General features: G+C 42.2%; 3 protein-coding genes across 3 annotated transcripts in view; 2 read left to right on the top strand and 1 right to left on the bottom strand.

Moving 5' to 3' along the window:
* Positions 1-7,153: 7,153 nt before the first annotated feature.
* EGFR (epidermal growth factor receptor) lies at positions 7,154-165,264 on the top strand. The gene is made up of 28 exons (XM_058811897.1): positions 7,154-7,361; positions 115,784-115,935; positions 117,454-117,640; positions 118,295-118,429; positions 120,183-120,251; positions 122,470-122,588; positions 123,982-124,123; positions 124,791-124,907; positions 125,464-125,590; positions 125,689-125,762; positions 126,954-127,044; positions 127,814-128,013; positions 129,032-129,164; positions 130,477-130,576; positions 132,467-132,624; positions 138,024-138,059; positions 139,988-140,129; positions 141,775-141,897; positions 143,108-143,206; positions 147,563-147,748; positions 151,009-151,164; positions 151,967-152,042; positions 153,231-153,377; positions 155,757-155,854; positions 156,391-156,558; positions 156,652-156,699; positions 156,800-156,905; positions 157,931-165,264. The coding sequence occupies exons 1-28, from the start codon at positions 7,253-7,255 to the stop codon at positions 158,305-158,307; spliced, it is 3,675 nt and encodes a 1,224-aa protein (XP_058667880.1). The 5' UTR covers positions 7,154-7,252; the 3' UTR covers positions 158,308-165,264.
* A 28,913-nt stretch (positions 165,265-194,177) lies between these two features.
* LANCL2 (LanC like glutathione S-transferase 2) lies at positions 194,178-227,765 on the top strand. The gene is made up of 9 exons (XM_058803561.1): positions 194,178-194,840; positions 205,248-205,365; positions 210,184-210,391; positions 212,593-212,740; positions 213,344-213,490; positions 217,006-217,188; positions 219,424-219,600; positions 222,843-222,915; positions 224,649-227,765. The coding sequence occupies exons 1-9, from the start codon at positions 194,640-194,642 to the stop codon at positions 224,762-224,764; spliced, it is 1,371 nt and encodes a 456-aa protein (XP_058659544.1). The 5' UTR covers positions 194,178-194,639; the 3' UTR covers positions 224,765-227,765.
* A 4,433-nt stretch (positions 227,766-232,198) lies between these two features.
* The window catches only part of VOPP1 (VOPP1 WW domain binding protein), a 62,518-nt gene continuing 6,358 nt past the window's right edge, over positions 232,199-288,358 (bottom strand). Inside the window, exons 2-5 of the mRNA XM_058809479.1 lie at positions 250,269-250,327; positions 237,009-237,086; positions 234,864-235,000; positions 232,199-232,654 (exon numbers count right to left, since the gene is read on the bottom strand). Coding sequence (XP_058665462.1) covers positions 232,473-232,654; positions 234,864-235,000; positions 237,009-237,086; positions 250,269-250,327 — 456 coding nt within the window. The 3' untranslated portion in view covers positions 232,199-232,472. The remainder of the gene's footprint in view (positions 232,655-234,863; positions 235,001-237,008; positions 237,087-250,268; positions 250,328-288,358) is intronic.

Below are 288,358 nucleotides of genomic sequence, written 5' to 3' on the forward strand. Positions count from 1 at the left end.
GTCAGACGCCTAGCATTACTAGTCACCCATCCTGAATAACTCTACAGTGTGCTCTGATAGTGTCCCCCTGCACCAGCACAGGCTGGGGGCTGACCTGCTGGAAAGGAGCTCTGTGGAGAAGGCCCTGGGGGTCCTGGTGAACAGCAAGCTGCCCATGAACCATGTTGCCCATGAGAGGAGACCTTATGAATGCATGTACATGTCTGAAGGGAGGGTGCCAAGAGGATGCATCCAGTCTCTTCTCAGTGGTGCCCAGCAATAGGACAAGAGGCAATGGGCAGAAACTGATGCACAGGAAACTCCATCTGCGTATGAGTAAGAAGAAGTCTTGGGTCGGCTGTTGATATTTGCTGCCCCGTGATGCGTAGGATGTCTCTGCTTCAGCCTGCGCAACTGAAGAACGAGGCTGGACTCTTCACTTTTCAGTCTTGACGTTGTTTATTAATTCTTATCTATAAAATTTTCTTTCTGCCCAGCCGAGATCTGCTCAGCAAGGCAGCCATGAGCACTCTGACCGCCCCCAAGGCGGTATCGTCCTTTTATACTACAAACTACGTATATCATATTTACTCTTAATTCTCAATACCTATCACCTATGTTAGACAGTGCACTTCCACTTTAAACCAATCTCAAAGTGCCAACATCACAGCATAAAATGGAGAACAAGAAGAAAGAAGAAGGACTAGACACACACTGATTCCTCCATCTTGTCCCCATAACCCCCATACCAAAAATCCTAAAATCTACATTTTCACTCTGTGAATATTTTATTATTACACTATTCAAACCTGTGTGACCTTCATGTCCTCATACAAAGCTGGTAACTTGCTCCAGGGGTTAAAATCAAATCCCCAGGCATTCTGGGCAGCATGCCAGGGTCTCCAAGCCCCCCGACAAGGTTCTCAGCAACTCTGGACATCCAAGGGGATGTGCTGAGTTCCGACAAAGAAGTTCTTTACTGTGTAGATGACCAAGCAGGTTGCCCACAACACATTGCTCAGAGAGGTTGTGGAGTCTCCCTCACTGAAAATATTAAAGAACAATCTGAATGCAATACTGTGCCTTTTGCTCTAGGATGACCCTGCTTGAGCAGAGAGGCTGGACCGAGTGACCCACTGTGATCGCTTCCAATCTGACCCATTCTGTGATCCTGGGTGAGCTCTGCTTCCACTGACATCTCATTAATTGACATCATGCTCAAACTGTATTTGCTGCAATCATACAGAGCTGTATGATTTCTGGTTGAATGAAATAATATATGTATCATACTAATATCCAGGTATAAGTCACCTCAACAAAGTAAAGAATTAAGGCAGGAGCTTGTTTTTATGTAAACTTGTGCTGTTTAGTTACAAAGATTTTGTACATCATATACCTCATTCCATCATGATATCAGTCCTTATGTCCTTACCCTCACAGACTGCAAAACCTATTGAGGTAAGAAATGCCTATTTTTGGTACTTGTTAAAGTTTGTGAAAAACCACAGTAGGCTCTATGTGAAGTTACTAACCACAAAATGACAGATGCTTTTAAGCAGGAAATGCAGTCTACCCTTTGAAATTATCTCCTAGATGGCAATGGAGGTGCCACATTCCTCAGGAGTTCAGCAGAGATTTTGCTAGAGGGCGAAGAACAACTATACAGTGAGTAAATCAGAATACTTTTGTCAATACAGTGTGGTTATTCCTATGAAACCCTGATAACCTTGTTCAGTTTATCTTATCAATTGCTGTGTTTATCTTTAATACTGAAAGAATTTGCCATACCTTTTTTTCTCTTGTAATTACTTCAGATGTTAATCAAAATGCACAAAACTATTTTTCCCCTGCTTTATACTGGACAAAACCTGGGGATCTTTTCAAAGAGAAGCCATAATTCAGAAAATTGATGTCTCACACTCTCTCCCATGCAATGGATAAAATTAATCTTAGGGTCCTGAAAAAAACACTACAGCCACACAGGTTTTATTTTTAAACTGATTTTTTTTGGTTGCCTACTTTCATTAATGTACAAGCTAGTGCTGTGAATCCCTAACAGACTTTAAATAATTTTAAAAGTCCTGATTTAAGAGAGTTTTGCTGAAAAATGTCACAGTGAACTTCGTGACCAAGATGATAGATAAATATAATGCAGATATAAAAAAAAAAAATTAAGGAACAGGAACCCTCCTGAGATAACACCTTGGTCATGTGTTGAAATATTGACTGTGCAATTTATTATAATTAAGGCTTAATTTCAACACTCTTGTGTTTGTTGGTGTTGTTCTTTTGAAGTGCTTCTATACAAACAAAAAAAAACCCAAACAAACTGCTGGATTCTGCATCTGGGATGGGGCAGCCCAGGATGTATGGCCAGGTTGGTGAATGAGATGCTGGAAGCAGTGCCATTGAAAGGAACCTGGGGATCCTGGTCAATGGCAAGTGGAATGTGAGCCAGCAGTGCCCTGGCAGCCAGGAGGGCCAAGCCTGTCCTGGGTACATCAGGCACAGCATCACCAGCCAGGCAAGGGAGGGGATTGTCCCCTCTGCTCTGCACTGGGGAGGCCTCACCTTGGGTGCTGGGAGCAGTTCTGGGTGTCACAGTGTAAGATACAAAGCTATTAGAGAGCATCCAAAGGAGGGCAACAAAGATGGTAAAAGGCCGTGAGGGGAAGCTGTATGAGGAGCAGCTGAGGTCACTTGGTCTGTCTAACCTTGAGGAGATTGAGGGGAGACCTCATTGCTGCTAAAATCTCCTCATGAATACAAGAGAAGGGGCAGAGACTGATCTCTTTTCTGTGGTGATCAGTGGTGACCAGCGACCTGAGGGACTGGCTTGGAGTTGTGTCAGGGAAGGTTTGGGTCAGATATTGGGAAAAGATTCTTCCCCCAGAGGGTGGTTGGGCACTAGGACAGGCTCTCCAGGGAAATGGTCACAGCCCAGGCCTGACACAGTTCAAGAAGTGCTTGGACAATGCTCTCAGGCCCATGGTGTGACTCTTGGGGTGTCCTGTGCAAGGCCAGGAGTTGGACTCGATGATCCTGACGCATTCCATCCAACTCAGCATATTCTGTGATTCTGTGAACAGTGTTAAGCAAAGAGAGAAAGATAATCTGTGTAAAAATCCATCCACTTTCATCAGGGACACCCTCTAGAAACAGCATGATCCAAGGTTTAAATAGAGCTCTTGAGTGATAACCCTCGCTCTACCACTAACGCTCCGCCCAAGGCAAATTATTTTACATCTATAAAATGGAAATGATAGCTACTAACCTGCTTTACAGGAGATTTGCAAAGATAAATTACTTAATGTGTGTGCAATATTTTCAACATGCAAAGTGCCATAAAGCTCTATGAATTTTTATCTCAGCCCTTGCTTTAAAACCTGAGTGAGCAGTCATAGAACACAAACTACAATGCAAAATACAATGCTGACAATCTCAAACACCATGCAAAATCTGAGCAAGCCGGATTGTAAAACTCCGCTAATTCATCTCCATTTCTTCTCTTCCAGTAAAAGGCCTGCCCTTTAAAACCACTTTCACAACCCACAGAGAAGAACAGCATCACCACTGAGGAATGGTTGCTGATAAATTTTTTTGAGCAGCAAATGCTGACCCTTTGTGGATAATAAAAACCAAAACTTCTTTTTTCATGTAAGGAAAGGATCCAGCATCAAGGATTTTTTTACGCTTGAGAAGATTTTGAAACTCTATTTTGTTTGCATGAAATGTGGAAGAGATAGGAGAATTAATCCTGCTTTTTCCACTGATAGGGAAACCAATTATTCATCCTCTTACAGCTACTTCTCTCCATGTGTGGCAAAGTAACCAGCTCAGTGGTGCAGGCAAGTGGTGGTGAGTCAAATTTTGCAATGCAGAAGTATGTTCATGTGGAAGAACTACCAGATTACATTATCTCCACTTCATAGATCAGCATGTTTATGTTTAATATACAGAAGACAAGATACATACATACATACATATATATATATATACATATATATATATATACATATATATATATATACACACATACGATAAAGCAAGCAAATCAAAAGAAAGCTGAAGACAGATGTTGTGTTTAGTATTTTCATTATGAAATATCAATTTAAAAATTGATGATCAAAAGGTTGACCTTTGTTCCATGACCTTTGATCCATGCACACATGCAGCCAGTAATAAGTAATAAAATTTTGCAACATGAATATTGCACGCCCTTGGTAAAATTGATGTTGGCTTTGAAGGACTTATACCAAAACAGCACTGGGTATGTAACCAGCTGTTTAGGGAAAATGTCATGTTTGAATTCAAACCATTTCAGAAATTGCTCAGTTGAGTACAAAAGGCCTGAAATTCCTGCCTGTGGTAAGCTTCTCAAACTTCAGTCTTAGAGTTCCTTTACGTGTCTCATGACCTTGGCAAGCAGAGCACAATGGCACAAAAGTAACACATTTGTGCTCATGGAGGTGGGAGGACAGAAGTTACAGCAGCTTGCTGTGCAGCCCCTTCAGCAGTGCTGCACTGCCAGCAGCAGATGAGATCTCCTGTAGTGGGTAGCTGCAGCATGGGAAAGAATTTAAAGGGGAATTTGCCTAGTCTCACCTTGCTCACCGTGTCAGCAACGAAGGAGGTGTTCAGTTTACTTGAATTTATGTCTGTTTAAGTCAGGGCAGTACATGACTGGTAGGGGGGGAGTGAAGCAAGTATAAAATGTTCCTGCTCAGTATATCAGGTAGAATCACAAAAATTCTGCAAAGCAAGTATTTGTTCTTCAGCATGTTAGGACAAGATTTGGACCAGTTTCTCCACTGAATTCACATGCAAAAATGTTTTTGTTTTTTTCCTATGTTTAGTTTGGTTTTCATTTTCCCTTTGAATCCTTTCTTTTTCTAGATTTTAAAAATCCTATTACCTTCTGTTTTGGTAGCTTGATACCCAGTGTGTGTGTCTAGAGGCACATTTTTATTTATTATTTACCTACAGAACTGATTTGAAGTTCATTTCTTGGTTGTCTTAATTGCATTTCCTTTATCATAATGCAAGCTGTAATCATTGGTGTGTGCTGAGGATGCTTTGCAAATCTTATCTCCCTAGAAACTGATCTCTTTTTCCTAGGTGCCTCTCACTTTTAAAGATCCTCCTATTTGTCTAAATGAATTAAAATTAACCATATACACATAGTCTTTATGAAGTTGCACTGTGTGAGAATCTTTGAAGCAAATTTGTGCTAATAATGTATTGTAAGCTCAGGTTCTGCCCTCAGTTACATCCATGAAACCAATCACATTAATAGAGTTCCTCGGATGTTGTTAATGTCTGAGTTTACTTCAAAGTACACCTTTCACATTATTTTCAAAATATAATTGAACCAGAATGGCAGCTACAGCATGTGAAAGCTGTCTTGTAATGCAGCTTATGGGGCTTTGTGCTAGGATGTGTAAACGGGATGGAAGTTTTCTTTGCCTAGTTAGGACAGCGGCTGGGTAAACTATCAGGAAAAAAAAAGATTTTACAGAGGAATTTGACTGGTACGAGAAGGGCGATGGATGTCTCAGAGAAACAGGCATAACAGAGAAAAGTCAAGGTGCACTCAGTGACTATTTTGCAATCTATTGTGCTCCAGCGACAGTCACAGTCATTTAGCACGGAATTTCCCAAATCTCATGTCATTATTGGTTTCGTTCTGGAGTTCCCACTTAATCACAGCAGTTTTAAGTCTTCACATCCTATTGACTGTGTAACCTAAGCCCTCAGAAGAGCTATATGAAGAAATTGCCACCAGCGTTCAGCAGGTTTGAGTGTTGAATCATGACTTACTCGGAGATACCCCAGCCCAAGAGACAAGTGGCACGTCTGTGTCCTATTTACATACCTGAGTGACAAGACAGTGCTTCCTGCCACTTTCCAGAGAAACAGCCTGTTAAAAAAAAAACCTAGGAATATTTTAATGAATCCTGAATAGCTTGGGTTTTCCTCTTGACGGAAAGCAGCACCATACAGGCACTCTTTCGCTTAAAGTCTGTGGATGTACTTGGAGCACCTCAGGAACACTTGTGTTACTTTATGTTTATTAAATAACTCGCTGCGGGGAGCGGGGGAGCCCTTTCTCAGCGCTGGCGCCAGGGGAACAGAAGCGCTATGGGCACACACGGACCCTGCTATCCGTGACCTAAACGCGCTAAATTAAATCTGCGATGTTTCATTCCACGCACACACTTGGCCTTACAAATACTGGGAGCAAAATGACCAGAAGGAGAGCAGGACTGTTCGCAGAGGCCGAGAGGGCTCCGACTATTTCAGGGGGCAGAAAGGAGGCCGGAGCCCGGCGATGCGCCCCTGGGGCTGGATCGAACCTCGGAGCGTCTTCCCCAGTGAAACACCTCGGTTCTCCCTGGCCCGCACTGCTCTCCCTGGCGCTGCGACGGGACAGCTCTCCCAGAGGGACGGGACGGGCCCTAACGCGGCTCTCCCTGAGGGACGGGCCGGGACAGCGCTTCTGCTGCACCCCCCGGGACACCCGCGCTGCTGTGAGCCTCTGCTCCCCACCATCCCCGACAGGAGGGCAGGAGCTGCGTGAGGGCCACGCCGCTTCTCTGCGAGCGGTGCCGCAAAGGCACGGTCATGCCTTGGGCAGCTGCCGGGCAGAAACTGCCGGGAAGTAGAAAATACACACACACACACACACACACACACACCCTCCCGAGCAAGGAGGAACGACTGAACTACCCCTGCTCCCACCTTCTCTCATCCGATATTCCGGGACAGGTGGGGAGCCCGCCCCTTCTCCACCTCGGCGGGGCCGGCGCTGCCGGTTTCTCCTCCCCTCTCCTCCTTGCTCCCTCCCAATCCTCCTCCTCCTTGGCGTCCCCAGAGGGAGCCCCTGCGCTCCGCGACCGAGTGGAGAGCGCAGCCGGGCGCACCCCGTCCCACAGCCGGCTCCAGCCGCTCCGCAAGCCCTTGTGCGCCCGCCGCCGCCTGCAGCAGGAGGAGCAGAGGCGGGAGGAGGAGGAGGAGGAGGAGGAGGAGGAAGGCAGCAGCCCGCCCGCAGCGGGGCACGCACGTGTGCTCGCAGCCCTCGACGGCCGCCCTCCATCCAGATCCAGCATGCTGCTCGGAGCCGCGCAGGGCAGAGCGCCGGAGAGGAGCTGATCGCTGGATCGCTGCCGCGGGACAGGAGCAGAGGGGAGCAGGAGCGGCTCCGCGGATCCCCCCGTGCGCCCGTCCCGTCCGAGCCCCAGGCGCCCCGCCGAGGGAGCGGCGGTCCCGCAGCATGGGCGGCCGCAGCCCCCTCGCTGCCGCCGGGCCCCGCGGCGCCGCTGTCCTGGTGCTGCTGCTGCTGGGGCGCCTCGCTCTCTGCCTCGCCGTGGAGGGAAAGAAAGGTAGGGGACCGGGGGGCCGGGAGGGTGCGGGGTCCCGCCGCTCTTTGCCGGCTGCGCACCGGCGGACCAGGGAGCCGGGGCTGCGGGCGGCTGCGTGCCGCGGCCTCCCGTGGGGAGAGGCGGAGGGAAAGTCCCAACTACTCATTTCCCTAAGAAAAAAACAACAAATCAAAACAAAAAACCCACCCCAAAAACAGAGAGAGGGGAGAAATGCGGAGAAAACCAAACCTATAGCAGCGATCACGCAGCCCTGACTTCCTGATTCTTGGCTTATTTTCTTTTGTGGGGGTGGAGGAAATAAAAGGGAATAAGCCTTGGCACATCTCATCGGTTGTGCTTCTCTTCTTTAGTGTTTCTTTTTTTTTTCTTCCCCCCTTCCCACGTTTCCCAGTCGCTCCCCGGAGAGCACTGCCCGGCTCAGCCCAGCACGGCACGGCCGCTCTCGGCTCCCCGGCACCGGGGAGAAGCCGCTGGGCTCCCGAGTCAGCGCCGCTCCGGTCACTAACCCGCTGTCGCTCTGACCCGGACACCTCCGCTTGTCCTGCTCAGAAACAGTCGTAGTAATAGTAGAAGGAGGTATACACCTGGGGAGGGGGTGACTGAATAAAAGCGGAACTTCGTGTGGGTTCTGATTCCCCAGCTATCAGAAAGAGCAGCGATTTATCCCTGCCCGACCCGGCGCGAAGGAGCCGCCGTCCCGTCCCGTCCCGTCCCGTCCCGTCCCGTCCCGGCGGTGCGTGGGAACGGCGCGGCGGGGCTGGCTGTGGGGCCGGGCCGTGGGGCTGCCGCGGGGGCTCGGGCTTTCCTTCTTCATGGGAGAAGCTCTCTCAGAGGGTGAGAAGACGTTTCTGGCCCGTCAGACCCGTCACATTTTCTCTGTGTGTGGTGTTCTCTTTTGTGAGTTTGGAGAGCAGGCCCCGGCTGCTGTTCCAGCCGGAGAGCAGTCCTCTTAATCTTGGAAATCTGCCAGCCAGAGGAAAAAATGCACATTTGGGTGGTTTGGTTTTTCTTCTTTTTCCTTTCATTCTTTTTAAAGAAAAAGCGGGAGAAGGGAACTATTACTTTCTAGAAGGGCTGATTGCATGGCTTAGAGCAACTGAGTTAGAGTCTTTCGTGACTGTGGACTGTAAAGCCGCCCTGAAAGTGAGGAACACCCCATCCAAAAGAACTAGTTGCACAACCTTTAAAAAGCGGAAAGATTCTCTTGTTCCAGAAATCAAGTTCATACCTGTTGTTGATGTAACATGGGCAGTTTTTCTTTCCTGGTTTTCATTTATTTTTTTTTCCCTCACCCTTTGAAGGTGATGAGAAGTAAAGTGCCTCCCATCTGCTCTGCCTGTCTTTTGAGGTGCAGTCTCAGGTGCACATGCCCTGTATAGTATGCTAAGGGTGAGGAGAAATACCTTGTTTATAAGGTTTAATTCTTTGTCTCATAAGCTTAGGAGGTTGCCAGTTTTTTGGTGATAACTAAATAATCAATGGCTACGTGATAAATCCAATGGAGGTTATTCTCAGGATGTTGTGTCAGCAAGTAACTGTTCCTCTGGTAGGAGCTGGAGGCTCAGTGGCAGAGGTGAAGGCAGAAGGATTTCTTCAGAAAGCACTAATCAATTGATTGGACTTCATTAACTTCTCCCCACACTTGAAGATAAGCAAGGATATTACTCAGAGGCACAAAATGAAGCAGCATCTGAGAATTGTGCATTACTGATTTGAAGCAACAGGTCCAGCAGGTAGCAGAGGATCAGTGTATGTTCGGGACCGCCTCCTTGGTCAAATGATAAGATCTAACATCAGAATTCAGAGAAATGCTGAGAGGAAGCTTGCTGTCATCAATATATGCAACACTTCTGCAAGTTCAAATTGCATGTGAAATGACACTTAAAACTTCAACCTGATTTGTTCTGTTACCAAATGGAGTGGTCTCAAAAAAAGAAAAGGTGCCTGGGCAGCTGTTAGAAGAACATCAGAATCAGCCTAAAATGTCCTATCAACATAATGTCTGAATGGAAATTTAAATACAATTGTATCTTCTCCCAAAATTGTAGAATTAATTTTCTTGAAGATGGATGAGAAAAAACTGGTTTTATTGTAACATTGTAATCATTAAGATACAAACAAGCCTAATTTAATATATTCTAGAACCAAACAGCATTGCTCAAAAGTGAAGTACTCTCATCACAGGGATCAATACCCATCTCTGTGTACCTGCTCTGATGTTGGCCCACATTGAGCACGGTGGAACTAATCCAGATTTCCACTAATGTGCCCAGGAGGCCTGCTTGGTGGTACCTGCGATAAATACTGTGATAGCTGGCATGCCACTTACTGGATGCATTTGACCCGTGTTCTTTTTGTGTGCCAGTGCTCAGTGACAGTGCTACGGTTCAGCAAATTGCTTTTAGTTGCTATATATTGGTTTTATATCTGTAGTTTTGATCTGTAGCTGCAGCCCTTGTGGGATGGGAGTGTGCTGCTCCATGTTGGGAGTGTGCAGGCAGCCGTGCCAGGCGGCTCGGAGCTGCCCGAGTGGGCTGTGGTACCTTTCTGTACCGTGAGACTTATACAAAGAGTTCTGATTTCTTTAAGGGTATCCAAGTGTTCATGTCTATGTGAAGTAAAACATTTTTGTCTGGTATCCTGTGCAGTGTTTACGTGTGGGCTCTGTGTGTATTTATGTTGAGTATTGTCTTGTAGTTTCTGCACTGTGTATTATTCCATGCTCACTCGTGACAGATGCCTACAAATAGAGGAGTCTTTGTGGATTGTGCAGAGCTTGATCCAGTTCTGTGCAAGCATCCAGTGCTTTTTTAGGTGCACTCCAGTGTAACCTGGCTGCTGCTCTGTGGAGCAGAGGTCTGTCAGGAGCCTGTGAGTTGTGCCTGCGATGGGGGCCTCCCAGGAGCAGGGGGCTGCCCACACATCCGCAGGGTGGCTGAGGAGTCAGCAGTGTTCTCTGTCTACCTGGTACCAGGTGAAGGATGCCTCATACTCCTGTTAAAGTCCTGGGAGAGCTGGTACACTATTCTCTCATTCCTGTGTTTGTATTACCACTGACACAAGCAGAATTTTCTGTGTGGACAGGAGCTGGTAGTATGTTTGTGTAGGTATTTGTTATGTGAGGTCTTGTCTATACAACCATTTATTATTTTCTATTTCCTTGGTAAATGACCAAACATTTTTGGATTTGCAAACTAAAATGAATCAGTGCAGTCATGATGGTAAATACAGTTAGAGAAATGGAAACTTAGATACTGATACGGCCCAATTTGCTGAGATAATAGAAATAAATAAATAGTGTTGAGTGTAGAGCTGCTTTTATTCCAGTGCCTCAGTGGAGAACAAAAACCAAAGTTCATCATTAAGAGCAGTGAAGGGAAGGTAAAATGCTAGCAAATCATCTCCTTTATTCAGGTAATCTGCAAAATATTTTGACTATGTGCAAAATTTTACAAGGGAGATTGGCCTCTCAGCAAAGTGTGTGTGTGTAGTGAGCAGACTAAATGCTGAAGTGCTACTAAATACAAATGTGTTATTTCTTGCATCAAGAGTATATTAAGAGAATTGCAGATAATTAGGAAATCAAGATCAATGCCCTGGAGACTTTACAATCAGAGTAGTCAGTTGTAATTTATTTGTTAATTTATAAAGAGAGATTTTTGGGGAGTGTCGCACAATGCCATTATGGTCCTCAGGGCTGACTTTTGCATTTAGGTATCCATGTATCACTGAAATCGCTGGGATATGCTGGCTTTAGCAGCAAGATAGCTGACTAGCCAAACCAGTTCCTTCAGAAAGTGTCCTTATCTTCCTTGAGCACAAACTGCCTTTGCTTAATAGCTCCTCGGAAACAAGCCTGGTGGAAGGTTTACTTCATTTTTGGGAGGATGACAGTACCTTCATGGAATGGTTTTGCATAGAAACTGTTGATGTTGCTACAAACTCTTGCTCTAGCCCAGGTTTCAGTAGTATGTGTGTGCATCAGAGAGTACAGTCACACCGTGTATGAGTGGATTATCCCAGAAAGAACTGACACTCAAAATTGGTGTCAGTATGTTATGTTATAAGCACCAGCATTAACAGGTATGAGAACTTGTGTTATATCTCATGTTAGACTTGGATCTGTATTGCAAAAGTGTTTGTGTAACAAAAATTTGACTTGTAGAACTTTTATTTGAGGGAGTCAGAACAGGCTGTACTCACAAAAACATCTTCTGGCTGTTCTATATTAGGAACACTTCCTGGGGTGACCTGGCTGACAAAACTTTATAAATCTAGACTAGTCAAATTCTGTAAAAAGATTACTTGCTAGATAGAATAATTGCCATTTTGGAATTGTGTGAATTGCATTAGGCATCTTCTAATTGTGTTTATAATTTCTCAGACCCCTGTTCTGCTGTACTGCTCTCCTTGGACATTTACTTACTAGTGGAAAATGAACTTCTGTCAGTCTGGGCTGATCTGGCACAAGAATCACATCCAACTTGGCTGGGAAATGGCTGGCTTTGTCAGAAAGAGAAAGTTATTAGGAAATGCAGCAGAGCTGTTATTTGGGAGGATCGTTCTCACTTTCTGACTCCTGCATTTGCTTTGTGGCAGCTGTGGGAGGTGTGAGCCTGCGATGAGCACTGGAGCAGCAGTGGCTGTGGTGACAGGGATAGTTGTCTGTCTCGCACTCGCCTCGAGGTTAGCTTGAGCAACACATCTTGCTCTAAGTGCAGAACTTGCCTCTCTGGGTCCTGGGCAGTGCTTCACCCAGCACCTGTGCTAGGGACTGTGGCCAGGAGCTGTGTGATGCTGAGCTCTGTGGCAGAGGAACAGGGATAACAATGAGGGGCCCTCACCGCTGGAATGCACCCTTCAAACAAAGCTTCTGCAATGCCACACACCTCTGGTGATGAGGGTGGTACAAGAGCTGTGTTGGATGTGACACATCAGAAGTCCTCCATTCCTGAGAACTGCTGCTGTTCATATCTTGGTTTTACAGAGCTTGTGAAATCCATGAGTACGTGGAGGGCTTGTACTATGGGTTTGTCAGCATTGTGTAGGTGTTGGTGGAAAGTGTTTAAGTGTTCAGGTGAATTATGTTTTTCCAGGCATTAATGGTCCACAGTGTGGAAATCCTCTCCTTAGTGTTTGGTGTGGACTTTGACAGTCCTTGTTCAGCTTAATACAGTACACACTGATCCTGTTAAGTACATACGGATTTGACCTTCTCCTTCTTCCAGGAACTTCCAGGAACACTATTAGTAGGTACAGTATGAGACCCAGTGGTGTTTCAGTGCATTCTGATTATGTTACTTCTTGACTTCCAACTATGGCAAACAGAATTGTAATGCTTCCTTTTTTATGGCTGAATTTTGCTGACCTAACAGTATTGAGTAATAGTGTATTTTTTTTTTTAATTTCAGAAATAGTTACAGAACATTTGGCATTAGTATGTGCAGAAGAAGTCATTCTTAAAGGAAATGTGCAAAAAATATGTACTCCTCTGTACAGAGAAGCTGGACCAAAATAAATATCTATTTCTGCTGAAGCAAGGTGTTTATTTATAAGGAACTGTGACACAACTTTGTTGTTTGTCTTATGGGGGGAATGTGTAGGTGTGGGTATTGTACTCTCCATGCTTAATGTTATTAAGGGTTGTTCAAAGGAAGAAACATGAGAAACCTACCTGTGAGATTGTGTGTTTGAACAGGAAACCTTTCTGATGACCAAAGTGAAAAGATGGGGCCATGTGTGTTGGCCGTTGAGCTAACAAGTGCAAGTGCTACCACAGCACACCTATTTAAAATTATTTTTTAATGAGCAGAAGGCATACTTAGGAGAGAGACACGCTGGATTTATGTATCTCGTAGGGTTGTGTGAGCTTTCGTTTGGAAGCTTCAATGCAAAGTGGGTTTTGCCTGTTGACAGATCCATGCAGGGCAGGTGCAGGGATTCTCCTCCTGCCAGCGTTCCTTCGTCTGCCCAGCACATCTGCGTACATGAAAGAAAACATCTACGTGTTCACATGCATGTTCTACTAGCAGAGTGCATTGAATCATGGGTGGCTTTTGTTTGTTTCAGTGGTTGAGGAGAAAAAAAAAACCCTAGAAAAAAAGAATAATTTCCAGTCATACTGAAACAAGTATGTCAGGGGTGGTTTTAGTGAAGAGAAAAAAAACCAACAACAAAACACCAAGAAAAAAAGCCCTGTTTTAATATAATCTGGAAGATCAATTGGACTTGAGACTATTTCTTTTCAAGTTGGGTAAGAAGCAAAATGAAATGTTGTTTGAAATGAAAATTTGCAGGTTTATTTTGAAAATACCAGAATACCACTTGATTTTCTTATACCTCCCTCCCACTTAGTTTTTTAGCCAAGGCATGTTTGCTGAGCTTGGCTCAAAAAATTAAGGCTTTGGGAGTGGGGTAAACTGTCATTTGTGTACACATTAATAGTTCTGCTCTGATGTCTGTGAGTACTGAGATAAATCAAGTCCAAAACACTTGTGATCACTTTTTTCTAGTTTCATAAATTGAAATGGTGAAATTGTAAAAACAGTGAAATGGGGATAAATAAATAGGTTTAAATTGGAAGAAGCTTGGTGTCCATCACCTCCCTGGCCTCCACATGTTTGGCACCTTCACCATGCATAGCTGAGCCCCGGTGGAGGAGCCCGAGCCTTGCAGGCTCCTTGCTGGAGGCGGGCTGGGGCTCTGGGCACGGGGGGGGTGACGCTGCTGAGCAGTAGCAATGCCCCAAGGGCCAGCAACGCTTCTGTGTGGCTTAAAAACCTTCTTGTCTAGCAGTTACCTCTCTCTGGTTGCTTTACCTTGCAAAGGTGCTGTGTGAAAGGTGGCTAGCCTTCCCAGGAGTGTCCTCCAGTTCCTGGAAAAGTCGGGGATTTGCCAGCTCCCTCCCTCCCGAAGCGAAAAACTGGAAGTAAGCATTCAGGGCCAGCAAAGGCAGTGGTGCCAGAGCCACTCTGCTGGGGTGGATGGCTCCTTCCTGGGCGCAGAGACCAGCAGGGTTGGATGGGTCAACAGGGACCATGCCAGACAGGATGTTTTCTGGGGAAGAGGTGGAAGGAAGGAGAAGAGGATATAAACCAGCTGTCTTGATGACAGGATAGTAGTATTTTAGCTCTGGCTTTTATAAGAAGAAAATTATCACTTTGTGGAAATGGCATTTGTATGTTTGGTAATCAGGACATAGTGGCATAATCCCTGCCTTCCCGTCACCAGATTCTGCAGTAAATACAAAGATAAGCAGGAAAGCCTTGGAAATCAGCCAGCCTTGGCACTGGGGCACTGCGAGCTCGCACAGCGCTTTTCCTAGATAGGGAAAAGTATTGTTTTACCTATCATGATTCAAGGGCTCGAAGCCACAGAGACTTTGAATGCTTGCCTGAGGCAATACATCTGGCCACTGATGAAGTTGCATGCTAGTATTTTGGCCTCTCACCCCATGCCCAAGCCGATGATAAACACTGCCTGGAGTTGAAGGTAACCAACATCCTACTTGGGGCTTGTTCAAAAGCTTTAAAAAAATGTCTGGTGCACAGCATCATTTCTTCCCTTTCCTGAAGGCCCTCCTGTGTGCCCTTCCCTGGGGACATGTCCCTTGGTGGAGGCTGTCTGGAGCCTGGGATGAGGTGACCTGTGGTGGCATGCGTCTGGCTTGGCTCCTGGCGGCTGAGGCGTGCTCACTGCCTGCCTGTGGTAGGGCCCAGCATGCCTGGCCCCTTGCTCCACTGCCCCGGGGAAGCCCCAGCACCTCCTGAAATAACTGCACTGTGAGACAGTAGCTGCAGATCAAGGCTGGGTGTAAGCAGATGCATTGTTTCCTAAATTATGCTTTTATGTAGCTGCAGCACAGTTATGATGGCAGTTCTCACATTTGCAAGGCCTAACTTAAAAAAAGCCCCTAAAACCAACCAACTAAAAAAAATGTAGCTTCTTCTGTCTGGGAATATGTATTCGTGGATATGTATTCCCTCCCTCTCCCCCATTAAGGTCTGAGACATATGTGCAATTCTGAAAGTTAAGTTTGAATCATGTCTGAGACAGTGGATGTTTCTTCTTGAGAGCTGTGTACTTCAGTTCTGCAGAGTGAAGTTCCAGCTGCATGTGCAGTTCCCTATTACTAAGCAATTTTTTCGTCCTAAAAATACCAGGTTTTCCGTTGCATTGGAATTATTATTTTTTAAATTCAATTTACAGTGTTTTTGTAGATCCGTGATGTTTCCCGAAGTTCACTCGGGAAGTAAAACTAAAGAAGGAGGCAGGGTTCAAGGAAGAAGCTTGTTTTAGCAGTTGGGTCAGTTATTTCAACAATGCCTTTAGCAAAGAAGTAAGAGGCTGTTTGCACAAATCAGTAACTAGTTCCCATGATTCAGATTGAATCACGTAGCTCAAGTCATTTGAATAAATAAATGACTTCTAGTAAGTGAGACAACCTCTGCAATTAGGATGGCATGCTGCATATTTCATGTTATTTATTATGTGGTTTTCAATAGATATGATTAAGCTGGTTTACACTTGGAATGCTAGGTAGCATTTCAACACAAGCCACTTAACCAAAGCTCACATTAAAATGAGGTGCACATATGTTTTGCACAAGTGGCATTGTGCTGTATCTTCTGCACTTTTATTTTCTTGTGAATTTTCTACAAACAGATTCTTAACAGGAAAAAGAAATCACCTGGTCAAGGGCACCTCCATTTTCTGTAATTGTAGTGGGCAATTCTCAAGCAGGTGCTTTGCAAATATTTACAGTTGTTGCAGTCTTAGCTTTCCTTCGTGTCTTACTTGGCCATCAACTCCTATGGATGCAAATAACCAGAGGTGCAGAAAAGTGCTTTTCTCAGACCTGTTCCATGGATTATGTGCTGTCCCTGGTGTTTCCAAGGGGATGTGCTTCGTGGATCACCTGCAACTTCTGCTCTTGGATTTGGACTTTGGATGAGAGCATTGCAATTCAATGTAGAAGACAAGGAAGAAAAGGTCTGCTTGTCCTTTGTTTCCCGATGTTGTTATTTCGTAGTTTTGTTTTAATTGTAAGTAACTATGTTATGGAACTGAAAAATCCCAGGCGGTTTTGGTGTTGTGAAAATAGTATTTAAAAAAATGCATGAGCACTTTACTCCTATGTCATACTTGTTGTGCCATGTACAAAACAATATTAATTTAAGAAAATACACCCATATCAAAGGCAATATGATATGGAGCCGTGGGATATGGTAAGATTTGTAGTCTTGAATTATCACTGCTCTATTATCCTGAATAGAGCAGTGATCATCTGCTCTATTCAGGATAAATTTTTGCTATCATCTTTCTTTCCAACTTTTTCAGTTAATATAGCATGAAAAGTACAATAAACACAATTTTACAGATTTATACAAAACTGATAAAAGAGATTTCAAAATAATGAAAATAATAGATCTTCAGTGCCAGATAAAAATACCATTTTACATATGTGATCACTTTTTCTTCTGAGAGTGGAAATTACATGAAGGCATTGGTGGTGAATTTTATACAAACTTTAGAAGCTGGGAGAAAAATAAAACCTTCCTCATTTCCTTTAATCCTTGGGAAGGGACATCTGTGATGTGAGCAGATATGACTAAAGTTTGACAAATTTGTTTCTCATGTGTTAAATCTGAAGGTTCACAGACCATCTACTGGGCACATGAATACAAGGAAATCTTCCCCCACAAAAATGTAGGGGAGATATCCTCAAGTCTGAGTGACTGGTGGGCATGATGTTTTGGAAACTGCTGAATAGCAAGGGCCTTTAAAAATTAAAATCTAAGTTACAGGAGTGCAGTGGTTTTTCTCCTCCATTTTTATTGCTACCTATTTCTCATGAATGGAATTTTGACATTCTCACTTCTTGAATAGGATTCAATTTATTTTGCTGCTCTTGAGACTAGTTCAGCACCAAGTACATGCCTTTTCTTTTTCCTTTCCCATTAAAAACAAACAGAAAACCCCAAGTGAAAAACCGATTAAACCAGAACAAAACAAACCGATTTTTTTGGAAGCAGAAGTGTTAGTTGGCAAAATCCTGACTCTGGAAGCTGATTTGTCACAGCTAGACCATAATTGGAGCTGTTAGGTTTCCGCATGAACATGGGTTTTGCACCACAGAGCAGCGGGTAGGACGTGGGGCCCTTGGCATTTGAGGAGAGTTGGGAAATGGTGGAAGTGTGACCTCCACTTCTCTCCCTTAATCTGGTTATAAAAACCAAGCTGTCGGAAAACCAGTCACATCTGCCCTCTCTCAGGTACTGATCCAGGTCTTTCCTAATGGAAATGGTAATGTGGTAATGTGAACATGAAGAAGATGAAGTATGCCCAGCAGGAGAGTTTTTTCCACCTCAAGTTCCATATTTGGATTGTGACTGGCATCAGAATGCTGAGACTGTCCTTAGTGAGACACAATGGCCAGCAGGGCACTGATTGCCTGTACAGATGGACCATTTGGTGTTTGGCTTTCTAATGAAAAAAGCCCCTTCTAGCTGGTCCTTGTGTACCCAAACGTGTTGGGGACACAGCACTGGCTTCTATTCAAAGTTTCACTCGTGTAAGAGAGGAAGTCAACATGAGAACTGAGCTGGTGTCTGTGCAGCAGACTGAGCAAGGTGCTGGCAAGGTGGTATCAGCCCCACACTTTGCCTTATTGCCATGTTTGTAACGTCTGGGTGGGTACTGATGCTATTATCACTACCCCAAAATTAATGGCAGAAGTGCAGTCTTTGAGAGTAGGAGCAGGGACAAGTATTTCACAGCAGATCTGGAAGGGAAAGCATGTAGGACAGATTTATGTTGTGTGTTCAGCTTCCACCTGCCTGTGAGGATAAGTAACTGAGTTGCAGCATTTTTGATTTGGTGTAAAAGTAATTTGTAGTTCCTAATTTGACCTCTTGCAGTGAGGAAGTCTGCAGTAAGAGGTGAAGTTGAAACTTGAGCATCTTCAGTTGTCTGCTAGGATCTCATTATTTCTTAAAACATCTGTTCTAGGATACATGCCCAGTTAGTGGATCAGTTTAATATTTGTCTTTTTGTTTTGAATTTGAAAGGATGACCACTGAAATACTCTCTTGTTTCCATCTGGTCTTCAAAAAGTAATTAAGTGTTGAACAATGGTATTGTCAGTCTGTTTCCTACCTAATAAGCTCTTCAAGGTGCTCTTGTTAATGATTTTATTATTTCAAATCTGCTCTTGTTCTCTCTTTCTCTCCTTAATGAGGCAGCTCCCCTAGGCAGCATTGGTTTATCACAGTTGTCTATGGTAGATGAACTAATCCAGCACCAAGGAAGTTTGTGTTCAGCAGTGTGTAAGATGCTCCCATCAGTATGTGTGGGTAATTCTTGCTGACACATGAAAGACTTCGCATGTGCAAAAAAGGAGGAACAGACCCTTTTTCTAAATGAGGGTCATCTTGATTTGAACAGCAGCAGTCTGGTTTGCATCAATGAGCACATGCTATCCAGTGAATTAAGAGTAAAAATAGCTAATTAACACCTTCTCTATTTCTTTTCTGTCTGGTCATTAGTTACTACCAGCCAAATTAATTCCTGTCACCATAGAGCATGGAAGGGCGTCAATGACAAATTCGGGTCAAGAATTGAATCCTTTGATTTTCTGGGGAGAAATATTACCTTTTTTATTGTATTGCCTGTATCATGTAATGTAATACAAGTATTCTAAGGTCTGTGTTTCGTATTTCACCTTATGAAGAGAAAATCTGAATTGATTTTTGGAATTTTAAAGAAAGGCTATTTTATCCTGTTTAATATGGGACATATTGGGTCCTATCTGTGGACTAAAATACAGCTTCAAAGACTCAGATAATTTCAGAAATAGCAAACATATGACTTCTAAGTAAACAGACTGATTATAATAGAGAAGATTAGGAAATGGATTGTTATGGGCCAGCTCTGTACTACTGAGAGAGATGATATCGTACTGGTGATCACACTGTTGGGCTTAATGGCCCATAAACTCTGGAAAAAGCTTTTGTAAAATGTCAACAATAGTTCCATCCATTGTTAGATTGTCAGTGAACATCTTAGGGTCCTGCAATAAATTGCTACCATCAATTGTGTTTATGTAATTTCATAAAATAAGGCTTTCGCTCTGAAGATGTAATAACTCTAATAATAAATAATAGAAAATACTGGCAGCTAAAAATTAATGACTCGGATCCACTGTTGCTGTAGCTACCCAGAAGTCCCTTACCTGGCTTGGGCTGAGGTGGGTTTACATTTGAGGTTCCCATGTGTAGAGGACAGGCACTTTTTCATTATCTCTGCCAGTTGCTCACTAGGTCAGCAGATATAGGCAATGTTACTGCAGGGTTTGTATGAAAATTTAAAAAGAGTTTAAGTTTACTATATTTCTACTCTGCTGTTAGCTTTCACTGTGGATTTTTTGGCATTACAATTATTAGAATGTGAACATTAAAAAGACTTAATTACTTTCATAATCATTAATACTCTATTTAAAAAAAGAAAGTGCTTAAATTTTGGCTATAACTTACAGGCTGTGTCAATGTATGGTCTCTTTCAAACTGTTTTCACAGCTATTGCCTTCCTATCTCCTTTTTATTCCCCTCATCCCTTCCACATGATTGGTTAGATAAATTATTGGCCGTAGTGTGATACAAAATGGGCTTTAACCAAGGTGGGAAGAGAAGGAAGTTCTTTTGCAAGAAAATAAATAGCACACGGTATTTAACAGTGCATTAAGCAACATCACTGTTAATACTGCACTGATAATGCAGTGAGGACAGCAGGAAAATATGTCATTAGTTTAGTCAAGCAGTGAATTGCTCCAGCTCTGATATTTTGTTGCTGATATTCAACATATCCAATGCATAAGCACTCCTAATATAAAGCTTAATGAAGAGTTGAGCATGGACTTTCCACCTCTGCAGCATGGGATAGAAAGAAAGAGCTGGTTTACCTGCCTGTAGGTGGAGTTTCATTTTTATACTCTGGGAAGGAGGGGAACAGAAATGTGCTAAATAGACACAAGGTCTGTCCTCCTAGAGTTACTGCTTGCCCATATTTATTTGCTTTATTTTCTTTAGGGGGTGATGGTAGAGGTAGGAAAGGATCTTGGGGTAATATATTCTCCAGTTTCCATCTATACAGCTTCAGGAGTGCTTTTCCCCAGAAAAATATAATTCTTAAGCTAATGATCTTGAATGGCCGTTTGATAAACTTGCTTGCTTTATCTCCAAATTCCTGATGTACTTGACAGGGAGTAGTAAAGTGGATTTCAAGGAGGGGCTCAAAATGATTTGGCTCCCCAGCTTCAGAACGTGCAACTTTGAAAAAAAGCATTGTAGCTGCATACATGGAAGCTTAAGGAAAAGGTAAAATTATGGAGAGCTGGAGGAGAGAGAAGAAAACCTGGAACTCTTTCTTCTCAGTTACAGTAACACTGCAGCAGGGACATGCATTTTCTCTTCAGGCTCAATCCAGCAAACCGTAGGCATTATATCCCTTTGAAGTCTGTGGATATTTTGCCTGCCACTGCAGGTTCAGGGTTTTTTTATTACTTTATTTGCCTAAGAAAATTCTTCTCATCTAGTTTAAAGGGAAAAACTGATATGGAATACCACACTGTGTTATATGAACACTATGCCAAAAAGTAATTCTCCCAAAACAGAAGGTAAGATGATAATCACATCCCAAGATTTTATGGTATCAGTGTTATAACTTGCAATGGGTCTTTTGCCTGGGTAAGGCAAGTAAGTCTAGTAAGTAGATATTCTGGTAATTGTCCTTCCATTTTCTTTTCTGAAAAGATTATTTCTAGATATATTTTTGGAAGTGATTAATATGATGGGTGAATTCTTTAGGCTGTGTGAAGCACTATGGCTTCAGGCATTGATTTCTGCCAGCCAAAGCGGTGGTGCCATGGATTAGCAAAAATGAGATATCTCTAAACTTGCTGGAATGAGCTTTATCAAGTTGAGTGGCATTTCACTCACACACTGGGTGTGTTGAAGCCAAAATTTTTACATGGGAGCTCTTGCAAAGAAGCGTGTGTATGTAGCATGCACCTCTCTCTCTCTGTTCCTGAGAACTATTTACTATAGGCCTGAGATGATATGTTAATATGTAATTCTTAGTATATAGAGGCCTCTGGCACTCCTGCTTTATCATTTAAGAAAAAATGGTGTTACCACAGCAACTGCTATGCCACCCGGTACTGAAGCAGCTCCCATCTATGTAGCACTTATAGAAGTACATTAGACAGATTTTTAAAGTGCATGTAGCTAAAGTGAGAGTAGGAACTTAACACTTGGTGAGTGCTACAGTGGAAGGAGATCATGAATTTGTTCAGAAGTTGAGAAAAGTTCTTAACAGAAATAAATTGCAATAGATCTAATTCAGCAAGCGCTTTGACAGATGCATCATTTCAAGTCTACAATCCCTTTGAAATCAGCTGAGCTCTGTGTAGGGCTAGAGTTTGTACAGGTTCAAGAGTTGCTTTACAGGTGACAAAAATTGCATTGTGAAAGGGAATGATGGTTTTGAGAGGTTCCAGTGGTGGCACTTTCATGGGGTGTGACTGGTGAGGGCAGATACCTGGCATTTCTCTACAATGAGCCACTGAAAATGATTGAAAGGGAAGTCATGAGTAACTGGAAGTATCAGAAGTTTTGATTTATGGGACATTTTGAATTTTGGACAAGGTTTCATATTACATTTGTGTATCACCTGTATTTGATATAACAAGGAATATGTGTTGAGGGGTGTGTATATAAGTATGTTTTGTTGTCTATTAAACATTAGAGTGGTACATTGTAAAAGTTTATGTACTATAAAATGTAACTGTTTTAGGGCAGGCAATAGACCTAGGAAAGACTAGGAAATGTTTTAATCTAGTCTGAATCTAGTAGTGTAAACCTATGTGAGTTTTCCTGGTAAGACACTGAGGTGTAAGAAGACCCTGCTATAGCTGGATGTGCAGGGCTGAACCCAAGCCCTGGTGAAGCTGTAGGTTGTCATTAAATTGCCTCTGAAAATTCACAAGTTTTGCATGAAAGCCATGCTGTGTTATAAGGCAGCTTTCCCTTCCTAGCCTGGCTCAGGCAGGCACAAACATTGACAGATCAATTTTGGATGATTTCTGAACCTCTACCTTTTACACCTTCACTGTAGTATAACCCACAGCACTCGGGCTGATATTCCATCTCTGTAATCCCCATTCAGACCTTGCTCATGAATTCTCCCTCTTGGTAACTATATTTACTGTCACTCTTACTTTAGGATGGTAGAGGTTTATTCTTGATAACCATCCTACAGCCTCAGTATATTTTGTTTGAACAAATGCCAAAAGCACTAGGAAGTTCAATGAATTAAAGGCAGCAATAGGGACTGTATCCTGGGACTAGAAACAGCACCTTTGTGGTGCTGCCCAAACAATAAGAAAAACTGATTGAGAGGATCAGTAAGAAGTTTCTTCAGAAACTCAGTTTAGTTCTGGTACAAATATGACAGGAGAGTCCAATGCATAAAAGATATTTCATGCATGTACTGTACTAAATGAATAGGTGTGTAGTAAAAGTGTTCAGACACATAACGTGTATGATAATTTGCCTGAGACAACAAAAAGTCAGTTTGTGGTCAACAACAGAATTTTTAATTATATATTTTGTTATTTGTACGTAGTACTTTAAATGTACTACATCAAAAATTGAATGCAGGCAGTGATTTATCTCAGGAATATACGTTCACCTTCAAAAATCCAGCCTGTCTGCCTGATATCTAATTAATCACTCACTTCTGATGATAAACTTGATGTTACATTGGGAATGCTTTCCAGCACTAGCAGGTTTTTAACAAGCTGCTTGGGATGCATATTAAAAATGCTTTTGGAGACAGAGAGGCAGAAAAGCTTAGAAGTCTGATGAGTGTTTATCTGAAAGGAGCTCCCAGGGGCAGAGGAACTGGGTTCACCATTTGTAGTAGTTTACCCAGGTAGGAAATTTATTTGTTCATCTGCTCACAGAGATATTGAGGGTAAAGTCTGTTTTGAATTTTAAAAATAAAGGTAGTGGCATTATTTCAGTGCATGAAGTTGAGGGCCTTGCCTAGAGGATGTGGTGGTAGCTAGGGTTGATACCTGAAAATGATGTTTTGTCCATAGCTCACAGCCTGTGCACAAAGTGAAAGGCTGATGTCACAGAGTGGAAGCTTCCCAAGGTTTAGAAAGTTATTTCATGGACTCCAGATTTCATTGCACCAGATGTATTGTAATGCTCAGCACTCCCAGTTTAAAATGCATGTGTGTTCCCTTGCTGTGTTTCCTGATTGTATACAACATGCTAAAGAGAGAGAGAGAGAGCTTGCTTTAGCTATGGACTAAGTTAAATACCAAAGGCTTCTGAAAGCCAGGCAAGTTTGTTAGCATATTTCCATTTAGAAGAAGGAATAGCAAACATTTACCTGTGCTGCAGGCAGCTGCATGTTACCTAAAGCTGACAATACTTTTACATGCACAGGTATAAAAAGGGGAGAATGTAAGTGTCTGCAGCACTGTGATAGGAAAACATAAGGTCACATTCCACCCTTAGGTAAATATTCTGCAGCCCTGCTGAAATGCTGAGGTACTGTGCTCAGGTCTGAAAGCAGACCTGGGTAATACAGCCAGGAAAAGCAATGCTCAAAAGCAGGGATGCAAGTCTTTCAGGTTTGCTCCCAGTCTGGGCTGTCAAGTGTAAAGGACTTGTTGGAAAAAAAAAAAAAAAAAGTTTGTCCTTTATGATTCATTGTAGATAAGTCCTATGCCATAGTCTGCCAATTACTTTTTGTTGTTTTGGGTATTTATTTCAGCTTACTGTAACTGCAATAAGGAATTTTGCATGGCAATCATAATCTGTTGCAGATAAAGCAGGGGATTTTGGCTTAGTGTTTCAGAAGAAGTGCCCAAGAAAGAAGTATGCTCAGAAGAAGTATGCCCCAGAAAAAGATACACCAAGGAGGAGCTAAAATTACCTAATTCAAGTATCAAATCCTTAGCCAGCTTTGGATTTTGGGGAGAGCTTTGGTTTTGATTTTGTTTGGGTGGATTTGACATGACTGTATAGGGATCAGAATAATGGATTTCCCATGAGATAGTCAAAAGAGGATTATAAAATCAGGATCTGTGTATAATAATTGTTTGCACTGTTGTATAGATTTGATATGGTCTAAGCCCCACCCCACCCCCAACCCCAAGTAACTGTGTGTTATCAAGAATTAAGTGCTGCAATACAAGGTGTGTGTACTAGAGAGACTTCATCTTCTGACATGTAAAACAAAGGGTGAGTGCAGCCACAGTAGTTTGTAAGTGCTGGGGTCTTAAAAAGTGTTTGTGTGTGCATGTTTGGAGACTGCCACACGATCCACTGGTTTGGGGAAATGTGCCTGTTACTAATTGCCTCTGGCTTTCCAAGGAGTGTGTGGGCACCCTCGAGTGCTGGGACTGCTGCTGGGCGGGTGATGCCCCTGTGGGAGCTGCTGTCCAGGGGTGCCCAGGGGAAACCTCTGCCTGCCCCACGGCTCCTGGCACCGCTCACAGCCTTGGCAGGCTGGCCCAGCTCCGTGCCTGTGCTCTTTGGCCCCAGCTTGGCATCAGCAGGGCTTGGAGCCTCCTCGATAAGCTGGGAGGTTGTGTTTGGGTTAGGCATGATTCACTCTGCTAAAACTTCTCTAACTGAGGGCTGCCTAACAGCTTCCTAAAGTCTCTTTAATTTTCCTGTCCATGGCATTTGCTTGCTAAGTTAATCAGCGTTTCTGAGTTTTGGACCAATAGAAAATAAAGCAGGGAATTAAAAAAAAAAAAGAAAAGAAACTTTTAAAGCTTTGAACTATATCATGTCATTGGCCATGACTGCATATTTATTAGTTCACAGCTTTAGGATATTCTGCTTTCATTAATATTGAGAATTAATCTGCACTGTGTTTTTCTGCAGCATTAGCAGCAATCCTTTGGCTGAATACAAATGAGGTTTTTTGCTGCAATCCAAACTCAGCTGCGGGTAAATACTTTAGGAGGATATTTATGAGGCACCTACATGGCATAGTGAATTCTGGTTTGGCTGTTTGCTTTTTGTTATTGTTTTTTGGCTGGGTTTTGGGTGTTTTTTTAGTGACATTACTTTCTGCAACATTCCAGGGTAACAGGTGGGATATTTACATCTCCATTCTTACTTTCTTTTTTAATAGCATTTGATACTGTAGAGACCTAAGGAAAGCATAACTTATTGCCATTGAAAGAGAGTTTGGTCCAAAATCTCAGGACAATAGCTGCTTTGTATATCTAACATGATTTCTGGAGACAAAAGGCCTTTATAAGGTGAAACTAGCCCTGTAATATCTGGAAAGCCTGCAAAAGGTGCTGCACAACTTCTGCACTTAACTGCTGTATCGCAAGGATACCTGCAGCAAACTGGCCAGACTGAGCTGTGAAAAAGAGGATTGGACGCTTCTCCTTGGCCAAAAAACCTGATGCCATCCTGAGTCATGTTGTGTTTGCTTTATTTTCTCCTGAGGTGGGATAGTTTTATTTCTTTGCCCAACCACTCACCTGTTGCCCTCACCATAAGTTTTCAGTTGGCTGAGCATTCTCAGGGCTGATTTGCGCCTTTGCACAAAGCTTCGTACAAAGGAAAAGCATCTTACAGCTGGGAAGTGGGGAGAAGAGCACCATATGATGGCTGCCCATTCTATGATCTGATTCAAAAGGTGTTCCTTCCCCACAATTTTTATTTATTTTTAAGTGAATATTTTATTTTAAATTATGTGCATTGGACAGGCAACGCAAAATGCCCTTGATAACTTGCATATTTGTTCTTCAAGCTTGTTTTGTACCTTTGTCCTGGGCTTCATTTTATTGTCAATTTAAATCCATTAGAAAGAGAAACAAGTCTCCACAGATCCTGTTATGTACAACAGCTTTACATTTGAATTTGAAGTGTAATCATGCACAAACATTGACTTGACCATTGCTACTGGCATTCCTGTTAAGTGGCTACTTTAAGGCTTAATGACCCCTTTGAAACCGAGTGCTTGCTTTCTGTCATGTATTGATGGTACTGTGTGAGGCCAGCAATTGAATTTTTTTTATTTTCTTCTCAGTGAGTTTTAGAAAACGTTTCAGCTACTGGCCTGGTTTGTTCACTCCATTACCCTCACTGGTGGAGATGGAGCTGTTTGGACAGGGCACGTGCCATCCAAACCCAGCTTGTTCATGTAGCGTCCTCAGGATTTCTTCTCAAATTTGGTGAATGCTTTTGCGATCATCATGGCAAGAAGTTGCCAGTTGGATGAGAAATTTATATGATGCAAGAGAAGATCCCTCAGGCCTGGGGCGCTACATAGCAATGAAAATTTTCATTGGTGAGCCCAGTCACTGGGGGGATCGACTTGTGGTGAGGTCTGAAAAGTAAAGCTGGGGAGGCCTTGACACTTAGTGTTGCCCCATGTTTCTCCATAGTGTGCTTAAGGGTGGAGAGAGCAAAATCACAAAGTACCTGGTCTCTGGGTACCTGCAATGAATGAAAAAGTAGTGCACAGAGGTCTAAAATGCAACTGATTGAAAAAATAAATGGTTTGACGTTTGGTAATGGAACAAATGGCTGGAAGCTTTGGGATGAAGTACATAGAGATGCTCACATTTTATGTCACATAGCATTAGTTTAACATAGGACAGGCTAGACGTGCCATGCTTTTTACATGGGATTGGCACTTTAATGCTTTTAGCCTCCTTCTCCTACCCGAGAAAAGTCTGCATCAGCCAGTGGCACTGACTGAAGCCTTGGGCTGTGGAGTGAACCTCCCCAGCTAAACATCGAGGAACCCGAACAAAATCAAGCGAAGCTTTTGCACCTTGTTATTAATTTCGTATTCAGTTCCTCGTCCCATTATGAATTGGAATAATTTAATTTAAAAAGACAGCTGGTAAAACCAAGAACACGCTGAACTTGGCATCAGTCCTCTTGTGCAAGTCTGGGACTCATAAAAGACTTGGACCCAGGATGAAGCACCTTCGGCGAGAGCCCCTGGCTGCGACCCAGGACAGCTGCGGGGACGCTGCAGCCTCCTCTGCCAAACCCGGCTGTTGCAATGGCAGCCACTCCTGAGCACAGAGGGTCTTTCCCACTAGCAGCTTTCTTCCATGGAAAAATGAATTCCCAAAAGAGAAGACTGAGCCTGGGACCAGCCTGGGGGGGTCAGATAAGATCTTTCAAAATGCCACTCTGCAGCCCAGAGATTGAATAAGCCTTTGGGTATGTCTGCTCTTTGGGACGCTTCACAGTTAAAGTACATGGTGCTCTCCAAAGTCCTGTGTGTGACCAGAAGCAAATGGGCACTTGGGGAGACAGCAAACCTCTCTTAGTTCATCCCTCACGTTGTTAAAGAAAATCCTGCTTCCAGTGCTTTCCACAGTGTTTCCACGAGATCTTTCTGCCTCTTGCCAAAGTGTTTGCATGCCTCTTCTTGTGGAGGGGCACAGGGAAAGTTGGAGAAATCCTTGCAAAAGACAGGGATTTTGGACTCTTGGCAGGCCCGTAAGCAAGGAGGTTTCGGACATTCCAGTTCTACCTTTGGAAAGTTTGTTGTCACATTTTGTAGAAGGAGTTCTGCTTATGAGGGAATAACTTGCTGCCCTTAATTTATGGAAATACACAGTGGATTTCAGTGGTGAATTCTATGGACCTATAGTTTCTTTAAACTATGAAATTAAAGTGTAACTTTTATTTTTCTGCTTAAGCTGTGCAATTTGGATGTTTGCAGTATTTTAGAGAGGCAACAGAATTACTGTTGGCTTTCCTACAATAAATCTTTGACCTTCCCCACCATTTAAGCATTAGCAGATTCCCTGTGCTGTGCATGGGGGTGGAGAGAGGAGCTGTGGAGTTACACGCACATGCTGACACACACGCACACATTTGTTAGTAGCTCTAGCAAGCACTTGGCCTGTGATCTCAAGGCAGTGTTAGGGGGATTCTTTCCTCCTCTGCACAATAGTGGATGCAAAGCAGTTATGATGTACAAATTAGGGCAAAACTGCGACTCCATGCAATTTGCATCATGTTCAGCCCAAGTTCCCTGGGGGAGACCCGTAACATTTGTTGGTGTGTGTTTGTGCAACCTCCCTCGCCCAGCCCAAGGGGCTCTTGTGATCCTTGGCTCCTTCCTTCCTTCGGGCCCCCGGTGCTCACGCGCTGATCTGTCATCTGGTGACGGATGCAGAAGTTGGAACTTCATCTGTGCATGATGCTGATCGCGGAGATGTAGCGTGAAATGGAGCTTTCCCCGCGTTACGTTTCCATGAGTTTCAGACTTCAGCAGCTTGTGAGCTTTATGCAAGCTGATGGATGCAAAAGGAGTGCTGAGCGCTGTAGGCACAGGGCAGGGAGAGGAGCAGAGAGGATGGTTTCAGGGCTGCACACATCTGTTACCTTCGTGCCGTGCTCACAACAGAGCAGTGGGGGCTTTTTGACACTTTGGATTTTTCTCAGTTCAGTTGCTCAATCCCAGATTTTGTTTTGTGCATTACTGAAGTTTCACATTTCACTGGAAATTATTCACTCCCTGCGCCAAAAATAGGAAATTTGGAGAAAATATGGAGTAGGTTCAGTAAAGATGAGCAAATACTTGTGTTGGAGCTGATTAGCTCTGTGAATTACACTCAGGTTCTCTCAGATGGAGCAGCTGAACCTTTTTGTGGCGCATCAGAGCCAAGTGTGAAAATAACGGGTGAGAGTCGTATCCGTGGCAGATCCCAAGCCTCTCCCTTTGAGAATAAACCAGACAAAAGAGCATCTGTATGCTTCTGATGGCTAAAAGATCTTACCAATTATAGAACATGTACAAAACAGAGTAAGACTATACATTGTATTACAAGTGCAGAGAAGTGCTGCTAGTGACTGAGTTTTCCTAGGCTAACATTTCATCCGGGATGGAAACTATGAGGCTCTCCTTAGCCTGCACGTTCTGCAATAACATTTTATCAGCAGGCAAAGTCTCATTAAATACACCCCATCAGCCGTGCTTGCACTGCCAATTTTTTGAGTGGAAACATTGTATTAACTTGGCTGTTCCCTGCAGGATATTACTCTTGGAAAATTATAACAAAGTGAACAACCTCCAAATCAGCATTTTTCATTTATAGTAGGCCATAATTTACAGTACAGTATGGATCTATGCCTGCCTGGAGAAATCCCTGTCGGCCGTGGCAGGGAAGAACGTGCATTTCTGTATTTGCCCAAGGAAGCATTAGTCTTACCTGCACACAGTGGTTTGGATCCTCATGGCCTCTGTGTTTCTCTGTGTGTTACATGTAGTGACTCATTATCAACTCTCGAAATCCAGGCTGCGCATCCGTTTCAGGACCACAGTTTATCTCCTGCATGGCAATGACATGCACTTCCCAGGGCCAAAAATTAAAGGACAGGGTTTTGCCCCTCGCCTCATCAGACCCCAGCCTGCTGTGACCACCTTGTCATGAAGACTTTACAAGAGAAACTAAAATAATTACTTCAAATACTAGACAAAAATCCAGCACCAGTGTTTCTAAAGCGGAGTTTCAGGCACTCAACAGAGATGACTAAGCAGCCCACCTCCTTGCACTCTAGAAGTTTATTGCTTGTAGCATCTATGATTGCTTACTTAACTGGATAAAGCCAATGCAGTGGTTTCATTTAAATTCTGGAAGCTTTAGGTAAGCAATGCCCTGAATATATTTAAAAATAGCAGAAAATTTTCTGTTACAGGAAAAGGAGAGGAGACCATTTTTCTTCGCCCTATAAAGTTTTCTTTGTCAAGAGTAAAGCAGTTCATGCCCATAGGTTCTGAGTAGTTGTTCTCTTTTGTTTGTGTAACAATTTGTATCAGCAAATGAAAACAGTTCAAGCTATTAACTTTGGCGGTTTCTTTTTGACAAATGCAAATACTAAATTGTAACATGCTGGAAAAGTCCTAAGTCCTGGGGGCAAACCAACCCCTAGTGTCCACAGAGGTGTGGTTGGTGCTACATTTCTGTGTGTGTTTACTTACATGTATCCATGGGAATATAGTTCTATTCTTATTTTTACACATCTGCTGTGTAGTAACCCTGATTCTTTAGAAACATAACCAGTGGGGTTTTTATCAAGCAACTTAGTATCAGATATTTCCTGACAAGCGAAACTATTCCAGCACCAGTACTTCTGAGACTGACAGCTTTAGATACATAGTCCGTGGATATTGTTGTATGTTAAAAAATAGAATGAAAAAAGATTTACTCAGAGAAGTATAGTGCTTTTTCCATCCAAAACATTCTCCTTTTTTTCCCTTTCTTTCTGGAGCATTTTGCAGAGAGTCTGGATGGGGAAGTATGCTTCCCTTATTACCATTAGAGCTGAGAGGAAGGAGTAGATATGGTTTGTGCTTCTGGCTTTCATTCCCACCAACTCCAGTATGGCTTCTCCCTTTCTTACTCAGTCTAACCTGATTTAATATTCCGCTTCAAAAGAGGGCAATTAAACAAAAGGTCTGCGCTTTGTGCCAGCATCTTTGAAGCCAACCATGAGACTCCATTCCCAGAGGATGAAAGATAATTTCCAAGGAGGCCTAAAATTTTTTGAGCGTAAACAAAGTAAGTGGATGGTTTCACTAAATGGCTGTATTTATTAATAATTGCATTAACTGCCTCTTATGGGTCTACACCTGTTGATTTTTGCATTATTATGCTGGTAGCCAGCTCAGTCTTTTCAACACCAGGGAGGTGTAGCAAGTGATAGTTGGTGTTGTTTCTGCCTGGAGAACAGGATTAAAGTGAAGGTGCCAAATCTCTTTTTTCCACAATTTTTTTTAGCAAAAAATTAGCAAAGAGGGCAGCAGCAATAGTTAAATCTGTCCTGTACCCTTATAGGTGATGAAATAAAATGGAATGATGTTTTGGGGAAACTGGGAAGCCACCTTATTTTCATTCCTGTCCTGTGGTGGTTCTGTCAGAGTGAAAGGACCTCTTCCATGATTTTCGTTTTAATATATATATATTTTTTAAACATTAAAATATGTTCACCAAGACTAGGTTCTCCTTTCCAAATTTGTTATTAAGAGTCAGCATATTTGAAGCCTTTGTGGGTGGGCTCATAAAAAACTTGATCTCTCTTCATGTTCTTTGCATAATGAAGAAGAAAAAGTAAAAACACCTCTGGGGGATGCTGGTAATTGAAACCTAATTCCCAGGTATTTAAGCATATTAATGTCTTTAAAGACAAGGCCAGAAAATTATGGGAACATCCAAGGACTTTGTACATATTTGTGTGAGAGAAAGAAAAAGTTCACAGCTTTTACTTTTTTTTTTTAATCCAGTTGTATTATTTTTTTCATGAAAACATAAAGTGAACTGCTAAATTAAATAAGTAGGAGCAGCATATAAAATGTTGATTTGTAGCCTTTCCACTCACTGAGGGGAAAGCAGATGCTTCCTGGGTGGTTGCATCTCTGTTGAAATTCACGTAGAACTCCATGGAGCTGAGAAAAAGAGATTTTTTTCTGTACCTCCCAGGTGGAAGTGCAATGAATTGAAAGGCCCATGCCAGAGCTCACTCGCTTAAGCTCATGGGCTGTTCACAATTACACTCTCCAAAGTTGTTCCTGCCTCTTAAAGATATGTGGGATTACTAACTGAAGATAAGGTTGGTAGCGACCCTAGTGCAACCTGTTAGCCTGATTTGATCCTGCTGTGCAAACAGAGAGTGGAGAACTCAGGGAGGAGGCACTCATGTGAAGGCAGATCTTACTGCTTTTCAGCTGAAAGGTATCTTTACTTTTCACCTTCCAAAGGCGCAGTCAATTTGGTTAGGGACTGGGTTCAAAATCTAGGTCTTGGCTGTAATGAAGTGTAAAAAAGAAAAAAAAAATCAGTAAACAAATGAGAGAGAACAATTGTTTCCCTAAGGCCAATTTGAAAAGGTTGATTAATCAGCTTTCAAACTTGCAGTGATACCAACCAGCCCCCTCTCCCCCCATAGCAGTTCAATACCAGAAAATATTCTATAGGTAGTAGAACATTTAGAGCTGAATGGAGATTGGGCAGGGGATGTTGAGGAGAACCCACTTTTATATAAATTTCTGGGGGGCGGCAGCATGGAGGAACTTCTGGGTCCTGCCATCTTATGACTCATGTTTACATCTTTCATTTGGTAGAAAAGTCAGTTGCTAATCTCACTGATGCATGGAACCGTGTTTGGAAAGCATGTAGGATTCCATGCATCCCATGAGTGTAGGATTTAAGGTGCTTCATCTATTCCAGGAGAGAGGCAGAAGATTACAACTGGAGAGCTGCAGAATGGTTGCAAATGTGTTTTGGCTGCTTGACCTTTATAGGTCTTCCCTCCCACTCTTGTAAAAGGGAAAATTCCTCTGATTTTGAAGTTGTTAATCATTCCTCACTGTCCCAATGAGTTCTTGGACTCTCCTGATCTTCTGTGTGGAAGCTGGATGCTTGCCAACTGCACAGGCTGCTGTGAGTCATTCCCACAGGGCTCTTGCTGAAGCATCAGATATGTCAAGGCTGTCCTAACCTGTTATTGGGAAGTCTCCAAGTTTTTATAGATAACGTGCTTGAATTCCATGCGTTTGTCTTTGGGGAGAGATTTCTGGGTCCCTTCCCACATTTCAGATTGGTGCTTGCCTGCATACAGGTAAATGCCCATGGCCAGCACTGCAGTCCATGGAATCCATTCCGTGGAGGACACTCAGAGGTGCATTGCTTGGACCCTGGCTGGGGGAGGAAAGATACATGTTCTGCATGTATTGTCTCATTATTTTGGAAAGCAAGGTGTTTTGGGGAGGAGGGTCTTTTTGGTGTTTGGATTTGAAAATGCTGTTCCGTGGGCAGTTGGTGTGGAATAGGGGCTCTGTTAGACGTATAGCCGCACTGCTTCTCTATCTGGGAGTTATCTTCAGTTTGTTCAGAATGTCTGCCCTGGGGTCACAGACTCCCTCTAAGGCTGCTTGTGAAGAAAATTGCTGTAACCTATTTTTTTCAAACGGGAAAAATGAAGTCAGGACAGAGGTTTTAAATTGCCTGGGGTACTTACTGGCTTTTCCTACTTCTCTCAGGAAAACCTGCGTGTTGTGGTAGAAGCATCTGTCCTCTTGTGCTGAGGTGGCAGGTCTGATGGGTAACTTGCTACTTGGCAAGATCATTATATGTAATTAGGACCTAGAGTGTTACTGAGAGGAATGCTGATTCCTCTTTTGTACAGGTAATTTATCATGATTTGTATTTCAGCTGGGGTTTTTTGTCAGGTGTGTTGTTCATGCATGTCACCCTGTTTCTGTGATTTAGTTCCTTTTAGGTGATAGTGTGCTCTGTTTGCATTACCAAGCATGAACTTTCTGTAGATCAAACCTTTGGCTTAGACATAGGGTGCTTTCTTGAATCTGTAGGCTTTGTAGTCTTAACTAAAAGCCAGAAAACAAAAAGGGTTTCATACTTTGTGGTGGAGGAACATTTCACTGGAGACATTTCAGCCCAGCTGGTCATTACTCATCCAAATCCAGTGGTTGCACTTAGCCCATGTGGGAGGGACGTTGCAATCTGTAGACAGGAAGTACAAATAAGGGATATTGCTCAGGAAAGAAATTTAGATTATTTTCACTGTGAGACTGTGTGTGTGTGTGTGCTGTGGCTCTGATACTAATGGAAAATGCAACTTTGATTGTTTACTTCAAGAGAATTTTTTAACAGTTTCTGTGCTCTGTGTTTAAAAATGAAATATTTATGCAACAGATTCTGCTCCTGAAATCTCTGCTCCTTTTGCGCATCTACACCTAACATCCATTCTACTTTACTTGCACATTTCTAAAGCTTTGGGTTGTTAAACTCATCTCAGATTTGTTTAACATACATATTTTCTTGAAGCATTTAAAACAAATTAGTGTATTTTCAAGTCTCTTAAGAGATGGAAGAAGGGATGGAAGTTTACGTATGAAATTTTGAGGACAATTTTGAACCAATCCTCTTTATTTTGAATCCATGATGTACCTAGAAAATTACTGCAGGTAGAAATAATGGATTAATTGAAACTAAAATAGAAAAACTTGTATATTATTAAAAAAAAAAAAAAAAGAGAGAGTAAAAGCTATGATGAAAATGTGGAGCAGATGCTTCTTCTAGTCTTAAGGAAGAGTTTAGTCCAATTAATGTAGATGGCTGGAGAGACTTTTCATCAGAGCTGTGCATGCCAGGCCATGTCTGAGCAGGAATATTTTCTCTCAGTTAATAAACATTTGCTCTTTGCCTGGGGTGCTAAACAACCCTGTCGTTCTGTTCCGCCATGTGGAACACCTCTGTGAGCTTTACAAAGGAGACAAAAAAACTTCAGCTTGGCTGAGTAGAGTTCCTTGTGTTTATACTGAAAGCTGGAACATGTTCCCCCTCCTCTGCCTTGAACTTCTTGATTGGTATAACTACACCCTGCCCTCTCTTCAGAGCTTCAGGTTGAGATGGTTTCCTGCAGCAGCAGCCCTCACCAGCAAGGTTTCAGCCCTGGGATTGTCTGTAGGAACGGCAGAGGTGGGACCCAGCAGCAGCAGCTGTTTCCTGCAGCAGGAGCCCTCACCAGTGAGTTTTCAGCCCTGGGATCCTCTGTAGTAACAGTTGAGGTGGGACCCAGCTTTCCCTTGGGGTGATCTGGTGGCAGAAGGACAGAGTGGTCAGAGTAAAGGGCAACATCCACAGCCTCCATGGAGAAGAGTGTCCCTGCAGAAGGAGCCCCTGGGGTGGCCTGTCCCTGTATTTATATTACACATGGTTGCATCCTGCCTGCGCTGTCCTCGATGGCAGAGGTGTAAGCGAAGGGCTGAATGTAAACTGCTGGGTCAGGGTGACTCCATGTGTGGCCAGATCCACTCTGAAAAGTCAAAGCAGATTAGGAAAGCGGAAAGCTGTCTGTTTAATGGTGAGCACATACTTCTGAAGAGCACAATATGTGGGTGGTGGTGTAGTAGAAGAGCAGATTGTCTGTGTGTGAAGCTCTGCGTTAAAGTAGCCCCAGCCCCACTGATTAAAACTTACATACACTTGGATTTATTCTGTGGCACTTGGGAAAGATTCTCCTGCTTCTTTGAACATGGCCCTAAAACGGCTGAGATCGTATAATTAGATTTTTTTTTAGCAGCACAGTGTTTTCACAAGGTATTTTTGACTGGAAAGAAAAGAGAAGAATGCTGCAGACCCATTACTAATGCACCAACTTCCCCCCCCCCCCCCCCCCCCCCCGTATACTTATGGCTCTCATGCCTTTTGCATGCAGCAGGCACTTAAACATCTGTTTTGGACTTGAGTGCATTTGTTTTCAGAGGATACAAATTGGTTTGATCCTCACTTTTCATTCAGGGCAAAGGCTAGAAAAATCACTTACACAAAAGAAAGGTGGCAAAGTTAATGAACTTTTCATATGTCACAGACATAAAATGGAGAGCTATTAATATGCTTCTAAAATTTAGTGAATTATGTTCACTTAAAGTGAATTGAATTGTGTCTTCTGCCCTGTACTCTGAATAGCAGAGGTTTAGGGTTATTTTGTTGCAGTGATTCATATTCAAAAGATCAGATAACACCAGATATCAGAGAATAGATAAAAACAGTTCTCTTGAGAGTTCAACTCCAATACTGTATTGTGACTCCTAAGAGCTCCCTAGCTTTTGTTAGAATGAATAGCATACTTTATCTAGGAGTTTTTCATGAAATGATAATATTAATAACAACATAGTCTAGTTAAGAAAGAGAATCCGATTTCACTTCTGATTGTAGGACAGCAGTTATTCAAGCTTTATTCAAGAAAATGTATGAATGAGGCAGTGCAGCTTGGATTCTCATCACACTCAAAAGGCCTGATTTGGGTCCCTGGCAAAGCTATCAGGCCCCAAATCAGAATTTCAATCAAACCATGTCCACTGCCGGATGTTAAATGCCTGGTTGGCTCTCTGCCTTTCTTTTGCAGAGTTTAACAAGGGCCATAAGGCTTTTAGATCGGTGTTGCCCTTCCCCACCTCATCAGCAACAGTTATACTGTGATTCACAGCCTGGATAAGAAGCCCCAGTACTTCCCAGAAGGTTTGGAGAGCTGCATTCCCAGCCCACAGCCAGTTCTTGACCTCTCCAGGAGACTCAGTTGCTCACACGAATCGGGCAGAGGGCTTGGTGGGTTTTTCACTTAGTTATTCGCAGTGCACCTGGAAGCTTTTGGGAGGTTGTTCCTGGTTGTGCCCCAAGCTCTCTGGAGCAGCGTGGCTGCAGAAAGCTCTTTCAGCCATCGGATGTAAAACAATTTTGCAGTGGGAGGAAGATTCCTTCTCCCTCCCACCTTCAGCCATCCCTTAGGAAGTTCACTTTGGGAATTGTGTTTCTGTGTTTGGCTAAGAGGAACTCACTTATTTAAAAAAAAAAAAATCCTGAAAATGAGCTTTACTGAAATTTTGTTAGTATCTGATACTTCTTTCATGTTTCTATTTTATTTAACCATTGTCAGACTTTCTTCTGAAACAAGATAGTGAGTTAAACTTTTGCCTTTGCTGGGTCCCAGAGTTGAACATGACTCCAGTCCATGCCATGGGTTGAACGTTCAGCCATTAAGCAGATCTTAAGTTAATTGCTGTACTGATTAAACAGCAGTTGTCACCACTCCCCCAGGTGAGTTGCCTGGGAGATACTCTTGTGCTGAGGCAATAAAACTATTTCAGAGAAAGCGAAGGTAAATTGGTATGCACAGGTATAATTAAATATAGTTATTACGGAATCTGAAACAGCACAACACTTGAATTTGTAATTTTACCAGAGTGAGTATTTTTCATAGTGTAATTTTTTTTCAGTATCTTCCCAAACACACATGAATTTCATTTATACAAATCAGTTTTGCAAATAGGATGTTTTCTTGTTTGTTTGTTTAAAAGGAGATGAAATGGAACACGTAGCTGGATGCTCTTGCGTGCAAATGTTTGAATTGAGCAAGCCCAGAAAGTGTTTGTTTGCAGTTACACACATTCCTGAGCTAAAAATTCTGGCCTATGTTTCATAAATACCCCTTGGATCTCTCAGGATAAAAGATTCTAGGTAAATAGAAGTATTTCTATAATTGCTCTGCAGCAAAGCAAAAGTCGTTATCTTCTAATCCTAAACAAGGGAATGTACTTAGAAAAGCCCCAAACAATCCCTTTTAAATTTCTTTTCTTCTTTGCTCTGTTATTATGACTAGAGGAAGAAAAACTGCAGAATATTTTTTTAAGGCAGTATTTGGAAACTGTATACATTTCCAGGCTTCTGAGTTTCTGAAACAGAACTATGTATTGTCAGAGGCTTTTGAGGCTGAAAGAGGCTCGGGTGACGGGCTCTGAAGTGGAGGAGCAAAATATGTGAATTCTAACATTTCATTAACAGGTCTGTTCCCTTGATCTTCTTCCTTTGAAACTGTCTACTGTTCTGTGGGATCCAAATTCTGCTGAATACCTCTGTGGATAGGAATGTGAATAGCATCTCTTTGAGAGTTCCCAGGTCGTCCAAGGCAATAACAAATACCCGGTGCTCATAGTTAGCAAAGGGGCATTCTTCAAACATTTACACACTGCCTTTGCTCTAAGCATGCAAGGAATCTCACTGCAACTGAGCTGGAGCCCAAATGTTTGCAGGACATTTAACCACTCCAAGCACAGCTCTGTGTCACTAATGAGCTTCTTCCTGCCCAAGGGGCTGAGACATGGGCCCATGCATTCCCTTTTCAAAGCATCCACCAATGCCTTTAGCTTTCCTGTGTTTGCTTTTTCGTAAATACCACACAGATACCACGTACTGCAAGAGTACTTTGTATCCTATGTCCCATTTGACAGCTCTGTCAAGTTTTACTTAGAATTTTTTAAAACCCTTGAACTCCCTACCACAGTATTTACATGGGTTCAGAGAGCAAGCAGGGGAAATCCGAAGATGAAATATCTATCAAGTACCCTTTAATAGAACTGCACCCCCTTGTTTCAGAATTCATTTTAGTGGCAGGTTGATGGATTGATAAAAAAATATCATGAAAGGTATTTTCAGTACTTCCCTGGTGTCCTGGCTGCCTTCCTCTGTTGCTGATACTACTGGAGCAGGGACAAGGTGCAGGGAGTTACTGTTCAAATGGCCAGAAGGCTTTTACAGTCCTGAGACACGCTGAGCTTGATTTACTTGTATTCTGCACAGGTTAAAGTAGGGATTGAAATGGTATGGGCTTGGAAGGAGAAAATAAACAGATATATCCTTGGACATGAAGCCAGTACTGAAGAAAATTGGCCTCGTCTCTTCCTCTCATTGAGTGGTTGCCAACCCAGTTTTAGCATAGCAGTTTATTCAAACACAGGCAGTTTCCTTTTCTTAAGTGGTATAGTGGACATCAGATGAGTACACAATAGGGTGACTTGAGGGCAGGAAATGGATGATCAAAGCAAAGACTTTGAGGAATGGTAGAACTTGATGTCAAATTTCAGAGAATTTCCTTTCACTCTCTAGCAATTTCCAAGAAAAGACCTTGGGCTAATTATGCATCCCAGACCACTGTCCAGGACAACAATCCTTAACATTTTAAACAAAATTTTGGATTTTATAAAGGAAGCTGAGTCCAAACATTTGAATTGTCCTTTGAAGTTGTTCCACCACCAGTCTGCTATCTGTATGGTTTATAGGACCGTGCTTTTCTTATTCTGCTGATCTGTGGAGACTTTGAAACAATTTGTCCAGTTTAAGATGTTTTACAGTTAACCAGGACACTGCTGAATGGACTAGAGGCTATTAATCTGCAGTTCTTCAGCTGGTTGAGTATGATTCCTGCTGATTTGCTGGTGCTGGCTAGTGCAGTCTTGTGACCCCTGGATGCTTCTCATAGCTGCCATAAATGGTTTTGTAAAGCAGCTCTTTCAAGTTATTGATATTCCCAGGAACCAGTTTCAGTTTTCCTCTTGGCAATCATATTCAGATAGGCAGAAGACACTGCTGTTGTTTTTCTGCTCTTTACCTTTTAGCATTCACTGGTTGGAGCTCCAGAAAACCACTTTTAAGATGATCATGATGCTTCTTTAAACTAAAGCCTGTTGGATGAAAATCTCCACCTTCCACCCACTTGAAAAAATATCTCTAGGAGGGCTCTTTTGCTGCTTGTTCACTTCACATGTTTCTGCCCATTTTTGAATGAGCATTAGTCGCTCAGAGGAGCTGAGCAAATTGCCACTGTCTAATTTGCAGAATTCAGTAAATGTCTTAAAGAACCAGAAGTGCTGATACAGAGAGAATGTCCTGTTTGATATCTAGGAACTTATCTGGAAGGAGACCCTGCGTTTTGCCTGTACAGATTTGGTAAACCACAGATCCATTCAGTTAATCGTGATAATAGCTAAGGATGCAATTGCTGTGGATTTTAGCAGCCCCAAAGCATCTGTGCTAAAGCTGTATTCACTGAAAACTGAGCTTTAGTCATAAAATTACCTTCCCTTTCAGTAAAATAGAAATGGAGCATGTAATGGAAATATTATCTGGTTATTTGCTAACACTGTCCTGCCTGTAAATTCTTAAAGAGCAGTTAAAAGTGCAAAATACAGCTGTTTCTTAAGGCTTTTCTGGAGAGGCTTTGAATAACTTCATCTCACACTGATTTGAAGGAAGCAAGTGAATGCATGGGTGTGACTTTTGGGAACAGGCCTTTGTAAACGGGCCATCTCCAGTATACTAATGACTATTTACTTCCAGGAAAAAAGACATCTGTGATGTACTCTATCTCTGTAGCAACTTTTTTTCTTAGAGCATTTGATAAAGATGTAACTAGTATGTCTCCAGAAGCCAGTGAAAAGCCCAAAGTGAAACTTGAAGTTCTGTTTTGTTTTTCAGATTAATGTTACACAGTTTTTGTATGCCTCTGCTTCATGCCTGTTCCAAAAGCTTCCTTTTTTTCCTTTAAGCAGTCAAAGCACACAAACGACATGCCTATTCTACAGTCATGGCATTTATATGTTACTGATGAGATGTTTGTGTGGTGAACATGGCAGTAAAATCTGATCTGCTGGACAAGGTGTGCAGTGTAGTGGTGTGTCTGCCAGTTAAGGTATGTGCTTATGGGCACCCAAAAGCCAGAACAAGGAGTGCAGGGAGCATTCAGGCTCAGGTGTGTCTGGAGGCATAATGCCCCTTGATAAGGGGTGGGGGGCAATCACATTCCGCCATCAATGACTGAAAAGGCATTTTTGTAGAATGGCAGTAGAAGAATGCTATCGATGACTTGTGCAATCCAAACACATGACATCGAGACAGCTGCAGGGGTTTTGTTATTGTTCTGTGTCCTGATTCCAATCTCCACAACATACCAGTTCTGTTTGGTCACTGGAAGTGTTCCTGTATGTACGTGAACTCCATGTGACAAAAATTACTCCTCTCAGAGGTCACAGATGATTCCTTTGCTTTGGCACAGGAGGCCTGCCTGACGCACCCTCTAATGTCCTTCTAAATGGCAAATGTCAGATAAATACCCCTTGGAGAAGGCCCTGCTGGTTTTGCCAGAGTTTGGGGACTGTAGGATTTCTGTGGTTTCCCTTGTCTTCCTAGACACTTTGGAGATAAATCCATTTTTCTCTAGAATGCGTTCCCGTAAACTGTCTAAAAAGGACAGTGGTCTGTGGTTATCAAGAGCTTTCAGTTCATGTGTGGCTGATCAGTTAATTACAAGGACACCAACTCTTGAACTTGCTCTAGACATTTCATCACTGATGATATCTGCTAAGCTCATCAAGAACAAAATAATTAGTGTTAAGTGAATAAGGATTCATTTATTACTGCAGGAATATGTGTGAAGCATTGGTATCCTCTAGTTGCAAAGCCCTCCTTCCTCACAGACAGACATGAGGTTGGTTTTTCACAGTTGTATCCCTGAATCAGTAAATCCGTTTCATGGATCCACCTCAAAATTTATCAGAATGAGAAAATTTTTTACCTGAGTTGGAAATATTCTCCTGATGGTAACAAGTATGAAAGAAAGATGGCATTCCTTCACAAATAAGAGGTTCCAAAACCAGAGCAGCAGAGGAATGCAGGTCAAGATCAGGGTGTCATCGTGTTGTGGCATCATGTGGTGGTGGAACAAATGTAGCACAACTCTTAACGAGAGGTGCTAGGGCATGGAGCAGTGGGGCAGTGGTTGGTGATACAGAAGGAGCAGTCTCAAGTCATCTTACACAATGTTCAGATGTCAGCAGTGTCACCCCTGCTTGTTTTTAACTTGTGGTTCAGTCCTTAGCTGTGTTAAATTATGTTTGCAGTCAGTAGGGGTGGTGATAACTGTGTTTAATCTTACTCCAAAGCAGCAAAATAAGCCTTTCCCTCAGTCTCTCTTTTGTCCATGATGACTTATTGTGATTGCTATTTGACTTTCTGGGAAGCATGGTTTTCATAGAATCACAGAATGCTCCGAGTTGGAAGCAGCCATAAGGATCATTGAGTTTAGCTCTTCAGTGAAAGGCCCATACAGGGATCAAGTCCACAACCTTGGTGTTTTAGCACCATGCTCTAACCAACTAAGCTAATCTCTGGGTTTTTAAGAAAGGCTGTTTGTAAAAGTGGAATGGTCTATGCCCAAAGTCATGTCAGGTGAGGGCGGGCAGATTTTGAAGCCATTAAGTGTGGCTTGATCAGATGTGCTTATGAGAACCTCTGTGCATCTGTAACAAAACACTGCCCAGTGCAGTGTGGACTGTGTAGTTTTCTCACTGACTTAAGCAAAATGCAATACTCCTCCATTTTTCTAATAATTCCAGAAACGGACCTGGAAAAAGATGTCTATGAGGAAGCCTGTGAGGGAAGAAGGCATGTTAGGGAACTTATCCTGAACCACAGTACTGTAAGGAACTAGTTACATTAACTTCCTTTTTTGATCTGTGCACTCTTTTTTCCTTCAAGATATCTGTTCCTTCCTCTCCTGGCCTCTGTAGATGTCTTTCCCTATAATATGTGCTTTTTGCTCTTGGGATCATCAGCTAAAATATCATATATAAAGACATTTTTGTCTTGATTAAATGCACTATTAAACCTCCAGACGTCTTGCAGTGAAAGTGTTTTCTGTAATTACTTGTCTTGGAGCTCACTGAGGAATGAAGAATATAGGGAAACACTTGGAAATGCAATCAGATGGCAAAATATTTCTTTCTTATGATAGATAATCTTCATCTTTTAAAGTATTGTCACATTAGCACAGGTGCAGGTGTCTGCTAGATACAGTGGAGAGTCTTTTAGCACTGTTTTAACAAGATACAAATCTCAGCTCAAATGCATTGATGTGTTTTCTCCTTGCCACCAAGATAGATACAAGCAATTTTTGTTCTAAAGCTGCTGAGTGAACAGTGCTGTCCAACTGTAAATTGCTTTAAGGGGGAATCAATACAGTGCATCCACTTCTAATAGCCCATTTGCCAATGTTTTTTTAAACCCATGTCTAAAGTTTGGGCATGGATGATCATTGTTCATTTTAGTTCACAATATATTGTCTATAACTAATGGTACAATTCAAGGGCACAGTGAGAAGGTCATGAGGTTTTAAAGGAAAATGGCAACTGAGCACAGCAAAGGAAAGTTTATTGTTCCACAGTCTTTTGTAATTAATCTTAATAAAGATTTGCTCTATATAACGTAGCCTTTTTTTTTATTGAGTTGTTATGTAGTGGCTTTTACCGCTGAGGATCCCTAGAGCACCTTCTTTCGTAAGTGAAGTTTAGAGGAAAATGAGTTATTTGTTCTTGCTGCTTCCTCCTTGGCAACTGCAGATTTTCCCACTCTTCCATTTCAGTGTATCATGTTATTAGATGCATTTCCATGGAAAATACAACATATCAAAAGCTTTCTCAGACTTGATTTTTCTATCTTTATTTTATAACTAGCTGCATTCAACAATTGCTCCCAGAGAGTACCCTGAGAGTATTATAATTTCATCTCTATAAATCTTGTGGTCACATATAAATCCCACTGGACCAAGCTACCATGGTTTTTTTGTTTTGTGGACCTCACCATTGACTTTGATATGACAATTGAAAAGCAAAAATTTCTACTGAGAACTTGATTGCCTGTATAGCAAAATGATTTGTTTCTTACTGCAGGGCTGAGAGGGAATGCTCTGGAGGCATTTTTCTGCAGGGTGGACAGTGCTTGGCTGTTCTCAATTTACACATGCTTGAATTTTGTGTTTCCAAAAATATAGTTTCCATCTATGTTCGCTTAAGTTTTTTCTAATATCTGGGGGTTTTTGGAATCTACTGAAAAGGCATCTGATTTGTGGGGATTTTTCTTGTTTTATTTTTTTATGAGGTCTCTTGTTTTCTCAGAAGAAAAGTCTGCAGTGGGATTTGTGCTTGTGTCCCGAAGCAGATGGATGCAGGAGGATAGGAGCAGCTTTCCCAAGGAGCTGGTGCCGAGTTGTTCTGAGCACATCCCCACGTCTCACGCTCAGACAAGAAGGGTCACAGATCTCTGGGGGGGTTTGTGTTTGCACCTCAGCCTCTCATAAAGTATGAAGGTATATTCCACAGGGGTCAGCATGGATAGGGGGGTGAAGGCTTTATACCTTTCCTCCTTTTTTGCTTTGCTTATGGCTGTGTTTGTGAGAACTGTGCCTCAGAACAGATGTGATGGGCTTGACCAATTTCACCAGTGCGCTAGAAACAAGGAGATTTTTTCCTACGACATCTGTGTTGTGCATGTGTTTTCTATTTTATTCCTCCTTTTCTTTCGAATGTTTCTATTGTGAACCTGGTGATGAAAGCTGCTTTTTTTTGAGCCCATTTTCAGAGCTGGGTACCTTTCATAGAGTATTCTAGGGCGATAAATCACTTGGAGCTTTATGATTGTCGTCCCAAATGTCAAGGTAATGTGCAAGGCTGGTTACCTTTGTCCCAAGGTGTGCAGGAGAAATATGAATGACAACTTCTTTATCTTAAGGAAGAGGCTATTATGAATACGTTGTTGAATAATACTTTCACCTAAAGCAAGGCCACAAACTTCAAAATCTGTATTTAAAGTACTAAAATGCAAGTAACACAGAATGATTGTTTTGTCCACAAGGAAAGTTTCATTCAGTATAGCTGTTAAGATGTGGTATTGTCAGTCTTTAACTCTGAAAGCTTGTACCCAAAGCTGACTGGTGTCAACGTAGAGTTTAAGATGGGTTCCTGTGAAGAAGTGCTTGTCTGTGTTGGAAGGAGTATGGCTGCCTCAGTCAGGCAGGAGGGATTCAGTTGGGTTCAATAGCACTATTTAGAGAAGACCGGGTAGCATCTAGAATAGTCTGTTACAGAGTTGCTGAAAGATTGTTACATTTTTCATTTTCCATAAATGAAAAATATTTATCTGAAGATAAACATTTTAATCTGAAGATATTTCAAAAGAATTATCTTGAGAGAGTTTTTCTAAAATGCATTACCCTCAGTGTGTGACTTTCTCACAATGTTGCTAGTGCTCCATGGTTACCATCAAAGCTCCTGTCATGCTCTGCAGTGGGATAGTCCTCTTGCTGCTTGCAGCCATGCTAGGACTGGTTCTCACAACGTACATTCTTTCATCAGTGTTTAATCTTGGATTATATATATTTTTTCCTTCATTCTGCTGTCAGTTTACTCTTATCCTGCAGGTCTCTGCAAATGGTGATGGCATGTCCTCTGGTACTTCTATGGTCTTTTGAGTGGTTTCCCCCTTCTTCTCAGTTTTGGAATGAGGTGTTGAGATAATGCCTGATTACCAAGTCTTGTGGGAACATTGTTATTAAACTGTGGCCCATATTCTCTCTTAGAGATTGAATGAAAAAAACAGATGGAATCAATTTACACATAAAGGAAAAAAACCCTAAGTAAATGAACAGGAAATAACCAGTGCCCTTGTATTGCCTTTTGCTCATTTCTGGTTCTTTTCCCTTCATTACTACTCCCCTGTGATGTCAAGTGTGCTTGGTATGTGGGTTTGGGACTTTATTCCTCCCAGCCATGTAAAGTTCCTAACTTTTGAGTCACTGTAGGTGAGGCTGCCTGCATAGCCCATGCCACCTCCTCTGGCAGATGGGTGGACAAGGCATTTTGGACAGTCCTTGTGAAAGATGAGGTAGGGGATCTGCAGGACGAAGGAGAGCTATTGTACAAAAACTCCTGAGATCGACTTCCATTCTTAAACATTGCTGAATCTGGGTTGTCAGCTGTCACTGCAACACTGCTACCCCTGGGGACCTGAACCTCATGTCAGCACTGTCAGCTGGAGTGCCAGAAAAGAAATAAAATAGGGGTTAAAAAGAAAAGAACTGATACATAAACTATATAAAAGAGCAGGGAGAAATAATGAGTTGGAAAACTTTCCTCTAGTTACTATCTTGATGGGTTTTTCCATAGCAATGCTCTCTCCCTGTAATGGTTTTAACCTTTGGTCTATAGTTTGCTTCCTGCCAACATCTGCCAGCAGACATACTTGTGTTGGAAAAGAGGGATTAACCAACCAGTGTAGGATTGGCTCCATACTTCTTTCAGCATTTTCTGCTCAAGGAGAACCTCATAGTGCCTGAAAACGTCTGAAATTCACAGTAAAGCTCACTCAGTAGCTTGAAGATTTTACTACTAAATTTGACCGGGGCTTAAGTATTTTCAGATAATCTCTGATTTACAAAGCCTAAAATTCCAAATGAGGAAACTAGTTTTTATATTATGTCGAATGTCTTTGCAATGGTGGTTTGCAGGTGAGGAAGGCCACCAGATTTCTTAAAAATAGTGCCACCAGAGGAACTTCATTTGGTGGTCTAAGGTAAAATGATGGAACTCTTTAGGCCTACATACCAGAAATACAAGGAAAAAAGAAGTGGAATTTTTATTGCAGTTTCTTGTAAATGAAGAAATATCTGGAGTAGTAACAGCAGACCTTTTCATAAAATAGAAGGTGTGCCCAAATATTTACATGCATGAGCATATAGGTGCATTTTCAATTTCCAATAAAGCCAGACCGTGATCAAGAACCTGGATCTAGCTCTGCAGTTTAGTCTCATCACAGATTCAGCTACCTAAAACAATGGTTGTAGGAGGTGAAAAGCTTAGCTCTAGTTCTTGTTTACTTGCTGCTTCATGCATTCACCAGTCTGCACTTGCAATTTGAAGACTACTGGGTTTGGGGCTTGGGGGAGTTTCTCTCAAACCAAGTCTGCAAACTCTTCTCTTATGTGTATCCACAGCAATTACTTTTTAAAAATATGTACTTCCACTTCCTTGAGTCTAAATACACACTTTCAAAGATCCCTCAAAGAAATGCCTGAGAATGAGACAAAGGGAAAAAAAATCTGCTTGATGTTTGTGTTATGCCTTAGCTTTGGAACCCAGCAGTAGGCAGATTATTAAGAATGGCTTTATTAGTTAAATAGAATTGTTTTAGAGTTTGAATTGAAATCAAGATGTGGATTACCTTACTGTACCAGCTGAAATAGGAGGCTCTCAAATGCCTACAGGAGAATTTCTCTTCGTTAGAAAGATATTTTTCATGCTCATTATTTCTTTTAGAGTTCTTTAGATCAGGAACCACACTGAAATAGTGGAGTCAGAGGTCTGAAAACACTGAAAATGCATTAGGAACAGGGAAGGTGAAGGGGTCATGGCACCTTCAAAATGTCCCGTGAATGATAGACCCCCAGCTCCAGAAGAGGTATGCTGGGTGGCATGTCCTGGCAATGACAGGGAGGACTTTTGTCAGGACACCTTCCTTTAGCTGCATACAAGCCCTCAGCCTCAGGCTCTCTTCAGGGAGGAGCTTCATGCTCCTCCTAAGCCTTTTGGCAGACTGGAGAGGTTGTTTCTTGTGGGAGGCTTTTGTGAGGCACGACTGGGAGGACAGGGGTGAGCTGCAGTGTTAACAGTGGCCAAGTCTGATGGGCAGTTTAATCTATATTGTGTGGGTGTCTCTCCCCAGCTTACTATTTTTGGCTTGTATTGGCTTCACAAAGAGGTAAATCCCACTTCATTGTCCCTTGCCCATCCCATCTCAAGATTTGTATTTAAAATTAAAAAAAAAAAATTAAAAAACAAGAAAAGCTGAATGATGTAATTCAGTACCAGTTGGCTTGGTGCCTGAGCAGATACTGGTGGTTCTGCAGCTGTCATGAAGTTGGTCTGAAGGCACTGAGTCAATATAAGTGTCACATTACCTGCCCCAGGTAACCCAACAGAAATGCTGTCATGTGCCTCTGGCTGACCTGACCCCCTCACATCCTCCCATGGGACTCTTATCATGGGTGATGGGGGAGCCACAGCTTTCCAGTCCTGGTGTTCAAACCAGAGAGCGAGGTGGCAGGGCTCAGCACGACCCACCATGGCTCCAGCAGCAATGTCTCAAGGGACAGCACTACCAGGAGCTTGTTTTCCCTTGTCAAACATCAGGCTATGGCATCTCTTCTTTTTTAATGTATCAAGGATAGGTATGCTGTGGCTCTGGAATGAAAAAGAAGCTGCTGGAAGACTCTGCCTGGTTCTTGAACTGCAAGCCAGTAAAATTTTGTGGCAAGTCAGTTCTTGAGCAAAGGCTAAATAGCAAGACCTGGGTGGGGTTCGCCTCTGCCTTTAGAAGTAATTCAAGTTGTCTGTGAAGGACCAAAGCAATTTTTGGTTCTTTGATGTAAGAACCAGCCAGTTCTTGACAGTCTTGAGTCTTTCTGTGGAAAATAAGTTCAGCAGTGGCACTGACTGAATAAATGAAGAAAATAACCTGAGTTAGAGTTTGTTTCAGAGGTTGTTACACCCTTTTGTGAAATATCTGGATCTGGTAGAATAAACATCACCAGTGCCAACAAGAATAGGGGAAAGAGGAGCTGTTTGCCCCTCTGCTTCCTGCTGGTGTTGTTGCCTCCTTCCCTGATGAGGTTTCCTCCAGCCATTGCTCCCTGCTGCAGGCATGCCTGTACTGCATTGGTGGAGGCTGTTTTCCTCCAGCACCAGCGTCCGTGCTCACAGCTGTCATCTCAGGTCAGCCCTCTTCATTGCTCCATCCAGCATTTTATATGCACTAACCTGCACTTCAAGGGTAGAAAACTGTCTCTGCAATAGGAATGATGAAGACAGACTTGGGATCTTCAACTGTGATTTGGAGAAGAAGAAAAAAGCAAGGCTTGCCTGAAGATGGATCATCAGAAATAAGCAAATTTGACAAGGTAAAGCAGAGCTCCTTATTCCCATGTAATAGTCTGCTTCCCTTATATGGTACCTATAATTCTGGCTCAATAAATAAGCTATGGACACTGAACCTGCTGGGAATTAAAACCTAGGTGGCATGCCCAGGGTAGGAAGGAAATGTAAGCCAGGAGTTTCAGTGTTTGGGCCCATCAGCCTCTGCTAGCAGAGCTGGGGCCAGGAGATGCAGGGGGAGGAAATGGGTGGATGCTCAGTTGCCTGGGCTGTTTGCTAGATTAGGGCATGTCTGTGGGTCTGCCACAGAGCAGTCAAAGTCTGAAACACTAACTCTCCACCTGAGGACCTGTTTCCCTCTATTTTTTTAGAGAACTGCCAAATAGGAAAAAAAAAAAAGAAGTTAAAACCCCTGGATAGGTATTAACCTTGGTTCTCACTTGATGACATATAATCCAACCTCAGTTCAGCCTAGTGCTGTGAAAAGCAAAGATAAATGAAGAGGAAAATTCAAGAGATGAAGAGGAGAAAGAGTAGACCTGCAGTAATAATTTTATTTTCCCCAGTTCATGAGCTGAGAAGGCTGTAGGGGTAGGGGCAGGGTACATATCCATCTTGCTGGTAGGCAGGAGCCACTTCTCCTTTTAAGGCCTCTTTTGTATGTGAGGTGCTTTAATGAACAGTGGGAGTTTTCTACTGGAAAAGACAAAAAAGGAGCTAAGGTCATTTGTACAGTTGAAAAGTAATATATTTTTCTGCTATACTGAAGGAAAGTTTGGACCAAGCCTTCAGTGTTCTTTTAACTGATTATTTCCATATGGACTGACGTTTTATGCTCAAGTAAAATTAGTGCAGCTGAAACCCAAGCAGGTCTTAATTCCTGTACTTGCTGCTACAGAAAATGCATCTCTTTGCATGCACCTCTTTGCAGGCAGAAATTAGTTACATTTTTCTCCAGCTTTATAGTGTTTTGGGGGGAATTTCTTTAACTGCTTAAGAGCAAGCTACTGAAACCTCTCTTGGGCTCTTGAAGGGAGTGGGCCCAGTACCAAATAGGAGCCTTTCCAGCATCCCAGAAAAAATTCTCTGCATATTGTTGATTGTTTCAAGTTTCCCTTTTTTTCTGTATTTAGGATACTAATGAAATTTAAACTAAACTAGGAAATTAATAGAAATATTTACAGTGCAGCTAAGATAATTTGTGGTGTTAACACAAAAATAAACATTCCCAAGAAAGGATTGGAAAGCAGGATTATATCACAAAAAGAAATAGCACATTCTTTTTGTCCCATCTTCCAACCTGTCACTTGTGTTTGTCTCTTTCAAATGCCATGGACTCTTTGGATTTTTTTTAGATTAAATAAAACATACAGCTCTATATCTTTTTAAATATTAGGTCAGCAGGCATAACTGGCTCAATCCATAAAGCAGAAATGAAAAATATAAATATTTTAACAAGCGAGCAGCTGCTGCATTTTCACTTCTAACTGCATATACTATTCTTGAAGGTACTGGGAAGAGAGATAGGGCTGGAGGAGAAGGAGGGCAGAGAGATGGTATGTAAAGGGAGGCTGAAAAAATGCATTAAAATGACACATCTTGAGAGAATCTGTTTGAACAGTGGAGATTTACAAAGTTTTGTCCTACTCCATGGCAACTTGGGTACACAGATCAAACATGTCATAGGAGTAACATGGGGCAGGTGAGCCTTGAGCCAAAAAATTCTAGAGGGAGCAGTGTGGGAGGGAGGGTGATGCTGGAGGACTTTGGAGAATGTGTGCTGCACATGAGCAGCAAGCCTGGCTGAGGAGGGAGGAGAATTTGGTGCCCATCAAGGGCTGCCATGGGCTACTGCTGGTGATTTCCATTCTCTTTTAGAAGAGCAGATAGGTACTTATTCTTTTGGGATTTTTAGACAAAACTTCTATTTACAAGTCCTCCAACATTTGTTAAAGGAAAAACACAGTTTTTTTTTGTTTTGCTTTGCTTTAGGGATGAGGTTTGTTCACCACTTCCCTATGGTTTCCCATGTGTGACCAGAACACTTTACTCCATGTTGACTGGCTGCTTGTTTTCCAACATGCTCTAATATTTACATTTCAATTTTGGGGCATCTTTTAATTTACTTTTGCTTATGTGTCTTGCCCTGTTTATGCTGTGATAGCACTGAACATCCCAACCACTGACATAGTCTCTATTATGTAGAAAGCAAAAACTGAAGCATTGGTGTGAATTTGGTGCTTTGAGGGCTTTTAATGCAACACCAGAAGCCTTAGATGATTTCTAATACATCCTGATTGAGAGGGTCTCAATGGAAATTACAATGTGATACCATGCTGAGACACCACAGATTTCTCATGGCAGCTTAACACATTCTCAGCTCAGCATAATTCTTAAGTCTTGTACCACTCAATATATGCCATTATCTTAGCTCAGTGGGTCTATCTGAATTGACAGATTAATGACAAATTGTCTGTTTTGTTCCATTTCATAGTAGAGCATAGGAATTAAAAAAAAAAAAAAAAGAGAGATGAGCTGACTTATTAAAATAGTAGTCTTTGTGGAAGCCTAAGATCCCCTGCAGCTAGAGAATGTGCATGCACTGAAATGGAAAGCATGCTTCTCCATGAGAATAGTGGAAATATTCTATAGTGAAAACTTCTCCATAGTGAATTAGTGCAGCTGAAACAAGGATTTGTTGCATGCAATTCTGCCTGTGTAAAACTGGGCCTCCACTATCTGCAAGTGAGGCACTTGAGGGGTGAGCTCCTGTTACACTCATTCCTGGAGTGGGGTGCCAGTGGTCCCAGGCATGACCAAGGTCCCCTTAGAAGAGCTGATGCTTAGGCTGATGAGAAAGTACAGCCTTGAAGATCCTGTTCTAGAGCAACCCATGGAAATGCCTATAAGGAAAAAAGGGATGAGGCATGCTTTATTCCAGCATGGCTCATAGTTCCTAGAGCAAGTGAAAGAGCTGTGCTCCACTTCAGATTCAACTTCCTAGGGTGAATGTTGGAACTGTATTCCCCTCTCCACTCTTTTTCTTCTGGCCCATCACACATTGCTCAGGGTAACTTGGTCTGACCCCAGCAGCTGGGTCTGCCATGTTGTACTGCACTGTTGGGGGGCTGCCCGTAAAATATCTGAGCTCCAGGGGGCTGGAGTGGAAGCACATCATAAACAGGAGCATGGATTCTGATTCTCTCTATACCATCCAGCAAGGAGGGGAGAGGGGATCAAAATGGGAAAGCTACAGGACAGGAGGAGATGTCCTCTTCCTGTTACTTTAACCTTTGATGGTACTACTGAAAAACAGGGGCTTTTAACAATTTCTTCTGCTTGTTTTCCTTGCTGTGTTTGTGTGCATCTCTGTTCTTCACCAAAACGTTTGAAAATGATAGCTGGTCATGAAGTCATCTCAAAGCTTTTCATTAGACACTATCAATACCTGACCCTAGGCGGAATGTTACTTGAAGCAGTACTACTGCTTTAAAATGTCAGGTAACTAATTACAAACTCACTATTTCTCCTTAGAGAAGACAGAGGACGAGCAAGGTGGGCACCATGAGGACATCACAATTATTTCACAAACCTCTTCAGCCCCTTCATCTGGGCAGTGCTAGCACTATAAGAGAAAATACTTATCCACTTAGAGATGGTCAGTTCAAGTGGAATTTGTCTTTATTCATTTGTTTGGTTATGTGAATGTCTTTTGTTTTTTTTCTTGAAAGCATTATTTGTTCAAACAAATTATGAGAAAGAGCAAAAAATGGTTCCATTGATAAAACCAAGGGGTTTGGGTTGTGAGAGAAACAACATTCTTGCAACTCCAGAAACTAAAGCAGCTTTTGGGCAGTGAGCAGTAAGCAGGTGGTGAATGTTAAATAAAGAGATCAAGGAAGGGAGCCTGTGGTTAAAGAAAGATAGGGTGAGGCTGGGACACTTCTGCCAGGTTCTGAAAGTGGGCTATCATTGTTTAGTCTATGTTGTGTCCAAGAGGCTGGGTCATTCTTGTGTGACAGACCATCTGCTCTGCTCCCTCAAGTCACAAAGTTAGCAACGTGAGTCCAGAATATTAAGGTTTTGTAAGAACAGGGCTTACAAAAACTTACTTATTTACATAAGTTTCTGTACTCTTTCACACACTTAAAGTTCTTTTGGGCAGTGGATCAAGCAGAGTTTTTGCTGCTGCTTTCCAAGCACGTTTGCTGTCCCTTGAATGACTGGCTTCATCTTTTTACATTTATCTTTCAATTCTGAGCAGTTAATTGTTAGCTGCCTGAACCTAAGAGGAGGCAAGAAAACATCAAAAATCAATACAACTTCAAAAATAAAGCACTTCCCTTACCCATATGGTTCATTGGGAAAAACTGCTTTTTTTTCCTAACACTTTTCTCAGTAGTTTATCTATCCAAGACAGGCCTTAATTTTTTAAATCTAAGATGGCATCTTGAGAGCTTTGGTTAGTTTTTCTGAGATTTATGGTATCTTGAGTAGTATAAATTGTAGGAACATTTCAAAAGAATTGATTATTTGATCTCCTTTGTTTAATACTTGTCCAGGGAGAGCACCTCACTTTGTCTGCTGCCTCCAGGTTTTAGGAATGAGTAGGTTGAGGAGACAGCACACACAAGCTCACCTCTGTGAGAAAACTTTCTAAGCTGGTCCCAGCTGCTGGTTCCACCACTGTCCATTGAAATTGCAGCTAGGATGGGCTTATTCCTGGGGCTGGAAACTCCAGGGTGACTCAGGCTTGGGAGGAAGGTGAGAGGCATGGAGCTGGTTGCCTCACTGGGGCAACCACTATCGATGTAGTGGACAGAGATAGCCATGCTTCATGGCCTGGCATGGCTGGGTGGGAACACTGGAGGGTGATGGAAGAAGCAAATATGCTCCATCATTACTTGTGTCCTTCATGGAGTCATAGAATGTTTGGGGTTAGAAGGGATCTCAGAGATAATCCAGGTCCCACTGCCCTGCCATGGGTAGGGACACCTTCTGTTTGCCTCAAGTCCTATCCAGCTTGGCCTTGAACTCTTCCAGGGTCGGGCAATAGGAATTGTGGCTGTTGCTAAAAGCAATTCATGAGACTGTGGATGTTTAGCATGGCTTTAAATTATGCTCTGTGATCTCCACACCATATTGTTGTCTTGCATTACAGCATGTTACCAGACTCCTTTCTTCTTGCTCTTCCTTTAGTGAATGTAGGAAACTTTCAAAGTTTTATTACTTGCAACAAAAGATGGCAAGCAAAGACATTTGCCTGTGTACTTAAGTCTCTTTTCTGGAGCATGTTTTTTTGAGGGTAACCACTGCTGGTTAGTACTGGTCAAAGCCAAATTGAAGATCCTGTGTGAACTTGCAAATAAGAACATATTTTATTCAATTTCCAGCAGCATTGACATTTGACAATTGACATTTTCTTCAAAGCCCAGTATCCTGGAAACAAGTGATTAAATTACAAAATGATTAAAAAAAAAAAACAAAACTCACAAACCCAAATAAGCCCACCCAAAATGCTGGGTTTAGTCTTCCTGCTTGTAGAGAGTGTTATGAAATGAGACATCAGTGCTTCCTAGGGTTTAAAATGTAAATAAATAAAGCTCTCTCCACATTTGTTATCATACATTTATTTTTATAAAACTCCTTTATGGAGACCTGTTTACTTTGAGACTTCTGAAAAAATCCAGGTGATTGTGGTAAATTATTCAAACACATAGGGTTTTCTTCTGATTAGGCTTAACATGTGTTAATAACACATGTATTAATAATTCCAAAATGTTTCTTAATCCATATAATAGCTTCAGGTTTCTTATTAATAGGTTTGAAACTTTCCCATTTGGAATTAGGTTTATTTAATTATAGTTGGATTAGGCACAGGATTGTGCACTGTGGAGCAGCCTTGAAGGCAAGATTTTTGTCGTGCTTGGTGGTGGTATCGAGCAGGATGGTGAACCAAGCCCTGGCACAATCTCCAGAACTGGTTATTTCAGCATTACAGGGTGTGCAAGCGCCTCTGTGGACTCACTTTTGTGTTACCCCCAGTTTCTCCCAGATTGTTTGTGGTTTGGTGTTCTGTTAGCTCTGAATACACACTCTGATTCCCTGTAGTGCTGGGAAGGAGGTGAGCACACTGAAACTGAGGTGGCTGGGAAGGGGGATTGTTACTGAGGGAACCCAGCCTGGTGTCGGACTTCTTTCCCGGTATTTTTTGGCCAGCTCCAGCCCCGCATAGATGAGAGCAGGGCCTGGCAGCTGTTCAGGGCTAATGTGCCAGACTGTATTTTCCTTTCCCAAATTAAGCATGCTGGTACAGTGTCTGTGAGAGGTAGTGGTTCCTGGCTCCTAACTTTTGCCAAGTTTGGAAATCACTGAAAGCCAGGAGCTACTGTGTGCCAGTGAAAACTGGCTTCATACTGCAGCATGCCAGCTTGGTTTAGAGCATCCTGGAAATGAGGGAGAGCCCTGTGTGAAGGCTCATTTCTAAGATCTTTTACTTTGCCCGTGCTCAGACTTTTCCTCCTCTGTTCCCAGTGAGCTTTAAAATAATTTCTATATTAGCTCACTTAATGGCAGCATACTTCTTTCCTGCTCAGATTTTTGCCTCTGAAATGAGTGTGCAGACGTGATGCTATCTGTCTCTCAGCCCACCACACTGGCTAGTCAGTGAGTGAGAACCACAGCTTCCATCAGGTCTGTCAGCAGGCTGGCTTGCTTTCTGCAGGATGTTGAGGAGATGCTTTGTTCTCAGCTGTTTCCAAATGCAAATCCTGGGACTTTCCAATTCTTATGTGCTTATACTTTCTAGGGGTTTAAAAACTTTTTGTTGCCAAAAACCCCTTTTTGCAGCTGAGGTGCAAGTTTCAGAAGCATTCTCCAGACTGCTGGGGCTTCATCTAGGTGTTTTCCCTTCCTGTCCCCATGGAGTGGTATTTGCAGGCTGTCAGGGAAGGTCCTTGCTGAACCTGGCATAGCAACTCCGCAATGGTTGCAGCTGCTCCCAGGATTCCTGGGTGCTTGCAGATAAACAGTGGTGTTAGTGTCTTAATCCCAGTCTTCTTCAAACCTTTAATTATTTTGAGCTATGTCCCTTCACTTCTCCTGTCCCTGTTAAACATGTGGCAACCAGAAGTTGCTTGGCCAATGCCAATGCTCTCCTGTGACAGTACAGGGCACATGCTCGGGTCTGTGCTGCCTTCAGTGCTCAGGCCAGCTGCAAATGCCATGCCTGGCTGATAAAGCATGTCTCAGGTTGTGCTGCCTTGCTGGTTGCATGGTGTAGCTAAAAACCTTTAAAAAAACCTGAGTTTTTCCTTTGCTTTTTCTTTTAATTTGCCGCTGCTGAGGTATTTGGGTATATCATTTAGCTGCAACTGGTTTCCTTTTATTCAAGGGAGATGCACTAATGAAAAATTATAAAGTGGGAAGTAAGTAATAGTGAGATCACATGAATTTTCCCAGCATGGGAGTTCCCTGAGCAGTTTTCAGGTTAACAAAGCAAAGCTGCTAAGTCCCATTGCTGTTTTTGTAAGGATTCATCCATCCGTTCCCATGTTCTGTCCTCAAACCCTCTGAAGTTTAGTCCAAGCAGGAGCTACCTCTGATGTTCTGAGTTATCTTTTTTCCACGCAGACTTGGTCAGCCTCTTCCATAGCCATTTACAAATAAACACAGGAATCAAATTCTGCTCCATTTACAAGTAGGTCAACCTCACTGATTTCAGTGGGACCGCTGCAGACACAAGTCAGCAGAATATGTGCTCCGTGTTTTCCTAGGTTGTTGGCAGGAGGTGGATTTGTATAAGCTCACCAGAGCAGAGATTGTCCTTACATGAGAAAAACAACACTTAGTACAACAGTCCCTAATTCGGTTTTCTCAGAGGTGCTGCAATAACAAATACACTAGACCCGGCTACCAGCACTTGAAAGGATAACCTCATCCCTAGTTCCTCACCCAGATGTAAGAGGGGGATATATTTAGAATAAAGTCATTTCCCCACTACCACCACATACAAACAAAGCTGTGCAGTTGTAGAAATACTTGAGGCAACATGTGCAACTGATTCCCACTGGGTTTGCTAACTGAGGAGACACACGGTGGGAACAGCTTGGAAGAAAATCTTCAAAGACTGCGTAAGGACAGTAGTGCCTTTGCAGTGAGAGCCCTGCCGCAAACTTTGGCTTTTATAAAACCATTCTGACACTTGTGATCTGAAGGAGAGATCTGAAGCAGCCTGAAAGGGAAAAATATCAAAGACATCCCTTACTTTTCATTCCCCTGTGTGCCCAAGTTTCCCTACTATCCTCCTGCAACTCATTCACCAAAAAATGAGCAGGCTGGGGAAATTCACAAGGTAAAATTCACAGTACCTCAGTTTTGGCCCTTGTGAGAGCCTCAAAGATGCCCTCTGTGAGCTCGATAGCTGCTGGTTATGTTTTGGGGCCCCTAACAGTGATATGGACTCTGAACCAGCCCTTCCCCTTCCCTGAGGCATTCTTCAAGGCAAGGGCAGCACAACAGTCTGAGATGTGAGTGGGTGCTCTGCTTTTGCAAACCTGCTTTTGCAGGTATTTGCACCATTGCCTTCTAAACAGCTTGGGCAGTACCAGAACATTGGCAATTATTGGTAAATACTTTTGTGAGCAGAGGATAAACCATCAAGGGCTGCCTGATTTCTTCCTATACATCCTCCCTAAACATAGGTTGAAAATAGTCATTGATTATTTCCCCCCTATTTATATATCCCCTAGATGGAGTGTGCACAGAAAGCATATATATGACACCTGCTCTCCAAGTAGAATCTGTCTAGGTGGATCGCACACACCTGCCCCATCCCATTGGCAGCCCTCCAAATGTGTCTTTTTCTGCTGTTCTCCTCAAGGTAAACACTCGCTGGTGTTCCATGTAGTATCTCTGTGTGAGATGTGCTGCAAAGTGTACTTCAGCACTGGAGTCTGCTCCCCCCAGCAGAGCTCAGCTGCAAGCAGCAGCGCTGGGTTAAAGTCCCTGCAAATGAGCCCGCTGTTGAAAGCAACTTACACCAGCTGAAAAGATCATTAAATGAGGTGCTTGGGGCTTTCAAATGCCCATGTTCCCAGTGTGCCACTGTGTAGCCTCTCTTCAAAAGGCTGTAAGAGTATTACATGCTAATCCCAATTACATTCAAAATATCCCTGGGTGTTTACCACTGTTACCCTCTCTTTTTCATTCTTAATTGCATTGTAGCTGAATAACTCTGTATCCACATTGGATTATTCATGAACAGCATATTGAGTCGTACTCTTTTTCATTTCACAACAGGGATCTGCTCTTACAGGACTGGTGTAGTCTGAAGCAAGAAACTAATGTCTGCATTTCAAGTCCTTAATCTTGTCACGAACCAAATAACAAGAGTTGTTTGGGTTGGTTTTTTTCTCTATAGGTATGTGGTTTCCCAGTGAGATGTTCAGCTTGTAGGAAAAAACATGGTAAACAAGAGCTATGACCTATCAATATTGGGCTTGGAGATTATTTGAACATCTGTGTGTGTGTGTGTCATATTCTTATATACGCTGATGCTTTGGGAGGAAAATAGTGAGAATATGTAAAATAACACCAACAATAATATAGCAATAACACTAATATATAGGGTGGGTGAGAAGAAACATGCTTTTTTTGGTCTGTCTTGTTAAATACCTAGTTCATTCCTGTGTCACATCACATCCCTGTTGGCTGTTGGATCTCTGTAAAATGCTGCTGGCACTGCTCAGTGCAGCCTCTGTGCTGAGGCAGAGGAATATTCCTTGTTGCTGAAGGCAGGCAAGGTAGCTAGCTGCAGTAGCTTCTGCTGCATCCCTTCCTTGCAGTTATTCTGAAGATAAACTGAATTTCAGTTTCTGCAGCTATTGTAATCTGGCAGGTGCTTCATGGGGTTTTTTCTTTCTTTTTCTTCTGAAAAAACCCAGCTTGCTCATATGTTCTTTTTAAGTTTTCAGCAAATATTCTAAAGCCTGGTTTATCCTTTCACCCCCCCCATTCAATGAAGAGGAGACATAAATACTACTGAAAATAATTGTGCAGGTATTTTCATCAGATGTCCATGCAGACTTGTCTCCCAGAGATTTTAATGAGTGGCACATGTTGGACAAAGAGAATAAACATGTGTACAAGTGGGGGGCAGGCTTTGAAGAATAGAAAGAGCTGTTCTTGGAGTTAGTAATATTAAAATGGATCAGCTTTGATTTTCTTTTATAACTAAGAATAGCCTTTTCTCATAAACAGGATGGAAATTGAAAGTCCAAGAACCTTGCCAGTCATAGTGCATTTTTAGCGTTTGGGGAGGATTTTGGAGGAGGAAGATGGTTTGTTTTATCATTGAATTTCAAGTCCCCAGAGAGGTGGAGCCTTGGATGCAGCAAAGCCAGCAGAGCATACCTGCACTGTGACCTGGGCATCTTCCCACACCGCCTTGGCATTTACTTGAGCCTGTGTGAGGTGGCTGCTGGTAGGTGATGCTCTCAAGACAGGATTTGCCCCTTGTCCCCTTTGTTTTGAGGGTCAGGGGGGATGTTCCTCCTGCCCTGCTCCAAATTAAGTACAGTACAATTAAAACAACAGGGCCACGAGTGCAGGCTTGTGCTGTTGTGCATAACCACGCAGCTGTGAAGCCTGGGGTGCTGAGCTCTTAGGGATATGGGCTGCTTAGGGAAGGATGGAGGGACCATGTGAGTCCAAGCTGCTTCAGCTGAAACAGAGGATTGGAAGAAAGATATTAAGCGGGTTTGCAAGGTAAAGTACCCTGGCTGTGTGCACAAATATAAAATAAAAAGTTTGTGTCAGTGGTTTATTTGGATTCTGCTTATATTTTTTTTGCAGAATATTTAGCACTTCATCCAGATTTTTCTGGATTTTTCCTCTCTTCATCACTCTCCATTAGCAAAGTCCCTTCCTGAAATGTTGCCTGTTGCTTTTCTTTTTAAAAGCACTTTGAATTGAAGGGAAGTTGTTTTCTCTTTTCCCTCTTGCCAACCATGGCTATGTTCCCCCTATCTGACTGGAGGAAACCTTTGCTTCCTACCCAAGCCGACCCTGGGTAACCCTGCTGCAGCTGCTCACACGAAAAGCCTGGGATTCTTAGTGCAGGCTGAAAGGCACATGCAGGAAAACTTTTTTTTTTTTTTCCTGACTAACAAAAACCCACTGGGGAACTGGAAGATTTCCCATTGGTTTAATTATGGAGGTCTAATGAATTGTAAAAGTTAAAGAAGAGGAAGAGTTCTTTAAATTAATCTCGACTGATTTTTTTTTTTTTTTTAATTGAGGGGGTTTCTGTAGCCTAAGCTGGCAGGAGAAGAGGGGATTCTTCAGTGAGAAATATAGAAAGGCTTGTCAATGTGTATTACTACATTAAGCTTTAACCAAAATGAATCAGAAGCAACCAGGGGAGAAGGCTTTATGTGGAACAGACCCATAGTTAAATAACCTCCACTACTTTATTTAAAACATTTCTAAGTACAGTGTATGAGAGGTTGATATGGGCAGTGGAGTACAAGTACAGACAGGGAATGAAATACCAATATAATTTATTGTATGCATGTATTTAGGAAACTGTTTCCAAGACTGTTTTCCTCACCCACAAAGCTGGCTTAGGGAATATTTGCTTTGCCCCCTCTTTCATAGTCACCTACTGTAGTTTCCACCTCCACCCTGTGCCTGTACAGCTGTTTGTACTTAGGGCTCTACTGGAAATCAGGTCTCTGATTCTTTGGTCAGAGTAGTTAATTTGTGTTTAAAACATGAATAAGATTAGGGTGGGGGAAGTTGGGGTCTTTCAGGAGAGGCTAGAGGACAGCCCAGTGCATTTTTGGTAACTGCTGGAGAAAACCAATATAACACTAAAGCAATGTGGGAAATCCTGTCATGTCATGGGTAACTCTTGGGATATTAAATCCCATTTACCACCTCCCAAAATAAGCACAAACTGAAAGCCCCAGACCCCTCTCAGAATCCAACTAAGTGGTCAGGTATGGACTGGAAACTGAGGAAGGTTTTCTAATAGTAGCCAAGTGGTTTTGCTGCCCAGGCCAGCATGATTATTTCTTCTCTGCTTCTTGCTCCCCCATGCTCCTGGTGTATACAAACATAGACTTTCAGGCTGTGCTGCCTCTTCCTCTCCACATGCAAAGAGTATCAAGCCAAGCATACCAGCAAAACAAGGTCGGTCAGATGAAATACAAATGTTTTTTATTTTGCACTTGTTATAGCTGCTGCCTATGGATGGAAGGATTTTCATGTCCCAGTATCCTGTGACCTACTTAGAGAATTGGAATAGCTTATGGTTGCAGTTCATTAGAGAAAGGGATTCTAATATCTAGAGGAACATGATGACTAATACAATGTAATTTGTATAATAGCCGTCATATATACATCAATCTTGTCTCTACACTGGTGTTTCCATGAATGCCTTTAGTATGTCCTGCTCTCTCAACAGCACTTAGCATTTATCCAGTGTCTTCTGCTTTCTGAGATACAGGGCCATTTATGCATTTATACAGCCATTTAAAAACAGAGCCAGGGGCCTTTGATGTTAAGTGTACAATGCCTATGTAGAAAGCTTGTCTCTGAGTAAGTTTAGTCAAAAGACTGCAGTTCAAGTGGCTGCTCTTAAAACATGTCATTTGCCCTTGATAATTTCATGATAATGTGATATCTATAGCAGTTCCTGTAAAGAGCGTTGAACATGGCTAGATGATATGACAGTAAAATTAATTTAAGGCAAACTGCAGAGTTTTCAGAAGGGCTGACTAGTTATATTGTGTCTCTGGCAGAGCTTGGCAGAAACCCTGCAAGGTTTGCTTGGCCATGCAGCCTGCCAGCTAATGCCTGCTCTTGCTGAAAGCATGTTAGATCCAAATTTTCTTCTGTTTTTGCTTTGCTTTGTTGCTAGCAACAATTTCAGCAGTGATGAAAGAGAAAGTGCTTAGAGAGGAGTTTCTTACAACAAAGCCAAGTAATCCCTCTTGGGCTTTGACTGTCGTGAGTTTAGCCCTGGTGCCACTTGTCCACATTTCACCCTTGGTGGGATTGTTCTGGTGCAAATACTTGGAGTGTTATTTTTGGCAAGTTTGTTGCATTTTCATTTAAAATAAATCAAGCAAATGCCTCTGCTACACATCAGAATAGCCTTGTCTTTGATCTTGGTCAGAGTTGAGAAGTGCAAGGGGGAAGGAAATGGGGAATCGATGAGAATAGTGTTTTTCTTGCATGTATTATTTGATATTATTCATCTCTCTGGTATGAAGGAATGTTGCTTTAGGCTGCAGCAGCTCTATTTTCCAGGCAGTACCTTGTGTATGCCAACACCTGTTTTTATTTCAGATAATTTCTGCTCCGCTGTTCCCGCCTTCCTTCCCCCTCCTTCAGAGGAGGCGAAGGTCGGGCAGAATTGCCCTTCCCCTTCACTGGGATTAACTCTCCCAGCCTGTTAGTTCACCGGGACCTTTTCCAAATCCTTAAAAGGGTTATTGGCAGAGCTTGAGCTGGTGCAAATCAGCCCATCACCGTTGCTTCTCAGTGGCCCTCTGCCAGGCTCCATGAGCTGAGGGCAGGCCGAGCAGCCCGAGCGATTCCTTATACCTCATTTCACCTTGCCCTTGTGTCTGAAAAAGGGTTTAATTTGCAAAGGAAAGATGCATGGAAGAAGAGGGGACGTAAGAATGAGTCTGTTCAATGCTGTGTGTGACTCCGCACCTTTTCTTACAGAGAGGCATTGCCACAGCCAGAATGGAGTAAGGCAGCGGCAAGGAACAGCAACTGAGCTACCAGGCTTTTGGCTGTTTGACTGTATGTGGGGGATCAAGCATTTTGGTGCTGTTAGATGCATTAAAAAGGGGGGGAAAAAAGCTACCTAAAACCCCCCTCTTCTTACCTCAAGTTTAGATACGCTGAGGGGAAGATTTTTACTCTTGTCCAAATTAAGTTGAGGCTACTTTCTGTCTGGGTGCCCCTGTGGCTTTGCTGTCCCTGGGTGGCTGTCCTGGGGTAGCAGAGGTGGTGAGCACTGGATTTCCAGCCCTTATGGCTGGCTTGATCCATTACTTGGTAGCCATCAGTCTGCAGGATATAGCCAGGCATCAGCCAGCCCAGCTGGCTCTGCTGCAAGGCAGGCTCACAGGGAGGAAGGGCAAAGACCAGCAGGGTTTAGTATAATAAACTATCCCAGGGAAGCCTTTCAGGGAATGGTGAGTGAGAGCCCATTGTGGCTGTCTTTCCCACAGGAAAGAGAAGGGAGGATACTAACCACCTTCGAGGAATGTGTTTAACAGATTGCAGGAGCCCATGTTGCTGACAACTGCAATTGCAGTTCTGGAATCAATACAGTCCCAGAAGTTTGAAGTCGCTTGACAAATTGCTTGTGAATGAAAATCTCTCCTAGATAAAGTAATACATTTTCAAGCAAACACTGGGCTTAGGAAGAAAAATAACAGTGAACAAAATTCCCCACTGCTGCTTTGATAGCCTCATCCTGTTCCCAGCAAATTACAACCTGGCTGACACTGTGAAAGCAGTGAGTGAAAGTCTGGCTGTTCTCTGCTATCATCTTAACAGAATCAAGGGTTGTTTGGAGCTGAGTGTGCTGTGAGCCTCTGCAAGCATCCGGTGCCTGCTATATAGATGTCAAAAGCAGGCTGGAAGGTTCCAGACTGATATTACATTCTGCACTATTCATGAGTAAAAGTGAACCAAGCACACGGGAGAGAGATATTTTAGTTACTCCAGCTTTGAGAATGGATAGCCCATTCTTCTGGATTTTATTTGACCTGGGTAATTTTGCACCACAAAATAATCCTGTTCCCAATATTCTGTTGCCATTTACATTTATGCATTATTCCCTTCCAGGGTGTTTGGAGAAAACCTCTGTGTAACAGAGAGTCATAGTGTGACGTTTTCGCTTTACCCCATCCCTACAAGCTGACTTCAAGCAACAGCAGAGCAGCTGAAGGAAGAACTCACTGTGTCCTGTATTTGCAGAGCTCCCTCCTTCCCCTTGTATATATTAAAATTAGCAATGGGTGGGGGAAAAAAAAATCACAGCAAATAAACTCCCTTAATTGACACGGAGTTTCCGTGCCACTTAGCATAAACACGGTGGAAGTAGAGATTTGCTGGCCCTCAAGTTCAGCCACACTGCATGGTTGGGGAATCCCACAAGGTGCAGGGATTGTTTTGGCAGGAGAGTCCAAGTTTATGAAGCTGTGAGCACCCCTGATGCCACAGGAAGAGCTCCAGCTGAGGGAGGCCAAGTAAAACAAAACTCACTGGCCAAGCAGTGCGGCTCCATACTTAATTCAACATGACATAGGTTCTGGAGACCAGTAGTACTTCAAACATAGCAGGCTGGCTGGGAAACATAAATCTGGGCTTAAATTTTAATGTCACCACATTTTACAGTTGAGTAGGACTGGAATATCATTCTTTGAACCAAATATCAAAATCTTTAGCCAAAGAATAAATGCTGCCGTGAGGACTTTCCCATGAAGAGTAAAAGCTGAATGGAAACTATTTTTCTTATTCCAGGTGTTACATTGGCATAAGCTACGGGAAGACTTTATAGTCACATTGAACATATGGTTGGGGAGATATGAATCAATGCATATTTTAAAATCATAACGTTTAGTCCTGAAGCACAAACTAGAATTTAGTGTGTTCAAGCACAAAAGCTTTAAATGGGAAAAAAAAACCTTATAACCTAATTATCACATGAGGACAGCTTTTGATCCTTACATTGATGGGAGGAATTTTTTGTTATGAGCATCATTTCAAGGTTGCTGGCTGATACTCAAATGGCATCCAGAGCCCATGCAGGTAGTTGCTGCCAGTGTGTTTAATCATAAATGTAGGACATCCCACCTGCGTCACCAGAAACCCATCTGTAATAGAGCAGGTATTTTAAATATCCGTTCTGATCTCTAGCAGTAAATGCTCAGCAGCTTATGTGCCAGGCTGTGTTGCAAACATGTGAATTTACATTAGTAAAAAACCTATAGTGAGTTAATGCCAAATTTTTTTCTTTTGTGGATTTTGAAGATTGTTTCGGCTTCCAAAAACCCTCCAAAGCTTCTTACATGAAAGATTTAAGTGATAGCTACTTAATTTCTTCACCTAAAACTGCTTCCAGGGATGTAGTGCCAGTTCATTTGTGTAAGTCTTTATTCTGACTGTGGTTTGTCCAACACAGTGTCTTCTCCCAGGTATTTTCAGACAATTTCATAACCTATGTGATGGCCATACAGTGCTGAACTAGCATTTGATGTAAGTTGTGGACCCTGCCAAAGAATCCTTAAAAAAATAAGTCCTGAAAATTTTTTGTGTGGTTAGCTTTCTTCTAAGAGCAAGTAGTTTTATTTAAATATTTTTATAAGTCAAAATGTAGAAGCTTGAAGACATTAGAAGTGATTTTAAACATCTGTGCTGGGACACAGGCTAATATGACTCCAGAATCAGACTAGCTTGAAAGAAATGGGAGGCAAAGCAGCCATTGGGAGCTATAATGGAGGAGAAAGTTACGATGTACATTTCATGTGACAAAATCTTTCCTGGTGTTACCCACTAAGAGCATCCTCATTCTCCACTTGCCCTTACCTTGAGCTGATAAATGCCACCCCCTCACTTGTACCTGCCATGCTCTGCAACACTGGAGAATTTAAAAATAGCCTGGCAATTAAAATGGTTTAGGTTGGGTTGGATTTTTTTCCTCCTTTTGGAGCCAGACCTGTTAGTCCGGTTCACAGAATGCGGCTGCTGAAACAGTTGTGCTGGCGCAATGGAGGGGGTGGCAGACAGACAAACAGACAGACAGACGGCGTGGCTGGGACAGGAAGGGATGGAGGACCAGGCGACCAGAATGTATGGCTGGTGAAGAATCCAACTGAAAAGCCACAAGCAGCATATTCTCAATTTCTCCCTCTGCTCCTTCTCCTCTTTGGATCTCTTTATGAAGACCCCTTACACCACCACGCCGTCTGGGCTGCACATCCAAGCATTTGTCTCTTTCTAGGCTTGATGCAGGCTGATATTAGGTAGGGGGTGATCCATTTTCACATGCTTCCCAAGCCACTTACCTACAGAGTATCTGAGGAGAGCTATTTACAAGAACCACCATGCCTATTTTCATACAAATTAGCCACGAGCCTGGAACTTGTGATGAATCTCAAACAGACTTTTCTTTGTCCTGTTGGATGGGTTTGAAAAGAAAATTTATGGGTTTTGAAGTTAGTGCAGTGAATTAGCAGCTGCTTGTCCAGTTTCTGCTGCATAATATTGTCGTGTTGCAACAGGTTTGTCCTGGAGTCGAGAGGCACTGGTATGCAACCAGGCTTCCACAATGCTTCCCCAAATCCTTCCCGGGCACTTTTTCATCTGGAAGTGAGTGTATGGTGGTGAGGGAAAACCTCTCTCCCCTCCCCTTCCTGAGTCCCCTCCTTTTGTAGCTTGAATGTGCCCAAAGCATGTTGAATTAGCACTGAATTTCTGGTATGCAAGCAGAAAGTTCTGAACAAAACACAACCCTACTGTAGGTAGCCTCTGCTCACTTTGTTGCATGTGTTGATGGAGTGTGGGAAAACAGATGGACTGAGCTTTACCAAATGCAATTTGAAAAGCATGCAAGCATGTAGGAACGAGTGGCATAGGCAGCTATTAATACTTTAAACACTGGAGTTGTAGTTAAATAAGACAACTTTTCTTTTTAAACAAATGCCAAGGGGTTTTTTTTTCATAATACCACTAATTGTTAGAACACACTTGAAAGGTGTTTAGCTTGCTCCAGCCACTTCATAATGGCAACCTTTCCTACTATAAAAACCAGAGGGAATGAGGCAGACTTGCCCACACAAGCTCTTCTTAATTTACTAGTCTGTAGTTTGTTTTTTTGCTTCATGATCTCACCAGTCTTTCACATGGCTCACAGTCTGTGTGCTCTGCTGCAGTCATGCACCGACAGGGGTTTGCACAGTTCTCTAGCAATTTGTTAACTTTCTGTAGCTGAGCCTGTTCAACAAGATGAAATGAGATTTCTGCCCCAGAGTCTCCTCCCTGTGCTGCAGCAGGTCTTGCAGGAGGTTGACGAGGTTTTTAGGTCAGCTGGTTATTTCACAAATGCTCAGCTCTGGAGGAGAAGAGCTATGTCCCTGCAGCAAAGCTGGTCACCTCTGTAATAAAGTAGTAATATCATCAATGAGTACTTTGCAAATAATAGCAAATCCAGTTTTGATTCAACTCTTCTGTGCCTGGCTCTGCAAAGATAGGGGGAAAGTGAATTACTTACCCAGCACTGTGCAGGAGGTGCACGATGGGGCCCAGTCTAGTGCACAGAGGTAATGTTTCCTCATCTAGATCATTAACTGCAGCATTTTAGCTACTTTTTTCCTAGGGTTGCTTAGAAAGAGGTGTTTCTTAGCTGTGAGAACAGTGAGAGCTGTAAGAACATTGGCACAAGATGAAAGTGGTGTTTGATGAGATTAAAGTGTTGGGCATGAAAAACAGCAATGCTTTGAGTTGGGATAGAGATAGGCACAGGCTTGGAAAAAGAAGCAGAAAGGACAAGGGTCCTCAAATGGCTGGAGGTAACCATGCTGTGGCAAGCTAAATGAAAAATAGAATCCTGCTTTTTATATTGTGCAACATACTTCCATTGCAGAATTGGAAACACTGGATGAGACTATGGCTTTCCATGTTTTAGACTTCAAGTTTGCTATTTAACATTCTGGTTGACACCACGTGGCTTCAGTGGGAAAGCATTTATAGTGGGTAAATAAATAAACCCAATAATCTTTAACTACCAAGCCCAGAGTCTTCATGGGCTAGTGGTGATAAAGCAGTGGAAGAGCAAGAGAACTGATGTGTGATGAACAGCACATCAGGCCTTCAAGACAGCAGGCATCAAAGTGCCACACTGCCATTGGAATGACCAAGCAGTTGGTATATGTATAAACCATGGCTTTGCCCAGGCTGTTGGTCCCATGTTGTTATAGTCGAAAAACTCTGATGTTCAGTATGGTTTGTGAAAGAAATCTTCTGCTTTGGAAAGAACAGACAGAAGAGTTTTGTACCATGAAAGGTCCCCAAAATGTTTCAGGGTGTTAGGAGCCCACTGTGCCCCAGATCTGACTTCTTGTTGTGGAGAAGAGACAGGTTGAGGTTTCCCATGGTATTGGCAGTAATGCAAACTATGAGGGGTTTTTGACATGAGCAGACATCAAAAGAAAGGCAGTCCTGCAAATTGTTCCTACCTTGCTATTTCATCAGGCATCTTTATCTTTTGCCCTCAATAATCTGGAAAATGTGGTTTATTCAGCTTTACAAGGTATGAACTGTTTCCCAGGGGATTCTGGGCACCTATGCCTCTCATTGAAACTTTCAGATATATTAGTGTACTTTATTTGATAAAGCAGACTGCATCTGCTTTTTTTACTGCTTTGTTGGGGTTTTCTTTGAATTTTTAAAATATTGTTTCCTAGAGGTAGATGTGCAAGGCACAGTTGTAAAGCTTTTCTTAGCAGCTATCGCAGCCTGATGCTAAGAAGCGGAAACATTTCAGACTTGTGCTCCCAATTTATAGCCACAATTCTGGACTCACAGGAAACCTTAGTACAGAGTGAATGAAAGGACTACAGTGACCTTCTGCATGTCTTCCCCTTCTGGTTTCATATTCAGAAACTCATTTCACATTTTACATTTCTATCCTGTTTCTTAGATTTCCATTTGCATCATTCTGGTAATAGCATCACTTGGTAAAAAAACTGGGATTGGGATTCAGCTTCATTTAATAGAATTATCCAGATAAAGCAATGACAATCCCTGTGAAATTGGATACCTTGCCACTGCTTCTGGGGACTGAGAACGAGGAAAGAAAATGTGGTGATCAGATCGCTTTATACTAGAAACTAGAGTGAAATTCATGTTCTTTCTTTCATTCATTCATTTTTGGTCAGTTTCCTTAGTTACCCAGACTAATAGGGCTCAATGGAGTACATTATTTTCATTTATATGAGAATAGAGGTAAATGCATTCAACCAGAAAAATTTTATTGTTAGCCAGTTAAACAACCTGGTTTTGTACTTTTCTCCCTTTCAAAGTTACTTCACTTTAGCAGTATATTGTCAGGAGTACTCTGTGCACTTAAAAGAAATTTCATTCATATGAATGCAGAGCCACACAAAACCTTCCCACCTTACTGGTGAGCTGCCCTCTTAAGACTTGAGTGAGTGTCCCTTGCTTGGGGATGTGTAATAAAATTAGAACATGGGAAGTCTCTGTTTCCTTTTATTTGTCTTGCATTGAAATGTTTGCATCAAGGACCTAAGAGTTTTGCTACAAATAATGTCTCTTTTTGAGGCCGTTTTTCCCAAATTTGCTTATGCCTTCTCTTTGTGGTGATATTTTCTATTCAAAACCCCTACTTCAGTCATGGTGGGAATGTTCCTTGAATAAATGGACTGTATGATCTAGGTGTAACCCTTTCTGATAATCACTTACCATGGGATAACAAACACCAGCCCTTGTACTGCACTCAGCCATGACAAGCGATTTCACCTTTACGGACAATTTTCAACAGGTGCTATTTCAGAGAAGACAGGAACTTGAAAATGGCACAGGAAAAAGTAAAAGCTAGCCCTTACACAGATTTGGTATTTAATTGCAATGTCTCAGCCAAGACATTGACAACTGATTTGTAGTGTGTTTATGGTCTGGACCCATCATTTTTAGGACAGTTTCTTTCTCAGAGCAGCCCTGAAGAGCTTTGGGTCTCCCTGAAGGGTTCAATAACAGCACAGGCCATTGCTTTTCTGTATGCTGCTGGAGTCCCTGGGTGAGGCTTTGCCAGTGTCAGGCACACACAGGAGCTGGTAGAACAGTCTTGTTTCTGAGAGGACTTTACCTGCCAGCTCTTTAGGGGGGAAACCTCATCACAGGAGAAAGACTGAAGCCAATGTGCTGTATTGGCTTGAGGCTATCCACCCTCACAGGGATGGGTCTCACAGCTCCTGGAAACCTCATGAATGTGTTTGCAGGGTCTGGTACCACATCTACTGCTGAGGTGGAACAGGAGGAACCATGTAACAGCTATTCTAACAGTTTAACACCAGCCACTGCTTCATCATCGATATTTACAAGGTCTTTCCAAGCCACAGCCCACACTGAGGCTTGATTCAAACCTACAGGATGCAGTGACAGGGCTGCTTAACATCAAGGTAGGGCTTCCTTTTTTTTCCTCACTTATTTTGTGTGTAATGGCTTTGTTTTCTTTGGAGAGGTTTATTTTCCCCAGAGGAACACCCCATCAAGGTCAGTCATCAGGGCTTGGAGGAGTGTGTCAGACCTTGAGTCATATCCTATGCCATCCCTCTCTCTTGTCTGGTTGCTCATTTTAAGAGTTTTTGGAATGGCTTTCTCTTTGTTCAGGCTTCAAAGATGTCTCTCTTTTCATAGATGATCCCTGTTGTTTGTTTAATGACAACCTTTCTGGGAACAAAAATAGTTAAACAGCCACTAACCAGAAAAAGAATTGTTTATGATTACAAGGGCTCCTGGATTGACTCTTCAATGCTCCTAGGGTACTGAAACTAGAGGAAAAAAGCTTAGACTTTTAAGTCACTTAGAACATCACTTTTTCCAGTCCTGGAAAATTACTTTTCTACCCATCAACATTTTGGATGACCTCACAGCTGGTAAATGCTTTATGTTGGCGGCTCACGAAAATACAAATGCAGAATTTGCTTTCACTCAGATTTACTTCTTCCCCCCCCAAGTATTTCCATTTTCCAGGGGCAGTTATTATGAGGAACAATTTGGGTGAATATCAACAAGGAGTTAGGAAAAATTATATTGTAATTATTTGTGCCGGAAATCCATTTTAGCATTTTTTTGCCTCTTATTTGCTGCCAGCTCAATTTTACACTCCAGAAAATTCTCCCTCCCTTCCTCACCTCTCTTTTTCCTTCCCAGTACCTTTGTGTGGTCTCCTGGGTCTGGAGCTTCTTTCTGTTTTTTAAATATATTCCCTGCTTGGGTGAAAAGCATCATATTAAGGCCACTAGACCAAAAACAGGGCATTTGAGGGTTTGGCCTTTTTTTTTTCTTATTCTCTTTTTTTTTTTTTTTTTCACTCTGTGTGTGTGTGTGTGTCAGTGATATTTTTCCTGTTCATTTCTGAGCCCACGGAGGTTGGAGGTGTCTGTCCAGTCAGGCCGTCCCATTATCTCCAGTTTGACTAGTACTTTTCAGTTTGGCATTCCCGTTCAGTGGCTGTTCCCAGTCATCCCAGTGGCCAGCCTGGTGCTGCTCAAAATTGGAGCAGGTGTGAGGAGTCCTGCACAGATCCATCCCTCCTCCACCACAGAGATGGTTGCCCATGGGGACTTTATATTGAATGTTCCAAAAAGAAAGGCTATAAAGTGGTTAAGTGGGGAAGAAAAGGGAAATGCCTGTGAAGAAAGTAGAGAACAGTAGGGAGCTGAGGAAGAACTGAAAACTGCTATATAGGAGCACAACAAAGAGTGTGTAAAGAAGTGGAAAATCCAGGTGTTGTCCGAGGGCGCTAGCAAAGCATGCTGATAGAAAGCTGCTGTTTGGTGCAGAGGTCGGTGAGCGTGTTAGGGGAGCTGTGTGTCACCGCCTGGCAGGCAGTGCACTCAGATGATCTTGGTTGCCACATTTTATGGCAACATTTCTGTGGGTGCAGCAAGATAAGCAGCCAGAGCAGGACTCACAGCAGATGGGGAGAGTGCTTGATGGACCAGGAGGAGGTGGAGAGGAATGGAGAAGTTTGTAACAGTGTCAGAGAGGAAGATCAGCTGTAACTCTGGGTCATGCTGTCTTCCAAATGTGGTGTTGAGCAACCTATTTCTCACTGCTTTCACCTTCAAAGAGATCAGTGAATATAAACAGCACACGTTACTGTTTTTGTGGCAGTCTGGAGGACTGGTTTGAGTCTGAGGAATTGTAATTATACATGACTGGTGTAGGTGCTTCCCTAATGAGTCTAACAGCTTTAGCATACCAGCAGTATCCTACATACAAGGAAGTTAACAACAGGGAATATCCTTGATTGAAGTGACTTAAGTGAGAAAAAACTTTTCCAAGTTGTGAAGGAGTGAGATGTCCCTGCAGAGGTGCTGTTGGGGAGCTGCAGCTGCCAGAGTGCTGCTGGCAGGGCCCTGGGATGCTTTGCCTTGCAGCCCCAGTGGCTGCAGCCTGTGCCTTGCATTAAACGTGTGGGGATTGCATCCTGCAATAGAAACTTAAATAGGGGGTTTTTGCATGGAAAGGGGGTCTTCATGGCTTTGGCTAAGTATACAGAATGTTTTTTAGGAAGGACTAGGGAAAAAAAAGGAAACAAATTCAAATTAAAACTAATGAAAAGAGAGAGAAAGAAGGAAGGAAGGAAACAACCAGAGTTTTTAGTTGACATACTGAGCACTCATCCTTGTGTTTTGTTTCCTTCAGGCAGGAACAAGAACTGTCTCTGTGTTTTTTCTAGGCCATTCAGGAAGTGTTACAGAGCAATAATAGCCCAGTTATCTAATAGTCAAAGTTTATTTAGGCTTTCGCTGCTTCCCCTGCCCACTTGAGCCCTCCCCCTTGTTATGAACAAAAACTCGGTTAATATTTTTTATGAGAAAAAGTTTCAAAAAGGCAGCCAGACCACTGGCCCTGCCCAAGTTCTGTGTGTTTTGTTATTGTAATCACGGGTCGTTGTCGTTAATGGTTGTCTTTGTATTAGTAAAAGCCCTGGTTGGGGCGAGGTAATGGCCCTTCTGGGTGGGGACCTTGCCCAAGGCTAAGTTTTACCTTTCTCAGAATAGGGAAGATACCTGAGAAGGTGGGGGGGGTTATGCAAAGTGACTCGCAAGACCAGAATGCTTTGTGGGACCCCCATCTCCAAACTCGTGGAGAAACCCCAAAAACAACGAGCCACCTAAGAGTTAAGAGACTGGAGTGATGTCTGGACGTGAGGAACCAAGTGCTGAGCCTGCAGAGATGCGGGAAACCTTCATCGTTCCTCACCCTGTCCTCGAGATCCCCCGAGCCAGGACTGGGGGGGTCTGGAGACCCGGACCGAGCAACATCTGACGGGGACATCCCTAAAGGCTCCCACGAGGACCGAATTCCCCTAGCTCTGCCCCTGGTGGACAGAGCTGCGCATATCCTCCTCCTCTGAGTCGCCCTGGGAGACGACGGGACGCTGCAGACCCGCCGAGCCGCCCAATCCTGAGCTGATCACTTTTAATAAAGGCATTAAACAGGAGAAGAAGTCTCCTGGCCCTTTGTTTATTTCACCCCTCACCCCCAGCTCCTCCTCCCCCCATGCAGTTTGCTGGGCTGCTCCAGCCTGAGCTCAGTTTGACAGCCAGATGGGGGTGCGAAGCTGCTGCCCGCATGTCATTTCCATTACACTCACGCATATTTTCATCTGGAAACTTTTTTTTTTTTCCCCTAGTCAACAATAACAACAAGGGAGGGAAAAACCTATGGCAGTAAAACATCCTGTTTATCTTCTGGTCAGTGCTTTAGGGACTCACCTTCATGAGACCCCAGAAGCATTTCATGCCTGCTTTAATCAAGCAGCACTGATCAGTTGGTACCACACTGATTGAAAAAGAAATCTTCACTGTTAGGGCTGCCCAGAAGTTATAGATATTAAATGCTTATTGTACTTCTGTATATTTCATGAGCAGGAGGATCAGATAAGAGCATTCCTTTATTAATCATTGCAAACTCCCTTATCTTTTCCTTCCTTTCCTCTGCTTTGAAGCAGGCTGGAAATATTGTGATAAATTTAGATTAGGCAGTGGATGATAAACCCCAAAGGGTGTTTTAGTTGGTATGTTGCTTAGAAGTTGTCATTCAAATGTTTCTGATGTTCAGAAGGAGTAGTACATTGGGAAAATAGCTGGTGTGAACTGTGCCATACAGTAATGTAAGCAGTGACACTGCAGTGAGAGGAAAAAGCAAACAATCAGTTATTTGGCAACCTCTCTTCTGACTGCTTACTGAATTGAGAGGAGATGCATGGATCTGAGACACCAAGGACCAGGTCAGAAGTAATTCCAAGCTGATTAGCTGCAGCCCTTCCTTTTTCCAAGGATATTGTGTGCAGTATCACATAGAACACTGAGAAGACCCTCAGGTGGTTGAGGCATGGTGCTAACAGTGCCGAAGTCAGGGTTCAAGTCCTGTAGGGGCCAGGGCATTCACTTAGGAGCTGGACTTGATCCTTGTGGGCCCCTTCCAACTCAGAATACTCTATGATCCTCTAAGTTTAAGGAGCGGGACTTAAAATTTGACAACCCTAATCTGATTTTGATCTTTTTATGATCATCATCTTTTCAAAATCATAACACAAGGAGAATTTGGGCTTTGGCCAGCAGATGATGCTCAGCTGCCAGTGGGCAGTTCTCAGACCACGGTTATTTTCTTGTTTTCAGGCAGTGAGCTTCTAAAACATGTATAGTAAATCACATCAAATGCAGAAAATTTCAGTGCAATTTCTAAGTGAATTGTGAGGTATTTTTAACTTTAAAAATAAAATCTGAGGGTGTTATTTTGTTAAGGTAATGCGACTTTATAGAGCAAATTACAGTACAGTGGGACATCTATGAGCATGTGACATTTACAGTAAAGTCAATAAGTGCATTATAGCGTGAGTTACCTCTGTTATTACCACATCATTTGGCACTTGAAAGAAATGTTCCCTTGTGTGACATATGTGAAAGAAAAGATCCAGTCCACTCCTTTATGCTAAATGTGAGTCTTTGCAGAGCTGCAGTTTCAACTCCCCTTCTGAAGTGCTGAAGTTTATTGCTGTGTTTGGCTTATCCTGTGAAAGGACTATTTAGCAAGTAAAATATTCCTTTCTTTCTCCTTTTGTAGAGCCACTGAACTGTTTGGAAGCTTAAATTGCATTTCTGAGCTCTCACCAAAGAAAAAAAAGGCATGGGATTGTAACATTTGTTTTGCAGTATTTCTAATGCAAGCAGTAATCACACTGTGACATTACTCAAGCCAAAGAGCTAGTTGTGTACTGAAAAAATCCAATATGCACAGATTTATCCTTCATATGTTTGTTCCTGTTCCATATGTAGTTTATGTAGAATATTGTTGTGGTCAAGCTAATCAGCTGCAAAGTTTCACCAAGGTTTTTTCTCCTGGTTGACTGTGTCCTAACACCAAAATGGGACTGCTGTGTTGAAGTGTGCAGGCCGGTGGCGATCTCATGGTGCACATGCTCCCAGCTAGGGCAGTGCTGGTGCCAGGCTGCTGAAGGCTGTCCTAGTGATGGCAGCTGTGCTGCCAGCTACCAGCCTGCTTGTGCACTCACACACTTGCTGATGTGTGCTAGCTTTATCTTCATCCCAGTGGTGCTGGCTGGCCTGGTGTGTGTGTGTAGTGGTGTGAGTGCTGTTCTCTTTGCCCTGGCTGGGTTTGGAGCATGAATCATATCCACTCTAAATTAAATGTGTGTATTTGGTGCAGACTGTGTTGGTAATGCATATTCTATGCTCCAAGCACACAGCTCCCTAGGGATCTCAAGGCCCGTTGTGGACTTATGCATCTGCAGTCGATAGCTGCAAGCAGGAGTGGCATTTTATGTGACTGCCCCACCTGCCCTCTGCACACTTAATTCCAGTGGGACCTGCAGCTCACATTCCTGACCCCCAGTCCACCACCACCAACTGCTCTTAGTTCTTGGTCCAGCCATCCCCATGGGGTTTGCACTGCTCTTGCTCCCAGGGCTGCAGCCAGGACACCCCAGTTCCTGTTCCTTTCCAGCAGCAAACTGGGGGCTTGAGAGCTGGATATTATAGTCAGTCCAAGGGAAAATGGAAAAGCTCCTCCTCTCCTTAATCTACTATTTAGCATATATCAATGGGTTATTATTTATATTATAGGGTCTTATTTATTTATAGAAAAGCTGCTTCAGAAGTTTGCCCGTTTAGCCTAATTATCCCCTTCTGTGAGTGCACTTGCAGTAGGTCTTTAATGTGCTAATGGGAGAGCATGAAAGCTATTACCAATAACATGCTGGGAATTCTAAAGCAGATCTGGAGATTATGAAGTACAGTGACTGGGGGGATGTGAATCCTTAGCATCTCTTTGGGGTAACCTGTGGCTGGTTGGCATTCAGATATAAAGTAGGCAATCCAGCCAACATGTAGGTGAACCACTGGAAAAAGTGTTGTGCATGACAGAAATCGCAGAATCTCATTTTTGTCTGGAATTGATAATTGTAGAATAGGAAGAGAAAGACTGTAAGTCATTTGTGTTAGGGCAAATGAGCAGGAGAAAATAATGATGTGATCTTTGAACCCCAGATTTACCCTCATATTGTACCACGAGTTTGTGTTCTTCAAAACTGAGCGCAGGGTGAGCAACTGGACATTTTGGCCTGTAAAGCCTTTGCAATTGCATGAGTGCACACATGCACCAGCACTTGGTGTACACGTCCTCCTGTGTCAACCACCCAAGTCTGCAAAATTCTGCTGGACAAATAGCATTTATTTCTTGTATTGTGTTTGTTTAAGCTTAGAACACCCAAATAAAGCTATTGACTGCTGCTGTAGTTCAACAGGAATTAGATTAGTATTTCCTTAAAATGTTTTGAAGGGGCTTTATGGGAGACAGACAAACAAAGGGTGCGTGTGTGCTGCAAGTGAGTGTGGAGTGTGCTGATGGCCAGGAAGAAGCTTGTGCTGCATCATGTGGGGATCTTCTGAGCTGTGGGCATGAAGGAGGAGTGGGGCTGGGCAGCATCACTGCCAGGGTGGCCCGCCTGTCCCTCACCGCCTTGCTGTGCCCAAATGAGTTGCTGAGAGGAGACATCCATCTTAAGAGTCCTAAAATAATATGTGTAAGCCATCTGTTAATTAAACTCTTAGTCTAAGTGCTTTGGAGACTAGGATGAATGTGAGGGCATGCAAAAAAAAAAAAAAAAAGCCTACTTGGATTTGCTGGATGTGAAAAACAGGGTTCTTGAACCTCTTCTTTCTCCCTTATAGCTCCAAAACCATCTGAAGCACCAGTAATAGAACCACTACAATCACAATATGTCACTCTTAGAGCTGGTCTTAGCTTTTCTTAAGTGTGGTGAATATTCTTGTGTTCACAAGTCATGCCTTAGAACTCTTAAAAGGTGCCTTCTATGAGTACCCGAGGAGAATAAGGTGAGAGGCATATTTTAGTAATCAAATGCAAACCCTGTCATTTATTATGTTTCTCAAGTAAATGAGAGAACATGCTGTCCACAATGCTCCCACATGCTGTCCACAGTGCTCTGCAGAAATGCAGCACACTGAACAGCTTTCCACACTGCAAGAGAAAAACATAATTCCTGAGGCTGAGTCCCAGGAGATAATGTCTGGTGATAACATTCATTCGCTGGACCTTCTCTTTCTGTGCAGATGGCAGCTGCCATTGATGGAAAAAATATATTGGTGCGGTGTCAAACTACACACCCACTTAGGACATAACTCATCCCATGTATTACACAAGAATATTGTTAAGTTTCAAATGGCTCCTCCAAATGGCAAGCTTTTGACTTCTGGGAAGGTTTGGATTAATTTTGCTAGACCAGATGCAATGATGAAATTATGTAAAATTCACATGTTCTTTTCATTGTGGTCAGGTTATATTAATGACAGCCATCTCCCAAGCATGAATTCTCAGCTCATTGTTTAGAGAACATAATTAAATTTTTGAAATTAATTAAGGTTTCCAATTTAAGTAGCACTGAGCTGCATGCAAGAAGTTCTATTGCCAGGTAAAACCCCTGTGGCACAACCACTTCAGTGCTGTATGCTGTATCAGACTGCTAAAGAAAGACATCCAGCACAATATTGACAAGGTGTGCTAGATAAAAAATGTGCTGCTGTGCTTTGAGTCCTTGTCCTTTGCATTTGTTTCATAGCCAGTATAGTTATAAGAGCACTGAAAAATTTTTAAAAATTATTTATTTTATTTAACTGCTCAGAGCACTTACAAATCCCCTAAAACTAAAATTGTCATGGATATGCTATGTGGATTTAACTCACCAGATAGAAAGTCTAGATTATCTATTGTTTGCCTAATACAAATAAAGCCACTTTATTTACAGGGTGGCTTGGATGACATTCACCAGCAGAGAACCCGTTCTAATGAACTGGGTGTTATTCCACTTGCCGGACAAGTGTTTTATTTTCATTTCATGGTCGTTGGAATCTCTTCTTACAGCAGTTGCATCTAAGCCACAGTCCAAGAATCCAAGACTTGTGAAATACAGAGCAGAAAACAGTCCTGTGCTGAAACAAACTGATGGGAATTTTTAGTTGTTGAGTCTAATCTTGTCCTTGGTTTAAGTCAACAAGAGATAAACCTGCAAAGTAAGGGCACAAATGGACACTTAAAAGTTTCTTAGGTGATAAACACTCTTTACTTTCTTCGATTTCAAAGGGAGCTCTAAGGCCAGAGCTTACAAGCATTATCATCTATACTTCATTTCATTTACTTACTTATGGAGGGGGGACTATTTTACCTTCCAAGTCAAGTGAATAAGAGCTTTCACAGCTGGAAAGTAGAACATAAATTGCCAAAACAGCCCCTGAAAATTTGTTCAGCCAAATTATCTTCTCTTTCTGTAACCTCCATCTCCTTCTCATCCATCAGCCAATTACAAGTTTCACCAAATTATTTGGATGTCAAGGAATTTTTCTTTACTTCTTTAACAAAAGGAGAGACATTTTTAAACAAGACCTGAGATCAGGTATTGTTATTAGCTCTGTGTCTGCTTTGACTGTATGTGTAAACAGCCAGCATAACAGAAACTGCAACCCTTATGATTATGCAATTATCTGAAGAGTAGCACCAGTGGTGCTCTTTTATTCACTCAATTGTCATTATTTGCCATACTTGTATTTCTTTTTTTAAAGTACTATCACGTGCCTCATTACAGTTACATTACACAATGTAATGTACTTTGCCATGTACCTCACAAAAATACCTCTTTATAAAAGTCCCACTGCATGTGCAACACTGCAGAGACTGTCACTAGAATGCTCCATTTTGGATGATTTTACTGACCTAATGTGTTGTTTGTTATTCAACACATTCTTCCCTTAGCTTTGCTGGTACCTAGTGCAAGAGTAGTGACTAAGAGCATGATGTTATCCTCCCTCACAAAATAAATCCCCTGCTCACCAAAAGTTTCTGAAGAGAAGGATGGATGGACAGAGCAGCAAAATGCACTGCACATTCCAGTCATAGGGATATTCTTTAATGCTCCTACAAAACAAGGCTTTCATCTTAGTGGGGTTTCCCCTTCACGGTTATTAATGAGATTAACATGTCTTCTCTTTCTTTAATTAAAATTCCGCCTACTTACTTGGGGATCTGGTACTGAAATGCTGCTCAAGTGAGTGGATGTGCTCCTGCCCAATGCCCCGGGGTCTGATGGAGCCCGGCAGCAGAGGCAGCAGAAGGGGAGCGTCCAATGGCACACGTACATCTCAGCATGCAGAGCACATTCCAGGGTAAGCCAGGGAGAATGTGTCTCTTCTCCTCCCCCAGCACTGGCCTAAACTATCAAACTGTCAAGAACAACACTGGGCCCTTCCAGCCCCTGAAGGAGTCAACAGGGAATAATGCCTTCTGTCTCCCTCCAGCTGGGCCATGCAGCTGGAGTGATTTTGAAGCCAGTTGAGTTTCTTTTCGTTTGTTTTAAATTAATTTGTCTGTAAGAGGGTTGGAATTCTAGAAAAGTGAAATGCATCTCGTTAAGTGTGAGATTAAAACTGGTTTTGAAAACATTAAAAGAAGCTCTTGGTGTCTGATCTTTATTAAAAACACTTTGTTCAAGCCCATGTTTTATTAATACCAATTAAATTAGTGTGTTCAGCATCTTGGAATTAAATATATGCTTTTCATTTGAGGAGCTAAATTCATTTGCCTCCAGAATTTCCATTTCCTTGTTCATGCAGAAAGAAAAGCATAAGGGAAAGAGCATCTTCACTTTCTAGAATGATACCCTTTTAGGTAAGGCTCACAAATGCATAGCTATAGTGGGGAACTAACACAGAGTGTTAGCCTGACAGCCACTCAAATAGAATGCTTAGGTTTTTATTTTCATAAAAATGGAAAGATTTTTTTTTCTTTTTACAGCCTTGAACAGGTATTTGTGCTACTATACTTATTTCTTATACAAATTTCTTAGGGGAAGTTGTTGTTAGTGTGGTTTGGGTTTTCTACCTGTAAACCAGCAGCAGAACATCGATACATACATCACAGGCTCTTTCAGGCAGCAAGTGTCCCTTATCATCCAGAATAGTATAGACCATTTAACCATAGCCAGTTACTCCTCAAAGTGTTACTTCCTGAGCTTTATCTTTCCCTTCTCAGCGTAACTTTTGGGCACCAAGTACTCTGCGTGTGGTAGAATTAAAGGAGCTTCTTCTCTGTTGATGTTTCCTGTGTCTCCTGGGTACGGTGCCTCATCACGGTAACCCCAGTTGTCCTCCTTGTTGGTGTGTTCTGATTTCCCTTTCCACCACTTCTGGCCCACCCTTCCATGACCTCAGAGCTGGGTAGGAGTTGCTGTGCTCAGCTTGCCCAGTGGTGGAGGAATAGAAGAGCCAGCATTATGCTGGTGCCCAGGGAGAGAGAGGTCAAAGTTTTAACTGAAACAGCACCAAGGTCAATGGAAATTTTTTCTGTTCTGGCTCCCTAGAGCATTTGTTTGCTGATTATGGGGCCAGGGGAGAATTGAAAGATTGTCATGTTAACCTGTGCTTTTTTAAGAGCCCATATCTTTTATATGTTTTGTTATTACAGTAACAGAAGAAGTTATATAGGAGGTCACATGCAGCCAGACCTGCATTCGTGTTTGATCTGCATGGGTGACTTTGAGTGGAGACTGATTTCTCTATTGTCTTCACTACTTTTTTACTTCTTATAGGTGAGATAAAAGCAAGTAAACAAAAGCATCACATTGCCAAGTGCCCTGTGGTTTTGAGTATCTTGTTGGCCAAGTGCTCAGATGAAGATGCTGAGGGCTTCTGCTTTCAGGTGCTCTTCTGCATCTCTCAGACTGTGACTGGTATTTCTGCTGATATTTTGATTATGTTGGAAAATAGAAAGAAAGATGCCTCAATTTGGGTGCCAAAAATGAGATCACTCAGATAAGAATTTATGCCATAGAGGACAAAGAGAAGTAGAAAACTTGTAGCTAAAGATGCAGGAAATTGCTCCAGGCTTAATTGTCATTGATTTTTTCAAAACCATGCAAATCAGAGTATGTGTGTTTATCTGTTTCTGGGAAGAAAGCTTAGCCACAGATAAAAAATTGGTCTCTTGGTTTTGTTTTCCTCCTGGATGATTTCTTTACAAGCCAACAAATCAACAAAAACTTCAGCTACTCAGGTTTTTATATTAATATCAGGTCTACTTTTTTTTAAGATTATTCTCTAAATGCCAACATCTGATAAACTGGAAATCTGAAACACCAGAAAAATCCCTGGGCAAATAACCAGCTATTTTTTCATATTTATCTAGCAACTTTGATTTTTTTTTTTAGCCTTTTGGGCCCTCTGGTGGGTTTGTATTTGTGGAGGACAGTGCAAAGAACAAGTCAATATTTATTCTAGTTAACTGATAAATAACTGGGTGACTCAGAGAACCTTAGCAAGAATACCCTTGTCATGGTCATTACTGACGTCTCTGGGTTTATTGCTCACTAGATTTCTGCAGGAATCTGTAATAAAACCCCTAAACATAGCAAGAGCTCAGAATGTAGGAATTGGGTGCATACTGCGTGTGGAGAGAGTTAGCAATTGCAGAAACACAGGGAAGACATCAGAGGTTTACAGTAAAGCTTCAACCCTAGCACTTGCACTCAGAAAGGATTCATTGTTTATAAACTGCTCTGCTTTTCAAGGACTGGGCACATAATTAGCATCCTAGCTTTTAAATTCTTCACCTGAAAGGCTCCTCCTCTCTTTTGTATGGGTTATTCTCTGTGCGGTCATGCGAGCAGAAAAGAGGGTGTATTTGGTGTTTTTACTTAGTATGCACACCCTTTGTAAAAGGAAGTTTGAAAAATATTAGTGGAGCTTTTCTGTTTAAGTAGCTGAGGCTCTTTCAACTGAGCTTTAACAGCTCCCTTGCTGCCACCACAATCTCTTCCCCCCCTTCCTGTTATCACCAAGAGGCCAGTACAGTACGATCTGCTAGGGAACTTGTTGCTATCTGGAAAGTCACATGCCCTGAAGCTGCTTTGATTTCAACCAGCTGAGCTTCTAGACCTTTGTAGACCATTAGAAAGCCAAACAGGGCTCTAAAAAAGCAGAAAAAAAAATGTTTATAGTGGAAGCTTTTCAGCTGTGTATTGCAACAATATAATACAGCGTTAGAAGCTGGAATGTCCTCAGTGGAATAGACCCATGGTTGGAATAAGGCTGCTAACAACTTTGGTGTGTAAGCTAAACATTGGCTGGACTAGATGATCTTATAGGTCTCTTCCAGTCTTGAAAATTCTGTGATTCTGTGCCAGATGGTGTATGTTTAGTGTTTTCCTTCTCCAACAATATTTATGGTCTATACATTGGAAAAATAAATCTGTGGCTTTTTAGTACAGATCACTCTGGTTAATATTTCTATTTGTGGTATATTGCTCAGCTTCTAAATAGCTCCATGTCTGGAAGAAGGAAACATAATCCTGTTATTAAAAAATGGATCTGGACCACCCCAATTGATAAGCACATATTTGTAAATATGTCATTGAAATGCTCCCATCATATTTTTGAAAGTTTTTCTGTATCTGCAGTAGAGAATAAAATCATGATACCCAGAATGCTATCTCAATTTTCTCATGAGAGTCAACAAGCATTCTTCTGGCCACACCTTCTCTCTGCCCTCTTTATTACCTTCTCGATAAGTGTAAACTTTAAGTTCTGGCATGGGTTGTGTGGGGAGATGTTTTGTTTTTAATAAAACTTTACAGGGCCACTAGATGCTGTTAACAGAGCTCATATTTCATCTCACCCCAAAGACACAGTCCATCCAGATGGCATAGAATGATTTGAGTTGGAAGAGACCTTAAAGATCACCTAGTTCCAACTCCTCTGTCATGGAAACGGACTCCAACCTAGGTAAGGTTGCTCAGGGCCCCATCCAACCTGCTCTTGTACTCTTCCCACTCAGATCCATTCTACTGTCAGTTTCCCTCCTCCTTGTGAATTGTTTTGGAGACAAACATGTGCTCTCGGGCACCGGGTTCTCTCTGTTCGTTATGTTTCAGATCTCAAAATTGTGAATGTCCTCGGAGTTGGCACAGAGGCATGGCTGCCTCCTTCCACTGAAATGTTTGAGATTTTAAATCTGCCAGACAGAACATGCCTGCATTTAAAGTAACTTGCATTTAAATAAAATTAAGACCAGAGTTTCTTTGCCAGCTACGGCTGTTATCTGGAGAGGGTGTATAGTCAGGGGAGTAAGTTGTGCAGGCTTTTGCCCATGTACAGTTTAGTCAAGGGGGAGCATTACTGCAGGGTTAAAATCGGTAGCTTCCCAAAAGAGATGGATGCAGAAAGGCTGTCTGGGGAGTTGGGGATGACTGTTTTCAGGAGGGAAGCCTGTGGTACAGAGAGAAAATGCCCTTTGGAAGGGGAGAAATGGAAATAGTTTGCACTGTTGGTTTGGTCTCTTTAGCTGGAATTCTGAAAGAAAACTTAAAGATTTAAAAGGTTTAGCCTCAAACTTTTAGGCAGTAGTGGACTGGGGCTGTTAGAAAAGCAAAACATATGTATTTCCTAACATATGCCATCACTTCTCATCTGTGGTCCTTCAGAGCAAACATGCCACAGAGGGGAAGACTGGGGCCACATGTTTCCCATTTCTCATCACATCACACAAATGTCCTCATTTCTCCTTCCAGCTCTAAGCCTTAGGAACAACACTGAAATTTTATCCAAATACATTACTGCCGAGTACAGAAACATTCCTGGAAAAGCACTCACTGCCTATAAAATGTCACCTGACTTAATTAGTCTGGTGAGACATTTCCCTAAAGGTTAATGAATACACCCACTCTCCAAGAGGAGTTTTGTAGTGGATTCAAAACCCCAGGGAGATGGAGAGAAAGGAGAGGGGTTAACTGGCTCTTGAGAGGTGGCAAGAAGGCAAAGTATCACCAACAGCCTTTCTCAATGAGCCCTCCAATGCTGCCATTGCACTATCTCTCCAACATGTTGGAGCTATGGCTAAACCAAGTTTATTACAGTGCACTGGACACTTTCTCTTTTACAACAGAGCAGGTGCTTTCTTTCACTTTCACACTTTAAAACCATTGGATTAGGCTTCTAGCATGGCTTGTGCAAGATTGGCTTGTAGCTTGTCCCACAAACGGAGTGGGAGTTGAGATAGATTTTAGGGTAGGTCACAAGTGTGTTCTTTCCCTTGAATGACCCTCTTCACTCTAGGTGGTGAGGAGAAGCTATGCTGGAGTCCTTTTGCCAACCTCTTTGCTATTCATTTCCAATCAATATGCATCCTAAAAAGTTTCCATCATTTTCCTATACAAATATTTGGCTAATTATATTATCTCACTTTTTTGTAGTCAGACCCCTATCTGTCTTTTCTCATAGTGGTAGAGTAACAGCAAGAAAAATTAATTCCTCCCCATCTGGAAACTGATCAGTGAAGACTGAGCCATCAGAGGTGATGTTTCTTTGGTTTACTGGCTAAATATAATTTTTATTTCCTGGACTCCAGCAGTCTCTGTAGTCATTATGTATTATATTTCTAGGTATCTCTGTCCTTCCCTCTTGAGGGAACTGCTCATAATGTTTCTCTTTGCCACATTTTTTTTTGGACTTGTATTACAAGGAAGAAGGAGAAAACCTGCAGTGTAGGAGTTTTTCCGGACAAAAGCGGTAACACGCACATCTGGCTTATTTTGGTACTGTTTAGAAGGAGGAAATCAGGGGGCGTGGGGTTAGGTTTTGTTTGTGTTGCCTTTTTCTCTGGCCTCTCCTGCCACACGCAGGCTCAGCCCCTGCCACTTGAATTGGCCAGATGCCTTTGGGTTGTCCTTGTGTTGCTGATGCGGTGGGTGTTCAGCAGCTGCATTGCTACCTGCTGCCGCAGGGAAAAGCCTGGAGCCTTTCTCATCCCAGAACTGTCATGGAGGGAAGTCTTAGGGCATGGTGTCCCCTTGTTTCAACGTGGTACCAAGGTGCAAAATTATCAAGGTATTGGTATTTGCCTAATTTCTGCTAGTTGGCAGGAAATACAATGGGACTGGGGTTTCTGCTTGAGGCAGTGTGCACCTAGTAGAGTCACTGCCAGAATCAATCATTCAAAGTGCACTTAAAAAGCCCAAAGGAGCACTGGGGAGGGTGTCCAGGTATCCATGAACTGAAGAGACTTCTTCCTCTATCAGTACATCTCTTGTCTGACCTGAGGCACTAACATGGACATGATCTTCAGAGGGACACCCTGTCTGCTGCAAAGATTTGTAGATGCCTTGGTGGCTCGCAAGGCCTCAGAATCTGTGGTCTGTGGCTTTTCTGTTGAAAAGGAAATTTTATAAACCCTCTTAAGTTGACTGGGGCCATGCTGGTGACCCATGATGTAGGCTGAGGGATGTGGCACTGCCTTCCAGTCGTGAAGCCTGATTTTCCCTTGAGAACAGGATTTTCTCTTTTATCCCTCCATAGCAATGGGTATTTTGTTGATGTTTGTTGTGTAATACCACTAGCTGGTTATTAAAGGTCAGGCTTTATGAAAAGCCACTGTACACGCGCTAGGTTTAATGGCATGACGTTAAAATAAGCAGGGGCTGGTCAAGAGGCTTCCATACTGAGATCTACACTGACTTAAGTGTAAAGTCTCATTTTTTCCAGTAATGTTACCAGTCCACAAGATACTGCTCATTTTGCTTAAAGCAATGCAGACACTTCAGCCTTTTCTTTAAGCAACAGGCACATTATCGCTGCTGTTATTGACACCTAGTGCATGAATAGAGAACTTTCCCAACTCTATCCCACCTGGTTAAGGACTTTTTCTCCATTTTTTGGGAAGCATCAGACACCTCACATCTTGCAATGCTGGTGGTGATTTGCTTGGAGAGCCCTGTGATACAGCTGTGATCTGTGGTGCAGTTAAGCAGAAGTTCTCCCAAGCTGAAGGTCTCAAGCAGCAAAGAAGCCTTCTTGTCCAATAAATCATGGGAAGGGACCTGGCCATAAAATCTTTCTTTTATGTTTCCTTTAGTTTTAAATTGAATTTTGATAACTTCAAGGGTTTTGTATAGATGTACATTTCCTTTTGTGGATCATGACATCACGGTCATGAGACTGTGCAATCTCAGCTGGGTTTTGCACACAGGAGCTATATCTGGTTGTACAGATGTTTTCAGCATACGGTTATATCACAGATATCTTGTATGAACATTTGTTATAATTTGTCTGTCTGGGTGTTAGGGTTTTGGGTTTTTTATTTTTGCTTCCCAGCAAGATAAAAGAAGAGCTGATTTGATGCATGAAAGGAATGTTGGTCCCAAACCAATTGTTTGTTATTTTCTCCAGACCAGTATGAGGGAGAAAATGAATTGAGTTAACAGCAGCTGACTGATCTGCAGTCTGTTTTTCTTCAGCATTCTCAGACTCTGAACTTTGATCCAGTTCTTTACATTGAATAAAACCGGTAATACCTGTGTCGCAGAATTAAGCTTTTTGGCCCTTCTGGTGAAGGGGCAAAGAAGAACAGGACATTTTTGTTTATAGTTAACATTTTGTTACTCAAATGCTTATTAGTACTACTGAGTGAAGTATGAAGTATCTTGAAAGAGTTTAAGGGCTTGCTACAGTGATAGACATACTTACATAGAAAATTATGGGGGGAAATCAGCTGTGAGTGCAGATCTCCGCTATATTTTTTAAAATTGCTGCTTTAAGTTTACTTTCTGTTTGTAATTTGGTTTTACCATAACTGTTTTCAGAGCATCTGTGTAAATAAGTGAGTTTTGTACTAAGCCATTGAGAAGAAAGTAACATAGGAGCACAATATGAAGCTGAAACTCGTGGCAGAGGTGCATACTGGCTGTCCTCCTTACAACCATCTACTTTGTAAGTGGAATTATTGGACTCTGTGAACGCATTTTCCCAGATTATTAGTACTTGAGGCTCTGGAGAGATACTTAACTTTTGTGATATGGTGTAACTTTGTTGCTCAGCAAGTATTAAATGCCTGATTCTGCTCTCCTGAAGTTACTGGGATCTTGGCCGCATGTAAGATTAAGTGCAGCTATGAAGCTGTTGTGTGTGTATTTAAATATGTTTCTGATGAGACTCTTGGAAGTTAATTCTGCGCTTGTTATTTGTTGTGAGGGAACTGGTTATGCTCAGTATCATAATTCAAACATCCAATAAAGGAGTGAAAATGACATGCCACTATCTCTTGAGTCCTACCCTTACAGGAGCTCACATTTATTGCTTTCTTTTGCAGGGTGCTATATCATAAAAACTTAAACGAGTATGTAGCATATACTAGTCTGAAAGTAACACTACCAGGGCCAAAAATAACTTTATTCTTTCATGGGAGAATAACTAATTGTATTTATTTGTAGTAGTTGTTATTGGAATTGTAGTTCTCACTTGTGCAGAGTGGCCTTCGTAACATAGGAGGCCTTTTCCTGATGACATATCTATAATTCAAACTTTGAGAAAGGACAGAAACAACCTTTGAAGACTATTTTGTGCATGAACATTTTGATATTTTAATATTAAATTCTTTTTGCTCTCTTTTGTGATAATATTTTTTTGAAGAAATAACATGATCATAATTTTTTTGGCAAAGAGGTTTTCTGAGGGAAATTGCCTACAACTAAAGTATAAGCATATCTTCAACACTCAAATAGTCACCAGTCTTTCTGGGATGTAAAAAAAGTGTATGTCTGAACAGATATTGCTATTTAGGATAATTGTGTTGATAACAGCAGTCTCATTGATTTAGGATTTTAATAGAATCATCAAGTGTCTATATTATAATACATATATATATATATATATATAATATTAGTGATTGTTAAATCTCTAATGGTAAAAATGTGCAGCAGCTGGAAGCGTGCTCTAGGTTCTTTTTAAATTCTGTTGTCCCAAACTACTAAGTTTAGTTGGAGACCACAAAGTGGAACATTTTTTTCCCCATACTACAGCATATTACCTTTTTGCTATCCCTCATCCTATGCACTTTTTCTTGTATCTTTTAGTTACATTAAATCCATCTGGGTTTCACATGAAGAGTATTAACATAAAAGACTTGCTCAGTCTAGGAAACCAAACATATTAGAAAGCCTGGTCTATGCATTACCACTTTCAGAGCCTTCCAAAAAGTTATTTGATAGTGAGTGGTGACAAAAAATATAGAAGGAAGTTTTGTCACTCTGTAATTTTCATTAAGTTTAGGCAGGAAAGATTTCAGCTGAATTTTTAATATACAAGATTAGGAAAAGAAGTTAAGGTCCTCTGAGTGTACTGCAGAGTGAATTGAAAGGAAAGAGAGTGGTAGAGGCAACTTCTCTTTCTTCCTTCCAACTGAAAGGTCATGTTTACCAATTTGGAAATGTTTTGGAAAACTAAATGATTGTCTGTTCATCAGTTCTAGGGTCATTTTGTAAGCTTTTTGATAGCCTATGTAGTCTACTGCCTACAAGCAATTTTGCATAACAACAGGATGGGAAGTTCTTTCAAAATATACATTTTTATTGGTGCGAGAAATGTACTTTCTTGTCTAGTAATATGCGTGATGGCAGACTGTGTGTTTCTGGTTTTGAAGGTAATCATTGCAACCCTCCTAGAAATACTGTGTCTGGGAACACACATTTCAGCAAAGTTGCTCCTCCCAACCATAGTCAATTCATTTCATTGTGATTTTAATTTCATTAGGAGTACCCAGCATTCAGCTCTGTGTTTTTCTAGGCAGAGAATAAAATCAGGTGCTTGACTTCAGAATTGAAACCCAATTCCTGTATACTCGTTCATCATGTGAAAGATAATTTGAGCTCGGCCATGAACATTTTACATCTGTAGTGGCTTTTACAAAGATAGACAACACAATTACCCACAGTCAATTTTTCTTACTAAGACAGAAGAGAGAGCAAGTTCATTTCTCACTGGTGTAATTCTGAGGTTTTCTTTCAACAATAAAAAGAGCCAGGGGGAAAGCACAGGATTTTTTACCTCAGGAAGAAAAGTTTATATCACCTTAGCAGGAAATTGAACTTTGATTCATGATAGTAAGAGGAAGAAAATCATGCAGATATTTACTTCTTGGGACATTGTACAGGGCTGTGTTGGCTATTTTCGTGTTGCCTCATTAAATGCAATCTTTCAGTAATGCACTGAATGCTGATTTCTCTCTAATGAGGTGAATGGAACACTGTAAGATGACCTCTCAGTTATCTTTAGGTCCAGCATGTTGCCACTGGAAATTAGTGCTGCAAATCCTAATTAAGGTCCTGTTGGGCTGATCCCTCCTCTATTAGCCCTTCTGAGCAAGCCACAGCCAAAAGCTTGCTCACTTTAACCCATGTTCAGGGGTGAGATGTGAGCAGGCTTTGTCAGGAGGAACAGAATCATCTGCATAGCCTGTTCTCTTCTCTCTCTGTTTGCCCCTTGAGAAGACAGTCTTGTTGAATGTGCTGCCCAGCAGTGCCCATGAACCTTGGCTAGGAGTTACAAAAAAATGAGAAACTACAATCAATCATATCCAGCATCCTAATAAGGCAAGGACACTTTGTGTAGGAAAGAGGGGAAAGGCGCAGTAGAAGATACTGCCTTGCATTTAAAGATTTCTCTATTAAGACATGACTGTGAAAAACTGATTTATGCCTCTCTGCCTGAAAAGTGCAGATTAGCCAGAAGAATCAAAAAAGTGAAAAGCCAACCTGTTCCACCAGCAATAAAAAAGTCCATCAGTCAGTCTGGTGGATGAATCTCTTCTCTGCTCTAACTGTCTTCCATGTGGGAAGTTTTGAGGTTTTTTTTTTTTCTGAAACATCTGGTTCTCTCAAGGCAAGAGATCTCATTGTTTACACAGAGCAGTTCATACTGCGAACGCTGAGACACTTTAAAATAGTAGCACTCTCTTTTGGTATGTTGTTCATGGAAAGGCTTGCTTTCTGGCATGAAATAAAAAGGTGAAAACTGTGAGAAATAGCTCGTTATTGAAGGAATATTAATAGAGGAATGACAGCTTGGACACCCCCCCTTCCCTCTCCTGCCAGGCTCAATTGCTAAACTAAAAAGATGGAGCTGAATATCTTTATTTGAAGTGTAGTATCATTGCTGGTGAGTCACCAACTCCTATGGAGTTAAAACAGAACAAATCCTGTTATTTCAGGTGGTCGTGTAAACTGCTTCGTTGCTGTGTAATTCTGCCACTCCTGATAAACACAGGGCAGAGAGCAGAATGGGAATAACCACCTCTTCTACTCAAACCTTCCCTACTGAAATTCTGCTTTCATTTGAGAAGACCTAATATGAGTGGGTTTGTTAGTAAAAAGGTCTAAAATTAAGTTACCTTTTTTCACTGTTATTCCCACCAGACAGTTCTGTGAGGCCCTGAAGCAAGTCACTGGCAGACAGGATGAACTGCTTAGGAGCTAATAAAAATATTTAAAGGCTGTGTAAATATACAGAGCAGTAACTAGATACTGACTTTCTGTTCTCTCCACAAAACACTGAAAATGAGGCATCTGCCTGTAACAGGAAAAAAAAAAAAGGCGAGGTAGAGAGATCTTGCTATTCCCTTCCCTGCAAAACCTTCCCAGAGGAATTAAAACGCTCTCACTAAATCACTGTCACAGTTTTGAGTGCCACCAAATTCCTGTCCTGTGTCCCTGTGGGCAGCTGTGTTGGATTTAGGCTGAAAGGCCAGGCTCTGTCGGGTCAGTCAGGGGCAATCCCTTCTGCAGAGAGTGGCACACAGGTGTGCCCTTCACAGTTAATGGGCCATGAATAATTTGCATTTTTAAAGGTATTTTCATTAATACCACACGTGTCATTGCAGATGTATTCATGTGCTAGTACTGACAATGAACTCTGATAATTTGCTAAAAAGAAATGAGAGGTTGCAAAAAATTTATATATTTTTAGGAGTAGTTGTATCTCTCCTGTTCCCCCTCTCAAAATCCAAGAATTGACTTCTCAGTCAGATCTTGGGTTCAATAATTTTTCATCCATTAAATAGATTTCAATAGCAGAAAGGATGGGAAGCTCACAGGGTTATACTAATGAAAAAAGATGCCAGTTTTGCCACTGCTCATACAAAGTCCCTTCTGTGTGCAGAGGCAGGCTCAGCTGTGTATCTTTGAGGGGAAGAATAGGATGTGATCTCTGATAGCTTTAAAAAGGAAAGTAGGGTAGTAGGAACACATTGTCTATTGGTTAATAGTTGTTCTCTTCTTTACAAATAAAGCAAGAAAGGACAGGTACAAGAGAAATAATTGGGAGCGCTTGATTTTTCCCAAATGAGTCAGTCTTCCTGGGGGTATTAACTTTGTCATTTATGCAGGTGATAAAAAAGGAGTGGATATTTAAATAAGTACTCTCAAATTCACATGGGGATTTACCATTCTTTGAAACTGGCTTCACACTGCCCTTGTTCATGTTCCCAACTGCAGTTTTGCTAATGTTGCCTAATTATTTCAGGCAGTCCTGGAATTGAGTCATAAGACATGGATCTGGACAAGCACTTCCTTGCATGTTTTAGGCTATGGCCAGAGACTCTGTCACCAGGAGCACTTGAGCATCCATAGGGAAAACCCCTCCAGTGCTCTTGCCAGTGCTGCAGGCATAAACATGATGTGAAATTCTGGGCTGAATCGCTGGTAGTTTCAACAGGGTATTTTCCCATGGAAGCAGATCAGGGACATGTGTTTGCTTCAGGGCACAGGTAACTGCATTCATTGTTCCTGTTATTTGCTGTGTGCTGTGGACTGTGCTCTCCTTCATGTCTTTATCTCTGCAAGTCAGAAGATACTGTTAAGTGAAGGCAGAATTTTGTACAGTAGTCGTAAGGATGTGGCCTGTGGTAGTCCCCTTATGCTGTCAGTCAGAAGAAGTATTAAGGGAATTATTTTGTACAGACCATTTCAAATTTTGTTGTTGTAGCTCTGGAAATTAAGAAGGGAACTGTATCATAGTCCACAGGAAAATTCATATTCTACTCCATGTAATGTCAGATATACATGTGTACATTGGAACCTCTGACAATTAGCAGCTTTGATCAGCTATGATGATCATCCCCTAATGCTATAATTTGCTTTGTTTCTCAGGAAATTTTATCAGAGCTGGGTGGTGATTTTGTGCAAGAACTCTGTTAGATTTCTTTGTCATTATTCTCTTCTTGCCCTGCTCAGATGTGCCTCCACATCCTATCAGATATCACCCTAGAGGGTGGTAGAGATGGAGGTGGCGGAGATGTTGGTGTCCCCAGGGGCACCTAAATGGCTCTAGCATGTACTTCAGAGAGGCCTGAAGAAGCAATAACTTGCACTGGCTTTTGACTTCTCAGTCTCTGGCATCAAGTGGACCCAAGTGACCTTTGTTTCTTCATAGTAAAGCATTGTGTCATGCCAAATACTGTGAGTAATTCCCATTTGGCGTCGCATCGTTTGCCTATGAGTTGTACATGAGTGGTACCAGCAGCAATAAAATATTGGGTGATACCTGATGTGTAACTCCCTTGTCTCTTGCTGGGCACAATTCTATTCCTAAATGAGATGTGACATGTTTATTGAGGATGGGTTTGTCCTGTCGAATCCCGAGTGCCTTGCTGGGCAGCAGCCAGTGAGGGCAGAGGAGGAGTGCACCTGTGGGTGGGAGAGCTGGTGCCATCCTGTGTCTCAGGGCTTTTGCTGCCCTGTTTTTCTCTCATCTGCTAAAATGTGAAAAGCAGACTTGAGTGGGTGGCAGACCCAGCGAAGAGTCCGTGCACCAAGTGAGTGCCTGGATGTTTCTCCTGTGTGTAAAGTTCTGCTGGTTGATGTTTGGATTTTTCTGCTCACAGCCCAGAAGCTGACTCGGTGCCCACGCAAACCCTGGCCTGAGTTAGTGTTGAGCAGCTGACTGCACCTACTCTGGCTGTTCATTGCCCTCTCCCATTTGCTCTTCCCAAATCCTATGTATGTTAACTCAGGATATGAATTTAATGTTTTTTTTATTATTTCTGATTTAACTCAGCTGGGGGACATGTTGTATTGCAGCAGAATGCTGACTTTTCTGCTCAGCTGTGGCTTGGGATGGCAGCGTAAGAGCTCTTGCAGCCCACAGTAACCTTGGCTTCAGCCAGCTGTCATGCTCGGGCAAGTTTTGTCTTGCTCCTGATGCTTACCTGGCCTTTTGTCACGGACCAGCCCTGCCTTTTAGGAGCATGACTACACCATGAACCACCAGATATTGGGCAGGATGGGTCTCAGCAACCTGTGCTGGCTGAGAAACCTCTCAGCGTGGCTCTTTGGGCTGGAAATAGAAATCCAGTTGTGCAGTGAGCTGGGTTTGCTTGGCTTGTTACAAAAGGGTCTTCAGTGGCCCCAGATAAATATGAGTTATTATAAGAAAGCCAAGGGTGTAACCCTTACCTGTTTTAGTAATTGGAAAAGTACTTTCTTTTTTTAACAGTACCCCCTCAGTATGGTATGTGTATTCTTCAGAAAGCAGTGATTCCACCCTTACTGGGAAATGCCCTTACTGATGCCCGGCCAGCACCAGGAGCTGAGCTGGGAGCAGCCCCAGCAGTGCTGCCAGAGGCAAGGACAGTGTCAGCTCTCCCCTCTGCAATTCACTTGGTTCCTCTGTTGGGAGGCTGGGGTGCTACTTCTTACCTCCTTGCCATCACAGATGACCCCAGTAATTCTTTTCCTTTTAGCTGCCATTAACAGAACCATTAACCCCTAACAGTAAAACATATCCTTAAAATGTGGCTGTTTTGATTTTTGCATATTTTTCCTGGTGCTGTTTGTGGTGAGGTTTATTTGTTTTTCATCTGACTCAGATAATCTAGTATTTTCAGGTTTTTTGTGTATGTTCACAACAGGGTTTTTACTCGTGGCTCCTGGGAATTGGCACTTCGCTCAGGCATGGTACTTTTATATCAAATATTGGCAGGGATTTTTTATTAGTGGTCACAGAGAAGAATAAACACCTCCTGAATGTAGATAAATAGAGTAGGCATTTTAATAAAGTGATAGGACACAAGGCTTCATATATTAACAAACAATAACTGCTGTTGGTTATCACATTTACTCTGGGTAAATGAACTCTGAGTGCATCATAGCCCTGATTTTCAGCTTGAAAATGGTTTTGAGTGATGTGGATAAGAAGGCAAAGGGATTTTGCTTTTGGGATTTTCTGGGTGGTGATGTCAGGCAGTGGGAAAGGAAGCAGTGTTGGCTCTGGGATGGGCACAGGGGTGTGGGGCAATGTCCCCTGGCCCGTGCCAGCCCACCCAAGCTACAGCTCACAGGTGCTCTCCTCACTGCACAGTAAGCTCATGCCTTCTTCACTCCTGGGCCTTGCTTTCCTAAAACAAGACCTTTCTCCTCTTTGCCTTTATCTCATAACTATTTTGAGAGAGGCTGGGGGAGAGCAGCCTTCTGGTTCATTGCATTCTGGCTACTTGTTTGGAAGAAGGCAGATTGCAGAGATTGGATCTTCAAAGAAAAAGTTGAATCTCCATGGAAAGCACCAAGGAAAAAAATAAAACTACAAGGAGTTGAGGCTGAGGATGCATACAGAGAAAACCTTGATTAGCAACAGACAGTGATGATCACAAGGAATACAGCCCTGCTATTGATAATGGGAATATTTGTCTTTCCAGGCTTCTGGCTCTTCAGTACTAAGCCCTCGCTTAGACAGGGAGAGTTGGTGATGGTTCACACCAAAAAAAATTAACCAGTGTATGCAAGATCATAATTTCTTCCTCTTGCTTTTGAGATGCAGATCCTCATCATTTGACCTCCAGAACAGTGTGTTAAGACAGAGTTTATCCTTTCTGGTGCATTTGTTTCCCTGTATGATTCTGCCCAACTATAAGTGGCACTCAAGTAAGTGCATGATAAACTATGGGATAGGTTATATTATAGGCAGCTTTATCACAATTTTTAAACTCACTTGAGCATCTCTTTTGAGGAGAAAAACAAAGCTTAAAAAGCACTTTCAGATTATGTGGTTCTTCTAAACAGCACTGGGTGCTGTAAACTTGTGTGTGTGGGTTTTTTGGAGCATGGAGGGAGAGGCACGAGGACAAGATGTGTGTGCTGGGACAGGTAACTGGCCACACATCTCTGCCTCCTCTGACCCCGCTGTGTACTGTGACTACGTGACCTGATAATTGCATAAGCAGCCCTCTGTGAGAGCATCCCTTTCTCCCAGCACTTAAACCAAGGCCCTAAGAGCTCTGCAAAAAGGAGCAGTATTTCATTTCAATGGTGAAGACAGATGCTCTCACTTTCATCCAGGAGAGGATGTAGTCCCAGATGCCTTCTGTGGGGATAAGAGTGGTCACACAGGCTGTGTACTGCAGGAAGATAGGACTGCCAAAGAAGTTGTTTTGACTGCAGTAGGGAAAATAAAATGTGAAAACCATTAAGGAAATATGAGAGAGAATTTAAAAGTGTGGCCCTCTTAGAGGATAATTTCATACTGGAAGGACCATTTAATCAAAACTCCAGATCAAGCAATTATCAAAGTTTATAAAGTTATTCTCCTTTCTGCCATAACTTCCCTGCTACAATGTATGTGCTCATTCAGTTTTGAATTCAAGGGGGTTTTATAGTGAGTGCTCCTTGGCAATAAGACAAACATACTAAGTCTAGTTTTTTCTCTTGCTCATAACTTTAAAAAGTGTGATGAATTTGGACTTAATTAACTAGATTGTCTTTAAAACGTTTTTTCTTGGTGCTGCCCATGAGGGTGATGTAGATCTGGAATAATTTTGCCCCAGTCAGTCTCATTACTTTTGCTTTGATGTAGATGTAACTGAGAGCAAAATCTGATCTTCCCTGAGAAAGCCATCATGTACTAGTTTAAAAGGAAGAGTGAAAGCTCAGTGAGTTATGGAGAATATTCTTAAAGTCCGCTGTGTAAATCTCACAAATTTGCTGTATTAAGAGGAAAGACAGAGATAATTCAATTTAAAAAAAGACTTTTTATTTTGCAATTTTTTTCAGTTCATTGAATTTGATATGCATTTTCAGAAAGTGCACCAAAAGAAGCTTGAATCAGATCTGGGGTGTGAGGTTCATTTTATACATGTCTATGAGCTTTCATCCTTCCTCAGGGGAGAGAATGCCTTCAAATGCACATTTTTTCACATTCCCCTTCTAGTGCAGCTTGATCCCTCAGATAAATCTCTACTCACTGTTTATGTTATCACCGTGGAAAAGTTTGTGAAATCACAGATTTGGCAGCACGGTTTCACAAACATCCCTGAATAGGAGAACACTGTCTGGGAAAAGTGAAATGTTTTATTACAATTGGAGCTCTCAGATTTAGATGTCTGCAGTATCTGCTGAAAAACCTCCTCCCCCAGCCAGGAAAGATGGGAGTTAGACTGATCTGCTAACATTTATGGCACCATCTGATGGTCTCTTTTGCATTTTTTTTTTATTTCAGCCATAGCCTGGGCTAATTTTGGCACCATTAATACAAAATTTGGGTTTGCCTGCTTTAATTTCTAGTGGTTTTTTTAAACTTGGGGAGACAAGACTTAACCACGTGTGACAGGAGTATCTCAAATCAGTAAGACACTGCTACGGGTATGAACCCTGTGGGTCTGTCCCACAGGGGACAGGGGCCATCACCCCAGATATCAGAGATGTCAAAAAAGGAGATGTCAGTGAGCGGTTGGCAAAGGATGCAGAAGTAGTTGGAAGGATGCAACATCCATTGCTCTCCTGAAATATTTTGTTGCTTGCTGCACAGAAATAGACAGTAGGAAAGAAAAACCCCAAAATTTGTCAGTAGCATTGCAGTGAATTTTAAAATGTTTTTGTCAGCGAGCCTAGAAAACAGCTTTTTATCAGCTTTTAGTTCCTCCAATCTGGAACTAGTTCCCAAACCACTCTATAAATAATACCTTTTAAAAATCCATAATAAACAGAAAGTGACAGTTCTGGTCTTCTACTTATCTCCCCCTAATTTTCAATCATCAGTAATGAACAAAGTAGTGCATGGGGAAATAGAATCTTATTGCTCCCCATGACCTCTCTGACCTTGCCTGAGACAACATTTGCATTTGGCTTACTGAATAAGCTTTGCTTTTCTGATAAATATTTGTTCTGTTTGGAAAAAAAGTCCATCAGGTTAATTGTGGTTAATAATTAGCCAAAAAGTAACAGGTAAGTAAACAGAGCTTTACAAACAAGGTGTACAGGAAGTAGCAGAGTGTTTTCTGAGGCATCACAGACAGATAATTTATCAGGTACAGCTCATAGAGCTTCAGCAACACAGATATGACTGAGTTTGGTTTTTTTCAATTATATTTCCTTTAAAAATTAACTTAGATTTAAAAGACCAACCTTCCTTATTTCTCTGCAAAGGGCATGAATGCTAGAAACTTACATTAATTAAGAAGAAAATGAATCAGAGGTTAGCTCCAGGTTACATCAGGTTGACTTTTGCTACCATGAAAGCATTATATGCTGCTATAGACAGACAGGATGTTTACATGTACATTTAAAAGGTACTGGCCAGGACAGATCTGCAGGAAAGTAATTCTTAATGGAATTTCACAATCTTAAATCTTCACTGAGAGAAATGTATCATCTCCACTTTTCCAATCAATCTCCAGTCACAGCTCTCCACACCCAGGTCAAGCTCCTATAATGTATGGATTAAAAAGAGTGATAAATACTTTATTTTAAAAGTAAGCAATATAATATGTCATCAAACAATCATGATTCTACATGTCTGTGCAATAAAATGAGGCCCCCATGGTTTCAAGAAGTGAGCAAAGCCACACAGCTATAGAACCTTTAGGACCTTTGTTCTGCCTTTGAGATCATGCTGAGCTTCAGAAAGTGCTTTGAAGGAAAGGAAAATAAAGGTAAATAAAGTAAAAGGAAAATAGTCTAAAGCTTTAGTTGTGTTAGCAAAGATCAGTTCTACCAGGTTGTCTTTCTTAGGAGATGGTTGGGTTCTTGTTTTTGTTTCATTTTGTGGAGATAATTACTAGCCTGAACTTCAGTAACCCAAGTAATGAAATGAAGTTACTATATAACTCGAAGGAGGTTACATTAGTTTAGTAGCAGAGTTTAAACTTGGATAAAGATCTGATTAAAGGGGACACAACAGATTGTATCAGAAAAGCTCTGGAGACAGGTATCCACTGGGTATATCCTTAAGAATTGTTCTTGGGATGTGTCTAGGTAAATATTTCCATTAAAGATCTTTGCATAGGTGCTTCTCACAGTGATGATTCACAATGGAGAGCTAAAGAGGAAGGTTTGAGTGGCATTTGAATAGAACTGGAGAATGCTAAGAAATGGAATAAAAGTTAAAATTGTGCAGAATGCAAAAGTACATACTTACTCTTGTTTTAATCTGGAAGAATGGGTGAGCTCATGTGTATATCCAGAAAATAAGGATACACTGTGCAGAAAGTCCCAGTAGTGATAAAGCTTTAATATCATTTACAATACACTGCTACGTCCTTGGCAGGAACACTGTGTATAGTTGTGATCCACAGTTTAACGGAATATGGATATTAACTGGATGGATATAATAAAAGGAAAATCAGGGAAATATTCTAGTTTATGAGACAGGGCTAAGAGAGTTGAATGGAAAAGACAGTATCAGACTGGGAAGAAGCTACCTTAATGGAAAGAACAATGCTAGCACAATTTATACAAATAGTTTGAATGGTAAAGCCTGAGTTTAGGCTGAACATTTAGAAGCAAATTTCATAAATGTCAGAGGGATGAAGGTCTGGAGCAGACTCCAAGAGGCACAAAAGGCCCCATTGCCTCCCTGGGGCTCCATGTGTTTCCAGAGGGCTGTGGCATGGCACACATTGAATTGAACACAAGCACTGAGCAGGGAACCTGTAGGAACATCACATGACCCTATAGGTTCTAATGGGTAAAAAATCTGCTTATAGCTACCACTGGTGTCATTCATTCTTGTTACTCTCCTAGTTGTTTGTAAATTAATACGTCACAGGCAAGTTAGGTCTTGTTACAACCCAGAGGTTTGTAGAGAAATTTGATTTATGCTGTGTCTGTATTGAAACCTTAAGCTGTCTGCAAACAAAGGGACATTGAGTCCTGTGCAGTGAGGATGAATAGTTCTGTTGGTTTGCTTATCTGTGCCCACTGACTGCAGAGGGTCTGGCAGCAGCTCACACCAGTGAGTCCTTCGAAAGCAGCTGTGTCTGGTGCTTCCCCTTCCTGGGCACGAGTGACTCAGCAGCACCCAGCTGTTAGGAATGGTGTGACATGGGTTTCTGCCCCTGCAGAGGCAGGGCTTGAGCCCTGGCAGGCAACTGGTAGGGTTTGTGTGTGTGTGCAGCACAGCTGGGCTCCGTGCTTGTTTGTCCAGTGTACCAGTGCTGATCTCTCCCCATGTTGGCAGTGCTCGGCATATAATGTAATTATTACAGTCCCCTTCCAGGAGGGGAAATACCTCAGGATATGTCCATGACCTCCTAAAGTACACATTCATGAAGGCACTTGGTGCTAAGGTAAGGTGGTCAGAGGAAGCGTCCATTTTTAAAATCCCACATGAGTGAATCACTTTGAGAAATACCTCAGAGTTTTCAGGAATATTTGTAAGATTGTGAAATCAAAACACTTCCTGCAAGGAAGAAGAAGACACTCAGAAAGCATATGTTATATGTCAAAGCCATAACTTTTGACCTCTTAGCCCTCTTGAGCAAGAGATTCCCATGCTATTAAATCGTCTTTATTGCTCTGTCATATATTTGTAGCACGTGTTCAGTAGTAAATATCTTATCTCATAACAGAACTAAATAAAAAACTGTGCTTTCCTTTAAAAACAAAAGGAAAAAATCCCAAGAAATACTAGCCAAACAAACAAACAAACAAACAAAAATACTAGCCACCAAACAAACAAAAACAAACAAACAAACAAACAAAAAAAAAAAAAAAAAAAAAAAAAGAAACCTTTTCTATTTTCTTAATCAAGACAGGAGCATGACCCTACATGAAAAACCTCTGGCGGAAGAATTCAAGACTTTGTTTTGAGTCATGGTACTGTGCCACAGAGGATAAAGTACATTTTTAAGTCACTGATAAATATGCTGACTACTTTTATTTAGGGACACACTGTTACATGATAGTGCTGAGAAATAATTAATGCACTAACTTGGGCAGTTGTCATTGCAGAACATACAGCTCCACATCCCCATGTAACTTCCCCACCCTCTTTCTCCAGCCAATTGGTGAGCAAGGAAAGAAGTTTTTCACGTCATAGCAAGGAAATAGTTACAGTATCTGGGTTATGTGATGATAAACTCCTGTGGAAATTGAAACAGGATTGCTTTTCACTCACAGTCAACTCTGTGTTAGTGTCATACATATCTATAAAATGTACCAAGTCTCTGTTTTCTGAAGCACTCAAGAACACTTCCTACCTCATTGTGTCTTCAGCTTCAGGATATTCATTGCACAATGAGTGAGGTATTTATTCATCTGAACAGAAAACTTATTTGCTCTGCTTCAGTTAAAACTGATGACATATATTCCTTGAAAATAAGTGAGGAAGAAATGGCAGTGCCTCCATAGGAAGATTCCTGTAAGCATTTGCATGACTGGAAGTGTTTTCTTGTTAAGGGGTCTGTGCATAAGCACACGAGACTTTATGGGAGACAGTGGTAGGCATTGTTCATGCTCAAGGAGAGATTGGAAATTGGTGTGCAGTACTCTTACCACCCCTCTCCCACAGTTCAGTCTCACCTTTAAGTACTTCAGGTAGACTTATGGTGGCAACAAGAGGCCATGTAATATATATATATATATATATGTTATGTGTTGTATATAAATGTGTGTGGCTATACAGTGCTGGGGGGTGCAGGGGGTCAGGCAGTGGTAGGAGATGCTTAAAGGAGTTCACAGTTTATGCATACCAGGGGTTTCCAGCATTGCTCAATAGACAAGCACCTCCAGTAGTTCCACGGGAGGTAGGGTACAGATCTCTCTAGCAAGTGTAAGCCTGCTTTTCATTACTTAGCTTTCATGGGCATGAAAATAGTCCAGAGTCTCCCAGGGTGGTGTTGAGCACAAATTGAAAATCTCTGGTTGAGAAAGCACATAAAATGATGCCTTAGAATGAATGAGATAATCCACTTTTGCAGTAGTAACCACAGAGATCTAATAGGATCTCTTTACTAAAAGCAGGCAAAAAATAAGTTTCCAGTTCCCTGTCTGAGAGATGTGCACATTTTGTCATTGCTTCTGAAATCCTGTTGCTTCTCCATAAGTTTTCACATAATGGGCACAGCAAAATGCTTTCGAACAAGACACAGCCTTCCAGTTCTGTGGGATAGGGTTTGGTTACTTATAGTCAAATTTCAATCTAAAAAAATTGCTTGAAACCAAAAAGAATGGGATAAGGCAGAATTTTCAAAAGCAGCAGTTTCATCATCAGGGTTTCAGCAGCTTCATCTTTACATGGTCAGTGATCTAGGCCAATGCAAATCTTCCACTTGATGAGTTTTGTATTCCAGAAGTGTAAAACTTATTTTCCCTTCCTGATGGAAAGCCAAATTTTTAAATAAATGCACTTAAATGGAAAAAGAAGGACAGACAGTTTTGCATGCTTGAAGACATACATTATTAAGAGCAGGTAAGAATATGTTTGGTGTTCATGAGCATCCCCACATTTTTGGGTAGGATTAATTTGTCACAAAAATGCAACAAAAAGTGCACAAAAGTCCAATATTTTGCCATGTCCCAGCATCTGGCAGAGCACGTCAGTCACATCCTGTGAGATGCAGTTGCAAGGGTTGTGGGACTCCTCCTTAGAACAATGGGCTCCAACATGCAGAGGGAAAAGTAACACCCTAAACCACCACATTTGAGTTACTCTGAGACCTACATTTTCTTTCCTGAGTTGTGTTAGTTGCACGTTATCTGGAATAGATACACACTGCCAGAGCTTTTTCCCACAAGTATAAACTGCATTGCCATTTATTGGGGGAGTTCAGTAAAGCATAGCAGAAACTTTCCATAGACAGTTTTGAGACTTTTAATGGAAACTTATTTTGGCAAAGCTCAGAAAGAACTCAGTAATTTCATTTATGAGATCCAAAAGCTAAAAAACACAACCCCCCTTCTATCGGGCGCTGTCTCGTAAAAGCAAACCTGGTGACAGCAGAGACATCCTGTAGCTGAATAACATAGCCAGATCAGAAGCTCAGTTTTCCCAAGGGATTGCTTAACTCCTGTACCAGAACCTTTGGGGAGCTTGTAAGCTGAATGTGGCTGTAATGCATCTACCAGCAGCTGTTTTCTGTCCCTTCTAAGCCCATCTTTCTCTTTCTTTTTTTTTTTTTTCCTTTTACCACGATTATTTTTAATGTCATTTTGCATGCTGCTTAAAAATGCTGATACTGCTCCAAGGTACTGCAGCCTGGTGCAACTAAGTCATTTTCTGGAAAACAAAATGTGATTGGTTTTTTTTGTTTTGTTTTGTTTTTTTTTTTTTTTAATGCCCTCATGCAACACTGATATAAACGCAGTGATGTTGCATTTGGGGGCAAAATGGGGGCTCTTGTTCCTTCAGAATGTTACTTCATGGAGGCACAGTAGGTCTTGAAAACTTTACTTCTTAGTGGCAAAACTTGCGTCTTTGTTTGAGTAGTGCTGATCCCTCTTGAAGTGAGGATTTTCAACAGCCAGTGCTGATGGCCACCTCCCACTGGCATGCTGTATGATTTACATGCCAAACTCCTATTCCTACTTTGGAAAATCTGTCTAAATCTTTTGAAGTTTTGTAATGCAGACCTTTAGTTCTGGTGTTGAGAACAGGATTGTTCTGCTTTATTTTTCCAAGACTGGCCATACAATCCAATGTACTACACAGTCTCACATTCAACACTGCAAAGTTCGTTTCCTAGCCCATGGAAGAAATAATTTTATTTGTTCATTATGAGTATTTGTTTCCACATTTTGGGAGGTGAGGATGAAGGCAACACAGAGCTGCTAAAATATGAAGCTGCTAACACACAAAGCTGCTCTGTTCTCTGGGGCTGGTGGCATTTCATCACTTGCAGCCAGGCAGTTCACTGGGCTCACAAAAGCTGCTGCAGCTCCTCCATGAAGTGATAGATAGATAGGGATTGAAGACTGGCAAATGCATCAAAGGCAGTCAAATAGACCTATGGCTCTAAGAACTTGGTAGGTGTCATTTTTCCCAGATAAGGTGGCTCTGGTTTTAGTAAGGCTTATCAGAAGATATGTCACAAGGCAAGGAGCAGCTTTGCCGCAGAGTGGAGAGTTGGCTGTGTGATGTGTCCATTAGCTCAGAAGGTGACCATTTTGCAATTTTGGAAACTTTCTGGGATGCAATGGCCAAGGCCAGATCTTTCTGAAGTTAATGTCATTTTCTGGAAAACAAAATGTGATTGGTTTTTTTGGGTTTTTTTTTTTTTTCAGCTGAGGTACATAAATGCCTGCCTCGCATAATTTTTTCCCCTTGCAGTTTTAGTTCTCCATAAAAGTCCTTGGAAGATTCAAGCATGCAAGTTCTTGGCATGATGGATATCAAATCTTAACATTGCTTGCTTCTGGTGTCTTCTGAGGTTGCTACTCCACCAATCCTTCCTTTTGTTGAATTTCCACCAAGGATCTGGGCTGGAGAAAAATGTGGCATCTCCAAACAATGTACCAGAAACACATTAGAATGTGATTTAAATTGTCTTGCTGTTCAAGAAACTTCTTCCCACAAAAAGCTGAAATGAAGGAAGTGGGTTTCTTGGGCAGGTGCCTAAGAAGGTATTTTGGAAAGTGTAAGGCATCCTAGCAGCACTGGAGTAGCAAACACGAACAGGGTGTCTGTATTTGGCAGATGAGGAGGGCCAATCCTCCTGCAACACTGCTGAGATGCCCCACAGCAGTGATGCTGGTGCTGACACTTGCACTGGGATGTTCCCAGCTCTGTTTCCCTTTGTTTTCTTCTAGGAAACAAAAAAAGCCAGAGATCTGTGTACAGCAGCAAGTTTCCAAATTGTAATATAGTGAAAAGTAAAAGCTGATTATTTCTGGTCAGAGCGGAAAAAAACCAACCCAAATCTAATGGATGACAAAAATTCTTCCATTCATCAAAACTCTTGAGTACTATCATCTGCAGAAGAAGCATTGCAGGAACAGAGGAGCAGATGGGAGCAGGAGCAAGTGAGATCAGTTCTACAGTCAGTCGTCTCTGGCTTTCATGTCTCTTCATGCATTTCTCTGCACTAGTAAAAACTTTCTGGCATTTTTTCCCCCCTCAAGACACTTTTGGCAAAGATAAGCACAGTCCAACCGTCTGCTACCGATAACATTTTCACATTCTGTGCTGGAGCTTGGGTTGTAGCTGATTTACCAGCTTTTTGTATACAAGGGGACGTTTATTCCCCATGTTCACTGAACTGATGGGGCAGTTCCTTTCTGAAAAATTTTTCTGCAGGGGGTGGAATGTGTTAAAGCAGGTTTGTGTCATTTATGTAAGGGCGGATTTTCTTTTAATCCTTATCTGCATGTCATCTTCTAGATTTTCATATTTGCATGTGGGGGGGGTGATGGGTTTGCTAAAGCTGTGCATTGTTTTTCCTGACTTGTTGCTTGGAAAAGGTCCTTGAGAAAGACCATCCCTCAAACATTAGGGACAAAGGAGTTGCAGAACCAATTTAGCAGCTGCAGTCATCTTTATTATGATTTGAAACTGTTCACAATTAAACAGCCACTAATTCTGAGTATATGTGAAACAATAATTTGACCTAAAAAGACACACAGGTCAATGCAAGGCACAGTGTTTTGATAAACATGAGGCTTTGTTCTTTTCAGAGAAAAAAATTTCACTTACCCATCTTCAATATTTGTTTTATTAGTATTTTCAAAGACAAATTTTTTTTAAAAAATCCACAAACAAACGAACAAACCTCAGAAGTTTTTTCTCTCTGACCTGCATGAATGGACATTATGATCATGGAAGTCTAAGAGTGTTAGCAGGGCTTTATCCACATTACATTATATTTCTGGAGTTCAGATTGCGCATGTTCTGGGCTTTGTACTAAACCATGGAGCTTTTGCTTTGTTGAAAAGGGTGAAAGGACATGAGGAAGGAACTATGCAAATCATGAGATGGAGAGGGAACTTCTTTGGAGTTTGAACAGCATGACACGTACTGTAATCATGCATTTCAAATACCTTTTATAGTGTTCAGACCTGTTTTATAGTGTTCAGAACTCAACTCTGGCATTAAATGTGACTGAGATTCCCTATTGCTAAATAAGACCAGCTCTAAAAGCAGTCCACTTGCTATAACTTGCAACATTTATAGTAAACGACTGAATTCAATGGTTTTTTTTCCCAGACTTTTGAAGATAAATTGTTCTTCATCTTCAAAACTTACCCAGGTGCTGTTAAACATTTTGTGGCTTTTTACCTGGGCTTTCAAAATATAATTGTAGTTCTCCTCCTTCCAGAATAAAGGGTGGTAGAGAGTCTGTTTATCTCATTTATTAAATTTCACACAGTTAAATTAAATGAAATAAATGCTTGATTCAGATCCCATTCATTTCAATAGCAGTCTTTCCACTGAGTTTTAGTCAAGTTTTAAATGAAGATCAGAAGATGTTCCTCATTTGCATCTAATATGCTTTTCTGCTATGCCTTTTAAACTTAGATATTACCAGAGGCTCTTCAAACCCAGCAGCGTGTATTAACTTGCTTGCTTGTCAACATGCACAGATATCCAAATTTCGTCTGGAAGCCCTAGAGTCATTGTTAGCATTTATTCCCATGAATGCACAGATGTTGAAAATAAACTTTTAAAGCTTTTTATCAGCTTGCATTTGTTCTTTGTAGTCAGTTGACAGGGCATTTGCTACAGTAGTAACTTAACAGTATCTTTTATTGTTTGCAGCAGTAAATGCTGTTTATCTTAGTCCTGTCTGCAGTTTTTGTCTTGTTTTAGTCTTGCTCGAGAAGGTGACCTGATTCTTAAGGGACAAGATGTCCTGTAGGGAACTTTGAGGCATAGATCTTCCTGTAGCTCTCCAGCTTGGCTCCACAGGAGTCTGGAACTCACTGTAGAGCAGCTTGGGAGGAAGCGTTGGGACTGATGCAGCTGCACATGCCCCAAGGCTCGGTGCAGCATTCACCGTGGGTGCTGGCAGCACTTCCCTGTCCTCAGTGGGCAGAACCACACACAGAAGTGCATGGGGTGATCATAGAGGTGGGCAAGTGTAGTTCAAGGCAGCAGATGAAGCTTGTGTGGTTGCTGTTGTGTTTCAGCAGTATTCCACATATGTTGGGTCTCTAGAGATGTCCGTCTGCTTAACTGGGAGAGCTACATATATATATATATATATATATATATATATATATATATATATATATATATATATATGTTTGTGTATGTGTGTGTGTAATATACTTATTGGATGTGTTGTATTTGTAATAGCAAGCTTTTAGTGTTCTACTTGGAATGAGCTGCAAGTGGTTTCTCTTGTCCTTTTTGAGCCAGTTCTATGTGAGTGCTCACATAGAGCTTTACACCTCTGGGGATTCAGAAATACGTGCATGAGAACCACAGCTTACTTCAACATAAGACTTGATTTAATATAAATAAAGAAAAACATATGTCTTTTTTCATTGGAAGGCACAAATTGAAATATGCAATTGTGGTGTCTCAAGAAATCCCACATGCTAAAATGTTCACAGCACAGTTTAATGCCTTTAACTCTCGTTTCTCAAGTTAACTCATTTTGAAATGATTTTAAACAATTCAGTGCTGATGTAACTAGCAACTGATCCCATATTTTCATGGCCACACATCTTCAGTTTCTTTTTATTGTGCTATAAAATCCTGCTGCTTCATAGATGTTGCCAGAACAAACAACAGTGAAGAATGTGGGGTTTTTTAGACCATGGAAACAGGCTTATTTATCCATTGTCATCTACTTGTTTTCCCAAATATCCTGGTGTACATCTTAAGGTGCCACAGCCCTGCCAGACATGTGTCACCAGATTCAAGGCTTGGTGAGCTATGCCCATTGTTGTGCTCTGTGCCCACTGTTTACACCAGTTGCAGCAAACACAGCAATACAAACTTCTCCATGGATGCCAGGAGAACCATTCCATTTCTGTGAGCCATTTCCCAGGGCCAGAACTTCACATGAATGGAGCTGTGTGACAGTCCTTCTCACACTCCAGAGTTCTGCCCAGTGGATGCACGCAGGTTTTTTGAGATGAACATAGTAGATGTGCTGGTATATGAAGCTGGAGGTTTGGAGGACTGCAGCCATGGACTTCTAGCCAGGGCCTGTGCTACCTCATAGACAGACCCATCCCTGGGGGAAACAATCCACTGTAGTGCACAGAGCTGCTGGGACTGACACCAGAGTCTATTGCCCCTTGCATGGTCGTGTTTGGGTGCAAACAGTGCAGTGCAAGACAGACTTGCTTTGGTCAGTATGTGGATTTCACACAGCATGAAGATCACTCTTCGAAAACACAGACATGGGCAATGCTTTCTCTTGGGAGACCCAGAATAAGTGGGATGGCAGAACATCCATCCAGTATAACCAATATACCACCAACTCTGCCTTTCCCCCACTCCTTAATTTCCTCCTCAGTGGTTCCCAAAGTCTTGTTACTTTCCATAGCACACAGTGGTGTTTCCCCGTGCTGTACACCTCTTGAATGTCTAAGCTGCAGTTGACATTTTGTCTTGAAGAGCCCCATTTTGCACACTAAAGCATCCAGCTTCAGTTGCTCTGTAGTGTGTAGGGAACAGTGAGTCTAAAAATGGCCAGCTAGGGCATGAACTCATCACTTTGCCCATCCTGATGCTGATATATTTGTAAAGCCAAGCTGATCACCCTGTTCTGTTGGGGCCCCATGGGAAAACTTCTTGGGGCACCTCAGAGTCCATGCTGACTTCACATAGCACAGTCAGTGTGGCTTGAGTTTCTCTAAATATGGTTAAAAAGGGGGAGAAGGTGCCTCTGTGGTTTTCTGCACAAAATTTGTTAAGTGTTGTGTCTAATATTTATAAACTATTCATTTATAAACTACTCATTATTTAAGTTCACTGGTTATTGCACTTGTAATAGACCTGGCCTTTTAACCTTGAGCAATAGCTGAAAAGAGAAAGCCCTGTGCAAGCTCTTAGTTACCTTCATGGCAGCCTCTCCAGAGGGTGTGAGTGGGAAGAGCAACCCAACAGCAGCACCCCAGGTGCTGGGGAGGACGTCTTGGGGAGCTTGACTTTCCAGCCATCATTCTCTATAAATAGCCTGCCAAAGTCAAGGCAAAATCCTAGTGCACTAATCACTGGCCAGGTGTCAGGGAACTGGGCTGAAATGTCGCTTGGAGAAGGGCTGAAGCCTGAGGTACATCCTGGTAGCACTGGGAGTGGGAGCTGCCCCAGTGGCATCTGCGTTGCAGGGAGAGGAGAGCCATCCAGTGCAGAGGCCACCACCCTTGTGGCATGCTGGGGCACCACCAGGGGTTAATGCCAGCACTGCCTCCCTTCCTTCAGCATTTTGCCACTGATGGACCCAGTGGATCCTGGCTTCTCCCTCTGGTCACCTCATATTATTTCCAAGTCTTTTTCAGGGCAACTGCATCCCAGGACCCCATCTTCTGCCTCCTATGTGTTCTGCAGTCTTTGATGTAACACCTTGCCTTTGGCTATAGTTCGTGTAATGTTGTTCAGGGAGCTTATTTTCCTAAATTATACAAACCAGCCTGCGCAGGTCATCTGTCCCTCTTTGTTATTTAGAACTCCAGCAATGCTTGTATCATCTGCAGGAATCCTCAGCAGTGATTTGAAGTCTTTGAGATCAGTGACAAAACCACATGAAGAAAACTCAGCTAAACTCAGGTTATCTTTCAGTACCTCAGTGGAAATACCCTCTCTCAAAATTCCCATCTATCATTCACCTTTGGAAATCAACTTTTCCCCAAACTGTAGAAAATTGCAAGGTGACAATTCCTGTTTCTTTGAAATTTTACTTGTATTTACAGAAAATATCTGTATCAACAACAGTTTTATCCCAAGACATTCAGAGGGCAAAACTTAAATCTGGGTTAGTCTATCCTGTCCATGTACTTGCTCCAAATTTATACCGGTATCAGGAAAAGAAGAATTTAATCCCCCATCCAGTTCACATTGAAGCCGGTGGAAAGATTGATTTCAGCACATCCTGGTCTGGCCTTAATCTCTGGAGGATTAATAAACATACATGCAGAATTAAATAATGGCAACAAAGGAGAAAAATAGAAATATTAGTAAATGATATTGGGGAGGGGAAAAAAGCACCCTGGGGAATTAATAAGGTTGAATCCCTCGTTGTCAGAAATACTGTGACTTTGGTGAGGTCTTCATCCAGAAACAAGTTGATTTGTATGTGATTATTTGTTCTTTCAGGCAAACACACTCACCAGCAAACAGACCATCTGTCATGATACTTCCATCCTTTGCAATTCAGGATGTGACTTTCGACATTGAAAGGCAGGTCTCCACTCCTAATTGGAGTCAGGAAGGGAAACCTAAAATTACTTTTATCTGGAAAAGTTGTTTTTGACAAGTAAATAGAAATAAGAAACCATCTGGGAAAGCTTTCCCTCAAGGCATATTCTTTTTCTCCACTAGGGTGTTAGTTTTCGTAATTTTTGCAATTACAGTTTCCATCTAAGTATTTTTAAGGTCTCTGTCATTGTTTTGGTTCCCAGTGTGTCTGAAAGTTGGAATTCATCTCAGCAACTGCATTACTCTAAACCACACTGCTTGAGCAAGAACTTGCTAAAGCCACGTGAGGTTGTTTTTCACAGTGTTTTAAATTAAAGTATTTGGATATGTGCAAAATCATTATCTTCTGCAGAAAAATTTCCAGTGCCCGAATGTTGCTGTCATTAAGCTGAAACTGGACTTTTTAGGCATTGTATGGGTTTGCAGACACTGTTCTTAAGGGAAAATGTGTGCCAGCGTGTGAGCACTGTTTGTACTCCTTACCTGTTTCCTAGCTTTCCTTTCCATAACTTCCCATGGCACATTGCAGCAGATTTGGTTTTCCTTTTGTGTCATGTGAAGTTTCCTCCCTCTTGAAGTTCTTACTCAGTGAACATACTTAGCAAACATACTCAACCCAGCAATACTGGGTAATTTCTCCATCCCTTCTCTCTGTAGACCTGAGGAACTTGTGAATATAAGAAATATTTCTATTTGAGTGATTGATTACATAAAATGTAATGTCAATTTCTTATTTCAACTCCTGATATGTCATACCCTGTTTTCTTTAGGGAAACATTGCATGGTTCTTTCTTTTTCTAGTAGGTTAATCATTATGACAAATGTCCTGTCTGTTCTAGTACTTTGTTGTAAGCTTAAATGTCATTATTTTGATGATTTGACAGCTAGTAAACTGCACTTTGCTGGTTTCCACTGCAGGTTATGTGGATCCATTTGATATCTTTAAGGGCATGCTTTGAAGGTAGTTAAAAAAATACCTGATATAGAGGACCTGCCCTTAGAACTGATGTGCATATTTATGCTTAAATGGCAAGCATCTTCATTTAATTTCAGAGGGCCTATTAGATGAAGGTCTTCATAAGGGGGAAACAAGTTTTCCCCTGGAAAGATCATGGAGATGCAGGGTATGGCCAGGATCCCCTCTGGGTTGTGCAGGAGTGACCCAGGGGATACAATGGGCAAAGGTTGGGATGGTGTGATTGCTCCTACAGACCCAAATTGAGCAATATTTCCTTTCAAGTTATTCCATTCGCTTGGAAGGTGTTTTCCCCCACACTCTGATAGTAGCACACTCAGTAATAGTGTTATCTCCCCAGGCATTCAGTGCCAGCTTTCTATCCCAACCAAGCACCCAGCAAGGTGCTGCCCTTCCATTAAGTACCCAAAAACAATCAAAAGTGAAATTACTGCTAACAAGTGAGGAGAGAAGAACATTTATAAATACACTGTCAGATTAAACAAACACCCCTCATCTACAAGTTTTGTGTTATCGTCAGTGATGGCTAGAAAACATGCATAATATAGAAAATATGCATATAGTACATAAATTTATCATACTAGGGCATATATAGTTATAAGTGACATATGAAGCATGAAAATGGACTTGCATATCTCTGAAATTGCCTTTGTGAGTTACTATTTTGATGTGTATCTGAGGTGAATGGAGACTAACACAGACTAAGCAGGGATAGAAACAGAGTGATTTGGGGATTGGTGATAATTTGGTTTCAAAGCATTCTCTGGGGTTTTTCTCAAGTCTGGGGCAAATATGTGTGACAGGCTTGGGACATCAGTAATCAGAGATTTTCTGGGGAAAAGATGAAAACAGATTTTACTTGTATCAGTGCAATTGCTGCAGGGACCATTTTGTTTAATCTGAGCTTGTATGGATTTGGGAAAATGTTGTTGCTTAGCATTACATCTGTATGGATGGCCTCTGTCTCCCTACCATCACTTGAGGAAAATGCTATTTAGGAAATGCTTTGGTTTCACACTACTACTTCAGGCTGCACAAGAAAAAAGTGGCCAAGGACCAAAGGATTGCAGAGGGTGAACCAGCTTGCATCGCCTAGAAATACTCCTGTAAGTCCAAGTTTGAGGCAGAGAAGGGGATGCATGTCCACAAACATGTCTGTGGACACACAGAAACTTTTAGTAGCCAGGACAGCCAACCCTGCACTTTTGATAAGCACTAAATTCAATGAGTTTGCATTTGTCAGTATAGTGTGCCTCTTTCCTGAGCCCTTTGATTGCTGCTGCCTTATACAGCGCCTGACTTATGGGTCATTTCAGCAATATCTAAATTTTTGTTAGGCTGTCTGTTGAGGTAATGCTGCAGCTGATTCAAGATCAACATCACTTTGGCATTTAAGAATTGCAGCAAATGGGCTAAAATCTCTATCACACATAATTAAATGCTTTAGGGTGACAATCCCATGATGCTGCCCTGCAGAATTCTGGGTTGCCCCATGTCATAGGAGTGGTGGCTTGGGCACTAAGGGCCCAGCAGATCTCCCTGGCTGGGACAGGAGAGCCCTACACTCCCAGCCTGCAGCCTGCTCTCAGCACTGCCACAGACAGCAGCCTCTTGGGACGTGTCCTCTGTGTCAAAACTTTCCAGACCAGTTGTGTTTTCATTATATTAACATCACAGATAAAAGCAAAGCTTTCGTCTTTCAGGGATCAGCCCATGCCCTGAAGTTCAGTTCTGGATTTTGGCTTTTCTACTGGTCAGGGTTGTTCTCACCCTGAATGGTTTACTCTCCCTTTTAGCTAAGACGTGTAAGTGTCCACACAGAACATATATTATACAGTACATGCTACCATAACCTCCAGCAGTACCATGCAAGTATCCATGCCCACCACTGACTCCTAAACTGGATAGTGCTGGCTTTGCTACACATTGAAACAAAATTATGTAATGAATGTATTGCATGTGGCATCAGAATTTGTCCTTTAGAGGACAAGTAGGTTGAGTTCAAAAGAGGTTAAATTGTAATAAATTCCATCCACTCAAGCATGCACATCCCACTTAAAACTCTGCAGAGCAAGGCGAGCACCTCATTGTCAGTGCTTTAGCCTCTGGCCAGAGTGGCATTCACACTGTGATATTATATACAGATAATTATAGCATGTATCTTTTTAGAACAGTTTCCATAAGCAAGGAAATTGCAGAAATGGTGTTATTCATCAGATATAAGCAGGCCATTTTATTTTCTTTTCAAATGTTCTAGTTGGAAAATTATTCTGCGCTGTTGCCTGAGCTCAGTAATACTGCCGCAGGGATTTACCTTGTTTTGTTTGATTTGGGTTTTATTTGCTCAGCATATACTGCTTATGACCCAGGTTCTCACTTGGTAAATACTGGTGTGATGAAGTTCACTTTGTGGATGCACTTAGATCCCTTATATCTCTCAGCGCAAACAAAAATTTGTGCATGAGGGAGAAAGCTGCACTGAGGTGCTCTGGCTGATACTCTGACAGCCACACACTGTTGATTTCTTAGCAGAAGCAGCCCTCTTTATTCTGCTCTCCAGATGGTAACTAACATCTCATCTGCAGCTACTGTTTACTGGATGGAGGATGTGAGGAGGGGACCAGTGGCTTTGAATTATTTTGGTAGAGAACTGCCAAAGTGTTCTCTGCCCACAGTACAGGGGGGGAAAAAGGAGGTCCTGGGGGACCAAGGTGAAGCCCTTTCAGAGCTTATTATGTCTGGGTTTCCCTCTGCAGCTTCACAAGCAGGGAAGCTCTTTCTCTTGCCTATTTGCTTCTGCCTCCTTGCTCTGTCCTCTGAGCTGTTTCCAATGGATGGAGCACCATAGTGAACCACATCAACAAGCTTTCCTGAGCTAAAAATACCCTCAGTCTAATTATTTATTTATTGTCCTATATTATTTGTAGCTTGGATCAACTCTTTGGCATGGTTCCCTGAGAGGTCCCATGGGAGAGGGAGAGGGAGAAGTGCAAGAGTAACCATGCCCTCTGCCTGCTGCCTCAGTCTTGAAGCAGTGAAAAGTCTGTCTTTCTCAAGACAGCTGGCCCAAGTTCAGAGCTCCAACACTTGTCTGATCCCAAGAGAAGCACATTCAAATGAGTGCAGTTTGTCTTAGGGGTTGTTCCAACAAGCTGGGCTGTTTTATTGTATGATGTGACTGATGCCAAGCCACATAGAGTCTGTCAAGGACACAGGTGGCCAGGAGGATGCCACCAGGGAAAGCTCCTCCTTCCAGCCATCCTTTGGTTCAGGTGCAGCATAAACACTGCAGCTTTTGCACTGGACCTGTCCTGAGTACTGGGGCAGATCTTTGCTGGTAACCTCAGAGGTGCAACAAGTGCATCAGGTACATTTGGGGACCCTGAAGAGCACAGCAGGATGACTTATAGTTTTATTTCTGTGAGCAGGCCAAACTGCACCTGCACCTGCGCTGTGTTAGAGTGCTTTCCAAAATCACACTGTTCTAAAGATCAGATATGAGATGCCTAAACGGAGCATCCAAGCTGAGGTTTTGAACAGTTTCAGAATCTGTAATTACTGGTTTTTCCTGGGTTTTAGGATAACATTGCTTAAAATTCAAGATGTCCTCTGGGATGACTCCTTGACTTTTCCAGTCAATTCAAAGACTCTTCATCCCTGTCCCCAAGAGCAACCAACACTTTTTCCAGAGCAGACTAGCCATATGACAGTACTTCTAACTTTCAAAATGTGACTACTCTGCAGAATTAAAACCTACCCATGACTCTGATAATTTGTGGACCTTGTACTTTAAGTAGACATCAAGTACAGATTTGAAGTATGAACACAATGAAACAGTTAAGTTTGAAACTGGAACAGAAACTAAAACAGAAAATCACACTTAGAATTTCTAAAGCAAGTGTTAAGAAATTCAGAAATTCAAAATATATAAAAAGGGTCGAGCAGCTTAGATGATGTGCTCCCAGCCTGTCATAGTGCTCCCATTTACCAGCAGTTGCTGCTCTGATTCCAAACACTATAATGTTTCTCTAGATGTGTAATGAGAAATAACTGAGGAATGTGAGTGAACAGCCTTGCTTTAAACATGGTCCAGAGTATTTAATCTGTTATCACTGTAACTCCTAATGCTGATGATTGTACTGAAAAGTACCACATGTTCAGTGAATAGTTTTGATGATTGGTAAAGTGTGTTTTTATCGCTGTCATTACACTGGTTTTCCTACTAATAAAGCATCAGTTGTTCGGTAAATCTTCAACAGGTGTTGTCTTTTGTTACTAGAACTGAAACATATTTCCAGCTTTCTCAAGAGTCTTTGTTATTTGCTTTGCAGCACTCCAGTTTGTGATTGGTGTCTCTGTGAATTATGGCTTTACAAAACTATAATTTCATATATTTATTTCTCCAAGTTAAAACAATATAATTCTTTCAATATGGAAAGCTGTGCAGTTAGGCTGGGGTTGTATTATGCAAATGATGGGATAACAGCCTGCTTCTGCTCCCACTGAAGAGCAAAGTGGAGCTGAAGGAGCCCCTGGAAGGGGTTGTGAAGTTTTTTACCACATTGTCTTCTGTATAATTCTCCTTTTCTCTGTATTAGCATAACTGAGAGATGTGTTCATTTGACCCCTGTAGGGATAGCAGAGGAAATGACTGTATGAGTACAGAATTTTTCAGGGTTGTGTCTGTTTTTCTTCAGAGCAAGTTTGCATTTTGCTCATGAATTGCAATCAATTACAATCTTGATAACTTCTTTCAGTTCCTCTAGATTTAATAAAGCAGTGTAATATAATGTCAGGAGGGGATTAATTTTTCCATCGTGCTGTTATAAATATTTGAAATCTCGGTGGTGCTCTGTGTGACACCTCTTCCTTCCCCACCAGGCAGAAGTGGATTTGAGTGCCAAAGATGAATATATCAGAAAATCTAAATCTGTCATACTCCCAAAATGCCAGAGTGGCAAGAGATGTGTAAGCCCTGGAGGTTCAGTTAGACCTTAAAACCCGAGTTTGTAGCTTAAGGGGTCCTTCAGGAAGCCCCCCTTCCTTCCTCTGAGCTTACAAGGAGACCCAATGCCCCTGAAAGTAATGTAAAATAGGTCCTCAGGAAAATCACTTTTGGTGATACCTGGCAACATGCCATTTTCAGTAGTGTTCAGTGGAACTGTATCAATGTCCTCTCCTCAGTTATGAGGAACTGAGTTATGTCTGTGATGCACAAAACTTAGTGCTCCCTATGTATAAAAACCTTGTATTGTGGCTTTTCTATAACAGACCGTGATGGGCAGTTATTCCACCTCTGAATTCTGGTACATCTCTGTCCCTGGGAAACACTGCATACTTCCTACACTATTGCCAGTGAAGTCATGACAGATAATGTTCTTGCTTCTTATGAAGCTTAACTTACTGTAGTGCTTTTAAAGATAAGTGAGAAACAAGTCTTTTCCCTGTAGTTAATTCTTCCTTTCCTTCATGGAGCTTTCTCCTTTTCTCCACAGTTTGTCAAGGGACAAATAACAAGCTGACCCAACTGGGACATGTGGAAGACCATTTCACCAGCCTGCAGAGGATGTACAACAATTGTGAGGTGGTACTCAGCAACCTGGAGATTACATATGTGGAGCACAATCGTGACCTCTCTTTCCTGAAGGTTAGTATTCATGGCCAATGAAGTCTACTCTGCTACAAAAAAATCCTACTCCCATTTTTTAAGTGCAAAGGATCAGCTGCTGATAAAATTCTGTGATCCAAAAACATAGCTAGCTAAGGTCAGAGGAATCGCAGCCTGCAGTCTAAGCATACCTGTAGGCTGCAGGATGCACTCATCCCTACTAAAGAAATCAGGTGCTCTGAGAAATAGCTTTTCAAGCATTGTGCTGGGTGCCATGCAGATGGGTTTCTTCTCATTTATAATTAGAATGAGAAGAAACCTCATCCATACCTATTACCTCAGTTCTCAGAGAGCAAAAGGCTTTGTGGTGCTGTTGGGCAAAGCAAAGCACAAAGCGAGTGGCAGATTGTGAAGTGTGGAGGCCTTTTCCCTGCCCTCCAAACTGCTGTCCCTTCCCCTGCCATAGTGGTGAGTGCCTCTCCAGCCTGAAGTGCTCACACCCTCAGCAGGCAGGCAAGTCCTGTGCAATAACTTCCCACATGGATTCTTGAAGTGATCTTCAAGATAATACCCTGTGATTGACACATGGGCTACTCCCATCTCAACATTTGTTTTGTGCCCAAGTTCATGGGCAAATTAAGGCAAGCTGAGGAGGGAGTGAACCGAGGATGGATGTTTAAACACAGCCATAGCATGGGGAGGAGCCATGGCTGACATGGGGACCTGCAGGTTCTCCACCAGCAAGTAACAAGCAATATCAAAAAATCTGTGGTTTGAACATATGGATTACAAATATGATGGTATTGCCGTTCTTGTTTCCCAAACACAACCTGACTGGGGAGCTCAGGGTTCCAAGGAACATAACAAGTCTCTTGAAAATTTACTGGTAGTCTTCACAGAAAAGGAAAATATCTTTAGTAGGCTGAAGGATTTTCACTTGCAGTGATTTTTGTAGGGGTTAGAAATGCATATGTTTCACAATGCAAGACAGGAATAAACCCACATGCAGGAACAGTATCTCACTTGTGTTTTTTTCCTGTAAAGATATAAATTGTTTAAGAAGGAGAAGGTTGCCTAGTCTCTCACTTTAATGAGCATGGGAAGGGGCACAGAAGAGACCATGTAAAAGCCTGAATCAGGTGGCATCTGTGTGCTGCCAGGTGCTGAAGGCTAGACAAGTATTTATTGGAAGCATCACACTTAGTTGCCATTTCATACATGCTTGCCCTTTTCTCCTGCATGCCCTAGTCAGCCCCACTTACCAGGGCTGACTGGGTCATGCAGGGGTATGCTGGACCTTTGGAATGACCCCCTGGTAGCTGCTGAAAGGGTGAGTTTATATGTATGTATAGGGAAACCTATAGGGATATATAGGGAAACACCAAGGTTTTGCACATAGTCCCTTCTTATTCTTGGATTTATTTTATTTTTAATGAGATTAGGTGGTCTCTCATCCCTTAAAATTGAAAGATGGTGCATTGGAGGAGTGGGAGGAGGAAAGCCATTATTGAAGAGTACTATGGATTAAGCACCTTGTTTCTTCTGTTGCTCTCTCAGTCAATACAGGAGGTTGCAGGCTACGTGCTCATCGCCCTTAACATGGTGGATGTCATTCCCCTGGAAAACCTCCAGATCATCCGAGGCAATGTGCTGTATGACAACTCTTATGCCCTGGCTGTTTTATCCAACTACCACATGAATAAAACCCAGGGACTCCGGCAGCTGCCAATGAAGCGGCTTTCAGGTGAGACATGGGCAAGGAGGGGAGGCACCTCTAAAGGTGCCTAAAACTTCAACTGCCACTTTTTGGTGTCAAGATCTGTTGGAGATTGCCTCTCAAAGTCATGGGCCATCAAAACCTGCTTTAAAAGCAAAGATCTGAATGTAGTTTTCTAATTGCTCTCCTGCTGGCCAGTCTTCTACAAAAGACAAAGAAAACCCATCAATATTCATCTTTGTTCCTGAAACTGGCAAAGAAACATCCATTTATTATTTGTATTATTTGATTCCAGTGCATACATATCGATGTTTTCTGTTAGATCCCTGTGGGAACTGCTATTATGTGTGTCTCACATGGTCTCTGACTGGGCACACCAGCAGTGCCTGCTCTGCTCACTGCTGTGAGCCCTAGAGGTGGCACCAGGCAGAAGAATACACATAGTGGCATCTTTGTGGCATCCAAGAAAAGCTGGCTCTGCAGAACCTGTTGGTCTGATCCAGGTGTTAGTTACACCATCAGGAGTCTGATGCCCTGATTTTTCCTTTCTGTCAGTATCAGGTGACTGAGGTGGAGAAAGATGTAACTTATTTCTCTTTCTTTAGAGCAGAGACATTTTGGGGATGTCTCTGGGGCAAAACAGGGATTTGCTTCACTTAGCAATTATTTTTTCTTTAACAGAAATTCTCAATGGAGGTGTTAAAATCAGCAACAACCCCAAACTGTGCAACATGGATACTGTTCTTTGGAATGACATCATTGACACAAGCAAGAAACCTCCCACGGTGCTTGAATTTGCAAGCAACCTGTCTTCTTGTGAGTATTAACTTATAAAAAGTGCTGTCTCCCCCCTCCATTTCAGAGAGTAAAATGAACATCCCATCTTTCATGCAGTGGATTCCTGGTCCAACAATTCCTAACAAAGGCCACCCAGCTCTGTTCCAAGAGAAGTGCTTTCATTTCTGCACCACTGGCCTAAGACAGAATTTTTCATGATGGTTAGGTCCTTAACTCACAGCTCAGCAAAGTTCTTGGGAATGTTCCTCTTGATTTAAGACAGTACTCTGCATATGTGCTCAGCTCAGAAAGACAGCTCAGAAAAACGTGCATTCATTTCCTTTCCAGCAATCTTTTGTTTACATCATAAGGCTCTGGTCTAGAAAAACCATATGGGGAGCTTCATGGAGTTACTTGAAGCCTTCTTAGAGCTAGGGCCCAAGTAATGCCATAAAATTCTCCTGTTTTGGGCTCCACAGATTACCCTGGCAAAAGTATAATAAACAGGTAGATAAATCTGACACTTCAGATCATCAGGGAGATGAGGGGATATTTAAAAGTTTGTACATCATATGCTTAGAGCAGGCTCAAGCTAATCCTGCAGACTTATGAGTCCCTCGTAAAATCCCCAGTCATTTCACAGAAAGGAGAGTTTATTTTCATTTCTGAGCATTTCATTTCTGGCACTATAAATTGGCAGGAAAACATATTTTCTTTATCTTCTTCCAGTTGCATAATTGCCTGAGCTAATAGCCAACTTCTGTGTTGACTTATTTTTCTATGGAGCCCTGGCATAATCAAGGAGTTGCAAACTATACATGTCAGCACAGGAGTTTGGCTCTGAACACCACAGAAATGTTAACCTTTAACTTTTCAACTTAAAAAAAATAAAGTTCTTTGGTCCCACACCAAATCAATCAACTCTTGGACAAGTATTGGCATTTGTTCAGCTATTTGATGGCTGATGGGGGGAAGGAGAATCACATGCTGTTAGTGGGAAGAAGCACTCGAGTAGGAAATGTCTTTTAAATGTAGTGAATTTCACATTAATCTCCTAAGACAGCCTTTTATGGCTTTAATAATGATGCCATACTCTAAAATAAGTTGTTTCGCTGGGACTTTGCTTGTCATTAAGAGAAAAAAGGAAGAACAGAGCAAAGAGGGAAGATTGGGAAAGAGCCCAGCACTGAACGCTTGAGGTCAGACAAGGTGTCTGTCCATCCTGCCCACCTCTCCATAAATCATCTGTCTGCAGCCTAGTCCTGCACAAGGAGTATTTTTGGCATAGGATGGGAGGAGGGCACAAAGCAGACAAGTCAAATTACTTTGTGGTCAGAGTAGCTGGCAGTTGCCTGTGAATCCAGTTGGATTTGTTTTCTTTTTAGAACTGCCTTGTTCAGAAACACTGATTTACATGTGGCCTGTAGTGAGCAGCTGGCACATGCCTGACTTCAAGCCAGTGGTGACTTGCCATTGCATGAAAACCCCAGCAGAAGGGCCAGCCGGGCAGTAGCTGAGATTCCTGTTCCTGGGAAAAATATTCCTCTTTCGTAAGCTAGACTGGCTGGGTATTGTGCTCGCTTGCTCAAAGGGGTGGAGGTGGAGAACTGCACGTAGGAAAGCAGAGGTGAACAAAGGATAACGAATTCAGCCCTCAAATTTTTTGAGCACTGTTATGTAGGTGCTTCCTACCCTGGTTTATCAGGAAGGAAATCTGAATTGTTTTCTGTTGTTCATGGTACATTGTTATTTTCTTAGTTTACAGAATATTATACTCTGTCTTGTGTTCTAGGTCCCAAATGTCATCAGAACTGCACAGAAGACCACTGTTGGGGCCCTGGTGAACAAAACTGCCAGACATGTAAGCCTGTTGATTAGTTAAGAAATACCTTGTGTGCTCTTAACATCCATACTACATTTCTGTCTATGAAAAAATAAAATAACTGTAATTATGCAGGTAGGATGCTTCCTTGATACTAAGAGAGCAGCAGAAACATCCATTTACAAGTGCCTGAGATTTTGCAACAGTTTATTTTTCCTAAAGTAAAGGTTGAGGAGGAGCACCATGGCAATTTGTTTCACTGCTTTTTTTTTTTTTCTCTCTAAAAAGTGGGGAAATACACTGGGTCTCGTTTTGTGAAAAGTTCAGTGGAAAAACGGCTGATCTAGACATAATGCAAATGGAAGCAACATCCTACATTCAGTTTTCCATTGCAAATAGTCACCTGAACCTAAGTTTTTTGTCTGCAAATATCACACCACATTTGTATGAGTTAGAGCTTGAGGAAAGAGGAGTGCATACCTTTCCTGTCTTCACTTAGGGCATGCTTCAGTTTTTGTCAGCTGGCTCTGCAGTTTGGCTCTCGGGTGCACAGTGGCTGTGCATACAAAGCCCTTCCTGGGCTGGTTCCTGCAGCTGAGGCTGCACAGCTGTCCCAGGACCTTGGGAAACCTCAGGTCTCAGCCCTGCGAGCTTCCAGCATTTACAAACCCTCACTGCAATCGGGAGTGCATGAAACAAAATCTTTTGCGGGCTCTTGCTCGCCTCTCCAGGCATTTGAGACTCTGGCCAACTGAAAATGTATCCCACATTGCCATATGTGGGAATGTTTGGGGGATACGTCTTTTTCTTCTGGAAATGAACGTGGGATTCTCTATATGAAGCAAAAATGTTTGATATAATGTATGTTTCCAGCAGGAAACTCTAGTCAGTAGTTATCAAAGTGATGAGGTGCTCTATTCCCCTGCTAATTCTTATGAAAAAATTGTATCAAAATGCTGTTCATGTAGAACAATATGCCTTTTATTCCCCTGTTTCTCATTGAATGGAGGAGTTGCTATCAGAGAAACTAATGCATTTCAAGGAAATAATCTTTTTCCTTGAAAATATCCAACCTTGCTTATAGGCCTACAAGAAAAAATAAAATAATACACTTTGGATACAGAACTGTGTAATGGAAAAAGAATATATGTTTTTGAAAAAAATCACTGTTATATACCCTGTAGCTGGCTATTTTTTGAAATAATTTTCTGTTAATTAACAACCATGGTTTTCAGACTTACAGGAATTTCTGATAATATTGTAACTCATTTGTGCTAACTGTGAAGTTGATAACAGTTAGCACAGTGCACAGCTGAAATGCTCAGGATGCTGTATGAAGCACAGTAGCCATCAGGTTCTTCTGGCACCTTATGCCATGCTTCATGGATCAGTAATTTTATTTTTTTTAAGAGAACAAACAATCCCATTTTGGGTCTCTGGTACAAAAACATGCTAGCCATTCATTTGTGAGATTTTTTAAAATTGTTCTGATGATCCTTTTCTCTGCTTTGATATTCAAATGAAGAAGCTTTCCCAATTCTCAACAAAATGTTTCAGGCAGTTTTTGCTTTTCTGCAAAAAGCTGGACCAGGGCCAGTTCTTTGCTTTGGGTTGTTACACTGGTGCAAACCCTGAGGGAGTTTGGTAATGAAGATAAAATTTGGCCAAGGATTTGAACATTAAAGAAAAATAATTCAATGTGCATATGAAATCTGCTTGCTGAGTGAGTCTCCCCTATCTCTGAAAATTTTGGAAATATTTTAGTGCATTAAAGGAATGTTTTACAGCACCACACCTACAATGTATAGTTTCTAGTTATAGTACAGAGTCCTGGCAATTCTGTCACATTATTTTTCCCAAAGTTAGCACCATAATAGTAAATTTTCTCAATGAAATGGAGACAGATGTCTCCATGTCTCTGTTGCCCAGCTATAAGATGCAATGACTCTGTCACAGTTTTACTTGGTCTAGGCATTGGTGCAACCAGGTTGCTCTTTCTAAGCAGGACATATTTCCTGGCTGGGATCAGAGTTCTTAGCACCTCATAAGAGCCAAGATAATTACAGGCTGAACATGACCCCTTCTTACCACCACCCACACTCTCTCTCACCCCTCCCAAACTTTGGCCTTAAATGAGGACAGAATGTCCCATGAGGAAAATCTAGCACAGAACCTGCACCAGACCTTTTCTCCATATTTCTTGATCTCATTATAGCAAGCACAGCTGATGTTTTTCATTTTTTCTTGTATCTTCCAGTAACAAAAGTCATCTGTGCTCAGCAGTGCTCCGGTCGGTGCAGGGGGAAGGTGCCCAGCGACTGCTGCCACAACCAATGTGCCGCAGGCTGCACCGGGCCTCGGGAGAGTGACTGCCTGGTAATGATGCTGCACCACCACCACAATGGCCTCAGTCCCTGACACAGCAAGCAGGGCTTTCAGCTGCATGTGCTCTAGCCTTCTGCAGCCCCAGAAGGCCTCCTGAGAGATGCTGACCTGGAGGGTGCTCCAGGGCTTCCCTGCGTGGGTGGCTGTTGGGAGGGAAGATGACATGACCTTCACAGCACCCTGGGCTGGTGTTTACTGACTCTGCCCATGGACCTTCCTAGTGTGTTCCAAACCGGTGTTAGTGCCTTTGACTGCCCAGTGAGCTCAGCGTTGCTGCAGAACATCCAAGTGTTTGCTGTGGGCAACTTCCCCACACGAACAGGCCCACAAGTGCCCCCGTGGTTATCTGGGCCAGCACAGCTTTGCCTTGTGGTCCTTAGCACTAGTCAGTAGTAATCTTGGTTTACCAAAGCAAGAACTTGTAAGGGAAGTAAAGAAGTGATGGATCTTCATTTCTTTGCATTTCACCGAACTTCACGAGTGAAATCTGGGTTTCCCTTTCTGCTTTTGACTTGCCACTGTATTTGGGGAGCCCTGGGCAGTGAAGAGAGAAGAAACAAATGGAGCTTCTTTAGGGAATAAAGGTCTCATTGCTTTTCCACAAGAGTTTCAGGGGTTTGGTGCATGCTGTGGTTTTAACTCTTCCCTATGTTTGCACTAAATTCCATTGAAAATTCAGTGACATCTCAGTAATCACCACAGAAATTGTCCAGCCTGGATTTTATTGTTGTTACCTCTATTCCTGGTTTTCTTTTAAGATGGCTATGATCCCCTTACTGGCTCACACAGTTACTGTTTCTCATCTGGAAAGCCAGGGGAGAAGAAAGGGAAAAAGGGAGTCATTATTAATTTAATGCAGATTTAGATTGGAAGAACCAACTTGCCCTTCATAAATGACTGCTAAATTGTTCATTACCTGCAGCCAAATATAATGGCTTGAGTTTAATATTTAGCCAGAAAAGTTAGTAATTGGCAGGAAAGGACTTGATTTGATTTAGGTTATTAAAAACTGGCCAAGAAAAGTACAGTTTGTCTTGTTCTGGTTGCTGCTTGTAAGGGAAAATTTTTCTGTCTAAGGCATGCAGATTTGCTCCTGTTCCCATGTGAAACCCAGCAGCTCCCCACCAGAGTGCCAAGGTTTCTTGCTCAGAAAAAGAAAAGCTCATGGTTTCTTTTTTAAAAAAAATACTGAACTCCTTTGCCCAGCCTGAAGCAACCTTTCAACCTCAAAGCCTGAGGGACCATCCCTGTAGCTGCTTGGGGTTTCCATTAGAGCTAAGCAGGAAGCAGAGGAGGCCATCAGACTGTTTTGAAGACCTGATGTGAAATCACTGTCACTTTTTAAGGAAAAGGCATTTTAACGGGTGCTGTTGTTCCATGACAGGCGTGCCGCAAGTTTCGGGATGATGCTACGTGCAAGGATACATGTCCCCCATTGGTCCTGTATAACCCCACCACTTACCAGATGGATGTGAACCCTGAAGGAAAATACAGCTTCGGAGCCACTTGTGTCAAGGAATGTCCACGTAAGTTCATTTCAGGTTGCAGCCCCAGAGGAGGTGGGTCATGGAGAAAGGGGGGAAGGGTCCTATGTCATCCTTCTGTTTTGTGGTCAGGTTAAAAAGCACTTCTTCTCTTTCTGTGGGAACAGGTGACAAAGTGAGCCTCTTGAAACAGTCTGCATCCATCACCTTGCCTGGTTTTTAATCTTTGCATTTTAATTTCTGAAAATTTTTCTCTTAGTGAAGAGAGAAGCATCTTCTAAAAACCATTAAAACAATGGCTATATGGGATCAATGCTATGGATTACCAGAGCATTATTAACTCTTAACTGGTTCTTAATTAGGACTGTTAAAAAGTAATTGATTTTAACACTCCATCTGAAGGCCTGTGATCCTTGTTTTCTCTACAGATTCTTGCTTTTCCTTTCTTGCTGTTCCATTTCTGTATATTTTTAATCCATCAAGACTTTAATGTTGTTTCATCCCTCTGTGACCATTCCTCTCCCTGTGAAATGATGATAGCACTGTATGTTCATCTACCTTCAAATGATGTTTGTGATGATCATGGTTAATGCCTGAGTGTGCCAAAAGCTCAAGTCCCTTTTTTCTTACCAGTCTTGAAGTGTACTTGTCTGGCCCTCAAAGCATCCCTCTTGTATTTCAGCCACCTTTGTATCCTTTTTTTTCCCAGACAACTACGTGGTGACAGACCACGGCTCCTGTGTTCGCTCCTGCAACGCTGACACTTATGAAGTGGAAGAAAATGGTGTTCGGAAGTGTAAAAAGTGTGATGGGCTATGCAGCAAAGGTAAAAAAAGCATGGAATAAACCAGCGAAGCTTTGGGATGATAGAGAACTTACTAGTAGAGGGAGTTCTGATATTAGTTAAGTGCAAATTCAATATAAATCAGGTCCAGTAATAGTTTGGAGATGTGACAAGAGGTTTGATCAGGAAGCATGACTGTGGAGCATGCTTTCCAGGAGGGATACACCACAAGTACAGTAGATAAAATTGTGTGTTGTGTGCATGTATATCTTGCACATCAACCTTCTCCTCCATTTGTCCTTCCCAGTGTCTCATCAAGGAGAATGGAAATGGGACAAAGAGAGAAGGGAATGTGCCAGAGCCTGTGTGCAGAAATGCTCAGACGAGAGCTGCACAGCTGGGCAAGCAGGAAGCAGTTATCCTGTGGCACTTTCTGAAAAGCAAAAATAGGCAAAAGACCTATGAAACCCATCTTACAGTGGTCAGTTTGACCATACAGGAATTCTTTCTGAACTTGGAGCACCTTCACATTTCTACCCTGCCATGTGACTGGGCTGCACTTTTGTTCCCCCTAACTTTTGTATCTTTCCTTTAACAGTGTGCAATGGCATTGGAATAGGTGAACTTAAAGGGATCCTCTCCATAAATGCCACAAATATCGACTCCTTCAAAAACTGTACCAAGATCAATGGGGACGTCAGCATTCTCCCAGTTGCATTTCTAGGGTGAGTTACCTCCTGGCCAACAAGAACTGAAAGGAAAAAGCTGGGGGAAATCCAGGCTAAGCTGTTCTTTTCCCAATTTCTCATTCTGTTTGTTTCAGTGATGCCTTCACAAAGACCCTACCTTTGGATCCCAAGAAATTGGATGTCTTCAAAACAGTCAAAGAAATATCAGGTTAGCAGTGAATTTAAGCTGAGGTGTTTTTTGACTGATACTGCCAAAAACACAAATGGGGAGGAGGGAAATTTTTTAAGCAAATGAAGAGAAGTGCATGCAAAGCGTTTCTTGTCTCTGAGCTAACAAGGGTCACTCTTAACCAAGGTGGTCAGCAGCACATTGCCAGCATTACGCCCACATAACCCATAGTGATCTTCCATCCAAGGTGTATGGTTTGGCCAGATCATCCCTTCTGCTGAACTGTCAGCCCTAGAGAAGAGTAAAAGCAGTGGAGATCCCCAGCCACCCAAGAAGCGTGTGGTGATGCAGAGGCGTGCCACTCCAGCTAAAAAAAGCCAAGTCTGTTTCTATTTGTGGAAAGCCTTTCAGCAGCTCCTTAGGGAAGCGTGCTCAGGGCCTTGCGTCATCCTTATGGAGACACCCTCTCCAGCCTGATGAGCTCTTCCTTGGGGTAAATGTGTCTCCATGAGCACAAGGCAGCCAGCAGAGCACTCAGCCACCAGCTTGCACCAAGTATCAATTAAAAGTAATTGTGTTCAGCCCATTATGCAATGAATGTAACATTGGGGCTGGGTCTACAGGCATGACTCCAGTTCTCCTTTTGTTTCTCTCTCACCTGTGTGGCTCCCTTCAGGGTAGCAATGACTAACTGCAGAGCTTCATACAGCAGCCTGCAATTTTCCAAATTCTCGCCTTCCTCCCAAACACCTCAGCTGAGTGGGGAATTCTGTTTGCCTCAAAAAATCCACTACAAGTAGCTATTCTGCTCTGTTCCTGCTTTTCAGTTTCCCTCTTCCCTGAGGTCAGCTGAAAAAGGGGATGGGGTGCTGCCTTTCTCCCACAGATCCAGAGCCTGCAGCCTCCCAGCCAGGGTATCTGCTGGCAGGAGCTATCATTGCTGGTGATTCGGTGTGGCAGGATGTGCAGCTCACCAACACACTCTGTTGCACTCCTAAGCCCTCATGGTGGGCTAAGAAGTAAACTGTTTATTAAACAGGGTTTAAAAATATCTCCTTGCTCCCTGAAATGTCATGTTAGACTTTGAGATGGTCCTTCAGATAAGCATAGGGAAAGTACAAGTGCCTTCTCCTGGTGCAGGATTTGCTACAGAAGAAGGTTCTGCTGCCAGTACTAACGGTGAGTTTATTTCCATTATGGTTATTTTTTAATCTTCTTTTCCTCTTGCAGGATTTTTGTTGATTCAAGCCTGGCCTGAGAATGCTACTGATCTCTACGCTTTCGAAAATCTGGAGATTATACGAGGCAGAACAAAGCAGCAGTAAGTAAATCATGTGCCACAGCCACTCTAAGAGAAACCCTGTTTTGGGCTGCTCTTGTCTGAGCAAACCAAGGTTGCAAGCAGTGTGAGACTCAGGTGTCCCAAAACTGATGCAAAATGGGGCAAACCCTGCAAGGAGTAGAGCACCATCTCTGCAGCATAGATAATGTGCCCTGGGAGGGAAGACCCTCAGCTCCGTGCCATGTATGGAGGGCTGCCCTCAGCCTGCTTTCAGGACCAGGGTTTCCCCCACCATCCTGCAAGCACAAGCAGGACAGAAAATGCTCTTTACAGTCTGGGGTAAGTCATGATGTGATCAGGAACGCTTTGGGATTTGAGGTAGCTGGGCAGTCGTGGATGGAGGCTGTCAAGCAGCGTAGACATCAGCAATGCTTCCAAGTGCCCTCCTAGGCTTGCCCCAGAAGGAAGAGTGACTTGGTGGACAAGAACAAAGTAATAGCTGCTTTACCTACAACCATTGTAGGCAAACCTACAACCTACAACTTCATTTACTTTTCAGAACACGTGTGTCCTGACAGTTTTAGCTTAAAAAACCCTTGCAAAACCAGATGTGAGTATTGCAGTTGTTACATTAAAGGCATGGCATGTATGTGGCATTAAGTTTAGAAGGCTGAGCAGAACCTTGCTTGAAGAAAATGCAGTTCACAGCAGGATGCATTTGACAACTAGAAGAAAAACATGCTGAGTACATCCTGCTTGCTAATTATCTTTCTTCCATGTTTTTTCTATTTGTCCCTCTCCGTTTTAGTGGCCAGTATTCCCTTGCTGTTGTTAACTTGAAAATACAGTCCCTAGGCCTGCGCTCCCTCAAGGAAATAAGTGATGGAGATGTTGCCATTATGAGGAACAAGAACCTCTGCTATGCTGACACCATGGACTGGTACAGCCTGTTTGCAACTGAGAGCCAGAAAACGAAGATTTTACAGAACAGGGATAAAAAAGAGTGTGGTAAGTGAGTGCTGCATTCCTGCTCACCATCAAAGCTGAAATTCAAAAGTAAGCTTGCATTTTCATGATTCAAGCAAGGCTTTTTTTTCCATGTTCCTATGGCTACAAAATTCATCAGTGATACTGCTTTAATGAAAGTGGTGAGGGAAAAGTGGGATTTTTTTTTCCTTCCCACCAAAATGTGGACTGTGGTGTCCAGCAAATCAGGAGCTTCTTCATTACTATGAATATAGTGAAGGCACGTCACTTGAAGGACACAAAAGCTAACTCCTAAACCTGGCCTTTTTTAACAAGGTTGAAGCTGTTGTTCAACCATACTGCTATTGACTGCAGTGCTCCCTGGGCCAAAATCTATTTCTTTTTGCAGAATATGAATTTGTTGTATTTTAGAAATTTGTCATAGAAATACAGAATTGTTCGGCTGAGAAGGAACCTTTAAAGGTCACGTAGGCCCTGTGCTGTGGGCAGTGATGTCTCTCACTAGACCAGGTTTCTCAGGGCCCCATCCAATCTGACCCTGAACTTTGAGGGATTAGGCATCCACCAATTCCCTTTGCAACTCAGTGTCTCACCACATTGTAACTATGTCTTCATTGTATCTATAAATCTATCTACTCTTTCTGTTTAAAAGCATTTCCCCTGTCACTACAGACCTTGTTAAAAAGTTGTTAAAAGTGCCCTTCAAGTACAAAAAAGCCCCAATAATGTTTCTCCAGAGCTGTCTTTTCCCCACGGTGGACATCCCCAGCTCCCTTAGCCTGACTTAACTTTATTATACATCTGTTAAGCTGTCACAGAGGATATCATTCTTATTTTGAATGGCCAGAAATCACTCAATTTCAGGCTTTGGGATTTAGAGAAGAGTGATTACTCCTCTTCCACTCTACCAGAACCATTCATATCTGCTTTGGAACAGGCTGGGGAAACGGGTTGGTCAGCTGGAGTGAGAATGGAGAGTTTGACCTCTCTCTTACCTCCTTGACATTCATGTCTTTTCTTGTCCCTCTGTCTCTCTCAGCTGCTGCCAAGCATGTTTGTGACCCCCTGTGCTCAGATGTAGGCTGCTGGGGCCCAGGGCCCTTCCACTGCTTCTCCTGCAGGTTTTTTGATCGTCAGAAGGAATGTGTGAAACAGTGCAACATCCTGCAAGGGTAAGGTGTCTCAGGGGTGCTGTAGCTTTTGGTGATGGTATGGGGATTTTGGTTTTCAGAATGTGTTGTAGCTGGAAAGAAAGCAAGAAGATGGATCTCTGGTTGCATGGGATTGCCCCAGCTTGCAGAGATGCTGTGTGAACACAATACCTAGCTAAGGTACCTCTCCTTCCCCATTCAGTACTGGTTAGGAGTTTGCTCCTGACATGGTGACTGCTAAGAAAACATCCCCTTAAGCCCACAAGGAGACTATCTGGAGGAGTTTAAAGCTCAATCTGTGGCTGTCATGTCAAGTACACTGTGTGAGAGCCAGAGCCATTTAGAATCTCTGGGAGATCAGTCATCCCCAGAGCCAGGGCTTCACTGCTTGGTAGATTTCTTTCCTCTTATATTTGCTCAGATGAGCAGCTCACCTTTGCAGTTTGCAAAGTTGAAGGGATAATGAACTTTCATCTGAAAATGACTGAGAGCAGCAATTTCAGACAAAATTGTTGCCTCAGCCTCACTCAGAACATGGAAAAAATATTGCTGCCTTGTGTGTCAATTCAACAGGTGATGTAGATGGAAAAGGCATGTCTAACAGCAAAATTACAAAGTCTGACTTTTAAAGCTCCTGAGTATTGAGCAAGTACTTGTCAGGGTGCTAATGCTTCTGATGTTTGTATTTCTCTAGTGGTTTGCAGTTTAGCAGCTGTCTTTTTTTTTGTTGAGTGAATTCCCTCTAGCAGCTATTATAACCTGAAGGGCAGATCAGGGCATTATTTTGTGTCAAATGATGGGTAGATTTAGTTTAATTAATAACACCATTACTTGAAGTGGAACAGCTTTATTGCTATTAAAACCATCTGTTCCCAACTTTCATATTTTAATGATTCATTGTGTGTTGTAGAGAGGACATGAATTTAATTATCAGTGCCTTGCTGTTTAACTTTCCTAATTATTATTTGTAGCCTTGGAATCACTTGAACTGTTTTTGCTGATCTCTTTGCATCACTACCATTTAAAAGCCTCTAGAAATGGTTGTGAGTATTCTGTGACATTAGCTTCAAAGGGAAAGTAAACTAATTTGTAATGTGCAATCTGGAGTGCCATGTGCTTCACTGTCAACCAAATTTCCCTTACTCTTACATCCTCCTGGTTGCACTGAGCAAGTGCTACTGGTGTAGCCAAGAGGGTCCCTCCTCCTGTCTCAGTACCATCATCATCTCAATCTAATGTGGAAAAGTCTAGAAAAGGAGAGAAGACCACAATTTATCACTTGCTATTATTTCTGAGGTTTAATTGTTTCTCTTTGTTTGTTGCTGTTTTCCAGGGAGCCAAGAGAGTTTGAAAAGGACTCCAAGTGCCTCCCCTGCCACCCTGAGTGCCTGGTGCAAAACTCCACCATGTACAATGCAACCTGCACTGGACCTGTAAGAGCAGATTCATCTTAGCAAACCTGAGCCCCAGATCACATATTAATCTGTATTTCCCATGTTCAGATAATCCTGAGGTCTCATTTTAATCCTATTTGAGGTGAAGCAGAGAATGGGGGTGGTTAGAAGTTAAGATCTTGGGGCAAGGGAGCAGGATGGGAAACCTCAGGGTGTTAGGCTTATTTTCTGACAGGTAATCCACAGTCACAGATATTGTAGAGACTTTAATATTCTTTAAAATATTAAAATTTGTATTTTTTGAAAAATACTTACTTTGGCAAATATGGCAAAAATTTGAGTAACGTGTAACCACTCAACTTCCAAGTTGGTGTGAACACATTAGACCAAACTCAGATCTTAATTGCACAAAAGTCCAGTTCTCACAGGTCCACCTCTGTGTTATTTAGCCCAACTCTTTAAGCACCTCTTGCCACCACCAGCACTGACCCTGTCTGAGTGTTTGACCCTTGCTCATTGTTGAAGGTTTAGGAACTCCCCAATTGAGTACTCCCACTGAGACTCTCCAAATGACAAGCCACTCACTCACTCCCTTCCCCCTTCCCCTGTGGCAGGCTGGAGAGGAGAACTGGAGGCATAAGAGGGGAAAATCATGGGTTGAGATAAGAGCAATTTACTGGAAACAGCAATGAGATAAGGAAGGGAGCAGTAACAGCAGCAACATTAGTAACAGCGTACAAGAAAGATGAAGGATACTCACATAATTGCTCAGAACCAGCATTACCCCACTGTTCCCTCTGTCATGATTGCTCAACCAGAAAGAACCCCTTCTCCCCAGAAGAAACTCCTTCCCCCTGCCCCTGGGGGAAGGATGTATACATGGGGGAATAGCCCCCATGTCCTAGCCATGCCCCTCCTGGCTGCTGCAAAAATTAACCCTGTCCTGTCAAGAACAAGGACACCCATCATCAGTTTGAGCAGTCACTGCTCAGTAATGTGAAGCATTTGCATCCTCCCTCCTAGCACCATGGCCTCAAGGATGTTATTTACATTATAAACTCCTTCAGGCACTGACCTCCTGTTCCATATTTGCCTAGCATCTAGTAATCAGTCTATTATAGTGGCCCTTAGACATTATAGTGATTAAAATAATCTTCCTATAACGTGTCTTACTTTTGTCCCACTGCAACCAGCACTATGGATCTGGTCTGTTTTTTCTCCACAGTAGAATTTGACCCACAATTGCTGGTTCCCCAGCTTTAAAATATTTAGGTCATTCATGGTGCTGTTACAATCTTAATAAAAACAGTTCTGGCAAAAATGGCTGAAGGCAATGCCTTTAAATACAAAATACAAATTAAGTGCTTTTCAAAGTGGAACAAAAAAAAAAAAAAAAAGCGTGGACTCCTTGGGTTGCCTTCATCATCCTATGCTTCTTCCTAACAGAGGAAAGAACCTGTGCTGAGATACTAGAAAAATAATTATTTGATTCCAGTTTTTCAGGGAGGTATCAGGAGGTCTATATCCACAGTTTTAAATTATGTGACAGGAGGTTCACCAGATAGCAACCAAGCTGTCTGCTTTTCAGCTGACCCCTTTTCAAGGTGTCATTAAATTCTTCCCCATTTAAAATGCAAAACACACGTTTTCCAACCAGACAGAAAGCAGAGGTGAAAAAGAAGCAACATTGTAATGCAAGAAATATTAGCTTTATAATACAAGAAAATATTAGCTTTAAGCAACAGGAACTGTCTTTTGTATGGTCCATCCTGCAAGAGGAATTGCTTGCAAGAATATCAGGTAGCAAGGTAATAAAACCAGACAATACTGAAAACTTCCAGGAATAAAAGGCATTTAGATTTGTCTTCTGAATTCTCTCCTGAATAGGCTGATGTAAGGGCATTATAAACAAGCTGTTTTTCTCTGCAGGGCCCTGACAATTGCATGAAGTGTGCCCACTTTATAGATGGCCCCCACTGTGTCAAGTCCTGCCCAGCTGGGGTTCTGGGTGAGAATGACACCCTGGTCTGGAAATACGCTGATGCGAATAATGTTTGCCAGCTCTGCCATCCAAACTGCACTCGGGGGTGAGTAAATCCTGGGACTGAATGGTGACAGGGGAGAAAAGAAAAAGAGAAGCAGCTTGGCTTGAGCTCTTTCTCCTGATGGTCCCATGTCAAACCACTGAGAAGAACTAGCAGGGAGCCAGAGAGGTCAGGAGAGCATAGTTAATGTAAGCACAGTGTGGCAAACTTTGTAAGTAGGAAAAGGTCAGTAGTACTTTGTCTTTAGGCAGAAGGAAAGAAAAAAAATAGTTTAAGAGGTTTGAAACAGGCTTGTTTGATAACTTGAAAGAATTTTACAGGACTCAACCACCAGTGATGCACCCTTTTTCTCCCACCTGGCTTGTTGCTGTGTCCTCTGGTTTTGAGAGGAACATCAGTGACATCTGGTGGATGCTGGGTTCCCAGGGCCCGTTTTTCTGTGCACCTTTCAACTTTCAGGAGGGAAATCCCAGTGGGGTAACACAGTAATTTTCTTTTTTTCCTTCTTTCCATATGCTAGCACTTGGTCTGATTTTAAAGCCTTGTGAGTGTGGGTTTTTTAACAGAAGTCACAGTAAATGCAATCTATATGAGCCATTTTTTCCTCATTTGGGGACAGCTTAAACTGCAACCAGTAACAAGTTGTGAATTGATCTGTTTAATCTACATCACAAGTAATAATGGTCTCCTCTCCTGATTTCCAACCTACAAAAGACATGGGATGCACAGGAAAAGGTTTTAGGGTTTGAGAGCTGGTTATTGGACTGTGATGTTTCCAGAATAAAAAGCCAGCCCATGTTTGATGTATTTTCCTTCACAGGCCTCTGCTTTTCACCCTACAAATTTGTCTGATCCAAAATCCTTCTATAATATGCCTATAATAAATGTTGCAAGAGAGGAATTGTAACATACACGAACCAACCATCACAATGTATATTAGCTAATCCAGCTGCCAGTTCCCAACCTTCATGGGAAAAAGGAGATGAAGGGTGGAATCACTCCCTTCATCAGAGGGCAAGTCACAGCCCTTTCCAGTGCTCATAGTGAAATTCAGTGCAATGGATTTCAGACAGTAGTTATACCAGCCTGCTGGATTTGCCACGATTTACAGCTATGGCCCTTGCTTTTCCTATAGTCACACACAAGGCTGATCAGGGCTTCCCACTGCTAGCCCAGGAAGAAATTTCCTCAGTTGAAAAGGGATCATAATAAGGTTGCTCTTTATTAATTACTTCAGTAGTCCCTACTGAACAAACTGGCCACAGTGGTCTGATATCCTCCTTCTAACTGGCCACATGGAAATGCAGCTGATTTGTGGAATAGTGTAATGAGTAACCACATCTGAACAAGGCTTTTTTTCACTGTGCAGCCTCAGTAGTGAGATCAAACACTAGACTCTAACGCAGATTTGGAGAACATAATTTGCCAGTCAGGGATGTAAAACAAGCCACACAGTGGCTCTTGGTGCACAAGCAAGTTCCCCAAGTAGAATTGATCAGAGAAGTCAATTCCTGCCTTGCTTTAGAAATGGATGAGGGAGCCACAAGAGTCAGACAGGAGATGAGGTTACAGTAAGGAGACTTTTTAAAAATGAGGGTAACCCAACATATGCCTCAGTGTATTTGGCCCTGTGTTATTAAGGCAGAACATAAAAAGTAGTATCAATTTCATCTTTCACATGAAAGAGCCGGGCTGAGTTTGCATCAGTTACATTGTGAACATGCTCAATAGCCCAAGTCAAATTGATGCCCAAATGTGGCAGATGAAATAGGCTGTGTCCCTGAAGGGCTCAAGAGAGCTAGAAGGAGGTAGTGTTGCAGTATTTGCTATACAGATGAGACATCTGTGGCCATGGATGAGTAGGGAGCCAGTGTCAGGGTTATAATGTGGGAACATGCAGTCAGGCACAGCATTGTCCCTCTGAAGGCAATCCATCAGCAATGCCATTTCTCTTCACGCCTTTCCCTCATTTTGCTGTGGGAATGGATCTGTTCAGCAGTGGGTGGAAAACATCTGTCTCACAAAGCTTTTGCATCCTTAGAAACCACAGTCTCAGCAATTCCTGCATGACAAGAAACAACAACTTCATTTCTGTCCCTGTCCAATTTCACGGCTAGAGCCCACAAAATCTTATCAGCATGATTAAATGTGCTGACTTCAGTAGTCATGCAAGCAAGGGTTCCCAGGATCTCTCTCTGTTTTCCTTATTTGAAGAAGCTTTGACTAAAAGACTTCTCTTCCCAGCTGAGTTTTGTCAGGAATCTCATTTTCTCACTTTAGGTATGCGTACTGGTTGTACATTGCTTCTTTTGCAATGCCATGAAGAATCCCTTTGAGTCTCATTTTCTTTGCTGAGTCCATTTTTCAGCCTTCATTAGGAAACAGAATGAAGGATGCTTTCTCCTGCTTAGCTCAAAAGACCCCTTTTCTCCCAATTCTCCTGTATTCTCTTGAGAATTTTGTACACGAGCTTCCTTTTGCCATGCTTCTAGTGCAGCTGAGAATTATATGCTAAAATAAAGAAAGCAGCATCTCAAAAGCCCTGGAATTACCCCATATGCTCATCAGTTAAAGACACCCATCATCTTAATTAATCTGGTCAGTGTTGAACGATTTGGTTTTCCCTTGCCAGTCTCACAGAGTACAGGAAATAGACACAGCCACTGGAGTGGATGAACAAGGAGAAGAAGCTACTACTGTAGCCAGTGCCACTGACTGGCACATCCTGCCTCCATCCACAGTTGCTATCAACACTGTGTCTCACCAGTCTTCATTTTAAATGCTAAGGGATTTTGGGGGGAAATGAGAAAGTGGCCAGGGGATCTGAGAGGGAAGGCTGCAGAAGCACAGCACAAATTCTATGCCTTTGTCACTCTTGGAAGGTTACTTAGAAAGAAAGGACAAAATACAATTTTTCTAAAGTTTAAAAAAACTTCAAAATGGTTTTTCCATTTATTTTATGATTGTGAAGTAACTTAGGCTGTTACAGTGTGAGTCCCCTCTGAAAGGCCATCAATCATAACAACTTGACTATATTACATCAAATTAGGAACTATAGGTCAAGGAGAAACTTGTTAAAACCTTGATGGATTTAGGAAATAAACAGCTGTGTCTGCACAGGGACCAGTAATATTTACATAGACAGGTAAAATGTGCAGTTCAGGATGAAGTCGTTTTCAGGAGCTGTACACAGAACTAATTTTCCAATAAATGGAGAAATATATCAAAGACTACAGCTGCTGTTATATTCATCTCATATATCCATAAGATCTTGAGTTACTTCATAACATAAGGTCACATTTGTCATTTTGGTTTCCATAAGCAGAAGGAAAATTACTCAGGAATGGAAAACGTGATTGTTTAGATTCCATAAAATCTGGGTTACTTATGTAGGGTGTCATCATAAAATTCCACAAGAAAGATAGTTATATATAGTCCTGGAGGGATAATTCTTATGGACTTTGTTTCTTCTCTGACTTGTGAAATTAATCAGAAAACCAAGTGGGATTTGAAAAGCACAAGCTGATCTCTCTATTTCTTCCCAAACACCTTTTTACTTTATCGTACAAGACTTGATATTGATGGATTTGTGTGGGAAAAGAAAGGGAACTGATAAAAATCTACAGTTCTCCTGCCTCTACTTTGATGTGTAAGAGAGGAACTGGTCAGTCATTCCTCAGACTCTAGCTACAATCCCCTCAGCCAGTTTTGTTTGCTGTTAGGAAGCATGTAGAGAATTTGCCGTCTTAAAGTAGCATGGCAAACCAGAATTTTGAGAAGGAGATACTTTGAGGGACAGAAGTCATATTCCGAAATTAGGTGAGGTCTTCTAATTTCTCATTCTTATCAAGAGCAGCTGCACATGTTTTGTTGTTCAGGAGGTAGACCATGGCTGGATGAGGTCTGGAGTCCTAGGTCGGTTTTCCATTGAGCACCTGAAGAGAGAAGCCCAAGGCAAGATCTGTCCCCTGTGATGATAAGCAAGCTGGTGGCCCTGCTCTGCATGTGCAGCCTCTCTGTGCTTAGTTACACAACTGAGCAAACAAAGCAAGCTGTGTGCTGGTAGGAAAGCTAACAAGGCTGAGGACCCGGAATCCGGGAATTGGTATGCACAGCACTTCCAGCATGTCCAGGACACCAGGATGCACATTCTTGCATGGGAGCCCAGTGAACTTACAAGACCTTCCAGATGCTGGGTCTTGGAGCACTGTGTTGGCCCAGAAACAAGACAAATACACAAGGGAAGATCCAAGTAATGAAAACAAACAAACAAACAAACAAACTAAAACCCAATAAAATGAGTAGTTGCTTCACCTCTTCCTTCCCCAGACCTAGTCCAAGTTATGGGAGATCTGCAACTCTACCTGGCATTTTGAAATTTTTTTGGTTCCTTCTGCCAGTGAGAGGGATTCCAGAGCAGTTTTCCTGGCATGGGCTCACTTTTTACCCCCTATTTGACCTCATCTGTAATTGTTTTGGGATGATCCATTTTCTTGAAGTCAGCGCAGGGAGCGGATACCACAAACTGGACTTTAGTCCTTTTCTGTGCTCTGTTTTCTAGAGGTGATGTCAGCCTCTCAGTAATGCTCCCCTTCCTCAGCAGACACCACAAAGACCACAATTCCCATGAAGAGCATACATCTTATAGCCCAGCAGCTCTTGGGGAATGCACTGTGCCTCTCACACTCATTAGACCATCAAGTGAACACCGTCACTGTTTTCATCTGTGGGGTTTTTTTGCACTGCGCTGCCAAAAATTTGAGCATTTTAAACTCAAATGGAGGGTGAATGACTTGCTAGTAGAGTTCCTGGCTCCCTGGATAATGATTGTACCTGTTTACATTACCAGTAACATAAGACTTTGGATTCTAAAGGAAAAATACCATGGACACATGCCAACCAGCTGTAGCCCAAGAGAGTGCTGTCAAGTCCCATTTTTTGATGGAAGTCCATGTATCTGCTACCCCAGTTTTCCATTGAAATAGAAAGTCTGGAAATTTAGTTCTTTACCTTATCAGGAAACAAGGATTATGCAGGAGGGTCTGTAATGACATGTTTCCGCATGTATTTCTGTCCGTGTAGGAGGAGGAGGAGGCCACTTCTGCCCTCCTCCACATTCAGCCCTGGGCTCTGCACAGAGATAGGGAATCCATGAATTTTGTGTATCTATATCCTCCCCCACTTCTACCACATGCCAAAAAATTGTTTTAAAGCATTCTTTAAACTGAGTATGCAGCATAGCTATTTCTCTAGATAAAAGATTCTGGAGCAAGGTTGTTGACTGATATTTAATGGAGTGTATGACTATTATAAATTCCTATGTTAACACTTGGACTGTTCTGAAACACAAACTTTCAAATCAGTAGCTCTCTGCTTAGTTGGAATTACAGAAGTATGTAGGCCAGAGCTACAATGTTTGTAACGTTCATTTGTTTTTACAGGTGCAAAGGGCCAGGTCTTGAAGGCTGTCCAAATGGGTGAGTATTTCATCTGCTACAATTAATGGCAGAGCTGTAAGGAATGTGTGTGTGTGTTTACATTTCCACAGTGGACATTGCAAGGCTGGGACTAAAGTCTTCAGCTGTTTACAGGGAAGTGACAGATTAAAGCAGGCTCAGAGCTATAAAAATGGTTTAAAGAACTGAGAAACACTGCTACTGGTTCAAGACTTCAAAATCGTGTTCTGCCTACAATTTTTGTCAAGGTGAGACCAGGGATCTGTTACTGAAGAATAAAAGGAAGGGATGGAAAAAGGAAGGATTAAGGGCAGAGAGAGCTATATTTAGGATTGATATACTTACCTGTGTTGCAGGAGACTGAGAGATGCAGAGGGTCTTTTCCAGCCCTGTGATCTGAACATCTCCAAATACTGTGTCCAGTTGGATTCTCATTCATCACACTCAGACTAGATCTTATATCACACTGCTTGGCTTCATGATGTGCTCAAGGTCATGCAACAAGCAAACAGCCTGACTGAGAGAGAGAGGGATTTATTTTCTGGCCACAAAGTCATGCTATGGCAAGATAAATTCAGCCCAGAAGTACTGTTAAAAAGTGGCTGTATTTAATAGTAATCCCTGGGGCAACTTAGAAAAATGCTGGGAAGAATCTTTAAGTACAGACCAAAAAACAACCGTGGAAAACAGGTTTTTCTTTTCAACTTAAATTTGCAATTACCCAAGCTTTAATAAAGAGGCAGCAATCTGTCTGTACAGTGGGAATGGTACCCAACACCTGGCTTCAGACATTTGTACTTGTAAGGAAGACTGATGATCTGACATTCACTGTGACCCTTACAGCATGCCCCCTTCCCCCCACAATAATGGGGGGATATCAGCTGCATTGCTGGTATCACACCTGCGGATGCCTTTCTGAGAGGCCTTCTCTCCACATGCTTCATGTCTCTGATCACACATGGGCTGCTCACAGCTGGCACACATAGGCATCACAGATCTGATGCTCATGTGCTTGGTGGGTGTGGGAACCCAGGACATCCCTCTGGCTGTCCAGGATGGCCAAGATGCCTGCCAGGGGGCTCAGAAGCCCTGGCACGGAGCCCAAAACACCTGTGGTTTTGTTTATGACCCATGGAAGAAATTACCAACCTTATATGAAGATCAGCAAGCTACAACAGTTTAAGTAGAATAATAGTGAAGTTATCACGGGGTGAAAAAGTAGATTGTGGGGTTTCTAGAATGGGAGTTCAGGAGGCAAGATGGAGGGATCTGGGCGTGGCCAGCCTTTCTTCTTCTTCTTGGCCTCCATCTTCTGCTATGATGTTGGCACTTACTGATTGGTCTAGAGTAGAAGCTCACCATCTAACATAGGTGATAGGTACTGGAAAGTAATTGTAAACATCGTACACGTAGTTTTTAGTATAAAGACATAACACTGCTCCGGGGACAGGCAGAATGCATGGAACTGTCCTGCTGGACAGACCTCGGCAGGACAGGAGAAAATTTTTTATAGATAAGACTCAATAAACAACCTTGAGACCAAGAACTGAAGAGCTCCAACTCATTCTTCAAGTGCTTGGGCTGGGAAAGAGACTTTTAACATCTCTCAGGGTTGCAGTGACCACCAAAAGATCCCAAGAGGTGGGTTTGTTGGAGGGAGAAGAAATCCCCTCACTTAAGCTATGAGGATCAGTTCCAATTATGAGTTTGAGGGAAGAATGAAGAGTTGTGGTTGAAGCCCTGATGGAAATTAAGCACCACTTTGGACAGATTACTGGATGAGGAACTTAGAAATATAGGTGCCCAAGAAATCTGAAATGTCAAATAGGCTTATGTGGGCATCCAGAGTCTGATCAAAACATAAGTCTTCCTTCAACCTCTCTAGGGCTTCTTTAAAGTCTAGCACCTAAGAATCTTTTTCTCTTTCTGTGTGCCCTGCTGTGCTGCAGCTCCAAGATCCCGTCCATCGCAGCGGGTGTTGTGGGAGGGCTCCTGTGCCTGGTGGTGGTGGGCCTGGGCATCGGCCTGTACCTGCGCAGACGCCACATCGTCCGGAAGCGCACGCTGCGCCGCCTGCTGCAGGAGAGGGAGGTGAGCACTGCCAGCACCCTGATCCACCTGGCCCACTGGGTCCTGCTCCTTGTGCCAGAGGATTAAAGCACCCTGCATCTGTGTCCTGCACCCTTGTAGCTCACCCATCCCCTGGGATGGGGAATCTGGCATTGCCACACCACTCAGGAAAGGAGCGGCATGCACCTAACACCTTCCCAATCTCAAATCTGATCCCTCTGAGTATCATTTGCAAAATATTTAAGGGATTTGGATGTCTCAATCCCAAGGAAAGTCAGTTTTTGTCTGCCCAGAAAAAACTACACCTTCAGGTTGAGGTGCAATGTGTTTGCTGATCCGTACTGCATTCCTGTGTAGACCTTCAGCCTCAAATCGTGTGTCCCTCCAGACAAGCCTTGGGGCTCCTCTGGCAGCTTGGGGTGCTTTTGAAAGTATTTCCCCCTTGATCCTGTGGAAAAAAAAGGAGAGGAGGGAAAGGAATTGAGGAAGTGTTTGTGTCTTGTCTTTGGTTTGGTTTTAGCACAAAAAGCCCACAAAGCCATCAAAGTGAATGGTTCACCCTGTTGGGCATGAACAAGGTTTCTGCACTGCTCTTTGTTTTTGTGTGCATTACAGCATCACCCTCTGGATACCTCATATACAGCAAAATTCCTAATCCTGTGTGGAAGCCGCTCTTTTGTGGTTAGCCCCCTTCTCTTTCTAGTCTGGTTCTAGTAAATTAGCCAATTATTTTTAACATTCTGCTAAAATCCCAATTGTAGCTTCGTTCTGTACTTGCCAGCTTTGCAGAGTCAGCTGCTAATATCCTTAAAAAAGAAAAAAAAGAAGAAAAAGATAAGCTGGCTTGTTTTTCATTGCACTATGAAACTATATTTTACATACTGCTGTATTCTGCAGTTGTGATAGTAGAGTTCAATTTCTGCTCAGCTCATATTGTACCCTCTGGACTCCTCAAAATGAGGATATTTCATCACAACTGAGAGGGTGCTGGTCCTCTAAAATCAGATTGAATCTAGCTAAATATGGTTTCATTTGAAGAAAAAGCAAAACAAATAACATGAGGAAAAAGCTGACTTATGCATCATAAAAGAATTAAATATCTTTGGAGGGCATTACTACTGTTTGCAATAAGGCTAAGATAAAATTTTGAAAAAATCAATAGGCAATTCAACATCCTTTTTTTTGAGGAAAGAACCACTGTCAGAATTTCAATTGCTGCTTGTACACTGTGTGATCTGAGGGAACCACTGGTACCCTGGGAATTTTATCCAGTTAAACAAGAGCAGACATGAAAGGTTCCAGGTGATTCTTGCCCATTATTTTAAACATTTTAATAATTTATTCACAAGTTCAAAACAAAAATAATCTCCTTTAGCATCTGTGGTAATTACATGATTTTTCATGCCATGTATTTCAAGGCTTTGAAGTCATAGCCTCCATTTGAGAAGAGGTATCCCTTCATTCTCCTTCAAAATGGCAGCTGCCACTCCATGCTTGATTTTTGGAGCAGGTATTTATTCCTGCAAGTCAGAGCAGAGCTATCCTCCCAAAAACTTCACATGGAATCAAATGTCCATAATTTTAAATGAAGGATTTATTTGCTTCCCCAAAGTGTTCAACCTTCCAGACTGTGTAACCTTCTAACATTATCTTCTCTCTGCGCCAGCTTGTTGAACCACTGACACCGAGTGGAGAGGCACCAAACCAGGCTCATCTGAGAATTCTAAAGGAAACAGAATTTAAAAAGGTCAAAGTTTTAGGCTCCGGAGCTTTTGGCACTGTTTATAAGGTAAGATCATTGTTTTTCTATTCCCTTTTCATCCTGCACCCTCCTGCAGAAGCCACCCAAACAAAGCAAGAATTGGGAGCTTCAATCATTGTGTAGATTTTTTTCTTTAAACTAGATTTTACAGCATGTATCTATCCATTGAAGGGTAGAGAGATTATTCAATCATCATTAGTTTTGTTAGAAATTGGCTAACAGGAGCAGGTTTACATAAAATGTTGCCAAAGTCATACTAATGAACCTGGAGAACAAAGATCATGACCTAAAACTTACCATAGTCAGATACACCCCACTGTAAATATTAAGAAGAAAAAGAAATGCATTGTGATTAGCTCAGTGCAAAACCATTTTTCTGTGTCATCTGGGATCTTCTTTTTATAACGTTCAATCTTTCTTTCATTAGAACTGGTTCAGATGTGTGAAAGCGTCTGCACACCTTCAGCTGTGTGGGTTGACAAGTTATTTTTTCTCTTGGTGTTTGTTTATCCTCTGTGCTTCTTCATTAAGTTCCTCCTTTTATTCAGGATATGTGTTTCAGGCTTTTCCATTAACTGTAGATTCCCATATTTCTTTATAAAGCTCTATATTCCAAATCAGGCTTCCAGCTATGATTAGGAACTTCAGGGGCACAAAAAGATGTGCACCTGCACTGCTGGGGGTTTCAGGAGCACGTCCTCCCAGTGCCACACTGCTGACCTGCCACCTAAATGGCCTCCTGACAATTCAGATGTAGAGCACTGCACCAGTGGGACACAGACTTCCCTGCCACTGCATGTGTATGGCTGGATTATTTGTACAGCACAGGTGCCATCTGGTTTTAATGAGAAAATGCTAATTTTTTTCATCCCGTGATTTATAAATTGGAAGTGGCAAGGTTTTGCATATGTAGTTGCTGTGAAGCTCTAATTAGTTAGATTTCCATCCACAAATGTTGTTCTTTATGCTTCTCTTGGGCTACTTACAGAGGCATAGTAATGAACATGTTTTTTCAAGAAAGTATGGTAGAGGTGACTGAAAAAGAAGTACCACCCCATTAACAGGAATTTGGTAATACCCACAAGACACATTTTTTTGCATACTTTTGTTGTCTGCCATGTCTTTCTATTGCTCAGAATATTTAAGTCTACTCAGAAGATGTAAAATATATATGTAACTGTGAGAATTAACCTGTTAGGTATGAGACTGAATAACCCTCTGTATTTCTTTTTGGTAGGGACTTTGGATCCCAGAAGGAGAGAAGGTTAAAATTCCTGTTGCCATTAAAGAGTTGAGAGAGGCTACATCACCAAAAGCCAACAAGGAAATACTTGATGTGAGTTTTCATGTTTGTTTTCTCAAGTTGCCAGTGGTCTGTGGATTTTCTTCTCTAACAGCTAGAGGGGTTTCAGGAATTTGTGTGGGAAGAAATATTTTGCATCCTGAACTCAATTGTCCCTCTAGAAGTTCTGCACTTTGCCGCCCAGTCTGTGAAGTGCTTTTGTGTCTCTCATGAACCCAATCCCAATACAGATTTCATACTTGTGGGGTAGCACCTAAGGAGTAGTCAGGACCATACATTTACAACTACTTCTCTTTTTTTTCATTCTGATATTTCAGACCTTAAGCTGTAGCCTTCATTGTCATTATGGTGGTACAACTAAGCCAAATAACAACAGACCTAGTGATTTATGAATCCTGCAGGTTGTCATAAACTGGTTGCTTGATTAAATAGAATTAAATTAACTATAAATCCAAAATAAAATTTTAAAATGCCAGCTGTCTGATTTCTCTGCCATAGAATGCAAGAAATTATCTCACCTTCTGACAGAAGCTTAGAATTTTTATTTTATTGTTTGGATAGAGCTCATAGCTTCAGAAAACAGGAGAAAATGCTGTGGGACACTGATTTAGGAGTTCATAAATGTTTGAGTTTACAATGAGTGAGCCAGAGTCCTAAATACAAAGTTTCCTGAACCTGGAGTTTATGAAAATCTTAACTAGAACCAAAGCCATGGAACATGCAGCACCCAGGATATATAAATTTGTGTACAAGGAGACTGCTGAGTGAGGAGAGGAGCACTCAGAAGTTGAGTGTAACTTCAGATTTCACATGCTGTGGTTCAGTCTTAAGCAACAAGAAGAATTTGTCTGTCTGTTTCTGTCCTGTCCCTGGTATGTCCCAAATGGACCTGTTTGTCTGGAATTGATGGTGCTGTTAATCAAGCACACAAGTCCTTCAGCCATGGGGAAAATTGTGGATTTTTTTTATTTTGGTAGGGACTGAATGTAGAAGGCTGGTTTTTTTTTTCAATCCAGCTTTGGTCAGCAAATGACACCTCAGGTAGGAAGGTTCATCTCAGATGGCTGAGGCTGGTAAAGATCTTAACAAAAAGCCCATCCTTGTAGTGAGAAGTCTCAGGATAAATGTCTGTGAACAAACCACCATTCGTGCTACTGACAATAATAAAGCTCACTGGATTTTTCAAGTCACCCTGAATAAACAGTGTTATTCCAATACATTACTCTACTTCATCAGATTGTGTGTTATGCACCATATGATTTGATAGGCATATTGCAGCAGTGCAGAAGAACTGGTGGTCCATCTCCAAATCCATACAGGAAGCAATATCCATTTTGGTTTTAGTTTAGTTAGACTCCAGACAAGTCTCAGCCCTTCCCCAAGTCTTACCTATGTGGCCCTCATTCCTGCCCCTCCCTCCCTTCACTGACATTCCCTGCATTGGGGAGCTGGCAGAGATGCTGCTCAACTGCCTGCCCAGAGCTCTGGCCCACCACTTGCTCTTCACAGTGATGAGGAGCATAGCACAGTGTTCACAAAGGATGCTTTGGACTTAACTGCATTAAATTCCCGAAGGCACGTATCCTGGAGAAAGGGTTAGTCAACAAGCCTACAGTACTTCATCCTTCCTTCAGCAGATCAAGATCACTGGACAGGGCAGTAGATGCAGGGACTGTGTGCTCTTGAGTGGTATCAAAGTGCATTCTCTTCTAAAAGAAATTTCTGTAGCAAATCCCCACATTCTCTTTCCCTTTGAATCAGGATGTTTATCAAAAAGCTCTTGCTTTTCCAATCCTATTAATTTTTAGATAATTTGGTCAGTGAAACTCTGTATTTCAGAATTAAGTTTTTGAAAAAAATACAGAACTAGTGAAAGAAGCCAGAGGGATGACTCCAAAAGCACTTCTCAAAACAGATTTTTTGCTACACAACCAATTTTCCAAGGTCACTGGAACCTCAAAGATAATAATGTCTAATTAAAGATGATTTGTCTTACAGAATCACACTAGGTATAAAACAAGCACAGGCAAGCTCTGGCTGACTTTATTAGGGTTAATTGAGAAGGTTGTTGTTAAATACCAAGCATACTTGGAGCAGGTCAGAGCGCACCCGAAGAGATTTCCAAGATAAACAGTTGAAACAAAGACCCACTTTAATGTCTTGGGCTACTTAGAGGGACCCACAGCCACACAATAGCTCTGTTCTGCTTTCTGCAAGGAGGAGGCAGTGGCCTGTTTTGCTCTGCAGTACCAAATGCAAGAGGCAATCAGCACTTGGATGCTCTCCGAAGGCTGTGGCCCAAACGCCCACCCCGTCCCGGTGCTCAGCCCCTGGGTCAGCCCCGCAGGGGCTGTGCAGCAGATGGGCAGTGAGAACAGCTCCTGCTCTGCAGTCTTCTACCCGCCCTGACCTGCCAAAATGAATACAATATGGATCTGAATCCCAGCAGGAAGCAAGGCATCCTTCATCATTGCAATGGCTCAGTTTGGAAGCATAGGGAAATAGAGTTGTTTTAGTCTCTGCTTATGTCTGAGAATTGGATAACAAATTCGGAAGAATCTCTAACAAATTATGCCACAAATATATACAAACTGAATAGCAGATCATGTTCCTGCTTTATCTTTCCTTGAGCTAGCCCACACAATCAGTGCTATCCATGGCAGAGGGCTGTTGGTCAATGATATGCCCACATCATGAAGCAGGTTACAAGCTCTTACTAAATCTGGTGGAGATCCTATTTAACCTATCTGCCTGGAGGCCATTTTCATTCTGACGGCTCCAAAACAGGGATACCAAATGCAGAACTAGTACCTCAAAAGAGGCTGTATTACATCATGTTTTGCTTAGGCTGGCCCATTAAGCAACGACCCAGAGGCCAGAAAGTATTGCTTAAGAATTGGGGTTGCTTATTTCTTGAACATCATTGCCTTAATAACTTTGTTTAATAATAGTTCTCACCAGCTATGGAGCTATGTGACATCTATGGAACTTGCTAGATGATGAGTAAAGTGCTTTGGTATTTATTTTCTTAAGCTCTTAGAAAGAGCAGATTTTCTCTTTCCCTTGCACTATTCATGTCTTCAATATGATTTTAGGCTTTGGGGGACTGCTAGCCTGAATTGCCAAGGGGTGATTAGTAGGTGTTACTCCAGATGCTGAATCAAGATGCTGACCTGCTCACTGAATGGAAAAATTCCCATTCATTTCCCCTTGTCTTGCTTTTCAATCAAATAACTTTTAAAATATCTAAAAGTGACATACTGTAAATCAGACACAAATTTAGTTAAAGAAACCAAACAACTGCAGCTCTGTTTTTTCCCCTGGAATCCATTCTTTGAGCTGGCACTCTAGAGTGGATTTGAGTATAAATACAGATCTTAAAATTCAATCTATAAGTAGTTTTTGCATACAAAAACCATGAGATCAGGAATTTTTACTCCATGGCTATGTTAAATAATGTATTTGAACCCGCCCTTGAAGGGGTCTTTCCCTTCCCATGGAAGAACAAAAGAAGAGGAGGTATATTGGGCGCTGTAGACAGGTACCTAAAGCTACACAAGGTGTACCCATATTTGAAAAAAGAGTTTTTCACATATGTATGAAACTAAACCCCAAAATTCCAATTGACCAAAGGGTCTGTAATGCTTGGGCTCCCACATTCCAAGTACCTTTCTAGTATAATTTACATTGCTATATGACTCTAAACCAGCTTTTCCAACTGATGGCAGTATTTTCATCATTGTTACTTAAAGAAAAGCATTCAAGCTTCTAAAGCAGTGAAGTGATTATTAATCTATTTGGTTTGATATGGAATGAAGAACAACATGGTCAAGAAGAACATGGTCTCTTAAAGAATGAGACGGTCAGTCGTTTTCTAGATGACAACTTTGACTTTCTGGGTTAGTACCAACCTTGACAGGGGAGCAGAATTCTCAAAAATACTGATTTCCAATCAGTTTCATTAAAAGGTCTGTGGAGAAAAAAGCAATGCTCTTAAATTGTATTGCCCTTTCAGTTAGGTGCTCAAAATTATGAAATCCCCTCAGCTTCCAGTTGGTGTTCAATTTGGTAATTCCTCCTTGGTCTGTAAGTTTTAATCTCCCAGGATTTTATGTCCGATGTTTGCTTGGTGTACAGTAGTGAGAGACTGGTTCTTCTGTAGAATCTCAGTGATGATTTGGTGTTCAAAATCTGGAAATTCCACTAAATGGAAAATAGTCAGTCTGCAGAATGGGAAATATGTGTATTTTGCATGTGATATGAGACACAGAGTTTGCATATAGTATTTTAGCAACTTCTTGGATGACCAACTTATTTTAAACTGCCTCCAAATATTCATGTCATGCCAAGGAGAGTGTTCCACATTTCTTCTTTTGCCTTTCTTCTCAGGAAGCTTATGTGATGGCTAGTGTTGACAATCCTCATGTGTGTCGCTTGCTGGGAATCTGCCTCACTTCAACCGTTCAGCTCATCACCCAGCTGATGCCCTACGGCTGCCTCCTGGATTACATCCGGGAGCACAAGGACAACATCGGCTCTCAGTACCTCCTCAACTGGTGTGTGCAGATTGCAAAGGTAAGCACAGCTCCAGATCAGCTAAACTCAGAGGTCTGACAGCATGTAATTACCTGTCTCTGCAAATCTTTCTGTTTCGCCACCTGGATCATAGGTATCTTAAACATGGCAATAAGCAGTTACTTTTTCTTGAACAATTTACTGTTTTCATGCTGATGAGCAAACATTAACTATTCTTCAAAATGCTTCTAAGCAGCTTAATATTATCACCTAGACATTTATGTCCAAACCAAGCACCTGGTATTGAAAGCATAATGCAATGCAAATGTGATGCAGCACAGGCAGCAGGGAAGGCAATAGAAGAATTTGCCAATTTCCATAGCAAAATGCTGCTTCCATCAGTGGATTTCTTTGGGCTAGGTCACAGGACAGTGATGTTGAATACATCTTCTTGTGTGCCTTGAAGATTTTCATGCTGAAATCTCTTAGGCCAGGGATCAAAACTGCTGACTACTGAATACCAGCTCCATCCTTGCTCAGGCTGGCTTTCACCAAAAGGCATTCAGGCACCCCAGAGCTATTCTGTAACTCATAAATGCTGACCTGGGGTCTGTAATCTAACTGCAATGGCCATAAAAGTCTTATTATCATACCTGGTACTGTTTGCCGAAGAGCAGCAGAGGAACTGCAATACAGCCTCTAGACCAATATGCTGTGTTTGGATGGTGGTTAGCTATTTGCAAATATAGAAAAACAATGCAAAATCAGCAAAAAAATAGCTGCAATTTGTTGGAGATTCATCATATGAGATGGCAGTGTCCACACAGCATGGTTGCTTTAATGCTATTTATTTCAGGAATGCTGGTCTGCAGGAAAACCACACACTTAAAAACTTATTGGTCCCTTGAGACCTTGTGTACATGCCAGGCTCGCCCAGCCATGGTTTGCTTTCAGGAAGCATGCTGAGGACCTCAGAAATGTATCCACCAAATGTCTATAGAGCACTTTTCATCTCAGTGCACCTTTTTTACATTTTGCTCCACAACAAGTGAAATCTAATTTATGTGTCCACCTGGGATGTGAGCTGCTTTTTTTTGTGACTTTTTGTGACTCTTTTGCTTTCTTGTCTAATATCAATTACTGCTCTGTCCTGGTTCCAGTCTCTTTGGAGGGTGAACTGGAGGCTAAATTTCCTTCCTCCTCCTTCTTCTTGTTAATTTTTAAGGTGGCAAAATGTATCCCCAGATGGGTCTTTGGGGCATTGCTTGCCCGAGAGGTTCCCATTCACAATTGTTTGCTTCCGTTTGATTTTTTCATGGCGGTTCAACATTTGCCCACAGCAGCTTCTACCCTCTCCAGTAATGCCTGACCTTCAACATAACTCCTTTGTGCTACTCCACTGAAGTTCTTCTCAAAGCACTCATAAATCTTATGTACAGCTTTTTCCCACCAATGTGTCTGGTATTACTACTCTGATAAAGTTTTGTCAGATTTTTGAACATTCTCTGACACTTTAAAAATTTTTTACTTTTGAGTGGAAAAAAGAATTGAAACAAATACATGTCTGGTAACTAAACAGCAGGAGGCAAGCTCCCTGGGAAGCTTATTTTCATTACTGTTTTCACAGCTTTGAAATAAGTTTTCTTTGCATCTTTTACAAACATTATCTTTTCCTGAGGTATGGAGTCCTCTCTTCCAGGCAAGATGTTATGATAGCATAAATACTCCATGTGCAGAAACAGTGTGAAGGAACTCTTTGAACATAAGGGTCTCATGCTTAGTGATGAAAAATAGATTAAACTCCAGGCCTGCACACAATTAAAGATCGGCTGAACTTTCTAAGCTGGCAGTTCAACATTTTTGGTGTATGGTTATGCACGTGCATGAGTATTCAGCGATCAGCACCCTAAACAGCTTAGTGTGACACTGATATTCTGCCTTTCAACAGCTCTGAGTCTTATTAGCCTCTGCAGCAAGTCAATTTTAGCAGTGCATTTTTTGTCCTACTGGGGCTAGATTACGCAATTATTATTTTTTTTAAGGTAGTCTGGTTTTTGTTAGCAGCTCAGAAGTTTTTGTTCCGAGAGCTCTGCTTGCTAAAGGTCTATTTGTGTGATTCAGTGCACGCTCGTGGTGGCTCTGTGCCAGTTTGTTTGGGTGGTTTGTTTTGGCAACATTAGCAGTGCATGGGTGAAGTTCTGCTGAGGGACTTGGAAGGAGGATTCGATGGTGGTCCAGCTTAGAAGTGGGCTTAGGAATCGGGTGGAGGATGGAAGGCAATTATTCCCTCCAGTCCTTTTCCATCACATCAACACAATAATTTTGGTGCTAACTCTGTAGGTTAAAAGTATTTTTTTAATCAATTCTCTTCCTAAAAATACAAGTGCACAAGCTACCACCAGCAGAAATGCATGGACTGGGATTAATAATGCATTTTGGAAAAGATATTGTAGGAAACTTGGAAATCATGAACTTCTTGATTTCATATACCAAGAGACTGATGTTGAGGGAAAGGGGAGTAACCTCTGTGGTCAGAAACATAGCTGTTAAATTTATGCTTTGGAAGTCAAACCAGCACAATTAGTTATGTACTTCCTTGAGAGGCAGTTGTACCAAAAAAGCACGTATGCTATGGCAAATCCAGCCTAATCATGGGAGGCAGTGAAACTGGAAGAACTTGCCTTTTTCAAAGAAGACTGGAAAATGGATGCAGCTCTGAGTTCAGACCTAGTACGAATTTTTTTTTTTCTTGTTTTCCCCCCATTTTTACCTTTGCAGTGGACTGCCTCATTGTTAGCAGGAAGAAGGCAGAGTATGCTGCCTGTAATAAACCCCAGTATGAGCAACATTGAATAGTTGTCTAAATACCCTCTGCAGGGTTTGTGTGTGTACCTAACGGCAGGGGGTAGTTACTCTGTATTGTGCTCTACTGAACTCATTGGGTTTGCACAAGTGCAGCCGAAAGAAGACTTTGTCTCTTTATTTGTAAGTTCCATCCTGATTTTGTATTTCTTGAACTAAGTCCCAAAGGAACCAGATGCCCTGCTACTAACTACTCTACCCACTACTGCGTCTTTTTCCTTCATCACTCCACCAGTGCCTGGACCCACAAGAAGGTTCCTGCGGGATAATAGTAACAGTCAATAATGTTGCAATAGTAACCCTCATCCTCCCCCTGCAATAAACATCACCTAAATGGAGAGTGCGGTGGGATAACTCACCAGGTGTTTATGGTGGTGTCTGTGGTTACCACAGAGCAGCTGAGGTTTGGTGACTTGAGTGTACCTGTGAGAGCTGACCAGCAGTGTGTTACATTGCAGGGAATGAACTACCTGGAGGAACGGCGCCTGGTGCACCGTGACCTTGCTGCCAGGAACGTCCTTGTCAAGACCCCTCAGCATGTGAAAATCACGGACTTCGGGCTGGCAAAGCTGCTCGGGGCAGATGAGAAGGAATATCATGCTGAGGGAGGCAAGGTAAAGCATGCTGCACAATGAACTACTGCTCATTTGCTGGTGTTTGTGCTTGCACACAAGCCTCAGACAAAGAGGGGAGGAAAAAGAGAGTGTGTTTTTCAAAGCTCTCAGCTGCCATCCCAGCATGCTGCCTTTGAAGCCTGTGGAAGTCCTCTGAAATCAGCCAAAGCAGCATCAGGCCAGTGGGACTGCAGTGGGAGTGGAGGTAGCAGAGCAGCAAATGCTTTTGAAATTCCCACCCAGAATGTCTGGGAAAATTCATCAGTGTAGCCAACACCAATAAGACTGTGCAGTTTATAAAGAGAAAGGGAATGTTGTATATTTATTGCAGAAGAAATACCCGTCAGACTTGGTTCAACACACTTTTGTGTTGTACTGCGCGCTGATGGAGAGAACGTGTCCTGCTGAGAAATTAAAGAGAAGCTGCTTGCAAATATTGCAGAGGCCATAAATTGAAACCATATGAGTGTAGATCAGTCATGTAGCCTAAGACTGGATTTGTGTCCTTTTCTGATAGAAGGCTAAAAAGTAGTTATTTGACTGTTAAAAATACTGTAAAACTGTTCAGTAAGAGATATTTTTGATACACCTACTATTCCACGTTTCCAGATTCTTTACAACATATGAAAATAATAAAGGGGAACTCAAAAGTTGCCTGTTCTACCATTCAGATACTTCTCTTGGCTGTTTTCATTTTTTTTTCCTTCTGCAACCAAGCTATTGATTTACACACCACCTGGTGGTAAATATTCCTGATAAATTTTGGGTCAGCCTCTTAAGGATTCTTTGTGAATTTTCCTAGGTTCCTATTAAATGGATGGCATTGGAGTCAATTTTACACCGGATTTACACTCATCAAAGTGATGTTTGGAGTTATGGTGAGTTTAAAAGCAGTTACAATAATTGCAGATGGATTGGAAAATTTCATTATTTGCTGGTGACTCAATACTGGCCTTTTTACTTGGCATTGTGAGAAGAACAAGAGATCAAATATATAAACACAGTGCCCAAATCACCTATTCAACAAAGTAAAATCCCCATGAAACTGCATGTGAGTGAGGTGTAAGATGTTTCACAGAATATGCTTTGGGTAATCAGCCCTCCCCTGAAAAGGGCCACAGGTAGGAGACTCTGGTCTATTTGCTGAAGTTCTGTTAGAGTTTTTCTTCAGCAGCTTCACAGGAAATATAATTGAGCTGGCAATAAAGATGGATAACAAGGAGGATTTAAAATCACGGGCCACACTATCAGTTGGTGTCAATCAGTGTAACTCTGCTGAGGCCAAAAATGCTCATGCTGTCCTGGTAATGGGAGGACAATGCTAAAAGGGAAGCAGTGTGATAACCTCCTTAGAGAATTTATTTTGTATTTGGTATAGTTCATAAAGCCAGCTTGAAAGAAAGGAGCAGAAAGGAAACTTTTCAAAGCAACCTATTGCAAAATTTCCCCCCATGGGCTCTTATATTCCTGGAAAATATTTAATGCAGATGGTCAGATCCTACGTCCTTTTTGAAACAGTACGGCCTCTGGTCTTCTTAATCCATTTATGTATCTTGGTATCCAAAATCTTGTTTTGTATCCTAAGCTACTGGACAATCACAACAGCTACATCACAAGAGTCCATGGTATGTCAGCAAATGATGCTTAGGCAGATGGTTTACACGTCTTTCAAAAACTGCTTTTGCTCGTCTCCAGAGAGATTGTTTTCAAACAAAAAGAGAACTTCCATTTTTAAAACCACTTGCTGTGTTGGAGTTGGGAGACAGTAACCTGCATTTCCTTTCTGTGGGGCCAGGAAGCCTGTAGAATGTTCAACACTGATATATTAGCTGAGATTAAGAAAAAAAAAAAGGAAAAAAGCAAAACCTTAAATGGAAGCAGGATTATTTCTAAGTGTTATATATAATCTCTTTATAAAATCATGGCAGAAAATGGTTTCTCAGGTTGGAGTTCTGGCAAAACAGTGCTTCCCGGGGACCCCTCTCTGCTTTCTACTTCTCCACACCTATGCAGAGCAGTCCAGCTCCTGACTGTTTCTTTCATGATCTTCTCTTCCCACCCTGCAGGTGTGACAGTTTGGGAGCTGATGACATTTGGCTCCAAGCCATATGAAGGGATCCCTGCCAGTGAGATCTCCTCCGTGCTGGAGAAGGGCGAGCGTTTGCCGCAGCCGCCCATCTGCACCATCGACGTGTACATGATCATGGTCAAATGTGAGTTCACACCTGGGCTTGTGGCTGCTCACAAGCTGAGCTGAATAAGTAACTCAGTTGCATTTTATACTGTGCTCCTGGTAATGGCAGGGTTCATACAGAAACAGGGTTGTATGAGAGTGGTGACACCAGAATGTCCCACACCCTGAGCTTTACCTAGGAGCATGGGATGTGGCTTCATGAATCACTCTCACTCATTCAACCAACTAAGGGTTTTTTCACCACTCACACCACTGACTGATAATGTCAATTATTTTAAACCTATATGGTCAGGGACTAAAAATGAGCATAACACCAACCATTTTGCCTGATACTCTGGTTTTGTATGCCTAGGAAATAAAATCAGCACTGCCTTCTCCTCCAGGCTCCCCCTTGGATCATTAATGTGCTTCCCACTGCAAGCACACAGGTGGATTATTACTAAAGGACTGTCTGGAGTTGCAGGCACAATCATAATGTTAGATACACATGAGGATTCAGCCTTCCTTTTCAAACTTCTTCCTCGTTTTTGGCTGATCTCTTTTTGGCATGCAGCAGTTGCAGTATAGTAGCTCAAGAGCACAGAGTTTCTGAAGCAGTTTTTGGCTGCTTTAGGACATGTCAAAGGGCTTCTGAACCTCAAACCCCCTTTCCATCTACATCATACTAAATGTCAGATTACAACCTGGCTTCCTGCACATCTCTAGACTATGACTGCCACATCCCTGCTCACTGCTGTGAAGATGTGATAAGCAGCCCACTAGGTGGCATTTAAGACCTTCTCAGTGGAGCAACATGTACCTGTTCCTGAAACAGGAGCCAGGCTGCCAAGAACACTCCATAGTGCAGCACTTTTGGGGAATCCTAGAGCACACACATATTGCTGTGGTGGGACAAGCATCACACTAGGTGAGCCTGAGTCTGTGCTCAGCAGGGCAACAGGAACTGCATCCAGAAGTGTGCACCTAGCCTGGGAGGTGCCCAGACCCCAAAGCAATGTCCTAGAAACTCTTCCTCAGAGATTCTGACCCCTACTGACACCTCAGCCCCTATCTTTCCTTAGGGTCAGTCCAGAGGTAGAAAGGGGCATTTTGCCAGGCACCTAATCTGGTACTTGTGGCTTGTAAAACACAGCCAATGGAGTGTTCCCATCCTTTCCATGCCATTACACTGAATTTAAATGCAAGAGTGTGAGGATCTGGGGGCTGAGCCTTCCTCCTGGCACAGGACTCAGTTGCACATGTTTTGCTGCTCTGGTCACCTCATGTTTGCAGGCTACAGTGCAGACCCAATTGAAGCTGTGCCATTTTATCTAAAGGAATTCAGGATTCCCTGTCACCTCTTTTATAATCAGAAAGTAAAAACTGAAATGTTCAAAGTAATTGCAAAATTATTACTAATTTTTAAATTTAAAAACTGGCATTTAAATATAGGCAACTTAGAGAGAAAGTCAGAAACAGTAGATTCTACTCCTGCAAGAACAGCGAACTCCCAAACACTCAGTTTTGTCTAATAGCAAGAAGCATTTCTTTTTGAATTAGTGGGGAACGATATTTCTAGCACGGTAAAAAGTCACTGGAAATAATGAGATTTTGTCTGACATGGATCTTTGTCTAATGCAGATTTCAGAAGGCATATCACCACTTCATTTTCCCATTAATATAGATAGGCTGTTTCTTCCGAGTTCCTCTAGACATACTAATCTTGACCTTTATTATTGTTAATTTTAAACACAAGAGTCTCAGATCAGCTCATCTGTTAGTTGATTAGAGAAAATGTGGGTTTCCTAACTAATATCACATGTAAAACCTCCAGTATCTCTATTTGAAATCTCTTCTAGCATTGATCCAAACTAAGCTGTAAGGACTTACTTTTGTTGAAGTCAGTTTACTAATTAAATACAGCTTAGTTGCAGTAATCTTTCAATATGTCTCCAGTGAGGATGTTTTGTATTTTAGAAGACATCTGGTACAGAGGGAGGCTTCTGCTGAAAGCTTCCCAGGACTTCATGAAGCAGTCCAGTGACTGTCAGACAGCCAAATCCTGGTGCCTCTGCAGGCACCCACCAGTGTTAGTTTGATTCCTCTCCTTCAAGAGCTTTTTTCAAAGCAATCTAATTGGGATTATCCCTCAGGTGGGACCCACCTGCCCACGTGGATACAGACCTGAAGTTTTTCCAATATGGTGTTTTATTTCTGTCTTCCCAAAACTGCCAAGATCTGCATTTTAAATGTTGAAATTCACACCTGTGGCTGCTGAATTAACTTTTTATGGTGGTCCCTTAGGTGTACCTCCTTTCTTTGTTCCACACATGGCACTGCTTTTTTGCTGTTATATTTTATTTGAAACTCTGTGTTTGATCACCCAGACAATTTTGTTTGTGCATTGCTTTTCCTGCAGGCTGGATGATCGATGCAGACAGCCGTCCCAAGTTCCGTGAGCTGATAGCTGAATTCTCAAAAATGGCCCGTGACCCTCCACGCTATCTTGTTATACAGGTACTAACCACACTGGTGGGAAGAGCTCTGATGGGCATTTCATCTGAGGCCCAAAGTAGTACACATGAGTAGTAATGCACATGAGAACATATGATATGGATAACTGAAGGTCAGATTTATTGTTGCTTTCCAGGTTTTAACTCATTCAACTAGAGCCACAAACAAAATGTCAAGACTGGTCACTATTTTCTTAGTACTGGTCTCAGTCTAGGACCAGAAACAGTCCATGAGAGGAGAACAGAGTTTGATCCTCTTCAAAATGCAGTTATCTTACAGCACATAGACTGAGATTGCAGGTCTAGGTTCCCCTAAACTCTAGGTAAATTTGGTTAAATGCACAGATCGCTGAATGAGCTATTTACTTAAACATTGGACTTGCCCTGTGGGTCCCTTCCAACTCAGAATATCCTGTGAATCAATGAATCAAGATTTTGCATCTTGTGCCCCTTGTTAAATTACTTTGTCTCAGAGAGAAGGGGAGAATGAGGGCTTGAAAGGAGTCTGCAAGTCTCATCTCATGCTGACTTTTTCAACAGGGAGATGATAGGATGCACCTGCCCAGCCCTACGGACTCCAAGTTCTATCGCACCCTGATGGAGGAGGAGGACATGGAGGACATAGTGGATGCAGATGAGTACCTCGTGCCACACCAGGGCTTTTTCAACAGCCCTTCAACGTCTCGCACTCCTCTCTTGAGTTCATTGGTATGAAAATTTTCCACTTTGGAAACATGACATGAAATTTTATGAGTGAACTGCTTCTCATAATGTCTGTATTTTCTTTCTCTGTCTTTTAAGAGTGCTACCAGCAACAACTCTGCTACAACCTGCATTGACAGGAACGGGGTAAGTGGAATGACCTTTAATAATGGAGTAAATCCTCCTATGTGGATCAGCTTCTACAAATCAGTCCCTTTAATATTGTTTTTCTCTACTTTCATCCTAGCAGGGGCACCCTGTGCGGGAAGACAGCTTTGTCCAGAGGTATAGCTCAGACCCAACAGGAGCTTTCTTGGAGGACAGCTTAGATGACAGCTTCCTACCAGCCCCAGGTGAGTACTTTTCCTGTTTTTCCATCCCATGGCCACTCATTCACAAGCCTTTTGCTTGCAAATATAATAATTTTCCTTCCTTTTCTGTAGAAATGAAGCAATTCAAATGCTTTCTATCTTTTTGGCTCAGTAAATGGGAGTTGAAAAGTGTTCACATACCATTTTCCTAGCCTTTATCTGTCTGCTTCTAACCGTTTCTCATTTTAGTTCCCTCATGAGCCAGATTCCTTATGTTAACCACGGGTGCCATCTAGGCAGGGAGTTAGCATGTGTGGTTATAAGTTTAAAGCTTTCTACTTGAGAAAATAGCCTCTAAAAATTTTGGTTTCTTTTTTTTTTTTTTTTTTTGCCATTTCACCAATATAAAGTGCTTTAAGGCTGTTTCATCGCTTTCAGAACTTAATCCACAGAAGGCAGTTCATGGTTTCACGTGGACTTACAGTGTAGGCGGCCAGAGAGAGAGCCAGTGAGCACTGAGGGAGATGGGGCTGGATAATGCAGTGATGATGCTTTGTGTCCTTAAAAAATCCCAACCAAGAATATGACATAGCTAAAAAGGGTGAAAGGCCCTGTGAGGAATAGCACTGACGTGAAACGTGGAGTCACTGTTACTGCCAGTCCTGTATTTTCTAGGCATTTTCCTCATCTCTAAACATTTTTTCCAGGGAAACAGCTTCTGGCAGCTAACCTCCTAAACTGCCATTTCAGAACACTATCTGGGACACAGCCACCCACGCACCACTAAAATCAGCAGTAGCTATCTCACTGTCTCATGGTCCAAGCCATCTTTCTGCTGGTTGGCAAACAAAACTCTTGAAGGTGAACCTCAGGGCAGCATGTTTGGTGCCCCAGAGTGGCAGTCCCTGCCTTTGGCTCTTTTCCACTCTGGGAAATTCAGAGACGTGCAATGTGCAAAGACCAAGTGGCAGCTGGGTTGAAACTAAATGTCAAGTGACACAAATGTCTGCATTAATTTTATATCTTCCTTTTCATTCCTTCTCATTTTAATTTTCTTTTTATTCTAGAGTATGTAAACCAATTGGTGCCCAAGAAAGCATCTGCCTCAGCAGTCCAGAATCCAATCTACAACAACTTCTCTCTCACAGCAAACTCAAAGGTCCCCACAGACTCCAGCTACCAGAATTCACACAGCACAGCTGTGGACAACCCTGAGTATCTCAACACCAACCAGTCTCCCCTGACCAAGACAGTCTTTGAGAGCTCTCCCTACTGGATCCAGGCAGGCAACCACCAAATAAACCTGGACAATCCTGACTACCAGCAGGACTTCTTACCGAAGGAAACCAAATCTAATGGTCTCTTGAAAGTTCCTGCAGCAGAAAACCCAGAGTACTTGAGGGTAGCAGCCCCAAAAAGTGAATACATTGAAGCCTCAGCATGACCATAGAGAATTTCTTCTTGCAGCAAGGCAAGCTGGATAAGTGAACTGTTGACTGCTGCAAGAGTGGACTCTGGCTCAGAGCAAATGGCAACCACAATGCATCAAAAAGCACCTCTGCTTTTCATCATGGGGCTTGGAAACTGCAAAGCCTGTCTGATGGTAGTTTGGGTCTTTCCTTGCCCATTTCCATGTAATAACTGAGGCCCATAGCCTGTGTTCAGATGCATGTTGGGATGGAGCAGGATCTTCCTGGACTGAAGAAATATGGATGCATTCCTTTCATTTTCAAATGGTAGCATGGTAAAAAGCCACTCTGGGATGAACTCGAGAACTGTACACATTGTACAGTCAAATTCCTTTCTACATTCTGTATTTTTATAAATGTTTCTAACAGAAGTTTTGGATCTTTTACAAGATCAGATGCTTGTACTGCTCGTCTGCTAAGTGTTGCTCAGATCACCAGCAGGGAAAAGAATTATGTTCCAAATCTCCTGGAACTGAAACTGTTATTCCAAACCACCAGATTTTTACAAGTTGGCTCCATATACTGCCTTTTGGCCCAAAGGTGAGAAGTGCATCTGAGGGACGTATGGGCGATTGTGCCCAGGGCAGTATGGAGTGGATTGGTCTGGGGAAAACTAGCACAAGGAGCAAAATGGCACAATGCATCACCTGCTGACCACTACTGCCACAAACTGACAAGAGGAACACGCCTCCAAGTCACCTATACATGATTATAAAGTGCTCACTAGTCTGTTTTCTGATGGTCAAACCCAAGACTTTTTTTTGTTCTGATCCCTTATGCAGCTGTCAAGTTGTCAAAATGCCTTTCTTCTTCCACAAAACTGTTAAAGATGTTGCCGTAACTGAAAAATGAAGTGTCAGATAATGTTTAACAGACTTCAATTAAATGTCAAGGAAATGCAAATAGTGGCAAATTGGAGCACTCACAAGACAGACTGGAAGAACTATACTAAATTAAACTTGACTAAGGCAAGAAATACAGGTAGTTCTGGCCAAGCAGCTTTATTTCCCATTTTAAAGGGACTCAAAGCAGAAATAATTTTCCCTTATACATTTGGCAAAGAAAAAGGGTACTATCTAAGTAGTACATTTCACTCACTTCAAGGCAAAATACTACCAATTGTTGGTAGTAGGCTGGGGCTGGTTAAATGTCCCTTTGGAGTTACTATTCTGTCAATGCAGGAGGAACAGTGAGAATGAATTAAGGAAAGAAAGAATAATCTAGAGTGATAGAAAATATTATCTCCCTCTTCTGAAGCACAGGGTTACCTACTTCTTCTCTGAAATATGCAGCAACATCTTCTGGTTATTAGTGTGGTACAGGCAGGCAAGACAAGGCTAAGATCTTGGCTTGACAGTATAAATCAGTCACAGCAGCAAAAGCAGCTACTCTTTCCAGTGATCCATAAAATCATTCCATCACTAACATTTCTTATGAATGTAGGAGGAATAAAGTGCCTAAAGTGTGAATTTAGTCAGTCCTTTAGATGCATCCCACCAGCAGCTTGGCAGTGCTATTTTAATCAAATCACTAGATCTGAAAGTAAATTCTCATTTGGGGACAACGGCTCTTAACTAGTTGAATGTTGGCAACTTGCTTGAGGGTAGCATAAGCAGCTGACTTGGAGAGGATCTGTAGCCTATATTAAGTAGCAAGAAATACCCATATTTATGCTGTTGCTGTGTTTAGAATACATCATAATGTGTTTCAGTTTAGGTATTCCATCTGAAGTCCAGGATCAAGCAGCAAATGCTTAGACCACTGTTTTTACAGAATTACAGAGGAAAGGAGACCTTCAGTCATGTGAAATGAGCCCTTTTTTAAGTGACATGCATTAGCATTTGTATGTGTACAGCTCATGGGTCCCACTACAGTACAGGGTGAAGTGGCATGTTGGGTCAGAATCCAGAGATTGTACCATTTGGTAGATGTGTCTCACCATGACCAAGTCCCAGACACAGCAGTGTGGAAGATGCAATGTTTGACTTGGATTATCAATGGCTTTTATTTAAAACAGTAACCAAAATTCAGTTCCCACGTCCAATTAGCAGCAGATTTCTCCTTGCATTCCTGGGAGCAGATTTGTTGGGCTGCTCTCACAAGTGTGTAACATGTGCACACACAGGCAGTGATGCTTTTCCCCACCCACTGCCCTGGCAGAAATGTACATAAGACTAAAAAAAGTTCTTAACAGAATTCACAGATAATTTTTCAATTTGCTGAAGATGTTATGTCTCCAAGCAGAACACTAGAAAATCACATAGTGCATATTCTCCCACAGAATCTTTCAAACACTACTGCACAAAGGAATTTACTGATTTTAATCTGTTTAATCTGTTAGCTAAAACAAGAAAACCACTGAGAAATGGCATTATGTATCACCAGCATTATGTATCATGAAGAGAGATTAATGCCTACCCTTTTAAAACAATTCAGGAGGGATTCAGTAGCAGTTCATTGCTAGCAACAAGGAGATTAATCTAAAAATTAAGCAATCTAAGTTTGAAAGAATCTCTCTTTGATGTTTTTGATGAAAAAAGTAGGAAAGATGATGTAGGACCACAAACTCTTGATACAAATGTAGATTCCAGACTGGCGGGATCAACTCTATTGTGAAGTATTTCTGGTAAATGGCATCTTGTAAGCCATGATTTGTAAGCTGGCAGCTCAGTAATGATTCAAAAGCCAGCAAAACATAAAAACTAGGTAGTGCCTGCAGGGGCAGATACAGTGGCACTGGGAGCAGATGGGACTGTGCAGCGATGACTGTGGCTGGAAGCACAGGTGCTGTGCAGGCTGATGCTCACAGGTAACAGATAATAGCAATATAACAAATCATTTCCACCAGGATTGGGAAAAAAAAACCAACAACAAAACACAAATAAGCAGCAGAAATGCCCTGGTTTACCCATTGCAGCTCACTGAACATCAAACAGCAAGGAGACCCCAGCAGGTTGTGTGTGCTCATACAGGAGACCATGGTTAAGCAGCATAAATCAACGTCCAGAAATAACTTGAAAGGTCAGCTGAAGGTGTGGGTAGAAAAGGCTGATTTTAAAGACACAGCTAAATAGGGAAATGTAGCATACCAAAGCCTCTTCTGAAAGCTGACAGTCTTACCACTAGAGAAAGATAAAATTTCCCTTTTTACTGCATTTCTCATGGAAGACCAAATAAAACACTCACAAATCATTCCTTAGCATCTCTCATAAAGCTGTAGTTATTACAGAACTCCTTTTGCAATAATAATTTAGGACTTTTAATAACTTCTAAGTGTATGAAAATGTAAGTTAAGAGTCTTCATCTTACTTTGATGTTTTCCAGTGACGGTGTGCAGTGTCAGCACACTTGATTTCATTGTGGGCCTTGGGTTGTTTTCTTCTGCTGCAAAGGGAATTGTTCTGGGAAATTTTCTTCATGTTGCAATATATTTTGTCAAGTAAATTCATCCAGAGGCCAGGGGCTTGCTACTGTTCCCAGCTGACAGTCACCACTGAAGTAAGCTTTTTTAGAGAGAGCAGTTGGAAGATGGTGATTTCTGGAATGCCTCAGGGTGATGCCCCATCACACCAACCTCACCAGGACTTGAAGCCTGCCCTAGCATTAGGAAATGAGGTCCTGTGGTTTGTTTGACAGGAAGGGACTTGTATAGGGAGAGTAATGCCAGGAAAGGGCTGCAGCTGACCAGTCCATACCTGAGAGAGCTGCTGAGTTTGCACAGGGACATCACTGAGCCCACTGGCTGTTCTGCAGGTACAGGTGCTGCTGTCCCTGAACCCAGCGTGATGTGAAGGGGGCTGCAGAGATTGCTTGTGCCAAAACCAATGTACATGGCATTTTTACTACGGGGGGTATCTCTTCTCTTCCCTGGGGGACGTAGTTAGGGTTACAACAATGTCACAGGACCCCAAACAGATAGAAGAAATCCCATCTCAAGGTGCCTGGGGTATTATTGGTCTGTCTGCGTGTGCTCCAGTGTGTCAAGAAGAAACTTTGCATTTCCAGACAAGCGCTCATTTTTCACATTCAGGGTTCCACATTTTCTGTTAGTATGACCACTGCCTGTCAAATAAGCAGCCATTGTTTCCCTCAAAGTTTCTCTATGAGAAAACACTTGAATCAGGACAAAGTATGAAAATGTACCTTTGTCCTCCTTCTTGGTGGAAACCGTATACTCATGAAATGTCAGACTCTGTGTATAACACTTAGCAAGACTGCTTTGTAATGTTTTATCACCACTGATTCAAATTTTTATATTGGGACCCCATTTTCTAGCTCTCTTCTTATAAGTGTCCCCTCTTTGTTCTGACATACAACTTTCAAGAAGCCTTTTTAAATAATTAAAAAAAAAAAGAAAAAAAAAAGTTTATACAAAAGAAAAACTTGACACCTTCAAGTAGCTTATCAAATGGGCTGAATTAGGACCAAAGATGTAATGTCTTGTTTTCTTGCTTTAAAGGAATAAGGTATTGATCACCACTTCCACAGCCTCTTTTTATAGAGAAGAGCTACAGAGCTGCACTCTTCATTGGGGCAGGGTCAGACCTCCACTGAGCAAAGAGAGCTTGGCAGGAGGGTGAGGCCTGTCCCTAGAAAACCAAACTGAATATCAGGACCATGTATCATTTCAGGGCCAAACCTACAACCTCTACTCTGTATTGCACTTAATGCAATATCTAAACAGAGACCAAGAAAAAAGAAGCAAATAAATTATATTTTGGCTCAGTATCAGGAAAAAATTACGATGATGTGAAGATGAGGCATGATAAAATAACTTCTTTGTGTGAGGAAGTGTGTAGGCAGGCAGTGAGACTTTAAAACAGTAACACTTTTGGTTATGTATTACTTCAATTATGCAGGGGAGTTGAAATCACAGAGCTTCCATGATATGCTTTGCTTTCTGCCATGTCTCCTGCCTATGTCTGATGTCTGTTGTAGGCAGATCACCACCTCTATCACCATGGCCGTGTGGATTGAGAATTTTGGGTTGGTGCAAGCCCTTCTTTTTATGTAGGGAGAGAAAAGTGCAGCCCTAGTTGGCTGTCCCACAGTTAGTGGTCAAGCTAAGCCCTCAAAAGCCTCCAAAACTGGGTTTCCCAAGGGAAAAAATTGGCAACTGAAGACCTACCTGGCAAAAGACACAGCACTTGTTGCACTGATGAAGTCAGCATTCACAATGCTGAACCCCTTCAGCCAAGATTTGGGACTGGTGCTTCATCAACTTTGCTGTCATCTTCTAACATGGTGCAGATGGGGCAGCACAGGTCCTATGGTCTCTATCTCTCACTTTGAAGTAATGGATTTTTCTGATTAATAAGGTGAAAACCAGAAATCAAAAATGCCTCTAACAACTGTACTGGTAGAAGGTGTTGTTCCTACACAGCCAACACAGTACATCATTTCCAGTCAGGCTGGAATTTATCCAGACTCTTCTTACCTCCCATAAGCTAGCTGGAGAGCGTGCATTTGCAACCACCATCAATGTTATCTTCATGTTTTATTAAAGGGAATAATCAAAGTAGTTGTCTACAATGGTAGAAGGCTTGGCTCACATACCTACATTCCCTTTTTAATCCTACATTCCTAATAGTATTCTCCTTGAAATAATTGGGATGTTGAAATTGATTACACTGAGAGTATAAAACAAGGCTAATGTTGAGTGATTTTTGAAAATCCCTCACAATAATCAGAGATCCTATGGATCCACTGCCCATTTTAGGCTGCTTTGTACTGATGCAATCAACCGAATATAAGGTATGATGACTTGGTTTTAATAAACTATCAAGCAATATATCCACAGATACAGATGGTACCCTCAGAACATTGTAAAGTTACTCAACTATGAAAGCACTATTTGTAAAATAAGAAACTCTTGACTTTTATATGGTTTAATGGTTTATACTGTTGATCAAAGATTGTTTGTATATGAGCGATGAAAAAATGAGGTGTATATTATTCATTTTAATTGTTTTTAATTTTTGGAGGACTTTTATTGTAATATACTGTTGTATTTGGGGGGAACAAAAAGCAGTGGCTAGCTTGTAGCTTGTAGCCAGAGGAGAACTCACAGTAAGGGTTCTTTATTGATGGACTTAGATATTTTTTTTCTGGTAAAATTTGTCACCTTGAGGATTTATCCAGAGCTTAGTGAAGCTATTTACAGCACTCTTTCCTCTCTTCAAGACTCTTTGGCTCTCTGCATGCACAGTGCTGAAGTTTCATAATATGAGCAATAATACAGGCAGCCCTTGTGACCAGTGGAAGTGCAATATGAAAGCCCAGGTGCTGCTTATCAGGGCCTAAAAAAAGCTGCTCTTTTATGTGTCAGGTTCCCACTTCACTTCCATGACAAGAGCAGAAGCAGAGTGAAAGCAATCTCTCAAAGGCTGATCCATGTGGCATATGAAGCCATAGTGTTGGCCATTTCCAAAGCCAAGGCAAAATAAAGTCTCAACCAGAGTCACACTGATGACTTGAATTGTTGTACTATACAAGGCAGGAAGAGAAATTCTCTTAGCAAAGGCTGAGCCAAATGAAGCCCCAGTGTACCCTGACTATGGTGTGTAATATCCAACTGGTGGAACATGTGGCTGACAAAGATTAAAGGAATTGCAGGGTCTTCAACATAACAGAGCAAAATACATTGCCAGACAGTAAAGAAGAGAGGAGCTGGAACTGTCAGTATGCACTCAGCCTGGATAGGTCCCTGGTATCACAATTTGTAAATGAAATAATTTTTTTCTTTATAGATTAATTTTGTACACAGAAAAAAAAAAGAAAAAGCCACAATAGCACCTTTCTCATTTTCATCTTTTCATCCAGACCCTTCCAGTACATAGGCTGCATGTTTTACCAGCTCAACCTATTTTATGCAGAAATTATGTAGTCTTAATCTTCATATTACTGGTTCTCAAAAATGTCTAATGCGTATTAATGCATGATATTTTTATTTTAATAAAAGTAATTAAATAAATATTTGCTCTCTCTGCACATTATTTCCTTCCCCCCTGCTTTGAAATCAGCTGGCTTGGTAAGATTCTAGTTAAGTTAGTATTGCTCTGAAGAAGAATAATTAGTATCAAGAAGGAAATTGAAATATACATTGTACATCTATGCACCTCCTCTGAAGATCAGAAAGCAACTTGTAGATTTAAAAGTCCTTATCAGACAGGAAACTGCTGTTGTCTGTATCTGACAGAGGCAGAGCAATGCCTCTGCATTTACCCCAGAGGGATTAGGACCCTGACTTGCTAAATCCCACTTTCAAAGCACCAAAAGAGAGGAACTTAAAATGAAGAATGATATAAGTATAAAAAAGTGTGGGTGTTTGGGAAGGATGAGCATTCAGAAATTCCACTGAGTTCAGTGCAGTCAACTTCAAATAAACAGAGAAGTGACAGAGGGTGCAAGAATAGAAGACAGCCAAAGAAACACAGCTGCAGTTTAACCTCCCTATCTGCCTGCACAGGATATGGCAGATTAAGATATAGAAAATTGCTAGTAAAGGATAGGAGAGGAATACAAGTCTGTTCCATAGGCTCCATCATTATTAACAGCAGCCCTAAGCAAGCCTCACCCTCTGGCCCTCCTGACCTCAACCCAGGAAAACAACAAAGCCAGCCTTTGGGGAATGGATGCCCAATCATTACATCAGAACACATCAGAAATGTACAAGGGGGCCAGTAAAAGACAATGTGCCCTGAGGAGGCTCACAGCCACAGCTGGACCACCTACCATGGCACCTGGGACAAACCCACACAGCTCCTACAGCACTGAACATGGAAGGGCTCCACCATCACTGAGACAGTCACATTGCAGCAGTAACTTGTCACAAATGGCCTTGTTCACAACTTCTTGTCCTGAGGCTGCTGACTGGGGTAAGGCTTCTGCAGCAGCATTTGGTAAGGGATGTTTGTACCAGGCATTGGTCTGGCAAGAAAGAGGGGCCTTGCAATTGCCAAAGGTGGGGGTGGGAACAGCAGTGAAGGTGTGTGGTGGTGTTTGCAGGGGTCCCAGGATGAGGGAAGAGACAAGAATCTTGACTCCATGTTTCAGAAGGCTGATTTATTTTTTATTTTATATATATATATATATATATATATATATATAATTAAAACTATCCTAAAAGAACAGAAGAAAGAATTTCATCAGAAGGCTAGCAAGGAATAGAAAAGAAAGGAATGATAATAAAATCTTGTGACTGACCAGAGAGTCCGAGGCAGCTGGGCTGTGATTGGCCATTAAATAAAACCAAGCAACGTGGACCAATCACAGATCCACCTGTTGCATTGCACAGCAGCAGATAACCATTGTTTACAATTTGTCCTGAGGCCTCTCGGCCTCTCAGGAGAAAAGATCCTAACGAAAGGATTTTTCATCAAATATGTCTGTGACAAAGGTGACTCAGCTTCCTTAAAGTGGCAGTATGTTTGCTGTCTGAGATGGGCTCAGCTCTTTTGTCAGCATCACCCAGGAGGGGTGTCACTGGCATGGCAGGCACAAAGGGACCTGTCCTGCTCACAGTGCTCAGTGGGGTGGCTGATCTTGCTCCCCACATGGTCTGCTTGGAGCCCATCTGTAAATAGAAATGAAGTAAGGCCCTAGGCCCACACTGTGAATTATTGCTGTTTATTTGAGAGAGGAGCTGGAATTGCAGATCAGGTGATGCTTTAAATTGTTTGTCGAGAATTGAAGTCTCTCTAATAAGCACCATCTGTGTGAAGTTCAACACCAGAGCTCTTGTTGCAGAAATCCTTTCACTTGAAAACCAGTTTTCTTTCTAAAGAGAGCAGAAGGAATGTTATTTAATGTGTGTGTCTTAACCTCAGAGTCTGCTTTCTCCAGTGAGTTACAGCCCTGAAACTGAAGTAGATCAGAAATAGCACAGTAAGTGTTGTTCATCTTTATCCTGTACTGCATGCATATATTGTGTGTTTGCACCTTTTTTTCTTTTCTTTTTTGAGAGCACACAGACTTATGGATTGCTCAAGACTTCACTGGACACTGTCCCTCTCAGACAGGAGCAGTGATGATACAAGAGATGGATATCCTTGTCTCACAGACAACTTTTATTTAGCAGTGTTTGACCTGGCACCGATTTAGTGAGCCAAAGTACAGCTAGTAAGGGTCACAGATGGTTGTACAGATTCCCATCTAGCTCTTGGAGCCTGTTAAGTCATCAAAAGCTGAGGATTTCTGTGTGAATTTGCTGGCTGTGGGTAAGAAATAGAGCAATGTGTAACCTCTACTGCTGCCCATGGAGGCTAGGCTAGGTCAAACCAAGCCTGGCTGGGCATAATTGTCACGGGAATGCAGCTCTGGCACAGCACAGTGGTGGGATCCCTCAGGCACAGCCCTTGCCCCTGTGGCCAGACATCCTATAGGGCACTCATAGAGAACATCTGCAGCTATTTGAGATTTCCAAAAGGACCCCAAGCTTGCAAAGCCTCTCTGGGACTATTCCTATTACTCCTGCTTCAAAGAGCAGCAGAAGGAAAGCTGATGGTGCCCTCTCTCGGAAGGAAGAAACTCTGGCCAGAGCACACATAGCTTTAAAATAGGTCTCCCAGCAAACCAAGCTGAAAAAATGAGCTTGCGTGGGCAATTTATTTTCCAGTCCATTTGGAGTACAGGTTCATGGTACATTTAATCCAACCTACGTAAGGGATGCTGCTGGAAAGGGCTGCTGCACTGATCCGATGGAAAATTAATCCTTCTCTTTGGCAGCTGAGTTTTAGCAGCCTTGCAAGGCAACTGCATGCACCACAGAGCTGACTTCTAGCATGGCAATGTACATGCAAAGGACACGACCATACCCCTTGGTGGCAAGTGTTCAAGTGACAGCATCATAACTAGTGTGACATCCTCCTGCCCTCAAAAGGTCTTGTGCATATTACTATAAATAATTCTATTTCCCCAATTCTCAGTTTCTGGCTTTCTCCATGTCTTGCAAGAAAAGCAATATTGTGCAGATGAAGCTGTGAAGAATCTTAAAGTAATGCAAATAGGCTGCGTCAGATCAAAGAGATCTTGGTTCAGGTTTGGTTTGTGATCATTATATTGCTGGTAGGGTGAATTCTTCATCCAGCCTTTTTGTATCTTATGGGAATGCTCCAGCATGAGTCTAACACAATGCAGAATGGCATTTTGAGAAAAGCCATGGTTTTGCCTAATGCAAACACTGCTTCCATATACTTTTAAAAATTAGTGTATTGGCCCCTGGGGCTTGCTAAAGCAAGATTATTTCTAGTTCTTGTTTTGTTGGTTTAGTATCCAGTTGGGATCTGCCTAAAAAATCTGGCCACTTTATGTTTTGCTGCCGTGAATAACGATGCTGAACAGAATTGTAAACAAGTGAGACTTTCAGTTATTCTTGGGGTTTCAGTGCTAAGCTAACAAACCTAGCTTCCATCAGACATGAGTTGTACCAATGGTAGAAAGTAGCAAAATGTCTGTGTGCCAAAACCTGGGAACATTAGGAGCAGAGAGCAATGGGCATGCCCCTGAGGCTTGTGTCTATAAGCAATGTGTAACAATTCAAGAGCACACACACAGCTGCCCTCCTCCCAAAAGTCAGGCTGCTTTCTCCTCTGTCTCACATCAATGCCTGATGAGGAAGACTTTGTATACCTACAGGGCCTTCTCCCACCACAGGGGAGGCAGCAGCAAGGGACACCTTTATGGTTACTTGATGGTCAGGCTGCCTCCAATGGGCACTTGAAACCAACACAAAAAGGCAGGCAGGCACCAGGCAATTCCTGGGAGAATCAGTGATCTATATGTAATTAAACCAAATGTGATTAAGCAATAGTTATTAGAGGTAACACTGAAAGCAGCCTTGTCAGCATGCTAATTGCATTGGCTTTCTAATGCTTCCCTTCAATAGAAACTGGTGCAGATCAATAGGTCACCTCTCCCAGAGGGACAATGCTCACTGGAAAGCTTAAAATAATTATTTAGCCAGAGATGAGCCCATTGAAATACTGGTGGTTGAGCCAGCTCCCTCAGAGGATTTTCACCAGGCTGGTTTACAAGGGGGAAGCCAGAGGAAGGAGACAAGAGGGTGTAGGTGGGACATTCAGACTCTCTAAAGAAATCCTGGAGAGACCTTGGAGAGAGGTGACCCTGTCTGCTTCACAGTATGTGACTCACATTTAGTCTTGCAAGGACCCTGGGAGGTAGGAAAGCTTGTTACATGCAGGCAATAAAAATAACTTGTTTTTTTTTTAACTTTAAAAGGGATGAGAGAAAGAAACACAACCTGGCCTAGTGTGGGATGGCCTGAGAGGAGGGAGCAAATAGGTAGGAGCAAATTGCAGGATAGAAGAAGTGCATATTTTTTAAGGACAGGAAGAAAATGTGGTGGGGGGTAGAGCTAAGAAGAGGTGTGTCAGAGACTGGTTGACTGATTTGGGAAAACAGGTATTTTCTTTAAAATAAATTTGCACCAGAATTTGGTTGTGGTTGAGTGACCAAAGGCAGGTACACACAAAGAGCATTTTATTTCCTAAATCATTAACTAGATCCTTTTACACACGTGGGTTTTTTTTTATTTTGCAACAAAGGTTTGAGCCCTCTGGAGATGTTTTGTACAGGATTGGATAATTTGCTTTTGGATGGTCTTTTGGACTTAGTGGAGGACGATGTAGCAAGGGGCATATGGGGCAGTGCTGCAGAAAAAAAGCTGACTGTAGGTCCTGTCTGGAAGAAGAAGAAGTGTGGGCTGTAGCAGGAGACAGTTTGGAGGAAGTACCTACAGGAGTCAGTTTTTGAGCCCATACTTATTACTTTAGCTGAAGTGATGGCAGCCTTTTATACAGTTTCTTTAATAAAGGGTCAGTGCAATTCCACAAGTACTAGCTCTGTAGCTGAACCACATACAGGCTGCAGGCTGTTCTGTGCACTGCATGTTTCTCAGCAAGGCTTTGTAGGTGCTTAGTACAGTGAGGTCCCTTTGAAATCAGCCCCCTGGATTTTGTGTGGGGAAAAAAGATCCCAAGTGTGCCTTCTGTAAAGAGATGCTGGGTGTGTAGTCTTCTGGTCTCACCTTTCCATGCAAAAAGGTTTGCACAGCAGGTAGAACAAGCCACAGGCATGTATATATCCTCTTGCAGGGTGCAATTTCCTATTTTGCAAGCCTATCACCTGCTTGCATAGAGAAGGTATTACCTCAAGGAATCTTTAATGGGCTCAGAGTTTATATTTTGTCCTCAGCACTTGGTTACTGTGTATTGAAGTTATCATTCAAAATGTTTGCTCAAAATGTTTTCTTGGATGAAAGACTGCTATTCTATTAAACTCTATTTCAAACTCAGCTAATGATCATGACTCAAGCTTATGCTTTCTCACACCAAAAATTTTAAAAAATTACCCAGAAGCTATCAGGATATTAATAAATAGGTTCATCATAAACTGAATTATCCCAAGATCATGGATGCCTTCTCTTCTATGTGCTTTCATTGAACACCTACATTTAGCCACTGGGAAAGATATTTTGCTCTATGGACCTTTGGTCTGATGAATTTTAATAATACTGATGGAAATTTGAGGGAAACCCTGGCTGCAACTCCTCTTGAAACATTTTTGGTAGGCCACTCCTGTTCACCAAGCAGAAGAGCTAGTTCCTGGTGCTGGGGGTGCTTCAGCTCTGCAGTGAGTATAACACAAAAGGGTCTCATTGGATCCCTGCTCGTTTACAGCCACTGAGCCAGCTGGGCTTTATATCAGTTTACAAATTTATGGCTTGTCTTCTATTATATTGACCATGATTTTTGCCTTGAAATATCTAATGGGTTCACTCTTTATATTGAAAACATAAATATAGAGAGACTGCTTACCCATATGTGCTGGGAAATTAGTGCTCAATAAACTAATAGTGATAATTTATAATATAATTTCAAGAAAAAGAGGGAGAACTATTTATGTAGTATAGATGCCTTCCCTCCAACATCATATTGCTCTAAAATAAATATTTTAATACACATTGGGCTAAAGAGGATTCTTAGCTCTTTGCTGAGGAAATGCCTTGTTGTTTCATTTTGTAAAATTAAATTTTACATTTCCTTTTTTTTCATTTTATAAAATTCTCAGTCTGCACATTGCAAACAAACTGGTTTGCCCTGGCAGTGGGTTTTTGTCATAGTTCTCTGGATGATTTTTCTTATAGAGAAGGTGCATTTCACCCTATGCAGAAGCAATGCAGGCAAACAAAGCAACATGCAGTCAAGTAACCAGCAGTGGCTAAGATGCAGTCCAATGCATGGTCTCAAGGTACCCTCATGTCTGAGCTATAAAAACTTTCAAATATGTAAATATCCCAAAACATATTTTCAGCACTATAAGCTGTTTCATAAACCCACTTGTACAGGTACAAAAATTTTCCAATACTGCAGTTGTCTGATTAAGGAAAACTTAATAAATTTGACCCATCAAGATTGCTGGTAGAATAACATTAATTTTACTGAATATGAAAGTATACTAAGTTGTGTGATGAAGGAGACTGCTGTTTGCCTTGCTCCAGTTCCTGAGGAAGTGTAGGTAGTTCATTAGGACCAACCTAATGAATTCCATGAAGTTTTTTTATTGAAAGAGCAGGAAGATCAGAGAATTAGACTCAAAGGCAGTTGTTGCTGTTAAGCTCTTGTGTTTAAATGAAGAAGATGCACTAGTGCAGACTGTTTAGTACTTGACTCCTTAAATATTGGTGTTTTGTACAGGATTTTGTGCAAAGAAGGTTTTGTCAAATTTGCCAGAGACAGAGCTGCTGTCATTTTTTTCAATCTTGCATGGTTAAGATGTATTCTACTAAGCAGAATGGCAATGTGGGTTGCCTTTGTAGATGAGAAGAGCTGGCCCAACAGATCCTGTTCAATATGCACTGTTCATTTCCTGGGTTGCAAGGTTATGTTTCTGCTGCTTGTTGAAGTCAAGGAGTAACTCTGATGGAGTTAGAGAGAATGAGTTTCTTTCACTTGGCCCACTGTGGGGCTCCTGGTGGTGTGCAGGTGCATCCTCAGCAGAGCTGGTCCAGGGAAAAGAGGGCAGCATGGCAAAAGGCAGCAGCAGGTAAAACTGATAAACTAATTACTGAAAATCTGGCAGCAAAATGAATTCATGGCAAACCACTTCAGTGCAGCATGCAAAACAAAGAGGCTGACAAAAATCCCACCTTTATAATCATCAGCATGTTTAGCCCCCCCAAAAAAAAAAGAGAAAAAAAGAAAGAAAACAAGCTTTTCATCTTCAAAGTCCTTTAAAAACTTTCACTAATTAACCTTCTATGTCTCAGTATTGCAGCTATCATGGGAAGGGCCTTAGGGGAAATGGTAGTAAAGCTTCTAAATATCCCTTTGAGATATCAGCTGAGACACAGATTTTTTTTTTTTTTTTTTTGGCTCACTACTGAATGCAAAGCACTTCTATAAATACTTCAAATAGAACTAAGCATGCTATTGAAATGCATATGTGTGTGTACAACCTGTGTAAAAAGTAATGCATCATCTATGTCCCTGTTAAGTCTTTAAGCATGACTAATGGCACATCACCCTTTCTGCTGGAGTGAACTTCTCTGGGCTGATCTTGGAAGGCTTGCATACAAGATTAGCTCTGTAAAATAGTCCCCCAGAAGCTCAGTGAAGTTGTTCCTGGGGTAATACAGGAATGTAACCTTAGCATGAGCAAAGCCATGATGAGTGTAAACTGGCTTTTGGGACCATTTCTCCTGTTGGCACACACTGGTAGGTCCTTCAGCCCTGCTGAGGTTGCTACTCTGACTGTTTTTTTCTGGTCATCCTCACATCTGGGGAGGCACCTTGGGGGCTCCCTTGAAGGCCCAAGCCAGAGTGCCCCAAGAAGTCTCAACACAGCAGGGTTTGCTGCCATGCCACCAATAAAAGCTGAGTTCAACTCACTAGCTTATGATTTTCATTCAAAAGGTAAAACTGTGTCTTAAACTGTATTTTTAATCTGTATTTTAACCTACACAGTTCTGTATATACTTCCTCTTAGATGACTTCAAAAATACTGTATGGCATATTGTTTATCCCTCAATGAAGGCTCAGAGAAATAGACTTCTAAGTAGCTGTCTCTCTTTTACAATGAGATTTTGAATAAGCAGATCACTTTTGACCCAATTCTTCAATGCACACATACACTTAGACATTTAGACAGTCTCCTAGCACTTGGATTACCATCTGACTCCCACTGTTTTCAAAACGTAGTTCATTATGGAAACTTTGCTTTACTCTTTTCTCACAAACCTTCTTAGCTGTTTTAAAAAAGTGGTCATAAAGTTTAGTTTCCCATTCAATACTGAGTAATGTCTTCATAGAAGGGGTTTCTTCCTGCACTGAGTTAATATCTGGAAATCTATGGCTTTCTCATATACTTTGTTGGCTGATACTGTTGGGACTGCTTTAGAATCAACTTTGCTGAAGACCATATTGCACAGTTAATTTCAAATGCAAGTTTTTAAAGGCTTTGCCACAATAGAGTTCATGCCATTCTTATATTCTATGAATATTCCAGTTCTTCAGGTTTTGGGTTTCTGCAGTAACCACCATGACAGAGTGACAAAAGACTGAAAAGCTGGCTTCACTGAAATTTAAACAAGACCAGCAAGATTTGCTGTTTACTGGTCCAGCTGCAACTTCCACCAGTTTCAGCAGCTTGTCAGTTAAGGGAAATTATGCAAGTGAAAAACTAGATCTGTAAAGTTGCTAATGAGAAACTGGATATATCAGAAACTTTTCCTCAAGTATGATTTGCTGACAGGATTAGAAGCAAAGCAGAGTTGTCCAAATGGGGTAAGACATTCTCGGTTTTATGGTGCACAAATGGTTGCAAACACTTACACTAAAACACCAAATGGGCTACTACTAATGGGAATTTTCTCTTAAACTTTCCTGAGGGAAGAAGAGTACATATGTTGATACAGATGAAAGCTTTTAAGCAGGCTTCCATACAGGGATGTCAGTGTTTGTTATATTGACTTTCTGAAATGTTTTCATTGAAGCTTTTATCTCAGCTCCACACAAGGCAACCCTCACATCTTTTACTTCTTTGAAGCATATAGCTAACATTTGTTTCCACATACAAAGGGTTTTCTCATCTTTCAGGGAAACTTCCAGCACCAGCAAGTTCAAAGAGGACTTGAGTTCACACTGCACGGTGGAAGGGCATCTCCTTGCCTTTTATAATCCCACTCCATTTCTTCCTTATGCCAAGCTCTGTGGGACTATAGAGGCTTTTGGACTACCAGGACAGTTGTTTTCTACAGTGGATCTGTCTTGCCCAGCTTAGAGGTTTAGTTTGGAAGTTAGCAGTGCTGATATATGCTGGTTGGGTGTCTTGGGATATTTGAGTTCCTGCTCCAAATGAACTCTTTTTAAAACTTTCAGGCCTTGAATGAGGTCATGCAAGTTTTGACCCACTGTTTCAACCTTGCAGTTACCTTTTCAAACAGTCTGGTAGTATAAAAAATTTATGTATTTTTCCCTGTGCAACAAGGACCAAAGCACAGTAAAGTTCAGAGCCTTGCGTTCACTCCTACCTTTAAGTGATGAAGCATTTTGCTATCAGACATATGCTAGCACAAGATCTGTGTGTTTCCTATTGCCTCATCAGCTTTCAGCATCTCACATTAGGTACATTATGATTTGTTCTCTGTTTCGCCCCTTCTTCCAGTATCTGGAGTGGTGGTTGAACACTTGCTGTCCTCTGAGCTGCCACCTATTTATCCATCAGCAGCCCACACCATGGGTAAAGCCACACATTTTAAAGACAGACCACTCTGGAAGCAAATTATTTCAGGAAAAAGTCAAATCAGTGCTAATTCTGAAAAAAAATAAAGGTCAAATAGTAGGAGATGAGGCAAGATAAGCTTCTTAAGAGCTTACTTCTTTAATCTATGGAGGACATTTTATCTGGGTATTTACCAATAGCTAGAAACCGTACAGCATTTCCTTTTTGTTTTTTCTAAACTCTCCATCTGTTTATATTTAAAACCAGAGATGGAAGGAAAGAGAAATATTCATAGATCTGAAACACCAATGGAATTGGCAAGGGACTGGAATGAATTTCAAAAGTGGTGGTACAGTGCTACTTAGAACTTGTGTTTGATGAAAGTTGTCATCTTCTGATGGCTGTTTCAAGTATGTGGTGTAGATAGATGGACTCAGTTTAGTGATTGAAATAAAATTGTGACATCACCAACATGTTGAGTCTAATCATCATAAGAGAGCCTGCTTGTTTATCCTCAGAACTAGTCCTAGGAGACCTCAGTAGCACAAAAGCTTAAAATGTCTGATCGCACTTCATATGAAAGATTTCAGCCTCTTCAGCTACCAGAATATAACTTTCCTTGAGCATAAAGACCAATAAATAATCAAGAAAACATACCCATTTTGCCCACATCTAGAGTGGGAATGGAAGCACTGATCCATTGACTCCTTTTTCCCATCCTGCAGCATTGTTTGGCTCAGCAGTAACTGAAGTGGTGCAAGGAAACACTCCTGGTGAGAAGAGCACATCCCTCCTCTCCATCCCACCTCACTAGGATTGGCATGCTCAATCTGTACCACTCATACCAGCAACATGTCTGATCCTCTTGTTCCACTTGACACCTCCCCTGCCCCATCACATCTCACACACCTTAATATAACGCTAAAGACCACCTTCTGCCTCCACTTTCATAGTTCTTAAGCAAAATGTGCCTCTCTGAGAACATCACCCAGGCTTTTCATCTTCTCTCACTCCGCTCTCACCACCTACTTGTGTTAAAAGACTAAAGAACTCTTGGCCAAGGTCAAGGAGCTTTTCCTGATCAAAGCAGTAGTAGAAGTTGCCCTGTTGGTTTGCTTCTTCTTTTTCTCTTTTTAATCTTTCACATCTTCATTCTATGTTGTTTAGAACATAATATTTTTCACCTTAAGGGATCCTTTACCCACTTCCCACCTTTCTTTCACATCCTTGGACCACCTGCTCAACTCTTCAGTTTCTCATCCCTTCTCAGTCTCAGACCTCAGTCTTGTGCTCTTTTGCACTATGATGAAGCCCTGACTAGAGCCATATGTACTCTGGGAGGCCAGATCTGACAGAGCCACAAGAATCAGGCACCCTGCTGAGGAGGAAGATCTCATAACCAAAGTCTGTAGCTCCATCCTGTCAGTCACTGAATACTATACACTGACGTTGCCTTCTCCCCTCAGAACTGCTTTGGTTGAAAAGCAATTTTTTTCTATGGTTTTTTTTTCCATGTAAAGCTGATAGATTATCTTACTTAATGAAGCACTCTGCAGCCTGATGACTCTGATTTATTCTTCTTCCCAAGTGGTTTAATTCTACATCAGTTATCCCTGTCAAAAAGGAACAATAATTGGAATGGAAGTCACAGAGGCTGCTTTAGATCAAATGAAGCAAGAATTCCCCATGGTCTTCAGTCCACTACAGGTTTTCTCTTTTCTTGCTGTATTCTTTCCCTCAGTGCTTGACAAAATTGCTTCTTTTTGTTGAAATTCTCAGCAAAAATAACTCAGTGGTTTGGAACAGGAATGTTGTTGTCAGAGGTAAAAACAAGGATGGAAGGCATGTTGTGAGTAAAATAATCTCATGCTTTTAACAGTGCTGGCAAAAAAAAAGCAGTTAGCCACTGAATGTTTCAGTTAGCCACATTGCTTTCAATGGCAACTGGGCAAAATTTTAGGTATCCCAGGAGAAACTGATTCTGAGTGAGCAGATCCTTCTGCTGTGCTAGCAGGCTGTGCACGTCAGATACCGCTCACTGCACCAGACTGGATGCAACACTCACTGGGCTGTGAAGTCTGCCCAGACACTGTCAGAATATGAAGGGCTGTTGGGAAATCTCCATCCTTTGCAAGGCAAAGAGATCCTCACAGCATTTCCTCAAGGTGGGTGCTGATTTGGAGATAACCCCTATGAACATCACTGTGTAAAATCTAAAATAGGTTTTCCATCACACATTGCAGCTGAGAGGTCTCTGAGCACAAGCTTCTCCCTCAAACCAAGGCAAGTGAGGTATCACTGCCCATTACAGCATCTCAGGGTGCTTTCTGATGGGCTGAATCCAGGGTAAGTGAGATGAACTGGACTATCAGAAAACTGGTTTTGTTCAGGTTTTGCTGTTTCACAAAAGTAAAGCCATAATAATGTTCATGCTCATACTTGAAAATTGAGATGATACAAGTGCTGTGTTTCATAGATGTCTAATGTAGGAAGTACCAGTGTGGGTCAACATGCAGCATCTGACAATCACTGAATGTTTTCAATTTGGATAATGCTGCGAGGAATTCAAGGTGCTTAATATACTTTTTTACTATATTGCCAGATTTCACTTGGTCTTCAAATAAATACTTCAGAGGAGGAGAGAAGGATAAAAAGGAAATTTCCTCAGCTTTTCAAACTGTGCCTTGAAGAATCATAGAATGGTTTGAGTTGGAGGGCATCTTAAAGATCAACTAGTTTCAAAACTCCTGCCATGGGCAGAGACAATTTTCACAAGACCAGGTTGCTCACAGCCCCATCCAGCCTGAGCTTGAACACTGCCAGGGATGGGACATCCATCCTTGAAGAAGCAACTACACTGTAGGAGCCTCACTGCTTTGTGATCTAGTAAGTACATCAGTGCTGGCATGAACTGATTTGTTGCAAAGCCCTATTTCATATATTTGTAAGCCTCCAAAAAACATTTTCAAATCCTCTCCTAACCTGCTCCCCTCAACCTTGGCTCTTGTATGTGGGAGACTTAGCATCCCAGAATCTCACATCTTCCATTCTGCCAAGCACCAAAGAAAATACTAATAGCCCCTACTTGTCCTTGGCTCCAGATACTCCAACAACTCTGTTTGTGTTCTAATTCAAACACACTTTTTTAAAGCAAGGACTTGGTAGTATTCATTATAAGAGAGAAAGTATGGCCTAAAATTTCAAATACTGCAGCAAACAGCAGTGCCGGGATATGAACACATGAAATTTAAGAAAAATTAGAATTACTACATGGGTGTATTGGCACCTTGCAAAATCCATGATGCTGGCTTATGTTGTCTGTCCAGCACACGTTGTCTTCATAGTAATGTCACCAAAAAGGGCATTTTCCTTCCATGTGACAAAGGATGCCTGTGAAATATCATGGGGTTTGACCCAACACTATTATTGAGAATGTAGAAGTGATACACTTGCAATTTTACAATATGTGGATCCAAACTCAGACAATCTTCAGGTTAGAAAGATTAGCTTTAGCATCTTTAACCTCATCTTGAAGTTAGAAAATAGTCAGAACTAAAGAAGACTGAATTACAAATTGTGCTGTGATCAGACAAATTTTATTATGTTTTATTAGTTTGAATGTGGCACTGCCATTCAATTTGTTAGATAACATTAGGCATCAGAAAACATCAAAATATCCACTTAAATACTGAGCATATGAAAAAGAAATAAAAATCTTTTCCCAGATGATACGTCTGTGATTCTTTTGCATCCTGAGGCACTTGGCAAGAATCTTGACAAACAATGTTAAACTCAAAAGAGACTGAAAACACCCGAGGCAGTGAGTTTCTAAGCCTTGATCAACTGAAAGAGAGGGAAGTATTTATTTTTTAAGGGAGAGAGAAAAGAACAAAGAGAGGTCATTTAAGCTATGCAAACTCAACTCACATACTAAGAATAAAAAACCCACAACAGTGACAAACCAGGAGGCAGCAGGCAGAAAATATCACAGCACTAATGTTGTTAAGAGAGCCAAAATAGCACAGGAACGAATTTTCACTGAACACAAAGTAAAATCTAGAGATGGTCTAGACTGTAACCAGCTTTAGCAATTAGTGAGTTCTTCACAGTCACTATCACTATCTCTTGATATTCTTAATAATGGTTCCTTCAAAAGCAATGTGATGTCTTTGATGGGGGAGGAAACACAACTAAGGTCAATTTCTTCCACTAGAAGGCAGATGTATTGAGGAATAAACTTTCCAAATAAATGTGCCATATTTTATCTAATACTGCAAATTCTGAAGTTGTCACAAGCATACACCCTTCTTTTCTTTTTTTTTTAATCAATTTGTCTAATGAGAGGCCAGACCAGAGCTAAACAAGTCACTTTTCTTGCTACATCAACACCCTTCAGTTTCACCCTGGATAAGATGGAAGCATCACAAGGATCTCTGTGTGCCCATTTAACTCTTTCTTGATGTTGCTACCAGGTGTGGAGTTAATTGATATTGTCGCTATACTGTGTGTAAATTAACATCTTAACTATCATAAAGTTAGTGCATCTTTTATTTAGAAGAGGAGTCACATACGTGCTTTTCAATTAAAGATACTTTGTTGGAATGCTGAAGCACTAATAAAATTCAAAATGCCTACTGATATTTATGGAGGCAATTGAATAGAATTTGTAACAGAGAAAAGCCAAGGTGTCTTTTTGAAACATGCTACAATTCAAAGTTAAAGTCTTTGCTAGCTGCAGAAATTGCTGTGTGATGCTCTTTGGTTTGGATTGCTTACAAAGACAGATACTCAGCAGTCTATTTTAAACATTGAAATCTGAATGCTAGGTATGAATTGGTAAACTTAGAGGCAAAGAAAGAAGCAGTGAAAGAAATTCTTACTACATCAAAATACATTAAAACTGAGTATTCCCAATTATTTTTCACAATACTTTTACTGTCGGTAAAATCAGGAAAGTAGCCATTTTTAAGGTGTTTCTTTATTTTTCAGCTGATCTTATACATTTATTAAGAATTTACATTTATTAAGAATTACATTACATTTATTAGGAATCTTTTGAGCTGATTTGAAGATAAAGGTACTGTTTTTTGAATCTTAGTCATTTGAGCTACAAAAATGCTGTACATTTAGGAAAGCTCAAATTTTAACCTGCTTTGCCTTTCATTGAGAGAATTGCTTAATTAAATCCCAGACGAAAGATTCTACATGTTATAAGCAAGTTTTAATCACTGATGATGACTAAGCTGGGGTGGGGGGGAAATCATGTTCCCATACCCTGCTGAGTTTTTCAGTATTTGCAAATTATCAGTGTTGTCTTGTAAGAAGTCTTTCCTCCCTTCTCTGTAGCAGTCCTGTTACAAAACATGCTCAATTTACTGTAAGACAAATAGAAATGCTTGCACTGTTTCAGCACATTTTTAGAGTAGATGCTTCCTCAGTAACTCCTGATATAAGGAAGATAAGCAGATCATGTTGTACAGACAATGCGCTACTTGGTGTTAGCCAAATCTCCACATATCTTCAAGAAAACGTGAGTTTACCTGGCTGCAGCACAGGCAATTTCATTGTCCAGAGGTGTAATAATGGGCATCACAGATATAGAAAACAAAAATCACATCATTACATTTTAAATTTTCTCTGTTGAGGTGCTTGAAATTACAGACTAAAAGGCTTTATCTTAAATTTTAGTCTTACTCATTAATGGGGGAGGATTTGTTTGCAATACAGTAAGAAGAATATCCAAAGTTTAAAGTAAGCACTGTGCATAAATCCTCCCCTTTGTAGAGAAATAATATGTCCTATATATATGTTAAGCCTTTGTCTATTTTATTTTTGAAAGTCAGGGCAATCATGTGAGGCATCATTAGCAGAAGAGCTAACTAACTCTGTTCTTTAGCTAATTAGGATAGCATGTCTTCTTTCTTGACAGAAGCAAAGTTTTGCTGTTATTTCCTCTAAGCAAAAAACCCTTCTGTTTAATTTCTCATAGGTACAAGATAAATTATTGCCTTGAATAACTCTTCAAAGCCTCAGGCTTCATCAGGCAAAGATGCTGACCTTATGGCTGCTTCTCTCTCTTTTCAAAAATCAAGTGGACACATTTAAGACTTACAGGTCACTGTGCCTTAGGGTCTAGTTCTATTTCATCCCCAAGCATACAACACATGGGACTGTTGAGTCCCTGTAAACCAGACTCAACATACATCAGATATTTCAGCCATTCTGCTTGCTTCAGCTACATGCAGAAACATCAAGTTTTTTTCCTTTCTCAGCAAAAGCAGAAGAAGTCTGCTTATGAACAAAGATTTAACAAATCATACCTGCTAAGGCCTGTTACCTCCCTTCCCAACTCTTACTGCCCACTGTCTATTGCTGCTCCCTCAAGGAGCATGTCAACCTGTGTGTATTACCCTGCCTCTGCTCAGAAGGCTAAGAGGGACATTTGCAATCACTGGTGTTTAAGGATAATGATTCCAGATTAATGGTCAGGAGATTTACATGGAATAAAGATAGAACTCATTCAAACTTAATTCCCTTTGCTTCACAAGCTTTCTCAGAAAACAGGCTTCCCTCAGAACAGCTTCTTCCTTCCCTCCTACTCTTTTCTAAGCAGCATACCATAGCAGATGCCAGGCTTTCTGCTGAAGAGTAGAAACCTCATTTTAGTGGACCTCTGGCTGCTAGGCATCAAGATTCAGGGTGCAGTGGGTAAAGTATGCTGGTCACTCAGTAGGAAAGGGAAAACTTTCTGCCCCAGACCACGAGGCAGCTTCATTTGCATCCTATACCCACTTCTTTGGCTGAGGTGGTCCACCTGCTCTCCCCATGTGAAAGGAGGCACATAGCCCAGATTCAGCCTCGGGATTTATGTTAGATGCAGAGATTCCAAGATCCCTGTCCTTAGAGGAGTGCTGCCACCAAACAAGGCTTCAAACAGATGCAAATATTGCAGTTGGGAAAAGTGTTTAGGGGAAGGAAGCCCAGGCTCTACAGTGTAAGGCTTCTGGCTGCCATGTCCCCAGGTAGGGTGAGAGGAGCTCTGTCCTTTTTGTAGCTCTATTGGCTCATCTCTGAGGATCAGTTCTGACTGGGTGAGGTTGCAGTGTGTGGGAGGTGAGGTCCCAGGAGGGATGCTGTGTTTGCAGAGACACTTGTCCTCTGCACTGCTCTTATGGCACCCTTAGGTTGTCTGGAAGAGGCTGTGTTGGTGACACCAGCCAAAGCTTTGCATCAACAGTTTGCTGTCAGTGAAGCCTCCTTCCTCCAAGGCTGTCAGCAGCATTCAGAGCCACTGCACGCTGTACATGGATCCAGCAGCTGAGGAAGAGGGGTGCTACATTTCACAGTCCATAGGTAACTCCTGTACTGCATTTCATCTGGGGTCCCACCACTGGCATTCAAACCCCAAAGCTGTTCTGATAAATGCATAAACTCCAGCAGCTAGCAAGCAATGCCCTTTGCTGCTGCTGCATTAAGAGACCTCATTAACCAGCACTGGTATAGTCTTAACATACAGACACTTTATTTGGGAGAGATCTTTCAAATAGAGTGACACTGAAGTGACAGCTTCCCAAGAGGGTTAGGGTCATAGCCCTCCAGTGACCACCCTTCTAGACTGTGACTGCAGAGCAGAAGGGTGTAAATGACAATTTTGGAAACCTTTAAAGTCGCTGCCCAGGTTACAGGCTCTTCAGGGAAGTGGTCCCAGCACCAAACTTGACACAGTTCAAGAAGTGTGTGGTCAACACTCCCAGGCACATGGTGTGATTTTTGATACTGTCCTGTGCAGAGACAGGAGCTGGACTTGATGGTCCTTGTAAGTCCCTTCCAGGTCAGGATAGTCTGTGATTCTATGACAAACGCAGAGATTTTTGACTTAAATGTATTTCTCAACTATTGCTTCTGATTATTAAGGTCTTCAGGATTTCCTACACCTCTCCTTGACTTTCCATTTCTTGTGTGCTTGGCTTTTCACATTAAGTTTGTATTCTGTATTATACTCCATTTTCTTTTCCACAATAATCCTAAGAATGGACTTTCAAAGTAAGTATAATTAGCCTGATTTATGCCAACAAGGCTCTAGCTCAACTGGCCTGCTGAAATTATTGGGATTTCATTAAACACACCAGATTTAATTCTTTAGAGGCCTCCCATATTTTCTTAATTACATCTTGTTCTCCACATATCATTATGCCTTAACTGGCCCCAAATTAAAGACAGGTTAAAAAAAAAATCACATTCCTTTCTTATTTGTGGTTGTCTAACATCCATATAAAACAAAATATGCCTTAAAATAGCCTTGTATATTTGAAGTTTGGAACTGAAATTTTTCTGCAAAGATAATAAAGTCAAATCCTGCTGTGTTCCTGGCCTTAATTTAGTAGAATAATGGCAATGTAAGCCTGATAAGGACATCCTGGGATCTAACAGTCCTTTGTCCTCTCTGATTGGGCTATTATACCTAGACCATGTCTAAGAATTTGTTGAGCCTGATTTTAAAGTCCTTCCATAAACACTCTCCTGTGTAGCATATTTAGGCACTGCACCACAGATAAATTCCTAATACTGCACCATAAAATATCTGTGATGCAAATTCATTGAGTTCATCATGGTCTGGTTTGCATGGGTCTCTGAGAACAAATTGCCATCTTTCTCTTTAACAGGCTTTGAATACAGGATTATTATTACATTTTATTTCTAGTCTTCTCTTTTCTATACCAAACAAAGCAATTTCCTTCAATCTTTTCTCAAAAGTCACGACTTTGGCTCTTGTTTTCTGGCCATGATTTCTCTACCTCCTACCTTTCTCATTTCCCTCTTCTGGACTCCTCCCAGTTTGGCAACACTTGAGAAAGCGTAATGTCCAAAACTGCTCCATGCCAGTGTCAGCATCCCAGGGTCAAGCAGGAAAGGATAATTACCTTGCATATGTTACCCACAACACTTCTGTCAGTGCCTCACAGCATGAGATTTGCCTCGTTTTGTAACAGTATCATATTATGGCACCATTAGACATCTCCATAAGAGCAACCATGCACCTTGGTTCCCTAATTTATAATTTGTATTTTAATTTCCCTTTCCCAAGGTTAAGTGTTTGCATTCAAATACTGAGTTTTCCCTTGTTGATTGGGGCCTTTTATGCTGTTTCTCAGTATGGCTCTGAATTTTGGTTGTCTCAAAGAGCTTGTAATCCCTCCTGGCTTCATGTTGTTTGGACACTTGTGTGTTTCATGATTCATGCTGTTGATGAAAATGCTGAGATGATTTCTACAGACCCCTGCATGTAATGCCTTCCCAGTTTAACCTCAAAGCATGAGAGTGTGTGCTCACTGTACTGTGACCCTGGGTAGATATAGGTTTCTTTTGTTTCCCTTAGAATATGGTAGATGGGACCACGCTAAAAGCCTCAGCAGAGTCAAGATATGCCTACTCCCTTATCCATGAGAACAGCTTTTCTATCAGAGAAGTAAACCATTACTTAGACATGATTTATTCTTGACAAATCTACTCTGACTGTTTTTATTAGCATATTGTTCTCTAGACCATATGTATCTTTCGGGATAACACATATAGACTTGTTCTCTCCCTGAATCTTGCTTTTTGTCTTTTGAAGAATGGGTTCTGTGGATTTTCTTCTAATTCCTAGAGAGCCTTCTCTTCTTTGGTTACCAATAGGTGTTACTGGTTCAGATATTGCTTGTTTCTTAGATATTCCAGGGTCAGTTTTATCAGGCCACTCTAACTTTAATATATGTAACACATTAAGTATTTTCTAACCTCATCTTTCCCTACTCCACTGTAAACAACCTAAGTGCTTTAGGCATTTGCTAACAATTTATGTCATGCCTGAAGCAAAGATGTCATTAAATATCTTGGCTTTCTCATCATGGCCTATTATTTGTATTCCTTGCCTATTAAGGGATGGGCCAGAATTTTACTTTGCCTTTTTTCTCCTCTTCTAGTGTTCACACAATCTTTTCACATTAATTTGTTATTATCCTCAATAGTAGTAAGTCATTGTGTAGTCTTTACATCTGGGCTCGACCATGAACTTTGGGTCTATTTTGTTTCTACTCAGCTTCAGATGTCTTTGCTCCTAATTTGTAAATAAATCCCTTTTAAACATGCAAGACTAAAGAGCTTCTGCTCCAGCTATTCCCTCTTATGCTGATTCCTTTCTCCTTTGCAGCACAATAATTTGCTGTTGTGTCTTAAATACAGCTTCTTTCAGTAATTGCTTTATCTCCTGCACTCCTTTGTCCTTAAATTATCCCTCCAAAAGAATCCTCTCACAAATTTTACCAACATCTGCTTTACTGAAGGCCATTATATCTATTTTGCTTCTTTCATGCTGTCCTTTTCTTAAAATGGTCAACTATGATCAATAGTTTTGCAATAATTTCCTCCCCCTCAGTCCCTGGAACTTATAACATTCACAGAAGTTGGCCCAGTGTGTTAAGGAGCCTCTGGGCCAAAAACATGCTGTAGTTTATGGTCAAAAATGTAGACATGAAAAGCATGACCTCTTGAGCCCAGATGCAACAATATTTGTACTACTGGATAAGGGCCAACATTACTCCAGAATAGCGTAAAGGTTATTTGTTTAATTCTGATGTGATATGGCAACTGAATTGCAACACATATATGGAGAAGTAATGTTAATTTATTTAACTACTTAAGGAAGTCCAAACCTGTCAGTGCAGTTACCTCAGCAGACTTTAGTATTTCTATGGTGATAGCAGTCACCTCTTTCACTGTTCAAGCACACAAATTTCTGTATTCTGCAACTTATTATCTTCATAACTGCAGAGGGGTACTCAGCCTTATGATGAACTGCATGCAGTATGACAGTGATGGAGGGACTAAACAACAACCAAGTCATTACTCTTTTCTGTGACCCAAAGTGCTCTTCAAAGCTAGAATATCTGAGGAAAAAAGGGGACAATATCCCACATAAGTTCCCTATCTGCTCAGGTTAGGAAAAATCTAAATATAGCACTATAAGTAGCCTCTTTTATGTCAGACTGATAGATTTAAAATGGCTTCCAGGAGGGCCCTACATTCATATTTCAGCTGTCTTCTCATAATTGTTAGACCTGGAAGCTCAGTACTAGATGATGGAAATATCTGTACAGTTAAACATCAGGAGAGAGCTGAGGAAATAAACACACATGTCAGGAAACTGTCTGAATGAGGAGTTCACTTCAGACAAAAGTCTCCCTTCAAGCCATAAAATGCAAGACTGCCTAGATCCATCCTTTTCTAACTTTCTCTTATCTGTCAGATCAGTAATTTGGCTTGTCATTCCCTTGGCAGAATTTGAAGCAGGTTTAGAAGCCTGCTCTCCATACTCACATAAACACAACATGTGCAGAACTGTTAATGACAATTAGACTTTAAAAGCCTGCTGTGGGAAATCTCACACTGAAGCTTAGTGAATATTACAACCATCTCACTTGCCAATATCCCTCCCTCAGCAGGAATTTATGAAGAAAAAACCAACTTTGTTTGCATATTCACTGGCTCCTAGAAGGTGTCACTGTTGATGAATAAGGAGAAGGTCTTTTGTGTCCCTTGAGACTACTGTACTTCCCCGAGTCACAGAAATATGAGAATCTTGGTTTACTGGCTCACAACTTCCATATTACAGCACTGTTTACCCAAGAAGTTTATTGAAGTATTTCCAAAATGCCTCACTGATAGGTTGCTCCAAAACCTTCCTCTTCTGATAGTTAATCACTCCTTTTTTTGTTTTGTTTTTTTTGCTTGAATTTCATCATGGGCAACATATAATAATTTTTTTCCATTATATATACCCAAATATACAGCTGTAAGTACATACCTCCCTAGCATACATACAGCTGTATATTTATATCTCTCTCTTTTTTATGAACAGCATCTATATATCATTCCAGCCTTCATTCTGCTAAACAAGCCAAAATACTCTCAGCTTTCCTCATTAAACAGACTCTCAATTCCCATTTTCTGCATCTGCTCCAATTTTAATGGATTTTTTTGGACTACAACTGACCAGATCCCCTGCAGGCAGATTGCTGTGACCTTGGACTCTGGTCAATACACCGTTACCCCTATTAAAGCTACCAACCCTTCATTCACAACTGCCCATTTCACTGAGGTCTTATACTACAGCATTCTAATTATCCCCTGCAAAATTCACTGTGTTTTTTAGTTATTTGCTGTACAGACATTGTAAATAAAAATGTCTGTTAAAAGTACTCCCAAATCCACTCCTTTATTACCTTACTACCACCCCTACTACCTTTCCTCTAGCCTCATGCATTCCCTTTGACAATAGCACATTGTTGCTCCCCTTTCTTCTGGATCCTCACTTACTGTAAGATAATTGTATTAACCTGCTACTGGGCTACATGGGAAATTACCAGTTATGTTACTGAAACTGTACAAAGAGTGACAGCTACCGAATTGCTTTTCTTGCCAAAGAACAGTAGTGAGTTTCTCCACTCTGAATGATATATTACAAACCCACGTAATGTTTTTTCCATTTATATCCATCTTTCCTATTAATCTTTTCTTCAAACTCTGTACTAAATCTTTGCATCCTGCCAAGGTCAACTAATGGTTGGTAATGGATGGCTTCATGATTCCTCTGTTGGTTAAACAGGTCCTTTATGTGCTGTTCCCCAACCACACAGTACTTGCTAATTTGCTCACTGCATGGATAAACATCACTAGGGGTATTACAGTTTCATTTGCCAACTTCAATAATCCCAGTTAAACTGAGTAATAAATAATCTAAGTTTAGTTTTCACCCAAACCCTGAATGTGGTAATTTGTTCTCCTTCACTTATTCCCATTACCCTCTTTCACAGCCATGTTGTGTAATCTCTCTGCTACTAAATACTGAGCAAAAATACTAATTTTGCTTTCCACTAGATTTAGATTAACTTTAGTATCCTTAATGGGTTTTAACCTTATCCTTTCCTTAAATAAAACAAAACCTCACACCTCTTTCTTTGCTCTTTGTTACTTACATGGCTAAAGGGGTTTTACCATTGTTACAGCAGTAGTTGGTTTCTTTCTTAAGATCCTAGTCACCTACATTTTTGGAAATTTGACCTTTTCCCTCATGCTTTCTGAAACAACATGGTGTTTTCTAAAGATGCAAATCAGAAATTAATGGCCAAGAAGAATTAAAAAAATAAGATTATCCAGGCACAGGCTTTTGGCTAACACAGACCATTTCAGTGACTAATGGAAAAAGTGGATCTGTTCCTCTTTCTGTCTCTCCTTCCTCCTAGCCTCAAAATGTGGAAATTATGGGAAGCTAATGGTGCTAATGTACACCTTGCAGGGGCAGATGAAGCCCAGCACTGACTGGGAGGAGCTGGAATGGATGTGCTGCACAGTCTTGTACCCATGACTCCATCCTATAATGTGTGAGCAAGATTGCATTAAGCAATGGTAATAAGGGGCCGTGACTCCCTTGGTCACCACTGCTTTTTGGGAAAAACACACCAGCTCCCCATGCTGTTTCCACAAGGACAAAAAAGGGATCTGCTATACCTAAAAGAGGGGAGAGGGGGGGCAGGAGGCAGGAGGAAAGAGAAGAGTGCTGTTCAGACAAGGAGCCCATTTCATACACCTTGCACCATGATCCACATGTGCACACGATCCAACGCTGTGCTGAGGGCAGCTGTACATGTGCTAGTTTTGATTCCTTAGCAAGGCAACAGAGGCATGAGTAACAGTGTAAACACTTCTCTACCTGGTCTGAAACTGCAGCAGGGGACTTTCAAGTTTGTCACAGGAAATAATTCGATGAAGGGAACAACAGCAGAGATGACTGCCTGTGGAGGAAACCCTTCTTGGTGGTGTTTTTCAAAACCTGGTCAAGCAAACACATGAGGAACAGCCCTGACCTCTTGCAGCTGAAAGATGGGCGAGAAATTTGTTTGTCCTCTAGGCTGGTGCTGTATTGTTGATTTTGAAGGTTGGTGACTACCTGCAGTGACAGGCAATGGATGGCACATCCTGTGTTAGAGGCTCTCTTGCCATTTCACTACTATCATTATCAAGGCTGTACAATCTGGAGCAGTAATTGCTGTATTTGTGCTTTCAGTGTCAGGGCAGAAATAAGCTATGTGCCTCATTTATAGTCAGTAAGATCTTTCATTAGGTAGGAGCAGTACAGTCCTTGATGGTTTTTTGTCTAGTTTTTCCCAAATTCCCTTGTCTCTCATTGTTTATCTTCTTCTCCTTTCTTGTACTGTTGTAGTTGTTCTTACCCTGCAAAAGTTGTAAAACTGCTTTGCCTGAAGGTTCTTGTTTCCCACTCTGTCCTGATTCAGCAAAGGCCACTGAAGATGAAACCCAAACCTATGGACTTGTGAATATGCTCTGAAGATCACAAGCCTCCATAAAACAACCCTGAAGAAACAGGACTGAGATCACTCAGTGCATCACAGCAACATGACCATAATTTCTGGTGAATCCTAGGCCTGAGTCTTTCACCTATCCTAACCTCAAGGTAGTGACTAGGGCTGCTTTTTAAGCCCCTGACATTGAGTCATTCAAAGAATATCAGAAGAAATAAGGTGTGCAGCTTGCAACAGCTTCCTTAGGCAAAAGGAATCCTCTTGCCCAACACTTGTTTTGTTGCTCCTTTTTATTGATACTGGCCAGTCACTGCTATTCTAACATCTTTCCCCTCTGTTCCTCATGCTTCAGGAAGATTACATTTGTTTTCTACTAATTCAACTTTCCCCAGACTTACAAACCTTGTCAGGTTTGGAAATAATTCCTTTTAGAATTGAACATTAGGCAAATGATTATAAAGCATAGATTTTAATAGCAGCGAGCTCTCTCCATTTTCATCATAGATGGTGAGGACCTCTAAGACCATTTACAGACATCTTTGCATGATTTCAGCATTAGTTGTATTGCTCAGGATGTGCAAATCAAAACCTACTGGCAATAAGAGGATAAGGAACATAAACGTTTGATTGTAATAAAATCCATTCTTTAAAAAGAAGCTGAAGTACAAGAACTGCTGTTCAGGCTTATCATTTATTAGCAGGCAGTCATCAGAAGTGCAGCAGACTTCATGACACTGCTTTTTTCTGCTGCAAAACAAAAGACAAGAAAAGAAAATAAGAAGACAACTATATTAGAGAAACATTACTTTTGTGGTTGAATCACGAAGTGTCATCTCAGATTCACAGGAATCTCTGAGATCTGAAATAGTAAAATTATACAATAATAGAGGTCAGGTATTTACAGCAGTCAGAGAAATTTGTTGCTACTGATAACAGTATAATAACATCTCACACAGACTAGTTGACTCTTACGTTGCATTACTGAACACAGGACTGAACTTGATCCAAAGCCTGCAAGTCCTTTGCAATTAAAATGCAAAACCTAATCCTGCAGATTTTATTTCATAATATCATGGTTTTTTACAAGCAGCAACTGTCCATAGCTTATTAGACCTAAACAGCTTGAAATAATTTAGTAGCAGAATATATTCTTATACAATGGTGGAGGTAAAAAGAAACTAGGAAGTGCAAATAAAGGGAAGTGAAGAGGGAATTAGGAAATCCTTTCTTATAGGCTACTATAAGTCTATGGCAGTGCTCAAGCAGTAAAAGGTTTCCTGCAGAGCACAAAGACATCATAGACAGTGTGTAGTCTGAAGAGATGACCAGAGAAAAAGCAAAAGCTTTTTATGAAAGTATGAAAGACTGTATTTGTGTTCAATAAAAGTATGACCCCTGATTTGCAGCAGGTATAAACTACTCCATCTCCACTGATCTGCTGAGAAATTGCCATACCTTGTTTTTCCACATACTGCTTTTAAATAAAGCAGCACACAGCCCTGTTCTCCATTATGCATCACCTCAGGGTCCATTCCTGAAGCTCTTGCTTCTCTCAGTTAATTTCAGCAGAATCTCTACAATCAGAAATAAAATGAGATTAATGCCAGCTGCTACAATGGTTTCCCAGAATTTAAAAAGCACTTTAGCATGGGTCATATACTCATCATCCTGCCTCCATGGAGCAAAGCATGGATGGAGCTGCTGCTTGCATATTTGTGGAGCCCTTGTGCATGAAAATAAATGAGCACTATTACACTGTAATAAGAATGGTCACAGATGCTGAAAGAACCATTGAACATGTCACAGCTAGAGCTATGGAGATTCCTGATGGGTGCTCACAGTCCTTCCACAGCCACATACATTGCATCATGCTGCAGCTGCCACAAGGTGTAGTGGGAAGGGCAGCTGCGTGCTAGTCCTCAGAAGGTTGACTCTGTTATACACGATGCTCTTTCCCACCCTGTTAGTTAGGTTCAATTACAACTATGTTGGGAATCAAGCAGCAAAATGCATAGGAAAGCACAGCATCACTAATGATTTATGTATGGATTCTGGTTTGTAGTCCTGACTGAAAATGTAAGAGATATTTTATTTTACTATTAAAAAAATTGGCACTAGTCTCATGATGAGCAGAGTATCAGATGCTGCAGCATGTGAACAGGATTGGAGAAAAGGAAAGGCCATAAGAGAAGCGTTTATGATTTCCTCTGTGTAAAGAATGAATAGCCCATTGATCTGATAAGCAAAAACTTTCACCATTTACATGAAGAAACTGATTTCTAAGTAAGAATCAGGCTTTGCTTAGACATTAGTTGGATTTTACCTACATGATAGAAAGGAAATGCACAGCTTTCTGCTAGACTGGCTTGCTGCAGGGCTGCATATTTGCCCATGCTGCAGAAGGCAGGTTACAGGAGTGTTTAGCTAGGATGATGAAGTAAGGGTGAGGGCTCAGTGCTTTCAGTAAAATTTAGAAATTTTCTGGATGAAAGCACAAATGTAATAATGATTTCAGTAGGCAAAGCCTCCTGCTTCATACTGCTGGAGATGAGAGATGTGAATTTATTATTGCTTAAAACTTATGTTACAGGTGGACGCCTCAGTCAGCCCAACTTTTTTCCTCCTCCTTCATCCATGATTCCCATTTGGGCTGTGGGAGCTCTACATGCATCAAGGGTAAAAGAACAAATGAAAAAACACTGAAAAGAAGCCTGAAAGTCTTTTGAACTCTATCCCACCTGCTAAGAACAAAAGAAGGCCTCGTATGCTGGAAACAAAACACCTTGGAACGAATGTGAAGAACAGTGAACATGAAAGAAGTGCTCCAGAAAACAGGATGTTAAACACAGCAGTGTGCAGATAATCAAACAGGGCAATGATGCAAAAGGGAAGAGATGCCAACCCAGCAACCCACAGCTCCACAAGAAGGGAAGAACCTGCTCTTGCAAGGTACCAGGGAGCACCTTCTCTCCTTACCTGTAGGCCTTGAGCAGGTACCAATTGGTATGATCCTGCTTCTATATTTGCATAATTTTGATTCAAGAAGACTAGAAGGTGTAAGAAAACAGAAACCACATACACTCATATTAAAGGCTTAACTCTCATCTTTATTATGGGAATGCCATCACTTGTGCTGATGCAGCTGGTCTCCACTAAGGGTAGGAAACCATCCTAGATGAAAACATGTTACTTAAAATATTTACCCAGAGGAAAGAGATGTTTTAAAAAGGTTCTGAATTTACCTTTTCAGGCACTGCAATACAGCACAAAAGATTTACCCATTAAAGAATACATGATGCATAAAGTGATTTTTTAATTATCAAAGAAGAGGATATTTTATAGATTACTCTGATTTTTAAGTGACAGGTTATATTTGCTTCCAGAACAAACACAAGGTACTTCGTGTCAGACAGGTTGCTTGGAATTTCTGCTTTGTAATCAGCTTAATTTATAAAAATAAATAAAATGAAGCAAGTATTAATTCAAATTCACATCCTGCGACAAGGTGGCAGAAATGTCCCATTTATTCACATGTATATTGCTACCAGAAACTGTAAACTGAAGTTAGTGCCAGGACAGATGTCACCTATATTTAATCTTACGCACTGAATATGTGTTTTGATAGCAATAAAATTACCCAATGCATAAAACTAAAGATCAATAAGTCTGCACAGTGCCCAGTTATTGAATTAATGCTTTATGGTCCGTCTGACCTACAATTACTGGCAAAAAGGAATGGCATTGTTGGGGGTAAATATTTCAGGGGATAATGAGGTCTCCCGTGCCTGTATTTTGACACAATGCTGTGTGCAGCGTTTGGCCGGATTGCAGGCTTTCTGCCGGCTCGCTCTACACAGCGATGTTTCAGTACGCAGTACCAATTCCTGAAGGCTATGACTACATCGACAGCACGTACCATTTATTTGTGAATAGAAAAGATTTCTCCTCAATGATTGTACAGTTCTCTCTCATCTGGAGCTCTTCTCCTAGCTTAAAGTGGAGGTGTCATAAGACGACGGGCTAAATTTATGGTGACACAGTGCCCTGGCATTCAGTCCCCCGCGGCAGGACTGGATCCGAGACACAGCCGCGCGATTCACACGGGATCCAAACGCTGCTCCTCCCCAGGTGGGATGCGATCCCACCCTCGCGTCCAGCCGCCACCGCCGATCGCTGAGGGCCTTCCCCACCCACCGCCGCCAGCCCCCTCCAGGGCTGTGAGGTTTTCTGGTGTCTTTCGGGGGGGCTTGGGGCTGTTTTTCTAGCACGCTTTGGCTCGTAGGAGCGGGCTGCCCGCCGGCCGAACGGTGAGCGCGGCCAGGCCAACATTACAGCCGGGGGCGGGCCGAGGGAAGAAGACCACCCCCCTTCTCCCCGGGGAGCTGCCGCCTCTCGCCGGCTGAGGGGCGGTCGCCGCCGGCTGCGCCGTCCCAGCCGGGCGGTGGCCGAGGAGCGCGTCCCTCCCTCCCGCCGGGGCTGGCCGGGGACCGGCGCGCCGGGCGCGGGGGCTGCCGGCGGATGAGCGCGCCCCGGCGGCGGCTACGGATGAGCCGGGCGAAGGAGCTGGTGGCGTACTGCCTGCTCCTGGGGCTGTCCGTGCCCCTCCTGCTGCTGCTGCCGCTCCTCTGAGATGCGCCGGGCGGCGGCTCGCCTCCGCCGCGGGGGGACGGGCGGGAGGAGCCGGCGGCAGCCCCGCTCCGCCGCCCGGCGTGCGGCCGGCGGCAGCAGCAGCCCGAGGCACTGACGCCCCGGCGGGGGAGGATGAGGCGCTGGAACGAGCTTTGCAGCCGTGCCACCCAGCCTGCGCCGGCGGGCGGGCTGCCGCTTCCCGCGGGGGGGCCCGGCCGCGCTCTGCCCCTGTACAGGCTGTGATGGCCCCGCGCTCGCCGCGCCCCCGCCTCGGGTGACAGGCACGCCGAGCACAGCCGCGGCCTCGCAGCTTTCCCTTTCGCCTGCCAAAGTTGGGCTTCGGTGGCTCGGAGTCGGGGCGGCGGCGCCTCCGCCCTGGAGCGGCCCCGATGGGCCCGCGGCCGCAGACCCTGTCACCGCAGCCGCCCTCCTGAGGCAGCCCCGCGGCACGGCCGCTGTAGCCGGGGGCAGCTGTAGCCGGGGGCGGCCGCGGCGCTCGCGTTGCTGCAAAGCCGCTCTGCGGGGCGGAGTGTGTCCCCGCCGGCTCGCCGTGCGGGGAGGCGGGCCGGGGGCCGGCTGAGATGGGAGAGAGCATGTCCAAGAGGCTGAAGCTGCAGCTGGGCGGTGAAGCGGAGATGGAGGAGCGGGCTTTCGCCAACCCCTACCCCGACTACCCGCCCCAGGGAGCCGTGGCAGCCCCCAGCGCGGCGGACGCTCACCGGGACAGGGCGCTGCAGCCGCCGGCGGAGGAGGACTCCCTCCCCTTCGGCGCCGATGGGAAGGTGAGTCCCGGGCGGAGGGCAGGCGCTGCGTCCCGGAGCCTGGGCCCGGCCTCCCCGGTGGGTTGCTCGCTGCCAGCGGCCCCGCGGCGCGGGCTGCCGTGGGTTCCTCCCCGGGGCGGCCCCGGCGGGACGCGGGTCTGGCGGCGGGGGCGCTGGGGCTGCCGCGGCCTGCGCGCCGGCAGAACTCGGGGCGGCCGCCGCGGCCTCGGGGGCGCCCGAGGGGAGGGAGCGGCGGGGTGAACTGAGGGAATCAGCGGGAGCTCGGCCCGGCTCAGCACGGCAGCAGCGGCTCTGAATTCGGGCTGTTTGTTTTACTCCGGTACGGGAATGAACGCGGTGCCCCAGCTGAACGCTGTATAGTAGAACAGCTGTAGCTGCTCATACCACGGTGGTTTGGTGTCTCAGAAGAAGTTGTCAGCAGAAGTTGCCCGAGTTTCACCAGAGAAAATACATAAGGGAATGGAAAAGATGAACGCCCATCTGAAAAAGGAGTGTTTATTTTCGGGTGACAGCAACGCTCACTCATTAGGTGAAGCTAGACTCTTCTCACGTGTTTATTTACTGACATGTGTGCTTTTATAGGTTCAGGTGCTCCATGATAAGCACCTGGCAAGTTGGTTCATGCTCACAGAAGGTCTGCCTGGTAGGACTGGTCACACAAGGTTTGCAGTAGTCCTGCTCTGGTTGTCTCCTTGATGCCGTGTGCTGGTTTTTGGTATATTGTGAGTGTCTTAGGTTTTAAGTAGAGAAGCTGCTCTGGCCTGGCCTGTTAACATGCAGGCTGGATTAATCTGCAGAAGGAATGCCAGAATATGGACTTTCTGTCATTTAGCCCCTCTGCAGCCTCATCCTTCAGTACTGTACAGCTTTGTCATCTTTTGCATGGAAAACACTGCGTGGTGACACTGCTGCTAGCACAAATGCATTGATGGTGGGAAGTTAACTTCGTAACTTTCTTTATTGTATGCTGAGATGAATAAAGGAAAGCTCTTGATACCAGCTCTGTATTTTGCTGCTTGTGGCAATATGAAATTACCTTGACTTACTGAGAGTGGGACAAGGATGGTGATGCCCAACAATGGGAGGGACATTCGCTCTGACCATTTTAATTACCTGCAGGACACCATCAGCTCACCATCAGTCCAAGGCAATGAAAGGTTTCACCAAGTTGTTTATAACTGAGGTTTATGAAGTTGTATGTGGCTAAGCAGAGTGTACAAAAGAGAATGCTTTGGGGTTTCAATGTCTTAACTGCTGCAGATAATTGCAGCTGTCAAAAGCAAAGCGTTTGAGAAGGTTTAAAAAGCAAGAGTAGGTGTAAAAGTGAAATGTACTTTGTTTTGTATACAGCTCCCTGGCAGTATGCTGAGTGTAGGTAACCATATTTTTTTTCCTTGTGTAAGAGAACTGTTATTTCTTTGGTTTTTTGTGTCTGGCTTAGTCTATAGAAACCATCCAAGTATGATGAGTTGAATTATAAAGGCCGAGAGGAGATGGCAGAGCCACTATAGCTATATATTGTTGTTAAATCAGTAAAAAACATACCGAGTCCCTTGTAGGCCAGTCATCTTGTGTACCTGCTTTAAACCCCACACTTCGTATTTTAAAAGAGAAAACACTCCTTCATTTACTGCTGATCTAGATGGACTAAAGTTTTCTCAAGTGAGTTAACCAGAAGAATGGTGAGATATCAAAAGAAGATGAACATCCTTGAAGATGAACACTACATCCTTAGAAGATGAACCTCTGTACATTTTAGAGTATACTAGATCTATTGCAGAATAGTTCAACTCTAATTTACTTCAGATTTGATTCTTGAATGAATCCAAATGGAGAGATGTTGTTCTGTGGCAGAGCTGAAATGAGATAGTCAAGAATTTCTAGCTCTGTGTTCACATTAGCAATGCCTGTTAGGCTCTCCTATGCATAAGAATGGTGTTTTTACAGTGCATGTATGTGTTTTTTCCCGAGCATCAATGGTGGATGACATTCCTTTTTGGAAAGTGGCAGTCAGCTGCTATTGGTGCAGGTGTGTTCAGAAAATATCTTAGAGCACCTGAGTAGTCTTGTATTTGATAAAAGGTGGTGTGTGTGGGCTCTGTTCGGGAGGGTGAAGTGCCTCTGGGAAAAAAATAATTCTGTACTGCCTTAAAACCATGTAACTACAGCAATTCTGTGCATTTCATAGGAGAAGGCAGAAGCAAGTGTGCATTTTCTTTTGGTTTTGCATCTGCAAAATCTCAGGAGTCATTTTATGTGTTTCTGGGCTAGAATATAGCTGTGAGAATATTTATGTGCATTTATATTCTTTGAAGTATTTGCATGCTGTCACTCCTAGTACTGCCTTTTTGTGACATTTCATGATGGGCGCTTTTGTTGTTTTTGTGATTTTCAGTTTACGTTTTAGTGTTTTATTTTTGCATTTAATGACTCCCATTCCAGCGGAGAAATGTCTTTGCTTGCCTAAAGCCCCAGTGAAGACAAAGGGACTTTACACAGGGTAGGAAGTCTGTTCTGTAAACTTTTGTACACAAGCCCACCTAAAAATGAGGGCACCTTTCAGAAGGCCTCAGTGCAGTGCATAATGCCTTCCTCTCCCATCTGCTGCTGAGTGGAGTGAGGAGCACTGAGTGACTCACGTAATGACAGCCTGAGGTGTGCAGGGCTCTGCTGTTGTCATGGAAGGCAATGCATTATTAATTCATTCGATTTCTTAGTCTGTCATGATTGCCATCTAAAATTCACTGGCTTGATAAAAGGACAAGAAGCTCTTCAAGGCATTGTCTGGAAGGTGAGACAATCAGGACAAAAATCTCCATATGGAAGTGTGTGTGGGTAAAGTATTGTTCAGAAATCTTGAAGGTATGGGAGTAGGAGAGTAGAATTTGAGGCTGCTGCTTTGCTTTCTTATAAGTAATCACAGTAAACAATGCAGCTATCTATGTGGGCTCTGCTCATGTAGTTGAAAATCACTGTTTTCATAACTAGATCTCTTCATCATTAAAGTACCATGAACTTAAATTGCTTCTGTAACTTGTCTGAGAAAGCCAAGGTAATAATTCATCAGACAGCATTAATTCTAGATTAATAATAAACAATTTTAAATGTAAACCTTTGTTTAATAAGTGATGTTTAATATTTCAATCAAATATACATCCTGTAGCCTTTTTCTTTTTTGTTTGGGCCCCACAGAGATACCTTAACCTAAAAATGTACCTATAGATATTATCTCAAAGTGGTCAGTCCAAAAGTTTTCAAAATGGAAATGTAGATGGTTGGGGGAGGCAGAGAAATTAATAGTCTCATAATAAAGAACACTCCCTAGTTCGTAGCTCCCTAGTGTGGTAGAGAGTTACACAGCTCTAAAGGATTTCCTGGGAAGGAAAAGGGTGAGAAGAGCTTGCTCCTGAGGGGTGCTGATGGCTTGTTCAAGGATCTCTTGCCTCCTCAGAGCCACCACAGCCCTGTGGCTGCACTTGCAGTATGGTCAGGTGTGATTGGGGATTCTCCTTCACACTGACTACAGGCAAGTGACCTGGGAAGAAAAGGCAGCCTGATGTTATCTGCTCAACCAGGGGAAGGTGGAAGCCTAGACAATGGTCTGTGTTTTGTGGTTGTGCAAAAAAAAAGAAGCATCCTTGTCATCAAGAAATTAACATGATCCCAGCCCTTACATTAAGATTGTCTGAATTTGTTGTGGAATAACAAGACAGAAGCAAAATTAGATTCAAACTTCATGGATTGGTCACTAGAGTGCCCAAACTTTTAACTTCTTTTTTAGGCAAATTCTTTCTTTGTATGTTTTTTCCTGACTTGCTATAGTGTTCTAAGAATATTAGAAAAAAGTGGTATGTTCTGAGAAATGTATACAATACCTTATTAGGCTTTTCAGGGGACTTCTTACAGGGAACCTGTTCAAAGACAATGGTGCTCATTGGCAAGTACTTATTAATGGTGATATAGGATATTTACTTAGATTTATCATTTGGATGATTTAGTAGTATTTAGTTTCCTAAGTTTCCTAATGGTTTCTCAATCTCCTGTTACTTCTCATAATGCCCTTATATGGCTTTTAAGTCTTCCTTCTCCTGTAAAATATACTTTTAAATACATATATATATATATATATATATATATATATATATATATATATATATATATATGGATTTTTATCATAGCCTCACTTGTCTTCTCCCTTTTTTTTTGGGGTTTTTTTTTGGGGGGGGTTTTTTCATTTTTATAAACTTTGCAGTTGCCTCACTGTGCATTTTGGTTACCTCACTGGGAGCAGCAATTTCTCTGTGTTCTGGGACTGACTCAGCAACAACTTATACTAATGAGTATTATACAACTTATTGCACTGGAGGCAAAATTCAACCTCCAAAGCCACTAAATAATTCTTCCCACTTTTTTCCAGAGATGTGGGATGAGGTAGCTGCATTTCTTGAGCTTATTACTTTTTTGACCATTTCCTGGCTGTCCAACTCAGGCATGTGCTATTTTCATAGGGGACTCTCAAACAAACAAGGTTTGCAGTGTTCTCTGTAATTCTTCAGAAGGAAAGTTTGTTTTGCTTTTTGAGAGTCTTGGCCAAGACTGAGCCTGGAAATCACTCTGTTGTACTTCATTGTCCCTCACTAACTCCTGGCAGTCGTACACAGCCTGGAAGGAAGAGCTGCTGTTTCTTTCCAACAGCACAGGCAGCACTGAACACTGCTTAGGGCTTTTCTGATGCTTTTGTAGTGAAAGCCTCTCCTGCTGTTCAGAGGTGACCACAGAGTTAAGCCTGTTAGGTTTCAGTCAACCAGTTCTGAATGAAAATGCTTCATGAAATCAAACCCCCAAGTTCTGATTAAATTGTCTCACATCCATCCACTCTTCATCAGTTTCTAGTTTTATCTTGCAAACCTGCATGTTAATGAGTTGTTACTCCAGCCAGTTGTGTGGGCAAGTGCAATAACACGTATTTGCTTCCTGGTGAAAATAAATTTTATTTGGGTCTAACTGCAATTATCTGCTGTCAAGCTCAATATGTGGAATATATCTGCTCTCTGCATTGAGATAACTTAGAATTGGTAGAGGTTTTAGCCTTTTTTGAAACTTGAGGACCACCTAAAATGTCACAGCTGGGCTAGACACTTTTGTGTAGTGAGTGACTTTAAATTATACTCAGACTTTTATTTTCTCAGCTTTCAAGAAGTTGCATGTTGCTGTTAGGCTACGTGGAGGACCAGCAATTTTCAGTATTTCTCTTTTGCTTTATCAGTGTCCATTTCCCAAAACATAGGATATCCGTTAATCGTGTGTATTTTGGTTACCAATAATGTGGAGCTCTTTGATGATTCTTTGTGATGATCTAGATCTTTAAGCTTTGGATTTTTGCTGTCTTATAACCAATGAGAGATATAACTTCTTTCACACACAAATTCATTAGAGACAGTCTTATTTCTCACCTGCCTTAAGTAGTTCTTTCTATAACTTGAATGCTTGCCTTTTAATGATGCTTTTCACACCTTTATATCCCCTGAGACAGGGCAATGACTGTGTTTAAAGCCTATTCCTAAGCTGGCATTTGTAGCAGTGTAGGAATTTGCCTACAGCTATTGATTTCTCTATCTCTTCCTCCTCTCCCCCTTCTTTTTTTGCCTTTTGTTTTGTTTTTTTTTCCCTATTGTCACATGTATGGCACTAAGTGATAGATCACTGAAAATCAGTGCAATGTGTTCTACAGACAGTACTGTTTCAACGCATTTATTAAGCATGTGGTTTTGCAGAACTGGCATTTGTTTGTGGAGGACCTGTCTGAGAAGTAGCAGAGAACTGTGAGTGTTTCAGAGGCTGGGTGATGAGCTTCAGCAGTGTCTGGTATTTTCAGAGAAGAAGGCGCTGCTCTTGGAGCTGTAAGAGTCTTTTGACTTAGGTAAAAATAAAGTAGAACTTGTTCTTCTGTACAAAAAGACTGGTCACCTCCCAGCAGACCTTGCTAGATTTTGCATATCGGATCCTACTGCCATCCCTTCTTGTCTGCTTTTGCAGGAACTTGTGGAGGTGAGTGTGAGAGCTCATCCTGCTTCAGTAGACCCATGCTCCAATGCATGGCTGTGAAACTTGGCTCCCTTACAGTCAGTGGCAAAGTTCCCAAAGATTTCTGTACAGCCAGGATTCCTCATTTCAGCAGAACTGTGAGTTTTCCCCTACTACATTCTTCCTCGCCAGTGACTGTCATGTTCTTTCTGCCATCTTCTATGCGAGTTTGGTTTTTGAATGAGTTCTTGCTGCAGCACCAACTTGAGCTCTGTTTTCTTCTCTTTGAAATACACTTTGGCAAAGACAACACAGCACCATGTTATGTGTTCTGTTCTACACATCACCAGCAACAAAATTAGGTGAATTAAAAGTATATATTCTTCTTGTTTGGGAGGTATCACTGTGTGTATAGGTAATCTCCTTTCTACTTCAGCAGAATCAGTTACTTACTTTTGCAGTCTGGTTTTCCATGTAACATCTATCCCCCAAAACAGGATGAATTAAAATAGGGTTAAGAGCAAGATGGTTGTTTTGGGAGCTGGTGGTAGCAAGAAAGATTGGTACATTGGCAGCTTGTGAGGAAGCTGTGCTCTCAGGTCTCCATTGCCCTGCTGTGGCTCTGCACAAGTTCTTAGCATAGATGTCATGAGCAAGCAAATGCCAGGAGATGTTTTTGAACAACACATGGGTATCTAAATGTCTTTGTCAATTGCAAATGAGATTACTCATCCCATGTCTGTCAAACCAGACTGTTACTTTAATGACAAAAGGAGTGCCACGAGGCCTCAGGGTTGCACTCAGACTTATATCAGCACTGTGACATTTGGTCCAAATGTGCATGTGAGACTTTAAAGTTACAGACTTCTCTTACCTACAGGAAATCATGATGTACAATACATATATGCCAGCTGCTTATTGCCTCCTCTGCCCCTGGTTCTGGTTTGTTTTAATGCCATGCCATAAAGCTGGATATGACTGCAATGGTCAGGAAGAACTGGTATGTTACTGTAATGTCGACTGCAAGTGAAATGTTTGGGGATTTAGGAGATTTTTATTTACATCATTATAGAAATTTTATAATATGGATATAAATATTTTATATCTATAAATATAAAAATATTTTATAATAACAGAATCACAGAATATTCTGTGGTGGAATGGACCTAGAACAACCATTGAGTCTGACTCTTAAGTGAATGGCCCATATGAGGATCTAGCCCATGACCTTGGTGTTAGCACTGTGCTCTAATGTAGGTGTGTAGTTCTAGTCCTGAATTTACAAAAGTAAATGAGTTAAATTCTCTTTAGAAACCCTACAAATGAAAGAAAGCAGATAGGGGAAACATGTATTGATAACAAGGACAGCATAATTTAGACATCTTGTGATTAGTGCCAAAGGTGGGTGATGTTACAGAAGTACTTACGTTGTTTAAATTTTTGTTGGCTTTGGAAGGCTTTATATTGGGATATAGCTTTGCCTGTGTTTTGCGGAGAAAAGAAGAAACCTCACAACTTTATAAAAGTTGTAAAGCCCGGTATGTTTATTTTACGACACGCGCGGGACGCAAGTCCCCCAACAAGGCATGCGTACCTCTGAAGACCTCAGGTCGTCTTTTATCCCCCTCCCAAATGCATATGCATACAGTTTCACAATAAGTTCATACATATTCATTCCGCGTGACATTTAGCACTAGTTCTTCTTTATCAGAGGAATTCCTAGGTCTGGGGCAGATGACCTTGCGGTAATTTCTGTTTTTCTTTCTCTGTCTCCTTGCTGTCTCTGGAATGCGGCCTTTCCTTCAGCTTTGGCCCTACAGACCTCTCACCTCTTCCAGGCACTTCACCTAATTCAGAATGGATCCCCACTCCATCTCACCTGCTCCCTCACTGCAATGGAAGAAGTGATATGGTTCAAATAAATAACAAAACTATTAATTTCCAAACTAACATATTTTGGTTTTTCTGCATCACTTTTGTGCTGATAATGAGCCATGTTAGCTACCATAACCAGTATGGCACAAGGCTCTATTTGGTATAATGAGGAATGAGCCCTTGTTTTTGTGTTTTGACAATATAAAACTTGGGCAGTGTTTGGGATGATAATGGTTGTTCTCTCTGCAGCAGCAGAGTAGTAATGCAGCAGTTGAATTCCTGGAGAAAGCCTTTTCTGATTAAAGGTACCCTTCAGCTCCTGCTATCACCCAGTCTGTTGTGAACCAGAAGTAAATGTGCCACTGGATATCAGAGATCAGGCTTCCTGGCTTTTGTTTGTCCCTAAAGGAATAACAAGTCACCACCAGCAAAGGCTGAATGCCAGCTGGAAACATCCTCTTGAGATGAATGTGCTTCTGATTAAAATCAATCTGTGCTCCACACAAGTGTGCGTGTTATGCTCAGTTGTAATGCTGCCCCAAGATTCCTTGAAGGAAGCTTTTAAATCTTCTAAAGCCACCTTTCAATATTCATTTCTTTGTGCAATTAATTTATTCTAGTACATGTAAGCATATGTTACAAGCTTATAGGGAAATCTTATAAAATGATCAGTGACAGTACTTGCTTGGGAAAGCTTCAGAGCAACCAGAAAAAAAGAGAGAAGGATAGCTGGGGAAAACTTAGTTGCCACTTATAACCTATTCATACTGACATAAGCTTGGGAGTACCTTTGTTTGGACTTACAGATAATTATAAAAATATTAATAAAAATATCCTTTAATCTGTGCTTTTTCAAGCACTGAACCAAGACTAGTAAATTACAATTCAGATTCTAGAGAGAGAGATTACCAACCTGAGCTAAATTATTTGTATGGGACTGAGGTTTCAATGCAGAACCCAGGCATCCTGATGTCCTAGTATTCCCCTCCTACCTCTAAGTAATTTAATCTGGTGTTTGATATAAAATATCCTGATTTGGTAACAGCAGGTGTATTGTCAGAACAAAAAGATAACCAGCATGCTTGTGATGTGCAATAGGTAAATAAATGGGGAGTCTGAAGCCTTAGTTCACTCTTGTCAGACAAGCTGAGCTCTGTGCCTGGATGCATCCACGTGAATATCCTCATGCTGTTTCACCATATGCCTTAGCATCGGCATAGCTGTCTTTTGAAGGAGAGAAGCTCTGCCCTTGAGGAAGGTTTTCCTTTGTGTTGAGACCTCACTGAACCAGTCAAAAAGGGACGGTGGTGTGGTGCTGGTGATGTGGATGCATAGTACAGTTCCCTAACAGAAAGGTGCTTAACACCACTGAAGAGTAACAGGCTTCAGATGCCTACTGTGTTTGGCTGCTCGAGATATTAGAGAAGGTTAAGGTGTCTCTAGCTTGTTTCTAGAATTATATGTGTTCAGTGTGAGATATTTCCTTTTCCCTTCCTATCCTACCATGGATATCCTTAAATGGATTTGAACTATTCACGCTGAAGATTTCTGGTGTGTCAGAAGCCTTGTGCAATTCTTAAATACTTCTGATTTCTGAATCTGTTGCATGGATGTTTGAAATCACTGATTTTTATTTGAAGTTTCTCTCTGAACAAGAGTATGAAATGTGGCACATCTTGAGTAATCAGTTGCATGGTAGCCTCCAGGACCTGTAATTTATCCAAACCCCACACTTTTGGGATGTGCTGTAGTCAAGAACTTACTGTACTACTGTGCTAATTTCCATGTTCCATAGGCTTTAGGGAGTAATCACTAACATATCTTCCCTAAAAGTGTGCATAATAGAGAGAAATGTTGGAAAAGGTAAAGTACTCTCTGATAACATAGATCATGTATTTCATCTATATAAGCATTTTTGGTCAAAAGTAAAAGCAAGCAGCGTGTAAAATCAAAGACTTGTTTCTTTCCCTTTGTTCCTGAGCTGAAGATGCTGAGCTGCTTCTGCTCTGGCTTGATTGTCTTGAGTATTCTGTACAAAAAGACTGGTCACCTGGTACATTTCTTTTCCTTGGGCTATTTCCTGCTCTGTAGTGCTACAAAGGGTGTGCAGGGTCCTTGTGATGAGAGCAAGCACCTATAACATGGGGGGCTTGTGCTGTTTGTCCATAACATGGTCTTGGTACCAGGACCCTGATTAGAATTACATGCTGTCATAGTGTCCATAGCTGTTCTTTGTGTGACTTTAAAGAATGCTCAGGTAATTTTGTCTAATGTAGATACCTGTAACTTACTCTAAAATGTAGTCAGAATGAATTTACAAGAGACATACTTAAGATGAACCACCTTGATGCTGCTGATTGCTGTATGTGTTATTTATTTCCTAGTTATTTTTTTGCTAGATTGTTTTTGGTTTGGTTTGGTTTTGTTCCCAAACAAGAAAGTGGAGCAGGCACTTTGCATTGTTTAATTACTTTCTTTTCTGGCTTGTTCCCTGTCTCCTGCTTTCAGGTCAATGCTCGGTTCTCAAAACGGATCCAGGCAAAAATCAAGGACCTTCTGCAGCAAATGGAGGAAGGGCTGAAGACGGCAGATCCTCATGACTGCTCTGCCTATACTGGCTGGACTGGTGAGAAAGCTAGAATTTCAATGAAATGTATTTGTTAAATGATGTAATTGGATTTATGCACAGGAGATTCTGATATTCTCATAGGAGTGGCAGAAATCCTCTGTTACAGGCATTTTTGTGAGTTGGTTTTACTTTTAACTCTGGAACCTTGGTCACCACTGCCTGTAACTTGCATTGACTTAGCAAAAAAAGATACAGAATGGTAATTGACTTTTGTATATGGAGATCAGTGTTTTGCAAGAGGAGTGGATTTTCTAAGGCTGCTCTTTTATCTTTCCTCTTGTTTCTTTAAAATTGCTTTTAAAAAATTGCTACTTTTCACCTTTTTCTGTTCACCAGTCTACTAGTTAGCAGTTTTCTAATGGTAACAGCATTTTCTAATCTCTGGGAATAGATGGAGGGAATATGTTCTGTGGCCAGAAGCTTGTAGCCTTCAAATCTGGAATTTGGGTAGTTTGGCTATTCTTGTTCTGTCTGTACAAAAATGGTAAAATGGTTGTGTGAGGAGGGGGAGTGTAGAGGTATGGATGCAAGACTGTGAAGATAGTGAGGAAAATTAGGCATATGCAGGTGGTGGTTGTTGCTAGGGTCCATTTTTCATTTAGCATTGCATCACTGATGCTGTCCAGATGTAAATGAGCCCTTCTAATTGGTGTGATTTAACCTCACCTGGCAACTAAATATCACACAGCTGAGCACTCACACCCTGTCTCTCCTACATCCCCTCTGCCATAGTTCCATAGGGAAGGGATTTGAAAAAAAAAAAGATAAAACCCATGGGCTGAGATAAGAACAGTTTAATAATTGAAATAAAGTAAAATAATAATAGCAATGGAACCAACAATAATAATTACAATTGTAATGAAAAGGGGAGAAGGATAAAATACAAGAGAAATGGGTGATGCAGTGTGACCGTGTTCACAGGGGTCTTAGGCTGAGGGAAGAGATGAAGATCTGACTCCATGTTTCAGAAGGCTTGATTTATTAATTTACGATATATATTACATTAAAACTATAGTAAAAGAATAGAAGAAAGGATTTCATCAGAAGGGTAGCTAAGAATAGAATAAGAAGGAGTGATAACAAAGGCTTGTGGCTCAGACTCTCTGTCCAAGCCAGCTGGACTGTGATTGGCCATTAATTAGCAACAACCTCATGAGACCAATCACAGATCCACCTGTTGCATTCCACAGCAGCAGATAATCATTGTTTATATTTTGTTCCTGATGCCTCTCAGCTTCTCAGGAGGGAAAATCGTAACGAAAGGATTTTTCATAAAAGATGTCTGTGACAATGCAGAATGCCTTTGCTCACCACCTGCTCACCAAAGTCCAGCCCACGCCTGAGCCGAGATTGGTGGCTTCCAGCCAGCTCCCCCCAGTTTATGTACCCAGCATGATGTCCTGTGGTAGGGGGATATCCCTTTGGCCAGTTTGTGTCAGTTGTCCTGGCAATGCTCCCTCCCAGCATCTTGTGCACCTGCTCCCTGGCAGAGCATGAGAAAATGAAAAGTCCGTGACTTAGGGTAAGCATTGCTCAGCAACAGCTAAACCATCAGTGTGCTATCAGTGTTATTCTCACACTAAATCCAAACCACAGCACTGTAGCTACAGAGAAGAAAATTAACTGTGCCCCAGCTGAAACCAGGACACTGATCCTTTAGGCAGAGCCTGCAGTTTTCATGTCGGATGTGGCCACCGTTCTTCAAGTTGCCAGGACATGTCCATCTAAGCCTGTTAAGTGTGACTCTGCTGGATAGACTGGCATATTCTGTTCCTGCTCTTCCAGCTCAAACTTCAGGCATACTTAAACTTTTAGCACTACATGTTTGAAATATGGCCTGTGGAGATCTATTCTTTTATCTCTGTCATGGGGGGCGGGGGGGTAGCTTGGAAAAGCTCTCCAGCCTTCATCCATCCTTAGGCTTAAATCTGGCAATTAAAGGGTAAAATTTCTTTGCTTTTTTCTTGATGTTTTGGTACAGATGGTGCTGTGGGTGGATGGGTGGGGAAGTTTTAGACAACTCAGGCTTAAAAGATAGACGTGTTTCAGGGTCTGAAAGTGACTGGTTACTGAGTGCGTGCAGATCTCCAGTGGTGGGCTTTCTCGTGCTGACAGTACGGAATGGCTCCCGGGGAGCTGTGTTCTGGCACAGTGACTGACAACTGAAATTATGGCTGATAAACCAGAGCATACTGAAAATGAGTCATAAGGTAAAAGTAACAGCCATCATTAGCTGAAACAAGAATATAGATGAACAAGTGACGTTGTCTAATGAGTGTGGGATTTTTCCATCCTGTGGAAGGATTGCCATTTACATCTATTCCAAGCTGTGAACTTCTTTCAAGGCTCCTGTGGTTATGGTTCTGAATAAAAGTATTTAAATGATCTGGTTTTTAAAATACTTAATGCAGATACTTTTTCCCCAAACTTGCTCTTGCTGCATTTTGCTAGCGTGCAAATCAGAAGGTAAAAGTAGTGCTGTAAACAACTGCCCTGCTTTTTATGTACTAAGTCTAAACAAATGTTACTGGCAGTGCAGTCATGAGCATTGGCTTGCATTTTGTGAAACATCTTTAACATCTTGGAACATGTGCTGTTGGCATGTAGCAACCATGGGACACATGTAAGAGTCCATCTTACTTATACAAGTACTTTTTTACTTGTCCTCTTGTACTTTTTGGCCAGACCTCTTGGAGGAGCCATTTTAAGGGTGTTGCACTGAGAAACACTAGGAAGGATGAGATGAACTGGACTTTGTGGCTGTGTTTTTAATCATCCTTTGGTCAAGCCAAGATATTTACATATCTGTTGCAGCATAAAAAAGGGTTCCACAAATCCCTGTAAATAGCCCACAAGTTCCCATGATGCTGAACTGGGTTACCTAAACTCTGCAGCTTTCTTCTTAGATTCAGCTAGAAAGGCTGGCTCAGAGCCTGCCCAGGGAGCATGTGAGGATGTACCAGCGCTCTTGTGGTGCTGTTGTTCTGGTACTACTGAGATAGCCTCTCTGGGAGCTCAGTGGGCCTTGTGTGTACTCGGCTTTGGATGAGGCTCAGGAGAGCGCTCTCCCCATTCAGAAATGGGTTTGAGTTACAGTGTGGTCTGGAGATAAGTGATTGGCCAATAGGCATCCACTTAGATGGATTTGTTTCACTTCCTTCAGCCTACGTTGTTGTTACTTTTAAGGTTTTAGTTTGTTTGAATGGAAAACTATGTAATGAGTTCAACAGAGTGAAGCTTAATAGTACCTCCTGGCATTCTTAGAGCCCTGATTTGATTTCTGGCTTTTATAAACCTGCTTGACTTGTACAAGCTTGTAATCTTGTTATGAAATACTTTTAGGGGGTGTGAAGAACTTAGGAGCTTGAATCCAAAAACTCATCAAAATATCCTTTTTCAATCAAAAGGGAAGTTACTTCTTGCATATAATAGATGAGAATTGTACAATTAGTATACTGAATCACACATGTGCTTGTTAACTCAAATTTATGAATCTCCAGTGATCTCTTTGTGTAGTGGGTTGATGCCAGCTGAATGCAGGGCACCCAAAAAGCCTCTCTCTCACTCCCCTCCACAGCTGGACAGGGAAGAGAAAAATACAACGAAGGCTGCATGGGTTGAGATAAGGACCAGGAGAGATCACTCACTGAATACCGTCATGGGCAAAACAGGCTAGAATTAAAGAAATTGAGTTTATCTCTAACAAAATCAGAGCAGGATTGTGAGAAGTAAAATAAGACCTTCAAAACACCTTCTTCCCTTCTTCCCAGCTCTACATCCTCCCCCAGCAGCACAGAGAGACAGGGAATGGTGGTTATGGTCAGTTCATCACCCATGGTTTTACCCCCTGCTTGGGAGGAAGAGTCATTCCCCTGCTCCACCATGGGGGTCCCTCCTACAGGAGACAGTTCTCCATGAGTCCATCTCACAAGCAACAGCTCTCTGCAAACCTGCAGCATGGGTCACTCCTCCATGGGGTGCAGTCCTTCAAGCACAAGCTGCTCCAGTGTGGGCTCCTCTCTCCTCAGGGGTTACAGTCTCCTTACAATAGGTCACAACCTCATCTTAGGCTGGCGTGCCTGCTTTGGTGTGCTCCATGAGTTTTCTCCAGGGGCTGCAGATGGATCTCTGCATCCCCATGGTCCTCCATGGGCTGCAGGGGTACAGCCGCGCCTTGATCTGCACCACAGCCTGCAGGGAAATCTCAGCTCCAGTGCCTGGAGCACCTCATCTCTTCTCCTTCTTCACTGACCTGGGGTCAGCAGAGTTCCTCTCACATGTTCTCACTCCAGTCTTCTCTGGCCACAATTACAACTGCTCAATAATGTTTTTTCCTCTTCTTCCTAAATCTGTTATTACAGAGATATTGCCACTATTTCTGATTTCCCAGTCTTGACCACATAAGCCTTTGGAGCCACCAGGAATTGGCTCTGCCAGACATGAAGGAGGCTTCCAGCAGTTTCTCACAGAAGCCTGTATCCCCCCACTACCTAGGCTGGGATATGCAAACCCAATACAGTTTGCCAAGTGTTGAGGCCTGAGTCATGAGTTTGCTTCTTTTTTTGGAAATTGAGACTCTACCATTGGGCTTCAGTCAGATAACTTTTATTCTTCCCACCATCCCATTGAAATGTCATCCAAATAGTGGCCCAGTGCCTTCACACTGTGTAAGCTAGGACCTTTGACTGACATGATTTATTGCCAAAATACCTGTTCACATTTGAGTTACTGGTTCAGAGGCACCAAAGAGGGGAATAGGATACACTTAGAAAGAAAAGTAAGTGAACCTCTCTCTTTTTCATGTGTTCATTTCAGGTATTGCCCTGTTATATCTGCAACTATACCGTGTCACGAAAAACCAGAGCCACTTGCAGCGATCTCTCGATTATGTGAAGAGAATCCTTCGCAATCTGAATGGCAGAAGAGTCACTTTCCTCTGTGGTGATGCTGGGCCATTGGCAGTGGGTGCAGTGGTTTACCACAAGCTGAAAAACAGCAGTGAATCTCAAGATTGTGTTGCCAAGTAAGTGGTTGATGGTGGGAAATGCCATGCCCTTCATTTGTAGAGAGCATTGGTTCGGTAACTTTGCAAGTGAAATTTTAGAGGACAGGGTTAAAGAATGGACACTTTCTCTCCTGATAAGGTTTTGGTACAGCAATACAAAATAGGCTTTATCTTTATTAAAGCGGGCTTGCACTGGATTCATATTTAGTCGTTTATCTTGAGTCCTCTATCGCTGTTAGGACAGGATGTCCTGGGCATATCTGTAGTGCACACACGTTCTGATTTTGTCACATTGAAGTGACATTTAACAAAAGCCACGCTCTTGTCATCAGCAATATGTAGTGCTTGTGCAGTATGTGATGCTTTCTGTAAAGAGTGGGTCTTAGTTGTAGATTCATTACAAAACATGTGCACTGGGTCTGGATGCAGGCAGACAGAAACACGGTGTATGGGATTGATACATAACAAAAATTTAATATATCAAAGAGGAAGTATTTGCAGGAGCAGATTTGTAAAGGCAAAGAATTTAATTAGGTCAGAGCATATGAAGGGTGGCCTGAAAAAATTCCAGCCCTTTTTCAAAGTAATCTAAATGGAACAAATGTCTCAAGAAATCCCATTTAGTGTAGCTTCATTAGAGAGCTGACTGTGCCTTTGCTGGTACAGTTGATTGCTATCCCAGCAAAGGCTGGAAGCCCTGGAACCCTGGGGGGCTTGCATTCAGCACCACAGTCCATCTGATAGCTATCTCGCAGCACACCTCAGGCTGGCAGAATTTGCAACGAGGCTTATGTCCTCATCTCCATTCTAGTTTATGTTTGGAAATGTAATTGGTCTCTTTCTGTTCTAGAATCCTAGTGTGATTAACCTCTGCTGCTGTTCCTGAATGAATATTTCAGTTTTGAAATGAGTGTTAGGTTTGGGGTTTTTTGCTTTTACAACTGGCAGTCAGCTTGGGCATGTCATTTTGAATGCAGCTCAGAAAGCAGCATTGCTTACTGTAAGGCAAAAAGCATGAGTATAGCAAAATGAGATTAGCAGTAAATCTTAGGGTTGCCTCTCCTTGGAAAATAATTTCTATGAGGAGTAGTGAAAAGGAGTTTAGTTTGATTATTTGTTTATATCATAACTTTTTTGTTTACTAATATATACATGACACCAGCTGAGTAGCACATTATAGATGTAAAATGTTATCTGTGATTTCACTTTTTTTACCTTGTCCAGTTGTATGAGTTCAACAATAAAACTTAATAGTGGACAATTTAGAAGAAAATAATTTAATTCTAAACCCAAAGCATAGCTCTGAGAAAGGAGATATAAAACTGGGGTTTTTTAGTAGCTTTTTCCTAGTATTGAGCAGGGACAGCATAAACACATGATTGAGGTCAGTGGTTTTGCTATGGCATGATATTAATGCTAACATTTCTCCTGAGAAATAATAACTGGAGGAATCTGGGAATTGAATTTAGTCTTAATCCAGATTGTTGTTACCCCTCCCCCAATTTAAAATGGGATCATCACCATGGTTTCATCTAAATATCAATTTAATCAGAAAAGATAGGAAGAGATAGGGAGGGAGTGGCCATAAAACAGATCTCTGACCCACCTCGGTGCTAATACAGACTGGTAGAGTATTAGCAGAGGGTCATTCTGGAGAAAAAGAGGATTACCACCGCCAGCACTTCTTGTTTCTCGTTTTTTCACTGCTAAAGGCAAGCAAAACACTTGTGCACTATAGCAGTGTGCTTTTCAAAACTGAGGTGCTAAATGTTTGAGACAATGTGTTTTCTTAGGAGAGGGAATGACAAATGGTGGTATTGGGGTTTATTGTGTGTTTGTTTTTTCCCCTCTTAAACATGTATAGTTGAGTGTTCCTCACTTTGGTGAAATTCCCAGAGGTTCCAGGAGATTTCTGTCTTTGCTGGAGTAGCTCTCTGGGCTTCTCCCTCTCCTACCCTGCATCTGTTTCTGCCTGCACAGAATCCTGACAGCTGTGCTGATACTGGCCTGGCTCTGGCTCACAGAGTTTCCCATCTCCAGGATGGCAGGTGTGCAGAACTCCTGCCTGTAAACCCAGCAGCCAGCTGGGCTGGGAGTGGTTGAAGGGGGTTGGTGGGGCTTCACCATTTGTTCTGCTTCTGGTTGGATTGATGGGCTTGTGCAATGCAGTGTGGTCTCTACAGAAGATCCTCTCTCCCCACCTTCATTGTGTGATGCAGGTTGTTGCAGCTCCAGAGGACAGTCATCAGCACAGATTCTGAACTTCCAGATGAGCTGCTCTACGGCAGAGCAGGTTACCTGTATGCCTTGCTGTACCTGAACACTGAAATCGGTCCAGACACTGTCCCACAGTCTGTTATCAAAGAGGTAGGACACTTCTCTCTCTCCAGCATCACAGTATCACTGAGGTTGAACTGGGATCACTCCCATACATATTTCAAGCAATTTAAGAGAGGGGTGCTGGAGAGAAGAGGGGCCTAGAGCTGGAAACCCAATTTCGTCTCATTCAGTCTCTTCCCCCTTTCCCTGCTGCCCAGCTGGGGCTGGGACAGGCCAGTGTGGGTGGGTCTGTGTCCAGCCAAGGAAATAAGTCAATATGTAACTAATTTTGACCATTTGAGACATTGTTACCAAAAAAACCCCGGAAGTGTGCAAGTATTTTAAGTTAAAAGAAAGGAAATTTAGCGTGGGGAGCATGCATGACCATTTTGCGGATACCAGAACCAGAGAAGCCAGGGCTGGAAAAAAAGTAATTAGAAATATTGATAGATTACATTTTTACTCTTAAAATATAATTTAATTCATCATTAAGGAAAATACCTTTTCTCCCTCAGCACTCAAATCCAAATGAGTTGAATATTGTTGTCCTACCACTGTATTGTGGCTTATTGTTTGTTGTGGGTTTAGTCATGCAGAAGCAAAACCCTCTGAATTGAAGAAAGCAACATCAGGATATGTTCTTTTCCTTAGGTAATAGATGCTATTATTGAGTCGGGGAAGAACTTCTCCAAGGAGGAGCGGAAGACAGAGCGCTGTCCTCTGCTGTATCAGTGGCACAGGAAGCAGTATGTTGGAGCAGCCCATGGAGTGGCTGGCATCTACTACATGCTCATGCAGGTAAGAGCATCTTCTCTTGGCTGGGGTGAAATAGCAGAGACTTTTTGATCAGAGGGATCATATCTTCAGCTTTCATGCATGTGCAGTGTTGTGCTGGATCAGGGTCTCACAACTTGGAGTTACACTGCAGCACAGAGCTGTGCTGAGGTGCTGCCTAAGGGTTTGATAGCAGAGGAAAACTGTGACTAGGGTAGGATCACATTAGAATGAATTAACTCTTGAGCTGTGGTTCAGAGCACCAGCTTTTCAGGATCTGATTTCTTGTCCTCAGCAAAGACAGTGAAGTGCTTTCTCTCATCTTCATACTTCTTCTGGTACCTGCAGTTAGAACAGCTAAAAATTCACTTACTCACTATCCATCACTCTTCAATTTTTTGCCATTTTAAAATTATTGCACTGCTGGTGCCTCCTGTCCTCCATGCCCTTCCTCTCTTCTGTAGTGATTTTTTCCCCCCCTACTGTCTTGATGGTATTGGAAGACTATCCTTAATCACATGTTTGTCTTCAGTATGCTTTTAATATTTAGATGTTTTTCTTCTTCCTTGGCTCCCCTATTTCTCACGCAAAAGTCTGATGTACTTTTGTGTATTTATGACCTCTGTTTTCCTCTTTTTGTTTTCCTTAGTGAGATTCCTCTCTTCTGTAAACCTCCTCTTTCTCATACTTAAATCAATTCCCCCTGCCCTGAGATTTCCAATAGAATTTATGATTATTTTTGTTCTACAGTCTGGGAAAAGAGCCTTAAGATTCATTATAGAAGATTGCCACAGAGCTACAAAACTTTATTGCACCTCTTTCTGGTTTTTGAAGGTGCTGCTGCCAGTCTGCACATCTCTGTAAATATGAATTTCCTTGCCAGCTCATGCAGAATGAGTTTCCTTCAGGCAAATGGAAGGGCTGTACATCCTCACAGTCTGCAGCTGTGTACCAGTGTTCACTGCAGAAGTGATTGCGCTGGTATTTGGTGCTGCCACTGCTCAGCCATTCCTTGCTTAGAGGAAATGCTGTGTTTCAGATTACCTTACACCATTTCCACCAGCAGTTCTGGTTAAACCAGCTGACTTTGCTATAGAAGTAGCTACTGCTCTGCTACCTGGGGTGTGTCTTAACCTTACTATACCCATTTTCTGCAGTGACCATCCCACTGGGGCCCCAGGCTGTTCTGATTTACCCTGTTCCTATCTTTACCTACTGCTTTCTTCAGCAAGGTTGTCCACCCCCTTCTGCTTCTTTCAGCTTTCTGGCTTCTCTTTTTCTTTCCCTGCTTGTGCTAGATTTTCAGAGAAACATCTAGTCTTCTAAGGAAGGTTCCTTAAAGGCTCCATGCTTCATTTACTATTCAAGGCTGATAGCAGAAATCATTGCTCATTGCTTTTTGGTTTGAGGAGAAGCTATTCTACATGTTAAAATCCTAGTTATTTTTCCTTTACATGTAATTGCTGCTTTTAAGAATTACCAGAAAGCCATTGTTTATGCAGCATTAGATTACCATATTTTCACTGTATGTTAAATATTGTGAGTCATGCAAGGTTGAGTCATCCACTGCAGAAGAAGATGGCATATCAGTCCCATACTTTCCTCATCCCTCCCACGCCAAATGGGGTGAATTTTGCTGTATTTTCATCAAAGAATTCAAGACATGGTTTGTTGAGTGGTTATTTGATAACAAAAAAAAGGCATTGAACATTGCACCTGAGATGTGAAGGTTACTGAGGGTAATTCCTGTACAACACCTATATCATACAATCATAGAATATGCTGAGTTGGAAAGGACAAATCAAGGTCATCAAGTCCAACTCCTGGCCCTGCACAGAACACCCCAAAAATCATACTATGTTCCCAGAGTGTTGTCCAAACACTTCTTAAACTGGGGAAAACAGATATTGCTGGAGTTATTTACAGGCTGCTAGAAGAATAAGAGCTTAGCCATGATAAGTAACTCATCCAGGAGGTAGAGGGAGGATTCTGAAGTGCTAGCTAGGAAGTCTCTACTCTAAGATCTTTCACTAACCCTGAAACAAAAGTGTCTGTTTGCATACCATTGCTCTTGGCCAGAAAGTCAGGACACACACCTGTAGGTTACTCTTTAGCTGTTTGAAGTGAGTGCTGGGAGCCTCAGCAGCTTGGGCAAGAAACTCCCTTGTACTCAAATCTTCTTGGAAACACAAGGTAAAGAGGTTTGTAAAGAGCCCTGCTCCTCTTGGATTTACCTCCTAAGGATTTCTGAGCTGGCCTGGGCTTGCCTTGCACAGCTCCCGACTGAAGGCATTTATTGCTGGTGCCCATCCTCTTTGCCTTCTTCTGCAGGATTGCCTTGTGAAATCAAGAGCCCCAACACAAACATTCCTATGAAGTCTCCCTCCCACACAGGGAGGATTCTGAGTGAGAGCTGATTAACTTTGGGGTGTTTTGGTCTTCTGGCTGAGGGGAAATAGAGGCTTCTCATTTCTTCAGATTACTCAAAATATAGCTATTGAAAGTTTGCATTCATTTGGCTGCCAGACTTTGAATTCTAGGAGTGTGCTCACCTGTTGAATACAAATGTGCTGGAGCTGGTGGGAAACAGTGGAATTTTATGACATTGAATCAGTAATAAAGACAAGTTATTTTAAAAAATAACGTCAGTTATTAGGCTGTTATAGGCTCCAGTGCCTGTGGTTGTTCCCAAAGCTTGCAGAAATTCCAGAAATCATATAGATTGTGTCAAAATACAGAGCTCTGCTGTTACAATGGTGGAAAATGGGCTGTTAGTGGAGGGAATGCCAACCAAGAGCAAATGCAGACACCACAGTTACTTGGCTTCTATACCTTTAGTTACAAGGAACATGCAGGATTATGGATGTGTTCTCTATTTGACAAGGATGTAAATTAAACAAAAAAATTAGTTAAGGAAATTCCTAAGAGCAACTGAAGGATGATTTTGTAGTACAAAGATGTTTAGGTATTTGGTGAGGTAGTTATTGCTTCTGAAATTGGAAATGCAGATTTATAGCCCATAGCTTCAGGGAGCTTTGTTTATGACGGAAAACTTGAGCCTTCAGAAATCTCTTGCCAGGTATGCTGCTATATACACTTTCCTTCATTTGTTGGGAAATTGTTATTTTTAAAACAAAATGTGTAACCCATTATATTGGAAGTCTGTATTATGAGCACCATGTGTACAAAACTGTCTTTCTTCTGTAAGTGTTGTCCCTATTTTAAGTTACAAAGAGAGGTCTGGGAGTCGTCATACGCTGTTCTCAGTTCTTCCATAATCTTTCTGTGTCACCTCCATTAAGACAGGTAACAACTTGGTGCCCCAATTTCTTTGTCTCTGCAATGACTGTAAAAATGCTCTTAGCAAGGGTGTAATAAGCAGGCATTAATTAAATCTGTAGGATGTGATTCACAGTATTTGGATCAAGGGCACTTATGTAGGATACTTGAAAACAGATTGTAGAATTAAGTGTTGATACACAATTTGTTACTACTTCTGTTGATGTATTTAGTGATGTTTGTTTTAATATTTTCCTCAGCCAATTGCAAATGTGGACCAGGAGACCCTGACAGAGCTGGTGAAGCCAAGCATTGACTACGTGCGTCATAAAAAATTCCGATCTGGGAACTACCCATCATCACTGAGCAATGAGACTGACAGGCTGGTTCACTGGTGCCATGGTGCCCCTGGAGTCATCCACATGCTCATGCAGGCTTATAAGGTAAATCATTCTGTGTGCATAGATTTCACAGAATATTCTGGGTTGGAGGGGACACAGTGATCATCGAGTCCAGCCCTTAAGTCTGTGGTCCGAGCAGGGATCAAAGCCACAGCCTTGGTGTAATTAGCACCAAGCTCTTAGATATTTGTATATATATACACATATGTATGTATATATACCTCTGTCTTCACAGAGAGACGTGTATGCAGGCCTGTTTGCAAGACTTTATATTGTGTATTTCTAGATCTAGGCTTTTGAACAAGAACCCCAAGCAAGACACCTAAAAATCTCAGAATACTTACATTGGTATGTTTTAAAGAGAAAAATAAGTAGCTAAAATTTCTTCTCAGGGCACTAGCAGTTACTAAACTTTCTTGGAAAAGAGATGTATATTTAAAGAGTTTGGCAGCAGAGTCCTGGGTGTGAGAACTTTGATGTAAATTCTTTGAATCTTCATCCCAAGAGTTTTAACAATTATGTTGGTTTTCAAAAATATAGGTTCATGTGCCTTGCCAAAGAATGCCTTCCATAAATTACTCCTTTATTAAGATATAACTCTGGAGAATTTAATGTCAGAGCTAAGATCCCAGGCCCCTTCCAGGGCATAAATAAAACTGCTGAGCTACCACAAACCTGCTGTTTGCCCTTCTCCATTCTTAGCTAGGTTTGCTACCTGACTTTTTGTGTGCTTCTGATTTGCGTGACATTTGAAAGTATGCCATTTAATTAAATTTATGCAAATTGATTCTTGCTTTTGGCAGCCCTCCTTGACAGATTCCCTGGTTGGCATCTGGGTGGGCTGATGAAAAGCAGGCTTGGTTCATGGAATATTACTTATGCTGCTACCTGAAATGTGAACTTTAAATTTCTTACAGCATTGCTGCATGTAACAGCAGTTGCAGTTGCTTTTTCTTTGGACTGTGGCAAGAGTTTGACTTAACACTTCTCCACTCTCTCCTTCTTTGTCAATGTGATGCTTTCCCCAGCACAAAATGTTTTGCAAGAGGTGAGAGGGATAGGACTAATTTCTGATTAGCAGTCTCCTTTTTGGCCTCTCTGTGTTTAAAGTGATGAAACATATGTTTTTCTATTCTTCTTTTTGAAGCACTGAAAGAAAAAAGTTGGCATGTGTTTTGCTGGCTATGCTTTCATACAGGACTTGTGATAACAGACAGCAGTGTTTGTCCTGGAAATCAAGTGCTGTCACCAGGCCTTAATTCAAAATGTTATGGCTAAACAGCTGGCAAACCCTGTTCAGAGAGAGGCACTTCCTGTATCAAACTTGTGAATTTAAGAATCTTGCATGTTAGTTGCTTCTATTATCTTACTAAATAGTTTGGCAGGGGATACCATCTCCAAAGGACTAGGTCTACAGCAGTGCATCAGGTTTGTTTTGTTGGGGTTATTTTGGTTAGGATTTTTGTTGTTGTTGGTTTGGGGTTTTGTTTGTTTGTTGATCTGTAAAGTGACTTAGGCAAAGGTGAGCAGCAAAGTGGCTTTATAAAGGTGGAATTCAGCTAAATTCCTTGCTTTTGTTTGCTTCTTTCTGCATGAGCTCTCTATGTTTAAAATGTATATCAGTTGCAGTAAACTTTGCAAAAGTGTTCCTTTGCTCAAACTGACTACTGCTTCTGAGTATATACTCTACAAATATACTAGTACAAGTACTCATAAAGGAAACGTGGGGTTCCTGCTTGTATTTGTGGCAGAGAAAAGAGTCCTGTGCTATGCAAAGAGATATTCTTGTGCATTTTTGACGTGAAATTGAAGGCAGACAGTGAGCAAACAGGAAGAATTAGTCATGAAGACCAGACCAGCAATTTAGGACCAGATTTGATATCCATTATTCTGTTTTACGTTTCTTGGAGGCAGCTTCACATTTCTGTATTTTCAAATTCTGGTTTGGGAATAGAAAATGAAGAAAAAAGGACCACATAATATTCAAATAGATTGTAGGTTTTAGAACCAAAGGCCTCGAACTTGAGTTTTTTCTTTGGGGGTCCTGATTTTGAAAGCAAAAACCCGAAAAGTTTTTTCTTTTCCCTGCAGGAAAAGGAGAAACAACCTACTAAGGAAAGAAAGAGAAGTCTATGAAGAATAGATTATTAAAATTAAAAATAAATTTTATATGGAAAAACCCTACACAAACAGCAGAACATCTGTCAGGAGCAGCTTCCTTTTGTTTTCATTAATACTTCAATTGATGTGTGTTTATTCTCTGTTTTTATTCCACAGACTTTTAAAGAGGATAAATACCTGAAAGATGCTATGGATTGCAGTGATGTCATCTGGCAGAGAGGTTTATTGAGAAAAGGGTATGGGATCTGCCATGGTACTGCTGGCAATGGCTACTCCTTCTTGTCTCTCTATAACCTAACTCAGGACAGAAAGTACCTCTACCGAGCTTGCAAGGTGAGCTCTGCAGCATGCCTCAAAATCACTGCTCCCTTTCACATCCCAGTGCTGTACAGACTGGGCTGGGGCTGGGCTGATGTGCCCTGGGGCTGGCTGGGGTAACAGGGCCCATCACTGCCCCACTTCGCTCACTTTGGCTGGACAGCTTCAACTGTGTCTGTCGGGCAGGCACTGTCTTAATAAGCAGAGTGAAACAGACAAATTATTTGTAAGAGGGGAGAGACTAAACGTATTCAGAAGAAAATAAGAGCCTGGAAATTAGCCTGCCTGAACGATAACAGACTGATGTTATGTGGTGCTAATTATTCCACTGAGAGTTTCACTGTCCTCCTCAGGTCCTCAAGCTGTTTGTATTTGTGTTTTGTAATTATTTGTTTTCAAACTAGTGCCTGTTTGGGGCTTTTAGAGCTCTGAATTGCAGTTATTGAATTGCTCACTTTGAGTTTTTTTATTAATACAAATTGCAGAGAAAGACACACTCAGAATTTTTCCATTGGAATTGTCCAATTTCTGCTCTCAGCTCCTGACTCTGCTAGCACTTACTGAAGGAGAAGGCTTTCTCTGCCTGTTTTCCAACCTTGTAAGACCTTGGTTTGGTTTGTTGTTTTTTTTTTTTCCCAGTTTAGTTCACTGACATGAGGTTTTATATTGTGTACACAGCTTTTTAGCTGAAGCCTTTTACACAGTATTGCAAATGAAATTTGATGAGTTGCTTCCTAGGTGTTTTTTAGTGAATATTGGCCATATGTAAAGTTACTGTATTCATCTCTGCAGTCAGCCTTTCCTCTCTCAGCAGAGCTTTAAAGATCTCCTGCTTGTCTCACATTTACCAAAGCATCATGCTGTGAGGACACCTGTAGACATACCTGCATCCTAGAGATTGAAATAAAACCCTAGTGCTCCCACAGCAAATGTGTGACTTTGTTACACATGGAGTCACCCACTGCTGATGTGTGAGCCACAGCACTCTGCAGGCATTGCTGGCAGCACGGCTGTCAGCTCTCCCTATCATCCTCCATGCTAGCACACCTTGTGCAGCTCTGGGCAGCTCCTGGTGCTACTGCATTTCTGGCCCAAGAGAGCCAGATGTTTGTCCACACCTATCTAGAGAAAAGCTAACATATCTGTCTCAAAGCCAGGAAAGGCAGAGACTCTGATACGTACCTGAAATCCCTCTAAGAAGGAGGTTGTGATGCCGTGGCCAAAGTCTGTTTGCTGGAGCTGCCCACCATAGTCAGGCAGTGGATTTGCAGCCACTCTGCCACTCAGCATCTCCAGCATCCCCTTGGGGATGCTAAGTGGGAGAGTGGGGAGACAACAGGCAGAGTAAGGGGAGACAGGCAGAGGAATTTGCTTGTCTGGCATTCTTGAAATCTTTTCTTTCTGAGCCAGAGTGTGCAGGGAAGCAAACATGAAGGTACCTAGAGGCATGTAACTGAGAGAATGAGATGGCTGCCCTCCCAGGGGTGCTTCTTCACACCAAAAACATCAAGCCCAGGGGAAGGAGTCTTGCCTGGAATACCTGGTTACCTCATGAAAGCCATGAAGCTGTTTCACAAATGAACCACAAGAACTTGAATAGAGGAGACCCCTGTTTTGTCCTTCACATTTTATCCTCACAGCTTTTCTCTCCAATTGTCAGGAGCTGAGGCACTCATAGCTGGCCTGTGTGTAAGAGGAGACAGGGCTGTGGCATCCTGGGCTGCAGGCAACAGAGCATTGAGCCCTGTGCTGTTCAGCATTGTGACTGCCACTGTTGGTGGCAAGCATGCCAGTCTGTGTGACAAATAATGTCAGATGTCTTCTTAAGATATTGTTTCTTCCCCCTCTTCTCCCCCCACCAGTTAAACATTAAGATCCTGTGGCTTACTGGATCACAATTGTGCTGAAGCTATGAACTTGCAAATGATGGTTGTGTTTCAGTAGCCTAAGGTGCATTTTTAAAATTTCTGTTGCAGTTCCCAGGCTGGAAGTAATAATCAAGGCTAGTGTGCAATCAGATGTGGATGTTGCAAAAATTGATTGTATCTTAGAAATATGCCATAAACATGTTTGGTCCTCACATTTAAGACAGGATTACATGGGAGAATTCAACCATAGTTTGGAGATCTATACCCAGAGGGTGAACAGAAATGTTTAATCAGTTCTTAATAACAGTGTGAATCACAGTGTTTGTGGCTTTTTCCTTGTGTTACCTGAAGACAGACACATATGCACATACCTCTATCAAGAGAAGATGATCATCCTCCACTAAATATTTAAACAGAGCAGAGTGGGAGGTGAGGGAGAAAGGAAATACCACCCCTTTCCTTCTAATGAACAGACTGATGGCTCTGGAGTCATGCTTAGACCCCATAAAGCCCCAGCTCTAGAGCAGGGACACCCTCTATTTAGGTTGATGTGTTTGCCAGCAGATAGGCCAAACTGCCGGGGGAGCAGGGAGAGACCTCTCAGCCGTTTGCTTTGCAGGAGTCTGTGCATATATTTCAAACCAGCAGTGGTTTGTGTCCAAGCACAGAAATGCCAGGGGAGCTTGTGCCCCCCTGATGCTCTGCGGAGCCATAAAGGAGAAGTAGCTGGTTGTTACTGAATTGATCCAGGTGTGGTTCATAAGCCATGTGTGTCTAATGTAGCTACAGCAGCAGTGCTGATCAAATGTGAGAAAGACACTGTTAACTCTTTTTAATGGTAATCCATCTCCTCCCACAAAACATTGATGACCATAATTGTCTAACTGTATTTATAATGATTTTTCATAAGGCTTAGGAAGAGCAAATAAATGAAACTAATTAATGACAGCTGAAGATTGAATGCTCTAAATTGGTGCACAGAAATGAAAGAAAACCAAAATGCAATTAACAGCTATAAGTCCTCAGTTTGTGGATAAATTAAGCAACAAGAGAGATAAGAGACTGGTACAATATTAGTAAATTTTGACCAAGTATATCTTTTCTTACAGCATTTTTTCCTTGGCATGTAGCAGGGTTGATTTACAAAAAGCAGATGTCTAGCCCAACATTACATTGTTATGAAACTGAAACTCACTCTATGCAAATCCATATTTTAAAACCTGATTGCAGGCCTTGTCATGGTTGAAGGAGGACAAATTGATCTCAGTGATTTATGTGTTGTGTGTCTGCTTACACTGCTTCACATTTTGTACCTATTAATGCAATTCAGATACTCATGTTTGTACTTAGCAGTCTTGAATAAAAATATATTTTTAATGTGTTCCCCAGTTTGCTGAATGGTGTTTGGAGTATGGTGCACATGGATGTCGTATTCCTGACCGACCTTATTCCCTCTTTGAAGGTAAAGTGCTGGTGTTGCAAATGGTCTTGTACTACAGGGAAGAGGGGCATCCTTGCAAGTTTGGCACATGTGTAGGAGTTGGGAAGTCTTCGGTGGGTTCCTCCACTATTAAACCCCCCCCCATACCATCATCTCTGCCTAAAAGAAGGTGGCGGTTAGAAAAGGACAAAGAAAAATCATTCACTGTCACAGCTCTCACTCCTGCTTTCATTTCAGCAGCTTGAATGTAAAACCAGTGGCAGTGTTACTCCAGAATAAAATTCTGCTGTGCTGATGCAGCTTGGTTTAAAGCAAACAGAAGTTCAGGCAGCAGTTTTGTCACAGGTGGTTTTTCAGAGGGACTGGGCAGAGGAGCAGCTGTGGGTAGGGGGTCTCCATCTAGCTGCTAGCTGTCAGAACTAGGCATTCTCTGCTGCCATATTCAACCAAGGAAGAGGTCATTTTAATATGAACCCAAATCCCTTGACTAGGAAAGCAGTGCAGAGTTCTTAGGGGCTTATCTTTAAGTTCCAAGATGTTACCAGTTACTTTCCTAGAGTTTTGTATTTTTTTAAATATAGCTTATTTTCTATTCCTTGTATCATCCTCATGTTCCAGAATCAGTACTAAGGAATTACAGATCCAAGTGGGATTTAAGGTAGCACTGTGGCTGCACAATGAACAACCAGCCTCGTGTGCCACCTGCCGCAGATACTTGAAATTACAGCAGCCGAGCAGGGATATTTGCAAATTAGCAGTCCAGGGCGTAAATGAACACAAGAGAGCAGGAGTTTATATGCAGCCCTACTAAATTCAGAGTTATTGTCTTGAAGCTTAAAGGAGAAAAGCATAAGTATTCCTATTCCTGAGAGCTCTTGTAGGGAGGGAAAAGAGCATGCATAAAATCTGTTGTATAAAAACTTTGAAATTTGTTGAGAAAGTGAAACAGTGCAAAGAGATGGATGATTTGTGCTTGAATGCGGACATAGAGCTTATATTTTGGTTTTTAATTGTCTAGATTTTTAAAAGAAAAATATAGAAGTCTCATATTTGAGATGGAAAAACCTCCTAAATTGGGGCTTTGTTTCTTTTTGTAGCCAAAATCATGCTTGCAGTTGTCCAATTCTGCCTGAACATGCATGCTTTGAACAGAAGTTGCATGTGCATCTTATGGAATTGTCCTAAGTGTTTTGTTTCAATCACATACTGTAATTCAGAAAGGTTCCTTTATATGTAGGCATAGCTGATTATAAAATAGGATTTTAGCATAAAACTGAACTTTTATTTGCACGATTTCCTTGTTGTGCCTCTCCTGTCTGTCACCCTATGAGTTCTGCTGGGTGATGCACTTTGGGGTCTGGATGGCCTCTTCATGGATAGTGAGGAAATGAATCTGTACTTCACAAGTGCAATAAAGTTCTGGCTTTTTCTTTTAACCAATGAAATGAGAAGCAAGAGCTGCTCAAATTATGAAGGACAGTCCAAGCTTGGATTAACTTTTTCTTAATTTGAAATAGCATTGAGGTTGTTCAGTTGAAGACATGTTAGCAGAGACATCTTGGTTCTTGCCTTTGATATTTCAAAAGAAAATCTGTTTTTTGGGCAAAGTACAGATGAACTTGCCTTTCTGTAGGGCCTAAGTTCACCTCTTTTAAAAAAGATGCCAGTGAGGGAGGTGTTCAGATAGGTGCTGTTGCCTTTGCTGTCAGCTGTGCTGTTTTAATGTGCACAATGATCTCCTTCTTATGTTTTAGGCATGGCTGGAGCTATTCACTTCCTCTCAGACATTTCAGTACCGGAGACTTCCCAGTTTCCAGCGTTTGAACTTAGACCTCAAAGGAGAGAAAACAAAGTGGAACAGGACAGCTAAAACCATCATTTCGAAAGGAAACTGATGCCAAAAGAGATGAGACTGTTTCGTGCCTCTGATAGTGAACGAAATTGACGCTGAACCGACAGATGGATAAAGCCCTTTTCTCACCCCTTCTGCCCCAAAGGACCATGAAGTCTTTAGAGCATGAACAGGAGAAGCCACACTTAAGTTCTGTTAAAGTGACACCTTCAGATGTAGGACCAGAGAAGTCAAGTTTTGAACTTTTCTCTTTTCTGTTGTATTTGTCTCTTCAGGTCTTTGCCATGCTCTGCACGTTTATCGGTGTTGTGTGTTGATCCGAGTCCTTTGTTGTTAGCCACAAGCTGGTCTCCGTGTGAATCTCTGTCCTGTACCTCCGTGCATGACTCACAAGAGCAGTGTTGCTTTCTGCAGCGTGCTTACCGCAGGGAGAGCTCGCTGCAGGACGGTGCCCAGCTTCACTGGTGTGCTGGCAGCTCTACAAAGAGGTGAAAAACGTTTCTGTGTTCATTTTTTTTCTGCCTTTTTCTCCACAGTCCTTACAAGCTAAGCTGGTGGAGATCAGCCTGTTTTGTTGAAGAGGCGTGAGGCCCTTTCTGTTTTCAGAAAGTTAGCAGGTTGGAAGGGATCTGATTTGTCTTTTGCTGCTGTTGTGGGAGGCTTCTTCTGTTGTTCCCTGTGATAGCTGCAGCTGGTTAGTGTGTTAGGTGCTTATAGCAGGGTGGAGATGCTCCTTCCCACTGCTGCAAAGCCCATCCCATGCCATGAGCTTAAACTGCAGATGGAGTCACCCGGACTGACCTCCCTCTGCCACCAACAGCAGAGCCTGGACAGCACAGCTGCTTCTCCTTTCCTAGACCTCGATTTGGAATAAACCTTTCCTGCAGCATCTCATATACAGATGAGCAAGGGAGGCTGCCAGGGCAAGCCTCCCATGCAGGTAGCTCAGGATGGTTGTTACTGTGGAACCAAAGTGGTGATTTGTTCTGGCCCTCCCCTCCCATGCAGTAGTACAGGAGTGATAAGTACCAGCTGCTTTTGGAAGCTGCAGAGATTACTGAGCAATATGAAGCTGTTGCTAGTGGCTGTAATTGAAGTATAATTCATCTTCAAATTCACACAGTAAAAGCTCTTTTTCCATAGTCTTAACTGCTGCTAGTGCTTTGCTTCCCCTTGTAGTGTGGTGGGGTTGTGAAACACTAGACCTGCCTCCAGGTGCTCCTGAGTATCAGGCCATTGGTTTGGGAGAAGTGGGACATACTTTGAGTACTCTCAGAGCAGGCTTATGTCTCAGGTAGTACCTGAAGCGTAGTGCACTCCCAGTCACTCAGGCTCTGTGGTCATTGTCCCCCAGGTCTCCTGTGCTCTCTCAGTCCAGGTGCTGATTTTAATTGGCATCTTCTGTCAGGTGTGACTGTGACAGATAGCACAGTTGGACCTTTTGGGCACACATCAGGATATGTGTGACCTGTGGGCCATCTGCTGAGTGCCAGTGTCTGTGGTTGGGCTTGGAGATGCACTGTTGCTCCTGCATAAATTGGTCCTGATTTGTCACCTGGCAGGTGACTTCCTTGAGCACGTTCCAGTGCCCCTTGCCAAATCCCTTGCAATGTTAATAATTTCTCCATTCAGTTCTGCTGGACAGCAGCAGCAATGTAAGTGCACAAACAGCTTAACATTACAGTGTAGCAGGTTCTCTGCTGGTTTGTCAGGGAGGATTAAAACATGGGAGCAGCAGAAGAGACTTCTCCACCCCTCTGTCAAAGGCAGAAGGTGAGATGGGAGCAACAAACCCAGCTGCATCTCTATAGCCAGAGATTGGGGAAAATGCTGAAAGGCAGTGGGAGTGGGGAATACTGCATGGCAGACAGCTGGGCTGAAGCAAACAGGAGCAGAGCAGAAAAGTGAGGAACAGAAGGAGTTAATAATGTGGGGGATCAGTGAGGAACAAGAAGAGCTGGAAGATCATGCAGGCAATGCACAGTGTACCAACAGAGACATCTCGATGAGAGATTCTTCCATGCCAAGAATGCCAAGAGCTAACTGTTTCTTTCTTCAGCCTGTGGATCCCTGATCCTGCCCATGGAAAAGCCAGGAAGGAAACTTGCCCGGGAAGTCTCAGAGAGATACTAACAGAGGTGGATGCCAGCTCTGATCCTGTTTCACATCACCCCTTTGTTCCACACCCACCTCTTTGTTCCTTCCCCTCCACTGTGGGTGCAGAGCATGTTGGGTGTGTGAACAGGGAAAGGGCTCACCACATTTACAGGAACTGCCTGCCAACACTGGCCACCCTGGCAAATCCCAGGCCTCTGTTGCATGGACTGTTTAACTAGGGGGTCAGCTGGCAGGTTTTTCATTCAGTGATTATCTGCATATTGGTCTTGGCTACTGTGCTTGGAATGGCTCCTGTGGGAGGTTGAGTTTGGCTGCCTGGAGCCTAAAGGGAATTAAAAAACCTGCTAGTTTTAAAACTGCACAGATATATACACAGTAAGAACAGCTGAATGCTGAGCAGAGCCCCAGGATGCTGGAGTGTACCTGTCAAGCTAATGAGCAAGTCAGCTACCTGCCCTTTGGTACCACAGCCAGCCTTCTGCAATGGTGGGGCCTGGCACCATCTTCCTCTGCAGAGCCCTCTCAGAACTGAGTAAGACTGGAAATGTATTGAGCTGGGAAGTGTCTTGACAGTGCACCTGCTTCATCTTCCTGACGTGACTTTCCCCGTGGCTCCTCCTTCCTGTTTGTCACAGCATTGAGGTATCTAGGTGGCCCCTTAAGGAAAGACACAGTGTCAAGGTGAAAAAGTGCATTTCACCAAGGCATTGTCTTCAGAAATGACATCAAACTACAAATGTAGAAAATGTCTTAATATTCCCTGGTTTGCTTTGTCTGTGTGTAATAGTTCATCTGTTGCAAAAAGCAGTAGTGTTAAAAATGGGAATGCTCTTTGGGCAGAAAAAGAGGAAAAAATGCTGATGTTTTGTTCTTTGGCTTTATTAGTAAAGATTAAGCTATGTGGTGGTAATTTGTGTGAGTCTGGTTTTTTCTTCATTGTGGTTCTCCTTCCTTCCCTCCAGCACTGTGGTGATAGCTGTCCCACTGATCTGACTGCTGAGCTGCTTCCCTGTCTTATAGTCCTGCAGGATGAAACACATGCCAGAAAGAGATTGCTGGTTTTGTAACCTTCCCATTTTCCTTGCACTGCAGGTGCCTTTCCTGCTGCTGCTCCCAGAGTTTTAGTGTATGTTGCTTAGTGCAAAGCTCTGCTTTCCTTTGTGGCCACACAGATCCTGTTGAAGAGTTTACTGCTAAAGTCAGACTCAGGATGAACTGGTTTTTAAAACACATGTATGAAATCTCCCTGTCCAGCTGAGTAAAAGCTGTTTCCCACCTTTGAGGAAGTATGAAAGGAAGTTCCTCTAGCTAGGCTTTAACAGAAGGAAACATCAGAAGGAAACATCAATTATGCTGCAGGCCAAGGGCATTATTTCTGTTTCACACTGCCCTTTGTACCACTCATGGCCATCTTGGCCACCAAGAGAAACTGCTGCTTTTTTTGGATGGAGAGGATCAGTTTGGTCTGCAGACAATCTGTACAAATTCAGGTGTAGGTTATAATGGCATTGGGGCTTCTCTAGCACAGCAGATCTCTAACAGGCAAATAGCACATGAGATGCATGGGAGGCAGTGCATGTGCTGTGTGTCACCTCACAGCTAGGGCAGAGTCACCACTGTGCTGCCTGAGCCCTGCCCAGCAGGGCATTTGATGCAGCAGCCTTTCCTACTGAAACTTCACTTTTTCCCATATGTTTGCATTGGTTTCACGTTGATTCACAGTCAGGGCCAGTGTGATTTGTGCACAGGGACCTGACTTTAAGCCACTGCTTTCTTCTCCTTGACATCTACAAGTGGATTGTGGTAAATCCAGCTTGTGGCTATTAGATAAGATAAGGTTAGGCAGCAGGAGAGAAGCAGAGTGGGACAGGTAAGAGACATCCATCCTTGTGACTCCTCACTGCATAGAGCTAAGATTGGTGCAGGAAGGCAGGGCTGCTTAATTTGTCACTGTTCCCTCTGCCTTCTCTGCTGCCACGTTCACCTTGCAGCACATGGCAGCTTGGAACAGTGGCTGCCAGTTGCACCTCTCATCTCTAATTGCCTTATTATCTAGCAGTTGCTTTGTAAAAGCTGTCTCATGCTGGATCTTGCCCTGCGTGGTGTCTGTGTAGTCATTTCCCTGCCAAATAGTACAGACTGTAATGCAGCTCAGCTCCTGGTGACATCAGAGGGGAGGGTTCCCACAGCCACAGGCATCCCACAAAGGCATCCTGTTCCACCTACTCAATTAGCAATGTCAGATCAGAAAAAGAAGACAGGCTTCACTATCTGAAAAAATGTTACGGCTTTTTATCTGACCTGTGTGCCAAAAAATGATGTTTTGGATATATGTATATGGAGCTAACCTTTTTTGGAGTTGGGTTTTTTAAAGCAGAGAAGAAAGAAAACCTCCTTTGATTCTTCACATGGTCCGAATACCTTTTTGGAAAATATAGTTCCAGCTGTTTGTTGCTACAGCAGTGTAAGCTGTCACAAAGGCTCCAAAGGAAAAAAATAAGCCCAAAAACACCCACAAACCATAAGAAGTTGGCACTACATTATCACTTCCCAAAGTGATGGAACACAGGCCTCACCAGAGCTACAGGCAAGGTGAACCAAGAGTCCCTTGGTGACTTCCCATGAAGCAGCATAGTTGGAGATTTCAGCAGAAGGGCACTGACCCTCTTCTCATTCTTCCTGCTGCCAGGTCACAGGGGCAGAGACCACAAAGGATTCCTCCCCTGCCTGGTGCCTGCCTCCTCAGAGATACACCAGACACATTTTGGGGACTCAGAGCCGAAGAAAGGAGTCGAGGGGTTACATTGTTCATGCTCCTGGCTCCCCACCTTGGTGAACAGCAGGTTCAGTGGCTCCACTAAAGCAGCTCCCTTCTGGCCAAGCCCTGTCAAGGGGCTTAACCCCCCTGGATCAAACCTCACTGCAAGAACCAGGAGACAAGACACAAAAATCACCTTGCTGAGGTAGATCTCAAAGGCTGGCTGGGAGTCAGCTGCACACTGGCCCAGTGCCTCTGGGAAGGGGCAGGGGAGTGCCTCACAGATCCCCAGGGCTCCCGGCCATGACAACCAACCTTATTTTGCAGTCAGAACACCACCCTGCCTCGGGGAGGCACCAAAACCTCTCTAGTGTTTGAGAGAGGATGCAGTGGCTGCACCCAGAGAATCCTAGCAGATAAAGCACCAAACCCCCATGGGGAAGTTCACAATAGCAAAGCTGCAGCACCTGGCAGCTCCTGGGGCATGGCCAGTGCCAAGTAAAATCCTGTTGGACCTGGCGAGGCAACTGGAGGAAAGGCGTGTAAACAATCTGCAATTAACGCCTATGGATGCGCACACAGGTGCTGTGTTTTCCAGAAAAGACCAAGCAAGTTTGCTAGCAGAGAATTCCCTGTGTTGTACGAGGTTGTGTCATCCATCAACACTAGGAAATAAACGAGCCAGACTTCAGGAAAACTTCACCTGAAGTTGAATTTCACTGTACAAAGGCTTCTGTTCAGTGTGTCCAGGACAAAGCCAGCTGTCACAGATACATTTGATAATATAAAAGGACTTAACAACACCTATCTATTAAAATGAGGTCTGTAATTCCTATTGACAGAAAAAGGTTGGAATTGCTTTTAAAAAAATATGTTCTGTAAACACAACCATACTCTGTGACATACAGAGCTTTCACACTTCAAGTGCAAGCTAATTTAGAAAATACATACAGTTGTGATGTGCAGATGGACCTCGTATTCATCCATAAAATGTACATTTTTGTTATCTGAAGTGTCCCTCAAGCTAAGACTGCACACAAAGAAGTCCTTTGCTTTGTCCCTTATTATGTATATGGAGTAAGGGAAAGCCTAGGTTACAATTTCACCCAAGTCAGGTATGCAGGAATGAACTCCTCCAGTGCTAGCTCTGCTTCAGATGGCTACTGATTCCACCAGCAGAAAGAAACAGTGGCCCTTACAAGTTTTTCTGTTAGACACTCATATTCACAGAAAAAGGGATGTTTTGCAAATCCAGCTTGACACCTAGAAACAAGTTCAAAAGCCACTGGCACAGAACAACAGCAATAAAAGCTTTGTCTCCCTGTGCAACACAGGTCTTCAGATAACTCCAAACCTCCACAGTGAAACCCCTGTGCCCTGGCTGGTGTCACACAGGAACATTCACCTGGTACCCAAAAGACCACATGGGACTCTTAACCCTCAGTTCGGTTATTTTTGCAGGTCCTTCAGCAGCAGGAGGCCATGGCATCTCTTTTTTGTCACTGCTCAGTGACATGACAGAATATGCACAAAGGGAGAAGGTCCCATGAGCAGAAGTCATGTTTCAGAGCAACTTCAATTTTTTGCTAGACATGGATGGGTGTGAGAGCCCTCACAGGCAAAGGGGCTCTGTGTTTATTTCAGGATGTTCATTTGTGGTCACTCAGAGGATTGGCCATGGACACTCACAACAAAACACATGAAGAGCTAAGAGATATTGAAAGCCAAACCATCTGTGCACCAGGTCAAAGAATGCTATTAAGAACCTGTCCCAAAAAGTTATTACTTTTCTGACCTAGAGAGGAGAGCAGATTTACAGATCTATCACCTAAGATGACAGCTTTACTTGGTACTCTTTGTGGCAGCAGTTACACTGTAATGGAAGATACTATTTCTCAGGGACTAAACTCCCATCAATGCCAAAGGGAGTAAACTTGTACCTATGCTCCCATTCCCTCTTACTGTAAATATTTTCCAATTTAGGGAAGAAAACTTAGGCATTTCAGTGTTTCTCACTGTTCTGTCAAGAGGTAAAAGTAGTTCTGAGGTTGCAACACCTTCCTCTCGTGCCAACATGTAGGTCACTGTCTGTTTCATACAACCTCAGTGCTGGTAAAACAAGGGGAGCCAAGATACCAAACACATAGGTGAAGTTCACATGATGGGCAAGAAACACTCAAGTCCCAGTCCTTAATTCTGGGTGCACCATTTAAAGTAACAACTCCCTCTTTTCTAGGGCACTTGGCAGAGCCCTTGCCACAACTCAACCAATACTGGTACTCTGGTCACAGTGATTTTTATCACAGCATCTTTCTGTTATCCATCAGAACTGAAATGTAAAAGAAAATAGTAAAAGCAAAAGATGGTAGTCACAATTTCTGGCAAAATCATTGCCCTGCTGCTTCTACCTTTATCTTCTTTGTCTGTCATTTCCCTTAGCTGAGGACATTTCTGCTGTGGGGTCTTAGGAGGCTGCACATCACTATGGGGTCACAAGAATTGCTATCAGTAACCTGCCACGACGCAATTAAAACCTTGATTGAAACAAACAATAAATAAAGAGAAAGACATAGAGGTTTTAAATATAGGTTTCCATTAAAAGCATTACAAAGACAACTTCTCTCATTTTGAAGAAAAAGAAAAAAATCCACTTCTACTTAAAAAAAAAAAAAAGAAAAAAAATTTAAAAATCACCCTTTTGCAAGTAACTTTAATGAGGAAAGGTGCAGGGAAGGGAAGGAGAGAGGACTTGGAGAATCAGCAAGTGTTCAAAAGGGCAGGTGCCCTCCATCTTGGTCATTTTGCAATTGCACCTTCTTCTCACACAGTCAGGTCACAGAGCCAGAGTCCTCATGTGGAGGATTTCACCACCTGCTCATATGGGGGAGGTGGTGTGTTGCAGTAGGAAGGTGGGGGTGGGTAAACCGGGTTTCCTTGTGGGGAGTTGGGCTGGACGTGGAAAGCCATGGCCATGGGATTCATCCCAGGTCCGCCTGGGTCTGTGTAATACGGCACTCCAGGTTGTTGTGACCCTGAAAGAAAGGAAAGGAGAGAAAAGGTATCAGCAACAGCACAGACATCAGCCTGTGCTCCCCCTGGGCCTGCGCTCTGCATACTCAGACAAGGTTTTCCAAAGTGTTCATCAGAGCAAAGACAAGGAGTCTTTCTCCCTTCCAGGAAAAAAACAGGCTGGCAGGACTGCATTCACCTCTTCAGATACTACCAAAAGGTTTCAGTTTTGATCCAATGGAAATCACTTAGTGAAGCAAAGGGCACCACTGCCCCCAAGCAACTAGCATTTCAAAGGGAAAACAGTGAGCCCTGTTCAATTGCTGTGACAGAAAAGCTTTTTGTCTGCAGAGAGGAGAGGTGTGGGATCCCAGATGGACAAAGGAGTCTCTACTGTGGCCCTGACTCAGGTGTCAAGTCTTACAAAAGGACTTCAGAGATTATTTTGTGATGTCCTGGATCTGCTGATAAGCCAGAGTGAAACTCAGAGGGATAATTTCCCTCCCACAGTTTAGAGGTGAACCTTTGTATAAAGCAAAGAGCCAAGCTGCAGTCAGTCACTGCTGGCTAACACAATGGGACAAGATTGCTTTGCATAGATTCAATTTAGGAAATGATGTTGGAGTCTGCAGGGACAAGGAAAGGAAATATATGGCCACACACAAAATTCCTTGGCTATGACACATAAGGAGTAACAGAGATTGCTTCCATAATAACAAAGCTGGTGTGTAACCCTCCTCAGATATCACAGTGGGTGGTGGAAGATGACTTAATGCAACTGAAGTCACAGAATATCTCAAGATCTAAGTTAGCTTTTTTTTTTTTTCTTTCTCTCTGTCTGTTTAAATAAAGATGGACTGGGAAAAAAGTCATGGCTGAGCAACAGGTTTTCTTCTTTTGGTACCAGTCTGTGTTTCCTATAATGACACAGCTTCTAAGAGATCTTCCCCTTCCATTCTCCCAGAAGAGCACTCCCAGCAGCTGCTGCTGCTATCTCTGCAGGGAAGGAAGGACACAGGCAACGAGCCACATTTTGAGGGCTCCACCTCAACAGTGAATTGGCTACTGGTACCAAACCCAGAAGAGTAATTACTGGAAAATAGGAACTTGCTTGACTACTAATTCTCATTGCTTTTGCTGTTAAATATTTCTAGAACAGTGGAAAAAACTAAAAATAAAAATGAAATAAATGTGGGGTTAGCTCAAAGCCCAAAGCTTTAAAGTAACAGTAGTAACAGTCTGGAAGCAGGTGCCATAATCAGGTCATCAAAGAGCTTGTGCTTATTTTATATTTGCCCACAATTAATGTTCCATGAAGTGCCATGAAAGAGTAAAACTGTGCTCTAAATTTAAATCTGGTGTTTATCAGTTCAGCCAAAGACATTCCCTGTTCACATAAACTTCAGGCTATTTTTCAGGCTTAAAAATATTAGTCTAGTTGGACTGGCTCTCCCCCAGCTGCAAAATACTCTCTGTTCAGTTAAGGAGAAAAACAGATGTGGAATGGGAGCCCTAAAAACCCTTAGAATTTCAACAAAGAAGTGTCAGTTTGTGTCTGTAACATCTTTTTAACCATTTAGGCCTAGGAGTGTTCCCAACCAGAACTAGCTACCAGAAAGGAAGAAATTACAATCTTAGAAAGCAATTTTGGCAGAGAAGCCCTCACTAGGGTAGGTCCTCCTGATGCTCACAGTAATTATTTACTGGAGAGACAGCAATAAGACTGACAAGGGGAAAAAGACCACTTTGGCACAGAAAGACTCCAGCACATAACACTGAAGGTAAATAAAAAAAACCTGCAAGATGGCCAGATTGTGGAAGAAAATGCTAAGCTTCCTTCAGCTCTGCTAGATATTGTCAATTGTATTTAAAACTCTTTATTCCTGTGACTGTTGAATTTGGACACCTATCATTTTGTCTACACTGCAAAGGGAGAGCTTGCTAGCCTCCTTCCATGCATGGACACACACCTGCAAAGGTATTAGGAACTGAAAGAGAGCTGAAAGTTCTCTCATCCCATGTGTTTAAAACCCTTCTGTACACTGCAGCTGAATTATGCTGTTGGAAATGCTGAGGACACCACTCACTCAGGAGATGGATGCATGTCTGAGTGCAGTGCAATCCCTTGTACAAATCACACAGTGTCCAAAAACCAGTGAAACAACAGCTCAAAACCCACCCTTTTTTAGTGCCTTGGCCAAAGTAAGAAACTTGTTATGAGCAGTGTCTGACCTGATGCAGTGTTGACTGGTTGTCTGGTGTAAGACACATTAAAAGTAGGTTCTTCTACTAATGGAGGAGGGTACATCCGCCTTCGGATAAAGAAACCAGCTCCACAACAGAACAAAACTCCCATCATCAAAAGGAACCTAGGCAAAAAGAAGAAGGAAGTCAAAACCTGTATATTTGGGCAGCATTTAAATCCAGATTTTTCACTGAGAATACATCAGCCTACAACTTTTAACAGGATTTCTTAAGCAGGTTGTCTCTTGAGAGCAGGTCTGTCATTTGGGATAGCACTCATGGATGTATTCTGGACATCTTCAGTGATCAGTACTGCTGTCAGTGTTCTCTGGCATGTAACCCAAAAGTAAAACACACTCAAACTTTTTTCAAAAGTTCAGGTTCACACATGACCTTGGCTGCTGGGATGCTAAACTGAAATTCCAGGTTTGTAGTACAGTTTCAAACTGCAGCTCTTGGATGCAGGCCCCAGGCTCACAGCATCTAGGCTGCTCAGGATGTTTGTGGAGTACAGAGAGGAATACTGTTCTGCATTTGCCATTTAAAGAAGAATCTTAGATATTCTTAAATTAACTCAACATTTTAATTTCAACTCCCATGGGAAATACAGTAGCTGGCACTTAAACTCAAGCCAGAAGACTGAAGCATTCAGTAGTGAAGGCGACAGATTTTGCTTTGTGCTTCCTACATGGGATATTACATTCTCCATGAAAAAAGACATTATTTAGCCACAATTCTCCTTCTCTCAGCATCCTTTCCAACCTAATTAAACTGTCCTCATCATTTCCTTGCCCTGATGTGGCAGAAACAGGAACATGCAGCAAGGGCACACAGATTTTGCTCTTTAGACAGCGGCTTTCACTGTGTTTTCCTTGATCAGTTACCAGACACTCCAGTGACTCATAAAAGCTCTTGTAAATTGGAATGGTTCTTTTGTCTGTAATTGCCATCTTGTTTCATGGCCTTTTACTGGAAGACAATGACAACTGTGCTTTTTTGGAAGGCAAGGAAGTTGGCCAGAGGCAAGCCTACACACCACGCTTATCTCTGGAAAATTCCCAGGTGGCTGAGAGGAAGATTGTGGCACAGAATGGCAGCAAGAGCTGCTTCATGCAAAGGCTCAAACCCTGTTCTTGTTTCTACATTAGAAATGAGAGCAGAAGGAGGTTCTTTTTCCCTGAGCCAATATTTATACATTCCCCTTTGGCAGTGTTCCTGCAAAGGATTTTTTTCTGAGCAGAAAAACAGAGATTTACAACGTCACCCCAGGGATTGAGATAGAGAGCTCTTCACTTATATCAGTAAGGATTGTACACTGAAATCCCACAGTCAGCTTTGGGAAATCTCTGTATTATAGTATACATCAGGCTTCTGTTTCTCACTGTTTATTTGTTTCAGTTTTGAAGGCTTTTTTAAAAATCAATCTTCAAATTCCACATTAAATGCCTGAAAAAAGGTTTTCTAGGGAGCCTTTCCTTTCTCTCAACTGTAATGAGAAGGTTTTATTCAGGTGCTTTCTTAAATTCCACTCCAAAAGGAATTTACCTTATTTTTTCATTATGCATATAACAGTGATTAGTTTAAGCTTTATCCAGATTACTGCTGCTGGTTTCACAAGCTCAGTCCTTCTGCCTTCTTTTCCTTTGCTGTCATCTCCAGTGAAATCCTCATAGCCATAAATGTACCTCTCTTCCTTTTTAATTGAAGGCTCAATTCAGCTGGCAGGAATATATTAAATCCTGCCTAAAAGCACAAGCCTGCTTACAGGATCCATTTTTAAAACCAAGTGCCCAAAAAACCCAGGAAGAATGTTGCTGTTTGGTAGTAGCTGGAACAGGCAGAAAGAATTCAGCAATTCTGGATAAAAGTGGAACTGCTGCTTGTATAAAGCCGCAGGATGCAGAAGCAGGAAAGGTCAGTCTGACATGACTAACCTCCTTTTTCAGTGTTTTCTTACTACATCAGGAGAATTTAATAAGAGAGAAACAAAATCAGTGCATTTCTATGTACACACATACCTTCCTACATACTTGCACCTTCTGTACTTTAAAATACCAGGGCTGGCAATATCCTGATTTAAGTCTGACCAACAAGACGAGGACAAACACAAAATTCCAAGTGCCCTGCACCTACCAAAAATACCATAGTCGCTGGATAGAGAGAGCTCTTACACAGCATCTTGAGCCACAGCAATCCTCATAGGAGCGACATCTGGGGAGAAATAAAGACACAGGGATGTTGAGTGGCTGTCAGATTGAAATGGCATCCCCAACCCTGACACCACTCACACCCCCAACCAAAGCATTATTTTAAGAACAGACTACCCTTGGCTGGATAAAGCTGTCAATCATTTGCATGGCACAGCTCTATCCCTATCCCTATTCAGGAACTTTTCTTATGTTATTGAAACTAACTACCTATATACTTAATCTCAAACCACCTCTAAAAGACCAAACATGGTGTTCAATTCTATATAAAAAAAGGACAAGTTATAAAGAAAAGCGGTATCATTGTATTTTCTTTAACATTAAATGAATACTGCAGACCCCCAACAGATGTTTGGAGTTTTATTCACAGAACAGACAAGAACTGCCAGAATGAAACTGCCAGATCACCCTTTCTTTGAAATCAGCACCTTCCAAGCAGAGAAACCACTGAGTGCAGAGAAAATTCCAATTGTACCATCATTTGCAAATTTTATGCCCTTTTTTCTGCTCAGAAGTTGCACTGGACTACAACTGCCAGCAAGTCCCATTATTAAAGCAGCCTTCTCTCTAAAAAACCTGCACACTTCAAATTAATATTTTGTATGCACAGAACATTGTCAAAGGTATTACATCCTCAGTCATTGTGGGCACGAGGTACCACTGCACGAAAAGCAGGCACATGCATTAAGGGCAACCTCTGAACAATTCCAATGGTAACTCCTACTCCCACACCAGTGAAACTTAGTAGGGAAAAGGACCAAGTTAACAGAGAATCTGTGGTATGTTACAGACTTGAATGAAAATAAGCATATAGCAATAAGATTACCATATCCACGCACAAAAAGAAAAGAGGGGGTGACCACAACTGGATTGATCTTTTTAAGGGTGTTCACATCTGTGTGCAGAATGCAAATATTTATTTAAGCATCTGATCTTGGGCAGTTTGCTCAACTGCATGACTGTGCTCCCATATTTGTATGCAAACTAAAACCATGTCAACTGAATAATTGTACAGACAATTACACATTTACATGCTCAATTAACAAGGCTTCACTCAGAAAATACATTGTCACATAGGCTTCAGCCTCTAACTGGGGCCAGAGGAGAATGCTCTATGGATACATAATCAGTTGTTTTGCAAGTGAAAACAGTTACATGCTCTTCTGATGACAAATAAGTAGGATTTATTGAGGCAAGCCGGAGGATCTGACGATCATCACGGCAAAGTTCATTAAGACACTCAGGCACCCATTTTGAGACTCAGGCCAAGGAAGCTGCTCATGCCAAAAGAGAAAACACCCACTTTGCTGCCATTGAACATGAAAGTGACCCATCTGCAATTTTCCTTCTTTAAAGCTTCCCAAGACCCTGACAACTGCTCATACTCGAAACTACCAAACCTCACATAACTACCAACAAGACTTAGCAAGTCAGCATTAACTTCAGTCCTCTTGGGACCAAGAAATTAAGTATTCTTCCATGTTTCCACAGTGGTTCAACCCAACAGGAGCTTTCAAGACATATGTTGAAGTCAAGGACAGAGTCAGGTTCCTTACAAAATGGGCTGGGAGCTGCTGACTTCTGTTACACCAGTGCTCATGGCACCCACTTGCTCTTCAACATGCTTTGGTTGGAGCACTTAATCCATGGTGATGGGTACTTGCCCCCTCGGCTGATGCTGCACAGCAAGGATTTTGTTGGGCCAGAAAAGCAGAGTAGAAACTGAGCCCATAAACCTAGAAACCCTTCTTGAGTCCATCAGGATAAAAATAAAAAGAAGGATTTTAGGAATGTGAGCAGTCCTTATCTCTACCTCTACACACTGGCTCTGTCAGCCCAGACACCTACATCTGACCACACACAGGATGGGGAGTGGAGGCACCATTTCCCAGAGCCCCAAGAGCTTCACCTGTAATAAAACTTAGAGAGGTCACAGAGACTGCACACACACCTCCCCCATGGCCACCCTTGCCTTGCTTATTTTGCACCTGTTTTCTCCAGAGCCAGAAAATATGGGAAATAGCTATTTTAAAATACATAATTATGGGCATTCAAACCACCAAAATGAAAGGAGCATCTGTAGAGGAATGCAGTACCTCAATCTGTTTTTTATCTTTAAGTTATCCAGGTTACAAGTCAGCACCATTCTTAAAGTCTCAAAGGCTTAACTTTTATTCCTGCAAAGGAAGGCTAAAGCAGCAGCTGGAAGGCAGAAAGGCTACACTGCTGAATATTTATGAAGCTCCTGAGACCACTGACCAACAAACAAACAGGCCATCAAGAGAAGTTTCAGGTGACTGAACTTTCAGTTGAAAGTTGAAATGGTTGAAAACAGTGATGCAAAGGATGGAAGAGTCTCTCATGGTGGCTCCAATTCCTGGCAGTCAGTAAGCTTTCTTACTGTAACAGCCAGTGAGCTCAGCCAGCTCATCCCAGGCTGACCACTGCATTTGCTGGGTGGATCTGCAAAAGGATACCAGTGCCACAACACTCTGAGATCTGACACTGGTAACCTTGTCACTTTTTACCCATAAAACCAAGCAGGTGCTTTATTCTGTGTGCCTGTGAGAGTGGACCCATATGCAGGAGCATGGAATCAAGGCTGGAATCAAGGATGATGCCAACCTGCTGTCTGTACTCCCCACCACTTGACAGCAGCACCAAAAAGGACTGGAAAAGTGAATATTCCATTTGCTGATACTGCCATTTGGCTACAGCACAAGCTCTGCTGATCTCGTGTTCTTGATTCTATGCACTGTGGAAAAAAACCACAAATCCTGACAACATTCATCCCAATTACAAGACAATTAACTTACTTACAAAAGCCATATTTATTAGCCTGCAAAAGTCAACAACAAAATCAGCTTATTAATGGAGTAACATGCAAGCTTAAGTATAATCAGTCTTTGATGTACTATCTCTCACTGCCTGACTGCAAATCACAGCAGAACTAAGACCCTAGTTCATTAAAAAAACATAATTAAGCACATGCACATATATTTATTGAATGGCATGCATTTTCTTTAAATTGAACCCATACTCTGGCTTTGCTTTACAAGGAAGGACCAGTGTGCCTAATGCCAGTTGAAGCAGAATGACCCTTACTAACAATCAGAACTGGACTGAACCCATCTCCAGAAGGCTTTTCTAAAGTCAATTTCCCTTTTTCACAGATCAGAGATGATCCCAAGAACTGCATTTCCCTGGGGCAATGTTCATTTCATTGATCTAAAGTTAACCGATGACACAGGAGAAGACATAATTAGTTGCTTTGCTAATCTGCAACTTCACCAAGAATACAATCTCTCTTTCAAAAACTGTGTGCAATGGGATTTATTATTTAGAAGGTACATCTTTTCATTCATAATTCAGTGGAATAAAAGGACTGTATGTGCATGTCCAACATGTTGAACTGCTGGCACACCAAGGAAGGGCTGTGTCACAGATCAAAGTTACACACTGTGTCAGGTCACAGGGACGTGGTTTTTCTCTGGGTTCACACTTAAATCATGGCACTGAACTTCCTTCCTTTAAGGACAAGCAAAGCATAGTTTCTCATAAAGGAATATGGTATGACCCAAACCTTACAAACTCTTTACTTGCATGTGTTCTGTGGATAATAGCTGCTCAATGATACGGTCCAATAGCTCTTCTCCAATATACCTGCATCTACACAGCTGAACAATTCCCTTCCTAGTAGAGCTGCTGCAGCAAAGAGCTGCATTCCCTACCACCACCACATCTTGGAATGGAAGCTGTAATATTCTTAGGTTTTTTCTCTACATGTTTTGCATCATATGGGCCAAAACCTGATTTAGCATTTAAGATGTTTGATTAGTAATGTATTTTGGAAGAGTGAAGAAACCATAAATTGTCAATCCACATGTAGTGGCAGAAACCTTACTGCAGACACAAAGACGGAGGATGAGTGGGTGAAATAAAACCACAGCTCCACATCAACAACCAAATACAGTGAACTGCATCATCTCTAACCTCATCTTGTTCTGAAGACAAGCCTGACATGAATTCCAAAAAAAGGTTGCATACCAGTCAAAGTTTAAATGATTGCTGCACATATCTGTAAATTCTATGATACAAATTGGGACTCACTGAAACACAAGAAGCACTGGCAGTTTTGGAGCGGGGGGCAAGAAAACTGAAGGGAGTCAGGGAATGGTGTAAATGAAAATACAGCAGTGGAGCAAAGCTAAGAACACAAAGGAAACATTTTGGGGGTTGGTAGTGGCATTAGATGAAGCTAAGGAAGTGCCAGATGTGGCCCTAATATTGGCACAGGCAAAAGACCAGAAGGATTCTTCATAAGGGCTGCAAGGGATGAACTGCTGAGGCTGGGTCATCTCCAGGCAGATTCAATGCTGAGCCCTGAAGTCAGAAGGTTTAGGTCTGCTCCTACAGAAAAGATGACAGCAGACATCTGAAGTGTGCACACACATTTACTTGTTCTAGGACATAGGAAGTTTTAAAAATAAAATTATCTAATCTGCTTGCAACTCAGCTGCCAGGAACAGAGAAAAAGCAAATAAGGCTTGAGACAAAAAGAAAAAGCAGGCAATCACCACAAAGTGACTATCAGAAACAATTCTGATGAAGCTCTGAGTCATGGCTGTGCTATCTATGAGGAGTGATGTCACTGAGGTACACTGCCACAAGACTTAGACCTGACAGACAGAAAATGGGGAAGATAACTGAAGGTGCACCATGTAATTGAGAAAGAGTTCTTTTTCTACCAAGTTTACTGAAACTTTTATTCATTTCAGACATTTCATAAGTGCATTGCCATCTTCCCACAAGAAGCAGACTTCAAAGCAAATCCATTGCCTGCACTGCTGTCTAAGGAAGGACACAGACTATTGGCTGCAGACATGGGGAAAACCATCACACAATGGAGGGGTTATCCCAAGGAATCTGTTTTGCTACAGGAGCCCACAGAACATGGAAATAGAAACAGAGAGTCCAACTCTGCACTCAGGAGTCACACCTAAGCAACTATTTCTGAGTCCCAAAGTGTTTTAGTCTCTCTCCAGAAAGATGCTGCAACAAAAGGCCACATCCTTCCATAGCATTGACTCAAGTGCTTGAGGAGCAGTAAGACAGGCAAGGTCTTTGGCTTGTAGGGAACATCTGCATTCCAGCCTTGGTCTTAGGGTCATTTGTGTCTCCTTGGCCTAATTTTCAGCAGAGACCTGCAGTTACAGGTTCTCAGCACCCAAAAGCATTTATCTTCTTATAAATAGCAAAGGCAATCTCTCAGCATATGCAATAACAGTGCCTTGTCAAACAGAGGTCTGATATGTATGAATAGATAAGTTTATTATAAAAAATACAGCTGCTTCATAGATTAATAGAGCTGTGACCTCAGTGCATATCTGTACTTAAGAGCAAAATCACTGCTACTGGTACTAAAGAGAGCACTAGAGAGGATAACTAGAGAGATAATTACCCAGGTACTTGGTAAATCACACAGCCCTTATGTAAGAAAACGTAAGCCAAAAACAAAGGAGAAGGGCTGTCAGGTGATTTTTTTCTACAGAGTAGAAACAACTGAAACAGAACAGTATTTGCTCAGATTAGAGTCCTGTCTGCTTTGACACAACTAAAATCTCCTAAAAGACAAGATACTTGGCTCCTGTCCTTCACACAAACATGAAAAACAAGAGTAGGCAACAGCTGAAAAAGAGCTCATCTCTCAATTACTCTTTAGGTGAAGAGCCTATAAATACCATCTCTGTGCAAAAACTCAGCAGAATAAGTAAATCCTCCCCCACTTCTGATGGCAAGAGAAGTATTTGCTCAGGTGCTCCTATCAAACCAATCCTTCTCATAATCTTCTGCTACCCAAAGGTTTACCATAACCCCAGCCTCTCTTTCCAGATCCCAAGAAGAAAGCTACCCTGCTTTCTCTCAAAGGAACTCTCTTTGTTGTCTGTAAAGTACCACTACATGGCTTTCTGGCCAGCACATGCCCATCTAGAAATTTTCTCCCCTTGTGGCACAACCTAGCAAGAATTGCAATGGCTTGGGCTTTGGCAATATATGGAGCCTTAAAGAGCCATTTTTCAACAGAGGCTGCAGGCTTTTCTTTCACAGAACAAAGCAGAGAAACAGCATTGCTTAAGGCTCTGACAAAGTAAGCCACAGATAATGTGTATGACAAGTCTGAATTTTCTGGAGGTGGAATTGTAAATTTCTTTATCCTAGCTAACCATCAGGCCCTTTATAAAATAGATTAGTTCTACGTATCTTAAGCTGCTCCCAGTGGGCAGGCAGTCCTACTGCATCTCATCCCTGCTTTGGGAAAACATAAGTCTGCTGGCAGGGGGCGATGGGTATCCAGGAATTTGCTGTCTGCCTCAATTTAAAATACTCAAGCATAGTAAACCTTTTTTTCTTGCACCAAGCCACTGCATGATCAAATGCAGAGAAGGACTGGGTGGTAATGGCCAGCTGTTAAGTGCCATCAAGTCTTTCAAAACTTTAATTTGGGGTCTCCCTACTCAGAAAGGATTAGAACTTCAAGATCACTTAGGCATCAGATGCACTCTGACACTGTCCACTGAAGCTCAAACCAGGTACAACCTTTCCCACTGACAGGAAGCCAGAAGAAACCGATTCTCAGTCTCTCATTAGGGTTCTTGCCTGGGACATGGAAGAATTAAGACCTGATGAGTATTTCAAGTCAAACATCTTCCATAGGAAAAAGTGAGGCTCACTCACACTAAGTCACAGCTGTGGTTATCACACCCTCTGGAAATGAGAAGGGGATGGGTTCTCTGCTCCACCTCAGCCAGGGGAAGGTCTGGTCTCAGAGGAGTACCCCACTAGAAGGAGTATCCCTCTTTTCTTCTTTCCTCACCTTCTCAGAATTAGCTGCCTATACCTGGTCAGCCTCCAACTCCAAAATCATCCTTTAAATCTGAAATTAGGTCCATCACCTGTCTGATGGCTTGTGAAGGTTGATATACTAAACCCCTCTCCAGGACCTGCTCCTAGCAAGTTGAGCTGGGTGTTAATTTGGCAGCCTAATTCACCCCAGATTGCTTTAGATAATTGATCCACTGAAGGAAATTCCAGTTTGTGGCAAGGGACCTACCTGCTGGGTAACTCTTATTTGGAGCAAGGAGTAAGCCCCTTCAAGGGCACTGACTTTTGAAGCTTTGACTTTTTGCATCACTATTGTTTAAGGCTGCAGAGGACTGAGCACTGGCAGTGGGATCCTGTTGCCTTTTCTACAGGTGGTCTGGTGATTACTGCTGTCTTTGTTGTCAACACAAACCATGTCCTTACATTCTTGCAATGAACCACATCTGCAATCAGGCCCCTCCTGGGGCTGCTCACTGCAAAAGTGAGCCCTGGAGGGAATCCAGGTCCCTGTGTCTGTACAGTGCCAGCTATTCAAGGCGCCTGCAAGCATGCAAAACTATTACATTGCCTCCCCTCTCCCTCCTCCCTGGTGGCTTCAAAGCAAATGGAAGGATAAATCAGCAGCTATATTACCTCCCTAAGCATACACCTGCTGACACTTCATGCAGCTGTAATTGCAGTGGAAAGCTAAGTGCACCATCAGAAAGCCAACTTAATTAACAGCAGTAAACACAACAGAATGTGGAGCACAGACAATATGCTACTATTGTCTGTGCTCCACATTCATGCAACACTCCCAGTGGATTGGGGTGGTTTTCCAGCCTCTTGGACATACATTGATGGAAGAAGTGCCCTCTGAGCTATCTGAGCAACAGCAAGAGAAAAACACTTTTTAATGTTTTCACCTGGGACATTTTGCAGGTTCTTGATAATGCACAGAATTATTATGGACTGATCACAAAGAATAAAAGGACTCACATTCAAAACCAGCCAGATGAGTATGGCTGTGTGACAAATACAACAAAACTTAACAACAGCAAAGTAAGAGAAGCATGTGAAAATGCACAACAAAATTACTTCAAAATCCCTGAAAAACCACAAATTTAATATATTCCTCATTCTTCTCTACAATAAGAAAAAAAAATTACTCTTCCCATGCAGGGTAGGAACATGTCTTAAACATGAAGAATAATACCTAACATTCATTTAGGTGTCTGTTAGTGTTATTATACTAATTCTAAATGAAAAATTAAACAGATTTCATCAACACAAATGTGTACATGTGCAGTTGTCTGCTGTATGCAGTAAACTGGTTTTTATGGCCAAAATACACTGCCCTAAAAACATAGCACTTTCACCTGCTTTCAACATTAATTCAGGTCCTGCTTTGGATAAGAAATAGAAGGTAATAAGAGATACCTGTCCTTTCTGTTCTGTTCTTCAGAATTACCAACAGCAATGGTTAACACTTCCTTCCAGAGAAAATGTTCATGTTTCTTTCCGGAGGTCTTTCACCTAGTAGCATACCTTTGAGAAGTGAAGAACTACCTAAGACAAGGAACGCAGGGCAGAACTCAGATGCAAAAACTCAGTATTTAGGAGGTAGATGATGATACAGGCTACCAAGGAGGCATTTAGAAATCTTCACATACACAAGTAGGTGTGATGTTAGAAAAGCCAAATCTCACCTACACCTATTAGTTGGAAGGGACACCAAGTGCAGCAAGAAGAGCTTCCACTGCTACACTGGCAGTGGAAGCCATCTGTGGATAAACCAGAGAGTGGGAGATGTCATTTACCCCAGCTTCAGCATGGCTTCCACACTGTCTCCCTCAACATTCTCATAACCAAGTGCACACCTTACAGCCTGGACACGAAGGCAGCTAAATGTGTTTAAAAAAAACCCAAAAAACAAACAAACAGAAACACCATGGTGAGGCTCAGAGGGCAGGGGATAATGGGTGCCCCTCCCTGTGGGTGAGTCCTTCACTGACCCAGTGGCACCAGCCATGGCATATCTATTGCTGCGGACACATGCCTACTGCTCACACTCAAAAACATTCCTGCTGTTTTATAAATATGCCATGCAGCCTGGCAAGGAGAGGATTAGAAACATGCATCTGGAATTTATCACCTCATTAAAAGCCCCAGTATGATGGTAGCTAACAACTGAAGGAAAAATAAACAGAAAAGACCTACGGGACTGACCAGTCATACTAGGAAATACACTTGACTCTGCAGTGAGGGAGACATCCACAATCATTCCAATCAAACTACTACTCATCAGCAAAACATAAGGCAGCCTTCCCTCTCCTATTCATGCCCAACTTAGAAATGGAAAAACAACTGGAGTATCTTAAGTGCTGCTGGCATCTGCCTACAGGGAAGGTGGTTTTGCACTCTAATGCATTCTCTCTGTTACTATTCACATCATTGCCATGGAAGAAAAGTACCTTGACTGTTTCTTCTGCCAATCATCAGCACATCTGAGATAAGGCTGAGCTGGCTTACTTAAGTGAGAGTGGGATGAGGATGCTTGTAGAGCATCAGTTGAGTCTCTTGAGACAGCTTTAAATTCTGAATCATTTTCTGTGCATCCACACAAGGAGACGTATGATCTAATTCTTTAAGCAAACTCAGGAACAACTTGGCTCCCTGCTTTTCCAAAGGATAAGAATTAGACTCCAATGACTAATTCCTTTCTCTGCTTTATATTTGCTTACTTATTTTTCTAAGTCATATTAAAAAAAACATTTTGCTGAAGTAGTAGAAAAGTATCTAACTGACAACAGTCTCTGGTGACTCAGGTAACAAGGACATGGAGAAATGGTTGGATGGGTTAAGGAAATAAGTTAAGAGCAGTCTTTGAAATTGTCTGTATTAAGGACAGAAGACCAGCATATGTCTCTCAAATTCTTGGTAAACTTTCCATGTTCACTTCTGGTCTGAAATACGCTGTACCTTACTCCCATAGGAGAGGGAAAAGATTTTGGAAAATTATCAACTTCTCAGTCTAGCCTTAAGAAATGGAATTACATTTGGAAGAAACATGCTTGAATTAAACTAAAGCTTATTGATGATATATGAAGGATGGAATAACTATTTTTATTGGAAAAAAATTATTTTTAAAAAATACTAATACCATTAAATAATTGGACAGAAAGATGTATCATTAGTTCTGGAACTGTGATCTTCAACCTTTGCCCTAGCTGTTAAGAGGGAAAGCATAAAAGACAAGTTTTAAGAAAGTTTTGAACAATATCGCTAAAAGATTTTTCTTTTTAAAATTATTATGCTGGAAGGCAGATTGAATAAAAAAACCACTGCAAAAAATTAAGCTCCAAAAGAGGAACTGTCATATTACTGCAAGTTTTAGCCACCCAAATCTAGCTGAATTTCCAGAACACTTCTTTTGGCACACTGTTCCTCTGGCTTAGCAGACACATTCTTATCTGTCTTTGGATGGCTGAAGTAGAGCTTTTACAGGAAAGATTAACTCAGCTATCTTGCCTTTAAACTTCTGAGAAAAGCAAACCACCAAGTTATATGACAGTCCACCAGACTTCTATTGCTCTGGGTAATTAAAAGAGAGGCAAGCACCTTCCAGGAGGATGTGCCTACCCAGAAGTGATAAGGCTGTAGATAGGCCAGTTCAGGGATACCTCAGTCCCAGCATGCCACACTGCATTTGTGAAAAGACACAGCACTTGGCATTTCTGAGCTGACATGCCAACCTTTTCATTATAATACCAACTGTCTCTGTTGGAGATGTGACATAGTGCCAGCATGGGACTGAAATCACAGGAAAATCATTAAAAAGGATTGCATTGCTGGCTTTCGTAAGTCTCCAAAGATAGTCTCGAGACGAAAGGAGAGACTACATATATTAACTGGGGAGAAAAAAGTCTGTTCACAAAATCAGTGATAGAAACAAGTGGAATCTATGGCAACCTCCTTTAAATATAAATCTAAATATATCTGCTTGGTATGGACTGTTGCTACAGAAATGGTAAGATAAAATAAAACCCGTTTCACTAGAGCACATCCCAGATCTAGATTCGCACAGAGGAGGCACTCTCAGGACAAAGTTATGCATGATGCCTTTAGATAATTTAAATGTAACCATATGCTGATGGAGACGATGCTATTCATGCCTCCTCCCCCACAATATGCAGAATACTCCCTTCCTCCCATTTCACCGGTGTTTGCCAAAAACTATACCAAGCTGATTCAACACTGACTTGAATGTGCTAAAATGAACAACTTTCTGTGGGATTAGCAAATTGAATTAATTCAGTGAAGGGTCAAACAAGTGCTGAAGCAATGGGACTTCGCCCTAAGATATTGAGATTGGAATTGTGCCTCTGCTCCACCACAGAGGTGTGAAAAGACAGCACAGGTAGGAAGCAGCTGGGGACCCTGAACAACAGAAACTGACATTGCAGAAGTTACAAAGTAGAACAGCCCAGGCACCGCAGATGTGCACGACCTTCCTACTGCTTTGATGCATCCCCCCTTTAACCCTGCTGGGCTGTGCACTCAAATACCCTCTCCCTGTTCCTTCACTTGTCACACATAGTATCTGTGCTCTGAGCTTTATCATCCCCAAATCCTTATCGTCTTTCCCTAGTGTTTCTTCTTGCCCATTTAAACTCATAATCACAACAACAACATTAGCATTAACAGGACACTCATCACCCCTGGGACAATTGCTGAGCACACACATCCTGCCCCTTTCCCCTTCCTTTTTCCATTGACTTCCACTATTCAGGAGAGTGCCAACCATGACACTTCCATGCCATGGCTTGGATAACACGGTGCTGTAGTAACTACCACAAAACACACGATGACAAGTGACAGTCTTATGATTGACTTGACAGTGTCAATATAGAACAGGATTTTTTTTTTTTAGCCCTTTTTTTTTGGAGGAATCTGTATGTACACAAAGGGTCTGAACCCAATCTCTGGATACCCAATCTCCAAGTAGCCACCCCTTTGTATTGCCCAGGGAGACAAACACTATCTGTAAAATCACATGGGCAGAAACCTAAGCAAAACACCAAAGTGATGATGAATAACACACTTCTGAATGTCAAGGTACAGTGGGATTTTTGTAATTTTGTGACATCTTCTTCAAGGCTTCTTTCCCACATTGCAGAAAAGCAAACAAAATGTAGGGGGAACCAAAGTCCCATTGTTATTAGCATGCAAAGAAAATGAATTTATTTAAATTCCCCCATCTGTTTTGGCCAACCATTTATGAGTAATTCTCCACATTTCAGTCACCTGAAAAAAGGACAGTTCTAGGCACAAACACTTCCTAAGCAGTTAATATCCAGGATCACAGATGATTAAATCACGGTGTTTCATTCTTTCTGTGGACTTTCTTTTGCAACTGGCTTCCTGGCTGCTTTTTGTCTCTTCCATTTCGCTCCTGCTTCTGGCAGATGAAGTGGATGTGGAAAAGAAAAGGGAGGGAAGTTCTTGGGTAGCATAAGCATTACAATAATTTCCAATCCTTCAGCAAGAAAGAGCTTGCTCAGGGAATAGATAACCTAATGCTTTTCCACCCTGCTTTTTTTTTTTTTTTCTAACTTATGTTTACAGTTGTTTGCAATTATAAAGTTATACAACCAGGTAGAAAGTTTACTAAAGTTTACTACATTTATCTCCTTTCTGCCCCCAAACCCACACTGAATGTACCTCCCATCCACATATTTCCTCCACTTTTTTTGCCATTGCTGTGGGCAATATGAAACAGAAAACTGCAATTAGAGAGATCCTCAGTCACATACCTACAGGTCACTGACATTTGGTTCATACCCAAGTGAATGCCACTCATCAAAAGGACAGTTATGCCATGGATAACAAATGATCTCAACTCCCTAAATTAAACAACAGTACTAGCACAGGGACAAAGTTACTTTCAAAGCATTCAAGGTATTCTGTCTGATTACCTGTCCTTGTTCAAAACAAAGGGAGAACTGTCTTCACATTGGTCTACTTATGTTTCCTTTCAGTGCTCTGAAATAAGAGCTGTTCAAGCACTTGAGTTTTGTTTTCAGTTGGAAAGGTCATCTGGGGTGTGTGGCAAAATGAATCTGTACACTTTTTTCAATAAGGAAAAAGGGAGAGAGATGGGTTTACAGGGAAGGAGGGAAATGAAAGTTTACTGCATCTTCATTTTTGAATTTGCGAAAGTCTCAGATGAGTTATAGAAAAAGTATAATTAGTAAAAGAGCAACAGTCTAAGAGACTACAGAATCTAATTCTCTTTTGCAAAAGAAAAGCAATGACTACTTACATATAATATGTAGGATATAATCCTTCAAAGTACCAGCAATGCTTTTTGGCCTCTGTACACTGCAAAGAAAGAAAAATATGGTATTAATATTTACATAGGATGATTAATAGCTATAAATACAAGCTTAGAGTATTTATAAACACTGTGACTCTGAGCAGTTAGGAGAGGTTTATATTCCCAAAGATTTCCCAATCCAGATACGCACAGCAAGCGGGAAGTCAGTTCACGTAAATGGCAGCGTGTCCTGCCAGGATTCAGATGCCTCACACAGGGCTTTGTCTGTGGGGCCCCACCAGCTTCCCACAGCTCCCAAACAAGTCAGTACATTTGGCACAGACCCAGGATCCAGCTGCATGCGTTCCCTGGCAGAGCTGCTGCCTTAAAACCACGGACAACTTTAGAGTCCATGGCGGTCATAGCCCCTTATGTGACATCCAAGGCACAAGAAATGTGATGATACCACACGTATGACTGCACAGTAAATTCAAGTTACAGGGAATTATTCATCTTTCGGGATGTGTGTGGCATGCAGAGCCAGGCTCAGGAAGGAGCAGAATGGAGAACTATCTACCCCATCTCCTCTTCCTAGAGCTTGGAAATGCCTCAAGTGTTCATTAAAGTAGTGGGGAAAGGAAACTGCTTTCTGCAGCTCAGGGGTATTGTTCTCTTTTGCAGACTGCCGTGTATCCCTGTGAAAGGCCTGGACAGGCATTTCCTCAGCACGTGTGTGCCAGAGACGTGAGAAGCGCTCATCCTTACGGGCACTGCCCGAGCACAGGCGGCAGCTCAGAACAATAGCGGCCCCAGTAAAGAAAACCAGATGTCAAGCTCCAACTCTACACAATGCACCAAATATTTCTGTGTATCCCACTGACATCACTAGCACAAAATGCCATCTTCACTGCAGACACGGCTCCAGCAACTCCCCTGCAAGCTGGATCATCCCATCAGTCATGGGCAGGGCATTGGGGGACACCCACTGCAGAGCTGTGAGGAATATCTGGGGTTTTAGCCACAATTCCCTCTGCTGCTCACACCTGACACCTGACCACAGAGAGCCATTGGCACACTGCCAGCATTTGGATCATTCTTCATGTTCACTTGGCAGCTCACCTTTAAATAATAGCTCGTTTAAGTTTATTAGCCTTCCCAAATCCCAGAATACTAAATGAATCCAGTTAAGACAAAGACAAAGTGGTTTTAGATCCTTGAGTCTCACTCTTCATGAATAAAAAAAGGCTGCAAACTCTTTAATGAGTGTCTGATGAGCTAAATCACAGACAGATCAATTACAGCCTGTGAAGACAAACTGCTATGGATTAAATTGTGAAGAGTGGTACAGGAGGTTGGGGGAGGAGGAGGAGGAGAAGATGCTTTTGAAGCATGTGTTGAGGCCTTTTTCCAGTAACACAACAGGCTCACACCAGTCTTCGAGAAGCACAAGCTTTAGCTTATGCTGGAAGGACCAGTCCTCTTTCCCTGGGATAAACAGCAGAAACCTTGTTCCCCTCTCAAACTGATGCCACGGCCCAGGCAGTATATTCAGGAGGACTCTTTAGCTTCTACTGAGGCAAGTGGTGTTCAAAGATCCATCTCTGCATTCACTCTATTCCCTCTTTGTCCTCCTTCAATGTTTCCAACTTTTTAATCCTTCCTTCCAAATATTTTCACCACCTAGCTGTTTCCTCTGACTCCAAAATTAGAAATATGTCAAGTTTTTCTCCATAACACCATGCAAACCTACATGCATCGAAAAACCCAGTAGGCATGCTGCCAAATTCACTGAAAAATACTTTGGCTCTTCACCTTTGATGGCTGTAGATCAGCAGACATTGGCTAAAATCCAGTGTCTGCAGGTCACCCCCCTGTGAAGCCTCATTTCAGAGTACAGCTTGGGGTGGCGCAGCCATTAAATGTGTTTCCTTCCTGCTTCTCGGCCAGTATGAGTCACCATTTACCTCAACAGCCTGGAAGCCTTTTGTCAGTCTCAAACATTTTAATTGATGCTTTCCCAGAAATGTTTCTGAGCACGTGGAGCCTGCACACCCTTTTGTAAGTGTAAAGCAGACATTTATATTCAGCACTCTCCCCCCATATTTTAATTTCCTTTACAAGTTCTAAAATTAATTGGGAAGATTCCACCTTCCAACACCTCCCTAACTGTAGGATTTCTGTTTTTGCCTCTAAATAATTCTCTTTTTAGACAGCCAATATGCTTACTGCTGTCACAAGAAAGGCTCCAGCCTGGGAAAGTTCCTTCCATCTTACAGGGCTTAGATACCTGCTCTAAACATCCTTTGGTGTCCAGATTTAGTTTTAAATTGGCCCTGGAAGAGCAGGCACCAATCCCAGTCCTGCTTTTTTTTTAATATCCCAGTGCTATGAATACTGCATGGCAGTTCTTCAGCTCTCCTACAAGGGAATCGGGCAAGAAAATCCAGTGGACCTCAAATGTGAGCAGCAGAGCCAAATGTGATGCACATGACATGTCAGACAGATTTACACGCACAAGGGCAAAGCGCCGAGCTCCCTGCTCCGCTAAACTCCCACCCATCTCCATGGCAACTCCACTCCAGGAAAGCCTGACACAAAGCAGGCGGCTACTAACCACCCTCTCCCCTGCTGGTTAGCAGACTTTGCAGAATTGCTGCTGAGAGCAAGTGGAGAATGTCACAGCTGCTGAGGATTTGAGTGCCTTTAGCACTCGGGCCCAGAGAGATGAACGGGGGTCAGTGTACAGATTAGCTTTTCCCACCCCACATCATCCTCTGAAGAAGGCTATGATAATCTGCCGCTTGCCAAGGCCCAAATTATTCTTCTGAGTGGTATTGGCCTCAAGAGCTAAGCTGGTGGAGAGCCACACAAGAGTAAGAGGAGACATGTGCCATCAGCATCAGGCTCTCATGTCCTTGTAGCTGCTGGAGACTATTAAATCCTCAAGAAGGCACAGCTGGCAGGAACTCGCTGCAGCCCACAAACCAGAGACAAAGGGAGGATCAGTCATATTGCTGCCATACAATAGGACCTCACACATCAGGAGGGCTGCCCACTCTGCCAGCTCCCATATGAAGACAGGCTGTATCTCAGGCTTTCTAACAAGCATTCATTCATGTATTTAAAAAGCCATTTACCCATTCACTAGTAGCCAAAACAGCGTGTCTATGGTTTTGTAACTAAGATTAGGTACAGCCCTACTGATACTTCCAGCTTTGCAAGGGAAAGGACTACTGCACATTTCTCTTATAAAATTTTCCCTTCTATGCCCTTTAAGGATTTGGCACAGCTATAAAATATAAATATGAGAGTACATTCATTTTTAAAACAAATTATACAGGTCTAATTAGGTGTGCATATGTAATCTTTAGAGAATTAATGGTATGTGAATTAGCCAGATGCTTGAATACATTCCTTAAGTTTGCAAAGAAAAGGAGAGAAAGAAAAAACACAAGACTTGTTTTTTTGTTTGTCTGATTTTAAATAAATCAGCATCTGTCTTGTAGCCTGTTTTCTCTGCAGGACTGTTGCAATGTGAATTGCAAGCTGTCCTTTTCTGTGGCCTCTAAATTATTTCAGATTTCCTTTTAAAAAGGACACCTGCTTCCTGCCACAGACTGATATTGCAAATGTTACGGCTGCTAGTAAGAACAATAGGAGTTACTAAAACATTATCCAAAGACTGATTTTGATCACACCATAAAATACAGAACACAAAATACATATGTATGCACATGGTGTGGGGGATGCTAGAGCAGGCAGCCTGCTCACTGAATGTCAGGTGGTACTCCACTAATAGGATTTGCAGAAATACTATCTCTAGCAGGAATACCCTTCTCATTGCACATCATTATCTCTCAGCCCACAGGACAACAAAAAGAAAATAGATCTGATCAATTAATTACTCTTTGTAATCAAGGGATTCACAGCCTGGGCCTTCAGTGGAGGTTTGGAAATTAGTAAAAAAAAGTAAAAGCAAATAAAGCCCCATGTGCACATTCCAGCAAGAATACAGTACAATCCAGCACGAGTACAGTCCATTTCTGTTATGGGTACCAATGGAAAAAGCAGCCTGCTACGGACAGCCATGCCTGTGGAGGGCAGATGGAGGGTGATTGCTATCTGTATGCTGAAGGGACATGCAGAGAGAACTGGTGACATCTGCTCAAAGCCAGATTCTGTAGGCGGCTGTTATCTGCCACAAGGCCAATGAAAACCTATTGGTTACCAGCAACTGAGGGTGAGCCTTTCTCTTCCATTATGTGTTACCCTTACAAGGATCCAAGGTAGATTCAGAAGAACAAAACCAGGTATTTAACAGTGACCTGGTATTCTGGGGTGACCTGCTTAGTGGCTGTAACCTGCCACTGAGCTGGGTACATGTTATACCTTATTAGGGTTCAAAATGATCCACCCACATGCCAGTCCTGTGGCTGCAGCCTCTGAGGCTCTGCTCGGATTAATACACAGATGAACAGGAAGAAAGAGCTAGAAGTATCTTTGACAAGTATAATGCTAGAAGTATCTTATTGTTTCTGAGCATCACACAATCTTATTCCAACAGCCAGAACTCTGTCTTCCATACTGCTGGATCAAACTAAAATCTGAGAAAATTGGAAGGACAACACCTTTCTCACCATAGGCCCTCACAGCATCTGAGAAACAGCTATCTATTCCTGCTGCCTCTCTTACAGAAGGCCACTTGCAAAATTCAGCTCTTCCCTGGTTTTATTGGTGACTGCATGCAGCAAATACTTGATGAAGCCCAGACAAAATGAAGATAAAGTCCACGGTGCAACTCCAGACTAAATAAGCAGTTTCAGAAGGCATATTATTGGCTACGAATCACAATGTTTTATGGGATCTGACCTTTAAAACTGCATCAGTTTTCAGAACACTATCCCTTTCAGTGCCTAGACAAGAGCTGGAAGCATTATGAGATATAAGCTGGGCTGTATCAGAAGAAACTTGTGTGCTGAAAGTTTGAAAGACTGTTTGTGCAGACACAAGAACACGAGGCATCCTGTTCTTCTATTGCCAAGAAAAGGGCTATCCAAAAAAACTATCCATTAAAGTACGAGACAGCATATCCTGAATCTGGAAAGTGCAGCCTAAGGGTGAAAATAGTTTGCTAGAGAAAACACATTTTGTTTTAGCCTTGCTTGAATCCATCAAAATTCATCCCTACTTCTTCCCTGGTGATGCTAACAGCTGAGGGTGAAAGTTGCCCATCTGCAAAACTATTCCAAGACACTGAGCTAGCAAGCCATGCTACCAGTGATTTCAACATATACCCTTGTTGTGAAAGACAGGAGCAAATTTTACTAAAACTCAGGATTATGTTAAGGTATTCTCATTTAATGAAGTAATGAGAACACATCAGGAAGCTCTTGTATAAAAGGATGCCAATCCTTTATCAAGCTTACCCTCCCATTTAACAGTAAACAGAACAAATACAATTTCAGCTATACATCTCTTTCACCAACGCCAAAATTACAAAGTCATATAACTCACAGTATAAATAATATTTTCATATATTTCATAAGGAAATTAAATGGCTTTGGTTAAAACAACTGCTTTTAGTTAGACTTTTTGTCTGTTCTCTAAGAAAGAAGAGAATATTTCTGATAATAGAATTCATAAAAGAAACAACTTTTCCACCTTGAAATAATCAGTGTGTGTTTTGCAACAGCAAAAAATTTCAGCACAAGCACCTAATTCTTACTACTTCTTGTGCTGTTCAGAGCACACGTAATAATTATCATATTTTTATTTAGAATTAATGTGAGTTTAGCATTAGATAGCTTCCCATCACAAAGCATTATTTTACATTTAGATCTATTAACCTTTCCCAGAGAGGAAATACAAATATCCCTTGTGTTCCATTCTACCATTTCATTTCAGGAACCTGACTCATTTATTTGTTTAATTTTCTTTTGTTTTTTTTTTTTTTTTTGGCCATTATGCAGCAAATTGCAGATGCGCTTCAGTCCCAGAACAATACAATTTCAGTTGAATATAATTCCTCCATCCATATACAAGGGAAAAAGGAAGACATAACAGGCAGAGCAAGGCACCCATGTTTATATTTCTCAGAGCGCACGCAGGGAGGGCGCGGGGCGGGCGCTCAGCACCGCGGACAGCGCCCTCCCTCCCGCAGTGCCCCGGCGCTGCTGTGCCCTCCGCAGCCCGGCCGGGCAACGATCGCCTCAATAATCACCTGTACCAACCTCACCCACACACACCGCCTCTCACAGCTCTCAGCTCCGTTCTCACCTACACCTGCTAGCAGCAGCCACACCTACCAATTATCTCTTGGCACGTGGGAGCACTTCTATGAGAAATTAATAAGCACAACTACCATAGAATCACGGAACATCGCAGCTTGGAAGGGCCCCATGAAAATCATTCAGTCCAGGTCCCTGTTCCTCACAGGAATATCTGACATTACACCATATGGCTGAGAGCATCATGCAGATGCTCCTTGAACTCTGACAGGCTTGGTGCCACAACCACTTCCCTGGATAGGCTGTTCCAGCAATCTTCTCAGCGAGGAACCTTTTCCTAACGTCCAGTCTGAACTTCTGCCAATGCAACTTCATTCTATCCCCTCACATCTTACTGCTGGTCACCAGAGAGAGATTAGTACCTCCCATTCAGTACCCCTCTTGAGGAAGTTCCAGACTTCCATGAGATCACCCCTCAGCCTTCTTTTCTCCACACTCCACCAAACCAGTGATCCCAGCTGCTTCTCATTACGTCTTGCCCTCAAGGTCTTTCACCACCTCAGGCACCTCTTCTTGATGCTCTCCAATAATTTTATGTTCTTCTAATATTGTGGCACCCAGAACTGCACACAGGACTCCAGGTGGAGCCACCACACCTTTCAATGCAGTGTACAGCTGGATATTGGACCAGCCAGCAATGCTGTGCTTGATGCATCCAGGACACAGCTGGCTCTTTTGGCTTCCAGGGCATACTGCTGCTGACTCATATCCAACTTCACATCTCAGACCAAACCACCATCAGATTGCCTTGGATGGAACAGCTGTACTCAGTCTTTTTCAGACTGTTTGGAAAGCATAGTTATGACAGTTGTCATAGTTGTGTGAAATAGCCAGCTGAGTTCTACATCAGAATATCAAAATACATCAGATGCTTACAAAAGTGCAAAGAGAGCCTCAATATCAGAGAAGTTTAGGACTTGCTTTACCTTCTTCCTTTCATTTCTACACTCATGAATGCAGCAATAATTGCACAAACATAAAAGGTGGGAAGTGGGAGCATTTAAACCTTCCTGGTGGAACTGACCTTGCACTGAAAGTTCTAATGTTAGATCTGCAAGGAAGCGTGAGCCATTCCACATACTGAACATTTTCACCCAAGGAAAGCAAAACAGACTCAGCATTCCACTGGAGTCTCTGCAGCTTCCAGGGGGTACTGGCAGACTTTTTTGTTCTAACTGCAAGTAAACAGATATAACATTTTCCCAACTCCACTTGCAGAGGTTGATCCATTCCAAATGGTACTGGACAGGTTCCATAGCTCCAAAATTGAATTTAGCTTCTGCAATTATTCTTTTTCCTTTTATACATGCATGAGAAATAAAACCAAGGGTACTATTATTTGCATTCTTTAACTACAGAACAAGTCACATCATAAAACAACCCACAAAGTAGGGTGCATGGGAGGAAGGGATCATTTGTCAGGAACTGAAAGGAAGACCATGCCAAGAGTGAGGACATCACTATTTCCACCCTCAGTCTCTTTAAAAATTATACAAACATAAATTAATTTTTTCATGTAAAATGATTTGGTGATACAATGTTTTTACTTTTATGCCTCTAATGAGCACCATGAACACAGAAACCAAGCCAGCTTTCCTTTGCCTAAGAACTGGAAGCTTGGTTCATCTCCAGCCTCAACACTGAATGGGCACTTCCTGCTGGAGGGAACTGATGCTATTTAGGGCACTACTAAGAGAAAAGTCTAGTTTTAGGTTTCCCCAGTTTTTATCTAAAACGATGCCAGTCCATGCTGAACTGGCAAATTTGCCTGTTTCCTACATGCATTTCGTTCTCACACTTTACCACCCCAAGAATGAAAACAGCTCTTAAATTACCTAGTACTTAAATCCTCAGGGGGTGTCTTTCATCTACCAAACTAATACAATAAAAGCAAAGAAAGACTGAGCAAAAGAAGATGAATTCAGACTCAATTTTCTTAGTCATCTGCAGTGCAGACAAGATCGAGGCACTTAAAAGCACTGCACTACAGATGCTGGTTAGCTAAGTTATGACAGCCCTTCAAAGGATGCAGGAAAATGGATTTCTTGGATGGTCCCTAGGACATAGGACAGCTGCTTTGGGAGTTCCCAGGCTCTGTTCTCTTGATGTTATGCAGCTCCCACGTGCTCATTTGTGTCACAGAGAGAGACAGCATGAGCTGAGAGGACAGAGTGCACCTGCATAATCACGGCAACTCTTGCTCCCCACCCTAATACCCTTATTTTTCATTCTTGATATTTAATCCAGGGATGCACACCTTCCTCAGATCCTTCTTATGAGGAGTTATTGGAAAACAAAACTTTTTTTTTTATTCAACTAAGACTCTTTTCTTTTCAGTTTTTTGAGGTATTTATTCCAAAACTGCAAATACTGGATCAAGAAATGCTTTGTGCTTAGAAGTCCTGAAAACATCTGTAACACTGAAGACATCAAATCCCCAGCCTCAAAAAAAAAAAAAAAAAAGATGCAGAGTCCATGAGCAATCACACACCCAGTGGTGCAGAGAACAAAAGAAATCAATAATAATGAAATATTATCTAAGTACTGTTCCCATAACCTGGAAGGTAAGAAATGCCAAGGCAAGTTCTCACCTTGAAGAGGTTATTGTAGAACCTCATAATGTTTAGTTTTGGATTGTTTTTAGGAGCATCTGTTAATTTTAAATCAGATTACACACGTCATGTGTATATTAAATTAGTAAGCATTTGAACACAGTGAAGATTAAAGAGGTTACCTTGGAAACATTCTGATATTTGAAAAGCAGTTTCTAAAAAACCCTGGCAAGTGAGAATCCAGGTACTTCTTTAAGAAGAAGCATCTACTTGAATGCTTTGTTGGGGGAAGCTTCATACTGGGGCAACTCCCACCAGCTTAACAGTGAAGTCAATTATTACCTACACACTTACAATAACAGCCATCATTACTGCGTCCTTCACGTCCTCACAAGGCCACTCAGTCTCTCAAGGGGAAAGCAATGATGTATAATTGATTGTACAGGTCCAATCTGGTTAAATGACCATACTGGGACTGGAGAAACAGTTCTAAAGGAAACTTTAGTTCATTTGTTCCAGCTACATTAGACTAACCACCTTGCAGTAAATGCTGATACTCAGATAGCAACACAGCAAAGGCAGGCATGGTCTGGTCTGCAAGGCTGGCTCACCAAACAGGGCTGTCATACAATCATCTCCCTGTCACACTGGGAGGAGTTTATGGGCTTGGGTTCATCCAGGCTAATAATCACATTTTTCTATTCTTGCACACAGTCCCTTAAAGTTCCTACTGATCAGCAGCAAACACATCTGTCTCATGGCAAAACCCTCCTCACAGGAAGAAACAGCAGAAGAGTTAACTCAATGTAATTTGTACTTGTTTAACAAGTCAATTCAAGCTTTTTGGGAGATGCTGACTTGTGGCTTTTAGGCAGACACTCACCAGGTAGACTGAAACATCAATGCCTTTTAATTTAAAATAAGAACCTAAATGGACTCCTATTCAGACAGTCCAATATACACTACCATAGCATATGATTACTAAACTCCAGTGAGATAAATCTAGCAGCTGTACCCCAGAACTACTTATTTGAGCAGGAAGAAACACTAAGCATTTGTCCTTGAACTATTTCCTGTTAAAGGACTAAAATAGCAAATAAAGAGATAATCCTTTCAGGCAAGTAACAATGACTACTGATGGTAAAGCATTCTTTCAAATGAAGTAACTTCCTACATAAGACCTCAATATTTGCTTTTCTTTTATTAGGAGCCTGAATGTACCTAAACAAAAATCTACAATGTCCCAGACTGTCCAATCTCAACATAAACCACTAAGAATGTGGCAAAGCTCTTCATTTAAACCAAAAGTACACAAGCTTCGGCATTCTTCTAAATGGATCATTTCCTTGTTTTGAGTTTTCACCTGAGTTTTATCAGACTCAAAATAGCTTCCTGGAAGAAGAAAAAAAAATATATATATTCTTAAGATGACTATTTAGAAAGATATACTGGATATACATAACCAGACAAATTTGCACAACCTCTTTGGTTAGGTATAGAAGCCACAACTTGGCTCTCCCTTCCTTTCACCCCTCAAGCCACTCCCTGCACAACCTGATGAAGGACATGCAGGATGTGGGTAGCTTGTTGCACGCCTCCTCTCACTGGTAATCAGAGCATGCCCCTCGTTCAAACATCTGTCCATACACACGGGTTTTTCTGGGACACCATCAGGCTTGCAGCTTCCATTAATAACAGTTAAAATGCAAATGCCCTAGTTAGCACTGCTGGACCTCTTGCTACCACCCTTGTGGTCTGTGGTTCGTGTGATGCTTTTCTTTTTTCCAGCTTGCAGATGATAGATCATATTTGTGTGTTGGGAAGTTACTTGAAAATACATAAAAAAATTTGGGATGCTGCAGTGAACTCTGCTCTTTCCTTTGACACAGACAACACAGACATCAAAAATCTTCTTACTAAGGTTATTTCCTCCCAAGAAATATCTGAGGTTACCTCAGGGATGTTCTGCAACTGAGAAGTGCAAGAGTAAGATGAGACATAAATGAAACATTCGCTCTTCTTTAACACATGGCCTGCACTCCAAAAAAGCTCAAGATCCTTGCCTGGAGGTATTGCTATGGATGGATAATAGCATGAGATATGGCCATAAATGTTTAATTTATAAACCTAGCAGCTAGAAAATTATTCAACTAGACTGAAAGTGCTGAGGATTTTAATAGTGCCTGCCCACACTAAGAGATGGAAATAGCACCAAGAGCTCAGAGATGAGCACAGACACACTTGCATATTTTGGTTAGTGTTGATAATGTTGCATAAACTGAACTTTCGGAGAAAATTTAATCCCTGTGCATGTAGTGGGCAATTCCAGAGATTTCAAGGGCATTGCTTCTGCTTTCACAGGATATGGCTTGGCTTGCTGCCCTTCTCTTCACAGGCCTGCCAGCTGCTTTTCCAAGTGCTGGGTTCATCTCAGTGGGGAAACAGCACTGCAGTACAAAGGCATTAATGCTCCCACATTTCTCCAGGGCAATTCTGCTCAGGCAAAGGAGCCCTTATACTGTAGCTACAAATGCAAGCTCGTGGATGAGAGAGAGAAAGAAAGAATGGAGCAGCAGGGCAGAGAAGCAAGGAAGACAATGACGTGCCCACGAAAACCAGAAAAATATGAAGTGGAATAAAACCTAGGGCTAACTGGAATAAATGGCACTGACTGAGCCACAGCCAAGCCTTCTTCCCAGCATGTTTCCCAATAGGCTTCAGAGGACAGAAACCAACAGGGTGGTAGCCAAAGAAATCACAGAGGTAGTCCCTGAATTACTGGCTGCTATATAGGAATGACAGCATCTTGCAAAGGTACTGACGAAGGGACAGCTCCACTGGCTTTGTCATTTTTATACTACAGACAGATACCTGTCTCCTCCATGCAAGGAAGCAGTTCCAATTTTTCACCTACAACCAAGTTTTGTGCCTTAAGCCCTTTCCAACACAAAAGCATGACACCATGAATTAGCTACAGCTCCCCATGCAAGCCCAGGGCAGAAATCTTTTTATGATCTTCCCACAGTGCAAGGCAAAAAAAAATAAATCTGTTTTTGTGTAGTGTGCTTAGTCTCTAATTTGGGAAAGGAAAAGCCTAGCACCTCACCGTTGAGAGGTTGCTTGCCTTTGGCTCATGCTTGCCATTGGTTTTTTTTCAATGAGAAGATGAAAACTTCTAATAGCTTAGATGCAAGGGTGCTAACCCATGTCAATAAAGCCACTTTCATCTAAAACAGCAGAAATTTTCACCAGTTTAGAGACTCCCAAAATCAGACACCAGATACTGAATAAAGGCTTAGGCTAAATATGTCAATAGGGCTCCATATACAAAGAAGACTTCTCTTACTATTCACAGTGGACCCATGCAGGGGAAACAGGTTTAGCTCTCCCCTAAAATTTTAAATTACTGAATATGAGCAGCACACCATCACCTTTATTAATTTCCACTCAAATCCAGAAATATACCAACCCATATTCAACACTTTCAAAGGAATGCCTAGGATCCGCATAGTGGTATGCAGTTTTCTAAAATGATGTCCAGCCCAATGAAAAGATCTCTGGCCATGAGTTAGGTCACATAACCAGAGCAAAGAACTGCACCACCTCTCTCTTCAGTTAAAGGGAAAAAATATATTCTTGCTAAATTGCTTTTCAAATAAAGAAAAAATGCACTCATGCCTGGTTCCTACAGTTGCTCTAAGGAGCATTTTCTTGAACTTTTAGAAAGGCTAAGGCTCTGTCTTGTCATTTCTGACACATGATCATGAGACTTATGGGAAGAAATTCAAGCCACTGGACTCTTAAAGGATACTTAAGAAATCCTGTTTAACAATCATCCTCTAAAGCTTTCCTAGCTTGACTTCAGGGCCTCATCCAAGACCACCAAATGGAGTGGCTTTTAGGGACTGAGGCTTATATCTCTGACTAGGAGCACAAAACATAAATAAAATGGAAAATTGCTGGCAGCAATCTTTTCTAAAGCCTAAGACAGATGCTATTAGTAGCAGGACTTTTAAAGCAGGGAGCTGACTGTGGAAAGTGCCAATTACCTCACCAGGCACTAAGGTGCCACTAAAGTCCTCAGAAATTCATACCAGCAACCCCACTAAGGGGCCCACAGAACACTGAGAAAACTGCTAGGCAACCCTTGGTACTATTTGTTTTATGGATACTTTTGTTAAGCACTGCCCTTTTTTTAATTAAAAACAAAAAATCAGCCTCTTGGGGGATCTATTTTCCTTTCCTCTTCTGACTTCAGCACAAACACACTAGAAAAATTAGAGCCACAGTACAAATAAAAATAGCTGAAGAACTTGCAGCTGTTGTTAATTTCCAAAGTATTCAACATTGCCTGTTTAATGATGGAACAATATGCTCCAGTTTCAGTCCTGGCACAAGGTTATCTGAGCAGCAGGCAGATATTTTAGCTGATGTGAATGCCAAAGGCAAGTCAACGACTACAGCAAGTAGAGAAATGGAAGGAGGACCCAATGTAAACCACTGGATGTCCACACCAAACATTTTCTCCAGCTTCTTGTTTCTCATTTAATGCTATTAGTTGACTCCCCAGATGGATAGACCAGGCTTGCAGACTTACTAGCATGCTTAGCAGGAAAAAAATGTGCCTAATAAAAATTCATGAAGTGGAGAACATTTTTACAGCTGAAGAGCTGATTTTTCTATTTTAAGTATAGGGTGTTTCTGGTGTGAAATGATTTACACAGGGAAGCTTTGCTCACTTATCTCCCTGAATAAACCAACTTGTGTATGGTCTGGATGAGTGGATTTCCCGAATTTCATACAGAACAAAGCAATAAAGCACTTGGTATTTGTAGAAGAAAAGAAATTAAACAAAACATACCTCTTAAGCTTGGCAAGGAGAATCTAAATACTAAAACCACTGAAGTCAGATGCAGCAGAAATGCTTTCTTAGTTACACCTCTTGAAGCTCTGCCTTCAGTTGCTAAGCATCTTCTCATGCATACCCACTCACAAATCAGGCTGAGCAGAGTTAGCAAAGAGACAATGCCTATAAATTCACACACAACAGCAATGAAGCGCAAAAGAAAAATTAAGACTTTATGTACAGGATTAACATTCAAAGGCTCAGAAGTGACAAGGAAATTGGGAAACAGCTGATTATTTCTGGAAATACAGAGCTTCCATCTTGTTGGGCTTCATTTGCCTCATTCCCATGCAAAAAGGCACAGTTAGAGGTCACAAAGCCAGAGCATTTAGGAGTTAATATCTAGTGGAAAAAAAGAAATTATTCCCCTCTTGTTAAGGGCTCACTGACAGAGAAAAATTTAAAACGTGGTAAGTTACAGTTTTAAAAGAGGGGGAAAATAGAAATTTTAAGTAAGTCAAAGCTTGTAACATTGCCAAGAGCCCTCTATTATGCTCAGATATGGTTTTAATTCACTCAAGGGAGGGAATAAAAAGGCTCAAACAATTCACCCTTGGCCCAACAATTGCAAAAGCAAAGGCTCAATCCAACACTCAACAGAGCAGAGACTTGGGTTCAGGTAGTTCTATATAAATAAACTGCCCAGCAAATGTGAAGGAAGTGGGGAAGAAAATGGCCTGGTTGGGTTGAAAAGCAGACATAAACAATAGTTTCACACATAGCCCCATGCCTTCCTGCAGGTAAAGAATGGGAGTAGCTTAAATCCCATTTAAAAAGGCAATTGACAGTGCTGATGTGGCAAAGACATCATTGCTGAGCACTGTGGTGGTTTGCAGGGGTCCCAGGATGAGGGAAGATATGAGAATCTGACTCCATGTTTTAGAAGGCTGATTTATTATTTTATTATATATATTATATTAAAACTATACTAAAAGAATAGAAGAAAGGATTTCATCAGAAGGCTAGCAAGGAAAGAAGTGGAATCAAAACAAAAGCTTGTGACTCTCAGAGAGTCTGAGACAGCTAGACTGTGATTGGCCATTAATTAGAAACAACCAACATGGACCAATCACACATCCACCTGTTGCATTCCACAGCAGCAGACAATCACTGTTTACATTTTGTTCCTGAGGCTTCTCAGGAGAAAAAACCCAACAAAAGGATTTTTCATAAAACATGCCTGTGACAGAGCAGCTGAAGGCAGGCTGAGCAGGCACCCAGGGCCAGCAGCACTGTGCTCCCACCCTCAGCCCAGGGTGCAGAGGAGCAAGCAGCTGGACTTGGTGCAGTCTTCTGCAAAGGGACAAAGCAATGGTGAGAGCTATGGAGAACCTGTTGGAGAGAGCTTGGTGTCCAGCTGTTCCCCAAGCTTCTGAGCTCTCCCTGACTTCATCCTGCACGTAGAAAGTGTCCTTCCTGCTCCCCTCCTCCTGCTGTTTAACAGAGCAAAGCCACACCCCTGCGGTGCCCACAGAGACAGCAGTGACACGGCTGAACTCGTTATTCATGTTTGATACTTGCTCTGGCTGTCCACAGCTCAGTCCCTGCACGTATGGCTGCTCCCGTGACAGATGATATTTGCACACAATAGGTCACATCACAGGACAGTAAATGCATCAAGGCATACAGGCACCTATTCAGCCAGGTACAGACCTGCCAGGATATAGTCCCAAGCCATAAAAAACAGAGCCTTCATTGTTTGAAGCAGGAGTGGCTGCTACTCAGAGGTCCCTGACAGGGATCATTCACTGTATATTCTCTGAGAAGGTATCAGCTTCCTAACATATTTCATTTTCTCTATAAAGAAAGAAACTAGATCACAGAAGTGATTTTATTCAGCTTTTAAATCTAGTCTTAAAGCTACCAGCAGAGTGAGCAACTACCTGGCCACAGAGAAATTGCAAAACTAGATAAAATTAGGGAAACAGGAAATCTCCAGAAACAGAGAATCACACACCTGGCACCGCAGCAATGCTCATGCACACACTGCAACATGAAGGTGATGTGTGGAATGGGTGAAACAAGACCCTGTTCATCACTGACAAACCACTTAAAACAGAGGGTTTGGAAGTAGAACTTAGCTGGCATTACACCAATATGAACATGCACAAGTAGTGCTTGTATGACAGCTTGGAAACCTAGGGACCAGAGCATGTGCTTCACACTTCAAGCCTCGTCCAGCCAGAAGCTTCCAGTGAGATTTCAGGGCTTGCCATTACATCACCAGGTAACTACTAAAGGGCTAACTGTGTTTTCTTTTGATTAGCAGGAGAAGTGGTAGGGAAAAAAACAGGAAAGAAAACACGCCTCACCGCGGGGGAAAAGCCAAAATGAAACCCTACATCCAGAATGACTAGATCTGTGAGATGATTCGATGACTTATTCCAGGCACATCCCTATGGACTGCTCTTAGAACAGTACAATGTCCATTTAAACAAGAAGAAAAGAAAGAAATCACCATCAGTTGAAATCTTTCACTTTCAAACTGAAATCAACAGGGCTTTGCAGTGATATACTGTTGAAATCCTTTACATGTTTTTGTGTTGACTTTCCATAACTCTCTTCAAAGAGAATGAAATATCAAACTTTTTCGTCTGTAACCATGAGACTACAAAGCTCCCTGCTCATTTGTTAGAGCAATCATAACCCCTTGACTCTAGCAGCTGATCTTGGCAGTAGAAAGGAATATCACCAATATGAGACTGACAAATAAATGGCAAAGATTACTAAAAATAACAAACCCACAATGCACCAAGACACTAAAAATGATCATTTGGAAATTCTTGTTCTATTTCAGATTAGCTCTTCAAATTTAAGTCCAGCTATCACAGTAAAGGCATTCTTAACGGGTCAGAAACATCTGCTTTAAACCAGAACAGATATCAGGAGACTGGAAACAACAAGACAAACATTCTTCAGAGTATAACAGAAGAAATACAAAGATCCATCAAAGGAAGCAAGAAAAGAAGCACACGATGCCAGGACACCAGACTGTGAACTCTAAGATTGCCGCCAATGACACTGGTGAACACAAATGAATCAAAGCATAATTAAATTTTAAAAATATATACATGCAACCACGTCCATCTAGATGACTGGGAGATGTGCTACAGGGATAATGAAACAAATCCTAAGAGAGAAATAATATCTGGACAAGCAAGAAAGGTGATGATGCTGTGCTGTTCACCCACTTCTGCAAAAGCAGCGGGATGGAAAGGAAAAGTCCATATGAACTTAATAAGTGCTCCTCTGGCTTACAGGGGCAGAGAAAGAAGCCTCAGTTCTTTTATTAGACTTAATGCACAACTGCCAGAAGACAGCACGTAACAGAGAGAGATTAATCTTTTCTGAGCTCTGTTGTAGGAAAATTTAATCCTCTCTCCTGTCCTTTCACTGTCCCTGAGGTCATCTACATCCCTCTTCCAGCATCTGTCTTGTTCTAGCTGGTACTACATTTTAGCATTGTTTCAGTTGACCAGAGGATGTGGAGAGCACCCATACTCAGTGTACATCTTAGAAAAGTTTGAAGTGTTGAGAGTTCCTCCTTGACAAGAATGATCATGACATCTTTAGATTCAGCAAGTAAAATTAAAACGGCAGAATTTTTGTTTTCAGCTTTAAAGAAGGAAAACAAAGGAAGAGACTGCAAAGAAGAGACCAAAGCTCTCAGAATCTTGTACTCCTTTTGCAGAGATCTCAGGCAAAGCCCAAACACAAAGCACCCAGAAAAAGTGTGTCAGCAGAGCAGAGGTCTTCTGACCTGCCCATCTGTGAGGTTTACCACTCAATGGAAAGTGCCAGGGTGCAGCCACCCTCACAGGCAGTGTGTCTGAAACCAGACCACAATCTGCCCATTCAGGTACCCAAACCTGTGAGCAGTGAGCAGTGCTTTTGTTTATCTGGCACAGCAAAACACCAGAGGATAATATATAAGCAGATGGTACTAGTTTATATCTGTAGAGGGTTGGTAGGTAGTTTTACAGATTCTGTATACCTTGAAATACACATTATAACAACTGTATAGGCATCCTTCAAGGCTGTGAATAGAAGGCTTACAGGATTTTGCTGTTGATGCTGTTGCTCAGTACCAAAAGCTCCATGTGTTGGGTCCCATGAGATGCTCCTTCTCCCAACTCCCACAACCAGTGAGATAATCAGAGAGGCATTCTAGCAGAGACATCCTGAGGCTCCTTTGGGCCTGTGGAGAAGACTCCTGCTTTTCAAAGCCAACATACCATACCTGGCATATGAGGCATAGTGCTGCAAACACATAGTCTGCTAACATTGCAGGGAGAGAGCTTAGGAGGCGGCCAGATGAGCCAGTCTCATGCATAAAATGCAAAACTCATCAGAACTCTGTGCTTGCAAGCTAACTGGGAAAGCTCCTCTGGTGCCTAGGCAGCTGCCAGCATTGCTGGAAACACTGCAAAAGGATATTTACAGAAGACAAAGCCAGAATGTAAAACAAATTATGAGAAAGTGCCGACTCCTCAACCTCAAACAAAGAGCTCACAGCAGCCAGTGTGCATATGAGTGGCTCTCTGGATCCACTGGCACTTGGCTGACTTCTTTTCAGAGCAAATTCTTGGATTTGTCACTGCCGTTTTCTTTTGTCAAGAGCCAGTAATACTGTTTTGCTAATGGTTTATGCAGGAGTACTGGAGCCAGCAGCTTGCACACTGGTTGCTTTTATTGGTCTATTAAAATGAAATGAAGCTGATACTAAAGCTTTTATAATCATTTAGGTTACTTCATTATGAGTTCAGGGCAGAAAAGCAACCAATGGTGTGTTACACAACTGAGCAGGCAATTACATCTGCCCCTCAGTCTAAAGGAGAAATCCATATGGACTGAAGGAAAAATCAGCAGTGGGAAAGTTGGTTCTCCAGAGTTTCTGCTGGTAGACAGCTGCTTGCTGTACTTAGCACCACAGAAAAAAAAACTGAAGGGAAATAAATTCACCAGAAATAGAGTTTGACAGAAAGTATGCCAGGATGACTGCTAGTGCACATTTACATTGGCTGCATCCAGAAGCCCACATCAGGAACCAGGACATGGCTGCACAATCACTACACAGAAAAGGAATAGGGACTATCAAAGTGTAAAACAAAAGACACAACAGAAAGCAAGATGCAAAGAGAGGGTAAAAGCAAACAATGAAGCAATATTTCTTGTCCTGACAGCAACTGGTCTCGATACATCCCCTTAACTGCTGCCATGTTTTGCATTCATGGCAGGGAGTCCATGGCAGGAGCTGCAGATAAACAAGGGAGGAAACTGCAGGTGTTTACTGAAAGCCTCCCCCAGTGTTTGGGAAAAAGGCAGGATGAAGGAGGCTTATCAAGAATTTCACAGATTTATTTGAAGGCTAGGTTGGATTTAGGAAGAAAACACTAGGAACAGGACGATAGTACAGGAATGCCAAAAGTCTTATTCTGACCATCTATTTATGTTTTCATCCCAGCAGGAGCAAAGCAAGACCATCTTGCAACATCATGAACATCAAGGCAACCATCAGATGTATCAAGGAATCTCACACCAGTTTCTTTTGCCAACAACCAAACTAAACACTACTATTCATGTTCCTGTGTTTCTGCAAGTCTTCCTTGGACTGTAGAGTCAAGAAATACTATGTACCCACAGTAATCACATTAGCCTTGCAAGCCTACAAATATTTTTATTTGGGATTTCATTCTCAACAAGTCACTGCTCATATTCCTACAAGAATAGCAAATTTTATTTTTTAATTTTATTGTTTTTACATTCCATCTACACTGACAGGTTTGCAACTTGATTTTCTGGCCCCACACAAACAGAACATTATTTTAGCATCAGGCTGTCACATAATAGTTTCTCCTCATCTTTTTTTTAAGCTCTATTAAATGACATTCCTGAATTTGTAGAACAATTTTGAAGAAACCTAGGAACTAAGAAGAGAGTTAGTGGTATAATACTATTTTCCATTCATAGCAAAACAAAAAGAGTACGTGTACCAATGGTTCAAATTCTCAGAAGAATTTAGAGCCGTAACTGAACCAAGATTACTGTGCTTGAATTTCATATGCCATTCATTCAACTAGCTCAGGTCTAAGGAACAGCATTAGGCCACTCTTCATTGATATGACATAGAAAGTACAGATCACCAACTCCAAGTATCAGATGTGCTTAAAACTGCCCTTCTCAAAAAAAATTACTAGTCATACATCAGCAAAATATAGTAACACTAAAATGTACAAAGATCTATGTGAACCAGGCTGCATGCATTTGAATTAAAAAAGAAAGGGCAAATCAGAGAAGCAACATGTTTCTGAGAAAGCAGCACCCAAAGTCCTTGTGGTTTTCCATGAGGAACATTAATATCATGTGCATATGATTTATCAAAAAACCTCTGTGCTGATGAACAAACTCACAGTTACTACAGGCCCACACCTGGAGCTAAAAAAAAAGCAACTAGGTAAGATCCACAGTAGCTGAACTTTGACTTGCAGTATTTAATGTAAAACACACTCAAGCATCAGCTGTTAACAGCCCAACTGTGTAATCTCACTGCTACAACACAGAACAAAGCATACAATCCAGTTCCTTCACCAGCAGTTTGAGTCCAGACAAGCAAATTAATGTTCAAAAGGATCAATGAATTTTCTTTATTTACAGCCATACTAGAATGGATGAAAATGACCTGGACATGAATGTTAACAACCTGCAGAATTTTCAGTTCCCCCTGCATCTCACCACTCTGACCACAGTGGCACTACTGGGATGACAGGGTTAGATAAGGAAGACAAAATGCAGAGTAGAATGTGTTTTGAGGATCTTCCATTAATCTCTGACTCTCAATATACATCCCCAAGTGGTCAAATTTGCCTACCATCTCAAGGGCAGAGCACAATTAAGAGACACCAACAGCTTGGAGGTCCCAACTTCACCTCGTGGCCTATGTCTTGGCATGGGTGCCTTTGCCATCTTTCAGTCCAGCTGTGGCACTAACAGATGGTTGTGATATACCATAAAGGCACCAGTGGCTCCAAAAATCCAACAGGCACCAAGCATCAAATTGTACTCCTTCAAGAACACAGGCTAAAAGCTAGAAAAGATGACCAACATCTCATCCTGAGTCCCCCCCAAACTCCCACACTCACTCCCCACCTCAAACATAACAAAACAAGTACAACTTTCTCTCCTTTGTCTACAAAAAAGTTTCACAGGATACAAAACAGGCTCTTTTATGAAAAACTACTCAGCTCACTGGAAGAGGACGCAGAACAGATATTGGCAATGCTGTTTGTTACACAAGAAGACACCACCACAGCAATGGCAGGACAGCTATATGGAATAAAATTTAATCCTAAATAGTATCTACAAACCACATAATAAAACTTCCATTATGTAACACAGCTCTAAAGAGCCAGCTGTGATGATGAGCAGCCTTTATGCCCATGCTGTAGAAGGGAGCTGAGCGTTGGCTGCAGAAGCAGGACGTGTATTCCAACTGGCTTCTGACAGCTGCACTTACCCACACTCCTTCAGGCTAAAATCTGTCCATCTCCTCCTACAGGTACACTCCAGCAAGCCTCTGAGCACTGACTTTTGAAAATTCAACTAGACTAGTTTCTATCAGAGGAGGTGGGCACATGATAATTTCCTCCTCAGCCAGCCCCATCAAAAGCAGTGAGGCTCCAGGAGGCTCGAGTCAATTCGTGCTTTTCTGGTGGGTTTCATGCTCTTTAGCTCTCTGTGCTGAAAAGTCCTTTACTCCACTAATAACTCATTGCAGAATAAGGGCAACCAAAAGTCAGTAACACTACTGAAATCCAACTCAAACCAATGAGTAACTTTATTACAGTTCTTTAAAAGCTTAGAAATTAAAATCAGCTGTATTTTAAAGATCAGTTTGATCTCTTTTTCCATACAGGAGATGAATCCCAAATTTTCAGCAGATCCTAGTCACCAATTTCTCCCCTATTTTCAAGTGCATCACTTAGTTCTTTTTTTTGCTTTCCAAGAAGTGCTTGTAGCTAGAAATCAGACGAACAGGGAGGGAAAACTACAATGAATAATCAAATGGAGCAGCTGCCTTTCCAGAAGGGTTTAAAAGGTTTGGGAGCCTTCAACTTGGAACACAGATGCCTGGGTGATGAGGAAAACCAAGGCTGAATGCACAGCTAAATGAGGCCAAGTACAGAACTATTATTTGCCAAGCCCTGTAACAATAGTTTCAATGAGTGTCCCTTTTCCTAGCAGGAAATTCATTTAAAAAGTACTTTCTTACACAGCACACAAACAAAATCTGAAATCTGCTGCTGCAGGAAACTGCAGAAGATGACAGATTCAAAAGGAACTAGACAAATACAAGGAAGGCAGATCCAAACCAGTAATTAAACCCAATAAAATGGGAGCTCCACCCTAATGTCTCTGATCCAAGTGGTCCATATGTTGGGGAGGCATGAGAGGAATGCCCCTCAGACAGTGGGCAGTCTTGTGGCCCTTCCTGGCACAGCACCTGCCACCATCCAAGACAGAGTACAGACACAGACAGACACCTGTCTCACCCATCTGATTACTTTCAGTCCTGCAGACACTTGTATTTCTCACTATACAATTAACAAGAGCTCAATTAATAAATGGTGTGAACAGAACAATATTTTGGTCTGTAACTGAAGGTGAACAAGGCAAAATCTTTTATAAAGGTGCAAGAAGAAATATCCTTACAAAGGAGGACAACAGAATCCATTTCTCAAATAAATTCAGGACACCAAGGAGATTTTCAATCTTGCTAATCTTGACAAAGGTTTTTGAAATAAAACCAGCATGGCAGCAATATAACTTTTTTCCTATTTCATATTAAATAAATGAAATATTCATCATTCTGTATAATCACCACTTAATTGAGTTTTAACCACTACCACATATCTGGAGGCAAGCATGAAATATTAATTACCTCAAACCTACACAAGATCTATAAAACATTTCAGACACATGATCTCTGACCCTACAGAGTTTAAGCAGCAAACCAATCAATCCATCAAAACACCTTCTCCAAGTTCATACATGGAAAAGTTATGCGGCATTCAATACTCCATTAAATATTCAGACTTCCTCTGTATAGCTGCAGCCAAAGAATGCAAACTCCATGATTCTGCAGATTTATAAAACCATAAACAACCACTAAGATCATCTTATGCCTCCAAGACACAGACCATGCAATCAAACACAAAACCATGGCAAGTAGGAAGAGCATCTCCTCTCACCTCTGCAAATGTCCCACTGAACTTTATGGCCTGAGAGCTGGCTAGATGAGGATTCAGGAAGGTGCTCCATTTTGACCAACACCTCCCAAAGAGCAACATAACACATGGATGGGTCTGTATGGTAGTTTACTGAGGGTGCTTTTCCTGAAAGCATCGTCAAAAAATGTGTTGAGTTTGGATGGGGTAGAGTTAATTTTCTTCACAGTAGCTAGTTTGGATTTGTGTTGGAAACAGTGTTGATACCATAGGGATGTTTTAGTTATTGCTGAGCTGTGCTTACACTGCCCCAAAAGGCCTTTTCTGCTTCTTGTACCACCATGCCCGTGAAGAAGGCTGGGGGTGCACAAAAAGTTGGGAAGATACAGTCAGGACTGTCTAAAGGGATATTCCATGTCATACAGAGTCATGATGAGCATACAAAGCTGGGGGAAGAAGGAGAGGGGGGTGTTCAGAGTGATGACTGTTATCTCCCCACGTAAACACTCTGCGTGATGGAGCCCTGACTTCCTGGGGATGGCTGAACACCTGCCAGCCCACAGGAAGCTGTGCATGTACTCCTCATTTTGCTCTGTTTGTGTGCACAACCTTTGGTTCAACAGCTTTTACCTCAACCCATGCTTTTTTCTGACTCCTACCACTGATTCCCTCCCCCATTCTGCTGGGTGAGAGTGAGGAAGAGACTGTGTGATGCCTTGCTGCTGGCTGGAGTTAAACCACAGCCAGTTTTGGTTGGCAGCCTGGGGTTTGAACATTTGGAGACAGCAACAGGTTAGACTGAAAGGCGCTAGATGGAATTCTAGATAAAATTATTGCTGTTTGGCCATTAATCAGCAGGCCCCTGTGCCTGCATGGCTTGCTTGCCTTACTGTATGCCAGGGTCTGGTGCTCATTACTGGCTGCTCCTTGCTCTCACTGCTTCCTGTACTGCTGTGCTCTTATCATCTCTCCCTGCTGTGCCTGGAACACCCTGATAACAGCCGTGGCCATGCGCCGGGGCTGGCCGATGACCAGAGCGTCGCTGCTGTGCTGGACAGGCTGGAATCCCAGTGTGACCCCAGTCACAGGGATTGTCACCTGTGGATGAGTCCACACCAGAGCAGAACTCTCCAGAGCGCCTGTGGTTGCAGATAAGCCCACGCCAGAGCAGGTACTGGGCTGTGCTTATGTCTGGGCTGCAGCAGGTGTACCTCCACAGGGATTGTGGCCAATGGATAAAAGGCCATGCTGGGACAGGCACATCTCAAAGCAACTCTGCCCATGTCCATGCCACAGCAGGCACACCCTGGCTCGTAGATAAGGCTCCACCTGGAGCAAGTACAACCCTAAGGAATTGCAGTTTGTGGATAAATCCAAGCTGTAGCAGGGTCAAGTTCATTGCACTATTAAACCCAAGGTCTGGCCCAAAAGGACCAGAATTATGTTATGGGAATTACAACAGCAGAAGCCCCCTGAACCAACAGAGGGCAAACCTTACATGAACCAGTGCAAATGCAGCAGTGACCTGAGCTGGTTGTGGTGCCCAGTAATTCCATGCAAGTAACTCCACACCATCTCTCCAGTCCTGAGTGCTCCCTATAAGAGACGGAACCCCTTAGCCATGGACTATATGAACCCAAAATTCACTGACTAAGGGAATGATATCTACATATTATACCAAAGGATGTGAGGGAAGGGTGGTGGGGGTTAATGAGGATGTATTGGATAGTGTGCGACCTAAGCATGATGAAAATGGGATGGAATCAGCAGTACAGAATGTGCTGGTTTTGGCTGGGGTACTGTTATTTGAGTCACAGTAGCTACTATGGGGCTATGTTTGGGATTTGGGCTGAAAACACTGTTGATAACACAGGAATATTTCAGTTACTGCTGAGCAGTGCTTGCATGGAGCCAAGGCCTTTTCTGTGCCTCACACTGCCTCAGCAAGGAGCACACTGGGGATGCACAGGAAGCTGGGAGAGGACAGAGCCAGAACAAGTGTCTTCAAGTGACCAAAGACATATTCCATACTATATTGTGTCATGCTCAGAATATCAGGTGTGGGAAGAAGGATGAAGGGAAGATATTCAGAGTGATGGCATTTGTCTTCCCAAGTAACTGTTATGTATGATGGAGCCTGGGAATGGCTAAACACCTGCCTTGTCTAGGGGAAGCAGTGAATAAATTCCTCACTTTGCTTTCCCCACAAAGCTGTCTTTATCCCAACCAGGAGTTTACCAGCTTTGACCTTTCTGATTCTCTTCCCCATCCCACCAGGACAGGGTGAGCAAGTAGCTGTGTGGTTAGCTGCCAGCTAGGGCTGAACCATGGAATGAAACACAAAACACTTTTTGTGCTTTTAGACAAATAAAAACTGCTGGAAGATATTTCTCCTTTATAACATTTTCTGACAAACTTAGGCAAACATCTGGAGAACTATGATGAATGCATAATTTCTAGACAAGATTGTGATAACATTTCTAGGTAACTTTGCTTGGAGTTACAATTCATTTGAAGACAAATCTCAGATCAAAACTGCATGGATTTAAATAGAACTTACTTACTCATTGCAAAATTGTGTACCCAGGTTCCAGAATCAAGGTGCAGGAGGAACAGGATAGCCCAGTTCTGGCAAATAATGGATGAAAGTTTAACAGTACACAATGGCAATGTCTGTGGCTCCTTAAGGTACAATGCCAACTGTATCACAAGTCAAGCACTGCCCAAGGCTTTTCAGGCCAAGAGGAATGTAGATGCGATCAAGGCCATTAAACAAAGCAGAAAAAAGAATCCCAGAGGTTAATCTTTCTCAATAGAGGGAGTTAAACTGATACCCAGATCTTTTTCTACTTTTTTAAAAACAAGGTTTTAATAAAGGCCTTAAGTTCACTAGCTAAAAAAACCCTCCTGACTGTGAAACAGTACAGACTGAAAGAGGGCCCCCAGCCAATAGTCAGAGTGAACATTGCTTAATGTGAAACAACATGTTGATGAGAAACAACATGTTATCTGGCAAGAGATAATTCTGTGGTACTTGGTCATGACCCTTAGTACTCAGTAAAAGGATACCAGGGATCTCTCTTCCTCATCTCTGTGAACAGTAGGATCTGCCCAATTCAATCTACTGAAACCTATCTGTCTTTCCTATGGCTTTTAATCCATGGCTTTACTCCACAGCTTCCAAGACTAGCTATGAATAGAAGTTATAGTTCCTTAAACTAAAAGAAGAATATGGGACAAAAATCACAAAGAAACATGCCCATGCCTGTCAGCAGATCCAACAGCAGAACCCCACTTTCCTAAGTGACACTGCCTTTAGCCACGAGGCCATACTTTTAAACTGCATCCTACAGAGTAAAGTAGATCACAAAAACACACTGGATGGAAAAATATCTTCAAATACATAAAGTCACGAACGAGGAAACTGAGTATTTCTAACATAAGACAAACTCTAAAGAAGTAAGGGGTTTTTTTCTAACAACACTTAAAACTGGGTTCTTCTGCATCAAACAGAAAGTCATCCTCATCACCAGGATTCATAAACAACTTTGCCAACAGCCTTATCTGAGGGGCAGAGCTCTGAGGAGGTGGGGAGCTTGGGCTGTGCATCCACCCACAGATGTATTCCCTCCAGGTCAGGTTTGAGGCTTATTTGCAAGGCACACATGTAGGCAGCTTGTTTTGAGACTGCCTGGTAGCAGAACAGAGAATTCTTGTGGGACACTGTAAAATCCAGCACTATTTATGCACATAAAATTGTGATCAGAGGCTCAAGATGCAGGGTTTCCTCCAAGCTTAAATCCACAGTGTGCAACAAGAAACACAGAGTGCCAATTCCACACACTGGTACAAAGAACTGCAGGACTGATGCTGCTGATATGCATGCTTTTATTTGAAAACTCTTCACCTTTTTTCTTTTTTCACTGCACAGATCACTTGGATGGTCTCTCTTGCCAAAAGAGGTGCAAGTGTTAAATCAATCCTGATTTACCAGCCCTGTCACCAGCCACAGGAATACAAAATTGGAAAATTGGACTATGCAGAAAAAATTATAAATCATTGGATTATTTAAAAATATTCAGGGGAAAAAAACACAGCAAATAAAGCCAATTAGAGCAGCAGACCCAAGACAGACTTAGGAATGTATAAACTCACCACTTAATGTAGCACACATCCAGTTCCACAGACATTTCATCAGTTCACATAAATAAAATTTGAAATAGGTACTTAAGACTGCTTTAAGATGTTCACTAAAGGAAAAGGACAGCAGCAAAACCAGCCTCAGCATGAATTCCCTGACCTAGTCCCTATCACACAGGAAGCAGCTGAGGAAGGTACCATGAACTGGCACAGCAATGGCAAGAATACAACAACCCTGCAAAAAATCTTGTGCTTATAAAAGATACTACCAATACTCTCAGCCTAAATATTGTGTGGCTCTGTTTTAGAACAGTCTGCAAGGCTGGAAAAGCTTTACCAGGCATTGCCCTCACTGTATTCTCCACTGTACCACCTGCCCATCTCCCTAGCCACTGGAGAGGAATGGTGATTATTTGTAATATATCTCTCCAGTATTGCCACAGTCCTTGCCTGGGTGCTCAACATTCAGGACATTGCCATGAGGTGCTCTCAATACAAAAAGGAGGGAAGACAGATTTTTATAAGCTGTTTATGAAATATAAATATTTCATGTCACCATATGAATTACATATGTAGCAGCAGGTAAACTACAGATAGTGCCAGCTTAATATGAAACTTTTAGAGAAATCTTTGGAGAACCCTCTCATATTCGGGGGCTGGCCACATAACTGTATTTTTCAGATCCTGTGACTGTGCTTCCTGCATTCCTAAAGCAAAAACAAAACAAAAATGTTCCTTTGGGGTTTTTTGCATCTGTTAGGTGTCCAAAGGGACAGATCTCCAGACCAGAAAGGTATAAGGGGAAGGGTGCAGTAGCAATTGCAGTCCAGATCCACCCAGCCCAGCTAATGTGTTCTGCCAGGATATGCAAGTCTGTTTTCTAATCTTCCACCCATAAGGACTCAAGCCTCTCTTGCTCTCCTGGAAGTGAACAAAATTGAACTTCAGGCAATTGGAGGAGACAGAACCTCAAACTTTCGTGCTGGCAGCGTTTCTTTTCAACACTGAAACAGAGTGCATATATTTATGCACTCTCTGCATTTCCATGAAATGCATAAATATAGGTACAAAGACCTATTTTCACCAGCATCCTATCTCTATCAAGAGATAGCAGCAAAATTTTAGGGATACTGTGTAAAAAAGCAGCAAGGACAGAATTATCTCTTTCTCCAACACACACAAGCAGATGCCTCAAATTCCCCATGTAAGCACTCCCCAAAACAAGGCCACGCTGTGTTATTGCAACCAACAGACCTAATGTCTCACCCTTTTCTGTCTTCCAGTTTCTATGTTCAGTCTCTGAAGGGGTGTAATCAGAATAAATGCTGCAAACACAGGTGTCTCTCTTCAAAGAGTGTCTAAACCACTGAGCAATGGTGAAGCTTCCCACCTAGCTTAGCACATATTTCCTTTGTAAGTGGAAAAGAGAGATAATGTCAACAACTGACATATAGCAATTCTAGTACACCCCATCTAGGGTAGGAACTCTTTCAAGGACTCATCCAGAGGACACAAGGGAGACAAAACTGGCCTCCCACACCCTGGGTGAATGCCAAGCTTTTCTGAGAAGTTCCACTCTCATCACACATTGCAAACCTGGACTTTCAATTCCCTAGGTTTTGGAAGTGCTTAAACAAAAACAGCCTTTGGAAGTTTGATACTGTTTTGATGTGTTTTTATTTCTATTTTAACCTAATCTACTCAGCAGCATTGACCCAAGTTTGTAAAATATTAGAGTGTCTTAGGACTGCATTGTCAATGAATGGTTAAAAAGAAAAAAAAAGTGAAAACAAAGAACCCCACACAAGCTTTAGTTTCTGTGGTATTTCAGAGTGCAGCACTATGAAGACAACAATAAGTTAAACAGATTTAGTCAGCTATCCAAAGAGGTGAGATGCAGGTGGACACTTCCATTAATTCATTTTTCACACAAATAAATACTGGCATCACTAACAGGCTGAGGTTAATTAGATCATCAGAAAGTCATTAAGTCTGGAAGACAATCCCAATACAAGTACAGCTGAGTGGTAAATGTGCAAATGCATAAAACAAAAGACTAAGGGTAAGAATCTGGAGCTATCTATTGATCTCAGATTCACTACTAACAGGACACACTGAATAAACACAATGGTTGCAATTTGTTAATTCCTCATGAAGAAGAGTCCAATCCAGGAACTTTTCTTCCAGACCACTCACATGCCCGTAGAGATTCATGCCATTGACAAGATGCCTTGCTTGGAACTTCCAAAAAAATTCCCATGTCTATAACTTCATGAAAAAGAAGGGCGTGTTGCAAAGTCTTTATAGTAAAGTCAAACCAGTTGTCTTATACTGAACTGGGTTAGGAAACCAGGAATCAGAAACCTTAAGTTTCTAATTCTGCTACAAACACCCTGCACAACATTTTCAATACTTTCTGCCCACTTACTTATCTGTACAAGGCTACACATCTGGACTGGATGTGACTGGAACATGCTATGACAAATTTAATATTGCTTAAGTACTATGAAATCCTTTTGTGAGAGATGGTAGACAAGCACATTTTTGCCAAATTCTGTCTTCCCATAAAAATCTAACTACTGGCAAGGACTTCTGAAGCATAACAGCATGAATTGTTCTTTATTTGATGACTCGTGTTTGAATAAAGCATGAAGAAATACCATAAATGTACAAATAGATTTAATCTAATTTGGAAGACGGATAGCTGGAGAAGCTGTTACCATGAATACAGAACATATATGAGTATAGGACATCATTAAGAAAGAATTTCTCCTCCAGAACAACAGAAAGAGAAAAGAATAGTGATTTTTTTCAGCAGCTGAAGAGCCAGGTATTAAAGTCAGGCACACGATGCAGTTTTGCCACCTTCAGCCCATGTTCTAGGAACAAGCATCTGAGTGTGAACACCTCTGTCCCTGCAGGAGAAGGCAGAGCAGGCAGGAGCTGCACCCAGCCCAGCAGAAGGATGCCAGCCCTTCAGAATGCCAGCCCTGCCAGTTGCCACCAGCACACCAGTGCCACAGGCACAAAGGTGGTACATCCCTGCCATCAAATGGCTGCAAAAACATCTGTCAGGCTGAGGGAGAGTCAGATCTGGACACATCTGGCACAGACATGAGATCAATTCCCTTGGAATAGTCATTTGTTCCTGCAGATGGCTTCAAAGTCAGACCTCAGTCCTTCCTCAAGATCAGGGTGTTCATAACCCTCACACATGAGGAGGCAGTCACCTTCAGAGAGATGTCCAGGGAGTCACCAGCAGGGCTAGAGTAACACTTGCAAATACTGACACTGAGATTACAAGTGTATTCCCAAGTGTATCCCTACCACAGGAAAAAGGCTGCCAAGCTTTCTCTAGGCAGTATCAGGAAATCCAGTACTAATTGTCCCTTCATAACCTTGCTTCATGTCATGTCAAAATGTTCTTGCTTGAAGGAAAGACCTTTTACAAAGAGTTCCTGCTTTCAAGCCTCTCTAGATCTTTTTAAAAGCTTGCTGCAGGAACATTTCAAAGGGGAACTTCTTAAAAGTTATTAATTTGTCTCCATCAGGCACTTCCTGACAGCGGGATATTTGCAGACACTACTCATTTTTTTTCCTCCATTGGACTTGCTTTTGGAAATATCTTAACTGAAGCTATTTAACTGAACTCAAACCTCCATAAGAAATTTAGTATCTTCACAGTCTATTTTCTTCAAAGGGAACAGATGACCAATTAGGATTGGAGTTCAAACTCCAAATCATGGAGCCCTTTCTGCTGCTTCCTACCAGTGAGAGTTCTGCCTTCACACCCAGTACAACTGGTATGCTCCAGAGGAACCCCAGGGGGTCTGTCACACACTAACAACCCACATGGTGAAAACCTGCACCTGGGGGTTCCAGAACAAGGAAGGTAACATTACTACTAAAGTCAATCAGATTATACATGCTGCATTGTGACACTGGCAAAGCAGACAAAAGTAAAGCAAAATCTTGTATGGTGTCTCTGCACCAAATGTAAAAACTGCCTTCATACCTTTTATACAATACTTACACACCTTGAACTGTCTTATCCACATGAAACTAAGAATTAATGGTTTTCTTTGATCCTAGGCAGGAGTTTACATACATACCTTCCATCAAAATTGATGCAAATGTGATACCATTTCAGTTTCACTGGTTTTAAAAAGTTAAGGAAACCAAAATTCATGTATTGTGTTATCTTTTCACTACTTCACACTTGCCTATCAGTCCAGATAGCATTATTCTTAATGTATCTGTACAGTTACAAATTAAACACTTCTCACTTTACAAAAGCTCCTGTAACAGCTCTAACACATCCTTACATGCTTTTGCACAAAACCACTCAACTCTAGTCACATCTTTTTCCAGATGTGTGATCCGAGACTGAAAAATTAAGTCCATTAAGCATCTGAGAATGTACATGGCATAAATAATTTCATATTATCCATGGTCTGTGCCTGCCCCTTGTCCCCTACAGTTCACAGGATGCTGCACACAGTCTCCTCTGCCTACTTTCCATCTACACTAAGCAACAGCCATATGTTTATTGAGAATATTCCCCTAACACTCTTTTGTCCTGACAACAACAGCAGCATATTCCAGGGCTGATACTCTGCTAAAAGGGGAAGGCATAAACACCAAGGAGAAGGGTTCTGTACAAGACAGCCAACTGCAACGAGGAATCACCCACTCCACGAAGGGAATTCTGGGGTGAAGCTGCAAACTGAACTCTCAAATCTCCAGCCTAAAATGAGAAAAAACATGCCAGGAAACAGATATTCAGGCAAAAGGGACAGGATGGAAATCTGTATTTCTTTCAAAGGAAAAGGAATTTTTTTTTTAATCTGCATCCAACACCTAACTGCAATATGTGGGAAATGGATTTATAAGGCACTTTTAAGGGCAGATGGTACAGCCTTTCCTTCTGCAAGTAGGGAAAAGTAAAGAAATGACAGGAGAGGCAAAACCCACGTGGGAAGTGGTTGTGCCAGGGCTGAATCATAGATGGAACTAAAGAAAGCCTAGAAAAGAAATAAAAAAGGAAAGCACAGAAAAAAAAATTTAAAACAGGAATGCAGCAGCCAGGGAACTGGAAACTATCGCAAATCATGAAATCAATAACACAGAAAATAGAGAGGAAAGCCATCCTAAGCCAAGAAGGGTGGAACAGCAGTCCAGAGCAAGGATGGGAGGAGGAGGAACCCAGGTCAGAGCTGTAGGTGGAGAGAAGATTATGTGGCAGCTTGAAGATAAGGTTAAAGAGCTTGAGCTTCTGGCAGCAAGAGATGAGGAGCTGAAAAAGCAATTCAAGGTAGAGAAGACATAGCTGTAGCAATGAGAAAAGGTGGCAAACTGTACCTTCAGGACAGTGAATGGGAAGGCAAATTGAAACCACACATAAGAAAACTTAAAAATAACCCCAAACCCACAACAAAAAGGCAGCAGCCACCCAGACTCCAGACGCTGATCTGAAAACTGCAGAACATTTTTGGAGCCAGGACTAGTGTTCCCAAATGAACCACTGGTGCTCAGAGAGTTTCTTTTGCTCACTTCATCCCCTGCCACAGCCTTTCATCCAGCTTCCTGTCTTCTCCCACACTATCCCAAGCTCACCCCTGCACAGCCTTCTCATGACTAAGAGACCACAAGGAACAGCACCCATCTCCTTCACAGTTTCTCCCTTGACTTCAATTAGCATCAGAGAGCTCTCGCTGGTTTGGCACCATCTGATAATTTTTTTTTTTTTTTTATGAGTCACCTTCCCTTCTGCAAGAAAAGAATAAGCCCATGAACAGAGATGCAAGTAAGAGTGGGGCTGAAGCACACATGTTCTTCTCAGTTGTCTCAAAGCAGGCAATGAGCCTTCTTTCTCCTCACCAGGATCCTGGAAATTGTCCAGCACCTCCCAGACACTTCTCAGGGTGGGGTGGGGGGAAGAGGTACTGGCAACTTCAGCATGAAAACCAGACAGCTCTGGGAAGCAAGAGAAAGCAAAAATGGCCCCAATCCATGGAGAAGCAACATGTGTTCCTTCCTCCATCATCTGTTCTGTCTATGCACTGCACAGTCTCGTACAGATGCCACAGGCAGGAGCACAGCCTTATCAAAAGCAGTTGGACACCTTCACCGCACCTGTGGAGCACGTCACACCACAGTGTGGAGTAGGGGGACCTGCAGCTGCTGCGTCTCACCACAGCAGCACAGGAGCAACAGAGCTGCAAAGTCTCTGCAAACACACACAGCAGGCACAAGTGTTTCCCTCTGTGCACTGCCCAGCACCCACCTTTCCCAGCACTCCATCACTGTGGATGGCTATCACAGAAATAAATGCATATTCACAAGCTATTCTTAGCGTTCACCAGAGAGGCGATTACCAAATTACCCAGTTACATAATCTCTTTTATATAATCACTACGATGCTCTTCTCCTTACGCAACGTGGACAGTGGCCGTGGCTGGCTGAAGCAGCTGCTGCTCCCCCAAGGAGAGCTACGGCGGCAGCTCCAGGGTGGGCACAGTGCTGCACGCTGCAGGTGCACAGAGGAGTGGCACCAAGGGCTGCTTCAAGGCAAGCAAACTTGCCAGTGTGTGCCTTCAGCCCGGGGCAGACACCACCATCCCTGCCCACAGGGCTCCACAAGCTGCACATAGCAAAGGTCACCTGCACCTCAGGCTGTTTCAGACAGCAAATCCTCCAGGCAGCCTGTCCCAGCACTCACTGGAAGCAAGTGGGATGTCTCCATTGACTTTTAATGGCCTTTGGACAGAGCCCAGGATTAGGGCTTTAATAAAAATAGGAAGTCAAGATTACTACAGAATTAAAACAAGCTTAATCCAAATCCCCCTGGCTTTGTGCCACATGATGTGCCCATGGTTTTTGTCCGCAAGGAAAACCAGGTGAAGCTGCAACCTAAATGTGTTCCCACAGGATGCCTTGTGACAGGTATATATGCACACAGAGCTGGCAGTGTGGGTCAGCACAGCCACGCCAGGAAGTTTCACCAGCCAGGTTTTGGGCATATTTGAATGTGTCTCTTACAACATTTTCAGGATCCCATGCAATGCCTTCTAGGAACACTGAGATACCTGTTCAAATGATTGCCACATACACGGTATAGTGAGACCCAACTTGCTAATATTCACCCTGGGCTTTAAGGAGTCAGAGTCAGAAGTATTACCTACAGCACATGAAAAAATAAATCTAAGACCTGGATTTCAGAAAACAGAAGCCTCAAGATCTACAGATCACCTACAGATCACACTTACAGATTCTGAAACACTTTTCTATCACCATACTGCAAGTTCAGCACTAAGTTCAGCTGGTTGCATGGTGCTGGCATTATGCGAAAGCCCCAAACTGCCTGAGGTTTTCCTCAACATTATGCAACTGGTAGTAGCTCGCTATTATTAGGCACTTATGCCTCTCCTGCTCCCCAGCTTCCCTAGAAATACAGGTCATGCTAAGAAATATGCAGGCAAACACATGCAGCCTTAGAGTAGCACTGTAACATACTTTATGCAGGGACACATGCTACACAAGTTTAGGAACAGAGACCGCTATAGTTTCAGCTACAGAAAAAAAAAATAAAAATGAAGCAGCCTAACGTCTAGCGTTATCTTATGCTATCTCAAAATGCAGGATGACCCAGTTCTGAAGAGTTTAAACCTAATCCCATATGCTATTAGTATTACTGTATCACAGCCAAGAGATGTGAATTGCTTTAGTCAAGAAGCAGATGAGAGCAGAACTGGGGCCCCTGATGCAAAACCCCACTGCACACAGTGCAGCCCATCATGGCAGTAGGCATAATTTGGGATCAGCAGGCATCCTCTGCACCACTGCTGCTCAAAACACTGAAAATCATGCTTATCTTTACTGATAAATGTTTGGATAGGCAAGACAGCACTCAAGATAGTACCATCTTATGTCAGCCTGAAAAAGAAAAGCAGACCTCGAAAAAGTAGATTTAAAACTTCCCACATATCCATCCTCCCCCACTTTTTTTTTTAGGTTAGACAATTGTCTGACCATTTGAAAGCAGCATGTTCAGAGATCATGTGTTCTCTCTTTTGGACTGAGATTCTGCCAAACTTAATAGCACTTGAACAACTGAAGGTGGACTTTTACACCCATTGCCCTTCCTGCAATAGGTTAAACCCCTGGCTCCAATTGCAGCAGGGAAATAAGGCCCTGAGCTGGGAACTCACACTGTAAGAGGGCCAGCAGCAAATTCCTGGATCTCACTCACACCAGTATTGAGAGAATTATCTGTAGCAATGAGCAATGTATTTTTCCCCCCAAGGAGCAGAAATGAAAGAAAACGCTTGACTCATCCTTGCCTGGTTTTTGCATCAAAAGCTGAAGCACTTACAGTCACCCACCAACCAGACTGAGAAACACCACATTTACAGACATAATTTACATTTACAGATACAATGAGGAAATCAGAAAAGAATTCACTAAGTTAACAGGTTTTCTATCCACTTTAGTGAAGAGATTTAACAAAATTGGGAGAAACAAAACACTGAGCAACACCTGAGCAATTCCCCAGGTACAGACCCTTACACTGTCTGTTGTTGCATCACCATGTCTAAACAGTGCTGCACAGTTGGATATCAATCTCTTGTGTTGACACTGAAGGGACTGTGCAAAACCCAGCAAGGTATAAACACCTGGTTATAAACACCTAGTTAGACAAGGATCTCCTGTCCAGAAAGGGAGAAAAACTGACTCAGACCAGGATACACAGAAGAATTTTGTTGGTGTACCTACAACCATCAGACATGCATGTAGCAAGACACAACAGTGCCAGCCAAAATACCCAAAGTCTGCAGCCATTCAAAAGAATCCCATCTTTGCTCCTACACTCATTGATTTTATTTTTCTTTGCTAGTATATGTTCCCTGACAGAGCTCCTAATTTATTGCCAACCAAGCCCTCTGGATCACAGGCACACTACCTGCTCTTAACCCCACAGCAGCACAAGCCTGTCACTATAAGCATACTGCTGGCAACACCAACCTAAGCAGAGTAGGCCTACTAGAGCATCATGCTCCCTTGGGTGCCAGTGCCACTGACTGAGGCCCAAAAAGACGAACATGCACAAGAAAATGCTCCTCTCACATCAAGTATAACATGTGCTACCCATCGCCTTCAGCCTGCTATCTGTGAGATCCCTAACACCTTCCCAACATGCTCATGTTCCTCTCATACTAATTTCATTTCAGGGTTCTCCACTTCTTCATACTCCCAGGGAAGATCCAGACTGGAATGCATGTAACTAGAAAGGCATAAGAAAACATAAAATGTAATTACCTTAGAAGGACAAGTCTTGAGAGGTATTGGCTACATTCCTGGAGTCCGCAGCCCTCACATCTTATTCCAGCAGCAAGACCTTGGAAGGAAGGATCCATCCCCAATACTATTGCCAGCTCTTTAGTTGCCTGATGCCTATCAATGTCAGAGGTGGGAGACCAGGCCAGCTGGCACAGCATCTTTCCTACTCCAGCTGGAAACAGTGAGCTGCTTCCAGAGGGCTCGTGTGCAGCCAGGACTGGAGTCTAGGTATGCTCCCACCACCCTGCTTCATCACCCTTCACAAATGGCCACTTTCCACTCCTTTGGAAACTTCCTCTGAACTTGGAAACTAAGGCCCAGATCACTTCACAGTCACTTTCAATGAAAGGCCAAGGCTTTGGGGTTTTTTTTTAGACCTCCAAATGAGACAGGTGGAGTGAAGGGCGCAGCAGAGGAGTGCTGTGTTTGTAATTACCCTCGGCTGGACTTGAGGACAACAGTCCCTCCCATATTGCAACTGATGCTGGAGCTTCCCCAGAAGTACAGTGTCCACCCATGACCCTCTCCTGGCTCACAGAGGGAAAAGACTGGGGAGGCCATCAGCTCCTGGTTGAGCACTTCTGCTCTAAGAGACACGTGGCAGGTGATTTGGGAAAATGATAAGACTAACTTTTCCAGAATAGTATCTAATGGCATCTTTCAGGCAAAGATTTAAAAAAAAAATCACACTCTGCTAGTTTTCCCTTCTAGCAGAGCACAGAAAAGGTTTCCATGATTGCCTTCCACTCCAGTAGAAATGCAGCATCATCTAGGGACACAGTTTATCAGTGGATGTGGCTGTGTTAAGTTTACCATTGGACTCAATGACCTTAAAGGTCTTTTCCAACTGAAAGGATTTTATGATTCCCATTAGGAGATACCTAATGTTTTGAAACAAGAAGTGTGCTACCAAAATGAGCAGTCCTGCTCCAAGCCATACATTCTGTCTCCTCCCTTGCAGCAAGTTCCATGATGCTATACCAAGGCACAAACCTCTGCTGAGCCAATGGAAAACGATTCCCTCTCACTTTTCTCCCCCAGACCCTTTTTTGTGGCTTAGGCATTCACAGCATCAGCGGGCTGATATGATCCTTTAGTGGTCCCAGGGTCACTAGAGCTGCAGGAGCTGCCAAAAGCAGGGATTAGAGACCACCAGCAACAACTCACACCTCTACTGCATGAGATACAGATGAGAAACCACTTCTTGCTAGTTCCTGTCCTTTAAAAAATTTACCAGACTGAAAGCTGAGTCATTGAGAAAGAAGGAAGAGATTTTTAGTTGAGCTATTTAAAATACAGGTGTAGCTAACACCCATTTAGCATGAAGCTGAAGACACACTTCTGAAGAAAGACATTTTTAACTCAGCAGTGATAACTCTTCCATTTAATATGTGAGAAACCTGTCAAGATATATTGTTCTCAAAAAGGAAAAAAACATTCAAAAAACCCAGATTGTCCTCTCATGGCCTTCTGAATTATTAGGCACAGCATTTCATCTCATATCTTACTGTTCTGGTATCAGGAAAGTGATAATATCCACCATTTAAGACCTTAGCTTTCTTATCTTTAAATGCTATTTAATGCCCAAGATCCCAGGCTGTGTCCCCAGACTTCAGACAGACCTAAGAGTCATTTCCCAAAACACACT

Source organism: Ammospiza caudacuta, chromosome 1, assembly GCF_027887145.1.
Source record: "Ammospiza caudacuta isolate bAmmCau1 chromosome 1, bAmmCau1.pri, whole genome shotgun sequence".
NCBI classification, from domain to species: domain Eukaryota; kingdom Metazoa; phylum Chordata; class Aves; order Passeriformes; family Passerellidae; genus Ammospiza; species Ammospiza caudacuta.

Excerpts from the sequence above, each read along its gene's own strand:
- LANCL2 (XM_058803561.1), top strand. The coding sequence starts at position 194,640 with ATGGGAGAGAGCATGTCCAAGAGGCTGAAGCTGCAGCTGGGCGGTGAA. Across the intron at positions 212,741-213,343 it reads CACAGTCTGTTATCAAAGAG|GTAATAGATGCTATTATTGA; the intron begins GTAGGACACTTC and ends TCTTTTCCTTAG. Across the intron at positions 217,189-219,423 it reads TGCTCATGCAGGCTTATAAG|ACTTTTAAAGAGGATAAATA; the intron begins GTAAATCATTCT and ends TTTATTCCACAG.
- EGFR (XM_058811897.1), top strand. The coding sequence starts at position 7,253 with ATGGGCGGCCGCAGCCCCCTCGCTGCCGCCGGGCCCCGCGGCGCCGCT. Across the intron at positions 140,130-141,774 it reads GCCTGCTGCAGGAGAGGGAG|CTTGTTGAACCACTGACACC; the intron begins GTGAGCACTGCC and ends TCTCTGCGCCAG. Across the intron at positions 156,906-157,930 it reads CAGCTTCCTACCAGCCCCAG|AGTATGTAAACCAATTGGTG; the intron begins GTGAGTACTTTT and ends TTTTTATTCTAG.